We start from the raw sequence: 288,358 nt of genomic DNA, 5'->3' as shown, positions 1-288,358 counted from the left end.
AAAGGCAGAGCTAAGCACTATCTGTCGGCGAATTAAGGGAGCTATAAATTTTCATTTAGTTGTACATTTGTTCGCTTGAGGCGCTGTTGACTAGGCATCAGCGTCAGTTGAAGCTAAGATGGCGACCGCTCAACAGAAAGCTTTTTGTGTTATTGAGTAAGGCAGAAGTGAATCGACGACAGTTGTTCAGCGTGCATTTCGAACGAAGTATGGTGTTAAATCTCCTGATAGGTTGTGTATTAAACGTTGGTAGAAACAGTTTACAGAGAATGGGTGATTGTGCAAAGGAAAAAGTTCTGGATGGTCGAGAACGAGTGATGAAAATGTAGCACGCATCCAGCAAGCATTTGTTCGCAGCCCAGGAAAATCGACTCGCAGAGCTAGCAGAGAGCTGCAAATTCCACAATCAACTGTATGGAGAGTCCTACGAAAAAGGTTAGTTATGAAACCTTATCGTCTGAAATTGGTTCAAGCACTGTCTGCAGCTGATAAGATTAAAAGAATCGATTTCTGTGATTTTATCCTTGCTCAAATGGAAACAGATGAATCTTTCGTTTCAAAGATTGTGTTTAGTGATGAAGCAACTTTCCACACTAACGGGAAAGTCAACCGTCACAATGTCTGTATATGGGGCACTGAGAATCCGCGGGAAACAACTCAGTATGAACGTGACTCGCCTAAGGTGAACGTTTTCTGTGCCATTTCAGCCAATAAAGTTTTTGGTCCCTTTTTCTTCGAAGGTGCTACTGTAACTGGACTACAGTATCTGGAGATGTTAGAGAATTGGCTGTTCCCTCAGCTCGAACAAGAAGCACAACAATTCATATTTCAGCAGGATGGAGCGCCACCACATTGGCACTTATTTGTCCGTAGCTACCTGAACGTCAACTACCCGAGGCGATGGATCGGCCGCCAGGCAGCCCGTGACAGAGCACTTCATCACTGGCCTCCAAGAAGCCCTGATCTTACCCCCAGCGATTTTTCTTATGGGGGTATGTTAAGGATATGGTGTTTCGGCCACCTCTCCCAGCCACCATTGATGATTTGAAACGAGAAATAACAGCAGCTATCCAAACTGTTACGCCTGATATGCTACAGAGAGTGTGGAACGAGTTGGAGTATCGGGTTGATATTGCTCGAGTGTCTGGAGGGGGCCATATTGAACATCTCTGAACTTGTTTTTGAGTGAAAAAAAACCTTTTTTAAATACTCTTTGTGAAGATGTATAACAGAAGGTTATATTATGTTTCTTTCATTAAATACACATTTTTAAAGTTGTGGAATTCTTTTTGAATCACCCTGTATAAGAACCTAGAATATGTTCAAGAAATTTACAGCATACCACGTTAATCATATAGATCCACTCTTTTACCTTCCTTGTACACAGGAGTCACCTGCACTTTTTTCTATTCGCTTGAGACTTTTAGCTGGGCGAAATATTCGCGACAAATGCGAGCTTAGTAAGGGGCCATTGCTGTAGAGTATCCTCTGTAAAACTGAGTCTGGGATTCCGTCCATACCTGGTGACTTGCTTGTTTTCAACTGTTTCAGTTGCTTCTCAACGCCAGGGATCCTATTTCTATGTGATGGTCAAACGATCGTATCTGTGCTATTCTCCTGCGTGAATGATTTTTAAAAATTATTTCCTTTTGCTGTCTTTTACGTCCTAACCAGAACGGTCAATAACGGACTGGATAGAAGGTTTTGACACACTTAGTTAGTTTACGTAGGACGAGAATTTTCTTAGGTCTTCAACAAGATCGTTGGCTATGGTATGACGGTGGTAGGTGTGGTTCATTCAGCTATACTTTTACACACCCGCAAATTGCTACTAACTTTTGCCTCTCAACATTTCCAAGTCCTTTTTTCACCCAAGAGTGCAACGATTTCTGCTTCCTCCATATTTTCCGCATTTTGTTATAACTACGGTGTGTTTTTTCCATCTTCATTCCACTTACTCTGCACATACTTCTCCAGAGCGCGATTTACGGTCAGTTTAAACTGTGCCAATTTATCTACGTCCATCCCTCTGCAACTAAATTACCTTCTTTCACTGTCTAAGTAGGATGCTAACAAGTGCTTGTCAGCTACTTCTAGCATTATTACTCTCCTAGCCTTCTTGATGGATTAATTATCTTTAGTACCCATCGTAGCTGTGATGTCGTCATGGTGACTGATTTCTCTCTCTCTACTGACACTGTCGATGGCGTCAGGGCTCTTTGCAGATACAAAGTTTGAAACATTTCCACTGCTCAAGACAGCTTTCGTAAAACGTATTCATAACTACTTCACAAGACTGACTCTCCGTATAACCTGCAATGATCTATACCCGGTAGGGTGGCATGCATGAATTACATCACATGAATTCCATTTGGAGCTCTCTGACACCTATCTTCTCACAGGAGGTCACACATGAGTGTAAACTCCACCAACTCCCTTTCCTCGTCTGGTGTGATGTCACATATTTTATAATTTTAAATTTAGAAGTCAATAAATTTAAATAGCACTTCCAAAATTATTTACGTATTTCTATACATAAATTCAACAATAAATCAAACATGTCAGAAAATTTACAAAAAATAAAAAATACATCGAACGGTACAATATTTATTCATCTTGTCTGAATGGACTTTGAACCTTTTTCTTTAGATTATTTAATAGTGGCGTAGCAGTCCTTACGTTTTCGATTTGGATGTTAGAAACATTCGGTGTGTCCACGTCTTCTTCATGCAACGACGTTGCATCTTCATCGTTTATCAAACAAAGTATTTGGAATGTCTAGCTCCTATTCTTTGAGGACGTATCTTCGTGTTGAGCAAAACCTCTTCCTGGCTCTTATACGATTACATGTATCGGTTGGTGGCTTTGTATGATGAAAAATATAGACCACAGATGCCACACGGTCGTTTAAAGAAGTATGCTTCAACACTGCGACAATAGCCATCGAACTGAACTTGCCTCAAATGTGATGGCGGTCGGATGTCCACAGATAGTTGTAGTGAGAGCGGAGCAAGTTTACTTTCGGAGCCGCCATTTCCTACGGGTATATACCCGCCTGAAGTCTGTTTAATAAAAACAGCCCCACTCATATTAATCACGACAGACTAGATAGTCGCACACTGCAACGTACGACAACGTAGCATTTTAAAATTTGTAAAAATAATTGTGATTCATGTACGTGATATGTTTACCACGTAGCATCATTTTTTAGTATTCTAGCCTCTGCGAGTTCCCGTTTTTCAAGCTCTGAGTCAGCACTAGAGCACTAGAAACAAGGTATGAACCGAAATCGTCATGTTTTAACACCAGGAGTTCGCGACTAAGAGCCACCATTGGCCGCTCCATTTTTGTTAAATGCACTTTTTTTTGGAGCATTTGTGGCAATGTAGATACCATCCAAGACAAAATCTTTGAAATGTTGTACAGGTGAAACAATAACTCGCTCCTATCACGGATTTTCGTCCGGACCATCATCACAAGTAAAAATAAACACGGATTTTATGAAAGTGTCTTGGGTTCTCATTACGTTTTCTAAAGCAGGTAATTCAGAATGTCTATGTACGTCTGTGGTGTTAGTCTCCACGTAAGAGAAAGAATATTTTCAGCGACGAATCACTACGAATGTGCACCCAGTGTGTTTCACGGTTTCAGGTTTCCCTTCAACATCTTTCTTTATTACAATAGCTGCATAAACAGAGGGAAAATCTTATGTTTTTCAACGAGCACACAATCAAGATCCGGTAATTTTACGGTAGCGGAGGTGCGTTAATATTGGTGCTTGAGAATTTGCTAGTGTAGTATCTAATGGCACACGTGCTTTTTCAGTCACTGATAAAAAGAATTTGATATTACCGTAGCCATAATGAATTTGCCATCTCTATGCTTAACTTTTGGCGTAGAGTTTGGTTTGCACAACTTAACAGAAGCAGTTACCAAGCTTTTTTTCTGCTTCCTCTGTTGTGACTCGTCTGAGAAGGAGTCTTAAGCATAACCCTCATCCTGTTTTGAAGCAACTTATAATTTCAGCGCGACGTTGATCATCAGTCGTGCCACAAAAAACTGCAGCCTCCTTTATGATTTGAAATAAACCTCACTGATTTGCTTCTACTCCAACAGTATTTACAGTTTTAAGACCTGATGATAAGCCGCAATGAGCTAGAGAAATTTCTACAATTTTTGGTGTTTTGAAATCACGACTTTCTTTCGTTCCGCTGCTTTGATCTTTCTCGTCAATATGTTTTTTCATGTTTAATATTTTCCTTAACTTCTTTTTATCTGTTGCCACGCCAGCATCTCCTAGCAGAAGCAAGCTACTGAGCTCAGAGTCTAAACTGCAGTTTTATGCCTACAAGTTTTCTGACTAGGCGTTGATTTAAGACATTGTTTGGAGTAACTGACTTCCACTTGATTGCATACTAATATCTTTAGAGTCTTCTGGAACGTCTTGTTTGGTTTCTTCCTGCAATTAAAAGTAAACACATAAAATGCTGAATACCGTCATTTCACACAAAATGTGTACTGAATCGCCTTGGAGAAACTAGCTACAGGGTAGTTAAAACCGCACTGAAATCGACCCTGTACTGTTTGGGATTACAGTGGACAGACAGACAGAAAGATACGTTTGCCGACTTTGCTCTATGATAAGTAATGAATAACAACTGAATATAACTCACTGGTTGTTCCGGGTATCAGTTTGCCACGCAACATTAAAAATATTTTTAGTGGGGAGAATGAAATTTGAAAATAATGTAAAATTCGAATTAACTTTCACGCCCATTGGCTCTGGCTGTTTTGGTGATTTTGACGGAGAAGGAATGTTTGAAAAATGAAATCTACAAGTGGTGCTCTCTTTTCGTCAATTTAATTTGCGATTTTTTAAATTACCGAAAGATATAAGCAATTAAACATAGACGAACTTAAGCCAGCGGCGGTTTTTGTCAAATTCTCAAAGACGGTATTGGCCTTTCTGCGTATGACACCGTAGGTACAGCGAACCTGAACTTGCCCGCCCCCCCCCCCCCCCCGTGCCAAAAAGTGATACAAACAAATTTAAACCTTATTTAATAATATTGATAAAGTTGGTAACATTTTAAATTTTTTTTGTTAGGGTTGAAGTTTAGAGTTGTAATACTTTAGATTTATACGCGTTACGTCGTGAAACTTATGACTCGTCACCACGCCCTTCTCCCCCTTGTCACACGATGTCTCTCTTGTTGACCCTCTCTCAATCCCTTAATGTGTGATATAATTTGCGGATGACCCCTAGGTTAATGTCGCATCCACATAATATTGCATAATCGGCATATGTCCTTACTACTGAGAGTAGAGTTTCTTTGAATGAACTGTTACGCCAGAATCACATTTGAGTTTACTAAGGACGGTTGCTAGTGTCCAGATCATTTTGCAGTTAGGCTCGATTTCAACCCCAAGGGGGACGGTATTTTTATCGACTGCTATGAACTCATACTAGGCTGAAGCATAAATTCGTAGCGTTTTTGATTTGCTTGTTGGTATTCCGGAAGCTATGACTTTATTTGTTGATTGTTATTTTTTGTTTGTAGTTCACTGCTGCTATTTGAGTACAAATATTGTCATTTTGTCATTTAGAGATAGTGAATGGAGCTGTGGGCGCTAGATAATGGAGAGCGAAGTGGAGAAATCAGAACATTTCCGACATATTCTTCTGTTGTGGTTCAACACAGGGTTGACAGCAGCGGAGGCAGCCAGAAACGCTTGTACTATGTACGTGGATAATGCTACTGGACAGAGCACGGCAAGTTTTAAGAATGATCGTTTTGATATTAGTGACTTTCCACGTTCAGGAAGAACTTCGGAGTTTGGTGACAGTGTACTCGAGAACTGCAGGATATGATGAACTGTGATCATTCCATCATCGTGCGACATTTCTAGCAGTTGGGAAGGTATAAAAATCGGGTGTTTGGGTACCGCAAGCTGTAAGCCAAAATCACAGAAATCAGCGGCTGGATATATGTGTATCTCTGTTTGCTCGTCATTAAATGGCTGGATAAGAGCATCGACCGTTCCCATCTTACATCTTTACTGGTGAGAGAAATGGTGTCTTCATGATAAGTAGTGATTGAGCCCAAACAAAACAACAGCAAGTCCCCGTGCAAAGACCTGCGCGCATTCACAAAAGATAATGTTATTTATCTGGTGGAACAGCGACGGTGTGGTGCGCTGCGAACTGCTTCTTCGAGGTTTAAGCATCACTGCTGATATTTACTGTCAACAACTGAGACGTCTTACAGACGCAATCCAAGAACAACGAACGGGAAGACTGCATGAAATGATGCTACTCCTCGATAATCCCGCGCGGATTCTGCTAGACTGACAGAAAACACTGTACTGGAGATGGGTTGGGAAATCATTCCGTGCCCACCTTAGTCACCAGATCTTGTGTCCTCAGGTTTCATCTTTTTCGCTGTCTATCGAACTACCTTGAAGGAATTTACCTTCTGGGTAAAATGTGCTCCGACCTTGGTTCGATGAGTTCTTCACCTCAAAAACACGTAATGTCTACAGTTGCTGAGTCGAAATGTTACCCCAGCATTGCCAGGCTATGTAAACAGTCAAGGAGAATATATTAAGTTTCTGTTATATCTACACTACTGGCCATTAAAATTGCTACACCACAAAGATGACGTGCTACAGACGCGAAATTTAACCGACAGGGAGAAAATGCTGAGATATGCAAATGATAAGCTTTTCAGAGCATTCACACAAGGTTTGCGCCTGTGGCGGCATCTACAACGTGCTGATATGACAAAAGTTTCCAATCGATTTCTCATACACAGACAGCAGTTGACCGGCGTCGGCTGGTGAAACGTTGTTGTGATGCCTCGTGTAAGGAGGAGAAATGCGTACCATCACGTTACCGACTTTGATAAAGTTCGGATTGTAGCCTATCCCTATTACGGTTTATCGTATCGCGACATTGCTGCTCGCGTTGGTCGAGATCCAATGACTGTTAGCAGAATATGGAATCGGTGTGTTAAGGAGGGTAATACGGTACGCCGTGCTGGATCCCAACGGCCACGTATCGCTAGCAGTTGAGATGACAGGCATCTTATCCGCATGGCTGTAATGGATCGTGCAGCCACGTCCCGATCCCTGAGTCAGCAGATGGCGATGTTTGTAAGAATACAACCACCTGCGCGGCCAGTTCGACGTCGTTTGCAGCAGCATGGACTATCAGCCCGGAGACCATGGCTACGGTTACCCTTGACGCTGCATCACAGAGAGGAGCGCCTGCGATGTTGTACTCAACGACAAACCTGGGTGCACGAATGGCAAAACTTCAGTATTTTCGGATGAATCCAGGTCAATGGTGGCCGAGCAACTGGCTCGTCACAATAGGCCAGTCACTACTCTTGATGAACTGTGGTATCGTGTTGAAGCTGCATGGGCAGCTGTACCTGTACACGCTATCCAAGCTCAGTTTGACTCAATGCCTAGGCGTATCAAGGCCATTATTAAGGCCAGAGGTGGTTGTTCTGGATGCTGATTTCTCAGGATCTATGCACCCAAATTGCGTGAATATGTAATCACATGTCAGTTCTAGTATAATGTATTTGTCCAACGAATACCCGTTTATCATCTGCATTTCTTCTTGGTGTAGCAATTTTAATGGCCGGTAGTGTATCTGTTGTATTTATTAAAGATATCGAATAACACTTCGAACTCATGTATCAATCGAATACAAAGTCACAGCCACTTTTATACTTATTATTTGCATGCATACCAACAGAGGACGGATCAGAGCACACAGAATAAAAAAGAGTGTATAGGCTACTATTTAAACGGAATGTTTATGTTAAGTATTGAGCACATAAACTTAGAAAAAATGATCAGCTACACTGCAAAAAATTATACATCACGTCAGTAATGCTTTACTTTGTGACGTGAGAAGACAACTAAGAGCTAAACAAATGTGCAGAGGCAGTTGCATCTGCGTAGGTTTTCGCTTTATCAAAACCACAGTCACATGACTGCGTGCTCCATACAGCCATTGCTAACCAACTCGCAGCATCCCCGAAGCATCGTAGAGCATCACAAAACATCATGCTCTGTCATCACTCATCACGACGTTACGAGAGAGCTGTCAGCCTACGCAAGAACGGTCGCCCACAGTCTAAAGAACAACGATCACATACATGCTCTACAGATTAAACACTGCACTACTACACAAGCACAAGAGTAGGAAAACTACTGAGTGTTTGTGAAGAATAAAATCTTGCATCTCGAGCTGTTTTTGTACGGTACTTTAAAAGTCCACATTCATCTACTGAACCAGCAATGCAGTGCAGTTCAACGCATATGTGCGGGATATCATCACCTAAATCGGTTTTACTCTTAATAAATGTGGTATATTTGAGACGAGGCTATAATCATTGGATGGCTGGTCGAGAGCTGTTACGAAGCATCTAGAAAAACTCGGTGAAGCTGAATTCTGTTAGATCGGCAAAGAAGATTAAACAGTATGCTTAAATTTTGGTGGGGGCTTCGAAGTTAGCACAGGAATGTGTGATACATGGTTTGAAAATGCTCTGTGGTTTTCCAAAAATTTGATTGTGATTCTTGTGAAGATAAGGAATCTATATACACTGTATGTCAGAACATAGATGCATTAATTACAGCAATGGATGCAACTAATATAAAAAATACTCCAAATCTTAACCCATAGGCAGTGCCATCTGAACATCATCTGCCTGTCATAAATACTGGACAACACTTGTGTTTGTAAATTTTTTTTCCTTGAATAGATGGGACTGTTCCATGTAGACACATTGCTGTTTGCGTTAAATGTACATTGCAGCTACTCGTAGGAGCATTTTTGTCGTAATAAAAATAGTAAAATCGAATAGCTTTGACATAAAAAACGTTTAATTGATTTATTTTATTCGTAAAGAAGATTTTGCAGATCACATGTTATAGTTAAATAGATGTTAAAGTGAGACAGAGCTGCTCCAAATCCACGACAGCATTCACTTTTGAATTGTACGTCGTAACGTAGATAATCTATATAGATCAAATCTTAATATGACAGATATGTTTACATTGCAGTCTTAAACTTTCAAGCACTTCGTTCAAAAATACTGTTTACCAATGGAGAACCAATATACTGTTTGTCGACATTCAGTAACATAGACACCTTTCCACAGGATTACTACACCCAGCAGATGCCATGAAACGACAGCCAAAAGGCAACAGGTGAAAGTAAAAACAGCGTTACGAGTATTTACTAACCTTTAACAGCTAACGTGGCATCCATAGGTTGGAATCATTTACAATTCGTACGATACTATTACCGCAAAAGTCCTGGAAGTAAACAGAACTGCAGTATCTAGTGTTACAGCAGTATACGTGGCTCATTGGAAACTTTATCTGTTAAGTTTAATATCGGAAGAGCAACCTAATTTATTTACAGACATAGGACTGTATTAAAGAAGATTGTGACTGATCTATGGCATAAGATGTTAGCTGGATTTAATGTGAGTCTGCAGAAAGCCTTAGCACGCAATTGAATGTTACAGACAACTTGTATAGGAAATTTAATGCACTAACATATGGTGTCGGGTTTTTTGTTGATAACTCATATAATTTTCGAGTTGTAGGAGGTGAGCGTGGGCGTTTCTGACGTTTTCGTAGAAAGGCCAAAAATCACTGTTTATCAGCGCACTCTAGCGCCGATACCAATTTCAGAAAATCAGATCTGACTATTGCATTATGTAGACAATTTTATCTACTTTAATTTAGCACAGAATGCTCATATTCTGGAAATTCATGGTTACCCATATAAGTGAAAACATGAATGAAGTTCGAAAATTTGATGTTTTTCGTTATGAAGACGACTTCCTACAAAGCAACAAACACGGAATTCGGATTCAGCACCATAAAAAATTTACAGAACCGTTGAGAAAAAACTTCTGTAATTTTGTTATGATGACTGCTGTTTTAAACAAAATTGACTGGTTTATAATAGGTGACAATGGGTTTCCCATCGCAGATCCGTCTGACTGTTCAACTACTGGTCACTGAATAAAAAGTAAGTGGAAGTCAACACATGTCGAAATAGGTTCATTAATTTAATTAACTATAACGAAGCAGACAGAGGAACACGAATGAAGAGAGAGGTCACATCAAAAGTTAGTAGAATACCAGAGTCATTTAAAGTCATTGGCTCTAATCTAAGTAAAAATCCGTCGAGTTCTTAACGCGGTGTTGAGGTAGTGGTGTCAACAGAGTAGCAAGATACTTCACTGTATTAGCTATATGTCGGAGCATCAATGTTAGACACAATTGGAAGAAGATGAACCCCTTCTTTGTGGATCTGTGTATGTTTACTAATCCGATCAGCGTATCACAGGATTGGTGCAGATCCTACAAAAAGAGTCGAGAGAAAGACTAATAGCCTCCTGAAGGAAAGTTCATTGTTACAGGACACTATCATGAGTTTTAATATTTGCTGTACTCTTCTCCCTAGGTTATATGGCCTTCTAAATTTCCACAATGAAGGGGTTCCTCTTTGTGAGACTGTAATCAAAAGGATAAAAAGTAGCTCATTAGTTAAATAGACAACTTTTTCTCGAACTTTTCCAATGTTACAATACGTAAGCATAACAATTTTTCTATAACACAATGATTTATGGAGGAATTTGTGAAGTTTAGGCTCTCCAAAAAGTGACATCCTGATAAAACAGACATGTAAATACAACCTGATCAGAATGTGTAGATTGGTCCCAATGTGACAGCTTTATTATTATATGCTCTTGCTACAAATTTTGTATATCACAGAGCAATTTGTCTCAGTTTTGTTTTAACATGGGGCAATATGTTACAATTTCACTGTAATCTGGGGTAAATTGTTATAATTTTTGCTATAACATAGGACAATTTGTCTCAAATTTTACTGTAGCTTGGGGAAATTCGTTACAAGTTTTGCTGTTGTTAAAATTTTGCTGTAACCTTGGATATTTTTTTTACATTTTTTACTATAGGATATTGCAATTTGTTACAGGTTCACTGTAATGTGGGGTTATTTCTTACAATATCACTTTAACCTCAGGTAATCTGTTACCGTTTTTGCTTCAACATTGGACAAATTGTTTTATTTCACTGTAACCTGAGGCAACATGTTACAATTTTTGCTGTAAGATGGGGCAGTTTGTTACAATTTCATTTGACGGTGATCTGTAATCAGATAAGAATGAAGACGTATGGAGAAATTTTTACATTAAGTTACAAGTTGTTACGGCATAACAACTACTCAGTACCAAGTGAAGTTTCTTATTATGTATTTTCTGTTGTGAAGGCAGCATGAAAAATTACAAAGGAAGACAAAGAAAAGCATAATACCCTAAGAAACATACAGTGACGCATCAAAAACCGTAACAGCTTGTTCTTCGCTAAGTAAGGTCACTAACATAAATGGAATAGTTTTTATGATGCTGCAGGAGTTCTGTCGAAAAATGAAGACTGTTTTTTTCGGTGACCTTAGTCCAGCTGCGTCTAGTGTTGCATGCAAAACTTCTGGGCAGGTGTTGTTAGAAGACGCATTCAGAAAGAGGACAGACTGGGATGATGAAGTTAAAGTCAAAGAAAATTATGTATGTACGAAAGCAGCAGGTGCTGATATACTTAGACTCATATTAAATCTACCCATCACCTTCCTGACATAGATAAGTCAAATCTTCTTTAACAGTCTTAGGTCCAAAATTAAATTTAGTTAATGTTCCACTATTACATTTAATAGATAAAAGCCCCTCATGAGCCACATATGGTGCTGCAACTCTAAACACTGTATGTCTACGTGCATTGAGTAGATTTACGGTAATTGTCTCCTATTTAATGTCGATTTCCTCCAATTCAAAGTCCGTTAGGTCCTATTTAACGGTTTATTAACGTCATAAGAAAAGCATGATTAAGAGAAAGATAATGTCACTGATATACATGAGAGAGCCAATAGAGGAATAAAAAGTCCAAATGGTAATAAATACATTCAAACTCTGTTAGATCCTGTATTATGGCTTATTATCATCAGAATAAGAGGATGATTATGATGCTGATGGTGGCAGTGAAGTAAATAAAAGAGCCAAAAGAGAAATGAAAAGCCTGTCAACGACAACGTATGTAAGTCTGATGTGCGCCAGATGTGTGTCCTATTTTTGTTGTGTAGGAGTGATTCTTGTATAAGCCAACAGATTCGGCGTAACTCAAATTCCACTACAATGTGAGGAAAGAGTTAGTAGAAAACATAGACAGTCTTGTTGCTCAATGAATGTAAACTTTCTGTAGGTCCTGTCCTACTAATCTTAGTTGACAGCGATCTTTGGACACTATTAAAACTAACCGGCATCTTTCTGGCGCAGACCAGTCGTAATCTTCTTTAACACAGTCCTATGTCTATAAATAACACCAATTACCCTTCCGACAGCCCGCATCTCGTAGTCGTGCGGTAGCGTTCTCGCTTCCCACGCCCGGGTTCCCAGGTTCGATTCCCGGCGGGGTCAGAGATTTTCTCTGCCTCGTGATGGATGAGTGTTGTGTGATGATCTTAGGTTAGTTAGGTTTAAGTAGTTCTAAGTTCTAGGGGACTGATGACCATAGATATTAAGTACCAAAGTGCTCAGAGCCATTTGACAGAGCCATTTAACAGATAAAGTTTCCCATGAGCCATGTATGTTGCTGTAACACTAGATACTGCAGCTCTATATACGTCTAGTAGATCTGAGGTAGTAGTCTTGTATTTACTGTGAATTTGGCCTTCATTCAAAATCTGTTAGATACTATATTATAGCTTATTAACATCATCGTTGTGGTAGCAGACCCATTGACGGATATAGACTGTCACAGAAACAAGTCTGCGACTAACAGTAACTAGAAATTACGTTCGTGAGAAGAGGTATTGCTCATAGCGCTTATTATTCTACCGAATACACACCATTAACGTATTGAACGAGAAAAAATGACAATGCCATTAACATTCTGATCTTATGATTCCGCTGATCTAATAGTCTTGACATTTGTGCGGATGGTCATAGGTGGTTATGTCAGCTTATATTTAAATGCAGATTAGAGAAGAGTTGTTAGATGTTTTGCTGGCGTAAATAACATTGCTCATGTTTGTCTGATAGTTTACTCTCTATGATCCCGTTTGGAATTTGTAGCCATGTGTACTTTATGTTTTTGTGAACATGAGCTATTTTCGTTCGTTATTCATCTACCACAAGTGCATTTCTGGTCTGTATCAGTCAGCGCAGTTGTAACATTGAAATGTCTTGACAGCTATCATAGGTTAGCTAATATTCGTAAACACTGTTTTCACTTTGACCTGACACCTCATGAATGTCGCCTCACGACATCTGCCGGCCATATTAATACTATGCAAGAATGTATACGTGTGCTAAATGCTGACAAACATTGATACTATGTTGAAGCGTCACTGCTGAAAATCGCCATCACTTGTCTGACAGGGATATAAGTTTTCTACGCTTTGGCACTAAAATAATGACTCTTTAATGTTCATCAAGTGTTGGTCAGATTTTTTTTTAAAAGTGAGTGTCCGAAGCCTTAGAATTGCAAGGTAAACATATTTGTCATTTTAAGGACATATCTATATAGGTATTATCGCTGTTATCTATGTTTTGATATGCAAAACAAAACTGAATATTATGTGGTTGGGGCAGTTCTGTCTCTCTTTAAGATCTATTTAACTAAAACGTGTTAACTGCAAATTCCTCGCTACGAATAAAATAAAGCAGTTAAACGTTTTAATGCAAAAACTGTTCGCTTGTACTGAACTTACTATCACAGATGTGCTATTACTGTAGCTGGAACTGGTTTCTGATGCACAGCACATAAAGAATGGGAAGGTCTACATTTAAAGAAAAGAGCAATTTGTATACAAGAAAGTAACAACACCCAAGGTAATGCGGTTTCATATCTCAAAAAAATTCGCTGATCTGAATTTAATACTATATAATGCTCTTATTGTAGCTGAAACAGGTTTCAGACACACAGAGCATCTGAGGAACAGGAAGATGTGCATTTAACGCCAGGGATGCTGCCAGTGGGTTGGTAATGACTGAATGGAGGGCGCAGTCAAGCGACTGTGTTTTCAATAAAGTGAAATTCTAAGCAGATGCTGCTCCCTCTCCCCATTTGTTTCGATCCTAGTTGTTTCCTTGTGTCACAAAGTACAGCAATACTGGCATGACGGCTAATTTTGTTCGGAGCAGATGTTCATATTTTCTGTATTTAGTGCTTAAAAGAAACATTACATTTAAATCGCGTACACTCTTCTTTTGTTCTGTGCGTTTTGATCTGTCCTCTGTTGGTGTATGTGTTAATAGTACTTGAAGTACAGCTTTAAGGATCTATGTTAGGAAATCTCACATGGTTGTGAGTTTGTAGCATAACGGTCCATCTTTTCGTTGTGACAACGCTCGTCACAGACAGTTTGCTATTTAATGGGAGAGTACTGTCGCTTCGTGATAGGAAAGTACGTGTGACTTTTGTACTTTCTATGTGCGTCATCTGCTGCAGTCATTTAAAAAATTACTGCTCCACGATATATGTGTTTGAGAGATGTCTCCCTCCTAACACCCGCCCATGGGTGGGATTGAGGGTTAGCATGTGTCTCACACCCCTCTGTCGGGATCTACATCTCCACTCACTGCACACTGGACTGCACCCTGTGTCTTTCCTCCCATAACCCCCTCCCCCCCTTTCTCCTTCCATTGGATGGTGCCTAGACCACGGATTAGGACTGATCTATTCCAGGGTCCTAAGATCTCTGTCGCTCCTTTGGTTTCCTGGCGCCTTGTCTGTGCCATCCTTGCAAAGTTCCAAGGTGCCATCAACTTTTACACTGATGGTTCTAAGACTACTGATAAGGTGGGATACGCTTTCAAATCTCCTACTGGCTTCGAGCACCATTTATTGCTCGGATCATGTAGTGTGTTCACAGCGGAGCATCTAGCCATTCACAGGGCCCTCATTTTTGTTTCTGAGGCCTGCATCCACAGTGTTTTAATTTGTTCAGACTCCATGAGCAGCCCTTTGGTCTCTGCTATCCATGACCTTCTCTCTGCCCTTGCGCGTGCCGCCTGTTCAGTCGTCTTTCTCTGGGTTCCAAGTCATGTGGGCATCCCAGGCAATGAAGTGGCTGACCATTTGGCTAGTGAAGCAGATACTTACCCCCCCCCCCCCCCCCCACCATTTAGTTTCAAGATTACAGCTGTGAATAAGCAGATGTTCGTCAAATCTCTCTTTGCCCAACAGTGGAATGCCATCTGGACAGCTACTGTCCTACGTAACGACACCGCCCCCCCCCCCCCCCCTCGCAATGTCGTTGTGGAGCCAGGCTAACGATATCTCACATATCGGTTGAATGTCTCCTTCTTTCGGACCTTCGTGCTAAGTATTGTCTTCCCGATCTTTAAATGTAATATTAGTAGACGATCCACGGATCGTTGCACTGGTGCTCGGTTTCTTCCCTGGAAATGGCATTTATTTCCAGATATGAGGTTCTCCTTTAGTCTTGCAGCAGGGACAGGTTGGTTGTGGTTGGGACTTCTTTTACAATCCTCTCGGTCTGTGACCCTATAAACGCCCCCTTTTTTCCAGTTATTAGATTTGGTTTCACCTTTTTTGCCTTTACTGTGTGTGTTTAATGTTCATTTACAATTTGAATTTCCCGACTGGATCCGGCCAGTTTTAGCAGACTCTCTTTCTTCTGAAAATCACTTCGGAATCATCTTACTAATGACCGCGCCGTTTGGTCGCATAACCCCTCTCAATTAATCAATCATCAATCATTGCTTTTTTCTAGTTTCTCCTGCGTGCTTCATGACGAATTAGCTCACGGATGAACGGGTGTATATCAATCTCCAACAGGCACAATACTTCGGCAAACAACCGCGTTGTGATCATAAGGTGCTCTGATTAATGACTGCCAGTCCTTAAGCTATCAGTTCATCAGAGTATCTGATGATGACAATGTGGTCGCTTGCCGAAATATTGTACCCGTTGCACACTGACGTCCAGCGGTTCACCTGTGAACTATTTCCTTATATGTTGCACTTATTGTGTAGAATAACTGTTTATTGTTTGGATGCGTCTGCAAGGTAAATTGTCATCTTACAGATCGTGGGACTACTATTGTTTACGCCTATGTTTTGAAGGTTATGGTGATTATACAGAAAAACAGACGAGCGACGTCATCTCCTATTTACAGTATAACTTGTGTCTTTGTGCTAAATTGCTATTCATCATGTCACGAAGTATGTGAAACTGGTATTATTATTATTTTGGGTACTGGGACGAGTCATTGTAAACTAAATTGCCGACGTTTCGACCGACTTGCTGCGGTCCTCTTCAAGGCGGTTCACTTCCGTTTACACATGAATGTTTTCGTATAAATGTTATTGCTTTTGTTTACGAAACTATATTGTATCCTTGCGCAGTCAAACCTGCATATTTGCAATGAATTTGATTTGCTTTACGTCGTGAAATTGTCATGTGTCACCTCCAAATGTATCGAATACAGGTCAGGTGTGTGTATATTATACAGGATCAGTCATCTGCCACAAGAAGAGAACTCATTTTGTTGTACACAGGATGAGTCAGGAATCAAGGGACTTTCTTTTAGGCATGACAGTATTAGTGGTGGTGAACGAAAACTTCGTGTGAATATATTCCCCATTTCGAACCGTTTCCTATAGAGGACACATTTACCATCATTTTTGTACGTTTTTCTTGAATAAATTTTAAAACCACACCCTCCAGTGAAAATATGTCGTAGTTAAAAATGAAACTGCATGAAGTTTCCTACAAAAAGTTCCTGTCTCGTAGTTTGTGGGAAGAGAGCGCAAGAAAATTGAAAATCTAGCTTGACGCGGCAACGCTGTAGCTTAGATAGCTTTTGTAGGCAAGTTTGGGATAGTTTCCTGGCTTAATGAATCACAAGAGTCCTGTAGCAAATTTTACGTCTCAACTTCCTCTGCACTACTGTGGTACATTTCAAACAATGGCAATGTTTGAATAATACAGAAAATAAAGAACAGTGTACATTAAATATGGCTCATATGTGCATATGTAGTTTTCTGTTCAGAATCACCAATACTGTCACCCCTGAAAGTATACTACTGGCCATTAAAATTGTTACACATAGAAGAAATGCAGAAGATAAACGAGTATTCAGTGGACAAATATATTATACTAGAAAAAACATGTGGTTACATTTTCACGCAAATTTGGGAGCATAGATCCTGAGAAATCAGTACCCAGAACAACCACCTCTGGCCGTAACAACGGCCTTGACACGCTTCGGCATTGAATCAAACAGAGCTTGGATGGCGTGTACCGGTACAGCTGCCCATGCAGCTTCAACACGATACCACTATTCATCAAGAGTAGTGACTGGCGTATTGTGGCGAGCCAGTTGCTCGGCCACCATTGACCAGACGTTTTCAATTGGTGAGAGATCTGGAGAATGTGCCGGCCAGGGCAGCAGTCGAACATTTTCTGTATCCAGAAAGGCCCGCACAGGACCTACAACATGCGGTCATGCATTATCCTACTGAAATGTAGGGTTTCGTAGGGATCGAATGAATGGTAGAGCCACGGGTCGCAACACATCTGAAATGGAACGTCCACTGTTCAAAGTGCCGTCAATGCGAACAAGAGGTGACTGAGACGTGTAACCAAAGGCACCCCATGCCATTACGCCGTGTGATACGCCAGTATGGCGATGACGAATACACGCTTCCAGTGTGCATTCACCGCGATGTCGCCAAACACGGATGCGACCATCATGATGCTGTAAACAGAACCTAGATCATCCGAAAAAATGACGTTTTGCCATTCATGCACCCAGGTTCGTCGTTGAGTACACCATCGCAGACGTTTCTGTCTGTGATACAGCGTCAAGAGTAACCGTAGCCATGGCTTCCGAGCTGATAGCCCATGCTGCTGCAACCGTCGTCGATCTGTTCGCGCACATGGTCGTTGTCTTGCAAACGTCTCCATCTGTTGACTGAAGGATCGAGACGTGGCTGCACGATCCGTTACAGCCATGAGGATAAGTTGCCTGCCATCTCGACTGCTAGTGATACGAGGCCGTTGGGATCCAGCACGGCGTTCCATGTTACCTTCCTGAACCCACCGATTCCATGTTCTGCGAACAGTCATCGGATCTCGACCCACACTAGCAGCAATGTCGCGATGCGATAAACCGCAATCGCGATAGCCTACGATCCGACCTTTATCAAAGTCGGAAACGTGATGGTACACATTTGTCCTTCTGACACGAGGCATCACAACAACGTTTCACCAGGCAACGACGGTCAACTGCTGTTTCTGTATGAGAAATCGGTTGGAAACTTTCCTCATCTACATCTACGTCCATACTCCGCAAGCCACCTGACGGTGTGTGGCGGAGGGTACCCTGAGTACCTCTATCGGTTCTCCCTTCAATTCCAGTCTCGTACTGTACGTGGAAAGGAGGATTGTCCGTATGCTTCTGTGTGGGCTCTAATCTCTCTGATTTTATCCTCATGGTCTCTTCGCGAGATATACGTAGGAGGGAGCAATATACTGCTTGACTCTTCGGTGAAGGTATGTTCTCGAAACTTTAACAAAAGCCCGTACCGAGCTACTGAGCGTCTCTCCTGCAGAGTCTTCCACGGGAGTTTATCTATCATCTCCGTAACGCTTTCGCGATTACTAAATGATCCTGTAACGAAACGCGCTGCTCTCCGTTTGATTTTCTCTATCTCTTCTATGAACCCTATCTGGTGCGGATCCCACACTGCTGAGCAGTATTCAAGCAGTGGGCGAACAAACGTACTGTAAACTACTTCCTTTGTTGTCGGATTGCATTTCCTTAGGATTCTTCCAATGACTCTCGGTCTGGCATCTGCTTTACCGACGATCAATTTTATATGATCATTCCATTTTAAATCACTCCTAATGCGTACTCCCAGATAATTTATGGAATTAACTGCTTCCAGTTGCTGACCTGCTATTTTGTAGCTAAATGATAAGGGACCTATCTTTCTATGTATTCGCATCACATTACACTTGTCTACATTGAGATTCAATTGCCATTCCGTGCACCATGCGTCAATTCGCTGCAGATCCTCCTGCATTTCAGTACAATTTTCCATTGTTGCAACCTCTCGATACACCACACCATCATCTGCAAAAAGCCTCAGTGAACTTCCGATGTCATCCACAAGGTCATTTATGTATATTGTGAATAGCAACGGTCCTATGACACTCCCCTGCGGCACACCTGAAATCACTCTTACTTCGGAAGACTTCTCTCCATTGAGAATGACATGCTGCGTTCTGTTATCTAGGAACTCCTCAATCCAATCACACAATTGATCTGATAGTCCGTATGCTCTTACTTTGTTCATTAAACGACTGTGGGGAACTGTGTCAAACGCCTTGCTGAAGTCAAGAAACACGGCATCTACCTGTGAACCCATGCTGATTCCTACAGAGTAGATTTCTAGTCTCCAGAAAAGACATTATACTCGAACATAATACGTGTTCCAAAATTCTACAACTGATCGACGTGAGAGATATAGGCTTATAGTTCTGCACATCTGTTCGACGTCCCTTCTTGAAAACGGGGATGACCTGTGCCCTTTTCCAATCCTTTGGAACGCTTCGCTCTTCTAGAGACCTACGGTACACCGCTTCAAGAAGAGGGGCAAGTTCTTTCGCGTACTCTGTGTAAAATCGAACTGGTATCCCATCAGGACCAGCGGCCTTTCCACTTTTGAGCGATTTTCATTGTTTCTCTATCCCTCTGTCGTCTATTTCGATATCTACCATTTTGTCAACTGTGCGACAATCTAGAGAAGGAAGTACAGTGCAGTCTTCCTCTGTGAAACAGCTTTGGAAGAAGACATTTAGTATTTCGGCCTTTAGTCTGTCATCCTCTGTTTCAGTACCATTTTGGTCACAGAGTATCTGGACATTTTGTTTTGATCCACCTACCGCTTTGACATAGGGCCAAAATGTCAGCACGTTGTAGGTGTCTCCACCGGCGCCAACCTTGTGTGAATGCTCTGAAAAGGTAATCATTTGCATATCACAGCATCGTCTTCCTGTCGGTTAAATTTCGCGTCTGTAGCACATCTTCGTGATGTAGCAATTTTAATGACCAGTGGTGTATGTACCTTCCCTGCTGTCTCGCTCTGTATAAGAAGACTTACACTATGACTACTCATTTTCCTTCATGTAATAAGAACGTGCAATTCGCAGAAAGAAATATTTGACTCAGTTCACAAAACAGCGTGGGATTTTGCTTACTGTGCTGCACGCACTGCTCCATGCGAATAGCAGACGTCATATACGGACGAAATTTCGTGAAAGAAATAAGAGTTTGTAGAAACTTTTCGATTTCTCATGTGCTTGCATATTATACTGTGATGGGAAGTGATATAAATGAAACCTATAGTCCATAATGTCTGTGTTTAAATATAGTGAGGGGTAGAAACTCACTGCCCTGCGGCTGTGCGAGTAGGGCAACAAGGTCTTGAGGATTTGCAGGTGTATGTGGGTTGTGAGAAATTTCATTTAAATCGGTTGGAATTAAAGAAATTTGAACGTGATGCAGCCCCGTTACAAGTCGGGTCTGTTAGGGCAACTGGCTGGACACGAAACTATGTAGGTATTTGCATTCCGAAATTTAATTTAAATCGGATGAAATTTAAAAAATGTTTAACGTGATGGGACTCAAACCCAGAACCGCTCTTATATGTGTGAAGGTATATTCATTGTAAAATTTCACTTAAATCTGATGGAATTTAAGAAATTCAAACTTAGCGGTCTTCGAAACGAGCTTTTTCCGAGTAAAACGACGTTGGCGATTGGGTAATCTTGTGACTTGCGCTGTTTGTGAACTTGGACTTGATCGTAGGTGTTACTTTATGACCTAGAAGAATTCCCTAAAAGTAGGTTAGCGTAATTAAGGTACGGTCTTCAACTGTTCCAATACTTATAAATGAGCCTACTAAGATCCAGATCGAGGTTGCTGTAGTTGAGCCCAGTGACAACTTCTGAAACAGCGACCAACTCCTGAAACAGCAGATCGCTGTTCCTCAAGGATAAGGAAAAAATGGGCGCGCTGTGGTGTGTGCAGCGTGGTGTAGCGTTGTTAGACGGTATGCTGTACAGGAAGAGGTCGCACCTGTCGAGGAGCAAGTTTTTGTTAGTTACTAATTACAATTTCTTGAAAGTTCTTGAAATAGCTTGTGTTTGTAATTTTTAGTAAATTCTGGAATATTCGATGTTTGTATAAATAGCTGTACTGTCCGTCCAGGAGATCAGTTCTGTTCTGGGTGCACGTATGGTGTTAGTAATAAACGTTTCTTCGTTCCGAAACGTTGTACGAGAACTTCATTGAAGTCCCTGCGTTTGGATCTGGACGTGATTGTAGTTTCGTCGTGACAATTGTTTGAAGGTGAGAAGTCGACCTGTTACTTATTGATCATAAGCAATATAAAAACGTTGTACTCTTGACTACAGAATCCATTTCAGTATGAGAACATGCTGATTAGTATCCAGTTCGACAGAAAAAAGTGTATTCAGAGTGGAGTTATCTCTGTGGGAAATATAATTAACTGACCTAGGTCTCTTGTTTCTCACTTATCAGATATTGGGTAAGCTAATAACTTACACCTGTGCATTGCGGTGATAAAATAATTCCATGCTGATAATTTTCATGATCACTGGATTATAAGGTCAAAAATAAAAGAAAGACATCTATGTTTCTTTTTGTGGTATATCTTTCATATGTTAGACATCGGTGCGTAGTGTGAAACCAGGTTAAAGGACAAGTTACCTGTGTGGGTTCACAGAAGTTCCTTTTGAAACAGAACCCAAAATTTCCTAAAATACTGCAACGAAGTTTCATATTTTCGGCTGTACTTGTAACTGCGAGCTGTTTTGGTAGTGATGAAACATTGCAAGCTCTACATCAGATTATAGCGTGATACCACTAGGGCAAAAATTGTACTAGGGCAAAAATTGTACCGACGAAAGACGCTCCTAAGCCGAGTATTTTGAGTTTTGAAACGAAAGATCTTAGGTGAGTACTTCACCCGGTACAAGACCTTGAATGAACAATGTACTTGTAAACTGGTCTTCTTCCGGATCGCATTACACAATGATTTGTGGTGTACCTATGGTGGAATTTCTCCAGTGAGATCACGTGAAGTCGTTGGTCTACGACAGCCCCGTAGAAACTGAAAAGTAACTGATTGACAAGTTAAAGGCTGCGTGGCTTCCGGTATAACAGAAAATTTAGATTTTGGTGAGAGCTTCTCAAATGATTCAAATGTCTGTAAGCACTATGGGACTTAACATCTGAGGTCATCAGTCCCCCTAGAACTTAGAATTACTTAAACCTAACTAACCTAAGGACATCACACACATCCATGCCCGAGGCAGGATTCGAACCAGCGGCCATAGCGGTCGCGCGGTTCCAGACTGAAGCGCCTAGAACCGCTCGGTCACAACGGCCGGTAGAACTTCTCAGAATTTTAAGAATTGTGACGTAAGCGTTAAGGTTTGCATTGGTCACGTTGAACGGTTGATGTGAGCGTAATTTATTGCCATGAAGTGTAATTTGTTTACGACAAAAAACAGCAAAACTATTATTTCCGAACATTAGATCATTACCTCTCAGAACTTAGTACAGGATCCTCTGCCGTCAGTCTTGACTGAGTTGTTCAGTGTCTGGGTGGTGGACCGCAGAGAGAATGGTAGGAACGCAACAGTGGTATGGAGAACAGATTGCAGTCATGAAACAGTATGAGAATTTCCCGGGGATTGGGTAACTACAGCTCATGACAGTCAGTACTAATGCTGTGTATGGAGGTGGTCTTGTAGTGCAACAAACGTGGTGCTATCAAGGTGGATTGCAACTAAAATTGGGGTCGGGCTGCACGCTGATGCAACCATGGTGCTCATACTATGCAGACAATTACATGTCTTTTCCCTCGTTCTCTACCTTATTCACACTGTTTCATCGTCCAGAGATCGCAGTGCCACACAAAAGTAGCAACGCTTATTGATACCACAGGTGTAAGCGAGAGCTCGCTGCGATCCAGAACGACGTATGAAAGGTGCTACTGAAGAGTAACAAGGGGAATCGATTTTGAAGTTCATTTAGGGCTTTGTATATCTGTAACAATACATATATTTCGAGTAAGTCAGCGTAGAGCAGTGGTAAAGGTTCACAACTGCCTTGCTGGAGGTACCGTGTTCGAATCCTGGTCGTGAACTTTTTTTTCAAAATCGACCAAAATTTTCCATTTTATTTCAAAGAATATCAACAAACAATGTAAGATGTGCTAAATTATAAAGATATATTCAGTTGTTAATTTTTTTCTGTCATAAAATATTACAAAATCTTATTTTTCATCGTCCACATTGCTTGATGTACCATAACTATATAGTGGGTGATACTTATCATAGAAACAACCGAAACACAAATTTCCGCAGCATCACGCGTGTTTTATGAAAGCAACCGTCTTGCAGGCGCATGGTTTATTTCATGAGCGATACCGGGAAACAACTCTTTTGCAGTCAAAAAGATTTCTCTTTCATCCACTAATTTTGATGCGAACCATGCGTATCTAATCATGCTTTCAAAATTAAGTGCGCTGAATTGATGTAGAATTAGCGAATGTAATTTTATCAAATCTTCCGTAGAAACGGTCACTCTGTTGACTTTCCTCAAGTCGGGAGCAATTATAATTTCGCACACCTTACAGTGCTTGTTTATGTTCTTTGAAATAAAATTGAAAAATTCGATCGATTTTGAAAATAAAAGAACTCAAGCAGGATTGGAACACGGTGCCTCCAGCGCAGTAGCCGTGAACCTTTACCACTGCCCTACACTGACTTGCTGGAAATGTATATAATGTTACGGGTATACAAAGCGAGCAATACACTTCAAATTCGATTTCCTCAAAAATTAAAGCCCATCAGTAAGAAAACGGACAGCCAGGTACTAAGGACAAGTGTCTCTACGATATATTTGAAGCGCATCAAAATCCGTGATTTATAGTATGGAGGGTCCCCTTGTAAGTATATCCCCCAGCACTGAGTCACCTTCTCACTGAGGGCAATATACAGTCTGGCCGAAAGTCCTGCGCCCACCTCTTTTTTTGGTCATGATGTGTATTTATTTATTTATTTCGAAAGTGTCATAGCAGATGTGTCACAAACGTTGAAATCTTCGTTTAAGCTTTTTTAGTGATCCAGAATGTCAATATGGGCACTATCGTTGTCGTGGCACAAAATGGTGTGGTGCCAGATCCTGTGTGAAATTTTCCCAAGCGTAGGCACTCCGTAATAGCTTGTTTCAGTTCGTCAGTTGTTTGGCATCATTGTTTCGCAACATGCTGCTTAATCATTCCCCATAAGGAATTGTCGCATGACGTCAGATCTGGAATCCTCGGAGGTCAGTCGACCAGGGCTGGCAGATGCACTGATCCTCTCCCTATCCACCTCTGGTGTAACACTTCCTTCGAGAATTCTCAAACGCAGAGAACGTGTCGAAGCCAACTGTCACCAAGAATGTTCAGTCTTTGAAGTTCTGGAAGAAACCATTCACGCAACATTTGCAAGGAAGACCGTTGACTCACTGCACCATTAAAGAAATACGGACCTCTGAGGTGCCTACTGCACATCGCAACCTAGATCGTAACACGTGAGGGATTATTCTCTTACTCTTCATATTAATATGCGTTTTCCTTGGTCCAGAAAAAAATACCAGTATTCCGATAAGATCGATAAACTGAACATTCATTTGAGAAGAAAGCTTTGCCCAGATGTGGGAGCGTCACAAACACATCGAGTAATCTTGCGCAAGCTTCATGTCTGCCCTGCGTGCCCTCATCACTCGACTGATTTACGAATTTGACGTAAAAGATTGTAATTCCAGAGATTTTTTCATGTATGTCAACGTAGTCGTTTTCGGAATTCCAAGTTGAGCAGATTTTCTTCGCAATGATTTTATGGAAGATTTGGACGCAGAATCCGCCACTGCTGTACACGTTTGTTGTGCTGTTGATTGTCGACTTGTTCTCTTTCTATCCAAAATGGATCCGGTTTTGAAGACTTACTGTTGCCACGTCAGTGCCGTTCGCTTTGACGGAGCTTCTTTGTGGAATCGTGCCGCAAACCCCCTTTGCGCATCTCTTATGGTTTTCCTGGTGTATGCACGTTCAAGAGCCCATGCACTTGCCAGAACACGTCCTTCCACGCTGTAGGTATTTGTGCCCGATATCTGAAAATAAAGAAAAGACACATGGAGTATAAATATATTTCTTGACCAGAAAAGAGGAGGGAGACAGGGCTTTCGGACTTTAGTGTAGTGGCGAGCATGCAAGAGCTCAGCCCAATTTGTGACCTCGGTGTCAGCAGTCAACAAAATCATGAAGGAACAGTTTCAGATGTACATGTGCTATAGTTAAACTTGAACATTGTAGCTCAAGAGAACAGTTTCTTATTGTGTGAGTCAAGTGGTGCTTTCATAGTCAAAGACAGTTGTGCTTTTCTGTGGCAAAGAACTGTCTCAAGTAGAGTGAATCTTTTTATTCTTTCACGTAATGCAGTGAGCTAATATTTCGTGTGCTGTAGTTACAAATAAACCGTCTCCCAGAGCACTGAAAGAACCCACAGTAGTGGCCGGACGACAGTAGTTTCATCAGGTCACAACGCGCACAATCAAATCATTTGGCCAAAAAGTTAGACACACATGGTACTGAAGATAGTAGTAACATGAGCAGCCGTTGTAGGGTGGCCTATGCAGTAGGGTCAACGCTATGCAGGCGGGAGAGGATCTTTTGCTGTATCGAGATAGGAGCCAATGGCTGAAAATGAGTAGTTCAGGAATTATCAGATCTTAAAAGAGTAAGGTACGTGAGGCACATGTTTCTAAACCACTTATGTTTCATAATAAAGAACTGCTTGCTGCACTGACGTTGGTGGCGCTACCTTGAAAAACAATACACAGTAGACTGGGATGTGTTCACACTGTAGTTTGACACCGTTTGCAGGTAGTGACTGGCGGCCGAAAATGGAGCACTACTCATTGTATGAACTTAGCCATGTTTAATGCGTGGTGCAACAGGTAGTTGCCTCCAGAAACCGGGTGAATGTACAGAGGGTAATTTCGAAATAGACATCGTCCTAGCTAAGGAAATTCATCGACACGGATAGGAAAGTAGGAGAAACTGGGTAACTGAATCCACAGAGAGCTGAGCAAGATTCGCAAACCAGGATTTGAGGAGATGGTTTGTGTGCGGGAAGTCTCTTAGACAAGAGCTATCAACTTGTCCTTGTAATGCACACACCAAAGAACATCCACTGCCGGACAAGAAAACTGAGGCGTCCAGAAAACATGGGGATTGTCACACCATCGGCAGATATGTAAGTGGTTAGAGTTGCAGTTCTCTGTGACAGCTAGAACGGCCCCAGAGTGCGACAGTGTTGTTACCTGGGTAGCGTATATAAGGAATGAACAGGGTCAGATGTCGAGTTATCACATGGAGGTACCGCATACTCATATGAGATAGCTTTATCAGCACCCGACAGATTTTGGAAACGGCCTCATGTTGTGTCTCCATTTGGCCCGATGTTGGACTGGATGGGAATGTGCCTAGTGCTTCGTAAATCTGAAATGAATTTGTAATCATTGAAATAGTATGACGTACCATCGCAAGCGTTGAAGTTTCATTTCGTTTCCTCCTCTCCTTCTGGAAGCCTAGCCTTTTTAACCTTTTTCTTGTCAGGCAGTACATGTGACTTTTTGGAGTAGCAGAATCAAGTACGTTAATTAGACACGTCAAGAGTGTGCAAAGTGCGATAGGTCCACTTCTGCTCTGTATGTGCGTAGAAGATCTGTCGGACATAGTGGGCGGGAATCTGTTTCCTGATGGGCTGATGATTACGGAAAAGTGCGGTCAAAGAGTAAAGAGAATGGGATTCAAGTTGACTCGGACAGAATTTATATTTAGTACGATCAGTGGGGAAGGGCCTTAAATTTGGATGAATGTGAAGTACGCGGACAGGCATGAGAATATTTCCGTATTGTTCTATTACAGTGTTGATGGTACGCTGTTCGACTTTCTCAGATCTCTCCCAATAAACCGTAATCGGCAGGTTCGCCTTCACTACAACTGAGTTTATGTCTCCGTTACAGTTAATGTCGTATGTAAAAGAGGGTCTGATGACCACAATCAGATCAGTTTAAAAAAATAAATAAATGTTATTTTGCAATGTTACGCCCAGATGTTTAATCGATGTGACTGACAAGGGAACCACATGGCAGACTGATTTTTTTTTTTTTTTTGTATTTATAGTACGCAAAGATCAGAACTCGAATATCAATTAGTAAAAGCAGATCGATGCAATTTTAAAAAATGGTCGAGAAAAACTGAATGACTCTGCAGTTTCTTTAAAGTACTAAGGTAAGGTCGATGTTTCATGACATGGTATGTGGCTGTGTGGTAGAATGGAACATGTAATGCTTGCAAATGAATTACGTTTCTTTCATGTCTTAACACTTTCACCTTTGTTGAAAATGAAAAATTGTATTAGTTGCCAAGAACTTCTACTTCAAAATATTTTTAATTCGTAACTGGTATTTGATAATACTTCTCTTTAATTTGATTTTAGGTAGTGGTTATTGGTGTGTAGTGGAGTGATGCTGTAACACATAGACCATTAAATACATCACTGACAAGTTGTTACCGATTTTAAATCTCAACATAATTTTTTTCCTAGGTACATGGCCATGCTGCATATTGGAAGAGTTTTTCACATTTGGAAAAACCTTACTTTTTCGTAGTAATTTTTGTAATTCCGGGGAAAGAGACCGCCAGGACGACGTTATAAGTGGCGAGCAATTGGGCACCAGTCTTCTAGTCAAGAGTACTCCTAGTTGCTAGTTGGTGCCGAATGTGCCACCGTGTTGTTGATAGTTAGCTCCAGCGGCAAACATTCAGCGTACATAGACGCACGCCCGTATTGGGCCTGTGTTTATGACTAATTACGGCTGCCACAAGTTGTCAGTAGTGTAGCAGTTCTTTCATACATATCGAGTTAAATTATATTTATTTAAAGTGCAATAGTTTCAACTGATCTTTTACTTGACTGTCCAGATTCCTACTGCGACAGATCCCTTTGGCCACCTTCCACCCATTTATCACTGGCATCAAGGATGTAACATCTATCTCCTCTGAACGCAACGGTTACCAACTCGCGTTACCGAGCGAGGTGGCTCTGTGGTACCACACTGGACTCACATTCGGGAGGACGACGGTACAGATCAAAGGTTCGGCCTTTTTGGTCCCCTCTCTCGAATCAACCACCACCACCAAATCGCATCATAACAAATGTTGTCGTTTCAAAATGGAATAAAAAGTATACGGTGGTCTGAAACAGTATGGAAAGCTTGTAAGGTTGTTGCAGGGCAGGTTGTACTGAGAAGTAATTGTTAAGAAAAAATTCGATACTTGCACCTTTCCGAGTTAATTATCACCGAACTTAGCCAATCAGACCGTTGTAAGCGCAAACTGGAGCGGCCCGCTAGAGACGAGGACGCCAAACGTGTTCTTCGTTTGGTTTTCTAAAACCGAACAAGAGAGCGATACAAAATTTGGACATGGGACGGTAGTAAGGGTTGAACCCGAGGCAAAGGCTAAGCACTCTCTTGCGATGTCATCTACGCTATGAGAAAAACTGACAATAATTTTATCTGGCAGGCCGCTTTAATTCGGGCGAGCAACGGCCTGATTGGCTAGCTTCGATGCTAATTAACTCGGAGCCTCGCAAATATAGAATTTTTTTCTTAACAGTTATTTCTCAGCACAACCAAACCTGTAACATACTTATAAGCTTCGCAGACTGCTTCTGACCACCCCGTATATTAAACTTATAGTACAGGGACGGCTACAGTCGGAAGTGTGAGAAGTGTTCCAAAGTACAACACTGCTCAACCGTTTGGGATCGACCTGCTCAGTTTACAGGAAGACATCGAAGCAATTTGGAGGCAACCTGCTAGATTTTTTACCAGTCCGTTGGATTAGTACGAGATCATTGCGGAATGTTTCGTGACCTCAGAGGGAATCCTTGGCGGGAAGAAAAGAACCTTTTAGTGAGACGCTGTTACGGAATATCAAGCATTTGTGACATATTGTAGAACGATTATACCGCTTCTACAATTGAAGACCTGTGCTGTAAGCAGTGGTAACGCGCATTCGATTAGAAACAGAGCTATCAAAGGTAAAACGTGATGAATGGTGTGCTTTATTTTTTTTTATTTATTTGCTTAATCTGATCTGATCACGACCATTAGGTCCTCTCTTACATCGGACCAGGTTTTCACATACACAGCATCTATTACGTCAACAATTCTAGGGAGACAATTAGTATCAAAGCGATTTAAGTCTCTGAAGTGGAGGTTAGAGTAAATAATACTGATTATGACCTGAAAAAGTTAATACTGGTATTACTTACAATACTGCAGCCGTTGCCACTAATAGTGGTAGTGGTAATAATAATGACAATAATTGCCTTGTGACATTAATAACAATAATGCTAGTGGCAGATATAAGAAGAGTTTATTGGTGCACGAAATATATGTTTTCTGAAAGAGCGAATTTTTTATTTATTCACAACATGCTCCACTACAGTATTTGCAATACGGCATGTATGTATTATGTGTGTGAGTGGGGCAGGGGGATGGGGAGTGAATTGTAACATTTGTAATGTATGGGGATGACGAGAAAAGGGAGAGATTGAATCCCTGTGTTGCCACCTAGCCTGGAGCTTGTGAATAGGCCAAGAGAGCCGCACAGCATAACCTCCCCACTCGACAAACGGATCATCATCAGCAGCGTCACATGCCCTCACCTAAAGAGACTCTGCGGGGAGGTCTGATATTTGAACCAGGACTGGCTCAAAGTCTCATGATCAGAAATTTTACACCAATACCTCTCTTGCACTTGTCGGCCAAGTACTGGTAGCTTAATTTTTTTTCCACCGCCAGGATTCGAACCGACTTATCTCCAGATCGAGCGCCACCGCACAGGCGCCCGTTTGCCACATCGGCCACGGATGGGGGCTGATATGGCGAGTTCTGGGAACTGCATTGGCAAACAATACTGAGAAATGAAAAATATTAGATTGGTTGGTTGGTTTGGGGGAGAGGTCATCGGTCCCATTGGATTAAGGAAGGATGGGCCGCTACCTTTCGGTGGAACCATGGCGGTATTTGACTGGAATGATTTAGGGAAATGACGGAAAACCTAAATCAGGATGGCCGGACGCAGGTTTCAATGCGAATGCGACTGCAGTGCAGTGTGCCACTTCGATCGGTATTAGATTGGAAATAGGGCTGTACAAGCGTAACGAGTGCGTTCAGGGACAATGGTAATCTTTATTGTTGCTTTATTAGATACGTCATCACCTGTCTTTTGAAGTTGTAGATGTTATTTAGTTCTCCAATAAATGCGGAAGGTTGTAACATAGCTACTGAGAAGGAGTTCGAGAGGGTGGCTGAACGATACAGTGAAACCCAAAAATGCTTCTCTTATGCAAACGAGTGTTTCTGTCGTGTTATTCAGACAAGAGCGATAAGATCGAGAAGAGATATGAGACACAGTGTTCATTGATAAGACGGCAGGGAAGACATAGCGTGGAAATCTCTGCTCTTGTCAGCACGCAGCCAGAACACCTGTGCATATGATGGTGAAATGTGGTCAAGGACTCGAACTTCACAGATAAAATGAACACAGGCATTCATAACCACAGTTTCGAACATGACTGTCTTTCAGCAAGCGTTAGACGGTAAGTTTCAACGAAGAAATAACTCAGCCAACCAGTTGCAAATAACTGTTTAATACATTGTCCTAGGTTTCGACTCCTCTAAGGATTTCTGCACCAGAATGAAATTTTAAAGGCCTTAAAGCTATATTCCGAGACGGCCGTAGTCAAAGTTTAGAGCGGAGATATCAAATCAAAAATTAAAAATTAAAATCTTTCAGCCTTTGGTATGTGTACCTTGAAAGGAACAACATCATGATACTTCATTCTCATGAAGACATCCCTAGAGGTGTCCAAACCTAGGTCAATGTATTGAAAAATTATTTTCAGCCGGTTGGCTGTGTTATTTCTCTGTTCAAACATTCATAAGCAGTTTCAGGTATCGTGAGCTTTCGTGAGAAAGACCTTACAGGATCACAACGCAACAATCAATAAGTGGAAGTATAACTGTTTTGTGCAAGCTTCTTTCTCAGGTCGAGAGGGAAGAGCATTTTATACTTTTGTGGGGCATGGAAAGACGCTAATGCCTTCTTGGACAATGCTGCTTTCTCAATGCAATTTAGTTTTCATATTGAGTCTTTGCTGAAGGAGAGAAGCAGATAACTGATGCATATAGGTCTAAAGATACTAGGGGTTCCAGATAATTTGCGCAAATAAGCCTAGAATGACTAACGAATACCTCTTGGGTTTTAGATGGGTTAAACTTCAATCCTATATCCTGAGCCAATTTTGATGGTACACATAGCTCGATACTGAGATCCTCGGTATCTGTTACGACAGTTCCTTACCGTTACTGCTAGTATAGTTGCTCTTATAAACAGCATCCCTAACTAGCAAGCCATGTGTCCTTACCTGTGATTATTCGCACTTTAGGGTCGAGCCACGTATGTCTGCTTTCATGATCTGCAGCTGTCTACGCATTGACTAACATTGCAAGTTAATAAAAATACACAGAAATACTAATAAAAGTTAAGTGAATAGTTTATAGACAAGGGCTCTATTCTAACATCTGTAACTGATGTAGACGAGAGAGAATTATGTTGAATAATGCTTATTCAAGAAACGACATCTCAGATAAATGGGAAGCGGTTCTACAACATTCAGTTAAAATACAGAGAAATGCAGTAAAGTTACACTGAGAACGTTATGAGAATGGCAGCAAAATCTCCAAACTATGTAGTCATCAAAGATATGCGGAAACTAAGTCCTTTTCGCAATCACAATACATGAAATATTCGCCAGCTGAAAACAGATCATATTACAGCATGATGACTTACAAATTAACACACCCGATACAAAGAATGTAATTCGTACCCTACCTACCCTCAGTTCCGTAACACATGCAGAAAAAATTAGAGTCCTAATCTGAGGCACATTAAGATTTCTTTTGGGCTTGTGTTACGGAACTATAGATAAGTAGAGTACGAATTCTTTGTATCGCGTGTGTTAATTTGTATGTCATCATGTGAAACTCTGATCTGTTTTCAGCTGGTGAATATTTCGTGTATGGTGATAACGAAATGAGCTTAGTATTTGCATATCTTTGATGACTGTTTAGTCTGGGGATTCTTCTACTATTCTCGTGACGCACTCAACGTAACTTTATTGCTTTTGATAAGGGTATTTCTTGTCTGTTACTTGCGATGTGCCATCTTGAATAAACATTATTCATCATAATTCTCTGCCGTCTACTTCCGTTACAGCCGTTAGAATAGAACCATTTTTATTAAATTATTCATTTATCTTATGTTTCTGCGTGTCAATTAACTCGCAATTCTAATCAAAGTACAGACTACTTGAGAAGAGGATTACAACTAAAAGTTATTATTTGCAGCGAATTAGCTGCGGGGCATGAAAGCAGAGATGCACGGCTCGAGCATGTGGCTACATCGAGCTAATAAAAAAAATAGAGCCATTCATACCCCAAGTGCCTAAAGTACGACTAACCACAGGTATGGGACGCCGTTTGTAAGAGCAACTACTCAGCAATAAGTTTAAAGATAGTAGGGATTCTAGATTATTCGGGCTAATGAGCCTAGAATGACCAACCGGGATAGCTTACGTTTTGGATAGATTGAGCTTCACTTCTGTATCCTGCGCTCATTTTGATAGAGCACCCAGATTCTCGATGGCTGTTTTCGTTTATTGATTTTGCACTTATATACAACTGGAAGTCATAAGCGAACTTGTGATATTAAGCAGCAGGTCGAAACTGATGACACATCGTTTACGTACAATACAGGACGTAACACTAATCCCTGCGGGTCGCCTGATCCTACTTGCCTCCATTGTGACGCATTGCTGGCGAGGGCGAGATGTCTCACTTGGTGAGAAACTTAGGCTGCTAAGTTTTTCAAGTAAAACGTTATAATCGGCGGTCTTAAAGGCTGTGCTGAAGTCAGCAAGCGCGTGATAGTTGCACATTGTGCATCCATGGAAAGCTTCAGGTTTTAGCTTTATTCACATTAGTTGATAGTTTCACGATAAATCAATAAATTTAGGTTCTCACTAAATGCAAATTTGTCAGGCTATATGCACGTGAACAGTGGTAGGTGCCAAAAACATGACTACCAGTAATAATAACGAGTGTGGTGTTCGTGGCAGGAAAATGCTGTTCAGGGACGATTTGTACAGATCACAGTTTGATGTGGTTTGAGATAAAGATCCGGAAAATGTTTCTGAACGCAAACCCGCTATAAAGGTTGTTACTCATCAGGTAAAGATGAATAATTATTTAAGAAACTAAACAACGTTAAGTTCTGCCTTTCACTGCAGCGTACTACTTTGAAACGCCCCCTTAGAAAATTTTATGAATGACTGTGCTGATAAACCTCTTACATTATTTGCTTTTCAAACAGCTGAGCAAAACTGAACGTACTCAGACATTACTCTCTTTACTTATTCTGATCAACACAAAACTGACACACAATATTTTTAGCGCAACGCAATCTGACTTTCAATAATCACTACAAAAGAATGGCCCTGACTAACAATAACCTATACCTTTCATGAATCACTTACCTCACAAAAATCTTCGTTACTCGAACTACTGCTATAAAACGAGCGCCAATAGTGCCAGCTAAATAAATGATTCGAACTACTGAAGGCACTATTACTGATAGGCATAGTTAGCAAATTAAAGATTTTGATAGAGAACAAACAATGTATTTACCTTAATATTGTAATATATATACTAGTTCCTAACATCCAGTCTTACAAATTTACTATCTCTGATGAACACACGTCCAGATCATCCGCTCTCAAAACTGTGCCACCTCTCTTCCCACATCCACCACTGCTGGCGGCTCACCTCCAACTGCGCAACGCGACGCGCTGTTAACAGCCAACTGCCCAACGCCACAATAGCAAACGACAATGCAAACCAGCCACAGCACAGCCAGTGATTTTCATACAGAGCGCTACGTGGCGTTGCCAATATAAAAACGTAAACAGCCTACTTACAATGTGACAGTTTGACGATAGAAATGTCAAGGGCGCTACATAATATTGTTAACATGCTGTTATAAGGTAACAATAAAATTAATTTTATATTGTGTTGACTCATACACTACTGGCCATTAAAATTGCTACACCACGATGATGACGTGCTAAGGACGCAAAATTTAACTGACAGGAAGAAGATGCTGTGATATGGAAATGATTAGCTTTTCAGAGCATTCACACAAGGTTGGCGCCGGTGGCGATACCTGCAACGTGCCGACATGAGGGAAGTTACCAACTGTTTTTCCATACACAAACAGCAGTTGACCGGCGTTGCCTGGTGAAACGGTGTTGTGATCTACATCTACATCTACATCTACATGACTACTCTGCAATTCACATTTAAGTGCTTGGCAGAGGGTTCATCGAACCACAATCATACTATCTCTCTGCTATTCCACTCCCGAACAGCGAGCTGGAAAAACGAACACCTAAACCTTTCTGTTCGAGCTCTGATTTCTCTTATTTTATTTTGATGATCATTCCTACCTATGTAGTTTGGGCTCAACAAAATATTTTCGCAAGTTGGTGACTGAAATTTCGTAAAAAGGTCTCGCCGCGACGAAAAACGTCTATGCTCTAATGACTTCCATCCCAACTAGTGTATCATATCTGCCACACTCTATCCCCTATAACGTGATAATACAAAACGAGCTGCCCTTTTTTGCACCCTTTCGATGTCCTCCGTCAGGAGGGTAATACGGAACGCCGTGCTGGATCCCAACGGCCTCATATCACTAGCAGTCGAGATGACAGCCATCTTATCCGCGTGGCTGTAACGGATCGTTCAGCCACGTCTCGATCAATGAGTCAACAGATGGGGACGTTTGCAAGACAACAACGATCTTCACGAACAGTTCGACGACGTTTTCAGCAGCATGGACTATCAGCTCGGAGACCATGGCTGCGGTTACCCTTACGCTGCATCACAGACAGGAGCGCGTTCAACGGTGTACTCAACGACGAACCCTGGGGGCACGAATGGCAAAACGCCATTTTTTCGGATGAATCCAGGTTCTGTTTACAGCATCATGATGGTCGCATCCGTGTTTGGCGACATCGCGGTGAACGCACGTTGGAAGCGTGTATTCGTCATCGGCAAACTGGAGTATCACCCAGCGAAATGGTATGGGGTGCCATTGGTTACACGTGTCGGTCATCTCTTGTTGGCACTGACGGCACTTTGAACAGTGGACGTTACATTTCAAATGTGCTACGTCCAGTGGCTCCGTTCGATTCCTGCGAAACCCTACATTCACAGCGTTAGCCACCTGCTGTGATCTATTTCCTACTCACGGAAGGAACAACACTACTGAAATTTTTTCGTGAATCAAAACGGCTTATGGCGAAGGTGTTATGAACAGAGAGAGTGTGTAGGGAGCAGAAAATGGTACATCGGGAGTAGGATTTCTTATGAATAGGGACACTGAAGAGATAGTGAGTTACTATGAACAGTTCGGAGGTAGTGTTGTTGTCATCAGAATCGACAGCCGACGCCGACAACTATAGTTCATGCATGCATGTCGACGTCGCAAGCAGAAGATGAGGATACAGAGAAAGTACGTGAGGATATTAAAAGGGTAATTCAGTATGTAAATGGGGACTAGAATGCTGTTGTAGGGGAAGGAGTGGCAGAAAGAATGTTATAATATGTGCTTGGAAGCAGGGAAGAGAGAAGAGAAACGCTAATTGAGTTCTGCAATTAATTTCAGATAGTAACAGCGACTACTCTGTTCAACAATGATAAGAAGAGCAGATATACGTCGAAAAGGCCGGGAGATACAGGTAGATTTCAGTTCGATTACATCATGCTCAGGCAGAGATTCCGAAATCAGATATTCGATTGTAAGGCGTACCAAGGAGGAGATGTAGGCTCAGTTCACAATTTAGCAGTGATGAAGAACAGCTTGAAGTTTAAGAAACTACATATTCAGAAAGAATCAATGCGCAAAGAAGTGGGACGCAGAAGTAATAAGGAATGAAAAGACACGCTTGAAGTTCTCTGAGTCTATAGATACTGCGATAACGAATAGTTCGGTAGGCAGTTCAGTTGAAGAGGAATTGACATCTCTAAAAAGAAAGCAATCACAGAGCTGGAGAGAAAAACATAGGCACACCGAAGGCAACGATGAGGAGACAGCAAGTTACAGAAGGAATACGTCAGTTGATTGACGAAAGAAGAAAGAACAGAAGTGTTCAGGGAAATTCAGAAACAAAGAAATACAAGTCACTTAGGAATGAAATAAGTAGGAAGTGAAGCCGCGCTAAGGCGAAATGGCCGAATGAAAATATTAAGAAATCGAAAAGGAATTTATTGAAGGGATGGTCTGAAATTTCGGCATATAGAAAAGCCAAAACAACCTTCGCTGAAATTAAAAGCAAGAGAGGTAACATTAAGAGTGTAATGGGAATTCCACTATTAAACGCACATGAGAGGGCAGACTGTGTGAAACTGGTTAATAGGCCATCAGACTTTTGGAGAAACATCATTCAAACAATTCCCAAGATTTCAAGAGCTGACAAGTGCGAGAATTATTTGATATATTGTTACTGGTTAGTTTATTTAAAATATTTTTTCTTTATTTATTATTATATATAAATATTCTTTATGTGTGCTTTTATTTTAATTATTGGTTTAGTTATTAGTTTTGGTTAGTTTAGCTTAGTTCCTTATTTTCTTTTATTTTTACTCTCCTGAAAACCTGGAAAATGTACAAATTTCGTTTTAAATGCCACAAGAGAGCAAGAGATGTATTCTGCAATGGTGATCTCGCGGAAATTCCTCGTCGTTATCTGCTCCACTTGAAATATCTAAAACCTTTACTCGCTACGCAGATCGTTCGGCACAACTGTGTGCTATGTTGCTTGATGAGTCTGGATGATATATCCAACAATTTAGAAAGTTCAAGTTTATTAACTCGGGGATAATCTCTCGCCGAATTATGACCGTGGAAAATGCAGGTTTGCGCTATCGTTCCAAACTTCACCTCAGAGCGATTTACGTCTCGTAATATCTGTACCGTGATAATTAACTGATTTCGGAATGGAGATATACATACCTCGAATACTTGATGTTAGTAACTGGATTTTATTTTTGTGTAAAAAAACTATTTGAACATTTACTATATGCCGTAATGGCGACTCACAACAATACAATCTCTCTCCTTCTCTCACGTGTGCGATCTCTCCATCTCCTTTACAAAGAGTTCATAAAACAAACCTTTGGTTTGTTAAGACACAGAGATGCGTTCGTAGCACGGAACGTCCGAGTCTCACAATCGGTATATGCCGTTCACCACAATATCAATTCGTCGCACCCAAATTAGAGTTTTGCGTTCATTGGTACACCATAATTACCGAACAGCCAGCTTAACAACTCATGCATCCAAGTTTCTGAGGAATAATACACAGAAGACTGGAAAAGATAACAGAGGATCTGTTAGATGACGAGGAGTTTGACTTCAGGAAACGTAAAGGCACCAGAGAGGCAGTTCTGACATTACAGTTGATAGTGGAACCTAGACCAAAGAAAAATTTTGTCGACTTCGAGAAAGCGTTAGACAATGTAAAATGGTGCAAGATATTCGAAATCTTGAGAAAAATAGGGCTAAGTTCTAGGGAAAGACGAGTAGAATACAGTATGTCCAAAAACCAAAAGGGAACAAAAGTGGACCACCAAGAACGAAGTGCACGGATTAAAAAGGCTATAAGACAGTGAGGTACTCTCTCACCGCTAATGTTCAATCTAGAAAGCGAAGAAGCAATGAGGGAAATAAAAGTTTCAAGAGTGGGATTAAAATTCAAGGGGTAGCGTTTCAGTGTTAAGATTCTCTGATGACATTACTATCTTCATAACATTACTATCTTGAGTGAATGTAGGGAAGAATTACTGGATTTGTTGAATAGAATGAACAATTTAATGAGTATGGACTGAGAGTTAATCGAAGAAAGATTAATGAGAAGTAGCAGAAACGTGAACAGCAAGAAACTTTACATCATACTAGCTAGTCGCGAAGTACATGAAGTTAAGGTATTATACTGGCTGGGCAACAAAATAACACATGACGTAATAAGTGTACCCCAGCTGTCTGCGTCTAGTGTACGCCATGGAATAGTGCGAATGTTTTCAAATGTCTGCGAGTTGTGTAACCGAAGCGGAATGTGGGGACCAGTCTGCTATTCATCTAGTGGCATGTAGAAAACCGTCTAATAACCACATCGAGGCTGGCCGGCATACCGGCCCTCGTCGTGAATCCACTGGGCGGATTCGATGTGGGGCCGGCGCATCTACCCGGGTCCAGGAAGCAGCGCATTAAGGCTCTCAGCTACCCTGGCGGATAGTACGTTTGTTTTTATTAAACCTAAAATATTGTATGATCTGATTTGTTACTATGGTCACCTTTTAACCTACTGTTAATACACGAGCAAGGTGGAGCAATGGTTAGCACACTGGACTCGCATTCGGGAGGACGACGGTTCGAACCTGTGTCCAGCAATCCATATTTAGAGTTTCCATGGTTCCCCTAAATCGCTTCAGGCGAATGCCGGTTGTTCCTTCGAAAGGGTACGGCCGACCGACTTCCTTCCACATCCTTTCCTTATCGGTACACTGAATTCCTTTTATTTCCGTTTATCGGAATGTTTGAAAGTTAAAGTACACAAATACAGAAAAAATCGTAGCTGCAGGCAGTATTGAATCACTCTTTGTGACAGGATACTTTGTCACGCTGATGGGAACAATCATTGTCTCCGACCTGTTTCTCCATCGTACTTGTAAATGTTTTCACATACTTCGGCAATTAGCCGGCAGCGGTGGTCTAGCGGTTCTAGGCGCTCAGTCCGGAGCCGCGCGACCGCTACGGTCGCAGGTTCGAATCCTGCCTCGGGCATGGATGTGTGTGATGTGCTTAGGTTAGTTAGGTTTAAGTAGTTTTCTAGGGGACTGATGACCATAGATGTTAAGTCCCATAGTGCTCAGAGCCATTTGAACCATTTCTGAACTTCGGCAATTATCGCTTTGTTAAACCACATCCTAACCACGAAAAACAGCGCTGTACCGTAACACCACCTCCTCTGTGCTTCATGTTATTGCACATGATGGCGGATAAAGCTCTGTAGGAATTCGCAAACCCGAACTGTTCCATCGGATTGTCACAAGGTCCAGCAGCCTCATGACTCCAAATCACTCGTTTTATGTCATCTACTGTCCAGTGACATAGCTCATTACATCACCTTAAGCAGCGCTGAATATTGACTGCAGTAATGTGTGTCTTATGAAGAGTCGCTCGACCATTGTACCCCATTCATTCTAACTCATAGTGGCTGTACTAGCTGGCCTGCTGCAAGCAGTCTGGTACCGACGAGTGATTGATTCCATTGATTTAATGCGGTATTTTACAACCAGCAGCCGTAACGCTCGATGTCCGTGTCTTTCAGTACATGCATTTGCTAGGTTCAAAATGGTTCAAAGAGCCCTGAGCACTATGGGACTTAGCCGGCCGAAGTAGCCGTGCGGTTCTAGGCGCTGCAGTCTGGAACCGCGAGACCGCTACGGTCGCAGGTTCTAATCCTGCCTCGGGCATGGATGTGTGTGATATCCTTAGGTTAGTTAGGTTTGACTAGTTCTAAGTTCTATGGGACTAATGACCTCAGAAGTTGGGTCCCATAGTGCTCAGAGCCATTTGAACCAACTATGGGACTTAACATCTGAGGTCATCAGTCCCTTAGTACTTAGAATTGCTTAAACATAACTAACCTAGGGACAATACACACATCCATGCCCGTGGCAGGATTGGAAGCTGCGACTGCAGTGGTCGTGCAGTCCCAGACTGTAGGGCCTAGAACCGCTCGGCCACTCCGGCCGGCCTGCATTTGCTAGGTTTTGGTTCAGCAGTGGTCGTCTCTTCGCGTTTCCAGTGCATAAACACGTCACCGACGGTTGACTAGGGCAGACGTAGAAGGGCTGAATTGTCGCTGACGGTGTAAGTAGGCTGTTTAGGTTTTCTTATTGGTAACGCCGCTTAGCGCTCGGTATGAAAAATCACTGGCTGTGCTGTGCGCAGTGTGTGTTTAGTTTGCATTGTTGTCTGCCATTGTAGTGTTGAGCAGAGGCTGCTGGATGCTAACAGCTAGTAGCGTTGCGCAGTTGGAGGTGAGCCGCCAGCAGTGGTGGACGTGAGGAGAGAGATGGCGGAGTTTTGAAATTTGTAAGAATTGGTGTCATATACTACTATATATCTTATGACTAGTGAGGTAAATACATTGTTTGTTCTCTATTAAAATCTTTCATTTGCTAACTATGCCTATCAGTAGTTAGTGCCTTCAGTAGTTCGAATCTTTTATTTAGCTGGCAGTAGTGGAGCTGCGCTCGCTGTATTGCAGTAGCTTGAGTAACGAAGATATTTGTAAGGTAAGTGATTTGCGAAGCGCATAGGTTAATGTTAGTCAGGGCCATTCTTTCGTAGGAATTTTTGGAAGTCAGATTGCGTTGCGCCAAAAATATTGTGTTTCAGTTTAAGCACAGTCTTGTATAATTGTTTTAAGGGGACGTTTCATATGTCGACCCTTAGCCGAGTATACCTCACTGGAATCTTCTGATTTTTTTCTTGTAGTTTGTGTAGTTAGTGTAGCCTTTGTTTATTGGTAGCGCGTAATCATAGAGAGAATTTCCTTTGTAGTTGCAGTCTTTCATTGTTGTACAGTAAAACAGTTGTGGCATGCATGTAGATTTGCACCAAGTATTTCGCAGCTGCGCTTGCAATTAACTAGATATTATTTTCAGTGCTATGTTAATGTGATCTCTTATTTTTGCTCTTCAAATTGTGCTTTTATGTGTTATCGTGTGAAATATTGTGACAATAATGACGTGTGAAAAAAGTAACACTAGGCTCCAAAGTAAACTGAGAAATGACAGTGAAGACGAAAGCATTGTGTTAGCGTCACCATGTAATGAATTCACTAACGTTCAAAGTAGTAATTTGGTAATAGCGCATAGGGAAATGGAGCGGGCTGCAAATAATGGTGTAGGCAGTGAAACAATTAGTGAACAGGGAAGCATTATCGATCGATCGGTCGGCAACAGCTCGCCTCAGGGTTCCGAAATGACAGGACACAATCTTGCAAATACTGTAGATTCAGATTTTGCGTCCTCACCGTTTTCTCAAATAAATCAAGACACATTTTCTGCTTTTCAAAATGCGAATATTGCCGGTTCAAATGCACTGCCGAAAAGCACTGAGGAACATGTTTCAGACACCAGTGCACTGTTATTACAGTTAATGCAACAAATGGGACAAAGGCTACAAAAGTTAGACACAACGCTTGAATAAAATCAGAAACAAATGGGACAAAATCTTCAAAAGTTAGACACAATGGAACAAAATCAGAGACAAACACAGCAAAAGCTTCCAAAGTTAGACACAATGGAACAAAATCTTCAAAAGTTAGACACAATGGAACAAAATCAGAGACAAACAAAGCAAAAGCTTCAAAAGTTAGACACAATGGAACAAAATCTTCGGAAGTTAGACACCACACTTGAACAAACACGTGAAGATTTAACTACTGAGTTACATAACATTGAATCGAAATGTCAAAAAATCTGTAATGACGTAAAAACACAAATTTGTGACCATTTTCAACCTATTTTTTCGCGGCATGAAAACTCATTACAGAATCACGAAGCAGCCATGAAAGAATTGCAAACTGTTGTTCGTGAAAATCACGACACCTTGCAAGCTAAAATGGAGTCAGTTGCATCCACCGATTCGGTTACGCAACTTGCAAGAACTCAGGAAAACGTAAAGGACACAGTAGATTCGATTTCAACACAAATGGACACTCTGAAACTTGGTTCAGAAAAACACACTGAGGAAATGTGTTCACTATCGGAGAAAGTAGCCGAACTTTCGGATCAGTTCACTAATTTATCTACGAAGGTAGATGATAATCTGAATGACACAAAACCGGTAGTCTTTAATGACACAGAAGAGTTCGAACAAATTAGGAAATTCAAACAAAATCAGAATCAAATTAATACGCAACACCAAAGAGAAATCCGGGAAGTACAAGATCAGTTGACACAGGTAATACAAGAATTACGTATTTCAGAGGACAGTCGCTCTCCAACATGGGAAGAGGGACTTATAAATACGGAAAAGCCACAAAATAATAACACAGGGCATTTCGGAAATTGTGAAAGAAATTGGCAAGGTGCACCGAATTTTGAGATGGAACTGCCGACACGACGTAACAATGAACGATATGCTACCCGCCGACACGATGATTTTGACTATAAGCTGTTCATTACTGCAAGTAAATTCAAAACATTTAAGAATTCTGGCAACGACATTCATCCACAAGCGTGGCTTCATCAATTCTCTCATTGTTTTCCTCCCAACTGGTCATTAGAACACAGATTAGAATTTATGTGTGGCTACTTGGAGGATGAACCAGCTGTAAGAATGCGATCGATTGCCACAGTGAAGGAGAATTTTATAATGCCTTCCTCTCAGCATATTGGTCTCAAGCCACACAAGACCGAGTAAAACATGGCATCATAATGATGAAACATTTCGAACAATCTGAATTTTCCACTCTTGTTAAATATTTTGAAGACATGTTACATAAGAATCAGTATCTTTTAAACCCATACAGCCCCTCAGAACTCATTCGCATTTGCTTAATCAAATTACCTGAACATTTACGACAGATTATTTTGGCAGGCCGTTGCAAAGATGACATTGAAGCTTTTCAGGGGCTCTTACAAGAATTAGAAATTTACACTGACAATTGCGGAACGCGAAAACAGGAACGCAATAGTTACAGGTCACATCCGTCGCAATTCCGCGATGAAAGAAATAATAACTGGACACGACAAGGCTATTCTTATAACGAAAATCGTGAACAAAACAGACACCACCCATATGACAACCACTGGCAGAGTAATAGTTACAGAGAAAGATCGCATTTCCGTAGTAATGAATATTACACAGACAATCATAGAAACAGACAATATGGCAACCAGAACTATTATTATCACGGGAGACAGAATAATTTCAGACGCAAAGGTCCACCCCGCAGTGATAATTCAGGGCGAAATTGTCCACCACTCAACCGACAAGAAAGAAACTACAGGAACTACCGACATGACGACAGACGGTATAATCATAACGACAGACCGGAATTTCATCAGAACTGGCGGGATTCAAACAGGGCGGGGCCCTCTCGGCAAGGTGTATTTGGAGAAGTTAGATCTCCTAATCCCAATAACGACGCACGCCAACAAAGAGGTAGACAATGACTCGTACCGCAGGCAGCCACCTGCGCCGGCTGGCTCAGAGAAAAATAACATAGACGCTAACCTTGAGAAAAATTCCAGTATTCCTCACCGACGTATACCACATGATAATTGCGTTCAAGTTGATTTGCTGCATACTGAGGAAGAGTAAAGGTTTACACCACATTTCACATGTAAAACCGTTTATTGAATGATAATCTGCTTTTTAACTCAGTCTTTGCAATAAAAATTTTCACTTCATGCTACTAGTACAATTTGTCACACTGACAAACTGTTAACATGCAACAATGTTTTGAAGTTAACTATCCTGTCTAGAACTTAGAGAACTTATTTAGACAGTATTTACGAGTGCATTGTTATAGTGAACAGACGACACAGTGTCATTGTGTGTGTACATTCTTGCTTGTTAGTTGCACGACTACATAACGACTATAAGGCTTACATACTTAGAACATATACTGTTAATGAGATTTTAATGCAACATTTTGGTTTAGTTGAAAAGACATTCTTTATTTGAAGTACATTCGGTGAGATAAAGATGACTTAGCATTTGGTTTCTCTGATAGCTACACGATTATATCACGACGCTACTAATATGTGACACGATTTACATTGTTGCTTTTGCGGTGTATCTGTTTTATATCTGCACAGTTTTTCTGTATTATTCTGGGAAGTAAAACATGTTTTAGTAGTAACTTTTGTGGTATAGCTACAATGAGACAGCCTTTATCGTAGCACAACAATACGTTACATTATAGTACTTTCTTGATCACAGTAAGGTACGTAATAACTACGATATCTATACGGAAAGCATTTCACTTTCGTTTATGATGAGGTAAGTACATTGACTTCAGCAGAACTTTGCTGACAGTGGACGATAACTACGACAGTTCCACAGAATTATCTTATAGCAAAACGCACATTTAGCACTACAGGGCACGCATTTGAGTGATTAATTTGGTACTTAAACCATTTATTTATCAAGATTGTTGAATTACGAAGAAAGTTTTTCGTGATACATTTCATTCCATTGCTGTAATCTGTAACACCTGAGGGTATAATTACATTAATCCTCAGGGGGGTACACGCTTACTTTGTGTACCATGTGTATGGCAAGCACAAGGAGCCCTAGCTAATATGGTATTTGCTTATACAACTTCACATCGGTACCATATTTCCCTTACACATTAATTACACAGCTATCTGATCATTTAACTGGGAGAGACAAACATTTACTTTACTACATCAGTGACAGATGTTTACGTAATTACACAGTTGGATAATTTCACACTTACGAGCTTGTATTTTGTCTGTACTTTGTGAACTGTTCATATTTTTTCAGAAGCATTGTGATACTATGAGAGGTTTGAATTATGTATTTGGTATGGGATCATGATTTTTAAAGTACGTTTGAGGCAGATGACACTTTTGATATGAGCAGAGAATTTTTTTAGGTTTTGAAATTATTGGAGGAAGCTACGACGATTTTGAGAATTTGACTGAGGTGTTATGATGTTATTATTACGATGACTATGTGTATTAGGCTGTTGCGGTATGTTTATGATCAATAAGCTGATGCTATATGAGTTATTTGATTATGCTACTTATCTGTTATGATGGAATATTGAAGAAGTGTCGACGAATAAGGTAAGAAATAATGAGTAGAGGTTAGGGACTCTGGTTTGTGAAAAAGGTTGTTGGAAACCAAGAATCGTACTTTAAGAGCTATGAAATGTATGTAAATGCTTGAATGTATTACAATGCCGATGAAAATTTTTTGGACACTGTTATATTTATAGGATTTTATTTTCTACACATTTGTAACGCAAACTCTCCACCTGTGAAAATATTTTTATATGAGACTGCCACTGTAGCGGAAACTGATGTCGTAAATATTTCGGTAAGAAAGGTAAGTGACCACCTGCATGTAATGCGTCGTGGGCACCCAGCTGCGCGACAGGCGCCTGGAAAAAAAGCCATTAGTGTGTGCCTGTCAGAGGCACAGGTGAAAAAAAAGAGGCCATTATCCTCGTTATTGACATTCCTTTGTAGAAAGCATCGTAAATACGACACCCTCAAACTTGAAAACGTGATTACACTGTAGAGTTCTTAATTTATGATATTTACTGAAATGAAATGATGAGAAACGTTTCATGTCTATTGTCTTGCTAGCTGGAAGATTGTTTACTGCATTATGAAGTGCCTTATGGCTAGCGAATGACGTTTCACGCCTTGCTTTGCCTATTTTGTTTAATATCTAGTTTCTTGTTGCAGCGCAGCATTGTTTAAATTAAAATTTAATACATGTGCTAATATAACTACTTTCTGTCTACAGACCCAGTAAAGAATCATTTTATGATGTACTTCGTTAGAAAAGAGAGCACAAATAGTCATTTCCCTTCACAGGAATTACAAAAATATTTTTTTTACGATTTGGTAACTTATCTGCTAGCGTATGTTGTGATGCATCACTCTAGTGTTAAGATGTGACATAGGTATTAAACATTTGTTACTGTAATATTTTTTCTGCTTCAGCTTTGTTATGTTTAGGTATAAGTTATTACATTTATTGCTGCTTGCTATGCTTACTTGCATTTCTGAGTCATTGATGTTTGTGTTAATTGTTTTGTGCGGCTGCATTGCGTCATCCCTTAGTTTAGCATCTGAGCTCAGTAGATTTTAAGTTAGCTTAAGAGGGGGTAGACTATATAAGAAACTAACTATGAGGAATCGGAAGAAATGCATTGAGAAGCTATAAGAAAATGATTTGGCCAAAAAAGTAGTGTACAGTGGAGGAAAACTACTTTTGAAAGAGGATGTGAACAAAATACAGAAAGCATATTTTTGGTGGAAACAAATGTTGAGATAAGACGAAAGATCTACAGAATGACGTTTTGGGTTGGACTGCAGTACCAAATGTTACACTGAAAAACAAACCCTGTCCTTTCCTTGTGTTATCCCACTGTGTGTTTGTGTACCCTTGTGTATTTGTTTTCTTTCTGTCTCTGTGTACTGTTTCATTGAATTTTTTCTCTTCTAATACTAAGCTACATTCACTATGATGAGGAATACTGTTATCCTCAAATATAATTTGCATTAATAACATGTTATTTACTTCATAAAGATGTTTACACATTATTTATTCTGTTTTGTTCTAATACTTATGTGTGAAGTTGATGTTTCAAAAGTTATTCTGATCTTTTATGTATGTACTTATGTCGTAATTTTTGTAACACTGGTGTATTTGCTATTTCGATTCTTTTGTAAAGCCTGTACTACCGCAAATGTTATCTGTATTGTTATGTTCTTTAAAGATGTATTTTGTACCTTTGTTATTGCATTCTTATGTTATAAAATTGTAACTGACACCAGTTCATCAAATTAAGTAATTTGCAAATTACATTTCACTGCACACATTTCTGTTGGTCATAGTATATGGACAATATGTGAGAAGTAGGGACTGATAGTGTTTGCACGTGTGTTAATAATTCAGTAAGGGACTGGATAACAGCATTGCTGGTTCTAAGGACATTTCAAAAACAATTTTTGTGAGTGCACAAGTGGTGGGTTATGGACTTGCTATATTATCCGCAAGACTCTTCAATGGTGATTGTGCGCCTGCACAGTCAAACAGATGTCTGCCGGCCATCTCTACAAGGTCTACAGTGGGTCTGCATCTCTGGTGGCCCACCAATACCTTAATCTCTACCACGACTACAAGGGGTCTACTCTGTGATGACCTACCTACCAATATTCTTCAAAACTTCGACTGACTCTGCTGTGGGTTTGCTCTGTTGTGGCCCATTACCTGTCTGCATGTCAAGAGTCAGCACTGTCTTTCCGTTGGAAGGACAACACTACTTGTTCAAGACTGCATGGAAATCCACTACTTCCAAGTGAAATTTCTTTTATTGCTCAGACTTTGAGAAAAACACTGCAATTATACTGTGATAAACGATCAGGACTGTCTTTATGGACTGTGAGAAAATTTTAGCTTTTGACCAACATTGTATCAATAAGTGTGTGCATTTGATATCTTTGTTATAGTAATTATGAAAAATTTTATCAAATCATTATTGGCCACTGCCAAAAACAATTTGTAAAAATTTTTTGTGGGGAGCATGGGGCTATGTAAGTAGGCTGTTTAGGTTTTCTTATTGGTAACGCCGCTTAGCGCTCGGTATGAAAAATCACTGGCTGTGCTGTGCGCAGTGTGTGTTTAGTTTGCATTGTTGTGTGCCATTGTAGTGTTGAGCAGAGGCAGCTGGATGCTAACAGCGCGTAGCGTTGCTCAGTTGGAGGTGAGCCGCCAGCAGTGGTGGACGTGGGGAGAGAGATGGCGGAGTTTTGAAATTTGTAAGAATTGGTGTCATGAACTGCTATATATATTATGACTAGTGAGGTAAATACATTGTTTGTTCTCTATTAAAATCTTTCATTTGCTAACTATGCCTATCAGTAGTCAGTGCCTTCAGTAGTTCGAATCTTTTATTTAGCTGGCAGTAGTGGCGCTGCCCTCGCTGTATTGCAGTAGCTTGAGTAACGAAGATTTTTGTGAGGTAAGTGATTTGCGAAACGCATAGGTTAATGTTAGTCAGGGCCATTCTTTTGTAGGGATTTTTGGAAGTCAGATTGCGTTGCGCCAAAAATATTGTGTTTCAGTTTAAGCACAGTCTTGTATAATTGTTCTAAGGGGACGTTTCAACGGAACTGTTATTTGCCGCGCGGGTTAGCCGCGCGGTCTGTGGCGCCTTGCCACGCTTCACGCGGCTGCCCCCGTTGGAGTTGCGAGTCCTCCCTCGGGCATGGGTGTTTGTATTGTCCTTAGCGTAATTTAAAGTTAGATCAAGTAGCGTATAAGCCTAGGTACCTATGATCTTAGCAGTTTTGTCTCATATAAACCCACAAAAAAAGGAACTGTTACTCAGGTGACAGCCACTGACAAGTCAATCTCCGAAGTCAGTGAGCTCTCCTGACGGGCCAATTATGCTGTTACTGCTTATCCATTGACATCACACTACGCACCACCTTCTTAATTCGGGCGGGTCTGCCTTTCGTGACATCTAGTGGTCAAATCTGCATTAAGTAGGGTTATCCGGATACGTTTCATCATTAAGTGAATCAGCGGCGCGCCATTCCACAGAAGGGCCCAGAAAACCATAGACACTTTTTGATAGTTGATATCTTTGGAACAAAATGACATATCGTTGTAATTTTGTGCGTTAGCGCAGTACATTGTTTTCTCAACAGATCTTGGCACGCGTTCTCCAGCAGATGACGGGGCAGCTACGAATGAAATAATATTGTCGTTTATGCAACGGAAAGACGCATAAAGGTGGTACTGGAAGTACGAAAACGTGATGAGTACGGAACTCAGCTACCAAGACGTACAATGATTTATCATATTCGGGATAAATCTGAAGGCGACGGTACTGACCAGGACATGAATAAGGAATGGTCTGGCCGACCAAAATCATCATCAAGTTCAGCTTCCAGCGTTGCTGTGTTGCAACATCTTACTAGATCACCTCAAAAATCTGTGAAGCAGGATGCATGTGAAAGAGGGGTACGACGAATTCTGATGACTGTAAAGTGGAGAGTGTACATTCCAAGATCGCTGCACGCTATGAACGAGGAGGACGCGGATCGTAGGATGCGAGTGGTTTGAAGGCATGACTTGTGAGGATGAGCGGTTTGCTGGGATGATTATCTGGTCGACCTATTGAACTATTTTGTAAACCGCCAAGACTGCGTGTACTGGACTCCTGAAAATCCTCACGTTCACGGCGACAAAAATGTTAATATACTGGGTTTTAATGGGTGGTGAGGTTTGTCGTCGCGCGATTTGATTGGCCTGTTCTTCTTTGATAGTACCATTATTGGAGAGGTGTATATTTACGTGCTGCAAACGTCGATTTTTACCTGCCATCCGAGAGGTGTTTGGAAGTGAAAGATTTTACCTGCAACAAGATGGCGCTCCACCTCACTGCCATAGAGATGTCAGAGCCTACTTGGATGAAAATCTACCTAGACGACGGATATGTTGGAGAGGAGCTGCTGAGTATCCACCTCGGTCTCCAGACCTTACACTGCTTGACTTCTATGTTCGAAGGACCTCGAAAAATGAGGTTTATGGGCAGAAGCCAGCTACACTGAACGATCTACAAGAAACTATCAAGGTGTCCTGTGCGGCTATCACGCCGGCAGCACTGATAGCCGTTGTTCTTCAACGGTTCAGATGCTAACAGGGGTCAATTAGAGACACATAAAATAACCTTGCCTCCGTGCAATAATTGTAACGGAATGTCATTTTGTTCCGTCAGCATTGGCTATCAAAGGCTGTCTACATCTTTCTGGACCCTGTGTATATCCTACGCCTCATGCATTACCGTCCAACACAAACGTTTAATGAGCGATGGATTCTTTGAGAAGGTCAAATAGCAGGGGGCTGCAATGAGATGACATAACATTTGTAGCCATGAGAGCACTGGAAGGCAACGGCGTATTCCGTTGACAACGAGCACTCGCTACCAGATCTTGTGTCGCATGCGTGTGACCAGTTCCAGGGAGGCAGGCGTATTCGCATGAGTTCGTTATTATTTGAGGTGGAGGGCTGAAGATTCTGCAAGAATGAGTGTTAACCAAACCACGTTTAACACCTCCTGTAGTATCAACAGATGGCTATCACAGATCAGAATGGCTCATATCTCGGTTTACAAAATGAGGTATGTAGGACTATTCTTGTGGTTTTCATCAGTGTTATCTCCTGTAAGAGTATAGGCAATTTTTGAACAACCTGTCCTTTATAATTTGACACAGTATCAGTTATTATATACACCAATGGAAAGAAAAACCAACACCTAGAAATAATAAATGTTGAGTAATGAATGAATGAATGTCGTGTGGCTAGGGTACCCCGTAGGGTAGACCGTTCGCCGGGTACAAGTCTTTTGATTTGACGCCACTTCGGCGACTTGCGCGTCGATGGAGATGACATGATGATTAGGACAGCACAACACCCAGTCCTTGAGAGGAGAAAATCTCCGTCCCAGCCGGGAATCGACTCCGGGCCCTTAGGATTGACAGTCTGTCACGCTGACCACTTTTTTAAAATCTCATTTTGTTCTATATTGCCAGCCGGAGTGGCCGTGCGGTTCTAGGCGCTACAGTCTGGAACCGAGCGACCGCTCCGGTCGCAGGTTCGAATACTGCCTCGGGAATGGATGTGTGTGATGTCCTTAGGTTAGTTAGGTTTAAGTAGTTCTAAGTTCTAGGGGACTGATGACCTCAGAAGTTAAGTCACATAGTGCTCAGAGCCCCATGTTCTATATTGCTCGTTGTTCGTGGCGGACGTCCGATGACACTCGTTCTGGTTGTTCGTTAATCCACTTACTCAGGTTTCTTTTATTACAGAGGGTAGCTAAACCCTCTGACCGAACACGCTGAGCTACGGTGCCAGCTACCACTCAGCTACCGGGGCCGGAAATGTAGAGTAATGAAACCTTCGGAGTTCATTTATCTAAGACACATATGTACGAGATTAACGTTGCAATTTCACAGGTTAATGCAACAGCGAGAATAGCGAATGCAAATTTGAAATACTGGTAAAGTAATAACCAGGTAACCGCCAGAATGTTGAACGCAAGCTTGATAACGTGCATGCGTTGTGTTCTACAGGTGCTGCACGTCAGTTTGTGGGATGGAGGAGATCCATGCCTGTGGTACTCGGTCGGTCAGTACACAGAGGGGTAATACTGGTTGTGGATGACGCTGAAGTTTCTGGTGATTTCCCATACTGGTTCAACGGGAGACAGATCTGGTGATCGAGCAGGCCAAGGAAATATTATCAGCACTCTGTAAAGCATGTAAGGGAACGTTAGTGGTATGGGGGCGAGCGTCATTCTGTTGCAGAATGCCTCCTGGGATGCCGTTCATTACATAACAGCATAACACATCGAATCACCGGATTAACGTACGATTTTGCAGTCAGGTTAAGGGGGAAAAACGCGAATGTGCTCCTGCTGTCATGCGAGATCGCAGCCCAGACCATAACTCCACGTGTAGGTCCAATGTGTCTAGGTCGCAGACAGCTTGTAACGTTCTTTATAAAGATATGTGTTTTCTTGTTAACGAATAATCAATACGTAATGTTTGTCTTATGCAAATTTACTGTGTAACCCAAAACAATTAAACAGCTTAGTCTGGAAAACCAGTATGCAATGCCTATAATGAACTTCAAGAACAATGTAATAAATCCAATCCCAAAGAAAGTAGGTGTTGACAGATGTGAAAATTACCGAACTATCAGTTTAATAAGTCATTGCTGCAAAATACTAACAAGAATTCTTTAGAAACGAATGGAAAAACTGGTAGAAGCCAACCTCGGGGAAGATCATTTGGTTTCCGTAGGAATGTTGGAACACGCGAGGCTGTACTGACCCTACGACTTATTTCAGAAGATAATTTTAAAAAAGGTAAACCTACGTTTCTGGCATTTTTAAACTTAGAGAAAGCTATTGCCAATGTTGACTGGAATACTCTCTTTCACATTCTGTAGATGGCAGGGATAAAATATAGGGAGCGAAAGGCTATTTACTACTTGTTCAGAAACCAGATGGCAGTTATAAGAAACGAGGGGCATGAAAGGGAAACAGTGGTTGGGAAAGGAGTGAGACAGGGTTGTAGCCTATCCCTGGTGTTATTTAATCTGTATATTGAGCAAGCAGTAAAGGAAACAAAGGAAAAATTCAGAGTAGGAATTAAAATCCATGGAGAAGAAATAAAAACTCTGAGGTTCGCCGATGACATTGTAATTCCGACAGAGACAGCAAAGGACCTGGAAGAGCAGCTGAACGGAATGGACAGTGTCTTGAAAGGAGGATATAAAATGACTATCAATAAAAGCAAAATGAGGATAATGGAATGTTGTTTGTTGTTGTTGTTGTGGTCTTCAGTCCTGAGACTGGTTTGAAGCAGCTCTCCATGATAATCTATCCTGTGCAAGCTCCGTCATCTTCCAGTACCTGCTGCAACCTACATCCTTCTGAATCTGCTCAGTGTATTCATCTCTTGGTCTCCCTCTACGATTTTTACTCTCCACACTGCCCTCCAATGCTAAATTTGTGATCCCTTGATGCCTCAGGATATGCCCTACCAACCGATCCCTTCTTCTAGTCAAGTTGTGCCACAAACTTCTCCCCAGTCCTATTCAGTACCTCCTCATTAGTTACGTGATCTACCCCCCTAATCTTCAACATTCTTCTGTAGCACCACACTTCGAAAGATTCTATTCTCTTCTTGTCAAAACTATTTATTGTCCATGTTTCACTTCCATACATAGCTACACTCCATACACATACGTTCAGAAACGACTTCCTGACATGTAAGTCTATACTCGATGTTAACAAATTTCTCTTCTTCAGAAAAGCTTTCCTTGCCATTGCCAGTCTACATTTTATATCTTCTCTACTTCGACCATCATCAGGTATTTTGCTCCCCAAATAGCAAAACTCCTTCACTACTTTAAGTGTCTCATTTCCTAATCTAATTCCCTCAGCATCACCCGACTTAATTCGATTACATTCCATTATCCTCGTTTTGCTTTTGTTGATGTTCATCTTATATCCTCCTTTCAAGACACCATCCATTCCGTTCAACTGCTCTTCCAAGTCCTTTGCTGTTTCTGACAGAATTACAATGTCATCGGCGAACCTCAAAGTTTTTGTTTCTTCTCCATGGACTTTAATACCTACTCCAAATTTTTCTTTTGTTTCCTTTACTTCTTGCTCAATACACAAATTGAATAACATCGGGGAGAGGCTACAACCCTGTCTCACTCCCTTCCCAACCACTGCTTCCCTTTCATGCCCCTCGACTCTTATAACTGTCATCTGGTTTCTGTACAAACTGTAAATAGCCTTTCGCTCCCTGTATTTTACCCCTGCCACCTTTAGAATTTGAAAAAGAGTATTCCAGTCAATATTGTCAAAAGATTTCTCTAAGTCTACAAATGCTAGAAACGTAGGTTTGCCTTTCCTTAATCTTCCTTGTAAGATAAGTCGTAAGATCAGTATTGCCTCACGTGTTCCAACATTTCTACGGAATCCAAACTGATCTTCCCCGAGGTCGGCTTCTACCAGTTTTTCCATTCGTCTGTAAAAAATTCGTGTTAGTATTTTGCACCTGTGACTTATTAAACTGATAGTTCTGTAATTTTCACATCTGTCAACACCTGCTTTTTTGGGATTGGAATTATTATATTCTTCTTGAAGTCTGAGGATATTTCGCCTGTCTCATACCTCTTGCTCACCAGATGGTAGAGTTTTGTCAGGACTGGCTCTCCCAAGGCCGTCAGTAGTTCTAATGGAATGTTGTCTACTCCTAGAGCCTCGTTTCGACTCAGGTCTTTCAGTGCTCTGTCAAACTCTTCACACAGTATCGTATCTCCCATTTCATCTTCATCTACATCATCTTCCATTTCCATAATATTGTCCTCAAGTACATCGACCTTGTATAGACCCTCTATATACTGCTTCCACCTTTCTGCTTTCCCCTCTTTGCTTAGAACTGGGTTTCCATCAGAGCTCTTGATATTCATACAAGTGGCTCTCTTTTCTCCAAAGGTCTCTTTAGTTTTCCTGTAGGCTGTATCTATCTTACCCCTAGTGAGATAAGCCTCTACATCCTTACATGGCTAGACCACACAACGAATGAGAAGATATTGAATAGAACTGGGGAGAAGAGAAATTTGGGGCACAACTTGATTAGAAGAAGGGATCGGTTGGCAGGACATGTTATGAGGCATCAAGGGATCAGCAATTTAGTATTGGAGGGAAGCGTGGAGGGTAAAAATCGTAGGGGGAGACCAAGAGATTAATACACAAAGCAGATTAAGAAGGATGTCGGTTGCAGTAGGTACTGGGAGATGGAGAAGCTTACCCAGGATAGAGTGGCATGGAGAGCTGCATCAAACCAGTCGCTGTACTGAAGACCACAACAACAACAACAAGATAATGAAATCAATCCCTCTGAAATTTTATCCAGTCTCTTGAGCACAGAGTTCTATGGCCCTGTACAAAAACTGACAAAATACCCCATGCGAATAAACAATCAAATGAATTTTACTTACGTCTAGAGTTGCAATGGGTGTAATCTTAGTATTCTGATCTGTCCTCAGTGGGCATACAAAATATTCAATCTTAGCACAGCGATGTGCAATGGCGTTCGTAAAATAAATTCATACTAATAGTATCAGTAGATTTGCTAATAAATGAATGACCTTGAAAATGTTGAGTGAAAATACGGAATATTGGCTCAGCACTGTGCAATGCTGCCAACATTGAAGCTGTTACGAACATTAAAACTTTTTTGATTCTGGCACATTAATATTTTTCTGATTATGATTGAAATATTATTTGTTTTAGAAAAATATTCATTGGTTTTAAATAAACACGACATGGTAGAGGATGAGGTACTGATAAGGGGATATCCCAAGAGCAAAGGCTTCAGTTTAAAAATTGTATTCAGAATAAGTTTCTCCTTTACAAAATCTGATATGAAACATTTTACATTAACTTCAAAATCAGTGAACTTCTCAGCTGTTCTACTATTCTCACTTACTGTCGTAATTAAAAATACTTGGATTGTTACATGAGAAAAAGTCAGACATCGCTTGGCAAAATTATGCCCAAAATTTAACTTCTCTGTATCAGGATTTAAAAAAAAAAAAACACACAAAATATTACCAATCGGGTATATCTAACCAACTTTTACATGAAATCAGCCCGCCCGATTAGTCGTTCGGTCTAACGCACGGCTTTCCGGACTGGGAAGGTGCGCCTGGTCCCCGGCATCAATCCTCTCGGCCGACTTGTCTCGAGATCCGGTCAGCCGGGCAGTCTATGGATGGTTTTTAGGCGGTTTTCCGTCTGCCTCGGCGAATGCGGGCAGGTTCCCCTCATTCCGCCTCAGCTACACTACGATTACTGTGCAAACAAGGTCGCCATGCAAGCGTACACCACCATTAAGTTACCACGCGAACATAGGGGTTACACTCGTCTGGTGTGAGACGTTCCCTGGTGGGGGAGGGGAGGGGGTCCACAGGGGGCCGAGCCGCACAATAACCCTGGGTTCGGTGTGGGGCGGTGCAGGGGTAAAGAGGACTGCGGTAGTCGTCGTGGGGTTGTGGACTACTGCGGCTGCAATGGGGACGCAGCCTCTCCGTCGTTTCTAGGTCCCCAGTTAACATACGGTACAATAAAATACAATACATTAAATCTGATAGCAAATACCTGGTTCCCACATTCAGGTCTCAGTACTGTAAAAAGTAGCGAAATCCACTAATTGCGTTGCTGCATATTTAAAACTAAATATATAAAATTTCATTAACTTACAAATCTGTTCTAGTTGTTTTACCTTTGAGTTACAGTAACAATTCATTACTTCATTTTATAAAGACTGTATTATGCTGCGTCCATAGATCAACAACTAAATTCTCACAGCTAGCAAGTCTTACATCCTACCTATAACAGAGTGCAACAGCAACTGCTACTGCGCTCCATGCGCCCCTACTTACAATTGATTTTGCCACTCAGACAAAATCTTTGATTCAGTGGTGTCAAGAATACAATCTCTTCTATATATGACAATCGTAACAGGACATTTCCATGAATTATATTACAAAATCGGGCTCCACGTACAAGTGGACCCCTCACAAGCTTGGTTGTAGGCACTCATATAGCCTCCTAATCAATACACAGCCATCGCTGGCACCAAGGCAGGACTGGCAGATCTCCACTCCGCCCTCAATTACCTCTCGCTTGACGCCACTGAAGTCGCAAACCACTGTGGTTTGGGTTCAGTGGAATGCACGCAACAATGCGTCTTGCTCGGAGCTGCCCTCAAGGTAACCGATTAGTAACAGTTCGTTGTGTAACTGTGGTGCCAACTGCGCCGAAACTGACGGCTTTCCCTATCGCGCCTGGTCTTCTTGCGACCGTCCTTCCCATGGCCACTGCTGTCAACAGTCACGAATAGTGGCTTACATTCTTGCAAAGTCTTTCTGCAATACCGCGGAAGGGGCATCCAGCTCCTTGTTCAAACTCATGGAGCTGCTCATAACGGCGTCTTCGTCGTCTAAAAGGCACTCTTGAGTAACATAATCTACGTTGACTCTCAAAGGTAACTAACGCTAACGATTTTTTCTGTTCCTTTTTACCTTTACAGTTATTTCATTTTCCTCAACCCATACAGGCGGAGCTGCTCTTCAGCCATACCAGAGTAGAAAGTTTCAAATATATTACAAAATTGGACAGTGGTTGACAAAATAAATGTATTACATAATAAAAAGACATATATTCAGTAACATAATTCAGAATGTAAAAGGCAGATTTGGTACTAAGTGAAAGATTGACGCAGAAGACATGGCAAATAAATGTTTTACAAAAGATAAAAGACAGAGGGACACTTGCACAAATTAAAAAAGTAAGCAGCCGGTGTGTTTACTGAATGAGATAAACACTTACATGAGTGAAGTGACAAGTGGGGCTAGGCTGCCAAGAAGAGGGGTATCATGCGAGCATAGCAGTTGGAGTAGTGTGTAAAAGGGTGTTTGTGTGGGTGGATATTTGGAGGAATAATTAGGGAGAGTGAAGACGGATGCTTTTTCGGACCAGGCCTTAGGATGTGGCTGGAGAGGAGTGGAGTGCAAAAGGAAGGGAGCCCTGAAAGCGAGAGGTGTTGCGGGTTCTGCTTACATCCGGTAGGAACGCTCACAACCATTACAGCGCGTATTTAAAGAAAACCTAACTAGCATTCTCATGATGCAGCTACGAAAGCCGACCAACAGGCTGCAGCAGGAAAACCGACAGCCTCGCACTCTGACGCACAAACAAACAGCCAACATTACCCCACACTGTGAATCTGGTATATGGCCTATCGGACACAAAACTATGATGAAAGTAACTGTTACAGATATGATGACCCTGACCGAGAAATCAACACCGGCACCCAGCAGCAGCCACCGAGTAACACCAACGCACAACGTCAAAGGTATCGACATGCATGATACCCACTACTAGCAAAGCCTACTCTTGCTTGAGCTGTCGCAGGTAGCAAGAAAACCGCTACTGCTCTTACAACCTGAAAAGCATGCTCACAATAGCGCTACTATCACCACGCTTGTGAGAATGGCGTGAAATTGGAATAGGCGTCGTCTTTCAGATCTAGAAAGACGCCTTACGAACTTTGTTTATCTCGCACAGCTCCTCCTCCGTGTGGAAATTTTTTTTCCGTCACCGTATTAAATTACTAAAATGTCGTCAACAGGTTACAGCTTTGATTTATTTTGGTGCTTCAATGTGAATAATTCACGCTTCCTGTGACAGACCGCACGTATGAAATTCGCTTTTCCTGGCTAGAAGGAATAAGTGAAACGTAAGCTTCCTTCCATGCCCCGGAGCTTCCGCAGTGTTGCGCCACATCACACAAGCGGCCCTGTCCAGGACCCATGTACTCGCGGCGCTGCACGGCTCGCCAGATAAATTACGCGAGCAGCTCCGCTGATTTAATGGGAAAAGTTTATTGACCGACCCGGATTAATTCTCCGCTCTGCTACACACGTAAAAATTAGTGTGAATAAGGGGCGCCAGCCGCGCTTTGACCGGCGAGATAGGGTTAAACTTTTCGCTACTCCCGAGTCAATAATCAAGAGCCACTAGGTTGTGGAATATGTCCACCTTTAACAGTTCACACAGTGCCATCAGATGGATCCTATAAGCGATAAGCTCCACAACAACCAAGCGGGAATACATTCAAGTTCAGTAGGGGGAGAATCACGCAAAAATACCTCACTCAGACATTCACGAAGGGAATATAATTTATTGGTTTACCTGACGCTGTCGGCAGGAGGGGGATCTCTTATTATGAAAATTTAACCTTTGGGTTACAGCAATTTTATTTGCCCATATCGCATGAATTACGTATAGGGACGACCAGTTTCGACAAAGTGTAATATCCATCATCAGACCTGTAATAATTTTTTTATGTTTACAAAAGTATTTTCAACGTACATTTAGAAGAACATTTTTCAAAAAATGTGCGTTACATACCCTTAACACGCAACAGTTTAATACCACTGTATGTAGTGCGCTGGCTGCTAGTACTTTGGATTGTCTGCTTTTAAATGGTGAGCCTATTTACAACGATTTGAAAGATCATTTGTTGACTCTTAATAGAAAACCGTTTTCAAATTATTTTAAATATTTAAAAAAAGTTCTTTCAAGTGTAGAGTACTGTCGTTATTCTATATATTATAAGGGACTGATGACCTTAGCAGTTAAGTCCCATAAGATTTCACACACATTTGAACATATATTATACAAACATGGGGAACATGTACATATTAGGTTTACCTAGTTATTAAGTAGAAGCTTGCTGCAATCTGGAGGTACTTGGTAACACGATACATTCCTGTTGACTACTGCTGTGCAGTGTGCCGTCAGCTCTCAGCATGAACAGAGCAAGTAACATTTTGTTCACAAAATGTGTTTTAACTACAAGTTTTTCGAACGTGTACCGCATGTACGATTTTATCATATGATGTATATTGCGGCACTAATGCGTCTGCACCATCGAGGAATGTGCACCTTCGAAACGTTTTATTGTACTTTTGCCGCTGGATGCTTCATAATTATTTTTTTTTATTTCACTTAAGTTCCTATGCATTCAGGACTAGTTGACAGTGCACAATATACATTGACACTAAACTGATGTACATTAAGGGTATGTAACGCACACATACCGAGTTGACCAAAGTCATGGGACACCTCCTCACATCGTAACTGACCTCCTTTGCTCTGTGTCAACAACTTGGCGTGGCACGGACTCAAAAAATCACTGGAAGTCCTCTGCAGAAATATTGAGCCATGCTGCCTCAGTAGCCGTCCATAATCGGGAAAGTGTTGCTGGTGCAGCATTTTGTGCACCATTTGACCTCTCGAGTATGTCAAATAAATATTCGACAGGATTCATGATTGGGCGACCTGGCTGTCCAAATAATTCGCTCTAACTGTTCATAAAGAATGTTTCTGAAACCAATCGCGAACACTTGTGGCTCAGTGAAATGTATCATAGTCATCCACAGAAAATCCATCGTTGTTTGAAAACATGAAGTCCATGAATGACTGGAAAGGGTCGCAGTTGGTTCACCTGGACCGGACGACCCAGTTTATTCCATGTAAACAAGGCCCACACCATTATGGAGCCATTACCAACTTGCACAGAGTCTTGCTGACAACTTGGGTTTATGGTTTCGAGGGGTCTGCGCCACTCTGAAAAGCCTACAATCAATTCTTACCAACTGCAATCGGGACACATCTGACGAACCTACAGTTTTCCAGTCGTCTAGGGTCCAGCTGATATGGTCACAAGTCCGGGAGAGGCGATGTCGTTCTGTTAGTAAAGATTTTCACGTCGGTCGCCTGCTGCCATAGCCCATTAACGCCAAAATTCGGCGCACTGTCCTAGAGGGTACGTTCATAGTACGTCCCACATTAATTTATGCGGTTATTTCACTTGGTGGTGCTTGTCCATTAGCAATGACAACTCTACGTAAAAGTCGCTGCTCTCGGTCGTTAAGTGAAGGTTGTCGGCCACTACGCTGTCCGTGGGGAGAGGAAAGGCTTGAAATCTGGTATTCTCAGCACACTCTTGACACTTTGGATCTCGGAATCTCGAATTCCCTAATGATTTCAGAAACAGACTGTCCCATGCGTCTAACTCCAACTACCGTTCCGTGTTCAAAGTCTATTACATCCCGTCTTGCGGCCATAATCACATCGGAAGCCTTTTAAATGAACCACCTGAGTGTAAATGAGAGCTCCGCAAATGCACTGCTATTCTATACCTTGTGTACGCGGATCTGTATATGTGCATATTGCCTTGCCATGACTTTTGTCGAACTTTGAAAAATATTCTTCTAATTTTAGGTTGACCATCGGAGCGTAAAAAACCGTTGCAAATAATGTTGTAAATGGGAAAATATTCTTACAGACTTGAAGATGGTAATCACAGTTCGAAGAAACTAGTCGTCCATATATGAAATTCATGCTATCTGGGCAAATAATACTTCTCCAGTCAGAAGATTGTATTTGTCGTAATTTGTTTGCTTCAATGAAAACTGTCTCATTTGGACACCACTGTGCAGATAGTTACTTGACTTCAGAACCTAGTCTGACGTCGGTGCCTGCGTGTAGGGTAAGCAACAACACTCGACCATGAAACAGTACTGTCTCCACCCGAAATCCATGTCCGCATACGGGAAGACACTTCTGGAAGCTCTCAATTTTACGTAGTGCAAGAGACTACTCTGTTTATCACGAACGATGTTCTGTTCCCGACCTCTGAGATATGCAAAGAAAGCACAACCTTTGCCTCAGAACACACACAAGTTCTACACGTCACGACAGCCTCCCGATTTCACGAGGCCCAAAAATTCTACACGGAGCTATCTAACATTTAGAACTTCCAGTCACTCATAATTAGGAGCATAATGTAGGCATTTTCATTGGCCTTTTCCTGCTCGCGCCTATGGCGCAGATGTAAGATGCTGCTTCACTATCAGACTTTCAAAAGTTTTTTTTAAATGGAGATTGGAAAACATCTATGCAGAGCATGATGGCGCAGAAAAATGTTGACTCTGTTGGAATCTTAACCAGTCGAACACGATATTCTTGAGATATTCCCATGAGTTTGCCAGGACGTGGCGTTCCAACCTATGTACGTCTTGACAATGCCCGCGCCCATCACAACCACGGAGGCGCTGACGACAGTTATAGAGAAAAGAAAGGGGATTAGATAAATCACCTAACAACAACAACGAGCACCGCTTACCATCAACTACAACCAGAATTAAGCACAATCAAGACAGTTCGTATGGTACCAACATAATGAGCAGGAGATTGTGTAGGTGCGCTGTTGACCCCTCCGTTGTTTTAAAAGAGGAGGTGCCACATCACACACAGATTTAAAGACAAAACCCAGTACTAAACCATATATAGGTGGGCCAGCATTGTGTGCTGCTTTTTTCCACAAAAGACAAATGGATGGTTCAAAAGGCTCTGAGCACTATGGGACTTAACATCTGAGTTCATCAGTCCCCCAGAACTTAGAACTATTTAAACCTAACGAACCTAAGGACATCACACACATCCATGCCCGAGGCAGGATTCGAACCTGCGACCGTAGCGGTCTCACGGTTCCGGACTGCAGCGCCTAGAACCGCACGGCCACTTCGGCAAGCCTTCATGAGGAAATAAATATATTGTGAACCAGTAGTCAAAATACCTAACTCCTTAAACAGTGGTCATGATCGTGGCTGAGCATCACGTATTATTCTTACGGTCTGTTTTTAGCAATGAACATTTGCTTTCGTTGAGTTACCCCAGAACGTTATTTCATATGACATTGTGGAACGAAAATTCGCAAAATACGTTAACTTACTGATTGGTCTATTCCCAAGATTTGTGTGAAAAGGTGTGGGTCGAATTTATGAACTCACAACCAACCAACTCAAATGCAACATATATTTTACTTTCTGTGGACATGACGTGTTTCGAAAACCACTGATTTTACATCATGTCGTATGAGTATGGATATGGTTCAGCCATGAATAATGGATGATTTGCGTCCTATGCCTTGTATGGTGACTAACTGATGTCCTAAATAAGGTAATTCACAGTTCGTGGTGAAGAGTACTTCTGACACCGCTGTAATTTTCCGTCCTCCTTGTTTCACTCGCCAGTGGTTGGTGGAAAGGAGGCCGTCTGTAAGCCTTGGTATATGTTCTAATTTCTCTGATTATCTCGTCTTGGTCATTGATCGAGACGAGTGTGGGAGGATACACATACGTTCCTTGTAGCATCTGCAATTGGATGTTGTTAGGCATGTCCGTAACGCTTTCCCACATACTAAACGATTCCATGACGGAGAGCGCCACATGTCATTGGATCTTCTCCATCCCTTATGTTAATCCAAACTGATAACGGCCCCAAGATGATGAGGAGTACTCAGCAGTCACTCGAACGGGTATTTTGTAAATGCTCATATGTGGAGTCATCAACGCGCAGACTGTATGCAATGCAACAGGTATAAGTGCCACACAGAAAATGAGTAAATGTTCCAAAAACAACGATGAAAACTATTAGGTAGCACGCGCGTGTAGAATATTCACACTTATTCCAATTCTAATTCTAATTTACAAGGCAGTATTTAAGTCGTATTCACGTGGAAGATGAACCAAAATCTTGCTTCTTACCTGATGTCAGCACATAAGGAATATGGATACGAACAGATTGATATAGCTACTTAATGATAAAAAATTATAGGTTGAACCAGCCAGTCTGACACACATTAACGTCTCACCAAAAAAGTTTGGATGAGTCATGAGGCAACACGTAATTTTAGAATAAGATTTACGCTAATCTCAATATCGCCTGAAAGACAGAGACAGTCTTTTCCCCATATATGTGATAATGTTGTCACTGTGAGCGATGCATAACAGATTGTATTGAATGGAACTGGGGACCTAGAAACGACGGAGACGCTTCGTCGCCGCCGTAGCCCTCGGTGTACACAACCCCACAACAGGTTACACCAGTCCACCCACCCCGCCGACGCCCCAAACCGAACCCAGGATTGCTGTGCGGGGACTGGCACTCCTTCCCGCCAAGAAAGCAGTGCGTTAGACTGCACGGCTAACCGGGTTGGCCTGCATAACAGATTCTGTATTATGATCTTGTCACTGGACCTGCTGTTCGCCCTCGGTAGCTGAGTGGTACTCTCGCTTCGCGCGTCGGGCGACTAGGTTGTGCTCTTAGTTCCGCCTCTACCGTAGCGCAGCGTGTTTTCCTCCTGTCAGTTTAGTGCCGTGTTGGTCTCCGTGCGCGTCGCATCGCTGGTTGTCGGCTGGTGTTTGGTGTTCGTGCGGCCCTTCCTGTCGCGGCGTCGTCTCTCGCCGTGATGTCCACCATGGTTCCCACGAAAGTTCCGCGTACAGGTACAGTCAGTTTTACCTTTGACAAATCCACGCGTCACGTCCAGCCCGGTTCTTTGGAGATACATGACTGGTTAGTCGATACAGTTAAGGTCACTACTGATCAGGTGCATACCGCATATTTCGACAGCGAATTACATGTGTTTTTTTGTTAAGTTTCTTGACCCGCTCCAGGTTGATAGGCTACTTTCTCGTCATGGTTCTCAGGTACCCTTTACGCACCGTGATGGTTCCACTAGTATGGTTCTCTTGGCAAATGCAGAAGTGATATATACGAATGTTCGGGTATTTAACCTTCCGCCCGAGGTTGACGACTGTTTTCTGAAGTCCGTTTTGCTTCCTTATGGGGACGTACGCCATATTCGAAAGGAACGCTGGTCTGCTCAGCACCGCTTACAGGTATATAGTGGTATTCGGTCGGTGGAAATGGTGGCCAAAAAACCTATTCCTTCTCACCTACAGGTATGTGGTTATAGGGTCCATATCACGTACAGTGGCCAGGAAGGAACATGTTATTATTGTAATGAAACTGGTCATTTCCGTACTAATTGTCCGCGGCGTGTGGTGGTATTAAAACCTACATACGAACAGCGTAAAAAATGGACTTTAGCTGATCTTCTCCCGCAAGGATCTCGGACTGAATCGCTCACTGTTACTGAGGGACGCAGTGATCCGTTGCCCGACAACGGCCGTGATTTTCCCCCGTTGTCCTTGAGTAGGGATGTTGCTGCCCTTAATTCCGATGTGCCCGCGCTGATTTCTCACAACAAGCGTCGACGAACACAGGATGATGCGGCTGATGAATCTTCCTTATTGGCTCGCCCTTCCGATGGGCCTCCGGTAAAGGACTCTCTTTCTCAGTCGGAAATCGTGGATGAGGACGCCACAGGTGCTATCACGCCTTTGCACAAGCTCCCTGACACCTTATCTGACGTTGTTCCTGCTGCCGCGGCAGCCTCTTCGGAGACGCCCGTGACGGAACCTGCTTCTGGTTGCCACGTGTCTTCTCCGGTTCTCTCTGACACTTCTCCTATTGACTCTGTTTCGCATCCCCCTTCTGGAATTTCTGTCGCCCCCTCTGGGTCACAGCCTCCTCCCATCAAACAACTGATTGATTCTCCAGAGCCAGTGGATCCCGTTGTTATTCACCAACTGTCCCACCGTGAACCCATGTCTGCGGACGAGTGGGATGTAGAGGCCTCTCTCCCGCAATCTGACACGGAATGTCTACATGATGCTCCCACGCAGCCGAACGCTGCAGCGTCGGCACCGCGGAGCCGCAGTCGAATCCGTAAACAGCCACAGAGAGCCGCCTCACGGCCGAAGAAAAAGCAGTGGGAAGATGAGGGTTCTGTTTCGTAGTTTTTCTCTCTGTGGTTCAGCGCTTGTTTCTGGTATGATTACTTGTATGTTGCTCCGTCAGCTGACGGCTCTCTACCGATCTTTGTTCTTCTTTCTGGGTTGAAGTTCCATGCAAGCATATACATTTCTTACTCTGAATATTAACAGAATATGTTCTGAGCTTTGGCTCGCCGCTTTGCGACAGTTTATCTATCAGTCTGGGGCAGATGTTTTTTTTTTTTTTTTTTTTTTTTTACAGGAAGTCCTATTCGACCAGTTTTCCATTCCTGGGTTCTCGACGTTTTTTAATGTCGCTTCCGAACGTTCTACGGGCACTGCCTTGTTTTATAGAGAAGGCATTCCGTTGATGAATTTCGAAGTACTTGACAGTGCAAGGGGGATCGGGTGCACGTTTTATGATCTCAGTTTACTCCTTCTTTATGCACCTTCTGGTTCGGGTTGTACTACCGCACGTTCGAGTTTCTATAAAGAAGAAGTCATTTACCTGCTTCGTAAATCCCCGACAAAGATAATTTTAGGTGGGGACTTCAATTGTGTTCTACGGCCGGTAGATCAGTCTCCTAATTTTAATTTCAGTAAAGAACTCGACGACCTTGTGCGCTCCTTGCACCTGCGTGACGTGTGGGTTTCTCGCTATCCTACACTTGTGCGACATACCTACTTTACTCCCACGTCTAGCAGTCGCCTCGATCGCTTTTACCTTTCCGATTCCTTGTGTGGGCAACTTCTGGCTGTTGATGTGATACCAGCCTGTTTTACTGATCATTGCGCTGTAGCCGTTACGTTTAATTACGAGCGACAACCGGTAAAATTGTATCGTCCTCCTTGGATGCTCAATATCGCGTATTTGCAAGATACCTCCCTTGGTATCGTCCTGGAGGACATTTGGACTCGTTGTTCTCGTACTATGGACCGGTACCCGTCTATCGTGGCATGGTGGACACTGTATGCAAAACCACACATCCGTAGGGCTCTCATGCGTTTTGGGGCTGCGAAGGTGGCAGAAGATCGACGAACGCAAGAATTTTACTATTCTGTCTTACGTCAACTGTACGATAGTGCTACGCATGCTCCCCTACGGGTTACTGATATACAGCGCATCAAAGCCAAATTGCTGCAGCTCAAACGCATTCAAATGGAGGGCCTGCGGACGAGGTCTCAACTACGTTCCCTTCTACAAGAGGAACTGACGTCACTCTACCATCTAGTCCGTTTACGGTCGCGCCGGAGACGTGGGTGCCTTGCCTCCCTCACAACCGCTGACGGCCGCGTGTTCACCTCTCACCGTCACATTTCTGACTTCGTTTACACCTATTTTACTGATCTGTACGATACTCATGTCCCGGCGGAAACCTCTCTTGACGACTTTACCTCCTTGCTGCCTCGCGTCGTCACTCCTCAATTAAACGACGCCTTTCTGCGTCCCTTTCAGAAGGATGACATATATGATGTTGTTGCAGGATCGCAGTCCCGCAAGTCGCCTGGATTAGATGGTATTCCTAAGGAGGTCTATGTTCAATTTTGGCCGCTCATTGGTGACACCTTAACGTCAATGGTAAATGAAGTGATGCGGGGAGTCTCACTTCCTGCTCCTTTTCAGGAAGGCAGAATGGTCCTCCTCCCGAAATCCACAGGTCGACCTGCAATTGATTCCCTCCGTCCTATTACTCTCCTTAACTTTGATTATAAACTTGTCGCTCGAGCAATTAATATCCGTCTCTCTAAGCTGCTCGATACCATTATTGCCGCTCACCAAAGCTGTGTGCCTGGACGCACGATACTGACTTCCGTTCTCGAATGTCGCGATGTAATCTCGGTGGCGGCTGCCGCTAATATCCCAGGGGCTTTGCTTTTTCTTGATTTCCAAAAAGCGTTCGATCGCGTCAGCCATGATTTTTTATCGAGAGTGCTCACCGCTGTCGGCTTTAATAATGATGCTCGACAAGTCTTAACTAATCTTTTTACCGGTATCAGTGTCTCGGTGATTGTGAACGGTCACCCTACCCCCCGGATATCGATCAGACGGGGGTTACCCCAGGGAAGCCCCTTATGCATGTCACTTTTTGTTCTATCCTTAGAGACCGTACTTCGCCATCTCACCATGCAATTACGTGGCTGGAATATATTGGGGGAAATTTTTGCAGTCCGTGCATACGCCGATGACGTCATGGTTTTAGTACGACATGCCGAGGACATACCGCGGCTTAAGGATACCTTGGATTCATTTTGTGGTCTTGCTGGTGCTCGCATTAATGATCGCAAATGCACGTTCCTGCCGTTGAGAGGCTTTGATCATGTCGTCATTCCTTGGGCGACGGTTGTCGATCGCCATAAGACCTTGGGGATCATAGTGGATCGTAATCCGATCAAAATGGCGGCACTAAATTGGCGTGAGGTTACGAGTCGTGTTCACGTGGCGATCCTTGAACATGATCGCCGTTCCCTTAGCCTCCTTCACAAGGCACGGGTTTTAGAGACCTATGTCTTCAGTAAAATATACTACGTTGCGCAGGTCTTCCCGCTTCCCGCGATGATGGCCCGCAGGCTGAAACAGCTGTCTAGTCGATTTCTGTGGCGCCGCCATGTCTTCCGTGTCCGGTATGAAGTTGTGGCCAGGCCTCGGAAGCTTGGAGGATTGGGTCTTTCAGATATCAAAGTGAAGACTTCCATCTTATTTGCCCGCCGCATTCAGTCACCTCTCGTTTACTTTCCCGCCTCCGGCCGGCCAGTCTGACCCCTCCTGTTGATGTTGGACGGATTAATCCTAAATTGCGGCACATTCGTGGATACTTTGTACTTGTCGGTATTCTGGGTGCTGATATACTTTCTATGACGCATATTACTACCAACATGCTACAAATCCGTTGGGGTACAGCATGTTTCCCTTCTTCTGTTGAACTTGCTTCCCCGTCAACGTCATGGAAAATGGTCTGGTCTCATCTTAGTCTTCCCATTTTGCCGATGGAGATTGTTTCAACGTGGTACAAGGTCATTTACCATCTGATACCTACTGGTGATCGTCTTTTTCGTATTGGCCTTCGTCCGACTGATCAGTGTGAGGAATGTCATCAAACTGACACCTTACTTCACAGGCTAGTTGCTTGCGGACGGGATCATTGGCTCTGGGTCCGCCGTCAATTAGCTTTTCTTACTAGAGGGCCTGAAACCGCATTCCCAGACGACATCTTCTTACATCCGGACATCTCTTATTTTCCTCAGACGAAAACGAACACGATTGTCTGGCTCTTGGGTTACTATGTCCACTACGTCATTGAAGGCGGTAATGACCCAGATCCCCGCGTTTTTCACCATTATTTGTCAACTGCGCATTGGAAATGGCAGCGGTTACCACAATACCGAACGCTTTTTGCGAATATGCTTTTTCTTGTGTTTAACCGTCAAGGTGTTGGTTAAGTTCCCCTGTGATTCCTGTTTCTTCCCTGAGCTCGAGTCCCCTCCCTTGTTGTATTTTTTCGTAATTTTTTTTTCTCTCTTTTGCATGTATATATATACACCCAAAATTCATACGGGTGGGATAACGGGTTGGTCTTCCCCTTCAGAAGAAATGTTTTATTTGCAAAAAAAAAAAAAAAAAAAAAAAAAAAAAAAAAAAAAAAAAAAAAAAAGTTGTCAGCACGACAGAATGTCAATCCTGAGGGCCCGGGTTCGATTCCCGGATGGGTCGGAGTTTTTCTCCACTCAGGGACTGTGTGTTGTGTTGTGCTAATCATCATCACTTCATCCCCATCGACGCGCAAGTCGCCGAAGTGGCGTCAAATCGAAAGACTTGCACCAGGCGACCGGTCTGCCCGACGGGAGGCCCTAGCCACACTGGAGCTGCTGCTTCGTCATGGTGGCTATGGTGTTTACAAGACTTCAACTTGGAACTTACCACTGTAATTTACAGCACAGTTTCTTGTTAATACAGTACAGTTGCTGATATGACACACAATATGTAACGCTTCAGGTTTTATTTTGATCTGATGATGACTATGACCGAAATGGGTCATAAGGGAATACAAGCATTGCGACGTAGACAAATTCTGTCTGCAAGTGCTAAGAATGATTGGTTACCTCTGTAAGAATTTCCAGTTCTATATACTGGGATCTCCACTAGGTCATGAATATACAACAAGCATTGAACATCAAATATTTTAATTGCGGAAAACTAACTGCATTATCCATACTAACAAAGTATGAGTGCGATAATTATGAAATATATGCCATTTAAAACGTGAGGAAGAAAGCCAACTATCGGAGGTTTCAAATTATTTACAACTAAAAGAAAATTCAAATGAGAACGCAGAAAAACATTTTACGAATTATTTTTCTAATTACAGCAGGTACGTGCGTAACATACATAACAAACATTCTAAGATAAAGAAAGACGCACGCTAAGGAATTATCTGAGTGGGACGGAACACGACAGATGTGATTTATTTGTGCTGATTGTTGTGTACATAGTTCCACGTAATCAGTGCGTACACAACTTTCCCACTAGAGCGCGCCCCGCTAAGCACAACAGCGAAGGCGCAGCGCTCGTCCGTCTTCGCTCTACGAGATGGCGCTGCCATAAAGACGGACCAAATTCTGCTTCCGCCGATCCGCGTATTAATATGTAACGCAGCCAATGAGATTGCTGCTAACGTAGAACCTTTTCTCCTCGCGGATCAGACTCCCGCAGCGATACCTGAACGCGCGAGGTATTATAACGAGTGTATAGATCTCCGATTAGTCAGTCTGCATTTGTCTGCATTAGCCTGCATTTGTCTGTTCCAGTCTATAGTCAAGTTTCAGTCTGTGCCTAATAAGATTATCATATTACTGTACATAGCCATGAAGATAAATGAATAGACACTTTGTCAGGTATCAGAGATATGTGAGAATAAGATTAACGTACCAAGACCAATGGAATTTCAGATTTTCAATTGTAAACAGCATCCAGAATCAAGTCAAGTAATTTCTATGTTTTTTATTATTTTAATAAATGTGTGTGAAAATTAATCAAGTTATGTTTAAAGTTGGTCACCTTCAATCTGCTACTCTAAGCGTGCAAGTGGCATTTCTATCGTCTGACCTAACGGCAGAAGATAAACACGCACGATAAGACCACGAGACATATTGCTCATACTCGCGTACTTCGTTAGAGGGACAAGTGAAAATAATCTGATGGTGTGTGTACCGAAGGCCTTACAGTACACACACCACACAAATAAACAAATGATTACAATTTGAAAAAAAATTGTATGATTTATTCAAGAGAAAGTCCCACAAACTGACCACATAAATAACGCATTGTTCATCTTTGACTCTTACACAAGCAGTTAATCGACTCCTCATTGACTAATAGAGTTGTTGGATGTCCTCCTAAGGGATATCGTGCAACATTCTGTCCAATTGGCAGGTTAGATTGTCGAAATTCCCCGATGGTTGGAGGGCCGTGCCCGTAATGCTCCAAACGTTCTCAACACGAGACATGCAGCGATCTTACTGGTCAAGGTATAGCGTTCGGCAAGCAAGACGATAAGCAGTAGAAACTCTCGCCGCGTGCAGGCGGCCATTATCTTGCTGAAATGTAAGCCCAGGATGACTTGCCATGAAGAATAACATAATAGGGCTTAGGTTAACGTCATGTACCAGTATGGGTAAGGGTGCCATGGATAACATCCAAAGGAATCCTGCTACGAAAAGAAGTGGTACCGGGGACCACCATTCCTGGTTGTCTGGCCGCATGCTGCGTGACAATCAGGTTGGAATTTCCCCACTGCCTAGGGCATCTCTAGACATGGACTGACGTCTCACTGACTTGAGTAGAATTGTCTTCTGTGATGGGTCCCTCTCGGAACTGAGCTTTGATAACCAGCAAAGACATATCTGAAGACCACCCGGACAGTGGCGGCATACCAACCTGACTCTCGCCCTCCATACGGCTAGACATCCAAGAGTGATGACCTCGAGTGTCATTTGTTTTCTTAGCGTGACCCCTTTGGTTGTCATCCTCGGCACCCTGATAGCACAACGGATAGATGCCCCGGATAGCGGCGGGATACCAACCTGACTCTCGTCTCCATACGGCTGAACATCCAAGAGTGATGACCTCGGCTGCCATTTCTTTTCTTAGCATCACCCCTTTGGTTGTCATCCTCGGCACCCTGATAGCACAACGAATAGGTGACCCGGATAGCCGTGGGATACCAACCTGACTCTCGCCCTCCATACAGCTAGACATTTAAGAGTGATGGCCTCAGCTGCCATTTCTTTTCTTAGCATGACCCCTTTGGTTATCATTCTCGGCGCTCTGATAGCACAACGGATAGATGCTCCGGGTAGCGGCGGGATACCAACCTGACTCTCGTCTCCATACGGCTGAACATCCAAGAGTGATGACGTCGGATGACATTTCTTTTCTTAGCATGACCCCTTTGGTTGTCATCCTCGGCACCCTGCTAGCACAACGGATAGATGCCCCGGATAGCGGGGGGATACCAACCTGACTCTCGGCCTCCATACGGCTAGACATTTAAGAGTGATGGCCTCGGGTACCATTTCTTTTCATAGCAGGACCCCTTTGGTTGTGATCCTCGGCTCCTTGATAGCACAGCGGTACGTCGACGCTATTCTACTCCGCCCCCCCCCCCCCCCCCGTTTTGTTGCTCTTCATGCAAACATCCTAAGTTTATATTTCAGTAAGATAATGCCTGTCTGCACAACGATAGAGTTTCCACGGCCCTTCATTCATCTCTGGGTTTTGACGCTCTAACGCGACAACAGAAGTTGGGAAGGAAAACGTAGGTAAAACGAAGGTAATTGCGAAGAAACTATGGGTAAGAGAAAACATACTTCAGTTGATCGATGAAAGAAGAAAGTACAAAAACGTTCAGGGAAATTCAGGAATACAGAATCACTAGTCGGTGAGGAATGAAATAAAAAGGAAGTGCGGGGAAGTTAAGACGAAATGGCTGAGTGAGAAATGTGAAAAAATCGAAAAAGAAATTATGGTCGGAAGTACAAACTCAGAATATAGAAAAGTCAAAACAACCTTCGGTGAAATTAAAAGAAAGAATGATAACACTAAGAGTTTGGCTGGAATTCCATTGTTAAATGCGGAGGAGAGATCGAATAGGTGGAAAGAACGCTTTGAAGGCCTCTACGAGTTGGAAGATTTGTCTCCAGTGATAGAAGAAGAAACAGGAGTTGATTTAGAAGAGATAGGGGATCCAGTATTAGAATAAGAATTTAAGAGAGCTTTGGAGGAGTGATGCTCCAAAAAAAATCTTTGCGAAAGAAGTGGCGACACTTTCTGCGCAATCCACCCATCATTTTGCACGACAATGCGCGGACGCATACAGCGCAAACTGTGGCTGCTCTGTTCGGTTGATGGGACTGGGAAGTACTGTGCCATCCACCATACTCCCCGGACTTAAGTCCTTGTGACTTTGATTTGATTCCGAAGATGAAGGAACCACTTCGTGGCATTCGCTTTCAGAACTGTTCCAGAGATTCGACAGGAAGCAGACGGCCCCTTTCGCACCATCAACAGAACGGGTTATGCTAACGGTATACTACGCTTTCCACATCGCTGGCAAGAGGTTCTACACAACGCTGATGACTACTCTGAAGGAAAGAAACAGTATCGGTTGTGAATACATAGTTGCCACTGTTGAAGTTCCAACCCCCGTATTTTCTTTACTTGAGTTTACGAACATTTACTGTACGTAAGATTCAGAAGGTTTTGAATTCCATCGGTAATTCAGTGCTCTTGATAGTCAGCTTGGCCTAACTTGGTTGCAGACTTATTTTAACTCATCCGAAGATTACCATATTTAAGATTGTTAACTTGCTTTCTTTCTCGGAGGACTGGTTCTTATTCTTGATTGTTGTGTATTTTAATTTAGGAAGCTTTACTTAATTCCACTGTTACAATTGTGTGGGTTTAAAATTTTCGGTTACTTTAACTTATTGTCTACTGATTCTTAAGAGTGGCCCCTGTGGAAGTAACAGTGGCTTCGGTCTACTTATTGTGATAAACAGTAGTTATTTCAGTTATTGTTTCTCCTTTTTAAATTTGCTTGTGTAAATGAAGCTTGATCTTTAAATTGATTTTTGTCTTGTCTTAAATACTGCTCATGTAACGAAACTTGCTGTTCATTATTATACATCAGGTGGAAAAAAATATTATGGTCTTAATTATCATTCTGACTACTGGCATATTTTGAAATAAATTTGTAATTTCTTAAGGAAAAACGATGTGCTCAGATTGAGTTCGCCCTTCCACGTATCCTGTCCTTTTTCCATTCTAAGTTGGACATTTCAAGTGACATAGTTAACTGTCACCAGTCTGTTACTTCAAGGACAGCTCCGAGCCAGACGCGTGAGCACATTGAAGAGCAGGGTGGTGATCTGTGTTTTCTGATGCAAACCGGATCAGTGATTGCCCTGCTTTGGTTAGAAAGGCCATCTTAGCACGTACAGCCAAATTGTCTGCGGCCTAGACACACTACGCCTACACCTGGAGTTATGGTCTGGGATGTTATTTCCTACAGCAGCAGGAGCACTCTGGTTGTTATTGCACGCACCCCAACTGTAAATCTGTACGACAGTCAGGTCATTCGACGCATTGTGTTGCAATTGATAAACGGTATTCCAGGAGGTATTTTCCAACAGGATAACGTTCGCCCACATACTGCTGTTGTAACCCAACATGCTCCACATAGTGTCGACATGTTGCCTTGGCCTCCTGGATCAGCAGATTTGTCTCCATTCAAGCACGTATGGGACATCGTCGGATGATGACTCCGGCGTCACCCTGAACCAGCATTAGCCGTCCCTGTATTGACGAACCAAGTGCAACAGGCATTGAACTCCATCCCACAAACTTACATTCGACACCTGTACGACACGTTGCATATATGTTTTTGTGGCTACATTCGATGTTCTAGCGATTACACAGTTATTAATGGACCAGCATTTAAAATCTGCAATAGCTTTTCTCGCGCTTCTATTAAACCTGTGAACTTGCAACGTTGATCGCTTAAACACACTACTGGCCATTAAAATTGCTACACCAAGAAGAAATGTAGTTGATAAACGGGTATTCATTGGACAAATATATTATACTAGAACTGACATGTGATTACATTTTCACACAGTTTGAGAAATCAGTACCCAGAACAACCACCTCTGGCCGTAATAACGGCCTTGATACGCCTAGGCTCTGAGTCAAACAGAGCTTGGATGGCGTGTACAGGTACAGCTGCCCATGCAACTTCAATACGATACCACAGTTCATCAAGAGTAGTGACTGGCGTATTGCGACGAGCCAGTTGCTCGGCACCATTCATTAGACGTTTTGAGTTGGTGAGAGATCTGGAGAATGTGCTGGCCAGGGCAGCAGTCGAACATTTTCTGTATCCAGAAAGGCCCGTACAGGACCTGCAACATGCGGTCGTGCATTATCCTGTTGAAATCTAGAGATTCGCACGGATCGAATGAAGGGTACAGCCATGGGTCGTAACACATCTAAAATGTAACGTCCACTGTTCAAAGTGCCGTCAATGCGAACAAGAGGTTATGCCATCACGCCGGGTGATACGCCAGTATAGCGATGACGAATACACGCTTCCAGTGTGCGTTCACCGCGATGTCACCAAACACGGATGCGACCATCATGATTCTGTAAGGAGAACTTGGATTCATCCGAAAAAATGACGTTTTGCCATTCGTGCACCCAGGTTCGTCGTTGAGTACACCATCGCAGGCCCTTCTGTCTGTGATGCAGCGTCGAGGGTAACCGCAGCAATGGTCTCCGAGCTGATAGTCCATGCTGCTGCAAACATCGTCGAACTGTTCGTGCAGATGGTTGTTATCTTGCAAACGTCCCCATCTGTTGACTCAGGGATCGAGACGTGGCTGCACGATCCGCTACAGCCATGCGGATAAGATACCTGTCATCTCGACTGCTACTGATATGAGGCCGTTGGGATCCAGCACGGCGTTCCGAATTACCCTCCTGAATCCACCGATTCCATATTCCGCTAACAGTCATTGGATCTCGATCAACGCGAGCAGCAATGTCCTGATACGATAAACCGCAATCGCGATAGGCTACAATCCGACCTTTATGAAAGTCGGAAACGTGATGGTACGCATTTCTCCTCCTTACACGAAGCATCACAACAACGTTTCACCAGGTAACGCCGGTCATTTGCTTTTTGTGTATGAGAAATCGGTTGGAAACTTTCCTCATGTCATCACTTTGTAGGTGCGCCAGGAGTGCCAACCTTGTGTGAATGCTCTAAAAAGGTAATCATTGGCATATCACAGCATCTTCTTCCTGTCGGTTAAATTTCGCGTCTGAAGCGCGTCGTCTTCGTGTTAGTGGCCAGTAGTGTATGTTACCTAGACAAATGTGTTCTTGAAATTTCGATACTCTGATTATTTCTTGATGCTGGAATTATTTCCATCGGTGTAGTAGCGCAAGACTAAATGAAGCTGTTCTACTTTGCATTCGAGTTATCTTACCCACCACTTGCCAGTTCCATCGCCTCGACACCACCTCTACACTGTAGCAGACCCACTCACCCCAGATCACTGCAGTACTAAATATTGTCTTAGTTAGTGAATATGTGTTTGAAATGTAAACTTTTCGATTAAGACCCCATTTAATTATGCTCAAATTTATTACATGGCGGATGGTTGCGGAATGTGCTACGTGCATGATGGGAACCAGCACAATTTGCTGCTGATTTCAGACGACATATATCGTGCCAGTACGGTGAAAGACGGACAGATCCAGCAGCGCCTGTTCCGTGGACTGGGAGATGACCTACCCTCAGTCCTCTGGAATTCTATGTGTTGTAACATCTGAAAAGTGAAGTCTACAGCACGACAGTTGATACGATTCAAGAACTGGAACAGAAAACTGTGCAGCCTTGACAGGATTTGCAACGTGTAGCGGCAGTGTTTGATAGAATGAGTAAATAACTGCAGAGACAAGTGCAGTATTACACCTAAGTGTGTCACGTGGAAGAACTCATTAACAGGAGTGAGTTTACAATAAATTGTAACATGTCGAAGCAATATTGTATTTATTGTTCAAAAAGGTTCTAAAAACAGCTCTGAGAACTATGGGACTTAACATATGAGGTCATCAGTCCCCTATAACTTAGAACTACTTAAATCTAACTAACCTAAGGCTATCACACACACCCATGCCCGAGGCGGGATTCGAACCTGCGACCGTAGCGGTCGCGGGGTTCCAGACTGAAGTGCCTAGAACCTCTCGGCCACCCGGGCCGGCGTTCAAAAAGGCCATGTGTGCAGTCTGAGCCCAATTAGATTGACACAAGAAAGAATTCAAGTTTTTTTGTGGTGGGTTGAGTGCTCCAGGAGCAGATGACAGCAGCGAGAAAAAGAGTTCGCGAATGTTTTAGGTTTGTGGTTGGGTACTGCTGGAATAAACGAGACTACGTGTTGCCGTGATGATAGTTACTTAATCGCTGATTTGAGGTACTGCAATGAATGCATACCGAGGATCCGATGAAAGAGGTATAGTGTCCGGTAGCCACGTAACCATAATTGTGCTGGGAGTACGAAGCAATGACGTGGTAAAATAGAATGATGCTGCAGGTGTAAAACGCACAGGAATTCGTGGCTAGTTCTAACCGTCTTACACATGCCATGTTGGATTATATCGCAATCGTGGATGTTCACACCCTTGGAAATATGTTCCGAAACTTCTGTAGGTCATAGGGGTAAGGAGAAGACACTGTTATGTGTTCACGTGAGGTCCTTGTAAAAAAGAAAGGTGTAGGTGGATGTCACTGTGAGCTTAAATTCCAGTTACCAAGTATGCAGCAACCAGTTGCAAAATCATGTATTATTTATTCACTTTTGCAAATCGATTTCAACTGATTAACAGCCATAATCGGTGCTTTCAACCAATATGTGCCCTGAGTAGTAATACTGTCTAAGCAGAGGTCAAACAACTTTATGTTTGACCTCTGCTTGTACAGTATTACTACTCAGGGCACATATTGGTTGAACCTTGGTTTGACCTCTGCTTAGACAGTATTACTACTCAGGGCACATATTGGTTGAAAGCACCGATGATGGCTGTTAATCAGTTGAAATTGATTTGCAAAAGTGAATAAATAAAACATAATTTTGCGACTGGTTGCTGCATATTTGGTAATTTTTTGGTTTACGGTCGCTGCACGACTTGGGGACCACATGGAGCCCATTCATACATTCATGTTGTTGCAGTCCCACGGTACCAGCATTTGCATCAACTATCGAACGCTGGTGGACTGATGCAGAAAGCTGCAAGGGGCTTTGTTTTCTACAGGGGGTGTGGTAGGCAGGGTGAATGGACGCTGCTCGTTGTTTCCGACTCACGACCCTTGTGTGGCTGACAAGACTGCTTCTTGCTCCTGCTAGCTAGGCCTTAATTGCGGGGTAATTAGCGACAGGCAAAGCTGGTGAGTGTCAAAGGGTAATTAACGCTCTCCGGGTTCCATTATTTAAAGTATAGATCCGGCTCCGTTATTCGGAGCATGGATGATGGTTTGCGAGCTCACTTTGCCAGAATGAGTAATAAGGTTGCCACTAGTCATCAACTAATGACTTGTCAGCGAAGGCACCGCTCCTTCAGAGCAAAGTTAAACAACAAAGACAACCACGAAACACGGATATATGTTTGCAGCGTAAATAAAAACTTGGCCTTTGTCTATAACGGACGCTGCAGCGAGACTCTGCCAGATTCAAACATTGCGCCAGAGAAGGACTCGAACTTGAGTCGGCAGCTTCCACAAGTCTTGCTGACATTGCGATCCGATTCAAATATTATCAACTTGACTCTTACAAACTGCTCAGAATCATTCTCTTCAAAGTGTTGCTGGACGAACACTCCCAGAAGAAACGGTATAGCAGTTATATTGTATCGTACATTTTTCAACTGGACAGAGGGAATGGTGGTTTAGATCTCCGCCCAGTACTCCAGATTTAGGATTACCGTCCTTTCTCTTCATCGCGTCAGGTAAATGATGTTGTGTTTCCTCTGAAAATGACACGGCTAATTGCCTTCTCTATTTCCATCGCATCTAATGACCTCGACGTCGACTGTAGATGAACCCTAGTCTTCCGTCCTTTTTTCGCTACCTGGTGTAAATTTTATTCTAGTAACAGCGTATGTACTACAGACACCCTATTTAGCTTCTTACACACTGTGCAAAACAATTAAAGTGTCACTTTATTGTAACCCTGTAATTTTGCCCCAGTGCAGCGCTGAAGCTGGAAATTTGGTTCAAAGGTGCCAGGGAGCTTCCTCTGTAATAGTGCAAAAATGTGGCTCCCTGCAGAGTCATCTGAGGCTCGGCGACTCTCCAAACAACGAAGTGCCGACACAAGCGAAGAAAAGGCCAGAGGTCAGAAGTTGATGTGAGGTTTAAGGTGACATCAAATTTGACCACACTTTTGTAAAACACCACTGTGGACGTGTCACACGATAGATCGTCATTGCCCCCCCCCCCCCCTCCTTCCACACCGCTGTCAACCCTTTACCCCCATCTCACCGCTTCTCTAGACGCCTGTACTCTGCGATGAAATCATATCCGCGGTCTTCTTACGGGTGACTGAGGGAAAATATACCAGACAAACCATCGCTAAGAATAGACATGAAAAGCTCTCTAAGAGCTGGCGTTAAGGGAATTAATTAAACCGCTCCTTCCCTCTGGGCTTTTATTTATACACATTTTGCGAGCGAAAACGACAGTTGGAGTGCGATGTGCAACAGAACGATTTTCTTGACAACTTTCGACATTGCTGATCCCCCCCCCCCCCATCCATATCCACCAGATGATGCAACTCTTCTCTACGAGCAATGAAGAGTTGCAACCCCATCGAACGTGGTCTGACCCCTTTTGGAGTGTAGCGCCAGCACAAATTATACAATGGAAGCACTAGGGACTGTTCAAAATCATCGGACGAAATTAGAACGTGATCCAAAATAGCAAAGGTGTTTATGCTTTTTCAGTGCTCCTGTGGGGTTAGCACGAGGGAGCGCGGAACTGGCACGTGAGTGAATAAAACGGCAAAGAGTCCCTCTAGCAAGGCTGGGGCGGAGGACGGAGCTCAGCGATTTGGCTCAGATTGTGTGATTAATCAGAGGGAGAAGCTCCTTTCAAGTTCTAGAATATAATACACAAGTGGGCCATGAGGGAAAACACTCTGTAAAGATTTATTTTATTTTCTCACAGGCCCGCAGCGTTGTAGGTATCTATGACATTGCAATAATAGTGTTGAACCAAGATGCTGCTATAATTGATATTGTTTTAATGCCGTAGATTATACCGTAGCAATAGACCTATTCCAGCCCTGTGGCCATCTTTTCCATTGAAACATCCCCTTAGAAAAATTAATGAATTACTGTTCTGATAAACCTCTTACATTATTTGTTTTTCAAACAGCTGAGCAGAACTGAACGTACTCAGACATATCACTCTTTACTTATTCTGATCAACACTAAACTGACACACAATATTTTTAGCGCAACGCAATCTGACTTTCAAAAATCCCTACAAAAGAATGGCCCTGACTAACAATATCCTAAACCTTTCATGAATCACTTACCTCACAAAAATCTTCGTTACTCGAACTACTGCAATACAGCAAGCGCCACTACTGCCAGCTAAATAAAAGATTCTAACTACTGAAGGGACTAACTACTGATAAGCATAGTTAGCAAATGAAAGATTTTGATAAAGAACAAACAATATACTTACCTTAATAGTGCTCAAAAGTCATTATATATATATATATATATATATATATATATATATATATATATATATATATATATATGAGACATCCGGTCTTACAAATTTACGGTCTCTGATGGACACACGTCCAGATCATCCGCTCTCAAAACTCCGCCATCTCTCCCCGCGCATCCACCACTGCTGGCGGCTCACCTCCAACTGCGCAACGCTACGCGCTGTTAACAGCCAACTGCGCAACAGTACAATAGCAAATGCAAACAATGCCACCCAGCCACAGACTGCACACAGCACAGCCACTGATTTTCATACAGAACACTACGTGGCGGTGTTTTGTTTCGATGATTCGGAATCGATCTGTGTGATTTCAGTATTTATATAGATAATTTTTGTTTCAGGTCCATTAAACATTTTATCAATGTTTATCCGTGGCTATATAGATTTCGATTTTTTCAAAACGTCGCTTTAAATTTCTTTGGTGTCGTTGTTGTTGTGGTCTTCAGTCCTGAGACTGGTTTGATGCAGCTCTCCATGTTACTCTATCCTGTGCAAGCTTCTTCATCTCCCAGTACCTACTGCAACCTACATCCTTCTGAATCTGCTTAGTGTATTCATCTCTTGGTCTCCCTCTACGATTTTTACCCTCCACGCTGCCCTCCAATACTAAATTGGTGATCCCTTAATGCCTCAGAAAATGCCCCACCAACCGATCCCTTATTTTAGTCGAGTTGTGCCACAAATTTCTCTTCTCTCCAGTTCTATTCAGTACCTCCTCATTATTTATGTGACCTACCCATCTAACCTTCAGCATTCTTCTGTTGCACCACATTTCGAAAGCTTCTATTCTCTTCTTGTCCAAACTATTTATCGTCCATGTTTCACTTCCATACATGGCTACACTCCATACAAATACTTTCAGAAATGACTTCCTGACACTTAAATCTATACTCGATGTTAACAAATTTCTCTTCTTCACAAACGCTTTCGTGCCATTGCCAGTCTACATTTTATATCCTCTCTACTTCGACCATCATCAGTTATTTTGCTCCCCAAATAGCAAAACTCATTTACTACTTTAAGTGTCTCATTTCCTAATCTAATTCCCTCACCCTCACCCGACTTAATTCGACTACATTCCATTATCCTCGTTTTGCTTTTGTTGATGTTCATCTTATATCCTCCTTTCAAGACACTGTCCATTCCATTCACCTGCTCTTCCAAGTCCTTTGCTGTCTCTGACAATATTACAATGTCATTGGCGAACCTCAAAGTTTTTATTTCTTCTCCATCGATTTTAATACCTACTCCGAATTTTTCTTTTGCTTCCTTCACTGCTTGCTCAGTATACAGATTGAATAACATTGAGGAGAGGCTACAACCTTGTCTCACTCCCTTCCCAACCACTGCTTCCCTTTCATGTCCCTCGACTCTTATAACTACCATCTGGTTTCTGTACAAATTGTAAATAGCCTTTCGCTTCCTGTATTTTACCGCTGCCACCTTGGTGTTATACATTAGATATTCATTGTGTCTGTCATGTGACCAGCCTCGTGTCTTTCTGTTCTTAAGTGGTTGATGACCGTGGATTGGTTTGTCTTGCTATTTCTTGCTTGGTGTTCTCTGTGCCCAATCTGCGTGTTTGTCCTTTACAATCGATTTTACATACGCCTGGATGTGCGTATAGTGATGGTTTCGCTTTATCGGACTGTATCAGTGTCTTGGGCTTGTTTCCGCTTCTGTACGCGAATTTGACCATTGTCTTCTTTAGTAATGTGTTCAGTTCGTTGGATATATGTTCTTTGTAAGTTTTCGGTATGTACTTGTACTTTTATTTTGTAGGCATTTCATTTATTAATTTTATGTTGTTATGAATCTTAATGGGTTTAGGTTTATTGCGTTTTATTTACAGATTTTTCACTATGCTTGGATAAAAAAAAAGAAGATTCAAATTGGTCTGAGCACTATGAGACTTAACTTCTGAGGTCATCAGTCCCCTAGAACTTAGAACTACTTAAAGTTAACTAACCTAAGGACATCACACGCATCCATGTCCGAGGCAGGATTCGAAACTGCGACCGTAGCGGTCACGCGGTTCCTGACTGTAGTGCCTAGAACCGTTCGGCCACTCGGGCTGGCTATCAATCTTAGCCGATCGAAGTCATTTTGTTGAGCTGAGTAAGTAATAACTGCAAATTCTTTCTGTATGGTTTTATGTTCTGAAGATAAATTTCTTAGTGTGTTACTCATTGTGTTAAAACATTCGTATTTGTATGTTTTTCTGTGGCAAGAATTTACGTCTATAATGATGTCTGATTCTGTGTTTAGTGCATATTGCAAATGTTTGCTCACTATTACTATTTTTGATTGTCGGTGCCTTTGCGGGATTGCCTTGAGCACCAGCTGTAAATTCGCCGCCCGGTTTTCCATTGGTGCAGCTAGTGTAATTTTTTCATTTCCCATAGTTGTAATGTTCTCGTCGTCACTTTTTCGTAACAGGCTTTCAGCCTTTTTTTCATGTTTAGGAGTTGATTAATGCAGTGTTGCGATTTCTACCCCCACACTTGTATTTCTTTCCAGCAAATTTCAAGACGCTCTTGTTTTTATTTTATTTTTTATTTTTCGAGATTGGGAATTGTGGATTTAATGACGGGAACTTCCATTTTGGACGAGCATCAGTAACATCGATGACTTTCTTCTTATTAGCCAAGGATACCAAGGAACGAGAGGAATATTAGTTAGGATCGTAATCACTGTCCTTCACGTCTGTACTAGAAGAAAGAACTTGTTGGAAAAAATATAGGACTCCCCCTATTAAAAGTGTGAGTGAGCAAAGAGGCAGATAGATAGATAGACAGATAGAGAAAGAGAGAGAGAGAGAGAGTAACCTGCTGTGCAATTTCTTGGCCATTATCTGTTGCTATAGGACCTACAGAACCAGTAGGATTGTCGGTGATTATACATTTTTCTTCACAAACTGAAAAAGTGCAATGAAGAGCAACAGCGAAAATTTTATCAAAACTTCAACAAAAGTTATAGTTTCGATGTTTCCACCAATGACTTCTAAAAACCTAAGTAAACTCTGTATGAACAGGTCTCTGAATACCTAACAATTCCGACGGGCCGCCGTATCTGTCTCAGCAGACTGCTGTGGAGGGCGTGTGGTCAGCACACTGCTTGGCTTTCGTGACCATAGGCGCTACTTATCGCTCAAGTGGCTCCCTAACAGGCCTCGCAAGGGCTGAGTGCACCACGATTGCCAACAGCACTCGGTAGACCCGGATAGTCCCTCATTCAAGTGATGGCCAAACCAGTTAACGCTAAATTACGGTGATCTGATAGTTACTTAACTGGTAGGAAATCATCGTTGGGTTTCTATTTTCTTTTTTCTTGGAAAATCACTGCAGACACTTGGCGAGACCCTGATGACAACTGTAGAGACAATTACTACACTACTGGCCATTAAAATTGTCGCACCAAGAAGAAATGCAGATGATAAACGGATATTCACTCGACAAATATATTATACTAGAACTGACATGTGATTACATTTTCCCGCAGTTTGGGTGCATAGATCCTAAGAATTCAGTACCCAGAACAACCACCTCTGGCCGTAATTACGGCCTTGATACGCCTGGGCTTTGAGTCAAACAGAGCTTAGATAGCGTGTACAGGTACAAAACGATACCACAGTTCATCAAGAGTAGTGACTGGCGTATTGTGACGAGTCAGTTGCTCGGCCACTATTGACAGACTTTTCAATTGGAGAGAGATCTAGAGAATGTACTGGCCAGGGCAGCAGTCGAATATTTTCTGTATCCAGAAAGGCCCGTACAGGACCTGCAACATGCGGTCACGCACTATCCTGCTGAAACGTAGGGTTTCGCAGGGATCGAATGAAGGGTAGAGCCACGGGTCGTAACACATCTGAAATGTAACGTCCACTGTTCAAAGTGCCGTCAATGCGTACAAGAGGTAACCGAGACGTGTAACCAATGGCACCCATACCATCACGCCGGGTGTTACGACAGTATGGCGATGAAGAATACACGCTGCCAATGTGCGTTCACCGCGATGTCGCCAAACACGGATGCGACCATCATGATGCTGTAAACAGAACCTAGATTCATCCGAAAAAATGACGTTTTGCCATTCGTGCACCCAGGTTCGTCGTTGAGTACACCATCGCAGGCGCTCCTGTCTGTGACGCAGCGTCAAGGGTAACCGCCGCCATGATATCCGAGCTGGTAGTCCATGCTGCTGCAAATGTCGTCTAACTGTTGGTGCAGATGGTTGTTGTCTTGCAAACGTCCCCATCTGTTGACTCAGGAATCGAGACCTGGCTGCACGATCCGTTACAGCCATGCGGATAAGATGCCTGTCATCTCGACTGCTAGTGATACGAGGCCGTTGGGATCCAGCACGGCGTACCGTATTACCCTCCTGAACCCACCGCTTCCATATTCTGCTAACAGTAATTGGATCTCGACCAACGCGAGCAGCAATGTCGCGATACGATAAACCAAAATCGCGATAGGCTACAATCCGACCTTTATCAAAGTCGAAAACGTGATGGTACGCATTTCTCCTACTTACACGAGGCATCACAACAACGTTTCACCAGGCAACGCCGGTCAACTGCTGTTTGTGTACGAGAGATCGGTTGGAAACTTTTCTCATGTCAGCACGTTGTAGGTGCCACCGGCGTCAACCTTGTGTGAATGCTCTGAAAAGCTAATAATTTGCATATCACAGCATCTTCTTCCTGTTGGTTAAATTTCGCTTCTGTAGCAGGTCATCTTCGTGGTGTAGCAATTTTAATGGCCAATAGTATAGCTTCTGTTATTGAGGTGGCGTGTTTGCAAATCGAAGGTATACAATCTAGTCTTAGGACCATGTAAGATTAGACTGAATTTGACAACACCAATGGAAACACAAATCAACAGCATTTTGCTATAACTTATGAAAAGAAAACATACATTACGTATCTGGAATATGAAGGCGTTGAATGGCAATTTTGTTGAGTTGACTTGCTCTTTTCTAGCTTTAATCTCTCGTCTACTCCTGAATCCAGTGAACAATTAGTTACATAAGCTGTCCAGTTAGTTTCTGCTGGACGACGACCGTAGAGAAGTCCTGAGGCCGTCTTGAGGGACGGTGTTGATACTCTTGAACTAACTGCCGATACTCTTCATGCCTGAGTAGAGCCGTGGGTCGACCTATGTCTGCTTTTGGCGGATGAATGTCCACATGGAAACTACACTGCTCGACAAAATTATAAGATCAATTTTCCTATACCTCGTAAATGTCTACCATTGTGGCGCTTAAGTTTGAAATTTGGCTCTAACGTGCCTAAAATCTTTCCCCGGAACAGTGCAAAAGCACTGCACTCTGCAGAATCATCCTCGGACTCGGCTCAGCTTCAAACAGCAAGGTGTCGATACACTCTGAGCGGCGGTGTATCTGAAATGTTTTCCTCGCCCACCGATAACAAAACTGAGCGATTTCAACACCGACTGTCGCAGTTCTGACCTCTATCGCAGAAAAGTGAAAAGAAGTGGTAAAATGTGGGTGTCGGGGGCTGTGACGATCTTCTATCGTATGACACGTCCCCGCTTGCGTTGGGGAAGAACTGTGGTGAAATTTGATGCCAATGTGACATCATTAACTCACCTTGCACCGCACGTGAACTTCCGAACTGTGGCCTTATTCTCGCATGTTTCGGCACCTCGCTATTGGAAGCGTCGCCGTATCCAAGGGTGACGTCGCAGGGCGCCTCGCTTTTGCACCGTTACAGGGGAATGTAGTACGCGCATTTGATCCACATTTCAAACTTATGCGTCGGAATGGGAGGCAATTGTGGGTGTTCGAAAAGTGATCCTTTAATTCTGTTGCGTAATGTATTTGGGTGACGTAAGGCAGAAGCATAAAACAATCAGTGTTTCCTCTGTGTCATCTGACCATAACCATGTTGTGTTTTTCTGGAGGCTGGCCTTGTCATCTGGCGCCTTCTCTGTGTTTGTCTCTCGTATCTCCTGGAGGTCACAGCGTGACTAATGTTGTATAGACAAACGCAACAGACTGATAATGAATGTAAACCTATGTTGAATATATAAACGGAAAGGTTTTAATTTACTGTTGTTTACAACAAAAATGAGCACACTGATAACGTTTCTAACTGTATGAGATCACCATACTATCGCCTCTATCGTTGTGTATGTACCAACACTTTAAACAGTCGAGCAGCCCTTTGGAGTCAGCGGCAAACTTCCACGACCCGTGTTCCTTAACACGGCGAGCTTCGTGCCGAACCAAATGCCGCCATTTGCGGGAAGTTTTAATTTTCTGCTTTAACATGAAGAAATCTGCGGATGTGGCTCTTATAATGCTGGTTAAGACCAATGGTGAGGATAACTATTAGTGGAATAACGTGCAGAGAATGTTTTCAACGCCTAAAGAATGGTGATTTTGATATCGAAAACCGACATGGTTGGGTGAAGACAGAACGTTTTCGTAGCTACTGAAACAAACAAAGACAGTCACAGTACATCATTATCATTGATGCTTTCGAGCCCAGCACTGAAACACAAACGGCCACAATACAGCGATATACACGTAAAGGTAATTTTGCAGCAGGTCAGTGCTTGAACCCATGTCGCAAAACCCGTCAAAATATACATGGAAACGTTGAAATGAGAAGTCTTATCCTCCCGCCGTATTCTCCAGATGTTGCTCTCCCTGACTACCACCTTTTTCGATCAGTGGCGTACAGCCTGGCTGACCCGCACTTCCGATCATATGAACAAGTGCATAATTGAATCGATTCGTGGATCCCCACAAAAGACGCCCAGTTCTTCCACCACGGGATTCATATGCTATACGAAAGTTGGGAGAATGCAGTGGCCAGTGATGGGCAATTCTATAAATCATAATTTTTTTGTAAGTTTTTCACAATAAAGCCCCAACGTAGAGAAAAAACCGGAGGAAGCAAAGTTGTAGACCAAGTACAATGAACTATTTTGCTCATACCTCGTGTTCACTGAGATTTCGTGCCATTTGATCCAAGTATTTTATTTTTAATTCTCCGTCTGATATCATGGATTAATCTTTAGACAGAAGGTCCGTGTTAACGAGAAGGAGTCAAAGCTGCGTCAACAGGTGGCATGTGGTGAACAAGTGTGACATAAATCATCATTACAGGATCCTGAAACACAAGCGGATGAAATACGGGTGCATTATTCAAATCCAGAAAAATTTATATTCGGATTACTTTAAGCTAAAGGCACTTGTGTTCGCCATATCTTGCACGTAGTTCGTCCCATGACGAAGCACTCACAAACAAGAGAACCTCTAGCCAATACTCACAAAGTCTGTTTCTAACTTAGATTGTGTAATGCAAAAATTGAATTAGCAACAGAAATTACACGATACATAATGTAAAGTAAATGCTATAAGGTGACCTTTCCAACTCTATCGTATGCTGCAAACACTTGCCACAGTTCTTGCCCTCTCACAGTAAAAATACGAATACCTCAACGCTAACCCATGGATTCCGTAACTGCATGAGAGAGCATTTTTTACTTCGTAAAACCTGCACTGACTGTGCACTCATTGCTCAATATCTGATGAGACAAAGAACTTGTGGCTCACTATAACGTGTTACGCAAAATATCGACTTAACCAAGAATTTCCTCTCCGGGATATTATGAGCACGTCACACATTCCACTGTAACGAATTACTGAATAGTTACCAAATATGTGGCGAAGAAGCGACTACAATAGCAGCATGAGAACTCACACAAAGGAACGTGCCATACTCCAACCAACGTCTTGGCAAATTAATTTCCTGAACAATATATATACGGAAACATATCATAATAAAGCCAGAGCATGAGTAAGGTAATATTTACACTGACTACTTGGCTGAGGGCCACATGGGCTTTGAAGAAGCTTCTCTCAAAAGATTTTAGTTAAAATTACATGAATTTATTTACGGAACTCTTTCTAGTAATTAAGCTGAGGGGCAACATGTTAATTCTCACTCCCTCGCCCAAGAAACACATCAGACAGATTCTCCAGCATCAGTGGCGAGGTGCATGAGAGATAGTGTCTCCGACTCAGTCTCTCCACGAGAGTCTTCGTGGATCTGTGATAAAGACCTTTTGTTCTCAAAAAATGGTTCAAATGGCTCTGAGCACTATGGGACTTAACTTCTGAGGTCATCAGTCCCCTAGAACTTAGACCTACTTAAACTTAACCAACCTAAGGACATCACACACGTCCATACTCGAGGCAGGATTCGAACCTGCAACCGTAGCAGCAGAACGGTCCCGGACTGAAGGGCCTAGAACCGCTTGGCCAAAGCCACCGGCTTTTGTTTTCCGTCCCACCATAAGTCATTCAGATAAAAACCTAAGATAACCCACTTGACCAGTCATCACAGATTGTTCTCAGTTCCACAGTCATTTGGTATACTGAACCACAGCTGACGTGACATCTTCGACCATAACGAAAGCCAGAGTACAAGCGAGAAACTAATCATTGCTCATGATACATTGAAAGCTCTTTCTCTCTCTCTCTCTCTCTCTCTCTCTCTCTCTCTCTCTCTCTCTGCTCTGCACGCCAAATATACATGCGACTTGTATTAAAATAAATACAAATGCTTAAATATCACGTAAAAGTCAAATTATCTGCTGCTACTGAGTTATCTTCATATGACAGGCAACTTTCACAGTGACGCGATCTTCCAATATATGGTGCCTATGGATCACAGTGGGCCACATTTTAGTTGAGCGTATTTTATATGCAGACAATAGTGGGCAGCTAATTTTCCTGCAGATTGGTCGCTTTAAACTGTTAGGAAGAAGTGTTTGATAGTTTATCAAAGTGACTGCTGCATCCATATTTTTTTGTAAATAATGGTCCTACCACGCATCCCATGTCTTTAGATTTATTACATTATCTACATTATACTCAGGTTCTTCTAATTATTTTCGGATGGGCACTGATGATCCAGCAGCGGAGCGTATTTCTTGGAGTCACAAAACGAGGTACAGTCTAAAACAGCATAATCATATTTGGCTCACAACACTGACCAAAACACGTAATATCAATATTAACATTATATATAATCAGCAGTGGCCACTATTGTACGAAAAATGTAATTACACCGTAACAGACTGTACCTTGTTGTCCAATATATTCTTCATAAAAGACTCTCCCATCTCTTAATTATGTTCAAAATTTGGACGGTAAAGTAGTGCGTGGGATATTGGTATCACCTATTCACTGATCTCACCACGAGACAAACGCAAACTTTCAACCTGAGATCCACCACCTCCTCCTCAGTGCGTCATCGATACGGATGCTCAAGATCATGAGCTACGAGTCGCCATGCATTCCGCTTGTCACAGCGCTGAAGTGTATGCAGCAGCAGCTTCGACACTTGCTAACAGATCAAAATCCTGTGCCGTAACGGGACTTGAACCTCGCCGGCTATGCTGACAAACAGTAGGGCACCCGAGACAAGAGTCACAATCCACATTAAAAGCTTCAGTCTTGAAAGTATCTAAATTTTCTATCTTTTCTTAAGAAGAAAACATATATTTGTTTCATTCGGTTGTGCTTCTCCAAAACACTGAGAGAATGGAACCTCTACCCCCCCCCCCCCCCCCCCCAAGTCGGCTCCAAATTCAATGCCGACGCCATCAGCAGGATATACTCCCCGGTTATGACGCCACTCGAAACGCTGCGGTCTGCGTTGTGCCGTCTACAGCCGCTTAAACGTGGGACGGTAATTCCAAAGTTCGGCTGCTGTTAGTCTCCAACTAAGGATGCGATATGACACAGAATGTTGCAAGAACCCCATTATCTGTTATCAGTTGTCAGGCGCAAGTGCGGAGGAGTTACGATGTGCTTGCTGCACAGTATGAGATCTTCCCTAGCAGTGGTCCGTCGCGGCCAGCCGGAACATTGTCGACGAGTGTGCCCGTCCTGAGGTTTTCATGCAGTCCAACATGGAATCACTGTCGCACCCGAATACCCTACACATCTGGATATTGCACGATTTGACCAGCCTGCCTGCCATAGCCCAATGCTAAACTGATAAGTAAGTGATAAAAATTAATCAGTTTAGGACATCGTAAGTAAGGTTCCAGTGAGACAGGGTTGTAGCCTATCCCCGATGTTATTCAATCTGTGTATTGAGCAAGCAGTAAAGGAAATAAAAGAAAAATTCGGACTAGGAATTAAAATCCACGGAGAAGAAATAAAAACTTTGAGGTTCGCCAATAGCATTGTAATTCTGTCAGAAACAGTAAATGACCTGAAAGAGCAGCTCAACGGAATGGGCAGTGTCTTGAAAGGAGGATATAAGATGAACATCAACAATAGCAAAATGAGGATAATGGAATGTAGTCGAATTAAATAATGTGATGCTGAGGAAATTAGATTAGGAAATGACACACTTAAAGTAGTAAATGAATTTTGCTATTTGAGGAGCAAAATAACAGATGGCGGCTGAAGTAGAGAGGATATAAAATGTAGACTGGCAATGGCACGAAAGCGTTTGTGCAGAATTGAAATTTGTTAACGTCGAGTGTAGACGTAAGTGTCAGGAAGTCGTTTCTGGAAGTATTTGTATGGAGTGTAGCCTTGTATGGAAGTGAAACGTGGACGATACATAGTCTAGACAAGAAAAGAATAGAAGATTTCGAAATGTGGTGCTACAGAAGAAAGCTGAAGATTATATAGGTAAATCACATAACTAATGAGGAGGTACTGAATAGAATTGGAGAGAAGAGAAATTTGTGGCACAACTCGACTAAAATAAGGGATCGGTTGGTGGGGCATTTTCTGAGGCATTAAGGGATCACCAATTTAGTATTGGAGGGCAGCGTGGAGGGTAAAAATCGTAGAGGGAGACCAAGAGATGAATACACTAAGCAGATTCAGAAGGATATAGGCTGCAGTAGGTACTGGGAGATGAAAAAGCTTGCACAGGATAGAGTAGCATGGAGAGCTGCATCAAACCAGTCTCGGGACTAAGACCACAAAAACAACAGTTACAAATATTTTTGTTTTAACAATTAAATTTAATTAAAAATAGTAAGTAGTTAAATAACATGAAAGACAGTAATACTTCATGCAAATGCAAGTCGTGTTTTTAATGATATTACCACTCAAATGCCATATAAATTAGATAATATGACCAGGGATGAAAAAAAATATAGATTAATAGTTAAGTTTGTGTCGGAGTCGAACCGGCGCTTTACACAAGTTCGTCTATCGAGGCTCAAACGCTAAACACTTTTCTTTAATCAATTTTTTAAATCTTATTTCGTTCGGTATTTTTTGTTGCGTTTTGTTCGGGCGGATGTCCCATGACACCCGTTGAAGTTCGTCTTTTATCCTTTTATTCAGTTTTTTTATTGCATAGGGCATCTAACCCTCTGACCGAAAACCCTGAGCTACCTTGCTGGCAAATTTATCCCTTTGGAACTGCCACTTGACCATCACGAACTCTACCGCGCAGCGGCTACGCTCAGATACATTACTTACATAACAGATTCGTAAAACTTCTCTTTCGATTTTCTTGGAATGGTCAGATTAGTGGACCTTACTACTTGCACACTATGTTGTTTTAATGGCGTACTAAAGGCGTAAAAGTTTGATGTAAATCTGTGATTACAACGTCGTGGCCTCCTCCCTGTAAGCTCTTAGTATCAATACAATGAATTCTCTTTTCTCCACATGTCTCTTTAATTTTCCCCTACTTGACATCTGTCTCTCCCGTAGTCGTGTGTGCTCCTAGGCCTTTTGCATTTCTCTTCTAGACATTCTTGGTTTGTCGCTTTTACGCTTTCTGTCAATCTCACTATTTAGACGGGGATAATTCCTTTGTCTGCAATTTTTTTATTTTCACCATCCGTCGATTAAATGCACTATCTCGCCTGTTAACGAAAGACTTGTAAAGGGCCTAGATTTAATGAAACAGTCTCTTGTTGACTCTATTGTTATCGCATTAAATTTCAGTATCTAACTAGATTTTCTATTTGTTGAGATGATATAGGAAGAATATTAATGAAAACATGCAGTATCATTTTCATACCAACAATTTGAAGTGAAATGTTTGTGCTGATTCATTACGCGCCTCATCAAATGGAATTTCAGCGAGTGTGTCCCCCTGAAATGTTGTGGATGGAGCGCAAGCAGTGCTGACCTTACATCACGTTGACTGTTAGTGGAAAAGAACCTCCGGCTGTAAACACAGGAGACTTACTATCTCAACTGGTCCTCGGAATAGATAAGAAACGTTGCACTAGACCACGATGTTAAGAGTCTCGTGGTATGTGTTTGCTTCCAGTGTACAGACAAGTTTACTGAGCCTTAGATGCGTTCCAGTAAATATTTGTTCATACTTCTGGCTAAGCAGTCGAACACGAGAATAAATTTTTTGTTCACGTCTGGTGATTTAAAATATCATTTATGTGTCAGTGGCGGTTCAACATAATATTCCTTAACTCCCTCTGTTTCTCCTGGTCTCTCTAGTCTCTTAGAGGAGGGAGGCGGGGGGGGGGGGGGAGAGGGGTGTACTCCCAAGGAGATTAATTATTATTTTACTCATTTAACAGTTATTAGTGTGCTATCCTTAACAAGACTAATAGGCACGGGTTAGTGTCGCAGCTGGAAGACGAATGTATTGGCAGGACTTTGGTTGAAGGAAGCCCAGCAATTAAGCAAGAGCTTTTAAAATTCTAAATCGTGATGGTGGATATAGAAACTGGTTGAGCTTAGTCCAAAATACAATTTCGCCCTTTACTGTTCGCCTCATCTTCCCGTGTAATATTCACAAAGGGTGAAGTTTTGGACGATCGCTTCTCGAGCGCTTGATAAATATCAACAAGCCTCCTGCTTAGGTCCATTTCATACCGAGCAACTGTCATACAGGGCCGGCATGTTGTCTGTTTTATCTTACAGCCTTCTCCTAATAACGAGATAAAGAAAAATTTTGCAAGAAGCTTTCATAAACTTAAACAAATTTTAGAGACATTTGTGGAATGAAATGTTTGATCATGTTAATGAAACTCGGTGATAGTCTGACACTGTGTGTCCTTCAGTTCTCAGACCCAAAACGGTAACTTCCGCTACGAAGCTCTTACCTGTCAGTTTCCTTACTGCTTGCAGTCCACTACACAAACAAAAAATTCATAATAAGAAACAGGATTCTGGGTACTTACTGTGACGGCATTGGTTGTGTATTTCTTGTGATTGAGATGTAATGCAATCTTTGGTCTTTATTAGTAGCCATATTTGCTAAAACTCTGTAGACTGACTTGCAATTGTGTCCGATGTCATGTACATTACGTGATGCCACCAGTCGTTAGACATATAACTGTAATTGTGACTAAAAATTTTATATTTGGATCGTGTAATAACATATCTGTATGTAGACAATGAGAAGTACAACTGTCATGAAATATTATCTCAATTTTATTAAATATTTATTGTGAGAACTGTAGACAAACGAATAAAGTGCTGAATTCATGGATAAAGATAACAACATTAGCACAACAGTCAGAGAAACATCATTAACTGCGAGAAAGAAGTTCTTTGCAATGTGGAGTATTAAGAATAGGCGTGGAGGAGTATGCAGAGATTTTTCTATTATTGAAAAACCACCGCTGTGATATTTTTTAAAGACAGAACTTTATTTATGCGCTAAGGCGCATAAAAGTCAGCTTAAATGTAATTAAATTTTAGTAAAGGCAACAAGAAGATTAAATAAGTAAAAGTTTGTGAAAAAATGAGATTTTTCATCCGAAATGAACTTTACTGGAATGTATATGTGTTCACATGTACATACATAGACAGTCGCTTCCATTGATGAATGAGTCTATAACACTACCGTCTGCTACTGCTGTACCACAACCTTAAGGCTTGAAGCAGGTTGTGAAATAAAACTATTTTATTAAAGCGATTATGGTACAACGCAACAGAGCAGTGTTACCCTCTGAGAGGAATTTTGTTATGTTGACCGTGTTGTACCTAACGGATGTGGCTTATCAGAAATGAAAGTCAGAATTACGTAAATATTTGAACATTAACGAACAAAATTTTGCCTATCTGCACTGTTCAACGGATAAAGAAAACCGTCGCCAGTCTAACTAGGCAAGAGAATGATTAACATTATCGTTGAAGAAAATAATTATTAACAACTTTAATGGATAAACACAACCTATACTTTGTCATCTACGAGTGCAGTGAACTCTGACATACACATGTTTACGGTAAGATTGAAACTAACAGAGCAGCACAAACTATTTGCAAAATTATAACGGATACCGAAACACACTGTTACTTTCAGGGATTACACAAACTGAATGGTCTTTATAACGTTATTATTACTATTCCCTGCAGAATCATTAACTGAATATAGGTTAAGTCTCTCTCAGTTAAATACTTTACTATTTAAAATGAAAGTTAATTCCAATCCACTAACAGGTTGCTTCTCACTATCATTTGAATAAAGAAATAATGTTTTTCATAATTAGTGGTCTTCCCATTACTTGTTACCTAGCATTAACACTATAAGCAAACTGTGGATCCTCTTTTATTCTTAATATGCACTTCCAATACACAAGAGAGACAAACACTTAGCAAACATGAGTATATAACGTTACACACTGCAGTTTTCCTCTTTTACTACATTGAGAGACAAAATTAACATATATGTAAGATACTGACTCACCTTCTGCGATTTACAACAGGCAGTAATGTGATCATTTACTAAGCAAAACTTTATAAGCCTCAGTCTTAAGAACTCTTAATTTGAAGTTGTCAACAACACATTAATAAGCAGTTTTACTAGGAAAATTATTTTCAGCAAGCATCATTAACTTTAACTCACTTTTTTCTATGTTCAAGAGGCATTAATTAGCAAAACACTGGTCTTTATTGTTCTTTCAGTAGGGATACTCGGTAATCACATTAGTTCAAACGGAGAGGAACCTGAGAGGTGTTATGATAAGGAGAAAAATCAAGGTAAGTACATAAATTCAGTTATAAATTACCTTATATTTGAGCACACTAAAACATCCGATGAGCTGATCCTTCACTGTGTATTATTATAGCATTCCGATACAGTGATTGCGCAATGTGGTGGCAACTGCATGTTGGTAGATTGATTTGCAGGTAGAACTGCTGGACTCTGTCATTTCTTGGTGGCGATGATAGATACAAATTCCAGATTAGTTCCAGCTATTTATCCATCCATCCGAGGCATTGGAAAGTAGCACTAAAAGCCTCTCTCGGAACCAGCACAGTATGCAATATTTACATGGCAGTGCACAGTTTTGCAGCTCGTCCCCGACTCGTAGCTCGTCCCCGACTGACTCTTGTTCCACCTTTTCTACCTGGGCCAACCACAATTTGCGCGCGCTACACAGTTCCGTTCCCGAGGGGAATCACAACAACTTTTACATACAGAATATCTAAGAACCCTAAGTGTGGATCAGCAGTTTACATAACAGCAACCAAATGCATTGAATGAAACAGAACATTTGCACATATTGACATTTCTACACAAAATTATTCACACAGAAATTACAATTATATACAGTAAGTTTTGTTCCCTCCAAATGGGGAAAAGAATTTAAATGACAGATACATTACATTGCATAGAATCATATCACGACATCGAAGTTCTTACAAAGATAGGAGTATACAATTTTATGTTATCGATTCAAACAAACACATTTACAGAAGCTCAATGATGTAACATTAAATAAAACAAAAGCAAAATAAATCCGTACAGCATTAGAGCTATGGTGTTACAAGTCCAGTTCGAGCCTGCGCACGGGCCAATTCGATTGGAATAGGTCTCTTTTCATCGGAACTCTTTTAATGATGTCAGTAATTTCCCCCAGTCTGACACCAGCACTCAAGAATCGTAGGAATGTACTACTGCAGCTACCCCGTAGTCACAACTGTCTACTGCGAATCTGTATAAATATAGAACACTTACGAGAACTACGGAGTCTAATAGCATCAGAGGCGCGGGACAGCAGAGAGATGCACCGTTCCAGCACGACTCTTCCAGATTACGACAACTGTGGAAATTCAAGTAATGTAGAGATAGTTTCAAGACTTGCTAGGTAAACCCTGGCCCGACGAAAGGTGCTTAGGCATTCAACGCGCAACCCAGACTTTTTACTATTACACGTTCTATGTAGCACAAATATTTAAAACTTTACTAATTAGTGAATAATAAGTAATTATACAAACATTAAAAACGGATTTAATCTTTAAGTTTCTATCACGAAAGGAAATGAAGGGATTGATGTAAAAACGAGTGAAGTCCATAAATATACTTCATCAGAAAATGGAAAAATATAAGCAAGTTACTTAGTGCCGTGGTGGTCTAACCAGTAGAGCACTAGACTACGGCCGTGCAGCTTTCGGGTTCCAACCTACATAGGGATTTGAATTTTACATGGCTCCAGTCCCTCCAGGATGACAATCGGCCCACTCATCCTGCTGTCAAAACAAGTACTGGGATTCTTTTTTCTGGGGTTCAAGAGGAACTGGAGTCATGAACCCAACATTCCTCTCGCCTCTACTGCTGCGTTAGACAGATGGGCTGCCACAAACTATAGCGAACTGTTACCTACGACTAAGTCACAGTATTTGGTTCTAGCAATACAGACGTAAATTTCAGAACATTTCGCAGCCTAAAATACCCAGAATTGGTTGTATATGTACAGTCGTGCTCAAAAGTATCCGACCACCCTGAACTGCATTTCGCCTGATTCGCATACAACCCTCATAACGCAGCTGTCTAGCAGGTCCTCTAATCGTTCCTCGGTACAGTCGTTTGACTATTGAAAATGGTTCCAACAAATCACCACTAGAAAATACTGCTCTGTATCGCAATAACTCATCATGTAAAGGAATACTTCGATACTACAAATATCAGGGAACACCTTATCACAGACAAAACTGTTCTTAAGACTTGTAAGCTCACATTTATTAGCATAAATGACATATCTGAAATGTTACCACTCTCATTATTAAGTCAGATATGTAATGCCCGTGGTAGGTACGTCGTATTCATGCTTTCCTCTTCAAAGTAGCATACAGTACTTACTATTTAACACAAAATGACATTAAAAAGTTTTTCACGACCTGTTAGTTGAGAACATGTATGAACTTAAAATGACATGACGACCCGTCTCGTTCTGCATATGGATTCAAACCCAGCTCATCCAGACTAAGCAAAGATTTCGTGTCTGACGGAAACTAACAGTCATTCCTGGCTAGGCATACAGAGAGTGATATACCTCGATTTTAGACAGTATCAGTTAGGAAATATCAACTTTAAATTACGTAACGGTTACATTTTTAACGGACGCGAATTCCTACCCAGCATCTATTGTCCCTGTTAACGAACTACGAGAGATGTTAAATATTGCTTCTTCACAAGTAACTTACTTGAAATGCCCTAAGGTAAAGCTTTGTGTTAGACAGGGATTCGAACCCAGAACCTAATCTGATTGCTATCGAAGCACAATCAACTTTGACGTATCGGTTTTTTTTCGGCAGTAGCAAGATGTTTTATCTGAAATGACGAGATGAAACATTAATTTTTTCCTTCCCAGGATTCCAACCCTGCACCTATCGCTGTTATATTCTAGGTAAAACGAACGTTAAATATGGCTTTGTTACAACAGAAACGACATGTGAGCATGTTTGAACTAGAAATAATATGACGAAGAGTTCAGTGCTGAATGGTAATCGAACCCCACACGTACCGTTGTTGACTACACACAAAGAGACGTCAGCTACCGAATTTATCTCTACCAGCAGCTCGGAATAACATCCTTGAACTTACAGTGATCTCCAAATAGTTCTGTGTCTCACTGGGAGTAAAAAAGTCAGATATCGTTAGTGTTGACAATGAATAAAATACATTAAAAGCCAAAATTATTATCCACCAGCAGATAGGTGTTCTCATGCCAGAGCTTAATAATACATAATGAAAATTTTAGTGCCGGGCCAGGATTCGGACCCACTCACGCGTAATATGTGGAGATATTGAGGAAACTGCAGTTTTGAACAAACAACAAATTTTAGTCGAGTTGTATTGTCACGATGGGATCAAATTCCGCGTTAAGGGCTGTCTGAGTTGCATTCCCAGTTCAGAACCAATTTTATCGACATACGAAAGCTCAAATAAAAGATCTAATAAGTGTCCTGTGACCCTACATAGCGTTTGTTTCGCCACTAGACATAAATAACTAGTATCAGAAAGGTTACTGTTGTTAGAGTTTCTACATGTCGCCACTCCCGACTTTATTGTGGTTCATCCAAATGCATACTCGGTAGAGAAGGAATATCATGTTGAATGTGAATTTCATACCACACTGCCATTATACCTTCTTCACTTGGCGTTGCCAGAAGAGAATAACATCTGTCCCTCCCTATCAAAAACCATGAGTAGAAGCTGGAATCGAACCCAGACCATGAGTGTATGAATCCATGAGCAATCCAACAGACCACCAAATCCTTTTCTCGGTGCCTCATTTTTCTATTGTAACGCCGATGCGGCACTGTGGATGAGAATTCTGACACAGAGGATCCCGTAGTGGTTTGCAGCATGTTCAGTACATTCATTTACTTGGTTGACCGAATCGCCATGAATTATTGCCTTGGCAACCCAGTGCATACATTCGACTCTGTTTTGTAATCACTGAACTAAAATCACGTAACTACCACTTACACACAACTGCCAACAGGGTAGGATGCAGAAATTTAAATAGGAAGTGTTCATTTCCACTTGAGCTACTCTATCGCGCAATCTGTCTGTTAAAAACGTCGTGCAGTGCAAAAGAAAACCTGTAACTGTCTGTCTCTCAGATATCTATATCTGACCGTATGCATTATCTCACAACACTGTGGAATTGCGAAGATCTGGAGGAACTGTTATAGAATTTCGGAGGTTCACAGCTACATTAGTAGCGTAACGGTGAGCGTCGCGCACCGTAGTTAAGACGTCGTGAGTCCTATTATATTCTCTGCTAAATATTTTAAAACCTCAAATCTGCTGTCCTGAAGTTATCAATCTAATGGAACTTTGAACATAATTCCCTTCTCTTCTCAACCCAAAAAAGTCGCATGTGGAAAAAGGGCCAACTACTGTGACATTTTGTTCTTTTCATCTTTAATAGACGGCCAAGCAGCAGATGCATCTCGAAACTCTTGTATTATGTATGGGGAGAGCGCATTTTGCCAAAATACGTCAGAAAAATATTTTCTACATTAGCTGTCATAGGGTAGTGGCATTTTATTCTTGTTCAAACCTTGTTTGACAGTTATAACTCAGAACAAGTTTTCTACATGCATGGAATAAATAAACTGCATGTGCATTGTCAGACTGTTATAGATAACATCAAAGAATTCACATATATCGTTAATGATTAATTTCTCTCTCACATCTACTGTTGTTTGAACAACACTAAAAGAAACCCTACGAAAACTGTGCGCTGCATTATAAGAAATGAAATAAAACTACCCACGATAACCATACGACGAAAGTCTTTTTTTTAATAAAGCTAAGTATTTGTACACAAGCGAGTCTCTATCGAACCGAATTAGTAAAATACTACTCACTTTGATTTCGATAGGGTCTGTATTTAATTGATATGCTATGTCATCCTCCAAAGGTACGCAAATGTAGCATTTCATAAATAAAGTTACGTATTCCTAGAAACCCAAAATTTGCTTGTTAGCAACGGAAAGAGACATTACCTGTTGTCCAGCCTTGTTAGTTTTTCACCATTGCAAAGTATTTTCTTGCGTTTTCCCTATCGGTATTTGATCTGACTGCTTGTAGCTCTTTCACAGAAGGGATAAAAAAAAGCACAGACAGAGAGACTGGAGCCGCGAACAAGAACAGACGCTTTTTTACGGGTCAGCATGTTACCACAGAGCCAGTGAAGATGTTTGAGTCTCGGATTCCTATTACGAGGTCAACAGTCACTAGAACTCGTAAATAGCTATTTAAAGGACAAGATTAGTTGCGATTTCCACGTGCAACGACTTTCCTGGGCTGAAAACCATAAATTTACAATCTTTTGTTACACTTCGAGCGATAATAACTCAGATTATTCAATGGAAATGACAGGAAAAATCAAGTGAACTTTGAGACTTAATTGCGTGCACACCAGGAAGTAACTCGTCGTCACAGAGTGCCAAACATACCTTGCCTTGTTGCCAAATCTCAGTTACAGGACCGGCAGGAAGAAGACGAACCCATGTGATCCTACAGTGGGCTCCGAAGTGACGTCTCAAAGACGCAGCTGGCACGGCCTGGAATACGTAATGTGTCTGATTCGCATTTCTGTAACTGTGTTTAGGGACTGGAGTGTAGTTACTAATAATACTCAGAACTGACTGTAAACTAAGCAGCATAAATCAGTAACACTCATAAATGTTATTATATTTCTTTCGTAATTGTACCCAAAACTGAGAAATTCATTCACGGACGTTTTTGTGCCATGCCGATAGTCGAACACAACATACATATAAAAAAATCAATGTTTGTGTGTGTGTGTGTGTGTGTGTGTGTGTATGTGTGTGTGTGTGTGTGTGTGTGAGAGAGAGAGAGAGAGAGAGAGAGAGAGAGAGAGAGAGAGAGAGTGAGAGAGAGACATAAATATAAAAAATAATGGGAGAGAGAGTAAATAATTGTTGTAAAATAAATTGCACCGTAGTATGTAAAGAAATCTTTTATTAAAATGACACATTCCACATCATTATGAAATATCGTATTCATGATCTATGGAACAAATATTAATCTAATCTTATCTAATCATATTGTTGACTAGCCATGAAGAGTCATGAATTACCGAAGTTTTCGCTAATATAAGTAACAAAATCTAATCTTGAAAATAAAAGACCACAATTTTTGTAATAAACCGGGAATCCTATCAAGACCCTTTCGTCTCTGTTAACTAACCGCGTAAGATGTCTGATATACCTCCATTCAGAAGTAACAAAGTGTGCATGCATTTAACGATGAAGCGCATGAGACCGCATCTCGTGGTCGTGCGGTAGCGTTCTCGCTTCCCACGACCGGGTTCCCGGGTTCGATTCCCTGCGGCGTCAGGGATTTTCTCTGCCTCGTGATGGCTGGGTGTTGTGTGATGTCCTTAGGTTAGTTAGGTTTAACTAGTTCTTAGTTCTAGGGGACTGATGACCATAGATGTTAAGTCCCATAGTGCTCAGTACCATTTGAAGCGCATGATGTGAACTTCTGTGACGGAGGGATGAACCCAACACGTAATCGGATTGTTAACTAAGTAAAATCAAATGTTATGTATCGGTTTTCCTTACCAGCTGCTAGGTGTTTGAATCTAAAAAAAAGGATACAAATTTTTGTGCCTGAATAACAATCGCCTACCATCCTTCATTATCATCCACGAATATAGCTTAAGTATCAATTGGTTACTCATTAACAGTAAGATGTGTGCGTGTTGGACCAGAAATAACGACACCTATTGTGAGTGTTGGCAACACATGAACAGACATTAAAAATGCATCTTAATTTTCATCACAAGCCGGTGTGCACGTGATAGGGCTTGAAATGAAATTATGAATATTTTTGTACTGGATTAGTATTGGGACCCACATACTTACCTTTGGAGGAGACCTGGAAAAGATTGCAGTCTTGGGAAAAGGAACGAAATGACTGAACTATACTGTTACGAGAGATTCAGATTCTCAAGACAGGAGATACGAATTTCAAACCACGGTCCAGCACCAAAGTTTTCAACGTCTGTAGTTCAATCAAGTACAAGTAAAATAAGAGCCCTGTTCTTTTACATGGCTATCGCTTCATCAAATAAAATAAAATTTTCTAATATAAATAAGTTTACTGGCGACAGTATTTTTGTTTACCATGACTACCGCATATGTCATTTCCCAACGTAAACCGGCTCTGCCCAGTTGGTAATGAAGGAACGTAATGTTTATTGCGGATTCTGAATTATGTCTTTGTCTTGAGGTTACCAGGGGTAAAGTAAATCTGTTTGTGCCTCTTAAAAGTAAATGCCTGAACCCACGCATTGCACCTGTGATAGTTTGTTCCACCAGACCATTGTGGCCACATTTCCCAGCCCAGCAGTGTGCTGTAACAGATCATATGCTTAGCTTACAAAATTAGTCGTTTAAATAGTTAAGTAGAAGCAAGCTTCTGAAGTGGAGATTATGCTATTTGCGTGTCAGCAGGATGTAAGGATTCTTCTAGGCATCATAGCCTCGATGTGAAGCCATTCTGAAATTTTCACTAATTTGGAAAATTTCTTAGTTCGAGAAAATCCACTGTGAAGTGTGAAGTTACCGGATAATTCGATTATTACCGTCATTATTACTATCATTACCTTCATACCGCTGCTGGAACACATGTTGCTTGAACATCATTTAATGCCTTTTGGTCATTATAGAAAGAGTTGCCCAAGAACAGGTTCTTTCCCTGTCTACGGAATTCTTTTCATGTTAATATCAAACATCAGCAATTACTCGTAGATTACATAAAAACTGAAGTAATTGATGAAGGCGTCACTTGATAACAAAAACGCGCTGTGTTCTTTCATATACTTGCGCTTATAAATGGCTGTCTGATGCTGCCAAACTAAAAGCCAAGGGATCTTACTGCCTTCCGGTATACGTCGCTGTCAGTTCTTCCACATGATTTGGTCGACGTGACATGTTTCAAGTTGTGTATGACACAGAATGTTATAGAAAATCAAATGTTTTCCTTTGCAATAAACAGAAAGATTTCCATTCTGAGCTATCCAAGTTCAAAATTTTCGCAGTATTAGTTCAAATTTAATATTCGCTTCTGTAATGTGGGAAAGTATCTCACAGTTGCAAAACCCGCATCCGACCCGTTGACCTTACACTTAGTCGCTGACCATAACTTCTAGCTCAGAGTGGCACCAGTTTAAGTAACCTACTGTAGCGAAGACCGTTTGCTAGTGCTCTTTCTCATCGGAAAATACGCAAATAACCCATTGGGCTCCATAAGTGCACTGTAACAGTAATTTCTGTGTGTATGCAATGCATACGGATTGTAGAATTTAGTGGTGCTCTCTCTTCCTCTTCTGTATACAATATGCCTGATCTAAACGAGCCTTTTATCATTACACGCCCTGGGGCGTGCACCATCATACTGACAGCAGTAATGTGCTTTTACTGACAACCTCACTGTTCGTTTTACCTGATTTTGTAATCATTTAAATAAAACAACATGACCATCCAGTGTACTTTTTATCTCATAAGATGCATAATGGCAACGAAGATTTAGGCATCAAAGAGAGACCATTTATGTTGTTTAATTTTTCTACTTTTCTATTTATAGCAACTTGAAGGCCTTACATTCAATTCAGTTCTCTTTACTTTGGTGCAGGGACGCGCAACTGCCAACGTCGGCACAAACAGGAGATCCTTAATTTTAATGCCAAGGAAAAGCCACAGTGGTCGCTACATGGCTGCAAAGTGATAAATAGCAAGACTGCGAGTAGGAAGGTGTCGGCTTCGATCCGTGGTCAGTCCCACGAATTTTATCTCCCATTTTACACTTATTTCCCCTCGGGCAGTGTTTGTTGATGTGAAAAATGCCGAGTTGCACCGTGGTCCGAAAGCCTCGGTAAACTGTAGGTTCCCCTATTAACTTTCTAGGTAAGTCAACTCAAAGGTCGGAGGAAAGGAACGGCATACCACCTCCAACAGGACCGTGCCTATTGAAGCACTATGGTGTTCAAACCACTCTTCCGACTGATGACTGCTTTACATTCTATGGGTTCCAATTTTAATGATCTTCGGGTTATTAAAATTTTTGTGCTTTCATGCTGTAGCTTTAATACCAGTAAACGTAAGTAACCGGCCGAGCAGTGTCATCGTTCGAGTTGTCATGGTTGTAGATGACGATGCTGTCGACCCCAGTTACAATCTTGTTCATGGCTATGTTTTAGTCAAATACCCCTTTGTTCCTTTCTGTGTGTTTCAAGATATACTTTTATACACTTGGTGCGCACCCACACTGATATCTGATAGAGCTGTATTTACCAACATGAATCAGATATGTTTTCCGAACAATATATCGGACAATACGTCAGAGAAGCGAGATTTCGTTTGTGTGTTGGCATGTTGCAAGAAATATTTGTGTTTTGTTTGCTTCTGTGATAGGTTTCACTCCACTTAATGCGCGCAACCTCACGAATAGACTATCGGTAATTGGAATTAAGGAATAATACACTTAAAAGGTGTATTTTTGCATTATATAACACGATGAAAATAACTGTAAATATATTATATGCCTACTTGGTCATTACTCGCGCTTCTTGATGCTTTCCTCAAAAAATTAAAAGAAAAAGAAAAAGAGAAAGAGAAAAAGAGAGACAGAGAGGGAAAACAGAAGTGTATTTCAAATATCAGTTTGGTGACCCCATGTTCGTCTCGTGGTGTAAAGCAATGATAGTTGATAGGTAATATCTCGTTGTACTAGCGATATGTATGGCTACGGGGTTCTCTCTTTTCCCTCTCCAAACAACCAGAACAGAATTCAATAACAAAATGGTAAGAACACCTATGCAGTGCGCCAATTAAACACTCAGCCTGTCTTGGTTATTTTGTCAATCGTTAACAATTGTCTGTAATGTGGTAAACATCCTTGATTACTGATTTGTTATTACCACCTTTGTTATTGTTATTCGTCACCTCACAACCACTTTCCTATCACACATTGCTGCCGATGCACGCAACGAATGGATCAGGATGAATGGAATGTGGGATGTTTCGTCAAGGAGAATATACACCACATTTATCTCGGCGTCTTGTGTTCAGGGTAATATGAAAATCTCAGTAAGAGAAGACAATAATGTGATGCTGGTTACGCAGGCAATAATACCCAACTATTTCTGTCGACTTAACACAACGACGACAGACAAATTGGGGTCTCAATGTATTTTGATTATACTTCGTTAGCCTTCTTGCGACCTCGTTCTAATACCTCGTGGGAGCAGGTATAACAATTTGCTTTTTGAACACCGAGCAATAACACACAAAGATAGTAGACAGAAGAATACAAAGAAACAATCAGACTCATGTGTGCGGATCCAGTTCATCATTAGAAGACTAAACAAGAGGGAACCATTACGAAAGCAATGAATACGTTGGTTAGTATAAAATATTTATATAGATCTGAAGATGAAAAAGAACAGATCAGCACAGTGCCCGCATCTGCTCTTTAGTTTCTGTCTTAATGGGCATAATTTTTACTCTTCTCTTCTGAATTTTCAAATGTAGTGATTTTTATGTGGCACAGAATAATTAGTTAACTGTGTTTCTTACAGCTTCCATTCCCACCAACATTTTTCTACATTCTCGTGAAATTCATGAAATTCTACTTGTATGATCACAAGACTGCACACAGATGCGATCGATTTCGAGGTGCTAAGTGTTTGTTATCTTACTTTTCGTGAAAGGTGGGCAAAGTTGATTTCCAAAGACTTATTATTGTACTGAAATAATCTTTTGTCAGAAAGTAACAGGATAAGTGTTTTATTCGTATATATTTTGTGTGAAACTGTAATTGTGATGGAAGTTGATACACTTGAATGTTTCACACAAATGGTAGGAGAAAACGCTGCATATTAACGAAACCCTGTGCCTCCTCTTAGTATCCTCCTATGACACGAGCACGGGATTCTCCTTCCATACCGCTACAGAGCTGTTCCTAGCACAACTGAGAATTGGCTACATCGTCACAAAAATTTGGCAACACTGACAGTGCAATCACTTCCTCATACGGTACTGAACTGATTTGCTAAATTCACTTGAGATTCCCTTTCCATTTGAATGACTGGTGCTATATAATCCCTAGACACTGAGACAGAAAATTCAATTTTTTGACTAAAGAAATGCTATTCTTCATGTAAGTGACCACTTCCATTACCGTTCACGATGCGTTATGAGGCTGAGTGACCAATACCATGATGAGACTGGCGTTCTGGCAGCAGTGTGTCCGTAGCTTCATGCCCCCTCCCGTATCTCGTGTTGCAACAGAGTCGTCAGTTCTAACCGTGGCAGGGATCAGGGTGTGCGAGCTTTTTTTTCTCATTAATTTTATGCAGCTGCGAATTTCTGAAAAAAATTCTGTAACTAAATCGGAAGAAAACATTTACACATCAAGTCCTCTTGGTAGCTCGACACAGAAAAATTGTGTTAATGGTCACAGATCTCGGCTTTCTGACTGCCAAGCTGATTCACAATACAAACGTGTCTGAAGAATTCGAATCGGCCGTCAACGATACGAATTTCAATATTGTTCTTCACTTAAGACTCACATGCCAGGGTGATAAGTATGAGGGAAATGAACCTCTTGACTACTATATGGCCTCTATGCTTAACTTCAACAGTAGCAATTAGGAACTCATTTCAGACATTTGGTAACAGCGGCTCTAGCAACTTATTTTTTCTCTTGGTAGCTTCAAATATGGACAATTTTGTCCCCTTAAATCCAGTTGAATATTTTAAATATCACTTTTGAACAGCATTTCCACTAGTTAATGCATGGACCTGAAAACAAGCAATTTGCCTGAGTGGCTATAGAGCAGGTCCTGAAAGGTATTGACGCGATGTTTCGCATCCATTTACCATAGGGAATCAAAGAAAGAAACCAAACACATTACATTGCGATTACTCTCTGTGCCTTGACTAATACATATGAATCCATGACAAAAATATATTATTTGAAGAATCTCCTGTGAAAGGAAAAAGAACAGGATGTGACGCTTTAATTATAGCACACTGGATCAGGAACAATGAAATTAATTCTGAGCCACATTGATGTATTGCATTCTAGTGTAATAAAATATCCATAAAACAAATACGGTTAAGTGCCTCCGTTGCTGTCGAGTGTGAAACACAAATCGTAGACATATTTTATAGGTCACCACTGAACAACATAAAAGCATGTTACACCGTCGAGAGTGAGGAGTGGAGCAGACGTCGACAGAAGGCGAGGCAGCGCAGTGCCTCAGCCCCGCCAGTAGGCAGCAAACGGGTCCCAGAGAACTCAGACGCATGCGCTATTCAGAGGCAGATGGCCGGCCAAGAAATCTCTCGCTAAATTGGTGTTGAACGAAAGTGTTATTACAAATATGACAGAAAGCGAAATATATTGTAGATTCGCTTGAATTACACTCATAGCTTCAGCACAGAGAGGAAAAGGGCGATAAAAGTTTTATCGACGTGTGCTTTCTGTTGCCAGATGTCGTATTCGCTAGTCTCGTGTCTTACCTCAAGACTACAGTCGTACTAAAGACTGATGTACTCAGACTGCAGTCAAGACTTCCTCCTGGAAGTGCTGCAGTCTACAGTGTTGCCAGATCGAGAATATTGCCGGACATAGAATTCTGAGGGGAGCATGACTGTATTTCCTACCTTACGTGAACGACTTGGTGGTCAATTTTCTTGTCTAAGACTGTATCTACAACACATATTGCACCCTGAAGACCCAGAAGAATTAAAAAAACAAAATTAATTTATGAGAGCAACGTTAACTATAGCGTTCGAAGTATTCATAGTATTGTATACGTGTGTGTAAACGACTTCCAATGCCCACTCAAGGAAGACAAGGATACACAGTCCAGCTTCAATATTATAAATACGACTCAGTTTATGAATGAATTCAGTCTTAGATTGATAATCACTTTGAATATTCGGCAGTACTGTACCCATTGGTGTTAAACTCGTTTTCAACCAATGATACCTACAGCTACAGGAACACTACTTGTGATAGCTCTTAGACAAAATACTTACGCAGTGTTATCAGACAAAACGATCAACCTGACACAAACTGTTTGTTTTACAATCTTTGTACCTGAATAAAGAGCTTTTCCTATTTGATATACAAGGTGCATTCAGGTTCTAACGCCTCCGATTTTTTTCCCTAATTAACTACTCACCCGAAATCGATGAAACTGGCGTTACTTCTCGACGTAATCGCCCTGCAGACGTACACATTTTTCACAACGCTGACGCCATGATTCCATGGCAGCGGCGAAGGGTTCTTTAGGAGTCTGTTTTGACCACTGGAAAATCGCTGAGGCAATAGCAGTCACTAGGAGCCAGGTAGGGGGGTAGGGAGCATGAGGAATCACTTCAAAGTTATCACGAAGAAACTGTTGCGTAACGTTAGCTTGATGTGCAGGTGCGTTGTCATGGTGAAACAGCACACGCGCAGCCCTTCCCGGACGTTTTTGTTGCAGTGCAGGAAGGAATTTGTTCTTCAAAACATTTTCGTAGGATGCACCTGTTACCGTAGTGCCCTTTGGAACGCAATGGGTAAGGTTTACGCCCTTGCTGTACCAGAACATGGACACCATCATTTTTTGAGCACTGGCGGTTACCCGAAATTTTTTGGTGGTGGTGAATCTGTGTGCTTCCATTGATCTGACCGGCGCTTTGTTTATGGATTGAAAAATGGCATCCATGTCTCATCCATTGTCACAGCCGACTAAAAGAAAGTCCCATTCATGCTATCGTTGCGCGTCAACATTGCTTGGCAACATGCCACACGAGCAGCCATGTGGTCGTCAGTCAGCATTCGTGGCACCCACCTGGATGACACTTTTCGCATTTTCAGGTCGTCATGCAGGATTGTGTGCACAGAACCCACAGAAATGCCAACTCTGGAGGCGATCTGTTCAACAGTCATTCGGCGATCCCCCAAAACAATTCTCTCCACTTTCTCGATCATGTCGTCAGACCGGCTTGTGCGAGCCCAAGGTTGTTTCGGTTTGTTGTCACACGATGTTCTACCTTCAGTAAACTGTCGCACCCACGAACGCACTTTCGACACATCCATAACTCCACCACCACATGTCATCTTCAACTGTCGATGGACTTCAATTGGTTTCACACCACGCAAATTCAGAAAACGAATGATTGCACGCTGTTCAAGCAAGGAAAACATCGCCATTTTAAGTATTTAAAACAGTTCTCATTCTCGCTTCTGGCGGTAAAATTAGATCCGCCGTACGGTGCTGCCATCTCTGGGACGTATTGACAATGAACGCGGCCGCATTTTAAAACAATGCGTATGTTTCTATCCCTTTCCAGTCCGGAGAAAAAAATCGGAGGCCTTAGAACTTGAATGCACCTCATATCTGTGAACGTTGCTGCGTAAGACGATTTAAGTAGACAGTAAATTCATTCACTACGACAATGTTTAAAGAAATCGTCTTAACGGCACTAAATCATGATTAGTGAATCGTTTACCAGCTGCAGTCTGCCGAATTTCGCTGGTTGGAAGGCAAAAAGCTTAATGACAAATTTCACAGAAGGAAAAGGGGGACGTAATGTCTATCACTGGAAGGTCATGTTGTTTTATTTAAATGATTACAAAATGATGTAAATCGAACAGTGAGGTTGTCAGTAAAATCACATTACTGTTGTCAGAATGTTGCTGCACTGCCCAGGGCCTATAATGATAAAGAGCCCGTTCAAATCAGGCATATTTTATACAGAAGAGGAAGAGAGAGCACCACTAAATTCTACAATCCGTATGCATTGCATACACACAGAAATTACTGTTACAGTGCACTTATGGAGCCCAATGGGTTATTTGCGTATTTTCCGATGAGAAAGAGCACTAGCAAACAGTCTTCGCTACATTAGGTTACTTAAACTGGTGCCACTCTGAGCTAGAAGTTATGGTCAGCGACTAAGTGTAAGGTCAACGGGTCGGATGCGGGTTTTGCAACTGTGAGATACTTTCCCACATTACAGAAGCGAATATTAAATTTGAACTAATATTGCGAAAATTTTGGACTTGGATAGCTCAGAATGGAAATCTTTCTGTTTATTGCAAAGGAAAACAATTGATTTTCTATAACATTCTGTGTCATACACAACTTGAAACAGGTCACGTCGACCAAATCATGTGGAAGAACTGACAGCGACGTATACCGGAAGGCAGTAAGATCCCTTGGCTTTTAGTTTGGCAGCATCAGACAGCCATTTCTAGGTGCAAGTATATGAAGAAACACAGCGCGTTTTTGTTATCAAGTGACGCCTTCATCAATTACTTCAGTTTTAATGTAATCAAAGAGTAATTGCTGATGTTTGATATTAACATGAAAAGAATTCCGTAGACAGGGAAAGAACCTGTTCAAGGGCAAATACTTCTATAATGACCAAAAGGTATTAAATGATGTTCAAGCAACATGTGTTCCAGCAGCGGTATGAAGGTAATGATAGTAATAATGACAGTAATAATCGAATTATCCGGTAACTTCATACTTCACAGTGGATTTTCTCGAACTAAGAAATTTTCCAAATTAGTGAAAATTTCAGAATGGCTTCACATCGAGGCTATGATGCCTAGAAGAATCCTTACATCCTGCTGACACGCAAATAGCATAATCTCCACTTCAGAAGCTTGCTTCTACTTAACCATTTAAACGACTCGCATTTTTACCACCGTGACTAATTTTGTAAGCTAAACATATGATCTGTTACTGAACACCGCTGGGCTGGGAAACGTGGCCACAATGGTCTGGTGGAACGAACTATCACAGGTGCAATGCGTGGGTTCAAGCATTTACTTTTAAGAGGCACAAACAGATTTACTTTACCTCTGGTAACCTCATGACAAAGACGTTATAATTCAGAATCCACATTAAACATCACGTTCCTTCATTACCAACTGGGCAGAGCCGGTTTACGTTGGGAAATGACATATGCGGTAGTCAAGGTAAACAAAAATACTGTGGCCAGTAAACTTATTTACATTAGAAAATTTTATTTTATTTGATGAAGCGATAGCCATTTAAAGGAACAGGGCTTTAATTTTACTTGTACTTGATTGAACTACGGACGTTGAAAAATTTGGTGCTGGACTGTGATTTGAAATTCGTATTTCCTCTCTTGTGGATCTGAATCTCTCGGAACAGTATAGTTCAGTCATTTCGTTCCTTTTTCCAAGACTGCAATCTTCTCTAGGTCTCCTCTAAAGGTAAGTATGTGGGTCCGAATACTGATCCAGTACAAAAATATTCATAATTTCATTTCAAGCCCTATCACGTGCACACCAGCCTTTTAGTAAAAATTAATATGCATTTTTAATGTCTGTTCATATGTTGCCAACACTCGCAATAGGTGTCGTTACTTCTGGTCAAACACGCACACATCTTACTGTTAATGAGTAACCAATTGATACTTAAGCTATATTCGTGGATGAATGAAGGACGGTAGGCGTGCGGAACGATTGTCGTTCAGGCACAAAAATTTGTGTCCTTATTTTAGATTCAAACACCTAGCAGCCGGTAAGAAAAACCGATACATAACATTTGATTTTACTTAGTTAACAATCCGATTACGTGTTGGGTTCATATCTCCGTCACAGAACTTCACATCATGCGCTTCATCTCTAAATGCGTGGACACTTTGTTACTTCTGAATGGAGGTATATCAGACATCTTTCTCGGTTAATTAACAGAGACGAAAAGGTCTTGATAGGATTCCCGGTTTATTACAAAAATTGTGGTCTTTTATTTTCAATATTAGATTTTGTTACTGATATTAGCAAAAATTTCGGTCATTCGTGGCTCTTCATGGCTAGTCAACAATATGATTAGATAAGATTAGATTAATATTCGTTCCATAGATCATGAATACGATATTTTGTAATGATGTGGAATGTGTCATTTTAATAAAAGATTTCTTTACGTACCATGGTGCAATTTATTTTACAACAATTATTTACTCTCTCTCCCATTATTTTTTATATTTATGTCTCTCTCTCACTCTCTCTCTCACTCTATCTCTCTCTCTCTCTCTCTCTCTCTCTCTCTCTCTCTCTCTCTCACACACACACACACACACACAGACACACACAAACATTGATTTTTATTTTTATTTGTTTATTGTGTTCGACTATCGGCATGGCACAAAAACGTCCGTGAATGAATTTCTCAGTTTTGGGTACAATTACGAAAGAAATATAAAAACAACTATGAGTGTTACTGATTTATGCTGCTTAGTTTACAGTCAGTTCTGAGTTTTATTAGTAACTACACTGCAGTCCCTAAACATAGTTACAGAAATGCGAATCAGACACATTACGTATTCCAGGCCGTGCCAGACGCGTCTTTGAGATGTCACATCCGAGCCCACTGTAGGATCACATGGGTTCGTCTTCTTCCTGCTGGTACTGTAACTGAGATTTGGCAACAAGGCAAGGTATGTTTGACAACTCTGTGACGTCGAGTTACTTCCTGGTGTGCATGCAATTAAGCCTCAAAGTTCACTTGATTTTTCCTGTCATTTCGATTGAATAATCTGAGTTATTATCGCTCGAAGTCTAACAAAAGATTGTAAATTTACGGTTTTCAGCCCAGGAAAGTCGTTGCACGTGGAAATCGCAACTAATCTTGTCCTTTAAATAGCTACTTACGAGTTCTAGTCACTGTTGACCTCGTAATAGGAATCCCAGACACAAACATCTTCGCTAGCTCTGTGGTAACATGCTGACCTGTAGAAAAGCGTCTGTTCTTGTTCGCGGTTTCAGTCTCTCTGACTGTACCGTTTATTATCCCTTCTGTGAAAGAGCTACAAGCAGTCAGATCAAATAACGATAAGGAAAAAGCAAGAAAATACTTTGCAGTGGTGAAAAACTAACAAGGCTCTTTCCGTTGCTGACAAGCAAATTTTGGGTTTCTAGGAATACATAACTTTGTTTATCAAATGTTACATTTGCGTACCTCTTGATGATAACAGCATACCAATTAAACACAGACCCAATCGAAATCAAAGTGAGTAGTATTTTACTAATTAGGGTCGAAGGAGGATCGCTTGTGTATAAATACTCAGCTTTATTAAAACAGACTTTCGTCGTAAGGTTATCGTGGGTAGTTTTCATTCATTTCTTATAATACAGAGCACAGTTTTCGTAGGGTTTCTTTTAGTGTTGTTTAAACAATAGTAAACATGAGAGAGAAATTAATCATCAACAATATATGTGAATTCTCTGATTTTATCTATAACAGTCTGACAATGCATATATAGTTTATTGATTACATGCATTTAGAAAACTTGATCTGAGTTAAAGCTGTCAAAGAAGGTTTGAACAAGAATAAAATGCCACTACCCTACGACAGCTAATGTAGAAAATATTTTTCTGATGGCAAAATGCGCTCTCCCCATACATAATACAAGAGTTTCGAGATGCATCTGCTGCCTGGCCGTCTATTAAAGATGAAAAGAACAAAATGTCACAGTAGTTGGCCCTTTTTCCACATGCGACTATTTTGGGTTGAGAAGTGAAGGGAATTATGTTCAAAGTTCCATTAGATTGATAACTTAAGCAGACAACGGAATTGCGTTTTTAAAAAAAATTAGCAGCGAATATAATAGATCTCATGACGTCTTATCTACGGTGCGCGACGCTCACCGTTACGCTACTAATGTAGCTGTGAACCTCCGGAATTCTATAACAGTTCCTCCAGATCTTCGCAATTCCAGCGTGTTGTGAGACAATGCATACGGCCAGATATAGATTCTGAGAGACAGACAGTTACAGGCTTTCTTTTGCACTGCACGACGTTTTCAACAAACAGATTGCGCAATAGAGTAGCTCAAGAGGAAATGAACACTTCCTATTTACATTTCTGCATCCTACCCTATTGGCAGTTCTGTGTAGGTGGTAGTTACGTGATTTTATTTCAGTTATTACAAAATAGAGTCGAATGTATGCACAGGATAGCCTAGGCAGCTAGTTCATGGCGATTCAGTCAGCCAAGTAAATGAATGTACTGAATATGCTGCAAACCACTAAGGGAGCCTTTGTGTGAGAATTCTCATCGAGAGTGGCGCATCGGCGTTACAACAGAAAAATGAGGCACCGAGAAGATGGTCTGTTGGTTTGCTCATTGATTCATACACTCATGGTCTGGGTTCGATTCCAGCTTCTACCCATGGTCTTTGATAGGGAGAGACATATTCTATTCTCTTCTGGCTACGTCAAGTGAATCTTGTATTTGAGATTTTATATGTCGATAAAATTGGTTCTGAACTGGGAATGCAACTCAGACAGCCCTTAATGCAGAATTTGATCCCTTCGTGACATTACAGCTCGACTACAATTTGTTGTTTGTTCAAAACTGCAGTTTCCTCAACATCTCCACGTATTACGCGTGAATGGGTTCGAATCCTGGCCCGGCACTATAACTTTCATTACGTATTATCAAGCTCTAGCTTGAGAACACCTATCTGCTGGTGGATAATAATTTTGATTTTTAATGTATTTTAATTCGTTGTCAACACTAACGATATCTGATTGTTTTACTCCCAGTGAAACACAGAACTATTTGCGAGATCATTGTAAGTTCTAGGATGTTATTCCGAGCTGCTGGTGGAGATAAATTCGGTAGCTGATGTTTCTTTGTGTGGAGTCAGCAACGGTATGTGTGGGGTTCGATTACCATTCAGCACTGAACTCTTCGTCATATTATTTGTAGTTCAAACATGCTCACATGTCGCTTCTGGTGTAATAATCCCATATTTAAAGTTCGTTTCCTCTAGAATGTAACAGCAATAGGTGTAGTGTTGGAGTCCTGGGAAGGAAAAAATTAATGTTTCATCTCGTCATTTCAGTTAAAGCATCTTGCTACTGCCAAGGAAATCCGATATGTCAAAGTTGATTGTGCTTTGATAGCAATCAGATTATGTTCTGGGTTCGAATCCCTGTCTAACACAAAGCCTTACCTTAGGGCATTTCAAGTAAGTTACTTGTGAAGAAGCAATATTTAACATCTCTCGTAGTTCGTTAACAGAGACAATAGATGCTGGGTAGGAATTCGCGTCCGTTAAAAATGTAACCGTTACGTAAATTAAAGTTGATATTTCCTAACTGATACTGTCTAAAATCGAGGTATATCACTTTCTGTATGCCTAGCCAGGAATGACTGTTAGTTTCCGTCAGTCACGAAATCTTTGCTTAGTCTGGATGAGCTGGGTTTGAACTCATATGTAGAATGAGACGGGTCGTCATGTCATTTGAAGTTCATACATTTTGTCATTTTGTGTTAAATAATACTTACAGTATGTTACTTTGAAGAGGAAATCATGAATACGACAAACCTACTACGGGCATTACTTATCTGACGTAATAGTGAGAGTGGTAACATAGCAGGTATGTCATTTATTGTAATAAATGTGAGCTTACAAGTCTTGTAGTAACGTGGTATTACTTTACATCTTGAGTTATTGCGATACAGAGCAGTGTTTTCTAGTGGTGATTTGTTGGAACCATTTTCAATAGTCAAACGACTGTACCGAGGAGCGATTAGATGACCTGCTAGACAGCTGCGTTATGAGGATTGTAAGCGAATCAGGCGAAATGAAATTCAGGTCGTTCAGATATTTTTGAGCACGACTGTACATCACAATGTCTAGGAGTAGGTCCTCCTGACCAGGGACTGAGGAATAGAGCACAAGAGCAAGCTGTGGGAACCAAATGTTAGTAAAGAATATAGGTACTGCGTCAACACATACTCCGTGAGTCACCATATGGTGCATGGTGGAGGATGCCTTGTATGACTACTAGTAGTTTTCTTTCCTCTTCTACTCACGAACAGAGCAAGAAAGCCCTGACTTCTCTTATCCTCGTGGTCCTTATACGAAATGTACGTTGTCGTTAGTAGAATCGTTCTACCTTCAGCTTCAAATGCGAATTCTCGAAATTTCCTCAAAAGTGTTCCTGAAAAAGAACGTCACATTTTCCTCCAGGGGTCACCATTTGAGCTCACGAAGCATCTCCGTAACACTCGCATGTTGACTGAACCTTACGGTAACTAAACTAGCAGCCCACCTCTAAGCTGCTTCGATGTCTTCCATTAACCAGACCATGTGCGGATTTCAAAAACACTCGAGCAGTGTTCAAAAATGGGTCGCTCACTCCTAAAATTCTCCCAGTAAAACGAAGTCGACTATTCGCCTTTCTATTACAATTCCTGCATGCTCTTTAGATTTCATATCGCTTTCCAACGTTACGCCTAGATATTTAGTCGACTTATTGTGTTAAGCTGCACTCTTCCACTGCTTTATTCGAATATTACAAGTTTATTTCTTCCTACTCATCTGCATTAACTCACATTTTTTTCTGTTTTTAGACCTATCTGTCATTCATTCCACCAATTAGAGATTTTGTCTGACTTATTTTCTATTCTAGGCTGTCACTCAACAACACCTTCCCGTGCACTGCAGCATCAACAGCAAATAGCAGCAGACTGCTTTTCACCCTGTCCGCCATCTCATTTGTGTATGTAGTGAATAATAGCAGTTGTATCACACGTTTCTGGGGATTTGACGATGATGAAATAAGGCCATTGAGGAAAACGTCGTGGGTTCTATTCCTTAAGAACTCGTTGAGCCACTCACGTATCTCAGAAACGTTTCCATATACTCGTACCTTCTTTAACAGATAGCAGTGGGCCACCGTTTGATACACTTTATGCAAATTTAGGAACAAGGAATTTGCCTATTGTCCCTCATTCATGGTTCACAACATGTCAGAAAAAGGAAAAATGAGTTTCACACGAGCGTTGCTTTCTAAAACCATGGCGATCTGTGGACAGAAGCTTTTATGTCTCAAGTAAAATTATCATTTTTGAACTACAATATCTTCGAGAATTTTGGAGAAAACCGATGTTGGGGATATTGGTATGTAATATTTCGGGTCCGTTCTTTTACCCTTTTTATATCCAACAGTTGCATACGCTTTTTTTGAGTCGCTTGGGACTTTTCTCTGGGCGAAACTAGCTAAGCAAGGGGTTGGTGCTGTAGGTTACCCTCTGTAGAACTTAAATGGGAATCCGTCTGCACCTGGGAACTTATTTGTTTGGAACTCATTCAATTGCTTCTCCATGATGCCTATTACTATGTCTTTCATGTGGGAGACCGTGCAATGGCCTCCTGCGTGACCACTTTCTTAAACGCGAAATTTGAATCTTCAAATCTCCTTTTGCTGTCTTCTATTGTCACACCACACTGGTCAGTGAGTGACTGGACAGAAGCCTTCAACACATGAAGAGGCAGCGCATACAGGTCAAACCGATCGTTGATAGCATATCACTTTTCCTGGGTCTTCTAATGTTGTCCTGCTGAACCCAATGATCGTATGTAGTTGGTGGTACCCTTTGATTGTCACCTGTGCCGATATCCTTGATGAATTTGACAGTCCTGATGTTTTCCGCCACCACTGGACCCTGTATGACTAAATCTACAGGGGATAGGTAAAATAGACTCCTGGAAATGGAAAAAAGAACACATTGACACCGGTGTATCAGATCCACCATACTTGCTTCGGACACTGCGAGAGGGCTGTACAAGCAATGATCACACGCACGGCACAGCGGACACACCAGGAACCGCGGTGTTGGCCGTCGAATGGCTTTAGCTGCGCAGCATTTGTGCACCGCCGCCGTCAGTGTCAGCCAGTTTGCCGTGGCATACGGAGCGCCATCACAGTCTTTATCACTGGTAGCATGCCGCGACAGCGTGGACGTGAACCGTATGTACAGTTGACGGACTTTGAGCGAGGGCGTATAGTGGGCATGCGGGAGGCCGGGTGGACGTACCGCCGAATTGCTCAACATGTGGGGCGTGAGGTCTCCACAGTACATCGATGTTGTCGCCAGTGGTCGGCGGTAGGTGCACGTGCCCGTCGACCTGGGACCGGACCACAGCGACGCACGGATGCACGCCAAGACCGTAGGATCCTACGCAGTGCCGTAGGGGACCGCACCGCCACTTACCAGCAAATTAGGGACACTGTTGCTCCTGGGGTATCGGCGAAGACCATTCGCAACCGTCTCCATGAAGCTGGGCTACGGTCCCGCACACCGTTAGGCCGTCTTCCGCTCACGCCCCAACATCGTGCAGCCCGCCTCCAGTGGTGTCGCCACAGGCGTGAATGGAGGGACGAATGGAGACGTGTCATCTTCAGCGATGAGAGTCGCTTCTGCCTTGGTGCCAATGATGGTCGTATGCGTGTTTGGCGCCGTGCAGGTGAGCGCCACAATCAGGACTGCATCCGACCGAGGCACACAGGGCCAACACCCAGCATCATGGTGTGGGGAGCGATCTCCTACACTGGCCGTACACCTCTGGTGATCGTCGAGGGGACACTGAATAGTGCACGGTACATCCAAACCGTCATCGAACCCATCGTTCTACCATTCCTAGACCGGCAAGGGAACTTGCTGTTCCAACAGGACAATGCACGTCCGCATGTATCCCGTGCCACCCAACGTGCTCTAGAAGGTGTAAGTCAACTACCCTGGCCAGCAAGATCTCCGGATCTGTCCCCCATTGAGCATGTTTGGGGCTGGATGAAGCGTCGTCTCACGCGGTCTGCACGTCCAGCACGAACGCTGGTCCAACTGAGGCGCCAGGTGGAAATGGCATGGCAAGCCGTTCCACAGGACTACATCCAGCATCTCTACGATCGTCTCCATGGGAGAATAGCAGCCTGCATTGCTGTGAAAGGTGGATATACACTGTACTAGTGCCGACATTGTGCATTCTCTGTTGCCTGTGTCTATGTGCCTGTAGTTCTGTCAGTGTGATCATGTGATGTATCTGAACCCAGGAATGTGTCAATAAAGTTTCCCCTTCCTGGGACAATGAATTCACGGCGTTCTTATTTCAATTTCCAGGAGTGTAATATGAACAGTGGTAGCAATGCGATGGTTCTGTTTGACGGTCAACAACGCAGGTAACGCACATGTCGTGCTAGACTGCGAGTCTTCAGTAAGGACTAGGCATCAGTGCAGGTTGTTTACGAGCTGTGCGCACTTCATATTTGCATTGAGGGGCCGAGTTCGACGTGTAATGAAAGACTTAACAGAGTTCCAAAGAGGGTAGATTATGGGGCCCGATTATCTGGAGCCAACTTAATGAATGTTTCAAGATAAACTGTTTCAACAGTCATGACAGCATACACAAAACTCGGAAAGACATCATCGCGTAAACGTAATAGTGGGCGCAAATCAAAACTAAATGACAAACACTGTAGTACGTTAACACGAATTGTGCCAAAACAACACAAAACTGCGGTGGCTAAAGTGACTGCAGAGCTCAACAGCTATCTACGAGACCCCGTATCTATCGGCACTGTGCGCCGAGAACTCCATAAAGCGAATATTCAAGGACGAGCTGCGATACCGAAACCATTAGCGCCGACAACGAACGCAAAGAAGCGTAAAACATGGTGTCGGGAGCATAAATCCTGGACGCCTGATCCACTGAAACACATCATAGTTCCGACGAGCCAACGTTTTCGTTACTTCGAACATTCAACAATATATTATTTCTGTCGGTAGTTGTAATTTTTTACTCTTTTACTGTCGTCTAAAAGATTAAATTCTTCCTGCACGGTACTACACGGAAGAGCCAAAGGAACTGGTGCACCTGCCTAATATCGTGTAGGGCCCCCGCGAGCATGCAGAAGTGCCGCAACACGACGTGGCATGGACTCAACGAACGTCTGAAGTAGTTCTGGAGGGAAATGACTCCATGAATCCTGCAGGGCCGTCCATAAATCCGTAAGTGTACGACGGGGTGGAGATCTCTTCTAAACAGCACGTTGCAAGGCATCCCAGATATGCTCAATAATGTTCATGTCTGGTGAGTTTTTAGCCAGTGGAAGTGTCTAGCTCAGAAGAGTGTTCCTGGAGCCACTGTGTATCAATTCTGGCCGTGTGAGGTGTCTTATTGTCCTGACGGAATTGCCCAAGTCCGTCGGAATGCACTATGGACATGAATGGGTGCAGGTGATCAGACATAATGCTTATGTACGTGCAACGTTTCAGAGTCAGATCTGGCCATATCTGAGGTCCCATATCTCTTCCACTGCACACGCCGCACACCATTACACAACCTCCACCAGCTTGAACAGTCCCCTGCTGACAAGCAGGGTCCATGGCTTCATGAAGTTGTCTCAATAACAGTATGCGTCCATCCGCTCGACATAATTTGAAATGAGACTCATCCGAACACGCAACATGCTTTCAGCTGTCAACAGGCCAAAGTCGGTGTTGAGAGGCCCAGGCGAAGCGTAAAGCTTCGTGTCGTGCAGTCATCAAGGGTACACGAGTGGGCCTTCGGCTCTGAAATCCAATACCGATGAAGGATGAGTGGTTCGCACGCTGCCACTTGTTGACGGCCCAGTATGGAAATCTGCAGCAATTTTCGGAAGGGTAGCAATTCTGTAACGTTGAACGATTCTCTTCAGTCGCCATTGGTCCCGTTCTTGCAGGATCTTTTCCGGCCGTAGCGATGTCGGAGATTTGATGTTCTATCGGAGTCCTGATATTCACCGTACACTCATGAAATGGTTGTACGGGAAAATCCCCACTTCATCGCTACCTCGGAGATACTGAGTTCCATCGCTCGTGCGCCGACTGTAACACCACGTTCAAACTCACTTAAATCTTGATAACCTGCCATTGTAGCAGCTGTAACCGATATAACAACTGCGCCAGACACTTGTTGTCTTGCATAGGTGCTGCCGACGACAACGCCGTCTTCTGCCTGTTTACGTATCTCTGTATTTGAATACGCATGCCTATCCAAGTTTCTTTGGCGCTTCAGTGTATTTTTCAGCAATTTCTGAGACTGTTTGTCATTTAAGTTGAAAGAGCCCCTGCACATGTACCTGATTGACCTGCAAGGTAGTTTTAGTTTCAATTAGAAATATTTTTTCGTTAAAATTGTGCAGGATGTCTACATTGATTTTCTCAGGCAGAGCCGGCCGCTGTGGCCGAGTGGTTCTAGGTGCTTCTGTACAGAACCGCGCTGCTGCTACGTTCACAGGTTTGAATCCTGCCTCGGGCATGGATGTGTGTGATGTCCTTAGGTTAGTTAGGTTTAAGTAGTTCTAAGTTGTAGGGGAGTGATGACCTCAGATGTTAAGTACCATAGTGCTTTGAGTCATTTGCAACATCTCAGGCAGATTTCCCAAGTCTCCACTGCACCACCTATTAATGTTATTCCCATTCCTGTCGTGTGTGGAGAGCCAGAGGAATGATTATCTAGCACTTTGAGTACCAATTGGTATTTAAAAAATATTAATGTAGGGTTATTGTAATTAATGTTTTATTCAGAGGTAGCAGTGTGAAAAAATCGTTTCCTACTGTTTAGTTTCCGAAGGGGTTTGGTTGGTGGTGTGAGGTAGGGCATAAAATTAATCGCCAGGATTTCAGAAGTCGACTACGGAAAAACTAAGAAATATTGAAAACAGACACACAACACTGGACAGAGCATCTCGCCAAGTTTGTAACTAGCACTACAAGTGCTCAATATGGGCTTCGTTTGTGATGTGGCAAGCGGCAATTCGTCGGTGCAAGGCGTTGACATGATGTGTCAGGGACGGCGCGATGGCAGCCCGCTTTCTGCAGCTCTACATCTGCAGGTGCAAACTAATTCAGTGTGATAATACGGAGACGAGGGTTAACACATCAATGCCCTAGACAGGATTCGAACTCGCGACCGTAGCAGCAGCGCGGTTCCCGACTGAAGCGCCTAGAACCGCTCGGCCACAGCGGCCGGCTGAGAACAGCACAACCGACAGGGGCAGTCTGTAATTATAAGAATACTGTTAACCTTTAGTAGGCTTCCCTTTGCCAGTGTGGCACTGATACACAGCAGTAACACATCCATGCCCTAGACAGGATTCGAACTTGCGACCGTAGTAGCAGCGCGGTTCCCGACTGAAGCGCCTGGAACCGCTCGGCCACAGCGGCCAGCTGAGAACAGCACAACCGACAGGGGCAGTCTGTAATTATAAGAATAGTGTTAACCTTTAGTAGGCTTCCCTTTGCCAGTGTGGCACTGATACACAGCAGTAACATTGCAACAGTTCTCTGATAATTTGTCGAGGGACAGATGTGTCCCGATGCTAGTCAAAGAGTTAAACGCCGCTGTGGGCGCCGTAATCAAACTTACCTCGTCTTTTGAGGGAACGATACGTAGGAGGTGGAAGAATATGTTTGGACTCTTCAATTAATGCTGCTCTTTAAAACTTCAAAACTAGGCTTTTACCGAGCGAGGTGGCGCAGTGGTTAGCGCGCTGGACTCGCATTTGGGAGGACGACGGTTCAATCCCGTCCCCGGCCATCCTGATATAGGTTTTCCGTGATTTCCCTAAAACGTGTCAGGCAAATGCTGGAATGGTTCCTTTGAAAGGGCACGGCCGATTTCCTTTCCAGTCCTTCCCTAACCCGAGCTTGCGCTCCGTCTCTAATGACCTCGTTGTCGACGGGACGTTAAACACTAAACACCACCATCACCACCACCAAAACTAGGCTTTAGTGGAATAATTTGCACCTACCTGCAAGAGATTTCCAATTCTCGTTTTTGAACATTCCCGCGGCCGCTGGTGCGAGTCAAACAAACCTGTGACCATTCTTGACACCCTTTCTTGCACACATCCAATGTTGTTGTTGTTGTTGTTGTTGTCTTCAGTCCTGAGACTGGTTTGATGCAGCTCTCCATGCTACTCTATCCTGTGCAAGCTTCTTCATCTCCCAGTACCTGCTGCAACCTACATCCTTCTGAATCTGCTTAGTGTATTAATCTCTTGGTCTCCCTCTACGATTTTTACCCTCCACGCTGCCCTCCAATCCCAAATTTGTGATCCCTTGATGCCTCAGGAAATGTCCTACCAACCGATCCCTTCTTCCAGTCAAGTTGTGCCACAAACTTCTCTTCTCCCCAATCCTATTCAATACCTCCTCATTAGTTACGTGATCTATCCACCTTATCTTCAGCATTCTTCTGTAGCACCACATTTCGAAAGCTTTTATTCTCTTCTTGTCCAAACTAGTTATCGTCCATCTTTCACTTCCATACATGGCTACACTCCATACAAATACTTTCAGAAACGACTTCCTGATACATAAATCTATATTCGATGTTAACAAATTTCTCTTCTTCAGAAACGCTTTCCTTGCCATTGACAGTCTACGTTTTATATCCTCTCTACTTCGACCATCATCAGTTATTTTACTTCCTAAATAGCAAAACTCCTTTACTACTTTAAGTGACTCATTTCCTAATCTAATTCCCTCAGCATCACCCGATTCAATTTGGCTACATTCCATTATCCTCGTTTTGCTTTTGTCGATGTTCATCTTATATCCTCCTTTCAAGACACTGTCCATTCCTTTCAACTGCTCTTTCAAGTCCTTTGCCGTCTCTGACAGAATTACAATGTCATCGGCGAACCTCAAAGTTTTTACTTCTTCTCCATGAATTTTAATACCGACTAAGAATTTTTCTTTTGTTTCCTTTACTGCTTGCTCAATATACAGATTGAATAACATCGGGGACAGGTTACAACCCTGTCTCACTCCTTTCCCAACCACTGCTTCCCTTTCATGAACCTCGACTCTAATAACTGCCATCTGGTTTCTGTACAAATTGTAAATAGCCTTTCGCTCCCTGTATTTTACCCCTGCCACCTTCAGAATTTGAAAGAGAATATTCCAGTCAACATTGTCAAAAGCTTTCTCTAAGTCTACAAATGCTAGAAACGTAGGTTTGCCTTTTCTTAATCTTTCTTCTAAGACAAGTCGTAAGGTCAGTATTGCCTCACGTGTTCCAATATTTCTACGGAATACAAACTGATTGCCCCCGAGGTCCGCATCTACCAGTTTTTCCATTCGTCTGTAAAGAATTCCCGTTAGTATTTTGCAGCTGTGACTTATTAAAATCCCATGTTAAAGGGCCCTCATGCGCTCAACATTTATTTCGCAATAATTCTGACGATCGGAGAGTTACTGATGGTTTGCGCAATATATTGTAGCAATATATTTTAGGAGACAGGTGAGTTTCAAAGATATTTACGTCCGCTCAGTATACGCTGAAAATAGTCATAGGATAGCGATAAACACATATACAGATGTTGTTATAAAAGGGCATCGCATTGGCGGAGCTGTCATTTGTACTCAGGTGATTCACTTGAAAAGGTGTCGGACGTGATTACTGCCGCCGGTCGCTGTGACCAAGCGGTTCTAGGTGCTTCAGTCTGGAACCGCTGGACCGTTACGGTGGCAGATTCGAATCCTACCTCGGGCATGAATGTGTGTGATGTCCTTAGGTTACACTACTGGCCATTAAAATTGCTACACCACGAAGATGACGTGCTGCAGACGCGAAATTTAACCAATAGGAAGAAGATGGTGTGATATGCAAATGATTAGCTTTTCAGAGCATTCACACAAGGTGCTGAGATGAGGAAAGTTTCCAACTGATGTCTCATACACAACCAGCAGGTAACCGGCGTTGCCTGGTGAGACGTTCTTGTCATGCCTCGTGTAAGGGGGAGAAATGCGTACCATCAGGTTAACGGCTTTGATAAAGGTCATTTTGTAGCCTATCGCGATTGCGATTTATTATATTCACTGCTCGCGTTGGTCGAGATCCAATGAATGTTAGCAGAATATGGAATCGGTGGGTTCAGGAGGGTAATACGGAACGCCATGCTGGATCCCAGCGGCCTCGTATCACTAGCAGTCGAGATGATAGGCATCTTATACGCATGGCTGTAACGGATCGTGCAGCCACTTCTCGATCCCTGAGTCACAGATAAGGACGTTTCAAGACGACAACCATCTGCACGAACAGTTCGACGACGTTTGCAGCAGCATGGACTATCAGCTGGGACACCATGGCTGCGGTTACCCTCGACGCTGCATCACAGACAGAAGCGCCTGCGAAGGTGTACTCAACGACGAACCTGCGTGCACGAATGGCAAAACGTCATTTTTTTCGGATGAATCCAGGTTCTGTTTACAACATCATGATGGTCGCATCCGTGTTTGGCGACATCTCGGTGAACGCACTGTGGAAGCGTGTACTCGTCATCGCCATACTGGCGTATCACTCGGCGTGATGGTATGGGGTGCCAATGATTACACGTCTCGGTCACCTCTTGTTCGCATTTACGGCATTTTGAACAACGGACGTTACATTTCAGATGTGTTACGATCCGTGGCTCTACCATTCATTCGATCCCTGCGAAACCCTACATTTCAGTAGGATAATGCACGACTGCATGTTGCAGGTCCTGTACGGGCCTTTCTGGATACAGAAAAGGTTCTACTGCTGCCGTGTCCAGCACATTCTCCTTATCTCTCACCACCTGAAAACGTCTGGTCAATGGTGGCCGAGCAACTGGCTCGTCAGAATACACCATTCACTACTCTCGATGAACTGTGGTATCTTGTTGAAGCTGCATGGGCAGCTGTACCTGTACACGCCGTCCAAGCGCTGTTTGACTCAATTCCTAGGCGTATCAAGGCCGTTATTACGGCCAGAGGTGGTTGTTCTGGGTACTGATTTCTCAGCATCTATGCACCCAAATTGCGTGAAAATGTAATCAAATGTCAGTTCTAGTATGATATGTTTGTCCAATGAATACCCGTTAGTCATTTGCATTTCTTCTTGGTATAGCAATTTTAATGGCCAGTAGTGTAGTTAGATTTAACGAGTTCTACGTTCTAGGGGACAGACGATCTCAAATGTTAAGTGCCATAGTGCTCAGAGTCATTTGAACCATTTGATTATAGCCGTTTGAGGGGAACTGACAGACTTTGAACGTGGAGTGGGATTTGGAGCTAGACACATGGTTCATTCCATTTCGGAAATCGTTAGGAAGTCAATATTACGAGATCCACAGTCTCAAGAGTGTGCCGAGAATACTAAATTTTAGGCATTACCTCCCACCACGGACAAGGCAGCGGCCGACGGCCTTCACATAACGATGGAGAGTAGCAGCGTTTGCATAGAGATTTCAATAGTAACAGACAAGCAACACTGGGTGAAGTAACCGGAAAAATCTACATAGGGCACAGGTCAAATGTATCCGTTAGGACAGTGCAACGAAATTTGCCCGTTAAGGGACTATGCCAGCAGATGACCGATATTGAGTGCCCTTGTTGACAGCACCACCTCCTCCACAGCGCCTTTCCTAGGCCCATGACCATGTCGGCTGCACCCTTGCCGACAGTGAAACCGTGACCTTGTCAGATAAGTGCCAATTTCAGTTAATAAGAATTGATGGTACGGTTCGAATGTTGCGCATATCCCGCGAAGCTATAAACACAAGTTGTCAACAAGACACTGCAAGCTGATGGTAGCTCCATAATGGTGTGGGCTGTGTTTACACGGAATAGACTAGATCCTGTCGTCCAACTGAACCTATCACTGACTGGAAATAGCTATGTTCGCCTACTTGGACACCACTTGCATGGACCACACGATGAAAATTTTATGGAGGACAATGCGCAATGTCGCTGGGCCACAACTGTTGGCGACTGGTTTGAAGAACGTTCTGGACAATTCGAGCGAGTGATTTGGTCGCCTGACGTGAATCCATCGAACATTCATCGGACATAATCGAGAGGTCGGTTCGTGCACAACGTTCTGCAAAGGCAACAATTTCGCTGTTTCGGACAAATATACAGGTAGTACGGCTCACCTACGACTTGTTGAGTCTATACCAGTTGCTGCAGTACGCCTGGCTAAAGGAGATGCGAGACGATATTAGGAGAGGCTGAAAAAAATCAGCCATAAGCTGCAAAACAATTTGCCTTGTTACATCACATGGCTCACTCCTTCTGAAGAAGATATTATTAGAAATATCTGAACCTAGGTCAAGCGTCAATAAACCTTTGTTTTGCAACTGTTTGGCTCATTTTTATCAACCTCTTTAGATTTATACAGTTGCTGATTCACATCCATGTTTAAGATACCGACATGAGGAGGTATTTCCTTGACTTTCGTCACGTCAGGGAATTGCGAAAGGTATTGTGCCGTTTCGAGGTGGTATTGCGCAATACACTGTAGTTCCGGCTGAGACTTCATGATCTGTCAAGGTGTAAATAACTGACGAATATGGAAAAGTCAGGAAAAAAAGGTGGAAGGAATCATGTGTTAAAGAGTAATGTTCAAGTGCAGGGAAACAACACTGCAACTACTTATCTGTCCATTTTAGAAGCTTGAACTTTTTATTGCAGTAATACGTAACAGCACTACCTACCGACTGTGCAAAATAATGTGTTACTCTTTTCAGCTTTATAGGTAGCTTCCAGCATTATGAAAAGTGAAACACCTCGATTACCTTAACAGCATCTTTTCTCTGCACTTAAGGTGTAACGAAGTTGACCAATTCGTTGAAAGATTTCTCGTTCATCCTCAAAAAATCCCTATAGGCATCTGTCTCTGCCGCAAGTTCTCTTCGATGTTAGCATGGCCGTGTGTAGAGCACCTTCCCAGCCACTTTTCTTCTCCGTCGCTTCCTTTCTCTTTCCTTTTTGCAATACTTTTGACTGAGATCGCAATACATGCAAGTTCTACATCATGGGGTGTCGACACGTTCGCTACGAAGGCATAGTTCTAAGTGACGCGTTATGGGCATAAATATTGCCCCCTAATATTGTGCCGTTTCCCGAGCGTTATAGTGCCAAAATATTGTTGCTTGTAAGGACCCTTGTAGGCCTGCATCGTATGGGTTCTACACACTTCAGCAATATGTATGTGTTACCACGTACACTGACGGAAAAAACTGCATCATAAAATATTTAATGTAGAGTAATGAAATCTACATCTACATCAACATGGATACGCTGCAAATCACATTTTAGTGCCTGGCAGAGGGTTCATTGAACCACCTTCGTCGGCCGGGGTAGCCGAGTGGTTGTAGGCGCTACAGTCTGGAATCGCGCGACTGCTACGGTCGCAGGTTCGAATCCTGCCTAGGGGATGGCTGTATTTGATGTCCTTAGGTTAGTTAGGTTTAAGTAGTTCTAAGTTCTAGGGGACTGATGTCCTCAGCAGTTAAGTCCCATAGTGCTCAGAGCCATTTGAACCATCTGAACCACCTTCACAATTCCCTATTATTCCAATATCGTATAGCGCGCGGGAAGAATGAACACCTATATCGTTCCATACGAGCTCTCATTTTCCTTATTTTCTCGTGGTGATCGTTTCTCCCTATGTAGATCGGTGTCAACAAAATATTTTTGCATGCGTAGGAGAAAGGTGGTGATTGGAATTTCGTGAGAGGATTCCACCGCAACGAAAAACGCCCTTCTTTAAGATGTCCAGCCTAAATCCTGTATCATTTCTGTGACACTCTCTCCCATATTTCGCGATAATACAAAACGTGCTGCCCTTCTTTGAACTTTTTAGGTGTACTCCGTCAGTCCTATCTGGTAAGGATCCCACACCACGCAGCAGTATTCTAAGAGGTCGGACAAGTATAGTGTAGGCAGTCTCCTTAGTAGATCTGCCACATTTTCTAAGAGTCCTACCAATTTTCTATGTGTTCCTTCCAATTTACGTTGTTCATAATTGTAATACCTAGGTATTTAAGTAAATTTACGGCTTTTAGATTAGACTGATTTATCATGTAACCGAAATTTAACGAATGCGTTTTAGCACTCATGTGGATGACCTCACACTTTTGGTTATTTAGGGTCCACTGCCAATTGTCGCACCATTCAGATATCTTTTCTAAATCGTTTTGCAATTTGTTTTGATCTTCTGATGACTTTATTAGTCGATAAACGCCAATGTGATCTGCAGACAACCTAAGAAGGCTGCTTATGTTGCTCCCAAATCGTTTATATAGATAAGGAACAGCAAAGGGCCTATAACACTACTTTGGGGAACGTCAGAAATCAGTTCTGTTTTACAGACTTTCCGTCAGCTACTACGAACTGTGACCTCTCTGACAGGAAATCCAAAATCCAGTCACATAACTGAGACGATATTACATAAGCACGCAATTTCACTACAAGCCGCTTGTGTGGTACAGTGTCAAAGGCCTTCCGGATATCCAGAAATACGGAATCGGTCTGAAATCCCTTGTCAATAGCGTTCAACACTTCATGTGAATGAAGAGCTAGTTGTGTTTCACAGGGACAATGTTTTCTAAACCCATGTTGACTGTGTGTCAACAGACTGTTTTTTCGAAGTAATTCATAATGTTTGAACACAACATAGGTTCCAAAATCCAGCTGCACATCGACGTTAACGATATGGGCCTGGTTTAGTGGATTACTTTTACTAGCTTTTTTGAGTATTGGTGTGACCTGTGCAACTTTCCAGTCTTTGGGTACGGATCTATCGTTGAGAGAACGGTTGTTAAATATGGAGCTAATGCATCAGCGTACTCCGAAAGGAACCTAATTGGTGTACAGTCTCGACCAGAAGACTTGCTTTTATTAAGTGATTTAAGTTGCCTCAGTACTCCGAGGATAGTTGCTTTTATGTTACTCAAGTTGGCAGCTGTTCTCGATTCAGATTTCTTGAGTACAATTGTGTAGCTAACACATTTAAGTGATTAACTTTGCAGATGTGAAATTTTGGTACATTAATAACAGGTGTAACCACAGAATGTTGAATGCAAGCATTCAAACGTGTGCACAGGTGCAGGATGTTAATTTGTGGAATGGAGCTCCGTGCCTGTTTCACTTCGTCGGTCGCGGACGGTTAATGCTGTTTGAGGATGGCGCTGGTGGTGTCGTGCGATGATGTCCCATATGGTGCCGATTGGAGGTAGATCCGGTGATCAATCAGGCCAAGGCAAAATGTCGACACCCTGCAGGGGCTGCTGGGTTACAACAGTGGTATGTGGGTTATGTTGGAAAACACTCCCTGTGGGTTATGTTGGAAAACACTCCCTGGAATGCTGTCCTTGAATGGCTGCATAACAGGTATAATCAGGAGACTGGCGTACAATTTGCAGTCATGATGGGTGAAATAACTACAACGGTGCTCCTGCTGTCATCTGAAATTGCACATCAGACTCCAGAGGTACAGTCGTGGACAAAACGAGCGAGACTCCTCGCCTTTTCGTTATGCTGATCCGCACAGCTTTAAAGTCTGCTACACTGCATAACAGGCAAGGCGACGAGGTGCTACCAACATACTAAGCACAGGGATGAAATTGACAAACCATCCGAACCTTGTCAGACGGAAATTTCCGTTACAGATTTCTAGGACTTGGGAGTGAGCACATTTTGAATAGGAACCCATGTCCAAAAACGTCATCCAACGAGACTACAGAGTGTCAAAGTTATTGACGGGGGCATCTGTAAATGTACATACACATGGGGTGGTTCCGTGATGATGTTACAGACTTTCTAGGATGATGGAGAACGATAAATGTATTCATTTGAAGTAAAGATCCCCATACCGGAAACGAACGAGTCGAAAGTTATAAACGAAAACCGTTCTGATACCTCTGACAGTTGAATGCATGTACCGGTTCTTGTGTGGCGAATACTGTAGGGCTGGTAACTTTCAGTGGTGGTAGTGTGGGGAAAAACGAGAAAAAATGTCCATTAAATGTGGGCTCTAAATTGCTATGACCATTCGTTCATCTTCGCTAATGTGAAACTCATCTTCTCTACTGAGAAAGTGATCATAGCTGCACACTTTAGAGCCCACGTTTATTCGTCACTTTTTCTCGTTTTTGTCCACACTGCCATCACTGAAAGTTACGATCCCTACACTCTTTGCAACACAAGAACCGGTACATGTATTCAACAGTCAGAGGTATTAGAACAGTTTTTGTTTATAACATTCGACTCCTTAGTTTCCGGTACAGGGATCACTTCAAATTAATAAATTTATCGTTCTCTATCAGCCTAGAAAGCCTGTAACGTCACCACGGAATCACCCCGTGTATACGTACATTTACAGATGTCCACCCGTATAACTTCGACACTCTGTAGTCTCGTTGGATGACGTTTCCAGACATGGGTTCCCGTTCAAAATACGATGTACTCACTCCCCTCTACAAGTCCTAGACGTCTGTAATGAGGATTTCCGACCACCCTGTATATATAGTGTGTGTTTGCCATTAGTCATATCCTCTGTGAACAATTTCATATGTTTCGTTTTCATACCCAAAGATGAAGAATTGTTACTGTAGGTCGACACTATATATGGTATAACTCAGTTTAGACCAACATGGACATAACGAGTCATTACACCAACTCTCCCCATTAATTTTTTGGTGTAAACCGTTATTGAGAAAGCACTGTAAAATTGAAGCACGATGCAAAACTTTATACTTACGTTACAACATTATTAATCTACGCAATTCTTCCGAAGCACTGCGGATTGAAAACAGAGCGTGAAACTTGATATTTTCGTGAAGTTCCAGAACAAGCAACTGTCAGTCTGAAATGTGGCCATTGTTTGGAGAAAACACGCGTCAGTCTGCGCTGAGTTCTATAGCAGTCCTCTGAGAGCTTCAGGAGAGGGCGCCCCGGCACCGAAACTGGAGCTTAATTAAGACCCCGCGGCGTCCGTTCGTTGGTAGGATGGACAGCTTGCATTGTAATTGCTCATGAAGACTGCTTGGAAGTTCGTCAGTGCCGTTCTGGTATCACTAAGGTACTCGCTGCCCCGCTGGCTGTTCTCCCTATTCGAAGGGCCAGTTTGTATTGTATCTCTGACCAACTCAGAGTCACTTTCACTTTTGAGCTTCCGTTACGTTATTCCTGAGTTCACCGTTTCATGTTTTGTGGTGCTACAGTAGCTGGAGCAGTAAAGTCAATTCAAAATCTATAACAGTAATTGAAGCAATACATTCAACAACTGCTGCTTGTCCCTGATAAAGGAGCATCGTGTTTCAATTAAGAGCGTATGTTTTACTGACGAGATTCGTATTACGTATTAAATGAGAAGACTATGGGATTGGACTGTTCTGCTGGACTAGTTAACAGTACAGCAAGTTTCCTATTATCGGGGCACGGATTACCCTTGCATAACCTGGAGATTTTTGAAAAAATTAGAAACGAATCCAGAAGTTTTGTGTTACAATTAGACTGGGTATTTTCTTTAGAATATAAATTCCTTGTAGTTAAGACTCACAAATGTGTTAAAATAGTGACGCCTGTGAAGCATCGTTCTATGTAACTATGCAGGATAAAATCGTTTGACTGTACCGATGTTTCAACTCTCTGGAAATGAGAACCGTGTTCAGGCAAAAAGACTGAATGAAAAACAGAAACGAATAAAAATTACACAATTTCCCGAAATTGCAAGAAAGTGATACAAGTACAGTGTGTTTTAAGAGTTATTTTGTAGATAAGTTGTCAGTTTCCGGTGAGCACTACGTTCGTAATGTAATTGACTTTCAAAGTGACATGTGGTATTACATTGAAATGAACACCCTTAGCTGCTTAGCAGCTAAGAGTGTTCATTTCATTGCAATTTCATTCTGACGAGATGCTTGGTCACCAATGATATCTGTTCTTTCGGATATGTCCGAAAGAACAGATACCATCTTAGTAAATACATGTGGTACTTTTTTTTAAAATACAGCAAACGGCAGATTCCGGTGACAACATGCGTATTTTGGATTATTCGTGTTTTTTGTTAAGCATGAAGTTTGTAGACCGTTTGAGCCCTAATAATTGAGAGTTTCCTGTATTTACGAAATGATTTTGGTGATCAAACTCCGCTACTGAGAGATACTATGGAAATTCCAGTGGCAACGCCAAGCCTGGATAAAGAAGGAGGGTTGGACATAGGTCTAACAACCCTACCCCGGAAAGAAAGGGCTGGTTGCGGGACCAAAGGGCAAAGGAAGACGGGCGGATGTAACGGATAAACTGACTGGGCAACGGAAACGGCATATGAATTGGTATTTGGCGACATGGAATGTGCGTACACTGATCAAGACTGGAGGGCAACAGAATCTGAAAAAGCAAATAAAGAGGTGAAATGGAAAGGAAGTGGAATATGAGCTTCTGGGACACACACATCGTTCTACAGGCATGGAGACAGAGTATCTGGTTGATAATGTTCAAAGGCTGCCTTATTGAAATTTAAGCCTGTTGGTGAATGAATCTGCTTGTTAGGAATGAATATTCATATGTACGTATGCCGCAATAGAAGATGCAGAGCTGGGTGGAAAAAGATATATTCTGTGAGCAACTGGAACAGGAAATAGCAAGGTGTGAGAACATGATGTTAAGGTGGTCAGGGGGGGGGGGGGGGGGACTTCAATGCTCAAGTAGGAAGAAAAGTTGCATATAAGAAAGCAGCAGAGTCTGCATGAAGCTTCTAATGACAATGGTGCCAGACTAACTGATTTTGCAAAAGACAGCAAGATGATTATTAAAAGCACATGGATGCAAAGGAAGGATATAAGGAAAGTTACAAGGTGCTCCCTAGATGGTATCACAAAAAATCGAATTGGTCGCATACTCAGAAATAGATGATAAGCTTGATGATCTCAAGTTAATAAATGATGAATTTACAGTACAACAGTGTAGAACTATTATGACAAATAGACTTAATGAAGCCAACGGTCAAAGATATAATACAGGAGACAGCTGAAACTGTGCTGGGTAGAAAGAAGCAATTCAGAACTCAGGTCTGGTTTGATGAAGATTGTAGGAGGAAGATAGAATAAAGGAATGAGATAAGAAAAAGAATGCCGCAGAGGAGAACAAGAATTACTATAGAAGAATACCAGGAGAAGAGAAAGGAAACAGATAAGGTATGTAGGAGGAAAAAAAGATAAGTTTAAACTCGGTGGAGAGAGGAAGACTCCTCAGGAAACAAGGAAATTCTATATGAGGGTGAAAGATATAAAGTGTTCCAGCCCAAAACAGTCTTGTGTAAAGATAAGGAGGGAAATCTGATAGGAGGGAAAGATCAGATTTTAGACAGATGGGTGGAGAACTTTTGTGAACTATTGAATACAGAATCGAAAAACGAAGGTGAAGTAGATGCTGCTGTGGTAGAAGAGGTGCAACAGGAAGTAAACAGTGAATAAGAGTACCAGGACTCTGTCGAGGAACCTACACTGGAAGAAGTTAAATCTAGTATCAAGACTCTAAAAGCAATAAAGCTCCAGGAGAAGATAATATTACAGCAGAAACGATTAAAATGTGACGGAGAAGAAATAATAATGATTTTGCATTAGATTATAGTGGAAATATGGAGGAAAGAAAATAGGCCGGAACTTTGGAATACAGCAATACGTTGCCCTATACCTAAGAAAAATGACAAAGGCGACTGTGTGAATTATAGAGGAATTGCACTGCTCTGTATAGTATGTAAAGTATTTGGAAAATTCATGGCGGGGCGACTCATAAGATACGTAGAAGAGTATCTAGGAGACTACCAGTGTGGTTTCAGAAATAATAGATCGACTACAGATCAGATTTTTACTATCAGACAGATCTCTGAAAAAATGTTATGACATCGATATCCCCCAGCTGTTTCCTGATTTGAAATAAGCTAATGGTAATATCAAAAGGGAGCAACTCTGGTAGTAATGCAAGAGGCACGAATGAAAGTAAACGCTCCTTCTGAGCAAGTGTAGCAATCAGTACAATCATTTATTCTTATAAATTAGATGTACTGTCCGTTTGTATGGAGTAACTTCATGTGCAAATTTCTGAAGCCGGTTGTAATTAGTACTATTTCAAATGATGATCTTTTTATATAGTTAATTAAAATAATAATAGTCCATGATTTTGTTAGTAGGTTATTATATGTTATTCTGCATTTGTTCATTATACTGGGTAATATTCTTTGCCAATAGCAAGTGTTGTTGTGACACAGTGTGTACTGCTACATTTAGTGGCCATTCTATATTCTGCATAAGGGTAAGCTGTCGTGTGATTTGCTAGGGCAAGTTACTCAATAATATCGAGAGTAACTGTGTTACAAGAGATTAGTTGGGGTATCAAGTGAGGTTAGTTTCCTTAGGTGAAGTTTATTTCTGCTTTTCCATAAAACTTGATACCGTATTGCCTAACTAGTCTGGCGTCCGTATGTACACATAATTACAGTTAACTTTCGTATTAGTGGAACATCCGCTCAAAACCTGTTTTCTTTGCTGTTTTACCGATTTACGTATTTCTCGATTACAAAATTATAGTCCGATTGTTTGTCGTCAGGTACTGTCACGGTCAGGCTAAACCATTCACAGAAGGTTAACATTGTCGGCAATTGCCAATTTGCTGAAGGCCAGTAGAGTTACAATACCACTTCTCGTTAGTTTCTTCCCCTAGCGAAAGTGTGTTAATTTCTATGCTTACCTTTAAGTATTGTTTCATAATACCTCAATGGCCGCTATTACTGTAAGTTTTGTTGTTAAGTCATCGTGCGTGGTGGTCAGTCGTAGTTATTTCTTTCGATCACGTCACATTTCGTCACATTTCCGCGTCTGTCCTTTCCACGATCTTACTGTCTCCATTTTGTAGAAATCTGCACTCCTCGAACTTTGTACACAAAGCGTCCTGGTAGGAAAGCATATCTTCTGGACACTTCTGAGGCAACAACGGTTCCCTAGGATTCCTGTCTAGTGATTCGTTGCAGACGGATTTCACGGAACCAGCGCACTTAAGTGCGGCGACAGGCGGCTTGTTGTTGTGTCTTTCCGTGCGGCACGCGTCGGAATCCACTCTCCGCTATCTCGCGCGTCCGTCAGCGCGCCGTCAGGCTGCCGCCCAGGACCTGACAGCCCGCTGGGCAAACACGAGAGCTTCTGTAGCTGCCGGGCGCCGCACTGAGGATACAGCAGTATCTCTGACATAGTCGCCGACCATTGCAACAAGGATTGTGGTCTTCTCAGCAGGTTAGTCACCCAGAGATTAGCTCCTCAGTCCTTACAGTTTCATCCGCACATCATAATATAACTATTTTACTTCTGTACAAATGTACAAAAAATTCATATAGTATGAGATTTTCACTCTGCAGCGGAGTGTGCGCTGATATGAAACTTCCTGGCAGATCAATACTGTGTGCCGGATCGAGTTAGACTCTCGGTTCGGCACACAGTTTTGATTTGCCAGGAAGTTTCAGTTCATCTAGTAGTTTGGAAATCTTACAGTGGGATTTGCTATTATCAAAAACCCCACCGTTCTTATCGAATTTAGCGACTACGAAGTTGTTATTCAAGTGTGATATGACATAACATCCTGGTACTTCTGACGCTCGTGCTGAGAGGGGTATTTAAGGATGAATTCGTACGTAATGACTTGGTAATAATCGTGAACTTTACATATACTAGCACATGGAACCAAAATGAATATAGTGATTACGAACGGTTATAACACATAGCGCACATCGATACGAATTACAGAAAATATAAAAGAAAGTAGGAAACGTTGACTTTGTGCAAGTGCAGTGAATAGGAGTTTCATATTTTTAAGTCAACAACTTACAAACAATGATTTTATCTTGGATTGGCCGACCGGTCTGGCGCTGCAGTCATGGACTGTACGGCTGGTCCCGGCGGAGGTTCGAATCCTCCCCCGGCCATGGGTGTGTGTGTTTGTCCGTAGGATAATTTAGGTTACGTAGCGTGTAAGCTTAGGGACTGATGACATAAGCAATTAGGCCCCATAAGATTTCACACACATTTGAACATTCGAATGGTGCGTGCGAAAAAGGAACACCTAAATCTTTCCGTTAGAGTTCTGACTTCTCTTATTTTATTATCATGATCATTTCTCCCTACGTAGGTGGGTGTCAACAAAATATTTTCGCATTCGGAAGAGAAAGCTGGTGATCGAAATTTCGTAAATAGATGCAGAAGAGAAAGTTGGTGATTGAAATTTCGTAAATAGACGTCGCCGCAAAGAAAACCGCCTTGTTTCAGTGACTGTCACCCCATCTTGCGTATAATATCAGTGACATTCTCACCCCTATTGCGCGATAAGACGAAACGAGATGCCCTTCTTTGCACTTTTTCGGTGTCCTCCGTCAATCCTGGTAAGGATCCCACACCGCGCAGGAATATTCCAGCAGACGACGGACAAGTGTAATGAGGCTGCCTCTTTAGTGGGTTTGTCGCATCTTCTAAGTGTTCTGCCAACAAAGCGCAGTCTTTGTTTCGCCTTCCCCACAATATTATCTACGTGGTCTTTCCAATTTAAGTTGTTTGTAATCGTAATTCCTAGTTATTTAGTCGAATCGAATTGACAGCCCGTAGATTTGTGCAATTTATCGTATACCCAAAATTTATCGGATTTCTTTTAGTACCCATGTGGGAGTTGCCCTCTTTTCGTACCAAACAGAAATTCTCTTTAGGTCATTTTGTAATTGGAATTGATCGCTGATGATTTTAGTAGATGGTAAATTAAAGCGTCATCTGCAAACAGTCTAAGGGGACTGCTCATATTATCACCTAGATCATTTATGTAAATCAGGAACAGCAGAGGGCCAATAATACTACCTTGCAGAATGCCAGATATCACTTCTGTTCTACTCGATGATTTACCGTCTATCACTACGAACTGTGACCTCTATGAGAGGAAATCACGAATCCAGTCACAAGACTGAGACGATACTCCATATGCACGCAATTTGATTAATAGTCACTTGTGAGGATCGATCTGAGATCCCTTGTCGACAGCACTCATTACTTCATTGGAATAAAGAGCTGGCTGCCTTGCAGAAGAACGATATTTTCAGAATCCGTGTTGACTATGTATCAATAAGTCATTTTCTTCATGGTGATTCATAATGCTCGAGTACAGTTTATGCTCCAAAATCCTACTACAAATTGATGTCAGTGATATGGGTCTGTAATTCAATGGGTTACTCTTATTTCCTTTCTTGAATATTGGTGTGACCTGTGCTGCTTTCCAGTCCTTATGAACAGACCTTTCGTCAAATGAGCGGTTGTATATGATCGCTAAGAAAGGTGCCAGTGTGTCTGCATACTCTGAAAGGAATATGATTGGTATACCATCTGGACCGGAAGACGCCTTTCTTAAGTGATTTGAGTTGCTTCGCAACACCTAAGATATCTACTTTTATGTCACTCATGCTAACAGCTGTTCTGGTTTCTAATTCTGGAATATTTACTTCTTCTTTTTTCGTGAAGGAATTACGGAAAACTGTATTTAGTAGCTCCGCTTCAGTGGTACCATCATCGGTAACATTTCCATAGCTATCGCGCAGCGACGATGTTGACTGTTTTTTGCAACATACGACCAGAACATCTTTGGGTTTTGTACCACAGTTTGAGATAATGTTTCATTGTGGAAACTATTAAAACCATGTCGCATTGACGTCCGCACTGAATTTCGAGCTTCCGTGAAACTTAGCGAGTATTGGGGATTTTGCGTTCTTCTGAACTTGGCATGCTTTTTTCGTTGCTTCTGCAACAGTGTTCTGACGTGTTTAGTGTACCATAGTGGATGAGTCCCGTCTCTTATTAACTTATGCGGTATCAATACATAGCAACATTTGTGTTTTCAGTTTTCTTTTAGCAACAAGTATAAATTTAACTTCAATGGTAAATTAAATACGTAGGTTATGAGCCCAGTCTCAGCTCATTTTAATGAAAACAAAAATAATGCGCATTATAGGGGTAGTGGACATATTATCGGAACATGTGCTGACCAGGAAATTCTCCAATTTCTTTCCTACACGATTCTCTGCGTTAACAGTTATTAGATTGTTGATATAATAATTTTGCGAAAACCAGTTTTATTGAAGCTGGTATAGTGAAGTCTCAAAATAAAGAGCTAAGACAACGCATCCCAAAACAAATACTGGAAACATCGTGAAGTACTTCTCCAAAACCCCACGTCTAGAACAAACTCTGTCCTCTAAGACCGGAAAAATGGATGATCCTCCACAGTTGACACCGCAGATGTTTTCAAACAATGGAAGCATTACTGCAAATTCAAAATCACTTTTGACTGCACCTGAAGCGAAACCGACACCTTTCATTGACACATCAAGCTCTGACAATCCACCACCAGGCTGTAAGTTGGACATAAGTGATTGTTTGCTATCAAATAACGAAAAAGTAGATGACCACGTGAAGCTACACTATTTCCAAAACCTTTTGTGCCCGACACAACTTACAAATTTCGCCTAACCTTGCAAAGTGGCCAGTATCGTAAGTTCAAACAAAGTTGGAAAGAGAAATATTTTTGGTAAATATACTCTTCCAAAGTGCCTTCTGGAAGTAGTGTGCGTTTTTTGCTAACAGTACAAGATCGGGTCAAGATGGTCATAAAAATGTTGGAGGTATGCTAAGCACCAAGTTTCCGAAGTAGAAGCATGCCCTTGAATATTTCTGCATCCATTCGATCAACGTTCACCACAAGGCTGCTGTAATCGATGGTGACAATTTTCTTCACATGCAGATGAACAAGACAAAAGATACCTGGACCAAGGTTAGGAGGATCAGGTGAAAAAAAAGCAAAATCCCCATCAACGAGGTGGTGGTTCTCTGTGGAGGTTTAGAGACTGCATTAAGAGGACACAGGAGGTTCGGGTCTATTAAAAAAAAAAGCACTCCGTCTTCAGGCCACAAGTGGCCCATCGGGACTATCCGACCGCCGCGTCATCCTCAGATGAGGATGCGGATAGGAGGGGCGTGTGGTCAGCACACCGCTCTCACGGTCGTTACGACGGTTTTCTGTGACTGGAGCCGCTACTGTTCGGTCGAGTAGCTCCTCAATTGGCATCACGAGGCTGAGGGCATCCAGATAAATGGCAACAGCGCATGGCGGCCCGGATGATCGCCCATCCAAGTGCCGGCCACGCTCGATAGCGCTTAACTTCGGTGGTCTGATGGGAACCGGTGTATTTACTGAGGCAAGGCCGTTTCCCCAGGTCTCTTAAAGCTGGCAAACAATATGACAAGAACATGGCTAACTTTCGATCCATTCTAAAATGTTTTACGAAAGATGACGAAAACGAGTAAATCTGGAAGGAACTGGTAACCGCGACAAGTATATTGGTGCCACAATCCAAAATCGGATCATTATTTGCCTCATTACCCAACTCCTGGGAAGATTTGTGCAGCGTGTTAATGATGCCAAAGGTTTCAGAATCTTGCAGATAACACTTTTTACGTTGCTGAAATAGAGAAACTCTCTTTTTGTGTCCGTTATATTTCCCCATATCTCAATATTCGTGAAGATTTCCTCCAATTTGTTTCAATGTTTGATGTGAAGGGCAAAGGATTAGCTGGCTCCATAACAGGAAAATTGTAATATTTGGTCTTTTATGGCATTTTGACGAGGACAGAGCTAGGATGGTACTGCATGCGTGTCGGGAAAAGCTCGTGGGGCCGATGCATTCATACAACAGTAGTATCGTTTAGCTCTATACTCTCATCGTGTGGTTCATAGTTTCAGTTTGGTAGTCACCTACACATGCAACATTCCACATATCAGGGATTCATTAGGAATACTGAAAATACAGGTAGTACATAATTTCTTTGGGCCACTAAAGAAGTGTAGGCAAATACTAAATGTCGCCCTTCAATCATTATCCGATGTTCGAGACGTGAGTATGAAATGTATGGCACTCGCTAGGTGAGCTGAGCGTCTTCGTAGTTGTAACATTACAGGACATATTGGGACATATTGAAGTATTCGATACTGTAGACTTTTAGGGGATGTCGATACAGATATGCAAAATGTAAAGGGAAACTTTGGTGATGTTTAAATATTGTACTGTGTCAATATTAGGACATTTTGCACAGAAAGAACAAAAACAGAATTAATGTAAATATATATTAGTGTTAGTAACCTATTTTCATTCAATTTTGTAATTATATTTCATTTTGTAAAGGAAAGACTCACTGTTTGCTGTAGCTCTGATTAATTGTATAAATTATCAGTTTTGAGCTAAATTATTTCGTATAATATGGACAAGATACTTTTAAAAACTCACCAGCTAAAGAGAAAGTCTGTAAATGAACGTTTAATGAACACTTCTGGAACTTTCTATAGAGCAATTCTATATTATGATCGCAAAAATACGAAAACTTGTGAAAACTGTTTCATAACCTAATTTTGAAAGACGATTTGTATAAAGAAATATTGCTAAAAAGATTTATTTACGTTTTGAAACACGATTTAAATCATTTTACATATAAATAGTTGTTCTAAATCACTCAAGAAATATCCAGAATCAAATGTCAAGATATTTCTGGAAACATCGGTACAAATCTGGTGAAGGTTATCCAGAAGCTGGTAGAAAAATGTTATAAAATCTATTTGGAAATTATGCTTGTAAGAATTTATATGTACTGATCCTTTTACTTACTTTAATCTGTACTAAAATTCTGTAATGTCTAATTTAGTTTTAAGTCGTGAATTGCTATCGTATTGTAAACAAAACATTGTCAAAGACTCTCATTGTTTGGAAAGATATTAATACACCTAGGAGTTGTCAGTTACCAGTTCGGATATGCAGGGCGGTTAGCTCTGAGAGTCAGTTGTTGAGTCTGTGAAGTCTGTAAGTTCTGTTTGTAAATAAACGTCTGTAATGAAGAATTACTTGTTGTCGTCAATATGAACTCAAGACCTTTTTGCACGAAGCAGACACCTCCTAATGCAACGTTTTAATTTGGTTGAGGAAGCTGGGATCGCTATAAGTGCAAACAAATTGAAGTGGAACGTTTTAATTTGGTGTTGAGGAGCTGAAATGTTATAATTTGGTGGAGGAGCTGGGATGTTATACAGTGCAAATGAATTCAAGGTAATACATGGTTGTTTTGTTTCAGCTCTGGGAAAGATACAAGAATTTAGCAACAAGATCACGTTACACTGTGCCCTGATTCTGTTAGCAGGCATCACTAGCAGATGTTGTCGTCTGCTCGGTTATACTTTCTGAACTATTTGCGCTGGCTGATTCCACCCCCAGCTTTAGCGCCAATATATAGATTTTGCTGAGTGAATCAGCGTTGCCAAGGATCTCAAAAGTGATCTGCCAGCAATGAGAGAAAATGTTGATGATACTTTCAGCCGGGTAGTCTTAGAAGTCAAGGAATTAGCTTCAGTCAATGGAGCCGAAATCAAGCAATCACACATTTCAACCAAGTCAGCATGTTTTGCAAACCGGGATACCAGTGTTAATGTTGAGGGTAATATAAAAGTGTCCATGTTCATGCCCTTTCTGGATGTCTTCATTAGTTTACTGCAGGATCGGTTCTTGACGCACTGTGAACTTGCTAATAACTTTAACAGTCCTCTAGCACGAAAAACTGAAGACATACGTATCATTGACTGAGTTACGAAACTCCATTCATTTTATGCTTCACGTCCATTAGTTGCCTATTTAACAACAACAACGGCTGAGCTGAGACTCTTTCATCAACGTCTGAGTTGGCTGGAGCAGTTGCCTCAAAACGCAATGGAAGCTTTGTCTGCCTGTGACAGTCAAGTCTATCCTGATGTGTTTTGGTTTGTACACCTCTTGCCAACTCTATCAGTGACAACTGGCACGAATGAACGTAGTTTCTCCACCCTTAAGAGAATCAAAAGCATGAATACCTAAGGAATACAACTAGGGAGTGACGTCTGAAATAACTGATCGACAAGAAAAGATTTATGCCCAAGCTGTAATCAGAGATACGGCAAAACAAAGATACCGACATCTTCCTTTAGTACTTTAAATTTTTGGTAAATGATTTAAACATTTGTTCTCTTTCTGCGCATAAACGTATCAGACACAAACATTTTCTACACTTCACAGTAAATTGACACGGGCCTAGACTATAAAAATATGCAATTCATAGAATCAGTACAGAAAATTCTTTTAGCGACTGGATTATGTTTTATTAAAATTATTTAAGCTTCATCGCCTGATTTCGTGATGTAATTTGTAACCTCAATAAATTGTTTTCGTGATGTTTTACGTGTTCCTATTAAACAAAGAGATTCTCGGTAAGTATGAAACTGGACAGGACTTATTTCTGCTCTGTATTCAATCTAAAATATAATAGGAATTCCGTCGCGGTCTGTTTCCCTTCCGATTCGGCTAATGGCAGACGATTTCGAGCACTGGCATTGCTTATTTTCGTTATTCTATTTGTGAGTATTTGTGAACTAACTCACAGAATAATAACTGACGTATTATATTGCCCGAAAATTTTTATATCTTGACACGTTATTTCTTTGCATACTCATCGTACACATCTCTGTCCAAGTGATATACGTGTCTGTTAAGTGTTATACCCAGTCAAACAAAGGCATATTTCACACAGAATGTGCACAGTAACAGATGTTTTCACGTCGTACTTGATCATAATACAAGCAACACCAGGATTATCAATAATGGACACCAACAAGCTCAGTCTTGGTACCCTTCCTGTTCAATCTGTAATGGGTACAGGTGCAGCTACTTTTATTGGTGACTGAGAACAGAGTATCGAACAACATTACGTCAGTATTTACCTTATTTGAGGACTAATAATTATAGCTATTAGGAGTAGTATGTTTCCAGGCTGGTTAGTACCCAAGTACATGTAGCAAGAGCAAACCATTAACGCTTATTTTCCCCTGAACAGCGAATCAAGTGTTTTGAAGTGTAAACATGTGGACGCAAAACAGGTGTAGTCCACTTAGCGGTGCAGTTACGACCGTGCAGAAAACATCAGGTAGTAAATTATGTGACGTGTTTGTGGGCAGAAAAAAACCACCAGCATATTGATGTATGTATGTATTAACTGGTATCACATGCAAAAATATTTGGACTTAACACCAGTTAGTCCTATATAGCACATCTCCCAGCCATAGAGGCAAATGCAGTACTGTACAAATCTCTTGTTGCAACAGTACTAGTTCTCAGTCGACATTCTTACTGTACTACATACACAATTCAAGAGGTGGAGATTTAAACGTAATCTATCTAAAACTGACGTCTGGACTTTCATCTTAATAATCAGGTGGCAAATATATAAATGAGTGTGCAGCTTGGTGGGAATAAACTGAATCATAAAAAGCATGCCAAGTGTTTAGAGACGACATTTGACCGCACTTTTATGTATGGAAAACACCATGCGAATATCGCAGCAAAAATGTTAGCTTGAAATAAAACATCAGTTCATAGTAACATAATTCATAAAATCTGTGGAATCACTTGCAGAGCAACTGCTGAAATTCTTCGCACCTCATCACTTGTTCTAGTATTCTTTGTGTGCCCCGGTATGAATGAAGAGCTGTCATTCCCAGTTTGTTGACAGACGATTGAACAACACCACGAGACTGATCTCTGGGATAATACGCACCTACATTCTGGCTTTCCGGTGTTGTATAGCGTGTTACCTCCGGAGATGCGTAGAAAAGAATCTCTCCTACGCGAATTACGAAACATTGTTAAAAAGCGAGGCCTGAAAGTCCACGAAAATCTTCCACAACTAAACCGTAGACGTCAAAAGTCCCGACAAGCCTGCCTGAAAAACTTCTAAATGACGGTTATGAGTTAAGTGATCAATGGACGCGTGACTGGAATCAAACAACAAACGAACAGCTACAAGAACTGTTCCACATCTGCAACCATAACATCTAATGCGGATAAAATGATATTCAGGCATTCGGCATAATGAAGTAATAGTGGTCTTGTTAAACAAAGTACCAAAGAAGGGAACCCGCTATTTACGCAGCTCCCATATTCGGACATTATACACGTATATAAAAAAAAAAGAGGCTTGAGTTAAAGGGAAACGCAATCTCAAATATCGCAGCGGAAAAAGGCTTCTCGTTCGTTTCAGTTCAGTGTACTTTACAAACCGTGCTACAGCCAGAAAAGTTTACTCATGCTTGTTACAACGCTAATCTAGTAACTGATGTCACTAGAATAGGGTTGGGACAAGCATTTGTTCCGCACACACTACAGAATACGAGTCGACTCTCCCACATCCAGAAGACGAAGGAGGCTTGATCATATCGCAGAGGTATTTTCCAAATATGTTTAGCATCAAAATAACTTGTAGGAAAACCTCGCAAGAATGAAGATTCCCATGTGAATGAATATTAAAATAATAATGAGAGCAGTCTCACAAATTAACGGTTTAACAGTACGTTAGCCACAAAGAGCAGATATGATGCTCTTACATATTTAATGCTGAATTTGTATTTTTATGTGTGTACAAAATAACTGGTAACTTTATGCATGTACAAAATAGGTGTGTCTTTAAAATTTGACTGGAATTGCTAACCTAAGTAATTGTAATGGCTGTATTGTTTGCTACAAAAAGCCATTAAAATTAATTAAAGAAAACATCAACATTCTGGAAACTGAATTAAACCAAAGACAATAGACGGAGCTTAACTGGGTGCGCACTGAACGTGGCAAGTGAGTGGCCGAAACGTTCGTTTTCTCCAGCAGTAGTTTTATACGATATGACGCGGTACCATATCCAGAAAACTTTTATGTCGCCTGACTCTGGCCGCGGAAGCCTACGCAAAAATACATTATTTATAATAAATGACTTTTACTGTTGCAAATAATAATCCTACTAAATTAATAAGAAATGCCTAGAATATTTTTGAAATCAGGGAATGAATAAAAGTTTTAGAAGTCTACAGACCCCAACATGCGATTTTATCTTTACAGTTTGTGACACTAACAACTAAACTATAGTTCTGTGTTACAATATGTAAAGACCGTAACTAATGATGTCATTATCTGTTATTTAGCTATGAAAAATTGTACCAAAAAAGGCGCGCTTTCGATAACTCATAATTCTGCCGAAGCGTTAAAACGGTATACTTCCAGAGCACACAAGTTTACTGTAACAAATCATATCTAAAACGACGCATTTTCGAAAAATCCTCATTGTGCTGATACTTTGAAATAGCTTATATTCATAACAAATACACTACAATATAAAAATCGCAAAATATAGAGCTCAACTCTGTATAAATTAATTCAAAATAGCTTCTCCTGAGTTCTGCTTGTGACGCCAAATCGATGCTTCATCTCACAGGCGACATTCCTCTCCACGAGGCAAAAATCTGCCCTGGCGGATTCTTCCCTTCACGCTTCGCAGTGCAGTGTAAAGGGGAATTTCATGCTGTGAAGTCACCAGCTCCTCGTCCATGAAGGTTTTCACGTCCTGGGAGAGGACGCCTCATGGCACATCTCCTGGAAAATAAAGCAGCGTTCACCAATGCATCAAAGTGACGCCTCTGTTCGTGGCGTATTGCAGATACCGCAGTTGCATGTGTAAACTCTCAATTTTAGGCGGCGTCCCTGCAGTGGTACCAGTTTCCGCCGTACCACTAAAATATCGAAATCAGCTGTAATTACTGAGGCTACTAGCCTTTCTCCACTACGGACAACCGCAATTAGACTGGTAGTTATATGTGGTTGCGTATTGAAAAATCAGCAATCTGTCCCAGTTTTCGTGCAATGATAGTTGTTGAGGCTCTTTGTATTTCAGTGTGTTTAGTTGTCTTATAAAAAAAGAGCAATAAAACTCCCTGGAAGGTGCAGTTTAGCTGTTTATGGAAGGTCTACAAATTTATTCTTCGCAACTTTTTCGTAATCATTTTAGGTGACTCTAATGTCGTTCGATAGGCCCTATGTTCAGTTCAAAAAATTCTAAGGGTTTTCCTCTATCACATAATATTTTATCAGAAAGTAAAGGCGAAGCTCCAGAAAATTCATACGAAACTCATATATTTAAAAAATCTTTATTGAAATGATAAAATAAGGTATTTTAAAGATTATAATGAAGTATTAAGTTCTTCAGGTCTAATACAAAAGGTTAAATCTTAATGTCTCTCTTCCTTTTACTCTCAGATCTCCGTAGTGCCTTGTGATGTGCACTGACGTAGCTGACATTCCATACGTCCTGGTACTGACGTTCCATTTCTTTAGTCTTTTGATGGAACCTTACTCCCCTTTGCTCTCTCAGAGCCTCTAGATATTCTAGGAAATAACTACGTGGGTGTCTAGAAAGTGAAGTTTCAAGCTGAGTGAGGCATCTAATACTCAGGAGATATTCGCGACATTTCTTACTAATTCTCGTAGTGAGGGTATTTGCAGTTGCCAATAAGCTTGTAGGCAATTTATTTAAAGGATATACACGACGAAAATTTCATTCATTTTGTTTTCAGCTGTTTCGTCTCTCGTTCGTTGTCGAACTTCAGAGCTGACGGGGAGGAGGAGATTAGTATATAACGCCCCGTCGACAAGGAGGCCATTAGACGGAGCCAAGCTCGGATTTGGGAAGGATGGGGAAGAAAGTGAGCCGTGCTCTTTAAAGTAACCATCCGTGCATTGCCTCGTGCGATTTAGGGAAGTTACGGAAAACCTAAATCAGGATGGCTGGACACGGGTTTGAACCGTCATCCTCCCGAGTACGAGCCCATTGTGCTAGCCGTGGTGCCACCTTACACGGTCAGGGCTGATGGAAACTCCCTTCTTTCACCTTAGCCTTCCGATGGCCACTGTAACTTACTTGCCACATACATGAACTGGAGCTCATCTTTTGGTAGGGCTTTAAATAATTTTTTTCATAATGTCAAGTGTTCTGTGAAGTAGAAACACGAGATTTTTGGGTCCATCTTTGAATAGAATACTACGTTTTCGCCTCCAACATTTGGTGGCTAACTGGCCAGAGTTTGAGAGACTCCAGTTTGTCTTTTGCACAACTGTTCCGTTTGCGTAGGGTGGTGGTTACTTCCTCACAGCTTGAACATACGTCATGTGGGGCCCATGGCTTGCCCTGGTCCCCAAACTTTACGCCAACGTACGCAAAATAAACTTCTTGGACAAAGTCTCAGATCGTTCGCTGGTGCTTCATTACAAATTTTACACAGATGCATCAGAAGTGATCAGGAGAATTAAAATAAGGTCTTGAACATATTAAATTCTGAGAAGCATGCAACAATCGATTTATCACTCGTTGATGAAGTTTGCGTAAGGAACGATATGTGAAACAAACGTATGGACTTCAACATTACAATATCATCGAAATGAATAGGTAGCTGTATTAGAGACTATAAAATGAAACACCTTTTTCAAACAGGTTACATTGCAAACCATCAAAAAACAGTACTGGCGTTATTACAACGATTAAATAATTACATTTTGCATACTTCAAGGAAATTTTTAATTTCTGTCAAAACTGAAATGAAATGTCGTGTGACGAGGGCCTCCCGTCGGGTCGACCGTTCGCCTGGTGCAAGTCTTTCGATTTGACGCCACTTCGGCGACTTGCGCGTCGATGGAGATGAAATGATGACAACACAACACCCAGTCCCTGAGCGGAGAAAATCTCCGACCCAGCCGGGAATCGAACCCGGGCCCTTTGGACTGACAGTCTGTCGCGCTGACCACTTTTTTTTTTCTTTTTTTTTTTTTTTACAACACAACACCCAATCCCTGAGCGAAGAAAATCTCCAACCCAGCCGGGAATCGAACCCGTGCCCTTCGGATTGACATTCCGCCGCGCTGCCCACTTTTTTTTTTTTTTTTAAGGTATGACATACCGTCACGCTGACCACTTTTTTTTTTTTTTTGGGGTCAAGTGCTCTACCCTCTTTTTTTTTGCCATAACAAACATAAACTGCTTCTAGCATTTTTTTTTTAATATAGAAGACGATGACTTCATAACATAAATTTTTTCTGGGAAACGTAAATAAGTGGACTGTCCACCTCTTTTTTTTACATAAGTGTGAAAAAAAAAAATATAAAAAATAAAAAAAAATCCTGCTTCCGTCAGGACAAAACAACAACGGTCTACGTTCCTCTTTCAGGCGCGTACCTCGCTAATCCCGTCATACCTCGCGTTGGTGTCGGGTACGTCTTCACGTGTGTTTGTGGATCCTCTCCACTGTCCTGGTCCTTTCTTGTTCTAATACTTATAGGTAATAATTACATTCTCCTACCCGGGACACCCCAACTGGGTGGGGGATCAAGCAAGGCACTCCCTAAAAAATTTGCGTAATATGTTCTATATCTCGGATGTCTCATAAGCTGTGAGTGATGTTCCTGTAATAAGGCCCAGAAGTCAAGCACATTCTTACTGCCGTCTCGGAAAATATAACGTACAGTCAAACCTCGAATCCAAGTCACGGCGTTTGTCTTTGTTCGGGGATAATATGTCCTATCTGGGAGAAGTAATGTGCGTGGTTCTACTGTTTGCGGCCCCACCCGAAGGAGGAAGGCGATCATTTTTTTGACCAAACACCATACGTCCGCCGAAGGACCGCATATCAGGCGATGCTCCTCTGTGTCTATAACATTGCACTGCGGACACAGTGGCTCGTCCGCCATATGAATTGTATGCAACCTGGAACGAGTCACGTATTTCCCATTTACCACCTGATACCACAGTGCGCGCGTTCCTGTATCAAGGTGTGGATGGTGCACTGTACGCCATACCACTGACCACGTAACTGTTGGTTGGCGGCGCTCTACGGCATTGTTCGGCCGTCGTCGAGTTAAGATGTGATATATATCACGTGCCGTTGCCGTCCTGGTAGTCGGTAGTTCCATATGTACATAACTGTGTTCCACAAAAAAGGTTCGCATATGGGTAAGCGATGGTGAGATGTGAGCCACCGCTACCGGAGCCGAACGAGAAGGTGGAGCGAGTACGTCTATCAAGGTGCCCGTCAGACTTGTCTGGTGTCGTGTCCACATCTTTATCATTGTGGTTACATAAATAGCCACTGCTCGGTCGCGTACGTGGACTAGTCCAAGACCTCCACGACTACGAGGAAGGGTGAGGGTTTCGTATCCTACCTTAAAAAGCAGACCCGTGCTCACAAAATATCCTAGTGCCGCCAGGATTCGGCGGGCCAGCACCACCGGCATAGGAAGAACTTGTGCCAGGTGGGGGATGCGAGAGGCTAGATAAGTGTTGGCAAAGGTGACCCGTTGTATCATATCCAGTGCCCTTAACCTGTGACTTCGGACACTCGCACGAATTGTTTGCAGAAGATGTCTGTAACTTAGTGCCGCCGTGCGTCGAACGTCTGTAGTGAAGATAATTCCTAGGCATTTTATCTTGTTGATCGGCTGTAATGGTGCTACACTTCCTGTCGGGAGTCCTCTCCCGATGTTCATCGCTCCCGACTTTGCCATGTTCAGGCGACTTCCCGTAGCCATACAATACAAATTAATCCAATGCAAGGAGGCTCTTGCCTCGTCTCCTTACCGTGCTAAAAACACTAGATCATCTGCGTATGTTCGGCATATAAACTTGTTGTGCCTTATCGTCATTCCTTGGAGTCGATTCCGGAGCCCGCAGAGCAGGGGCTCGACAGCGATGGCATACAATATCGTTGACAGCGGGCACCCTTGTCTGACCGATCGTGAGATGGTGATGGGCCCCACCAAGCGTCCGTTGATGAGCACTTTGGATGCGGCTCCGTGGAGTAGTCTCATAACGACGGTGACAAAACTTTCCGGAAACTTCATTTTTGTCATAACGTCCGTGAGATAAGCATGACTCAGCCTGTCAAATGCGCGATCGAAGTCTATCGATACCAATACACCCCGGAGACGACATGTTGAGGCCAGTGCGATAACATCGCGGTAGTCACTGAGTGCCGTTTGTATATTACTGTCTCCTCCTAGCTGGGTTTGGTCGAGTGAAATCACTTGACGTATTACGCGTTTAAAACGTGCTGCCAGTATCCTGGCGTAGATCTTGTAGTCGCAATTAAGAAGGGTCAGTGGCCGGTAGGCCTGTATCCCTGTGCCCCCTGATGGTTTGTGGATGGGGATGATCATTCCTTCCACGAAGGCGGGTGGAAGAGGCACGTTGGGAGACATCAATTCGCAGTACATGGCAGTCCATCGTGGAATCATGAGATCTTTAAATGTACGATAGAACTCTAACGGAAACCCGTCGGGCCCCGGCGACTTGTGCGACGCTCCCTTATCAATCGCTCCCATTACGTCGTCAACTGTGATTTCACCTGTTAACTCCAGGTTGGCCGGCTCGTCGAGACACGCGGAGAGCGTTCGACGGACCTCCTGAAAGGCTGGCTGATCGTGTTCCGCTTCTTCATAGAGATGACCGTAGTGTTCCACGAAAGCGTTGGCAATGTCTTTTTGCGTTGTCATGCGGCGACCATCTGGCAGTACGACCGTCTGTATTAAGGTTCTGCGGCTACGTTGTTTTTCTCTGATAACGTGATACATCGACGGTGATTCTCCATGGACTCGTTCAAAGGCCCTTGCACGGATTGCGACTCCCTCCAGACGGCGGCGCGTTATGGAAATTATTTGGGCCTGTGCTCGTTTTATACCGGCTCGACGCTCTTGTGAAGGTGCTTGTACAGAAAGTTCGCGGAGCATCGTGAAATAAAATTCCGTCGTGTGTCGCCTCCACATCATCTGCTCTCTTCCGTATGCAATTAACGCTCGGCGCAATGCAGGCTTAACGCATTCCAGCCACCACTGCAACGTCGTCGGATATGTCGGGAGGCGTCGTTCACACACGTGCCAAGCATCTTCGACTATGCGTCTGCACTCAGGTTCCCTGAGGTGTGCTGTATTCAGTTTCCAAACACTGCGACTCCTCCAAACTTGTTGGCGACTCAGGGAGACCGTGCAAATATATGCTATGTGATCTGAAAAGGCGACAGGCCACAATTCCGCATCGAGGATCGCAGGTTCGAGACGACGTGTTACGTAAATGCGATCGAGCCGACTTGCAGAGTGACTCGTGACGTAGGTGTATCCACGTCTGTCGCCATGTATCTTCTCCCATGTATCAATGAGATTCATGTCCTGTATGAGTTGTCGCAGCTCCGGGCATGAAGTATAACGTGGGTGTTGATCCTTTGGTGCGAGCACGCAGTTGAAGTCGCCTCCAAATAAGACATTTTCATACCGACCTAAGAATAGTGTTGCAATCTCCTCTGCGTAAAATCGGGATCGGTCGCGCCGTCTGTCGGACCCCGACGGTGCGTAAATGTTAACGACCCGTACTCCCAGCACTGTGAGAGCCAGTCCCCGCGCTGACGGCAGGTACACCACGTCCTCGGCTACTATGCCACTACGTAGAAGTATCGCTGTTCCGCTGCCGCCGTCGGTAGTAGGTGTAATGTACGTATCGTACTCATAGAGGTCGGGGAAGCTCTCAACACATACTTCCTGCAGCAGAACGATGTCGACGTCTGACGCACGCAACATGTCTCGTAATAACTGCAATTTTACAGGCGTTCTGATTGTATTAATATTAATAGAGGCTGTTCGATATGCCTGCCGCTGTTCCTCAGTGCGCACATGAACGCTTATGTTAATTTGTGTGCTGCTGCCCGGTGACCTGCTGTCTGTGCGTCAATCTGCATCTTCTGCGCGGTTAACATCCGGTGGACGCAGCACCCGCCATTGCGGGTGCGTCGTCAGTGTGTGGGTCAGCATCGGATTCGTCGGCCCAGTTACTGTGCTGGAGGTCCAGCTCCCGTCGCGTCTCTCCGGTCGGGTTGACCGAAGGCGGTGGCGTTGCTGCGGTGGGTGGAGGGTCTCCTTCCGTCGGCTTTCCGTCCGGTGTGTCTGTATTCAACTCCTGTCTAGCGTGATTGGCGTCGTACTGCTGTGTGGGGGGTAGAACCTCCCGTTGCGCCTCCGGATGCACTGTATCGACGTTACACCCAAGATCGTCTGACATGGACTGCAGTAAGCAGGTATCCGACGGCGCTAGCCGTCGTTTCTTGTGGCGCTTCGGCGACCGTTGTTTGCGCGTGTGCGCCTCCGTATCCGAGTGCGGAAGTGCCTCCCGGTGCTCAGGGACGAAAGCAGCTGTCGGCACAACCGCAGGATCAATTTCCATATCTCCTACCGATCCTTTCCGCTCGGTTAAGGGCGTCGTCGGCGGCGGAGCGGCAGAAGTGTGCGTCGTTTCGTCACTGGAGGCGGTCTCTGCTGCAGTCGGTTGCCGTAAACTGTCAGGATTCTGTACCTGGTCATTCTTCGGGATGGGATCTGTTCGGAATGCGTCCGCATACGTTAGTGGCCGCGGCGTCAACGTGGACGTAGGTACAGGTTCGCCATTTGGAACTTGTACTATCCTCCGCTGCATACATTCGGAACGCACGTGGCCCTCTTTCCCGCATCCTGAGCATGTTTTGGGTTGTCCATCGTAGATGACTATAGCTCTGCATCCGCCGATGAACAAGTACGAGGGTACATGTTGTGTCAGTTCTATTCTGATTTGACGCACCCCATTGAGAACGGGGTAAGTCGTGAAGTTGGACCATTTTTCCTGAACGTGGCTGAGCACTCTTCCATACGGGCGTAAGGCGTCAATGACCAAGTCAGACGGAACCTCGAAGGGAAGTTCGAAAATGCGTATGTTTCGTAAGCCCAGTCCTGCATGATCAATAGTTACTTCTCTAACATGTCCATCAGAGTGACGAAATTTGAGACCATGTTTAGTATCTCGGATGATTCTGTCACATACTGCATCGTTAATCAGCTTGATGTAAACGACACTGCTCACTATGGAGAGGTGGATTCCGATAAGTTCGTTGTAGTCAAGTTTAACTTCGTCTCGTAGGAACCTTTCTATTTCGTAGGCTTTCGGTCTCGCATATACGTTCGAAAAACTAATCTTGAGAGTCGACTTTCGGTATGCATGTGCCATTCTGTATCGAGTCGTCTAACGCGCGAGTACTCCGAAGAGGTAAACAACTGCGCGAGCGCGAACTACTCCGGCAGGGACGTAAACAGACGTCCGTGCCGTAGCACTGCCGAAGGCAGACTGGCCACTCAGCTACCGGGAGCGGACTCTGTCAAAACTGCATGTGATTGAATATTCGGAATACATGACCTGAAATCAGCATCCAAAAAATGCATAAGAAAAACTCTTTGACTTTAAGAAAAAATTTCGTGTTCAATCAACTCCAATCGTCCTTTATCTGTTAGGCGACAAACACTCGAAGAATTCAAGGAGTAAGAAGCATCAGCAACGAACTGCAGAATTTCACACTACTGACGTCTCGGAATTTACCTTTAGCTTCGTGTATTAACTAATGTGTACTTCGAATGGTCCTCTAACGATTAGTATTAAATTGAAAAGGGAATTGAAATGTTTTGTACAATAATAAAAACACATAACATGAAGTAAACCTTGTTTTGTGAACGGTGTCGACACTTTAAAATTTTTTTGGAATAATTTTGTATTGCGAAGAAACTATTTTGTTTTTGCGTAAATCAACATTTATTGCAGTATTCAAATTAAATCTACACCTACATCATTCTCCGCAAGGCAGCTAATGATGTGTGGTGGAGGGCACTTCTGCTACCGCTAAGTGAATCCCCCTTCCCTGCTTCACTCGGGAATGGCGTGTGGGAAGAATGCTTGTCGGTAAACCTCTGTATTAGCTCTGATTTCTAGAATTTTCTTGCCGTGGTTATTTCACTAGATGTATCTGGAGGGGGGGAATTAGTATGTTGCCTGACTCTTGCCGGAAAGTGCTCTCCCGAAATTTCAAAAGTAAACTTCACAGTGATGCACAACGCCTGCCTCTCTTGTAACGTCTGCCATTGAAGTTTCAGCGTCTTCGCATTTGTTCTCGCGCCGACTAAACTATCCGTGACGAAACGCTGCACTCTTCGTTGGATCTTTTCTGTCTCTTCTATCAGTACTACCTCGCTACGATTCCAGATAGATGAACAGAATTCAAGAATCGGTCGAACAAGCGCCTTGTAAGTCAGATCGTTCGTGAATGAGTAACACTTCTTTAAGATTCTTCCTGTGACTCCCACGCTGGCATCTGCTTTTCGTGCTCCTTGTTTTACGTGCTCAATCCAATTAAAGTCGCGAAAAATATTACGTACATGTTTCTTAATTTACAAATGTGCCTCCATACGTCACTTTTGTTACGTTACATAGCGCCGTATGTCTGATTCTGCTACGAACTTTTCCACACGTCCCATGCGCAGTAACTGTTTGTACGCGTATGTCTCAAAAGTAAATATGCGAGACAGTATACCCCTGTTCCATTACAACTCTCAAACCACTTTTCGCTACTGTCCATGCAAAACGTTCCGAGAGTAATGTTTCAGTTTAAACTGTTATCTATAAATAACAGATGTTCATTAGACCAGTCAGGTTTGTGCAGGTAGTGCTAAACACTTGACGTGGGACCATAGCGTGTCAGCTTCGTTGTGTGTGAGTCTGCAATAGAGCAACATCCGTAAGGGGAGGTTTACTATCTTTTGGTTCAAAAAATCGATTTTTTTAAAACTGCATTTTTGGATCCGTGTTTCGAATTCACCCCTGAAACCGTTTTCCCGAATACGGTACGGAAATGTTTGTTATTCGGGGTTGAACAAAAAACTGCACCTGCCTGAACTCGACGTTTTTCACGTATCAGTTTTTATCTTTCGGAGGACGAGTTATTGCACCGGTGCTTGGGAGGAAACACACAAAATTCAAATGAAAGTTTGAACGCGTGTGTTTGGAAGTTAGTCCACATCATTTGCATTCTGGTGTGAAGAATGTAGAGACCGCGACTTTCCTGGCAGTGAGCAGTTTCAACGAAGGGTATTGAGCAATGACAACGATGGACGTCACCCTGGGACTCTATTCGAAGCGGTTCGCCAAGCATTCGGCGACCACCGGATTCAAGCGGCCGAAAACCGCTTGTCACCGGCCGTTCGAGCGACTCTGGAGCAGCGCATGATGGCCCAGATCGAGCAGAACGCCCTCTAAGAGTAAGATGAAGGACTAGTTTATGGACCCGGATTAGAAGTTTGAACGTACATTGCATAATATTGCATTTACACGTAGTCAAAACTTCGAACGCGTTTTTCTCGAAGTGACGTTTTTTTATCGCGCGGTTTGGTAACTTCAAATCTACTGAACCGATTGGCATGATTCTTTGTTTCCAACGAAGCTAACTAAATTGTCTAGGAGTTGTACCACTTTTATTCCGACCCATCAACTATAAATATTTTTACTTGGCCGACGAAGTCGAAAAATCGATGAAAAAACCCTATTTTTTTCAAATGGCCACCATTTTGTTTCCTATGGTCCAAACAACTTAAGCGAGGTATAACTCCTAAAGAATATTACGTACTTCGCTAACGTCAATGAAATTTTGATTTCAGACGAGCCGGCTGGCCTGTGACATACCGAGCGTGGGTGTCTACATCGAAATTTTGTTTCGTTCCGACGGCTCTTCCGCCTTTGCTCTTAGTCATTTCCGGTCGAAAAAATCCAGTTTGTAGAGGAAATATCGATAAGCATTTTGACCAAAATTGACATTGATATCTATCACACATCCCGAGAAAGAAATTCTCAAAGAACATGCTTTTTTCGGGCCAAAGATAGTAAACCTTCCCTTAAATCAAACATTCAAGACATTCTCCGGAATGTTTTGAAGAAATAAAAGGTATGTGCAACATTTGTTCCCACACATCTTGACTCCCGGATTAAAAATACGAGGCGTGGACGCCTGCCGCGACTTCATTGAAAAGGAAAACGCAGACAATTCTTTTCTGAGAAGCCGGCCGGAGTGGCCGTGCGGTTCTAGGAGCTACAGTCTGGAACCGGGCGACCGCTACGGTCACAGGTTCGAATCCTGCCTCGGGCATGGATGTGTGTGATGTCCTTATGTTAGTTAGGTTTAGTTAGTTCTAAGTTCTAGGCGACTGATGACCTCAGAAGTTAAGTTCCATAGTGCTCAGAACCACTTGAACCATTTTTTTGAAAAAAATAATGGCAAGTGACGAGACTTGATGTTATCAATACGAAATTAGCACAAACCGACGAAATGCATAAACTCACATGAAGATTCAACGCTTTTACAACATAACAACATTCAGACCAAAGTGACGCGTGATTTGAACAACATCCCAATGAAAGAGTTTTCTGGCAGTTTCACGTGGTCACATGAACGTTTTGTGCGTTTGTAATCAATTTTCAGGTGGGGAAGGGGAGGGGAGAGAGTATGTACAACAACTGAAGCATTAAAACCATCATATCTACGGTTATTTTTATTTAACCGGTCTCGAAACGTTTCGAACTGAGTGGATAGACGCAAAGCTTTAAGCTGCATTTGTTGTGTGGGATAGCACAATTATTTCTCTGATCTGTAAGCCGAAGGAAGTCATTAAGTTTTGCCTTTCCTGTGTAGTGTTGCTTGTGTACCCGTACCTCCTCACTACTCGCATAAGTGTTGAGTAACAGGAAGTTCTGTTTCGGGTGACAGCTCTTTCATAATTACCAGCAAAGAACCCTGTTGTCAGCGACTTTCGTCACGTCCTGCTCAGAAGATAGGAACTTTATCTTAAAAGTTTGATAGCAATAAGAATGCAAACATGCACATCTGGCTGCGATCCCCAGTGTGCGATATGATTTGGTTGAAGAATTATGTCAAATTATCAATTTGATTGCGCAAGATAGAGCGTTCAGAATTCAAATATGCACAAATGTACTTAAATGCATTGAATGCAGTACATTCGCAGCTAGTTTCTCATATGATTACAGCCTGCATGGAGGTACTGGCAGCTATTAAAAGCTAAATGAATTGACAAACCAGCCGTGTAATTTGTATAATGCTCAGCTTTAAGGAGCAGTTGTAGTCCTCCATTAGTGTATCGTTTAGCTGCATTTGGGAGTACTTCCATTTAAAATACTTGCAAACTTAATTGCCAGTTCCAGAGATTTACAGTGGGACATAACGTGAAGTAAAAAATGCCTTCGTTCACTGCAGTGCTTCTCAGTGCCATTAATGGCATGAATCTAATGCCACTCACTTAACAAAAAATCTCGTTACCAAGGCCGTAATGTCTTCATTGCGGGTATCTTTCTTAATGAAAAGCATTCTAGACGTGACATATTTCTATGAGGACTACTTCAGTTTCGTACGTTTGGGAGTGTTAGCGTAAAAACGTGATATACAGGGTGACCAAAAAGTCCATTAACATTTGAAAACTGTTTACGTCACGGAATAATGTAGGAAGTGCGCTGTAAATTGACACTCTTACTTGAAATGACACGGGGATTTAATGAAACTGAAAAAATGTACAAAATGACCAACAGATTGCGGTCGAATTGATCACTACACCATCCGTACTGTTCAGAGTGACGACTGCACAAGTTCGGCAGTCGACAGTTGCGGCTCTGTTGGTTAGGTAATCCCATCCACCAGAGCAAGGTCTTATCAAATCGACTATAAAAATAGATTTTTAGTTGTCCTGATGCCAAAAAAAGCAAAATGACATCGATTTTTCGTTGTCCTGGTTCCAAAAACCACACAAAAAGGAAAAATGACATCAGTTATTAATTGTATGTTCCGTATGGTGCCCACTGCTTTGTACCTCAAGTTTAAATCGAGGAACAGCATGTTCCTAACAGACCGGAGTGTCTCGGGGGTCACACTGAGAAGGTGTTGTGCAATTCGTGTCTCTGGTACATCTGCGGTCGTGACTGGAACACATAATACATTTTTCAGATAACCCCTAGCCAGAAGTCACACGGAGTAATATCAGATGATCTGGACTGGCAGGCTGTAGGGAAGTGACGTGTGATAATTCTATCGTTTCCGAATTGCATCAGCAGCAAACCGCTTCACTGGCTCAGCAATCTGCGGAGGAGCGCTGTCTCGCATAAAACTGATCCTACCCACACGTCCACGCTGTTGAAGGGGTGGAATGACGTTGGAGCGCAGAAAACTCACATCGCGTTTAGCAGTGACGGCACAGCTCACAAGAGCTCCAGGACACATGTCCTGGAAAAAATGCGGTCCTACGATAACCGATGCCGTCAGATTGCACGACTCAGTCAGCCTTGCAGAATGAAGTGGTACGAGTTGATGTGCGTGCGTCCACAGAACGTTCCATGGCCGTTTACCGTCCACTTCCATGTGAACAAGTTACTCAAGAGCGAAGGATTGTCTTGTTGGCAGGTCAGTGTTGAGCAACTCTTGAACATGGCTGTTTTTGTACGGATAGCAATGCAGCATGTTTCTTAGGACTTTTTGTACCGTGTTCGCAGGTTTGTTCGACGTTCGGGCAATTCCCCGTGCCCTGCGTGTTTGCACAACTCCGCTCGACCCCTCCTGCAGTGCTGTGGTCACAACTTCGACAGACGTCGTATCAACTGTTTTCTCTTCACTGCCACATAGCACAGACGCCTTTTCGAATTCTGTAATCATTTTCTCCAGACCCTTAGCCGAGATCGTGACACTGTCTTTCTTCATACCCTCGAGTGTCCGGAATTCCTGCAGGGCTATTGGCGCACAGTCAGCGTTCTGATAAAAGAGCTTTACCATCAGCGCACGATCCTCCTTGGAGACTGTCGCTGTGGGCGTCTCGGACGCAAACTGAGGAACACCTGTTGAAGGGTTGGATTAACGTAGGAGTGCAACTGATATGCAACATCAATTTATTTGTTAGTTTAAATTAGATACGATTGCCACTCCATACGCCCATAGTGATGTGATCCTCGACCGAACGACATCGGTAATATCAACTGCTGTCACCAAGGGATAGTTGAGTTTGGACTATGGATCAGTGGAAACGTTTCGGCTGGTTGGATAAATAACGTTCCTGGCTACAGCTCGATAGTCGTGTCTGGATACGTCATCGTCCAAACGAACTATTGCTCGAAACATGCTCTGCGTCACTGATTCAAGCTGTTATGCTTTGCGAATCATTCGCTTGGGCTTTAATATGGATTGTGGTAGGCACCATGATAGCTGTAGACCATTTTAACATTACTGTGAACCACTTGTAGTCCTTTGTGCTTAATGTTCGGATGGCCTTGATATCTTGTAGCACTATAACTGTCTGTATCACGAGGCCAGAAATGTGTTACAGTGGTTTGAAGAGCATGATAGTGAACTAACGTTGATGTCTCGGTCACCAAATGCGTCAGCACTATGTCTGGCGACCCTCATCCAGGACGCTATCAGGCACCAGCTCTGCATCAACTAACTGCCACGGGAGCTGAGTGACCTGTGGGTAAACATTTGATGCAACACACCACTGGAAACCTACACTACTGGCCATTAAAATTGCTACACCAAAAAGAAATGCAGTTGACAAATGGGTATTCATTGGATAAATATATTATACTAGAACTGACATGTGATTACATTTTCACGCAATTTGGGTGCATAGATCCTGAGAAATCAGTACCCAGAACAACCCCCTCTCAGATAATGTTTCCTTTTTGTCCTACGAGATGGGATAATTTTATTTCCTGAATGCTTTCAGTTTCAGTTATTTGAGGAATGCAGATTTAAAATAATAGGAGAAGATTAATAATAACTATGTAATATATTAAATACACTGAAGCGACAAAGAAACTGGTAGAGCCATGTATATTCAAATACAAAGTTATATAAACGGACAGAATTCCGCACTGTGATCGGCAACGCCTATATACGAGGTGTGATTGGAAAGTTTTAAGACTGGATACGCTACTGCTTACTGGTTTGGCGGGCAGGAACACGGAAGGTGGGAAGTGAGTCCTTGCCTTATCCTTGAACGCCCTCTGACAGGGAACTGCGTTTCCATTATTCAGTTCGTTGTGGTAGCTGGTTGAGTGCGGGTATTTTAGGGCTTGTTGCTGGATTCTCCCTGGGGGAAAATGGACATAAAAACTGAGCAGCGAGTTGGTGTGAAATTTTGTTTTAAAACCGGGAAATCATCTTCTGAGACTTAAGAACAATTAAAAACAGCTTTTGGAGATAACTGTATGAGTCAGTCAAATGTTTTTGTCTGTTTCAACAGATTTAAAATTGGGCGCGAATCGTTTGCAGATGAACCAGCGTGCAGCCGTCCTTCCACCGCAAAAACAAATGAAAATGTTGTGAAAGTTCGCGACTTAGTGCGCTCTGATCGAAGACTTACAATTAGGGAAATGGCTGATAAATTAAGTTTCTATGCAGTTCAGTCAATTTTAACACAAGATCTGAACTTCCGTCGAGTGTTCGCAAAATTTATTCCAAAAGTGTTGTCAAGTGACCAGAGACAATGCAGACTTGAAGTGTGCCAAGAACTGATTAATCGTACTAAAAATGACCCAGATTTGTTAAATAGGATAATTACAGGTGACGAATCGTGGATATATGGATATGATCCTTAAACCACAGTGCAGTATTCGCAGTGGAAGACTCGAGGTTCACTAAGACCAAAAAAAGCACGACAAAGTTGGTCGAATGTGAAGACAATGTTGGTGATTTTTTTCGATTCTACCGGTATTGCACATCATGAATTTACCCCTAGAGGACGGACAATTAACCAGAAACACTGAAAATGTGTCCATGGGCGCTTGCGCGTAAAGGTGCGGAAGAAAAGGCCTGTATTGTGGAAAGACAGGAGTTGGGTGCTACACCATAACAATGCTCCGGCTCATCGTGTCGTCTTCCTTTTTAAATTTTTGACCAAATTCAAAACTCACGTGCTTCAACACACTTGAGGGAAAAAATTTCCAGGAAAGTTTCCGATAGTGGAAACACCGTTGGAGTCGGCGTGTTCATTCAGAAGGGGACTATTTTGAAGTAGATGCATCACAGTGGCGTGTAGGTACCACCATTTTACCATTACAAGCACATTCTTAAAATTTTCCAATCACACCTCTTCAGATAACAAGTGTCTGGCGCGGTTGTTAGATCGGTTACTGCTACTCCAGTGGCAGGTTGTCAAGATTTAAGTAAATTTGAACGTGGTGTTATAGTGGCGCAAGAGCGATTGGACACAGCATCTCCGAGATAGTGATGAAGTGGGATTTTCCCATAGCATGATTTCATGAGTGTGCTGTGAATATCAGGAATCCTGTAAAACATCAAATCTCCGACATCGCTGCGGCGGGAAAAAGACCCTGCAAGAACGGCACCAACAACGACTGAAGAGAACCGTTCAAAGTGACAGAAGTGCAACTCTGCTGCAAACTGCTGCAGATTTCAATGCTAGGCCATCAACAAGTGTCAGCGTGCGAACAGTTTAACGAAACATAATCGATACGGGCTTTCGGAGACAAAAGCCCACTCGTGTACCCTTGATGACTGCACAATACAGAGATATATGCCTCACCTGGGCCCGTAAACTCCGACATTGGGCTGTTGATGACTGGAAAAATCTTGTCTGGTCGGATGAGTCTGGTTTCAAATTGTATCGAGTCGATGGGCGTGTACCGGTATGGAGACAACGTCAAAAATCCATGGACCCTGCATGTCAGCGAAGGACTGTTCAAGCTGGTGGAAACTCTGTAACGGTGTGGGTCGTGTGCAGCTGAAGTGATATGGGATCCCTGATACGTCTAGATACGACTCTGACAGATAAGACGTGCATAAGTATCCTTTCTCATCACCTGCATCCATTTGTGTCCATTGTGCATTCCGACGGACTTGGGCAATCCACGAAGGACAAAGCGACACCCCACACGTTCATAATTGCTTCAGAGTGGCTCCAGGAACACTCTTCTGAGTTTAAACACTTTCTCTGACCACCAAATTCCCCAGACATGAACATTATTAAGCATATCTGGGATGCCGTGTAACGTGCTGTTCAGAAGTGATCTCCATCCTCTCATACTCTTACCGATTTATGGACAATCCTGCAGGACGTACGGTGTCAGTTGCCTCCAGCACTACTTAAGACATTACCAGAGTCCATGCCATGTCATGTTGCGGCACTTCTGCGTTCTCGCGGGGGCTCCAGTCGATATTAGGCATGTGTACCAGTTTCTTTGGCTCTTTAGTGTAGTGTATTAAATTCATGTCGTGTAACAGAAAATGCCGCTGATTGTTTCAGATGTCATCTCTCTGGCTTACGCTTTTCGACTACCTTCTCTTTTCTCACTGTAATTTGATCAGTTGACGCTACTCTTGTCAATGCAGTGAACTGTTCGACACTGTGATCTTACACCTGTTTTAAATGTTGATCTTACCATTCAGAGTTTCTAACAGTGACGTACAGTAACACATTTGTTTTGAAATGAAGAAATATTACGTAATGAGCTGTAATGAAACAGTTTGATAAGTGGCATCTAGTTGTTGAATACTGTTTGGATCCCTTTCTGCATTCCGATACAACGCAAGACGTTGTGATTAGTCGTAATTACATTTTCCGCTCCAATTATTTTCTTTTTGGTGCTGCTTCCATCTATAAAATTCACTCGCGTATGAATCTGCGTCACGTCTGTGTTAAAAATCGTGTTTCCGAAGTTATTCACCATCTTCATTGTCGGGAACTGACTGTTTGCAGAGGACGGCGTTGTTGTGGTGTTCTGTGTGAAGACAGGTTTGTCGCAGCTCTCCACGCCAGTCAATACTGTGCAAGCCTCTTCATCTCAGTATGACTACTGCAACCTAACTCCAGTTGTACCTCTTTACTGTAATGAAGTCTTTGCCTCTATAATTTTTACTTTCCTCGCATCAAATGATGATACTTTGACTCCTCAGGGTGTGTTCTTTCAACTGATCCTTTGCTTTAGTCAATGTGAACCATAAACTTCTCCTCTCCTGACTGGACTAATTACCTTCTTATTCAATATTTCATTTCCCCATTTAATCTTCAGCATTTTTATAAATCTCCACGTTTCAAAACTTTTAGTATTTTTTTCTCTGAAATGTTTATTGTCAACGTTTCACTTCCGTACAATGCTACGCTCCAGATATGTACCATCAGAAAAGACTTCCTAATGCTCAAATTTGGAATCAACGTTAAAAATTTCTCTTTTTCAAAAATCCTTTCCTTGCTACTGGCAGTGCGTATCTTCGCTATATCGGCCATAGTCAATTATTTTTCTAACCGAGTAGCAAAACCTGTGTACTACTTTTACTCTCATATTTCCTATTTCAGTTTCCTCAGTATCACCTGATTTGCATAGAAAAATGATAAAATGAGTGAAGAGAGTACAGCTCGATTTGTCCTTGAGGACCACAGTTACGAGGCTGAAGGAGAATGTAAACCGCCTCCAGTACCTCTACTTTCCTTTCAAATCTACTTTTAATTTAATTGTGTTAAGTATATGCTCATCAGAAAAACGGAAATAAACAGGGCCAAATTATGTCTACATTCATTGCGTTCTGAAAACGAAAGACAGAACCGTTTTGCCAATGGAAAACTGATAGTTCAGTGACTTTCAGTAGATCTACACAGCAATGTTTAGGAAAAGGAGATCCTTTCTGAGTTGTCTTTTAGCAACGCAAGGGAATGTTAGCTGTAAAATATACACATCAGCCGTCAAACGAATGATGCAACGACTCAAATACAAATAGGGTAATGTTTCATGGACTATAGACCCACCTACATGACGATGTTTCTGTGTCAATCTTTGCGTCGTTTGACAGCTGTGGTATATACAGGCTCTTTAGAAACAGCATGAAAAGCTTGTGTGAGTGTTGCAGGGCAGGTTGCGCAGAGAAATAACTATTAAGAAAAAACTTTGATACTTTGCTCCGTTTTCGAGTTAATTAGCATTGAAGTTGGCTAACCAGGCCGTTACACGCGGCGTGCCACATGCAATTAGTGTCAGTTGTTCGCATAGCGTAGATGACAAGAGCACGAAACTGTTCAGCCTTTGGCTGGAGTTCCGTCCTCACTTCCGCCCGGTGTCCAATTTTTGTTTAGCTGTCTTGATCGGTCTTACGGAAGCAAACTAAGAACACCTTTGGCTGTACCATCTCTGGCAGGCCTATTGAATTTGCGCTCGCAGAGGCTTGATTGGCTAAATTCAGTCATGGTGTAGCAACATGCACAAATACATGTTCCAGCAGTATCGCGTGCACAGGATGCAAAAGGGCAGTGCATTGGCGGAGCTGTCATTTGTACTCAGGTGGTTCATGTGAAAATGATTCCGAAATGTTTACGGCGACACGACATAAATTAACAGGCTTTCAACACAGAGTGGTAGTAGGAGCTAGACGCATGGGACATTCCATTTCGGAAATCGTCAGGGAATTCATTATTCCGATATCCACAGTGTCAAGAGTGTGCCGAGATACCAAAATATCGGGCATTACCTCTCACGATGGACCACACAGTAGTCGATGACTTTCACTTAACGACTGAGGGCAGCAACTTTTTCGTAGGGATGTCAGTACTAACAGACAAACAACGTTCCGTGAAACAACCGCAGAATCGATGTGGGACGTACGAAGAACGTATCCATTAGGACAGTGTGGCGTAATTTAGCGTTAATGACCTATGGTAGCAGATGACCTACGCGTTTGCCTACAGCATGATATCACCTACAGTGGCTCCCCTTGACTCGTGGTCATACCGGTTAGACCTTACACGATGGAAAATCAAGGCCTGCTCTGATGAGTCCAGGTAAGAGCGGATGATACGGTTCGAGTGTGGCGCAGATCCCATGAAGCCATGGGCCCAAGTTGCGAACAAAGCACTGTGCCGGTTGGTGGTGTCTCCACAAAGGTGTTGGCTATGTTTATATGGAATGAGTTGAGTCCTCTGGCCCAACTGAACATATTATTGACTGGAAATTGTAATGCTCGGCTACCTGGAAACTATTTTCAGCTATTCACGGACTTCCTGTTCCCAAACAACTATGGAAGAGCACAATGGTTGGCGACTGGTTTGAAGAACATCCTGGAATTATCTGGGCCCCAGACCACCCGACATGAATCCCATCTAACATTTATGGGAGATAACGAGAGGACGGTTCGTGCGCCGACAACACTTTTGCAGTTATGGGCGGCTATGGAGGCAGCATCGCTCGATATTTCTGCAGGGGACTTCCAACGATTTGCTGAGTCCTTGCCACGTCGAGCTGCTGTACTATGCCGAGAAAAAGGATATCCGACGCGATATTAAAAGGCATCCAATAACTTTTTTCACCTCAGTGTAAACACAGCGGTTAGAAACAGATGTAAATATTTAGCTCGTGCGTGTGTTAGCTGTTGGCGCCACAGTTAAATTCCCAACCTACCGAGGTGTTGGGCCAGCTCTGTAGACGCGTCTCAGTCGCAGCAGAGGGTGTGCTTGTATGTGAGCTTTGCGAGCGCAGCGTCACGGCGAAGCGAGACGCGGCATGGAGTCAGCGCGGTTGGGAGTCTGACGGCTTGACGATTGGAATGGAGTTGCCGCCCCTACCGGAGCAGCCGTGGGCAGCGGTAGGCAGGACTTCTAGTTCGGTGACGGGTCTGGCAGGGCACGCCTGTAAAATTTTACAGAAACATGACGTCAGTCCGGTGTTTAGTCCTACAACGAAAGTATGTACTCCGATCTGTGAAGGATAAACGCCCTCCTCTGTCGATTTGTGGTATATACAAAATTCCGTGTACGTGTGGTAAATTTTGTATTGGTACTACCAAGAGGAGCGTAAATACAGGCTAAAAGAGCACAAAAATTTTTCATGACTAGGAAAAATAGAGAAATCAGCTGTAGCGGAACATGCTCTTCAGTCAGGAAACAACTAAGTGAGGTTTTCTGAAGCAGAAATTTTATCTACAACGTCAAATTACTATCCCCGACTATGTAGAGAACCAATTGAAATTTATACGCATCAGGACGATTTTAATAGGAAAGAGGAGGCAATGAAACTTAGCGACATATAGACAATAGCTCTGCAGAACCGCTAGACAATTTTATCTTTGACAAGACGACAACCGATAGTTAAGTTTTATCTCTGACAAGAATTATCTCTGCTCATCACGTGTTTCTTTGACCACGCCCCCTTTCCTACACTTTTTATGTGGCTCTCGGACGTCCGACCGGTCAGTCGGCAAGACTCAGCGCAGGAACGCCTCTGAGGATGTCCAGCGCAGTCCTGGACGAAACGTTAGGAAGAGAAGAGTTTCTTGGACCACGACCTCACATCCCGAACGGTTTACCAGCAGCTATGTCATCCGGTCATGAAATCCTTCATTCTACAGTTTGCCGTCTACACTGGCTCAAGTTGCGAAAGTTTAATTATAGCCACCTTGCATTGGTCTTACTGTTGATTCTGTCTGTCTAGCTAGGTGCCAGTCTAGTGTTAGCTTGCAATGTCGTACTTCGTTGGATGTATTTTACGACTAGGTACCGGATTAAGATCTTTTATTGGGTATCATGCGCTCTCCTGCTGATGAGTGTGTAGTTAGGAGGGGCGTCCGATAAGTGAAGCAACATTTTTTTTTCTCATCCAGCTTCAGTTGCAGTAAATGTGGAAGTTGTTCCGGGGCATAGTGGAATATTTCCACTTGAGCCTCTGTAGTTTTATGAAGCTCCGAGAAGTGGCGGTTTTATACATATTCTTCAAAATGGCGTCTGTAACGGAGGTATGTTTCAAGCAGACAGCTGTGAGTTTCTGTAGGCAGAAAACCAGAGCATCGCAGATATTCACAGGTGCTTGCAGAATGTCTACAGAGAGCTGGCTGTGAACAAAGCGTAGTGAGTCCTTGTCCGACGCGTCTATCATCGAGGCAAGGTCGAGCAAACACATCCGATCTCCCGCGTGCCTGCAGGCCGCACACAGCTCTGACTCCTGCAGTGTCGTCGCCATAAAATCGCACTTCTCCATGACAACGCAAGGCATCACTCAGGTCTGTGGACCCGAGTGGAGCTAACAATATTTCATTGCACCGTTCTTCTTCATTCATTCTACAGATGGTAATTTCCACGAATGATTGCCTATGGAAGTCGCGGGCTCCAAACGATGTATTCGAACGTGCGATTGTAAATCGATCATGCGACTGGTGGCGGGCGTTATGATCAATTATTTGTGATCGTCATTTTTATCTGTTTTCCGTCGTTCCCTTAGTTGCTCTAAATTACATACATTTGTGATTACCTAGGGAAACCCAGACGATTTATGTTGGTAGTGAGTGGGATGTATGGAGTTCTTGACGTTTCTTCGGCAGATTCTCTCACATGGAAAAATCTAATCCGATGCTTATCCAGCGTAGAAAATTGTTTCACTTTTGTCTCAAATATGGAGTACTACCAGACGAGGAAAGGAGAGACCGTGTAGACTGTGGTGGTGCGAAGTGTGCAAAACTTCGTAAGAACAGTTTCGATGCTGAAATACCGTAACAATTTCATTGCGGAAAACGAACGAGTATCAGGAAGAATACATGGTTCGACTCTTCCAAATTATCCATCAAAACCAGCGTCTTTCTTCTGTCTTGCTGGATTCGAGACTGCACCTTGCAAGTAACAGCACCGGGGACTGACTTATCTGCTACTACCATGTGCTAATATTTCGGGTTTTGCAGAGAAGTGTGTTGTGTGATAGTGACGAACGACAGTGTACCTATTGGTGGACCGAGTAAACTTGTTGAAGTGGACGAATCTCACATAGCAAGAAGGAAGAAACAGAGAGGATGACTTTCAAAGGATGAAATCGATCATATTTGGGAATTCGGTGGAATAGAACGAGAGTCCCGGAAGTGTTTCGTTGTCAGAGTATTGTCCAGAGACAAGGTCACTTTAGTGTGTCTGATAAGGCACTTCATACTGCCTGGTATTAAAGTCATACAGAGGGTTTCAGTCCTGCAAGACACTCAAAGCAGAAGGATTCGACCACAAGTTCATCAACTACTCTGTAGGGTTCGTGTCTTCGGACAACCCCAGAGTACACACGCTTCGAGCGGCTATGGAAATCTGTGAAGTCTTCCATTAAAAGAGAAGAGCGTCGAAGACAAAGAGACTAACTATACTTGATTCAGTACCTCTATTTCCACAAGTTGTGTTTGCAGGCAAAAGTTAATGCAACCTACACTCTACCCATATTTTTGCATGATATTGGCAAAAAGGGAATTGTTCCCGTAACGTACAAATCGCATGGACTTTCACATGACGACAACACCAACGACGAGTCAGGTAAGTCGTCTCCTTTCAAATTATAAGTATTTTTGTAACGTTCTTCTTTTGTCGTTGCTGTAGTGACTACCGTAAACATACTCATAACGCCCGCCACCAGTGTCGCATGATCGATTTACAATCGCACGTTCAATATGCATCGTTTGGACCCCACGATTCGATAGGCAATCTTTCTTGGAAATTACCCTACCGTTCGGATCTCGTACGTTCGGCTTTCCGTCTGTTTGGCCCGATGAAGGATGTACTCCGCGGGAAGCAGCACGTAGATAATGGGGAGGTTACTGATGAAGCTAGATGTTCGATCCGACGTCGATCAGTAAAGTGGAACCATGCGGTCAAACAGGCCCTCCCGGTAAAGTGGCGTAAGGCTGTCGCATTGCACACGAGTGGGAAATAATATAGTGTATTGGAATCATGAATAAAACTAACCCTCTTTCAGAACAAAGTTGTTGCATTACTTATCGAACGCTCCTTGTATTCGGTGTATCAATTCGCGTCCCTTCTGTTGTAAGGTTTTTGTTCTCAGATGGGTTGATACTTTGTGATATTGTCTTAGGTTAGTGTTTTGTTATTTTGTTTTATTTATTCGTGTCCGTTTATGGAAAACTTGATTAATTATAGTCTAGCAAATACACTCCTGGAAATTGAAATAAGAACACCGTGAATTCATTGTCTCAGGAAGGGGAAACTTTATTGACACATTCCTGGGGTCAGATACATCACATGATCACACTGACAGAACCACAGGCACATAGACACAGGCAACAGAGCATGCACAATGTCGGCAATAGTACAGTGTATATCCACCTTTCGCAGTGAAGGCTGCTGTTCTCCCATGGAGACGATCGTAGAGATGCTGGATGTAGTCCTGTGGAACGGCTTGCCATGCCATTTCCACCTGGCGCCTCAGTTGGACCAGCGTTCGTGCTGCACGTGTAGACCGCGTGAGACGACGCTTCATCCAGTCCCAAACATGCTCAATGGGGGACAGATCCGGAGATCTTGATGGCCAGGGTAGTTGACTTACAGCTTGTAGAGCACGTTGGGTGGCACGGGATACATGCGGACGTGCATTGTCCTGTTGGAATAGCAAGTTCCCTTGCCGGTCTAGGAATGGTAGAACGATGGGTTCGATGACGGTTTGGATGTACCGTGCACTATTCAGTGTCCCCTCGACGATCACCAGAGGTGTACGGCCAGTGTAGGACATCGCTCCCCACACCATGATGCCGGGTGGTGGCCCCGTGTGCCTCGGTCGTATGCAGTCCTGGTTGTGGCGCTCACCTGCACGGCGCCAAACACGCATACGACCATCATTGGCACCAAGGCAGAAGCGACTCTCATCGCTGAAGACGACACGTCTCCATTCGTCCCTCCATTCACGCCTGTCGCGACACCACTGGAGGCGGGCTGCACGATGTTGGGGCGTGAGCGGAAGACGGCCTAATGGTGTGCGGGACCGTAGCCCAGCTTCATGGAGACGGTTGCGAATGGTCCTCGCCGATACCCCAGGAGCAACAGTGTCCCTAATTTTCTGGGAAGTGGCGGTGCGGTCCCCTGCGGCACTGTTTAGGATCCTACGGTCTTGGCGTGCATCCGTGCGTCGCTGCGGTCCGGTCCCAGGTCGACGGGCACGTGCACCTTCCGCCGACCACTGGCGACAACATCGATGTACTGTGGAGACCTCACGCCCCACGTGTTGAGCAATTCGGCGGTAAGTCCACCCGGCCTCCCGCATTCCCACTATACGCCCTCGCTCAAAGTCCGTCAACTGCACATACAGTTCACGTCCACGCTGTCGCGGCATGCTACCAGTGTTAAAGACTGCGATGGACCTCCGTATGCCACGGCAAACTGGCTGACACTGACGGCGGCGGTGCACAAGTGCTGCGCAGCTAGCGCCATTCGACGGCCAACACCGCGGTTCCTGGTGTGTCCGCTGTGCCGTGCGTGTGATCATTGCTTGTACAGCCCTCTCGCAGTGTCCGGAGCAAGTATGATGAGTCTGACACACCGGTGTCAATGTGTTCTTTTTTCCATTTCCAGAAGTGTATATAGTGGAATACTATATTGTTGCATTAGAGCTCTAACGTCATATGATAAACTGAGCGCTGTTCCTTGTATGTTTATTTTCGTGTATCCGCTCTCAGTTATTATACAATTTAACAAATTTTATTTACACAGTTCAGAATGTTTATGCCCTCAATATCACCAGCCACCTTCCACTCTCTCGTTTGCTGCCACATAATGCATAGCGATATATAGCAAACATTACAGAGAATGTACAAAAAAGTTCAAAATTTCGATCGTTCCACAAGCACAGTAGATCACATAGCCGCTGCATGCATGGTGATGCATAAGTGAAAAGTCTCGCGTCATATCTGAATATGGTGGATCCGGACAGAAGGCGTTCTGCCTATTAGAATTTAACAACCGTCGTCTGTCATCACACTGCAGTGAAGATGCGATTCACAGAAATGCTGAAATAAAGTTCTTCTTCTTTGTACCCACACGATGAAGCATCTCCAACTGCCAACAACATTCGCAGATATCATCGGCAGTTTGAAGAAACAGAATTTTTTTGCCATGGACAAAGTACTGGCTGGCCACGTGTTTTAACAAAGATTTGCATCGACTTGATTGAGAAATGGTGATCCACGGCTTGACAGAGATTCCATGCAGAAAATGTTTCAGCAAGATTGAGTTCCACCACTCTGGGGTTTAGAGGACTACACATTTGTAAATTGCTTCCAGATTGTTGATCGGTTGAACTAGACATGACAACAATGTGTTCTGTTCTCGCACACTAAGATATCTGGATCTGACATCCATGGATTTCTTTTTACTGGGTTATGTAAAAGATTTTGCGAATATGACTTATTAGCCGAAAAAAATTCCATAAGACAAGAAACTCTTTTCTATTACGCTTGTGTTGGTAACTCCACATAGGCTTCACAGTATATAGCGAGAAATGGATTATCGATAAGATGCTATCCTTGTTACGAAGATGATATTTTGAACTTTTGATTTTAAACTGAAAATCGATTGGCTTACCATAGTACAACAGTACAATACATTGACATGAGGAGTCAACCTGTCTGATATGCTGGTAAAGCTCCATTAAACCAACAACAATGGTCATCGCTTCGCTATCAGAATAATCCTTCATTTGATCAATATGCCATGAGCAATGTACAGCTCTTGGGTAAACGGCACTGCTTAATTTTGAATGCTAAGTTGCTGCATATCTTTTAGAAAGATTAAATAACGATATAGTAAACAGAGGTCAACCATCGCACTTTCCAGTACAACTGAAGAAGAAGGCGAAGAAAAAGAAGAAGACAGGGAAGAAGAAAAGGGAGCAGCAAAATCACCTCAACTTGTAACTGGCGCGTGCTTCGATGGTTTGGGTCACTGCCTAGAGCAGTTATCAGACAAATGGAGATGCAGATTAGCTAAAATTGTAGTAGAATAATATGTGGAAAATTGTCTGGAGCTATAAATCTCAGAAATTGAAGATGATTACACGCAACAAAAATCTACAGTGATATTATTACCTTGGAATCGACAATTGGTTACTAAAATTTTTATCTATTAAGGAAACATGTTTATTTATTATCCCGAACACATACCAGTATAATTATCCGTCTTGATCACCATTTATACACTATCGCTGTTTTTTATTACGTAATTATTACGGATTAATACGTCACATATAGACCAAACACATGTACCTGACTCTGTGCTCCCTGCCGCCGTTGGATAAGCAGCTGCAGCAGCAAGTCGTATACTCCTAGCTCACACATTTGTTACATAGTGTAATTCTTAATTTCTTTGCGTGTTTTTGGTACTTGCATTGTTTAATTCATAAATTTCGGGCGTATTATAGTACTTGAGAGTTGTAGCATAGCGTTTTAGTACCTGAATAGTGTAAATTCGCGTAGTCGTCTGTCTTCTGTTTTGTTTTGAACGGCCAGTGTCGGTTGGTCAGTCAGTGTCCTCCCTGCCGCCGTTGGATAAGCAGCTGCAGCAGCAAGTCGTATACTCCTAGCTCACTCATTTGTTATATAGTTTAATTCTTAATTTCTTTGCGCGTTTTTGGTACTTGCATTGTTTAATTCATAAATTTCGGGCGTATTATAGTACTTGAGAGTTGTAGCATCGTGTTTTAGTACCTGAATAGTGTAAAATCGCGTAGTCTCCTTCCGCCGTCAAGCAGTGTGTCAGCAGTGCGCAAGTAGCAGCATTACTGCATTTAATAGCCACTCTTGTATTTTAATAACCGTTTAAATTTTGTGGCGAATTGTTTGCGCTCTCTGTAGATTAATTCAGACGTTCTTTGCACAACAGTTTTTAGCATGGATAGGGACTGCAACTGCTGTGTTCGGATGCAGGCTGAGTTGGCATCCCTTCGCTCCCAGCTTCAGGCAGTGTTGGCTTCGGTCACACAGCTTGAGGCTGTTGCCAATGGGAATCACTGTGGGGGTCCGGATGGGGGTTTGTCGGGGACGGCCAGCTCGTCCCACGCATCCCACGATCGGACTACGACTGTGGCTGCCCGGGATACGGCACACATTGAGGCTGGTCCCTCACCTGTGGTAGAGTGGGAGGTCGTCTCGAGGTGTGGCAGGGGGCGAAAGACATTCCGTTGGGCTGAACAGAAGGCCTCTCCAGTTTGTCTGACGAACCGGTTTCAGGCTCTGTCTCAGACTGATACTGATGTTCGGCCGGAGATGTCTGCTTGTCCTGTTCCAGAGGTTGCCCCTCAGTCTGCAAGATCCCGGCGGTCGCAGAGTGTGGGCTTACTGGCAGTTGGGAGCTCCAATGTCAGGCGCGTTTGGGGCCCCTTAGGGATATGGCAGCAAGAGAGGGGAAAAAACCAATGTGCACTCCGTGTGCATACTGGGGGCAGTCATTACAGATGTGGAAAGGGTCCTTCCGGTTGCCATGAAGGGTACAGGGTGCACCCATCTGCAGGTGGTCGCTCATGTCGGCACCAATGATGTGTGTCGCTATGGATCGGAGGAAATCCTCTCTAGCTTCTGGCGGCTATCTGATTTGGTGAAGACTACCAGTCTCGCTAGCGGGATGAAAGCAGAGCTCACCAACTGCAGCATCGTCGACAGGACTGACTGCGGACCTTTGGTACAGAGCCGAGTGGAGGGTCTGAATCATAGGCTGAGACGGTTCTGCGACCGTGTGGGCTGCTGATTCCACGACTTGCGCCATAGGGTGGTGGGGTTTCGGGTTCCACTGGATAAGTCAGGAGTCCACTACACGCAGCAAACGGCTACACGGGTAGCAGGGGCTGTGTGGCGTGGACTGGGCGGTTTTTTAGGTTAGATGGACTCGGGCAAGTACAGAAAGGGCAACAGCTTCAAAGGGTGCGGGGCAAAGTCAGGACATGCGGGGACCAAGCAGCAATCGGTATTGTAATTGTAAACTGTCGAAGCTGCATTGGTAAAGTACCGGAACTTCAAGCGCTGATGGAAAGCACCGAAGCTGAAAGCTGGCTGAAGACAGAGATACATTCAGCCGCAATTTTTACAAAGGCACAGACGGTGTTTAGAAATGATAGATTGCATGCAACCGCTGGTGGCGTGTTTGTCGCTGTTAGTAGTAGATTATCCTGTAGTGAAGTAGAAGTGGATAGTTCCTGCGAAATATTATGGGTGGAGGTTACACTCAACAACCGAGCTAGGTTAATAATTGGCTCCTTTTACCGACGTCCCGACTCAGCAGCATTAGTGGCAGAACAGCTGCGAGAAAATTTGGAAAACATTTGACATAAATTTTCTCAGCATATTATAGTCTTAGGTGGAGATTTCAATTTACCAGATATAGACTGGGATACTCAGATGTTTAGGACGGGTGCTAGGGACAGTGTATCGAGTGACGTTATACTGAGTGTACTATCCGAAAATTACCTCGAGCAATTAAACAGAGAACCGACTCGTGGAGATAACATCTTGGACCTACTCATAACAAACAGACCCGAACTTCTCGACTCTGTAAGTGCAGAACAGGGGATGAGTGATCATAAGGCCGTTGCAGCATCCCTGAATATGGAAGTTAATAGGAATATAAGAAAAGGGAGGAAGGTTTATCTGTTTAGCAAGAGTAATAGAAGTCAGATTTCAGACTACCTAACAGACCAAAACGAAAATTTCTGTTCCGACACTGACAATGTTGAGTGTTTATCGTGAAAGTTTAAGGTAATTGTAAAATGCGTTTTAGACAGGTACGTGCCGAGTAAAAATGTGAGGGACGGGAAAAACCCACAGTGGTTCAACAACAAAGTTAGGAAACTACTGCGGAAGCAAAGAGAGCTTCACTCCAAGTTTAAACGCAGCCAAAACCTCCCAGACAAACAGAACCTAAACGATGTCAAAGTTAGCGTAAGGAGAGCTATGCGTGAAGCGTTCAGTGAATTCGAAAGTAAAATTTTATGTACCGACTTGACAGAAAATCCTAGGAAGTTCTGTTCTTACGTTAAATCAGTAAGTGGCTCGAAACAGCATATCCAGACACTCCGGGATGATGATGGCTTTGAAAGAGAGGATGACACGCGTAAAGCTGAAATACTAAACACCTTTTTCCAAAGTTGTTTCGCAGAGGAAGACCGCACTGCAGTTCCTTCTCTAAATCTTCGCACAAACGAAAAAATGGCTGACATCGAAATAAGTGTCCAAGGAATAGAAAAGCAACTGGAATCACTCAACAGAGGAAAGTCCACCGGACCTGACGGGACACCAATGCGATTCTACACAGAGTACGCAAAAGAACTTGCCCCTCTTCTAACAGCCATGTACCGCAAGTCTCTAGAGGAACGGAAGGTTCCAAATGATTGGAAAAGAGCACAGGTAGTCCCAGACTTCAAAAAGCGTCGTCGAGCAGATGCGCAAAACTATAGACCTATATTTCTGACGTCGATCTGTTGTAGAATTTTAGAAAATGTTTTTTGCTCGAGTATCATGTCGTTTTTGGAAACCCAGAATCTACTCAGTAGGAACCAATATGGATTCCGGAAAAGAGCGATCGTGTGAGACACAACTCGCTTTATTTGTTCATGAGACCCAGAAATTATTAGATACAGGCTCCCAGGTAGATGCTATTTTCCTAGACTTCCGGAAGGCGTTCGATACAGTTCCGCACTGTCGCCTGATAAACAAAGTAAGAGCCTACGGAATATCAGACCAGCTGTGTGGCTGTATTGAAGAGTTTTTAGCAAACAGAACACAGCATGTTGTTATCAATGGAGAGACGTCTAGAGACGTTAAAGTAACCTCTGGCGTGCCACATCGGAGTGTTATGGGACCATTGCTTTTCACAATATATATAAATGACCTAGTAGATAGTGTCGGAAGTTCCATGCGGCTTTTCGCGGATGATGCTGTAGTATACAGAGAAGTTGCAGCATTAGAAAATAGGGAGAGGCAAATGACCCTTAACACAGACAAATGTAATGTATTGCGAATACATAGAAAGAAGGATCCTTTATGGTATGATTATATGATAGCGGAACAAACACTGGTAGCAGTTACTTCTCTTAAATATCTGGGAGTATGCGTGCGGAACGATTTGAAATGGAATGATCATATAAAATTAATTGTTGGTAAGGCGGGTACCAGGTTGAGATTCATTGGGAGAGTGCTTAGAAAATGTAGTCCATCAACAAAGGAGGTGGCTTACAAAACACTCGTTCGACCTATACTTGAGTATTGCTCATCAGTGTGGGATCCGTACCAGATCGGGTTGAGAGAGGAGATAGAGAAGATCCAAAGAAGAGCGGCGCGTTTCGTCACAGGGTTATTTGGTAACCGTGATAGCGTTACGGAGATGTTTAGCCTACTTAAGTGGCAGACTCTGCAAGAGCGGCGCTCTGCATCGCGGTGTAACTTGCTCGCCAGGTTTCGAGAGGTTGCGTTTCTGGATGAGGTATCGAATATACTGCTTCCCCCTACTTATACCTCCCGTGGAGATCACGAATGTAAAATTAGAGAGATTCGAGCGCGCACGAAGGCTTTCAGACAGTCGTTCTTCCCGCGAACCATATGCGACTGGAACAGAAAAGGGAGATAATGATAGTGGCACGTAAAGTGCCCTCCGCCACAGACCGTTGGGTGGCTTGCGGAGTATGAATGTAGATGTAGATGTAGAATAATACCATGTGTTATCACATATAAATCTATAAACTGAAAACTATTTTATAAAGAAATACCATATTCTTCCTTTCAGAACAATTTGCAAAATTTTTTTTTGGACAAGTGGACCATGCAACATGTAACTAATGTCACAATATGGTTCGAAAGTGTTTGAAATATCCTCCTGATGAGATTCTTCTACTTTAGTACAATGTTTACGTAGCTGTGAGAATGTTATGAAGAGTAAAAACAGATATCAATACTTCTTACGTGTGTTTTAGTTCGCCGCAGCAGTCAGTTTCAAACTATCTGGTGCAACAAGCAGCTAAGGAGGAAAAACATAAGGTTGTATTATGTTATTACATCACCTAGATGTTGGTCTGTCCATCGGGCAGAGACGCTGAACCATTGGTGTCATCAGAGATTACGGTGCACGCTCCTACCGAGTTCCAGCCTCCTTCCCTTCCAATTTCTATAAAAATTCATGAAAACAGACACACACAAGCGAGGGCGCCCATACGATAGATTCATTGTAGGGGCGGAGGCAGGGGCGGGAGCGGGGCTGGGAGTCGGGGGAGCTGAACCCGTGTTGTTGTTGTTGTGGTCTTCAGTCTTGAGATTGGTTTGATGCAGCTCTCCGTGCTAATCTATCCTGTGCAAGGTCCTTCATCTCCCAGTACCTACTGCAGCCTACATCCTTCTGAATCTGCTTAGTGTATTCATCTCTTGGTCTCCCTCTACGATTTTTACCCTCCACGCTGCCCTCCAATGCTAAATTGGTGATCCCTTGATGCCTCAGGACATATCCTACCAACCGATCCCTCCTTCTAGTCAAGTTGTGCCACAAACTTCTCTTCTCCCCAATCCTATTCAATACCTCCTCATTAGTTACGTGATCTACCCACCTAATCTTCAACATTCTTCTGTAGCACCACGTTTCGAAAGCTTCTATTCTCTTCTTGTCAAAACTATTTATCGTCTATGTTTCACTTCCATACATGGCTACACTCCATACAAATACTTTCAGAAACGACTTCCTGACCCTTAAATCTGTGGGTACAGGGTATTTTAATATTTTGGAAAACGAATGGCGACTTGTGAGTACCCATAAAAGAAAGTTCCGCTTCCGACCCTGTTAAAAACCTCTGAAATACTAACATTTAAATAATTTTCTCGAAATAAAAACACATGACAACACTATTTTTTTTCTTTCCTTGTGAGATAAGTTGCGGCGCCCCTTTGCCCCTGAGTATGGGCGTCTTTGCACCCAAGACTATACGCAATAAACACTTGACATGCTGCGCATAGGGAACGCGAAGGACTTATTTCAAAATTTCGGCGTACTGCATCGTTATCGATGTAAACAGGTCACAATGTCTGCTCTGAAGCAGCGACTGTGGACGCGCTCAGTGAATCCTGTGTTGTTGCCACCGAGGGCGGTAGCGCAGTATAGGACAATGGACTCACGTTGTGGAAAACGGCAGTTCAATTGCAGTTAATTAGAACTAGCTCCCTGTGACCTAAACCTGTTTTTCGAACCTTTCAGGATCGGCAGTACGCCACAGGAAGACCATCCGACAGATTGTGGCATGAGGTGGCAATTGTTCGAGGCGGTCTCATTGATGGGACTGTTGTCACTGACATCGATTGTGAACACAGTGGGGAAGAAGCACCCGCAGACAGCGGAGAAGAAACATCCGCAGGCGGTGGAGAAGAACCACCAGCCGGCCAAGGAACCAGAGCGCCTGGACACTGTGAGTTCCGGCGCCAGGCCAAATGGCGCCGTTGGAACATTCTCTTCTTTACAACAGATGATCTTCATAGAAGTCCCATATAGTAATAGTAATTAAGCTCAACCACTGTATGGTCTACAAATAGCTAATATTCATACCATTTATTTCTTAGTCTCCTTTTCTAGGTGAGAAATTAATATTAGTAAAGGGGATATTGTCTGTGGTGCAACTGACCACTTCTTAACCACCCGTCCTGAGCCGTTGGGATCAACTTTGTATTTTCAAATGGGAAACCCCCCTCCTATTTTTTTTAGATATTCGGATCCTATGTCAAAAGACCCGCATTACTTACCAAACTATTGTTTATCATTCCTAGTAGATAGCGCTGTAATCAACAGATGTCAAGTGTGCCTGTTTTTGCAATTAAGAATCGACGCATTTGGTTCTACATTTCATTTACGATGTAAATGTAAAACTCTGTGTTCTAACGATTTATATTGATGTTCAGACGTTATTTGAGTGTTGCAGTTGTGATTGTACAAGACAAGACAATGTGACTAGACATTGACATTTCTGGTAAATAAGCTACGTATATGGCGACATAGTTTTCTGTTCTCTACAGGGTTGATTCTGGTGAGCCCTCAAACCATTGGAATGCTTGATTTCGGTGGCGGCTCTCGAACCCCGTAATCAGGGTAACTGATTTCCATGCAATGCAATGAACCGGAAAATACAGGTCACGCTGGAGGGGTTGTTAGGAGGTGGCCCATTGTGGCACAGTCATATGTCGCCTTTACTAATATTATCTTTTCACGTACAATTATTTTTTGGTACGATACGTCGTTTTTGAGATATTTAGTTACCTCAATTTAAAACAAGCGCCCTATACACATAATAAGAAGACTTTCTGCACGCCATGAAAACTGCGTGAGGAAAGTTTCTCAACACAATGTTTTGTGTAATTCTGATGAATGTTCTAGATGCAGTTGTGGTACATTTCTTGCAGAGTACACACTATGATGGTATCTGTGATAACAGAAAAAAATCTGGCAAATTTAATTCCTCAGTAGGCAATATCAGACATACTATTTTTGAAGCACTTTATATTTCCATGAAGTGCTGTTTACAGTCCATTTGAGTTATTTTAAAATTTGTGACAAAATTAACGATTTCTCCAAGTGTGAGGCTTATAGTGTAATACGGTTCCTGAAAGGAAAAAAGTCCTCCCTATCGCTGTTTACGAATATTTAACTGACATATATGGAAATGTGAGGAATGGAGATAGTAGTAAGGCTCTGCCGACTCTGATCCCTTTGTTTACATTTTCGACATCATGTAAGTAGGTCAGTGCCCTACCTACAGGCGACACCTCCCTTATGTATGACGTTATTCACAATCCAAGAAGCTACACCACATTGCTTGAAATGGTAGCGACCATTAAAACGAATCACCCAATCACACCACTTAATATTTTCACATACAAATTTTTCCACGAAACAAACGTGCTTGTCAAGTGTCACAGTGTTAATTCAACATCTCATATTTCTGCATAAATATGCAAACTTCATTTTTATTTCAGTGCAGTGTTTGTCAGTAGTATTCCCACGTCCAACGATGCGTCAAAATTCATGCCTAAGACGAGACTTTAGACGCTCAAATTAAGTGTAACATTTCAATGTCTATGTATTAATTGTTACAACCAGTTGAAGTTTAATTTGTAACTTTGTGCAAAAGGAGAGTGGACCTTCAAATTAAATACATAATAATGCATGGAATATGAATGTAAATACGGCCATAAGCTAAAGAGGGACAAGGTTCTACACAGAGAGATGAAAGTTCGATATCTTGAAAATACAACGTTGCCACCAGAATAAAATTAGTTATCAAACAATTAAAGATTATCAGAACGCATGCAGGTTGTGTATTATAATACGCAATCGTGAACGACACTCAGAACTTCGCACCAAAATAAAATTATATTATTCCTCAAAAAATGTAAGATTTCAAGGACAAAATGCATGTGGCACTACTGTCGTAGTTTCATTGGTCAGGAGCATTAAAGAAAAATAGAAATCATTTCCATATTGACATTACTGATAAAACTTACAGGGTAGGCTGCTCTTGTTGATGACTTTTCGATAACCGTACCACACTTTCCATTGCACAATGAACCATCATATTAAATATTTCCACACCTAATTTATCTGTAATTCTTATAAATATATTTAAGACTCACGTAGTGGCACTACAAATACAACTTATAGGTTAGTCAATGAGTTGACTTTAATTTATGTACCATTCATTAAATTTAGCAAAACACATAAAATTCGTTGTATAACATTGTGCAAAGTTCACTCGTCGATGAGATCAGTTCTATATTTGTGTCAAACTAAACAATGTTATGGTCTCATCTAAATTTATCACAAACTCTCTTTAGTTCAGCTAAAGCCGATGTCAAAGTCAGCCAAACATTATGCTGACCCCATAGCGGGGTATTAATTTTGTCTTGAGGTAAAAAATGTTGTCACCTTCTATTGATAACGGTAAATCATAATGTCGCACTCCAAGGATCAGAAGTTGGACACTTTTGTGTAGGAAAAAGGGAGTTTCCTATGCTTTCCAACAACTTTCCAAAAGCACCCAAACATAATAGGGACTCCCACGATAGGCTATTAAAAATTTACGTTGCCATACAAAACCTTTATCACCTTCTGCTATAGCACAGTGAAGACTACGTAATACTTCACTCCATATATCGTCATTTTACAGCAAAATTATAGCACATTGCTCCGTGCATCACCATGCTTCAACAAACACTATGCCAACAGTGGTCAGATAATTTGTCAAAATCCGGCTAAAATCTGTAGATACCTGATAAACCTGATCACAGAATAATTGTAACAAAATAGCCCTTCTTACATCAACATTATTATACGAAATTGTAACCAACTGAGGCTATGATGGTCAGTTGACAGGATGATTACCATTACTCTGATGATGGTGATTGTTGGAACAAGTAAGAATTAATTAGAATTAATTATAACTAATCAGAACTACTGAGAACTAGTCAGAATGTTAGATTTTTGTTTTTCTTTTTTGAGTCATCAGTCTACTGAGTAACTCAGAACAGCAGTTGCAACCTACGTCCTCAATTATTTGCTGGGTGTATCTCAATCTCTGTCTTCCATTACAGTTTTTGCCCTCTACAGCTCCCTCTAATACCATGGAAGTAATTCCCTGATGTCTTATCTGACATTCTATCACACTCATCCTTCTTCCAGTCAATGTTTTCCATTCATCCCTTTTCTCGCCGACACTGCAGAGAACCTACTGATTCCAACCTTACCAGTCCACCTACTTCTCAACATCATTCTGTTGCACAACATCTCATATGCCTCTGTTCTCTTTTGTTCAAGGTTTTCCAAAGTCCATGTCTCATTTCCATACAATGTTGTGCTCCACGAATACATTCTCAGCTTTTTCAGTCTGTTACTCATTGTCACATCCTCCTTGGATGCCTGCCCCAGGAGATTCGAATGTGGGGACTAGTCCATTTGCCATTGGTGAGATCATCATGACGCCTGATAAATTACAAGCCACAGGTTCTGTGTATACACATTATGTGTCTTTAACACAGTGGCTTCCATTGCCTCCTACACCTTTTTGCTGTTGATCACTGCTGATTCTTTCGCCTTGTAGGATCAATTTTCCAGCCCCCCTCTCCCACGGAAGGCAAGAGAGTGCCCTGAACCTCTGCTTGATTCTCCACCCTCTTTGACAAGGCCATCGGCAGAATGAGGGTATCATCTTATGTCAGAAATCTTCAGCCGCCATTGCTGAAGATTTTTATTCAGAATTTAAGCAATGGCAGGGTTCGAACCTGGGACCAAAAATGCTTTGATTTCTAATCAAAGATGCGAAACCTAGACCAGATTGGTGGACATGCATTGCGTACCATTACAAATGAAGCATTTGAGACAATGATAGGTGATGATGATGTGACTACTATTACCCCAAATGACACTGGGTAGGGGGAGCGATTGTGGTTAGTTACCAAGGTGGTGACTGATATTTCCCTGAATGCAATTGGGTAATTATGGTCAGGTGGCAGGTCCCCCCTCCCCCTTCCCCATTTGTATTATGTGATGGCCAATTTAAAGGATGACTGTCAAACACTTGGAGATAGTATATGTACCATAATCTCTCAATGGATGTCATATAATGTATCTGAGGTAGCAAGACAGTATTTATTTACAGTGGGTGTATGCTGTTGGGGTGTCAGCTGTGAAGATGTCAGCTGTTGGCTGTTTCAGCTCGTGTGGAGGTGTCAGCTTTGTGGGGGTGTCAACTTTTGGTTTTTAAAACAGTATAAAAATACAAGATGCTTACAATGTGTGTGTGTGTGTGTGTGTGTGTGTGTGTGTGTGTGTGTGTGTGTGTGTGTGTGTGTGCAATGGGTGACTTTAATTTATCTTGAACATATGGCTGATAGTATTCAGGAGCAATAACGGTCAGTTTGTAGGTGACGATTGTTTCTCAATTGACGTAGTGATTGTCCACCTCATCAAACTCAGTGAAATATGATGTGCTCGGATTTGTGTCAATGCACATGGCCAGATGTCAGAAGGTCTACTTATGATCTCACATCTTTCGCCATACCTCAAACGAAATTTTAACAAAATGCCCCATACATCATAATGTTATAGCAATATTGGAACAAATTGCCCCATGCATCTCTACATTACAACAAAAGTTGTAACGAAGTACCCTATACGTCGATATATACAAAAAAAGTTGTAAAAAATGGCTCCCATACATGTTACAGCAAAATGTAGCAAATTACTCTATACATCGCCATTATCAGATGAAATTGTAAAAGATTGCATAGATGTGTTACAGCAAAATTGCCTCATATATCACCATTTTATACAAAATTGTAGTACACTGACTCACATATAACTGACTAAGCAATTTGACACTTGTTCTGGCAAGCAAAATCAATTGGTCAGCAAACTGCGACATATCAAAGCCTGCAAGTCAAGACTTGTTCCAACAAGCGAAACGCTTTGTCAGATTTGTGATATCATGTGCGCAAGTCAGAACTTTTTCCATAACATCACAACCACAACCCCTTTATACCATCATGACATCACAACCCAAATTGGTGAAATCCATATCACAGAGTGAAATGAAACAGCAAACCAGAATACAATATTTTACTGGCCATTGAAACGCATGAGCCCATGTCAAACACACACTTCGAGATTGTCACACATGATGATTCTTTCCTTACTAGATTCTGTCAGCAGCTGTTCCCATTGTGTACTCGTTTTTTCCTTTGCTGTCGTATTTATGGGTCTCCTCCTTTTGATGAAAGCAGTCACTGCTGATTTATACATGGGAGATTATATACTTAAAAACTAGACTGGATATTTCAGTCTTCTACTAAACCGCCATCAAGTGCACTGATTCAATCAATTTTCTTATCCTACTTCTACTATGGCCACCACAAGGGACTACCATCACTGCGATTTGCAGTTCTCTACTCTGTCTACCTGATGCTAAAAATTTATAGAGTTGTAGTAGACGTCCAGAGGACTACATGGTGAGTACTGGCTGCTGTATCGTCCCCTGTCACATGAAGTCATTTGGATATGGACCTTCTTTTTAGTAATAGCAACTATTCCACAACTTTTCATTTTATAAATCAATGGGAGGGGGCGTCAAGTCTAGCATTTGCTTCATAACCAAAGAAAACTCGCAAAAACCTTGGTTAGAACTGTAGGATCCAGTCAGTGACTAGTTTGCTCGAGGAGAAGTGAAATGAGGCAAATGTGTGTAGAAACAAAAGCATGTCGAGGCAAGCTGGGACATATCTTTTCTGAATAGTAACATCATATCATTTTATAAAAACTTCTCCTTTTCTCTATTTAATTAGAATTATGAAGAGAGATATGTTACAATATAAGTCAAACCTCGTATCAAATGTGTGTACCTAATAACAGGTTGACATGCTGCTTCCGGCCTTAAGATATAATTTAACGGTTATGGACTACTCATTCTACTCGAAACTGCCAGTGCTATCCTACATATTCTCACCATTTGTGGTAACCTAATGCATTTTCACTCGTGAATTATACTCTGCAAACGTGCGGAATGAATATACTGCTCTTAATAAACCACTTGATACAAAATTTACAAAACTCAGTCGCCATCAGTTAATTACAACATGATTGAAACATGTATTAGTAATGGGTGAATGTAATTCTTTCGTGCGGCTCCATTTTTCCGTTTAATTCTCTTCATTACACAAGAACACAAACTTTTAATTTTTCATGACATATTATAGGTTATACGCGCGTGTTTTTGTACTATAGTTCGAGGTATTGATTCATTACTTTTCGGGTACTATGAATGTTTCATAGATACACTGATGGCATTAAAAATTGTAACACGAGCGAGACATGTAACAGATGTCAAATAGGCATGTAGAGTACTAGGTACCCGATATGTGTATGATTAGCACTTCAGCACTACTGCACATTGTAGCTCTGTGCCACGCCATCCATTTTCGGTATATTAGGAAAGATTAGACAATGTCTTTCTCTTTCACAACTAGAGTATGAATATTGTTTGTTTAGGAGACGTCCGTGCTAGGTTTTGTGTTAGAAGGTATTACGTGTGCTTGTAAAATGAAAACTTTTACGGCCGGAAATGGCTCGCTAGTCAATGTGTGAGTCGAACATTAAAAAAAAAGCTACCATCTCTCTTGAAAATGTCCTCCACAAATGGAGGCGAAAAGTCGGGTTTCAAGGTGAAATCCATTCGACCACGGCATAATAGCCCGGAACATTTAATTAATTGTAATAACGTCTATTGGCGCGTTTTGGAATTCGACAGCCTATCGAAACATGCTGGTTGGTCGGTATTTAATGACTGTCATGCGAGTATGGGTTGGTTCAGGAAAGCCACAATCAACGCCATGCAGGTTCTTAGCAGCAGCCGCGCGGGGTAGCCGAACGGTCTTGGGCGTCCTGTCACTATTCGCGCGGCTCCTTCTGTCTGAGGTTCGAGTCCTCCCTCAGGCATGGGTGTGTATGTAGTCCTTAGATTACGTTAGTTTAAGTAGTGCGTAAGCCTAGGCACCGATGACCTTAGCAGTTTGGTCCCATAGTCCTTACCACAAATTTCCAATTTTTCTTAGCAGCACAGCATGACTAGCGCCCCAAAGGACAGACACATTGTTCGCTTGGCTGTGCAGAATCTGCCACGTAACGAACCTTACTTGAGCCAGGAAATGGGCTTGTTTCCAAGAAGAGAGATATCCGTACGTACAGTGCAACAGAAATTGTTGATCCAGATGTTGGGAACTCCATGGATTACCAACCCGACGAACACTTTTTCGATTACCCTTGACGTGACAGTAGAGAGCGGCACATGTACAGTGGTCAGCAGTTCGTGGTCTAGTGGCTAGCGTTGCTGCCTCTGGATATCGGAGTTCCGGGTTCGATTCCAGCCGGGTTGGGGATTTTGTCTGCTCGGGGACTAGGTGTTTGTGTTATTCTCATCATCTCGTCATCATCATTCTTGACAATGACTAGACTGGACTACGTAAAAAATTGGACTGTGTAAAAATTGGGAATTTATACGGGCGCTGATGACTGCGCAATTGAACGCCCCACAAACCAAACATCACCATCACATATACAGTGAGGCCCAGTAACAACAGTGAGCTTTCGAATGGAACTACTTAACTTATTTAGACGAGGCTATGTTCTTCGCAAAGCACCACGATGGATGTATCCAAGTGTGGAAGCTCTAGGGAAGAAAAAAATTTCTAGGATTTTATTCGCCACCGTCATAAGAGCCTTTCACCTGTCGTTAATGTATGGTGTGCCACGCAGCATGATCAGCTACACTAACGGGTCAAAACTCTACAACCGTTACTCAACGCGAAATGGAACGCCTCCTTCTGGCGAAGCAGGTACCTGACTTGGTAAACAAAGTATATAAGAAAACCAGAGACGAACGGGGAATCATTCTAGATACGATACGAGCAGCGAATAGGGAAACCCGCCAGCATGAACTTTCAAGAAATGAATTCGCAACTGCTAATACAGATACCATAAACTGCGTAATGGAATGACGACAATGAAAATTTGTGCCATACCAGGAGTCGAAACCGGATTTCCCACTTTACGCCAGCAAGCGCCTTAATCGCTTTCTTGCTATCCGTGCAGGACTCACGGCCAGACCAAAACTTCCACATGTCGTCGTTTATGCGCCACAACCTGCACTCGTGTACATCATGTAATTCCTCTAGGGGAAGGAACAGGCAGCCACTCTTGTAAAAGAGGGAGATCTGGGTTCGAGTTCCGGTCAGGAACAAATTTTCCATGTCGTCGTTTCATTATACAGCTGATGGTTGTTCTTATTCGCAACTGCGAATACATTTCATGTATTTCATTACAGATGTAGTTGCTGCAGCATTTGTACCTTCGACATGCATGGATGTGCGAATGAACATTGTGTAGTATTTCTTAACATCACAGGCACACATTGCTGTCCACATCTATCACGGATCATGGAGATAGCCTGCCCTGTAAAGCAGGACAGGCTGCAAGGTGTGGCAGATATGACGACAGAGGACAAGTAATCAGCACCACACAATTCAGCGCTTCAGGTTGAAATCAGTCTCCACAGCAGATGTCCCCTACTCCCATACTGACTGAATGATGGCTGATCACTTCTGTAGCATTGTACTGTATCATCACTCCGCCACATCTTGCCGCCTATCCTGCTTTACAAGGCAGGATGTCTCCAAGTTCCTTGATGATATGTGGGACGCACACACGTGCCTTAAGAACAGGTAGCCAAAAAGAAAGTTGTTTTTAAGTGTAGTTGCATGAGCAGGAATAAAATGATCGTGTTCATTAATGTTAGCACTAATCATGTTCACATATCTTGTAAACTGACTCGTTCCACATCATATTGATAAAACAATCGTTCAGATGATCTATGGAATATGTAACTAATTTAAGGAAGCGATTATACTGTTTTGGCTCAGTTGATTACGTGCACTTTGCCAGTAATTTGGGCAGTAGCCATTACATTTCTAATGTATTTAGGCTGGTGGATGTGCCCTGTCTTCGAGGTCTCTGTGATGGTATCTTTCAACAAGATAGCATAAGCCTTTTGGCGTGATGATGCAACACATGCGAAACTATCGTACTGTTTGGCGTGTGTCACGCGACTCCCATGCACATAGATCTGCACTCTGAGTTCTGGTCGACACTGAGTCGACGGCGCACTACAAGAAAAAAGAAAAGAGGTCGAAGTTAAGCAGCGAAGTGCAAGAACGCGCTTGAACAAAGAACACCGCCGGGTGGGTACAGTCCTTTTGCTTGCCCACTGACATAAGTTCCGAAGCATGTTACCACATACAAAAAGCTTTTTTCTGAACAGCTGTTACTACATTTCATTGTCTGTCCCTAGGGTAGAGATACGGGAAAAACAAACAAGATTAAAATGAAATACGAGAATCAGTACAATTTCTTGGACTTGGTGGAGACATCTTGCATAAAATAAATATTCATAGAAAGAAAACTTTGTCGAAATGCTCGTAATTAGCAGCCATTATTACCGGAAAACGGCCTTGAGAATACTGGTTCCATTCGCCGTACGGAAGCAATGAAAATTAAAAAAATACGAAGTCTGTGGCTTAGAGCAAGACGAATATAAAAAGAAAACATTGTAAGAAGTGAGGAGCACCAATCGTCCGTTGACTCTTTATTGGTTATAAGGTAAGTGAATATTTCTTAACTTTATCCACTGCTGTCAGTGGTGCTCCAATGAATGTATTTCTTCCGTAAAATAACAAACCACCTTCAGTAACAAATCGTAATTTTTTATTTCAATTCATGGTACATTTAGAGCCCTGACTACCCACTTTCGAGTGCTTCATAGCTCTACACCATTTTTCGAATTTAGATTACTGCTGATACGTAGGTATATTACAAAGTGGCGCATTGTGACTGCAAATTTTATAAAAATAAGACAACAACAAAAAAATAGTTGCCGTTTTCGATAGTAGTTATATGGTATTTTATTCACAGTATTAATAGACGTAAATGTACATACACAAAGTTATCGTCCTACAGCATATTTCTAAACAAAGTCCAAATGTAAAAATGTTACAATACTACAGGGCGAAATATCTCACGAAATAAGTATCAAACAAAAAAACTACAAAGAACTAAACTCGTCTAGCTTGATGAGGGAAACCAGATGGCGCAATGGTTGACCCGCTAGATGGCGCTGCCATAAGTGAAACGGATATCAACTGCGTTTTTTTTTAAAATAGGAGCCCCCATTTTTAATTACATATTCGTGTATTACGTAAAGAAATGTGAATTTTTTAGTTCGACCACTTTTTTCGCTTTGTGATAGATGGCGCTGTAATAGTCACAAACGTGTAAGTACGTGGAATCACGTAACATTCCGCCAGTGATACATCCATCAATTTATTGAAAAACTCGAAGAATACAATAACATGACACATATTGCCATTATTGACCACACGATGATGTTTGGTAAGGTTAACGTAGTTAAATTATGGGAAGTTTTAGGAAAGAATGCTATGCCCCAGCCTCTAATAAGTGTAGTTCAAAGTAAGTGCGTACACAAGAAAATCAAAGTACGAAAAGAAAGTCTGCTTTCGAGAAACACCTGTCAAGGAATGAGACGATGGTGTCCTTTACCACCCATATTATTTAGTATATGCATAGACGACCTTATAAAGACATGTCAGAACAAAGTAGTATACCATTATAGGCTTAATAAGAAAGTTACGAATACACTCCTGTATGCAGATGTTTAAATAATTTTGGTGGACTCAAGATAAATTGCAGAGAGCAATTTGATCCTTACACAAGGTAGCAAATGATTGTAATGTGACAATATCTAAAGATAAAACTAAAATAATTGCATTCCATTGTAAGGAGCACTCAGGGGCAAAAATAATAATTGATGATAAACAACTGAAACAAGTAAATGATTTTAAATATCATGTTCAGTGACGTTTAATATATTACACACAATGATCAAGAACACAAACTGCAAAAATTCCAGTTGCTGGTAGGTACTATAAATCGCTATCTCCCCGACAAAGTTAGAAAACAGACAGTACTAAAATTTTATGATGTGAATACAGTGCCTGTTCTAATGTATGGATCAGAGACTTGGCCTCTAACCTCCAGTCAAAGTAGGAGGACTGAGGCACAGAGATGAGATTCTTAAGACTTCTAGCTGGTTACAGACTCATAGAGCGAATAAAAAAAGGCGAAATAAGGAATGAACTGGATGTGAAAAGCATACCACAGAAAACACAGAAGTACAGAAAGAAGTGGCATGAACACATTGAAAGAGATGTCAGAAGAACGAATATCTAATTAATACACAAATATACACCACAAGGGAAAAGGCATTTTTGGCGTCCTAAGAAGAGGTGGAAACATCAGCTGCATTCTGCTTGAAACTGCAACAGGCAAGGATGTCTAAACTAAAACTGGATATGATGATACGAACAAACAGATGTGTGTATCCTCACATTCATTACTGAATGAACAAACGCAGTTCAATTATTCGCCCGTTTAGACAATTTTTCAACCCATACATGCAAGAATAAGCTTGATGCCTTCATCCACATAACATAAAATTCCATTCCTGTGCGTAGAGCTACACCATTGTGTATTTAGTCGTAGTTATTGTAAATACCGTTCTAATGAAATCTGTATATCCTAAAGCAATTTTCTCAAAATTATCAACATAGATAATTTTACAGTTTAATTTAAGAATCGACAGATTTAAAAGCTGACATGTTTACCTTTGCTTGGCTCTCATCTTAGAGATCAATTATGTGTTGGAAAATAAGCTTATAAAAAGAAGCAAGCTTGTGAAACAAGGCTAAAGAAGTGTTTGCTGAGGTAAGAGAATTAGAAATAACATTACACTAAGAAAATTCTCTGTAAACTTGTTAAATGGAAATACACAGTTTAACTTTTACAAATGACTTCTTTGTATAGCTAATAATATAACAACATTATATCATCTTGGAAAAAAACACCTGTGTGCATATACAGGGTGGTCCATCGATCGTGATCGGTCCAAATATCTCACAAAATAAGCATCAAACGAAATAACTACAACGAACGAAACTCGTCTAGCTTGAAGTGGGAAACTAGATGGCGCTATGGTTGGCCCGCTAGACGGCGATGCCATAGGTCAAACGGATAACAAGGGCTTTTTTTTAAATAGGAGCCCCCATTTTTTTACAAATTCGTGTAGCACGTAAAGAAATATGTATGTTTTAGTTGGACCACTTTTTTCGCTTTGTGATAGATGGCGCTGTAACAGTCACAAACATATGACTCACCATTTTAGATGAATAGTTGGTAACAGGTAGGTTTTTTAAATTAAAATACAGAACGTAGGTACGTTTGACATCTTATTTCGATTGTTCCAATGTGATACATGTATCTTTGTGAACTTGTCACTACTGGGAACGCATGCTCTTAACAGCGTGATTACCTGTAAATGCCACATTAATACAATAAATGCTCAAAATGATGCCCGTCAACATCAATGCATCTGGCAATACGTGTAACGCCATTCCTCTCAGTAGTTCGCCTTCCGTAATGTTCGTACTTGCATTGACAATGCGCTGACGCATGTTGTCAGGCGTTATCGGTGGATCACGATAGCAAATATCCTTCAACTTTCCCGACAGAAATAAATCCGGGGACGTCAGATCCGGTGAACGTGCCTCCCATGGTGTCGTGCTTCGATGATCAATCCACCTGTCATGAAATATGCTATTCAATACCGTTTCAACCGCACGCGAGCTATGTGCCGGACATCCATCATGTTGGAAGTACATCGCCATTCTGTCATGCAGTGAAACATCTTGTAGTAACATCGGTAGAACATTACGTAGGAAATCAGCATACATTGCAGCATTTAGATTGCCATCAATAAAATGGGGGCCAAATATCCTTCCTCCCATAATGCCGCACCATACATTAACCCGCAAGGTTCCACTTGTCGCAGCCATCGTGGACTTTGCGTTTCCCAATAGTGCATATTATGCCGGTTTACGTTACCGCTGTTGGTAGATGACGCTTCGTCGCTAAATAGAACGCGTCCATTAAATCTGTGATCGTCCCGTAATTTCTCTTGTGCCCAGTGGCAGAACTGTACACGACGTTCAAAGTCGTCGCCATCCAATTCCTGGTGCATAGAAATATGGTACTGGTGCAATCAATGTTGATGTAGCATTCTCAACACCGACGTTTTTGAGATTCCCGATTCTCGCGCAATTTGTCTGCTACTGACGTGCGGATTTGCCGCGACAGCAGCTAAAACACCCACTTGAGCATCATCATTTGTTGCAGGTCGTGGTTGACGTTTCACATGTGGCTGAAGACTTCCTGCTTCCTTAAATAACGTAACTATCCGGCGAACGGTTCGGACACTTGCATGATGTCGTCCAGGATTTCGCGCAGCATACATAGCACAAGCCCGTTGGGCACTTTGATCACCTAAGCCATACACCAACACAATGTCATACTTTTCCGCAATTGGTAAACGGTCCATTTTAACACTGGTAATGTAACACGAAGCAGTAGGCGGACGACCTCAGAAGATGTCTCCCGCAGATGGAGACGAAACGTCAGGTGGAAATTTTATACATCGGCCACGGCCTCTCAGCACGGAAGTTTCAACTGAATACTGGAACGTTTATTATAAACAATTAGTGAAACCTGACATTGTCCAAGAGGAGACGGCGGTCCAAACGTAGTATATTCGATGTTACCGTTTGACTCCCACGTAGGATCCGTCTTTTACGTACAGCATATCGCCAGTTATCTATAGAAGGCAGCTTCAGGTTTCTTGTCTATAATTCTTTCGGGAGGCCTACAACCTGGCTTCCTCACAGTCATGTTTTTAAACTACGTATTATCATTGTCTTGGTACTACGAATGCATGTCATTCCATGACTACAGCTAATGACGCCATACAATGCATATTCAACGCTTTTTTACATTTTGAATAATATGATATCTTATTATTGGTAACATATTTTGTATTACACTGTTAAATGGAGTTGTTAAACAATTACTTTTACTATTGAAATTGGCTCCCATGATATGGTTTGGTCAGCTGCTATACACTGTTTTTATACGCTATTTGGTTTCACATAATTTTCTTCGGCTACTCGTTATCTGTTTGTTTACAGATCTAAGGACAGTTGTAGATAGCAATCGAGACTACTTATCAAACTGTAATTGTGATAGGAAAATTGGGGTCGAGGAATTAAAAGTTTTTTATTCTAAATTTATTTTATTTAATAAGTTACAAATGAGAGAAGCTGAAGAAATGAATTGAAATCTGTGTGACAGCCAGGACTTGAACCAGAATATCCTGCTTACTGGGCTTCTATACTAGCCATTATACCACCGTAGCAGTAAAGCTAACACAGCCCCCTCCCTCCCCCCCCCTCCCCCCACGCCCCTCACCCAACACTAACTTCAGTTCTCGCCTTCAGCCCATTTTCTCCTCCTTAAAGTCACCATTCCCGAGGCTCTCCGGTATTGGAAACTGGGCTGAAGGCGTGAACTGAAGTTTCTGATGGGGACAGCGATGGACTAGTGAAGTCCATTAAGACGCGCTAGCTATTCTGCTACTGTGCTGTAATGGATAGTACGTCTGCCTTGTAAGCAGTAGACCTGGGTAAATTTCAATTCATTTCTTCACATTCTATCATTACCGAAGATAAGGTTGAGCCCCACATTTCTCAAGAAAATTGTAGTTCAGTCAGATCAATGGTCACAAGGCCATTTTGTTGTAAGGTGGAAAAGTGTGTTTGTGGATTTCTTAGAAACATTTTACTGCTGACTACCCTGCGAAGAGCTGACTAATGGAAGGTAAGTTACCATCGATTGCAGCCATTGGAAAACAAAAATAGTTATTTCCATACATTATGAGGGTAACTTTCTGACAGCACAAGTACCTGCATAAACATATATGGCAGCTGAAATGGTAGAAAACAATTCTCGCTAACGAAATTATGAATGTTTGTGAACGGTTTAATACAAAAAGACAAAGTTATTTCGCATAATATCTCTTTAAATATAACATGCACTTGCTCAGAATATTGCATTGAATATATCACAACTTTCTTTCTTATGATACCACTGAACTTACAAGAAAATGCCTTACAGTTTGAACTAAATACCTCGCTTAAAGTATTTTGTTTTAAATCTGTTGTGAGCTGACTTTTTTTTTATATGGTTCCAATTAGCAGATGTCTATATAAGTGTATAACTTTGCATATGGCAGTTTACTTTTTGCACTCTTGTTTTAGTCCATTGAGGATAGGTCTGTAATATTTAAGATTTTAAGGTATCTAGTAAAATTATGGCTAACTTTGCGACAAATGTTATTTTGTGTAAAGATAAAACTCATAAAACATCGCAAATTTCTAATAAAGTTAAACTGTTCGTTATAAAGTAACACAAGGTCAGCCCATCGTTGTAATAGCTGAATTTAACGCTACCTTCCCTGTCTTAGACTTCATGTCACAATTCTGTCCTGAGCACGGAATAACAATGTGACAATTAATATTCCATATTCTGAAAATCTCATTGCACAGAAAAACATTATTTGAGTCAATATTAAAGGATAATGCTTATACACTTCTATATACTGTAAATTACGGGTCTATATTTATGTGAGTTATGTTACAAAAAGTGCTGACAGCGTCTCAAAGTTGCCGACTTTTACGGTACTACGATATCATAAGATATGTCCCAGCAACCTGTCTCTTCTTCATGTGTTTTCCACATATTATATTGTATATTCTGTGGAGAACCTTACCAATCTACCTAATTTTCAGAGTTCTTCCATAGCACCATTTCTCAAATGCTTCGATTCTCTTCGTTCCCTGTTACCCCGCAGTCCATGAGTGACGTCTGTACAATGCTGTGCTCCAAACGTACATTCTCGGAAGTTTCTTCTTCCATTTATGGTCTGTGTTTGACATTAGCACACTTGTTTAGACCATGAATGCCTTTTTTACCTGAGCTTTCTGTGACCTTTCTTTGTTCCTCTTATGTTATTTTACTTTCAGGATAGTAGAACTTCACTTCGTGGTCCGCAATTTTGACGTCAACTTATCACCAATCCCAATTCTACTATTTCCTTTTACTATCATCTTCCTTCTGTTCACTCAGAATTCATAATCTGAACTCCATTCAACACATCCTGCATCTCTTCTCCACTCAGGATAACAATGTCATCAGCGAGTCTTATCTTTGATATTCTTTAAGCATGAATTTCCATTCCAGTTCTGAACATTTCCATTACTAACGTAATTGCGTCCTCAATGTATATGTTGAACGGTAGAGGAGAAATACTTCATTCTTGTCTTATACCCTTCTTAATCCGAGTACTTCGTTCTTGGGTCTTCCATTTTTATTGTTCCATCTTTGTTCCTACTCGTACTGTTTTTTATATTACCAGTCTTACCCCTTAGATTATACTTACTTTTCTGAGAGTTTCGAACAACCGTAAGCAATGTAGATTGCCCAACGTGTTTTCTAGGTCGACAAAATTGATGGTGGTTTACCAAACGCAACGTCAGAACTGCCTCTCTGGTGCCATTACGTTTCCTGTATCCAAACAGACCCTTGCCTAAGAGAGCCTTGTTTTGTATGTTTTTCTTGTTAGAAACGTAGATCCATGAGCTGTTAAGATGATTTTACGAAGGATTTCGTACTTATATGCGCTTTATATTTTTGGAATTGGATGGACAATATTTATGCCAAAGTTTTATGGTATGTTGCCAGTATTAAGGATTGTACGCACAATAGTACTAGAATGCCATTTCCCCCATTGATTGTAGGAATTCCGAAGAAAAGTTACTTAGGCTTTCTGCCTTATTTTATTCCTTCTCAAACTCCGTCAAACTATGACTGTAATTCTGGGTCACCCATGTCTTCCAAATAGACTTTTCCCTCTCCTCCTATAATGTTACTAGAGAGTCCTCTGTTTTAGGTGTTTAATCTCAAATTTTTCAGGCTAATGAAAAAGACAATGTCTCTTTTTTCTGCATTACTTATTTGTATCCAAAACATTGAGAAATATTGTGATACTGCAGACTTATGTTACTCACCTCGTCACTGGAAAAAAATAGACAAATTAGAAAATAAATAATTTATTAAGCACTTTCTAAGCGGCATAAACTAACTTGTTACAAGCGCCAATAAAAAAATTGTTGCAGATGTGATTAACACAGACACTCCACTTTTTGGTTATAACGATACAATTACATTAATACAGCAGTACTGTTCTAAATAGCAGATGTATAACAAAAAATCATTACCAGAATTAACTAATTTTTTACAAGAATTGACAAAACTGAATAAAAAGGTCTTTTAGTACTGATTTATGTTTGTTGCACAGCTCCAGTCTTAGAATCAGATGCTGTAAAGTTTACTGTAGAGCTCCTGTGCTGTTGAGCAGGAAATGGCTTTTCCTAACATTTTACAGACATAAGACATACATTGTTTTGTCTGTTTACTTCTCCAAATGCTTTTACTAGTTTTGCAAGCCAAATTTTATCCTTACATTGCGGATATTTTTATTGAATACAAACTAAAGCTGGAATGAACTCTGCTTACCATAAAAACTGCAGCAACTAAATGGAGAAAAAGACCTTGGCACAAGGCATTTGGTAATCTAGAGGGAAACACTGCTTGGCATAAAAACCATGAATCATCTAGCAATGAGTGTTTTAAAAATTTTTCCAACATTCAGCAATCGGAGGAAGTGAAGGGCATTCAGTAGAGTACCGAGAATACTATAGCATTGAAAATGCATTTTGTGAAGAAGTGGCACTTAGAATGTTCGAGATTTCCACTCTTCATATGTATTCCTTCCACATATCCACTCTCTCCCAAACGTTAAACAAGGAAATCCCTCTCTGCTCCGTATGTAAATACTAACGTCCATTTAATACATACTTTCTCTGCTACATCTAAAACAAACTTTGTATCTCCTTCTTCTTTTTATTATTTTCGTTATCCACTGATAGGACTGGAGTGAGCTGTTCGAAATCCGGCTCATTGAAGAATCGTGCTTCTATTCAGCCAATTATGAGACAAGTTGGTAGGCAGGGGAAAAAGGGGGATCCCATTTGGAAACAGATGGGAGGGGCTTACCAGTTACAGCACACACTTTACAAACAAGGCAAAACTTCGGAAAATCGTAGTCGGAACTGGGGTATTGGAATTATATTCATTTATTTCTGAGACAACATTCTTCGATGACAACGTTGTTCCAGCCAAAAATTAAAATTATGTGTATGTGTAAAATGTGTATTTGATTTGTATGAGGGTGTGTGTGTTACTGGACGGAGCGGAGTGTTGGGTGCTGTCGTCACCGTTACAATTTATTTTTTTAAGTAGTCTTTACGCTCTCCATTCGAAGGATTGGAGCACACTGTTGTAGATCCAGCCCATTAAAGGGTCGGGTTTCTATTCATCCAGTTATCAGACGAACTGGTGGGCAAATGGATGACACTCAATTGAGAATAAATGGGAGGAACTCACTAGTTCTGGCAATCGCCTTACATCCAGGGGAAACCTTTGTGAGTAGGATGTTTAGGTTTTTATGTTGGTAACTCCACCTCGCGCTCTATATGAAAATCACAGACTGCACTACTGTGCTGGTAAACTGCTACATTATTGATACAGAGAAAGCTGAGTAAAACTGAACGTACACAGACAGTTTTCTCTTTACTTATTCTGATCATCACTAAACTGACACAATATTTTTAGCGCAACGCAATCTGACTTTCAATAATCCCTACAAAAGAATGGCCCTGACTAACAATAACCTATACCTTTCATGAATCACTTACCTCACAAAACTCTTTGTTACTCGAATTACTGCAATACAGAGCGCTCCAATACTGCCAGCTAAATAAAAGATTCTAACTACTGAAGGCACTAACTACTGATAGGCATAGTTAGCAAATGAAAGATTTTGTTTTAGAACAAACAATGTATTTACCTTCATAGTGTTCAAAAGTCATCATATATATATATATATATATATATATATATATATATGACCATCATATTTACAAATTTACTTTTTCTTGTGGCCACACGGCCAAATCGTCTGCTTAGAGTAACCCCTCAAAACTCTGGCATCTCTCTCTCCACATCCACCACTGCCGGCTCACCTCCAACTGCCCAACGCTACGCGCTGTTCACATCCAACTGCCCAACACTACAAGCGAATGTTAGAATATGCCAACAATGAGTCCAACCAGCCACAGACTGCACGCAGTACAGTGTGTAAACTTTTAGATGGCAGACCTCTCCGTAGTCCTGCATCGGTAGAAGTCGGTAAACGTCGGGATGCTTCGGTAGGCACGCGGTTTCGACTGCTGCCAACTGTGTTGTACAAGGTAGCCATTGTCGTCTGCTTCGTTATTGTTTTGCGCTGTACTGTTCTGCGTGTTTTTATTGTGCAGTTGTGCCAAACATTATCAAAATGAGTGAAGAGGCAGTTGCTGGCCCATCTCGGGAGTCGCCAACAACCCCCTTGGTTTTATATACTTTTTTTGACACGTTTGCGAAACATGTTGCGAATAGTGTTAGTAGTGAAGAAATAATAGAACAAAACGTCATGCCTGAAGTGGCACTTTTTCACGCATCTCAATGTTTACTACGTCATATCTCCTGAATTATATGTCGTAAAGAGACATAAATTTGCCGGCGCATTTACTGATATATGTGAATACTGCATGCGAAATATGTTGCGATTAGAGTTAATAGTAACGAAATAATACATTAAAACGTCATGCCTACTGCGGTAGATTTACGGTATGTACTGAGAAAATATAGTAAGCGACAACCATTTTTTCTTTCATTATTTTGTGGAGGGTGCCAGCGAGAAACATTTTCGTAAAGGTTTGAAATTGTGTGTAACGTTTGTTGCTCTTTTTTCGGCTAGGAACTTTCGTGGGCGTACGGGGAACAAATCACCAAAATTTCATCGCAATCGGATGAATGGTTTGGGAACGCACGGAGGGCAGACATATACACATGCTTTTTTATATATAGAGATTGACAGTTACGTTATACTATACGACCTGTTTAAGTATATTTAAATTTTATAGTTAATAGTTTAACATTGCGGGGAATGAAATAAAATGAAAAAGAAACATCACGAGTAGTTTTTTTTGTAAGCATGTATATTTATTTAAATATATTAACAACGATAGATTTAAAAAAAACATTTTGTTGTATTAACGTATTATATTCCTAGTGTTGGTTAATATTACTGTCATTTTATAGGTCTTCGTTTTGATATTTTTTCTTTTTGGTTTTTTGCTCATTGTTGTTCCTCAAACCCTTTTACATGGCCATTTGTCATCTTTTTTTTGGGGGGGGGGGGAGGGGGAGGGGTAGACATTGCAGGACAGGCACAACAGTTTATATTTAGCTTCGATGCATTGATTTTGAGTTCATATTTCTGTATGTGATGCACTTGTGATGCCACAGGCACATTGTGTATTCTGGTTTGATCTCTTCCTCTAGTTTACAATGTTAGGTGGGACAGTATGAGGGAAACATCACCATGACAGATGGAGCAGAAGTGGAAGAAACTTTTTTACATATGCTACACGTTATACCTAAATTGAAGAAGAGAGAAAATTCTGTCATATTATATAAGAGAAGCAGAAATGAGAGTGTGAGTAAACAATAGAATTTGATGGGAATCGAACCCGGGTAAGCTGCATGATAAGCCTTTACCTAGTCAATTGCGCTACGCATGATACAGTAACCTAACTGTTGAAACATTGTCCACTACTCTTTTCGGGCGTTTGGAGAACAACTCACCAAAGTTTTATTTGCAATCGGATGAATGGTTTGTGAGCGCATAGTATATATAATATGACGATTTCAGTTTCGTTTACGAACAACATTTAAAGCGAATTTTACTTCCAAGCCTTTCGCCTGCTTTCGTGTAAGCATGACGCGCAATTTGTAGTGCCAGCACTGCAACTGGTAGGGGTGCCTTGTCCCCCCCCCCCCCCCCCCCCAAAGGCTCCTCTCCCTTCACCAGCCAATGCTTGCTTCCTCCTCTCCCTGACTCCCCTCACAACTCTGCCGCCTTACAGTTAACACACTGTACAGTCAGTGATTTTCATACAGAGCGCTACGTGGCGTTACAAACATAAAAACCCAAATATCCTACTTACACCTTCGGAAAATTTATGACGGAACCGAGGGATCTGAACTATCGTAATTTATTCCTAGGATTGTCATTTCGTCCATTAAAGAACCATTTGAGTTTTACCTGCGAGAAAGTCCTGGGACGACACTGGGTAAGCTTATTCTTTGTTCACTAACGGACAGGGGGAACTGCTGGATCCAGTTATGAGCGTCCAAAATCACTAGCCTGCTGTCGGTTGTAACCTGCTGCCTCGCTGTCTGGTGTGGCAGGCGCAGATGCTGCAGCAGCACGGCTACCGGGTGGAGGAGCACTACGCCGTCACGGAGGACGGCTACGTGCTGCGCCTCTTCCGGATCCCGCCGCTCCAGCGACCAGTCGACATGCCGCCGGTGCTGGTGCAGCACGGGCTGCTCTCCAGCTCTGACGACTGGGTCGTCAACGGGCCCGCCAAGGCGCTCGGTGAGCAGGTGACGCGCCGCTTCTCTCAGCACTGCGCTTCCGTAACAGGGCAGGTAGGACCGGGTCTGGAGTAGAGGCGAACAAACACTCCTTCCTGCCGGTCTTCCCCTACCTGCGCCGCTACCGTTAACGGAAACACAAGAGTACATCTGTACTGGAGCACAGTGGTCAAAGCACATCAGCTTGGTTTTCCGCAAGTCCATTACGCATGCTGCATCCGACAACAGATTGATCTGTCAGTCCAACTCGACTAGCCTGGCATACAGGGTTAGTCACCTAACATTACCGCTGGGTATATTTCGTAAACCACACCAAATACTGACGAATCGTTTCCATAGACCGAACGTGAGGAGAGGGGGTAGTGTAATTGGTTAATAAAAACCATAAAAAATGCACGCAAGTATGTTTTTTAACACAAACCTACGTTATTTTAAATGGAACCCCGTTAGTTTTGTTATCACATCTGTACATATAAACAAATACGTAATAAGTGCCGTTTGTTGCATTATAAAATGTTAATTACATCCGTAGATGTTGTAACCTACAGTTGACGCTTGAGTACCACTCCTCCGCTGTTCGATCGTGTGTATCGGAGAGCACCGAATTACGTAGGGATCCAAAGGGAACGGTGATGGACCTTAGGTACAGAAGAGATTGGAACAGAACATTACGTCCACATGCTAATACCTTTTTATTGGTCTTTTTCACTGACTTTGGAGCCCTACGTAATTCGGTGCTCTCCGATACACACGATCGAACAGCGGAGGAGTGGTAGTCAAGCGTCAACTTTAGGTTACAATATCTCCGGATGTAATTAACATTTTACAATGCAACAAACGGCACTGATTACGTATTTGTTTATATGTTCAGATGTGCTAACAAAACTAACGGGGTTCCATTTAAAAAACGTAGGTTTGTGTTAAAAAACGTACTTCATTGCATTTTTGTATGGTTTGTATTCCCCCTCTCCTCACGTTCGGTCTGTGGAAACGATTCGTCAGTATTTGATGTGGTTTACGAAATATATCCAGCGGTAACGTTAGGTGACTCACCATGTATACACATATCAAAAAATGTTTTGCATCGCCTCGGTTCCGAGAGTTCCGGAACCTGTAGAGAAAATTGGAATAGAGATCAACATAAACATCACTTCCGCCCTCTCTATTGCTCATAAAAACCACACATTGCATGGTATACTACCACACAGCGAGACCTTCAGAGGTGCTGGTCCAGCCTGCTGTACACACCGGTGCCTCTAATACCCAGTAGCACGTCCTCTTCCATTAATGAATGCCTGTTTTCGTCGTGGCATACTATCCACGAGTTCATCAAGGCATTGTTGGTTGAGATTGCTCCACTCCTCAAAGGCGATTCGTTGTAGAACCCTCAGAGTGGTTGGTGAGTCACGTCGTCCATAAACAGCCCTTTTCAATCCCAGGCATGTTTAAAAATGGTTCAAATGGCTCTGAGCACTATGGGACTTAACATCTGAGGTCATCAGTTCCCTAGAACTCAGAACTACTTAAACTTAACTAACCTAAGGACATCTCACACATCTATGCCCGACGCAGGATTCGAACCTGCGACCGTAGCAGTCGCGCGGTTCCGGACTGCAGCGCCTAGAACCGCGTGGCCACCACGGCCTTCCCAGGCATGTTCGATTGGGTTCATGTCTACAGAGCATGCTGGCAACTCTAATCGAGCGATGTTGTTGTCCTGAAGAAGTCATTCACAAGATGTGCACGATGAGGGTGTCGTCCATGAAGACGAGTGCCTCGCCAATATGCTGGCGATATGGTTGCACTAGCGGTCGGAGGATGGCATTCACATATCATATACCTGTTACGGCGCCTTCCATGAGCACAGCGACGTATGTCGGCCCCTCAAAATGAGACTCCAAAACAGCAGGGAACATACACGTTGCTGTACTCGCTGAACAGTGTGTCCAAGGCGTTCAGCACGACCGCGTTGTCTCCAGACACGTCTCCGACGGTTGTCTGGTTGAAGGCATATGCGACATTCATCGGTGAAGAGAATGTGATGCCAACCCTGAGCGGTCCATATGGCATGTTGTTGGGCCCATCTGTACCGCACAGCATGGTGTCGTGGTTGCAAAGATGGACCTCGCCACGGAAGTCGGGAATGACGTTGCGCATCATGGAACCTATTGCGCACAATTTGAGTTGTAACATGACGTCCTGTGGCTGCACGAAAAGCATTGTAAAACATGGTGGCGTTGCTGTCACGGTTCCTTCGAGCCACAATCCGTTGGCAGCAGTCATCCACTTCAGTAGTAGCCCTTGGGCGGCCTGAGCAATGCATGTCATCGACAGTTCCTGTCTCTCTATATCTCGTCCATGACCGAACAACATCGCTTTGGTTCAGTCTGAGACGCCAGAACACTTCCCTTGTCGAGAGCCCTTCCTGGCACAAAGTAACAATGCGGATGCTATGCAACCGCGGTACTGACCGTCTAGGACTTCCCTTGTCGAGAGCCCTTCCTGGCACAAAGTAACAATGCGGATGCTATGCAACCGCGGTACTGACCGTCTAGGCATGGTTGAACTACAGACAAAAGAGCTGTGTATCTCCTTCCTGGTAGAATGACTGGAATTGATCGGCTCTCGGACCCCCTCCGTCTAATAGGCGCTGCTCATGTATGGTTGTTTACATCTTTGGACTGGTTTAGTGACATCTCTGAACAGTCAAAGCGAATGTGTCGGTGATACAATATCCACAGTCAACGTCTATCTTCAGGAGTTCTTGGAACTGGGGTGATGCAAAACTTTTTTTGATGTGTCTATTTTGAAATTTCGCATAAAATCATCAACTCTGTGATTCTGCCCAGGGGGTTCCTGGACGTAAAATATCCTACAGCGAACTGTTTACTTACTTTTGTGTCACTGCTCTGAACTATGTAGCAGGCTGAAATCAAGATCGTTTCTATGTCGATGGCCGAAAACGCCATAGAGAAAGAATGTTACGATTGCAAGTGAAGTGAACCGAGAGCAGTATCTAAGGGCAAAACCAGAATCTGGAACTTCTTGCCATATTAAATCTGGCCGACTGGGACGCGAACATGGGAACTTCACTATTCGCTGCGAAGTACTCTACTGATTTGGCTAGCGAAACACGACTCACCGTCACAGCTTTATTTCCGCCAGTACCTCTTCTTCTACCTTCCAAACTTCACTCAGAATTTGTCTTAGGTATCTTCGCGTGGAGAGTAGAAAGAATACTGGAGATAAATGCCTTATCTGCGTCCTAGGGAACTGTCACCAGAATGAAATTTCACTCTGCAGTGAAGCATGCTCTGATTAAAACCTTCCTCGCTGATTAAAACTGTCTGTCTGCCCAGGAATCGAACCTTCTGTGAAGTTAGGAGGATACGGAGAAAAATGCTGACGGAATGAAAGCTGTTAGTGTGGTGTCACCGCCAGACACCACACTTGCTAGGTGGTAGCCTTTAAATCGGCCGCGGTCCGGTAGTATACGTTGGACCCGCGTGTCGCCACTATCAGTGATTGCAGACCGAGCGCCGCCACACGGCAGGTCTAGAGAGACTTCCTAGCACTCGCCCCAGTTGTACAGCCGACTTTGCCATTGATGGTTCACTGACTTCTACGCTCTCATTTGCCGAGACGATAGTTAGCATAGCCTTCAGCTACGTTATTTGCTACGACCTAGGAAGGCGCCAGTATCCGTACTATTGATATTGTGAATCATGTACCATAAAGAGCGACGTTCTCCATTAATGGATTAAAGTTAAGTATTCCACCAGCTACGTCCGTTTTTCTCAACTCTAATTCCCTTGTCATGTTGCAGACCTCACGCCCGCCTGCGTGAGCTAAAACGCGTGTTTTTCGGCCTTTTTTAGCAATACAGTGTTGGCTGTCCTGCCGACCACAACAGTTAGTGCTTGGATAATTCAGTCAATGGAAAACTTCCCTGCGAATGGCGAAGGTCCCAGGTTCTTTTCCTGGTCCTGCACATAGATTTAATCTCATAGAAAATTTCAAATCAGCGTGAACTCCAGAGTGAAATGTCAGTCTGATTAACCAGAATCGTCCACACAAATATTGAATAAAAACCACAGTTAACAGTCATATCACAAGAAGCACAAAGAACTACAATTTTCAGTTGCTTTGCCTCTACGAGCAGTGTAGGTACGAAATAAAATAGTGACAAGTAAGCATCGTAACTTGTTCTTATCAAAACAAAGAAATGCTAGCTGAAACAAGGTCTGTAGAATATATTTAATTTAGCCACACGCAGTTACACAAATTTTTAGTTGTTATGGAGCCTATACAATCGTGTGCAAACGTTAAGGGCTAAAGTAACTTCCGCATGACGTGTCACTGACAAAGAAACAAAGCTCGGTGAAACTTGGACCGGACATAGAAATAACTTGAACAGTACAGTACAGGAGATAACTAAAAGAAATGACACTTTTCATTCAAAGAAAAGAATTACACAGAAATCATCGCATATTGTGATGGTCCACTGGATATTACAAAAGACGGGACATGGTTCTTAACAGGGTGTGTGATCGTTACGGACGGCACGTATGCTCTGCACCATACTTACATGTTGGTAATAAGGTCGATAAGAAGTTGTTGGGCGTTCTTTTGCACCACCAGCGGCGTTGAGAACTGCTGGACAGTCACTGGTACATGTGGACTGCTATAACACGTCTGCCCAAAGCACCTAACTCGTGCTCAATGGAATTTGGGTAGGGGAAAGGAAAAGGCCAGTCCCGTTGTCGAAATGCTGTAGTTCCAAGAACTTATCTACCTGTGCTGTTCGAAGCGGTCGAGGATTGTCACCCACAAAAATAAAGTCATCTACATCTACATCTACATCTACATCTACATCTACATCTACATCTACATCCATACTCCGCAAGCCACCTGACGGTGTGTGGCGGAGGGTACCCTGAGTACCTCTATCGGTTCTCCCTTCTATTCCAGTCTCGTATTGTACGTGGAAAGAATGAATCTCAAAGAATGCACCTCTGAAAAGAGGCACGTGGGGAAGGAGCGTCACAATAACGTTGACCGGAGATGGTACCGTGTTTAAAGGTTTGGAGGCCAGCACGGCCATGCAGCATTATGCATCCCTGCAGCATAACACCTGGACCATCAAAATGCTTATGTTCGACAGTGTTTCTGTGTGCATTATGTGTTGCCAACTCTTCCCATATGAGGGTACGTCCAGCAGTTATCAAACTCGTTTGTGGAGGAATGCAGTCCCGTACCACAAGACCTCCTTACCAACTTGTTACGTTACAGGACATGCATTACCATCCACGGTGGTCACTCAACGCTATTAAGCACTATGTCCCACCACTTTTAATGTCCACAGTACCATCATAAATAGCGAAAACGTTGGTCTAATTATTGTCTTCGAATAAAAGCATCGTTTCTGTTCGTCTCGTTACATATTTCTGTCCATTACATTCTGTACTACATTCTGTAGTACTTCTATGTACTGTCCAAGCTGCACTGAGCTATATTACTTGGCAGTGACGCATTATGAGAAAGTCATTTTCATCCTTAAGTTTTGCACACCAATGTATTATTGACTACTTAGTTTTCCTTCCTCCGTTTATGCTGCAACACTAGTGCCGTTTGTACATTTTTTTTTTTTTGGGGGGGGGGGGGGGGTGTAGTTTGCTTTCGTAAAACATCGGGTACGCCATCCTCTCCATTTCCGTGTAGTTTGTAGCCGACACTTCAGCCCTCCGGCACGCTGCTAGCCGCCAGTGTCCACTGGACACGCGTATACGCGTCGCCAGTCAGGAATTCTTCGTGTAGAGATGATGGCACGATTGTCCAGCAATCACTGGAAACAGTTACTCCCACAGAAGATCTGAGAGACCGTGAATTAAAGTGGAACAACCATGTAACAACAATCAGGAAAGGCAGATACCAGACAGAGTCATTGGAAAACTCTTCAGGAAGTACAGTCCACTCTCGAACGAGGTACCTTGCACAGCCGTCGTTCGACCAATAATTTAATATCGCTCGTCACTCTTAGACAGTGATGTTACAGGGACTGGAAAAGAGCCATAGAACAGCACCACATTTTGCCAAGAGTCCGTTTAGCGAGCGTCATAATGACAGTAAGATGTTTATCCAGCTCCAGAGACGGCGCTGCATGTGAAGTGTCAAGGAGCATGGTGCAGTCTGCTATTAAAATTCCGATAAGGTACGTCCGTTCTCTATCGAGAAGCCATAACTATGGCAAACGGTATATGCTGACGAATCAGCGCAGCATTTGACGTTATATCATTCACTGCAGTTATACAGGCCATTCATTTAGCTTTGAATCTCAAAGTTACAAGACGGACAAGCAACTATTGAAGTAGTTTTAAAATGCACATGGCTGGAACAGCAACCGTAGGATGAAATTTCCACGAAGATATCTGTTAAAACAACACAGAAATCGCTATGAAGACGGTCTTTAGAAAATAAGTAATGCGAAAGACCCAACATCAAGAGCTTGACGCGCTTGCAGTAGACGTGGAGAGGAAGCAATGCTTAGTTTAGTTCCGTAGAAATGACGTTTAGATTGGAAGCGTGGCTCTGTAAGAATAGCGTAGTAATCCGTGTGATTATCGCTAGTGAGAAAAGTTTGTAGTATTTATACCACTTGACTAGGCTGGAGCGTGAGAAGATTTTATTAAAAGTTAATTGCTTGCATGATGGCCTCGAAAGTATTAACCTCTCTTCCTTTTTCTCATTAGCGTACCTCTTGGCTGACACCGGTTTCGATGTCTGGCTGGGGAACGGCCGCGGTAACGTCTACTCTAGGCATCACGTCCGTCTGAACACGAAACATTCAAAATTCTGGAAATTCAGGTAAGTGGTGCATAGCCCGTTCCGCCATCGGGAAAAGCTAATCTTAACTGATTGACTTACAGACTACTGTCTAACAAAACGAAGACGCCCCCGCCCCCCTCTTTTTCCTTATGGCATTATAGCATGTCGTGAAACACCTAACGCTTTAGGGAACTGTCCTCATTAATGACCCCTCAAACACCACCCGCAACTCCTTTTTGCTGGAAATGCACATCTCTCTCGATGATGAACCACATGTGTTCAATAAGACTGAGATCAGTTGACCTGAGATTCCATATAAGTCATGAGGTAATCCTCTCAAACGGTTTGAAACAATTCAGAAGCGGTGTGGTGATGTAGTATCTCGAAATAATATTTCTCTCTGAAGCGGAGTGTGCTCTTTTTTGAAACAACGTGCTGGTTCAAAAGCGTGTGTCAGACTAGGACCAGAATCCAGAACCTCGCTCTTTGTGGTCAGTTTTTTTACCGTCTGAGCTATCCAGGTAGGACACATGAACCTCCCTCGTAGTTTTGCTTCTACCACTACCTCTCCTATATCTTTCAAATTTCACAAAAATTCTCCTGTTGGCCTTGCTGGAATAGGATTTCTGGAACAAATTATGGTTTGGCTGCAGCCTAGATGAAGGAATATTTCAATAACATTATGATCTGTTCAAATGTCCTATCAGATATAAAGCACGTGTCGGTCAGAGACACGAACGCGGAACTTTACTTTTCTCTGGCAACGCTGTTTCACACTGAACTGTCCAGGAATGAATCAGGACCTCCCCTCTCTTTCTATCTTCCAGGAATTCTAGTCCCACTGGATATTCAGGAGAACATGTGTGCAGTTTCTAAGGTAGGAAAAAGGTACTCACGGAACTGAAGCTTTGAAGTGGTGGAGTCGTGGGTGGTGTCTGTCTGTAAGAGGAAACCCTTCGAAAGGTAAGGTTTCTTGGCCCGAGTTTCTGTCCGGGGCATAGTTCTGAAGGTGTAGTGTCTTGATGATAGCACAGATCACCCTAGGGTGCTGAAGGCAAACAAATGGGGAAGCACACAATTGTGCAGTGTGTTTCTGTCTTGTTCATCGATCAGGAATAATAACAAATTTTTGAGGACCCTATTTCTTCTCGTTAAAACTTCCTCAGACTGAGGATACCTCCGTCCCATGCCTCCTCTGTCCTGTCACCACGAGCGCTCCATCAACTCGTTCTTCCTCTCTCCTGTTAGCAAGAGCGTTTCATCAACTCACAGGATTTTCGTTGTACTTGTACCGTCTACATCTGCATTACAAACTGCACTCTTAAGTGCTTGGCAAAGAATTTACAGAATAACTTTCAGACAATAAGTTGAGCGTTCCAGTCTCGTACAGCACGTGGGAATGAACACCTAAATCTTTAAATGTGAACTTTGATTCTCTTATTTTTATTATGCTGGCCATTTCTCCCTACTGAGGTGGAAATCAACAAAATACACACATCAAAAAAAGTTTTGCATCACCCCAGTTCCCAGAAACCCTGAAGACAGACGTTGACTATGGATATTGTATCACATTCACAGTCCCTTTGACTGTTCAGAAATGTCACTAAGCCGGCCGCGGTGGCCGTGCGGTTCTAGGCACTTCAGTCCAGAATCGCGTGACTGCTACGGTCGCAGGTTCGAATCCAGCCTCGGGCATGCATGTGTGTGATGTCCTTAGGTTAGTTAGGTTTAAGTAGTTCTAATTCTAGGGGACTGATGACCTCAGATGTTGAGTCCCATAGAGCTCAGAGTCATTTGAACCATTTTGATGTCACTAAACCCACCAATCACATGGAGGGGCTCCGACAGCTGATCACTTCCAGTCAATCCACCAGGAAGGAGGTAAACGGCTCTTGTTGTCTGTAGTTCAACCATGCGTAGACGGTCAGTATTGTGGTTCAATCGCGTCCGCATTGTTACTTTGTGCCAGGGAGGGCTCTCAACAAGGGAAGTGTCCATCGTCTCGGAGTGGACCAAAGCTATGCCATTAGAACGTGGAGAAGATAGAGAGAGACAGGAATTGTCGATGACCTGCCTCGCTCAGGTCAGCCACGGGCTACTACAGCAATTAATGACCGCTACCTACGGATCATGGCTCGGAGGAAACCTGACAACAACAACACCATGTTCAATAATAATTTTCGTGCAGCCGCAGAACGTCGTGTTACGGCTCAAACTGTGCGCAATAGGTTGCATTTTGTATTTCTTCTCTCCCGGCGTCCATGGCGAGGTCCATATCTGCTACCACGACACCATGCAGTGCGGTGCAGATGGGCCCAACAACATACCGAATGGACCGCTCGGGATTGGCATGACGTTCTCTTCACCGATGAGTGTCGCATATGCGTTCAACCAGACAATCGCCGGAGACGTCTTTGGGGGCAACCCGGTCAGACTGAACACCTTAGACACACTGTTCAGCGAGTACAGCAAGGTGGAGGTTCCCTGCTGTTTTGGGATGGCGTTGTGTGGGGCCGACGTACGCCGTTGTGGTCGTGGAAGGTGTTGTAACGGCTGTACGATACGTGAATGCGATCCTCCGACCTTTAGTGCAACCGTATTGGCAGCATATTGACGAGGCATTGGTCTTCATGGACCACAATTTGCATCCCCATCGTGCACATCTTGTGGATGACTTCCTTCAGGATAACGACGTCGCTCGACTAGAGTGGCCAACATGTTCTCCAGACATGAACCCTATCGAGCATGCCTGACATAGATTGAAAAGGGCTGTTTATGGACGTCGTGATCCACCAACCATTCTGTGGGATCTGCGCGTAATCTCCGTTGAGGAGTGGGAGAATCTGGACCAACAGTGCCTTGATGACCTTGTGGATAGTATGCCAAGGCGAATACAGGCATGCATCAATGCAAGATGAGATTGTACCAGAATGGGAATCTGCAGTGTAATAAACTCAGAAGGAAAACTTTAAAACGCCAAGTCGCTAGTAAAGCATTTAAATTGATAACTGGTTTCTGTAAGTATACGTTGAGTCTGTAATTGCATAAGCACTTGCATTCGGAGCAATATCCTATATTTTGTACATATTGTTTATTTTAAGTCTGAGATGCGGGTATCCAGGGATTTTCATGATCTTCACTTCCGTATTCATGATGTAAGACTAAATATAGCACAAATGGAGGAGGTTATGTGGATTCGTAGAGCATAAGACTCGAAATTGGCAGCATAGTCTTACCAAAACCGGTCATAGAAATAAACGCTTCACTAGTGATCTTGGGTTTTTGAAGTTCTGAATTTAGTCTTATTCTAACCTCTGTCTTTTGTGAGACGCGGCTATTAGAGACGAATCTGTGGAGTGGCGGCTTTTTTTCTCCGTAAGTAGGGGGCGATTCTGAGTGATACGGTAGCTCACTGGCTGCAGATGCCCAACACTCATTTAACGATGCGCTGTGGCCTGTCTACGTGCTTTTGCAGTTCGCAGCAGTCGACGGCGAACCCTGTCATCAACAGGTTGTGTCCATAGTAGTTGACTCTGGTGATAGTAGTTTTCGCCCAGCACAAATAGACTACTCTGGTATCCCGTTGACAGGGCGTTACATGAAAAACTCAATGCCTTTGCGGCTTCAAAAACGGTGCGCCTGCCTTATTCTTCCACTTTCCATGTATTTCGACTGGTTTGGTTCGTTCTGCCACTAGTTCCTCTCCGTGACAACGTCTTCGTCTGCTACACCATTCATTTCCTTTATGTATTCCAATCACTGTCTTCACCTACAGGTTTTACCCTCTAGAGCTCCCTCTATTACTATGGAAATTATTCCCTCATGTCTTAACATGCGTCCTATCATCCGGACCCTTTGTTTTGTCTGTGTTTTCCATACGTCCTACGTGTCCCTTACCGTGAGTGAATAATACAGGGTCATCTAATTATGCTGTTCAATGTGAAGTCTATTCATAGCTGCGTTAATTAAGATACATCGGAATCACCCTCCCTTTTTCAAATAGCAGGATAGCACTTTCTGCTGCTAACGTCTTAGCTGTAAGGGATGTGAATTCAACGACGTTCGTTCTTTAAAATCCTGTTAGTAGTTCTGGAATATACACAATATCTAAAACTTAAAATTTATCTGTTTCTACATGAGACCAATTTCTGTCCTATGCGAGAGTTCGTGATTTCAAAGTCCAAGAAGGAAAACATTGACGTCAGGTAACGAGGAAACTGAATTATACACAGCCACAATACCTTTTTAGGGACACAGAGGAACTGCAGCTCTCATTCTGTTGTGCGTCGAGTGCTATTCAGTGTGAAAAAATGAATGTATTTCACTAACAAGAGAAATTAGATATGCTATGGAGGGACGCTTTTCTCTCAGCTCCCGATATGAGTGCCAACAAAGCCAAGTTCGTAGAAAGCCGAACACTGAATCAACGGCTATAACAATGAAACGTCCCCTTTGAAAAATTATACGTGACTGTGCTTAAACTGACTCACAATATTTTTAGCCCAACGCAATCTGACTTCCAAAAATCCCTACGAAAGAATCGCCCTGACTAACATTAACCTATACTTTTCAAAAATCACTTACCTCACAAAAATCTTCGTTACTCAAGCTACTGCAATACAGCGAGCGCCACTACTGCCAGCTAAATAAAAGATTCAAACTAAGAAAGGAACTAACTACTGATAGGTATAGTTAGAAAATGAAAGATTTTAATAGAGAACAAACAATGTATTTACCTTAGTAGTCATAATATATATATATCACTTCATGACACCAAATCTTACAAATTTCAAAACTCCGCATCTCTCTACCCACGTCCACCACTGCTGGCAGCTCACCTCCAACTGCGCAACGCTACGCGCTGTTAGCATCCAGCTGCCGCTGCCCAACACTACAATGGCAGACAACAATGCAAACCAGCCACAGACTGCACACGGCACAGCCAGTGATTTTTCATACAGAGCGCTACGTGACGGCGGCGTTACCAATAAAAAAACCTAAACAGCCTACTTATATAGCCCTCATGCTCCCCACAAAAAAATTTACAAATTGTTTTGGGCAGTGGCCAACACAGATTAGAAATTTTTTTCATAATTACAATAACAAAGAAATGAAATGCACAAAAACCTAAACAGCCTACTTATATAGCCCTCATGCTCCCCACAAAAAAATTTACAAATTGTTTTGGGCAGTGGCCAACACAGATTAGAAATTTTTTTCATAATTACAATAACAAAGAAATGAAATGCACAATGTTGGTCAAAAGCTAAAATTTTCTCACAGTCCATACAGACAGTCCTGATCATTGATCAAAGTAAAATTGCAGTGACAGCCTACTGACAACAAGAACGACAAAGTCCATCTACAATGCGACTGATAGCAGTTCACACAATAAAATATATAAGGCGAAGACGGCCAGAGATCTCTTCAGTGCAGATACACACCAGACTGTAACTCTTACGGGAATCGGCGAAATGCCGCGAGTAATAAGGATAATGGGCAAGGGACAATACATCAGTAGTATGGGGATAAGTTGAGAAATTGCGTCTGACGGGAGGCGTGCTACCATAGTCAGTGCAGTTGCCATGGCCACTGTGTCTGGATGGCATAGTGGTCAAAACATCAGCCCGGTGAGCAGGAAATCCGGGTTCGAATCTCGGTCAGGCAACTTTTCCCATTGATATAAATCAGTGCCCACTCGCAGCCAAAGTCTGTAACTCCTTTATGTCTTGAATCATAATTGCTTGCCTTCTACATCTACATCCATACTCCGCAAGCTACCTGACGGTGTGTGGCGGAGGGTACCTTGACTACCTCTATCGGTTCTCCCATTCCAGTCTCGTATTGTACGTGGAAAGAAGGATTGTCGGTATGCCTCTGTGTGGGCTCTCTCTGATTTTATCCTCATGCTCTCTTCGCGAGATATACGTAGGAGGAACCAATATACTGCTTCACTCCTCGGTGAAGGTATGTTCTCGAAACTTTAACAAAATCCCGTACCGAGCTACTGAGCGTCTCACCTGCAGAGTCTTCCACTGGAGTTTATCTATCATCTCCGTAACGCTTTCGCGATTACTAAATGATCCTGTAACGAAGTGCGCTGCTCTCCATTGGATCTTCGCTATCTCTTCTATAAACCCTACCTGGTACGGATCCCACACTGCTGAGCAGTATTCAAGCAGTGGGCGAACAAGCGTACTGTAACCTACTTCCATTGTTTTCGGATTGCATTTCCTTAGGATTCTTTCAATGAATCTCAGTCTGGCATCTGCTTTACCGACGATCAACTTTATATGATCATTCCATTTTAAATCACTCCGAATGCGTACTCCCAGATAATTTATGGAATTAACTGCTTCCAGTTGCTGACCTGCTATTTTGTAGCTAAATGATAAGGTATCTATATTTCTGTGTATTCGCAGCACATTACACTTGTCTACATTGAGATTCAATTGCCATTCCCTGCACCATGCGTCAATTCGCTGCAGATCCTCCAGCATTTAAGTTCAATTTTCCATTGTTACAACCTCTCGGTATACCACAGCAACATCCGCAAAAAGCCTCAGTGACTTCCGATGTAATCCACAAGGTCATTTATGTATACTGTGAATAGCAACGGTCCTACGACACTCCCCTGTGGCACACCTGAAGTCACTCTTACTTCGGAAGACTTCTCTCCATTGAGAATGATATGCTGTGTTCTGTTATCTAGGAACTCTTCAATCCAATCAAACAATTGGCCTGACGGTCCATATGCTCTTACTTTGTTCATTAAACGACTGTGGGGAACTGTATCGAACGCCTTGCGGAAGTCAAGAAACACGGCATCTACCTGTGAACCCGTGTCTATGGCCCTCTGAGTCTCGTGGACGAATAGCGCGAGCTGGGTTTCACACGATCGTCTTTTTCGAAACCCATGCTGATTCCTACAGAGAAGATTTCTAGTCTCCAGAAAAATCATTATACTCGAAAATAATACGTGTTCCAAAATTCTACAACTGATAGACGTAAGAGATATAGGTGTATAGTTCTGCACATCTGTTCGACGTCCCTTCTTGAAAACGGGGATGACATGTGCCCTTTTCCAATCCTTTGGAACGCTACGCTCTTCTAGAGATCTACGGTACACCACTGCATAGAAGGGGGGCACGTTCCTTCGCGTAATCTGTGTAAAATCGATCTGGTATCCCATAAGGTCCAGCGGCTTTTCCTCTTTTGAGCGACTTTAATTGTTCTCTATCCCTCTGTGGTCTATTTCGATATCTACCATTTTGTCATCTGTGCGACAATCTAGAGAAGGAACTACAGTGCAGGCTGCTGCAAGTGGCTCAGGCGATACGATGGGCCGCGCACAACAGCTATTAAAAATAAGTTCTTTCTTCAGAGAATTCTCTTTATCGAGGATACTGCCTTTACAGATCATGGAAATATAAATGTAAGAAACATGTATTTTTAAACCACTGGGAGTCCGTACTGGCTAATGTAAGTTGAGTATCAGAGGCCGTGAGTGTAACCGTTTGGTGCGGGATTATTAGAATTTATGTGAGTTCTCTTCATTTCACTGAAGAAACCTCAACGGCTAAATGATACGCACAATTTCTTACCGATGTGCTACCGGCTGTTCTCGGAGAAGTACCACTTCAAATACGTAGATGAATGACTGGACTGCTCGCTGTTCGAGTGTAGCTATGAAAACGCTCATCCAGTTCGTCGCTGCACAGGACATGAAGGGGTTATCAGTTAGCCAGCACGTTAGCTTGATTTGACTTACTGTACTTTTATACCTGGGGTAAAATCACAGATGAAATCTATGCACAAGTTCCAACGACCCAGAAGCATTCAAAACCTCTCATTTTTGCTGCATATTCAGTAATATCTCTTCAGTCTGTCCAAAGTCCCTACACCAGCGACTGCAAATGTGCGCTGCAGTGCGAATTTAGAAAATTTCATGACACAAATTGAATTTTAAGGAAATATTTATAAACCATATCCTTTTATGATTTCATTGGTTTCGCTGTTGCTGAAGTAATTTTGCAATGTAAGTGTGTATCAGGACATTAAAATAATGACACTGTGTTATACAAATGTTTTTTTATTCCAGTCTATGATCACAATATCAATTCTTTTGACGATGACTGGTTTCAGTCCATAATGACCATCCTCAGATCTTTTCTATACCATGTCCTAAAGTGATATTGTGATCATAGACTGGAATAAAAAACATTTGACAGTATTGGATCACTGTTCATATAAGCGAGTATGTCGCAGCTGGTGAGACTGTGTTATACCTCAATTTTCTGTTTTACGAAGGTTACTCAAACGTATGATGTGCACCGTTTTTTGAAGGCTCTGGCAGAAACAATAGTAGAACTGTCACTGCAGTTAACTGGTGAATAATCCCAAGATGCCATGTCCTTTGCCTTCCAGTTGGTGTGTCAGTCCAACCACAAGTAGCCAAGAGTGATTAATAACACTTTTAAATTAGACGTTCGTCCACTATTCCGCTTTTGTAAGCAGGCTCTGTTAGTAGCCTTAAGCTGGAGTGACCCATCACCAGAACAGCACCCACTCCTGCATAAGACAGCAATAGGTTTCATGTTCAAAACAGATAATTTCAAAGTTATAATTATTTTAATTGTTACAAAACTAGTAATCAGGATTTGAAGAGTGTAATAATATTGAATTAATCTGCTTAAGAAATACGATATTAGTAGCAGAAATAACTATAATTCTGTTTGATAAAGCGAAATTCATATTGATAAGTCTGTAATTAATATCGCTATGATAAAAGTATAAATTTTTATTCAGGACATTTCCACAACTAATTTGGGTGTAAGCAGAATCACGATACCTTAAACGATTTAGGAATTACCTGAGATGAACAACAAAGCTGCATCTCCTGTATATTCCCATATCAAATGTATCATACTAACATTAAGCTCAGTAGCACGTCACTGTCACATCGATAGCCTTCGCTAGAAGTCTCGACATCCCTACCTACTGAGCCGATAAACTGTTCAATTTTATGGTGACAGGAGCTTCTATCTCCAACAATGAAGTTGTCTTTAATTCAACAAATGCTGATATAAACATAACAACTAACGTGTGCTGATTTCTCACTGACACTGATGAAGCTGGTCTCGACGTAGATGTCATTGTTATTATTTTAAAGGTTATAGCACACTAGATACCTGACCATAGTAGGCTTATAGCTGACGAGATCAATGTATTCATCAGTGCAGACTCTCTTAACTGTTCTGAATACTGGTTGCCAACATAAGGCACTTAAAACTTTCTAGATAGGCCCAGTAACGAGTATCTGAAATACATTCCATGCAAGGATGTAGACATATTTGCCAGATGTAGTGTACAATTCTTATTTTTCTAACATGCTAAATTTTTGGACAATGAGATATATTTCTTCCTAACTTTGTAGATATTTTTTCTTTCTATCTCATGAGTTCATGATCACATTCTACTCACAAGTGGTTTAGGACTGACACATGTTGTATTATGTCGTAACTGTTTGATAAATAAGTCAGTTTCACTTTCAGTCACTTTGGTATTCACGAAGTTCATTTTCTATTTGCATTCTTCTGGAACATTACTTTAAGGACAAACATATTAGCTGTGTCACTTCTGCCATCGTACACCTTGATTTTCGCAGCAGAGTCGTAATTTAGTTTGTATTTTAATTCTTCCTTACACCTTCGACTTCCATCTCACTGCCGTTCATTAGTTACTGCAACTCTTTATAGAGTTCATGTTACCTTTTCATCAGAAAGCGAGCATTTTGGTGCAACAACATAAATTTCAGTGAAACGTTTAATTTTTAATTTTTAAGGCAAACTCTTCTGTTCAATCGGTGATTTCTGCAATATCTACTACGACCATGTTTTAATTTTATTATTTCCATTACAGCCTACGATTTATCTATTTGCTGTGTTATCTGTAGTTAAATATTCATCCAATCGGGACAGAATACCGACGTTCCAACATCTTGCACATGGCCGTCGTCATCAAAAATAGTTGTGCTTACTGCTGAGCGCCGTGACGCCCTGAAATAAGCGCCTCCATCCTGAACGCTTACCAACGTCTGTTAGAGCCTGCTGAAGAGGTAATCCAGAGATCTTCTTGATTTGGTCAGTCCATCTGTCCCCTCCTATTTCCGTTGGTCTGCTGCCCTCTATCCTCCCTTCCATGAGTATTTTATCTAGGTTTTTTTCCATCTGTTTTACGACCAAAGAAGGGAAGAATATGTTGTTTGACACGAGTAGAGAGGCGCTTGAAGATACTGAGTTGTTCCATAATGGACATGTTTGTTCTGTTTTTCCGTCCGTCTTATGAGCAGCATCCTACGCCAGCACCAAAGCTCAAACGCATTGACATCTCTGGCCTTAAGCGCCATTGTCCTATGACCATAAAAGAAGGCGCAAAACACGTTTCAACAAGCTGGAACTTTGTGGCGTTCGTTATTTCTCTGTTCTGCGGAGATCTTTGTGAGCTTCTTCATAGCCACCAGCCCTATCATGATCCGTCTTATCTCTACAGCTTCCCGTGCTACAAATGACTCAAGATAGAAGAAAGAATGCACTCCTTCCACATCCTTTTATCGACCTGTGAATTGAACCTGTACTTCTCGATCAGTTACCATGAGTATGGACTTACTGAGATTGAGGTCCAGTCCATAAGATAGGCTAAGGTCTTTTTGTTAATAGCTCAGCAAGTTCTTCTTCTCTGCTAGCTAAAATCACGGTGTCATGAGCAAATCGAAGGTTTTTAGTAGTTTTTAGTAGTTTTATCACCAATTGAGACGCCTTTAGTCCAACCGTCAAAAGCGTTGCTAATGACATGTTCTGCATGGATGTTGACAGTTTGGGGTGTAGAACACAACCCTATCTAACACCTTTTGATATAGTGGAGAAATTAGACGTATCAGCACTTGTCTTCGCAGCTGCGAAAGTGGTTATGGAATAGACGTCTGATAAATGCTGTCAAGTGTGGTAGAACACCGAAGTCTGCAAGCGCCACAACTTCTCCCAGACAACAGTCAAAACCTTTTCTATAGTCAAGAAAGTACATAAATACAAATTTATTTATCGAGAACCAGTTGTTGTGTTTATTTTCCTTCGGAAAAACCTGCTTGTTTTATGGATATGTGAGGCTGAATGTCTGGGTTCAAACGCTGGTTCAAGATGTAGAGCAAATTTTACTTGCGTTGGGTATGAGAGCAATGGTTAGGCAGTTGGAGAAGTTTCTGATTGACGCTTTCTTGTGCAGGGGGATGAAGAGAGACTTCGACCAGTCTTTCGGCCACTCCCCAGTTTGCAATAGTCTAGTACACATTGAATACAGCACATCGACACCATCCTGACCTAACTGCTTGATCATCTCACCAGATATACCGTCTAGAGCAGGGGCTTAATAGTTGCATTGCGTTCTCTATTTCTCTGCGTAAGATTACATGCTCCAGTGTAAGCTTCTCAACTGCTTGATGTCTAGTACTCTTGTTAACCCGAGAATGCAACTTTCCACAGTACTGTTTCCACCTCGCAACAGCTTGTTCCTTGTCTCCGATAGGGTTGCACGTGGCGGAGGGGATTTCAAAAACCCTGCCTAAGTTGCATTACAGTCCGCTCGAACGTGAAGGTTGTGGTGTGATACCTAAAGAGTGTTAAATCTCAACAGAGTTGTGTTCATAGCAGTCTCATCCCAGGCCCGAGCGATTCTCAGTCTTAAGAGCTTGAGATCGAATGGCAGCAGAGACATGTCAGTGATGTCATTTAGCGGTTAGTCAGCCTTCGTTTAGTCCAGAGGGTAACAGACATCGCAGCAGCGCGCTTCTAGGCCACATTTTTTGTTCTGCATAAAATTGACCATAAATATTTTTACCATATGGGATGTAATACCATTAGTTGCTTGGTGCGAACTTTCTGTTTGGATTTTGAGGTCTGTCCTACTTTATTCGCTTAATATTTATTATGATGTAACTGTTACTACCCACATCTTAGTAGATTATCTCTTGCGGAAAATGAACATTATACAGACACCAAATTGCTAGCACTTTATTACATACAAATGTAGCACATTTTATGGCACTTTGGTTTGCCAGATATTCTGAAAGTTGTTAATTGCTTGTTGTTTAGAGATATTAAACTGTAGATCATAACTGTAATGCGCCCATAGAAGTGATCTCTGCTCTGATCGGTTACAGCTGGCACGAGCAGGGGGTGTACGACATCCCAGCTGTGATCGATCACATCTTATACACAACGGGACATCGAGACCTCTTCTACATGGGCCATTCCATGGGCACCACCATGTTCTTCGTCATGACGTCCGAGAAGCCTGAGTACAACAAAAAGATCAGGGCTGCATTCCTCATGGCACCGGTGGCCTACATGCGCCACATCACCAGTCCATTACTGAAGCTGTTTTCAGAATTTGAAGGACCGTTGACGGTGAGCACTCAGACGTATTTCTATGGATAAGGTTCAATTCAGAATTCGTCATAGAATTCTGCACTATTGTGCATGTACTGTACTTTGAAAATAAGCTGTAACGGCACTGCTTTCATGAGGATAACTCTTTGTTTCACACTGATGATGTATAAGGCTACAGTTGGCTGCATTATTCGAAAAAGAAGAAGAAAAGTGCGCTCTCAGAGGAGAAAAATATGCCATGTGAGCGTGACGTCATTAAACTAACACTGCTGTTTAAAGAACACGCAGTAACAGAATGTGCACAGATATGGCTGCATTTGGTCGCTTTCACCGCCACATAAATCATGCTAGCATTAACCTGTAGTTGGGTTAACATGTCAAGCATCCACTGCCGCTCAAGCACTGCTTTCCAGCAACTGGTAAACCGCCTGCACTCTTCCATCAATCACGATCACATCACTGAATAGCCAGTCATCTACATTACGGCACTGTGCCCCACAGTCTCCAGCCAGGTCCCTGCAGAAGGCTGAAATATGTGATAGAAATATAGTGCACGAAAGACGCAGTATAAGTACGCAACTTTTAACCTCATTGACAACGGTAGCGAAAGCATATGTTTCTATACATACTTTATAATCTGTGTACTGTGCTTAACCTTTAAATTCTGGAAACGCTGTTACCATTTTACATTGTCAGTTGCGTCATCTTGTATTGTATTGTATGGAGCTTGAGACCTAGAAAAGACGGAGAGGCTTCGTCCCCGCTGTAGCCTCAGTGGTACACAACCGCACAACAGGCTACAGCAGTCCACTCACCCCACCGCCGCCCCACACCGAACCCAGGGTTATGGTGCGGTTCGGCCCGCAGTGCTCCCCCCCCCCCCCCCCCCCTCCCGGGAACGTCTCACATCAGACGAGTGTAACCCCAATGTTCACGTGCTAGAGTAATTATGGTGTACGCGTATGTGGAGAAAGTGTTTGCGCAGCAATCGCCGACATAGTGATACTGAAGCGGCATAAGGGGACCAAGCTTGCATTCACCGAGGAAGATGGAAAACCGCCTTGAAAACTACCCATAGACTGGCGGGTACACCAGACCTCGACACTAATCCGTCGGGCGGACACGTGCCGGAGACCGGTACGCCTTCCCGCCCGGAAAGCAGTGCGTTAGACCGTACGGCTATCCGGGCGGGCTGCTTCATCTTATTCACGAAGAGTATGATAAATAAGTAAGTGGCCAAATTAAACAATCCAGTAGCTTTATTTACTCTGTCCAGTCGCACTAAGTAGTCACCTGTCAAAACCTTGAATATAGTTCATAAGGATAGATACATACTTGTATTGATCCAGGGATCTCACAGGGAATGCCATAACGCTCCGTGCTCTGGCCTGGTCCCTTCCGATGATTGTTGCAGTGTGTTTGCTTACAGACGTTATACCCCTTAAACGCCAATGCCCACCTGTCCAAAGGAGCATAAAAGGTGACTCATCTGAAAATGCCACCTGTCGCCGCTCACTGCAGTACTGGCGTGAAAATTCCATCCTTCTTCGCCGATGAACAGCAGTCAGCATGGGTGCATGAATCAGGCGCCTGCCGCAGAGGTCTATACCCAGCAACGATCGCTGAAAGGTCGCTGAGAAGACGTTGGCGGTATCCCCCGGTTCATCGGGGCGGTCAGTTGCTCAGCAGTTGGACTTCTGTACGACCGTACACGTCTCCACAGCTTTCGTCCACCTCTGTCATCTGGGCCCCATGGTGTACCACAGTTGTCTCGGGCACCGGTTGTGAATAGAGCCATTTTGCTATGCACGGCGTACTTTAACCACGGTTGCACGCGAACAGTTCACAAACTTTGTGACCTCACATCTGAAATGTAACGTCCACTGTTCAAAGTGCCGTCCATGCGAACAAGAGGTGACCGAGACGTGTAACCGATGGCACCCCATACCATCACGCCGGGTGATACGCCAGTATGGCGATGACTAATACACTCTTCCAAAGTGCGTTCACCGCGATGTCACCAAACAAGGATGCGACCATCATGATGCTTAAACAGAACCTGGATTCATCCGAAAAAATAACGTTTTGCCATTCGTGCATCCAGGTTCGTCGTCGAGTACACCATCGCAGGCGCTCCTATCTGTGATGCAGCGTCAAGGGTAATCGCAGACATGGTCTCCGAGCTGATAGTCCATGCTGCTACAAACGTCGTCGAACTGTTCGTGCAGATGGTTATTGTCTTGCAAACGACCCCATCTGTTGACTCGGGGATCGAGATGTGGCTGCTCGATCCGTTACAGCCATGCGGATAAAATGCCTGTCGTCTCGACTGCTAGTGATACGGGGCCGTTGGGATCCAGCACGGCGTTCCGTATTACCCTCCTGAACCCACCGATTCCATATTCTGCTAACAGTTATTGGATCTCGACCAATGCGAGCAGCAATGTCGCGATATGATTAACCGCAATCGCGATAGGCTACAATACGACCTTTATCAAAGTCGGAAACGTGACGGTACGCATTTCTCCTCCATCACAACGCCGGTCAACTGCTGTTTGTGTATGAGAAATCGGTTGGAAACTTTTCTCATAGCAGCACGTTGTAGGTGTCGCCACCGGCGCCAACCTTGTGTGAATGCTCTGAAAAACTGATCATTTGCATATCACAGCATCTTCTTCCTGTCGGTTAAATTTCTCTTCTGTAGCACGTCATCTTCGTGGTATAGCAATTTTAATGGCCAGTAGTGTATTTATTGTTGCTTGGTTCATAGGCCAAAGCCCTTATGTTTTTGCGATATATAAGTAAATGACTCAACAGTTATTACCTTTATCTTTTCCCAGCCGGAATTCTTGCTTCTAGTTATCCTGTTAGTACATCACCTGTAGAAACCGCAAGCTGCAGTGCTGTTTATAGCGTTCATTCCCACACTGTGTGTTCTTTTTTGTATGATCATTATCGCTTCATTTCATATCACCCAGCTACTTAAAATTCGTATTCAATTATCTTCAGGTCTTGTTGGAGATGGTAGGAGTAGACGAATTCGAGCCCACCAATGAGATCACGAAGAGGGCAACCGACATTTTCTGTAGCGACCGCTCGGTGGCGCAAAATGTGTGCAACAACGCTATTATCCTCGTCGCTGGTTATAACGGAAAGGAAATCAACGAGGTGAGTTGCTTGATTTAGCGCTGCGCCTTTCTTTGATACATTCCCATTTGAATTCGCTGGGCAGGTATGTTACCCTTGGGTAATGTGTGGTATAGCATATTGTAATAACAACAGCCCGTTTTTGAATTTGTCCGATATCCGTCATGCCAACTTGATAAGAACTCCAAACGCTGGAGTAATAATTTAGATTTGGTCTCACTGTTTGGTGGTTCTAGGTAACTGTCAGCTCAGCCAGAAACTCATTTCAGCATTGCTATAGTGATCCCCAGTACATTGCAGTTTCTGTCTCAGATCGCACGGTATTGTTATATTCCTTTCCAGAAGTCGATGTGACGTATTTCTCCACAGAATGATTTCTGGGAAACGACTGAGAATGGTCTAGTTTTGACGCCTTGCTGCAGACCATGTGTCACAGGCCAGGCTTATGGCCTTCTACAGTCGTCTGCTACCCGCATTTCTGGTGTTACTTCGTTACAGACAAATTCGACCCCCCATGGCAGCATGTGTGTACTGCTACGAGACTGTGGTGAGGGTACGGTAAGAGGGAAGTGCCCTGTGCGCATGCATAAGATAACGTAACTTCTGAAGTAAAGAAAGGTGAATGGAAAGGAATATTGAAAAAAGCTGCTACAGGTAACCTATGTCAGTTCTTAAGTGTTCCATATTTATTTGTACATTAAATACAAAAATATACAGATTTATAATTACAAAGCAGTTATTAAAGCCCTTATACCTGAATTTAAATATGACAACTTACAATGTTCTGCAACGGTCGCCACTTACAACATAACCATTTTTATGACACATGGCTGACTGAGAGGTTAAAATACTCGCAAGAGAAACTAGATCAATAAGAAATTGAGAAAATAATCTCTGACAAATGTCACATGTAAATGAAGGTTAATAAGCAGAATTAAAGAATAAAATAGTTGTGAGTCAGTCAATTTCGAATACGGCAATATACCGCAAAAATCTATGAATATTGTAAATTCAAGCCTCCACCACGTTTTTCTTTCTGTATGTTATGAATAATGTCAGGAACTACTGTAAGAATTTTGATTCAGTTTTCAGTAATAGGTATAAAGATACACGAGGAATGTTTGTGTATACGGTTTATGATTATAGTAATGATCATTTAGTTGGTGTTTGGAATGATATCTTGTGGCATTGGTGTGATCCACGTGCTGCTCAGCTATAGGAAGTCGGTTGTCTGGCGGGAAGGGCAGTAAGCAGACAACGCAACTTCAAGTCAGCAGCGAAGTTGACTACAATCTAAACATATTATAAATTTCAGGCCTCTGATGCGTTTTTGTATCTGTATTTGATGACTAATTTCAGGAACGATTTTCACTTATAGATAGACTGATTCATGAGGAAGGTTCATAAGTATCACTATATGTAATAAACAAGTTTTCTGGCCACAGATACTTACAAGGAAACACTACCTGGAGTAAATAAACGATCTTGATAATATTAGGCGAGTATGAGGAGGAGCAAAAATAATGCAATATGTATTTTTCGTTTTTGTCAACTTTCACTTTTAAGGGGTAGAACACACCGCAAAAGATAATTTGGTACATTAGGTTTAGACGGAATGCCTTCTAAGCCATGAAATATAAAAAATGGGTTGCATATAAAAGTTGAAATGTAATTAGTGTTCTTGACAACTATAAAATCAACTTCACGCCTCATCCAATCCTGTGTAATGAAGCTGGTTTCTGAAATAAAATTATTAGAAAATAAGCTGAACACAGCGTGCTGTTGGAGTATTTTCAACACATGTAATTAAAATATCTAAACTTACATTATTATTCTAATTATTTGTTTTATTTATTTTTGTTTTATGTTTTAAATTGTTATTTTGCTTTTAACATTCATGTTTTTCTGTTTTTTAGTTTACCGTTTCACTTATGTGTATTTTGTTTACGAAAAGTAATAAATAACTTCTTACGATAGCGATAATCTGTAAAGAAATCCTTAAAAGATAACGTTTTATTGCACTTTAAATATAGAATGAATGAAATTTCTTCACATGATCGGTATGACGGACAATGCTATATAAAACATAATTCAGCAGGATTTCAAACTGTTGCGGGCGATCAGCTAAACATCCTGATTTGTACGAGACATATTTCAGTACATCTGAAAATCTTGGCGAAGAGAATGGATTACGTTCTAGTGACCGCAGCTTGATTATATTGTGGTTCTAGTGACTGACGTCAATCTTTGAGCGGAACTGGATATGAAAAGCTTCTGACAGAGTTCTTCCAACATCAATAGTCGTATAGGTCTAATGGCTGTACCTATTCCATCGAATCTTCCGATATCATCAGATGAATGAATTCGTTGTCCTCAGGTACTACGCTGAAAACGGTTCTTTCACACTGACCACCCCGAGAATCTAACAATAATAGAGATTTTTCTCCCATAGTGTGAAATATCTTTTAGCGTGGTCAGACGTTAGTTGGAAATTGGAAATGTGTGGCAAGTTCTATGGGACTAAACTGCTGAGGTCGTCCGTCCTTAGGCTTACACACTACTTAATCTAAGTTAAACTAACTTGCGGTAAGGATTACACAAACACCCATACCCAAGGGAGGACTCGAAACTCCGACGTGGGGAGCCGCGAGAACCGTGCCAAGGCGCCACAGGCCGCACAGCTACCCCGCGCGGCTCAGACGTTACTTCACCAAATTTCGCACAAGAACATATGGGGCTTCGGAAAGAGATTCTCGAATTCTTGATACAGACTCTACATTAGTTTCCCTTGAAACTATCAAAATACGGGTTATTCAAATTGTACTTTCTCAGCATTCTACCACGGATCAAACCTATCTTAATGGAATGAGTCGTAGCTGTTAACCATTTTCTAGGCGCTATACTCTGGAACCGCGCGACCGCTACGGTCGCAGGTTCGAATCCTGCCTCGGGCATGGATGTGTGTGATGTCCTTAGGTAAGTTAGGCTTAAGTAGTTCTAAGTGCTAGGGAACTGATGTCCTCAGAGGTTAGGTCACATAATGCTCAGAGCCATTCTTTACATCCGTGAACATTTACATTTCGTGTTTACAGCAAAATTTCTTATCTCTCTTCTAGTTTATCGTTACAAAATTACCGAAGTTTTCGTGGAACCCAAGGCTTTCCTCGCCTGAGTCACTGAGTCTGCACTGGCTGGCGTAGCGCCCTTTTTTGTGGCAAACCAAACGAACTACGAGATGTGATTCAGAGCATATAGCAGAGTGCCCTGTTAAACTGTACCGACTGCATATTACAAACGCTAACGATTCGGCCCTCGGTCTCTTACACAACAGTGCAAACCCAACATTATGAGGAAAGTAAGGGAATATCAATCCAAAGGATGCAGGGAAGCTCACGAGTGGATTCTAAAAATCAGGTGCAACTCACATATCGTGCTACCCCAGTTAAATCGCTGCTTGCAGTCTTCTGCCAGTATGTGTACTCTCCTGATCGTCATTGATTCATCAGTCTCCAAACCAATACCATTTCTGACACAAAATGTAACGGTGCAGAAGTGGAACACGAGTAGTTCTTGCTTGCGAGTTTGTGCTCGAATCTTCTGCGCGTGTTCTAAGGTTCATAGGTGGTTTAGCAGACAGATGTGACGTGTAAGGAAGCTGTAGACAAACTCACGGTGATCGTACAGCACTTCTTCTTTAACTTATTCAGTTTTGACAATCTTCTGAGTGTGCCCTATTCTCTGGCGCGGGCCCAGATGTGCTCGGCGGTGGGAGATGCGTCCACGCCATCAGCGCGACGCTGAGTAGCGCAGACACGACATCACAGAACTGCCGGGCTGTTCGAACATGACGAGCTGGTTGATTCACGTTTAAATGCTGCTGCTCCCCTCTGATTTCACGTGAAGGAGACGTTAGTGGGTCGCGTCGAATGTTCTGTGCTGGGGAGCGACCCAATTGTCGTATTTGGATCGTAATACCTCCCTGAAGGCTGGCCTGGCATCAGCACTTGTGATCTGTCGACACGGAGGCAGCTGAAAAGCAGCTGACTGGACACTCCTCTGGCGAGCACCGACCGCATTTGCCTGTGGCCTGATTAGTTCTGACGTTCTATCACTACCTCTGAGTCACGTTGTAACTATACCGTTACCATTTACAATTTCCTCGTTTCTACGGATAAATTCGTCGTCGAATTTTGCTCAAACACAATTACTAGTTTATTTAGAATCATCTACACTTCACATTTCTACTCCCACTAACTGTGTCACTTTGTTCCTTGCAACATTTGCGTTTTCTGTCCGACTTCACTAGCATTTGGTTCTACGCAGAGGTCTTTGTTAGTGGCTCATTTTATCCTTCAACAGATTAGTTATTTTTGGTAGCAGCTTTTGGTTCCATTACTTGGAAGGGAACTGATATCAGCAAGGCATTCTACGACTACGGTCTGGTCTCCTCTTACCTAATCCTCTCCACATCAACTTCTAACAGTTTATACCAGTAACTCGCTATTTTTCGCCAAAAACTTACAAGAAAAATACATGTTCTGTGGATCAAGCTTTGTCTTCATCTATATGGAACAAAACTGACCTATGATCACAATGGGTCGTGCACTGCCATATTCCGTGTCGATACTGGACTGTGTGAACTCCGCAGTATGCGTACTGACCTTCTGCTTCATCTCCATACATATCAACAATTCGGAAAAGTTTATTTACAACAGTAGGAAACCTATGGTAGCTTGGCTTTGGTCACGTCTAAAGACATCATGACAGGGAAATGTAGCCGAATTTCAGTTACCTGTTATTCTTTTCACTCGTTATTAGTTCTTTAATACTTCCTCTCGCTCTGAGAGATCTGTCCAGTGGTCCTGCTTCAAAAACTCTTCGACATCAGTGACACACCTACAGGCGCTATACCAGTCCGGTCTGTACCGTTGGGCCTTCATGGCCTGTTCGTGAGGGGTATATACATATACAGGGTGAGTCACCTAACATTGCCGCTGGATATATTTCGTAAACAACATCAAATACTGACGAATCGATTCCACAGACCGATCGTGAGGAGAGGGGCTAGTGTAATTGGTTAATACAAACCTTAAGAAAAATGCACGGAAGTATGTTTTTTAACACAAACCTACGTTTTTTTAAAAAATGGAACCCCGTTACGTTTGTTAGCACATCTGAACATATAAACAAATACGTAATCAGTGCCGTTTGTTGGATTGTAAAATGTTAATTACATCCGGAGATATTGTAACCTAAAGTTGACGCTTGAGTATCACTCCTCCGCTGTTCGATCGTGTGTATCGGAGAGCACCGAATTACGTAGGGATCCAAAGGGAACGGTGATGGACCTTAGGTACAGAAGAGACTGGAACAGCACATTACGTCCACATGCTAACACCTTTTTATTGGTTTTTTTCACTGACGCCCATGTACATTAGCATGAGGGGTGTGGTACACGTACACACGTGTTTTCCGTTTTCAATCACGGAGTGGGATAGAGTGTGTCCCGACATGTCAGGCCAATAGATATTCAATATGGTGGCCATCATTTGCTGCCACAATTGCAATCTCTGGCGTAATGAATGTCGTACACGCCGCAGTACATCTGGTGTAATGTCGCCGCAGGCTGCCACAATACGTTGTTTCACATCCTCTGGGGTTGTAGGCACATCACGGTACACATTCCCCTATAATGTACCCCACAGAAAGAAGTCCAGAGGTGTAAGATCAGGAGAACGAGCTGGCCATTTATGCGTCCTCCACGTCCTATGAAACGCCCGTCGAACATCCTGTCAAGGGTCAGCCTAGTGTTGATTGCGGAATGTGCAAGTGCACCATCATGCTGATACCACATACGTCGACGCGTTTCCAGTGGAACATTTTCGAGCAACGTTGGCAGGTCATTCTGTAGAAACGCGATGTATGTTGCAGCTGTTTGGGCCCCTGCAATGAAGTGTGGACCGATGAGGTGGTCGCCAATGATTCCGCACCATATATTTACAGTCCACAGTCGCTGTCGCTCTATCTGTCTGAGCCAGCGAGGATTTTCCATGGATCAGTAATGCATGTTCCGTAGATTCACTGCCCCGTGGTATGTGAAACCCGCTTCATCGGTAAACAGGTAGAACTGCAACGCATTCTCTGTTAATGCTCATTGACAGAATTGCACTCGATGATTAAAGTCATCACCATGTAATTGCTGATGTAGCGACACACGGAACGGGTGAAAGCGGCGACGATTCAGTATGCGCATGACACTACTTTGACTCAGTCCACCGGCTCTCGCAATGTCCCGTGTACTCATGTGTGGGTTCATGGCAACAGCAGGTAACACACCAACTGCACCCGCTTCCGCTTGTGATGGGCCTGTTACGGATCCGTTTGCGTGCTACGACCATACCTGTTGCATACAGTTGCCGGTAGATGTTTTGCAATGTGCGGCACGTTGGATGCTCTCTGTCCGGGTACCGTTCTGCATACACCCTGCAGGCTTCAGCTGCATTTCGTCGACACTCGCCATAGTTGAGTATCATTTCCGCCTTTTCAGAGTTCGAATACACCATGGTCACAGTTCCTACAACACTACACTATCACAGACATCTGGTAACACGGTGTACTATAGTTGGCCTGCGTGCGGAGACGAATGCAGAATAACAATAGTAGCAAGCGCTACATGCGGACACTGCGACAGCTAGACCAAACCACTACAGCCACACTCATAAACACGGTAGTAATCGTAAACATGTCCCTGCAGATGCTGCTCGCCGACCGTGGCCCGTGTTTGTTCCAACACGCAACTGAACGTCGGAGGTTTCAAGCGTCAACTTTAGGTTACAATATCTCCGGTTGTAATTAACATTTTACAATGAAACAAACGGCATTGATTACGTATTTGTTTATATGTTCACATGTGCAAACAAAACTAACGTGTTTCCATTTTTAAAAAAAAACGTAGGTTTGTGTTAAAAAGCATACTTCATTGCATTTTTGTATGGTTTGTATTAACCAATTACACTAGCCCCTCTCCTCACGTTCGGTCTGTGGAATCGATTCGTCAGTATTTGATGTGGTTTACGAAATATATCTAGCGGTAACGTTAGGTGACTCACCATATATATATATATATATATATATATATATATATATATATATATATATATATATATATATATATATATATATATATATGAAATACCTCATGAGAGAGGAGAATGAGTGACCGATAACGAGCTACTGGTACAGTATTAAACTATGACGAGAACAGTGCATATTTGAAGTAAGGAAATATTTTTTGTTGCCACTTTGCAGACACTGCTGCCCGTCTACCTGGCGCACTCACCTGCAGGAGCGTCTGTCAGGCAGCTCGACCACTACGCCCAGGAGATCCGAAGTGGAGGTGAGAGTCAGTGCTAGACTTCTCCACGGACGCTGATGCATGTGCTGTCCGCAACTGAATGCTTCGCTATTAGAAGTTACCCATATGTTGTCAGATAGACTCATGGAGCAAAATATTACTCACCCACATCAAAGAGCACACTGGTTCCTTCGAGGGCTGCACGGCTGATGCAGGTCGTAGTAAAAAAAAGTGATGTATCCTGGGTGTTACAAAAAGGTACGGCCAAACTTTCAGGAAACACTCCTCACACACAAATAAAGAAAAGATGTTATGTGGACATGTGTCCGGAAACGCTTAATTTCCATGTTAGAGCTGATTTTAGTTTCGTCAGTATGTACTGTTCTTCCTCGATTCACCGCCAGTTGGCTCAATTGAAGGAAGGTATTGTTTAGTTCGGTGCGTGTGTTGACATGCAACTCATTGTTTGGGCAGGCATTGTTGGTGATGTCTTGATTGGGCCCCATGTTCTTCCACCTACGCTCAATGGAGCACGTTATCATGATTTCATACGGGATACTCTACCTGTGCTGCTAGAACATGTGCCTTTACAAGTACGACACAACATGTGGTTCATGCACGATGGAGCTCCTGCACATTTCAGTCGAAGTGTTCGTACGCTTCTCAACAACGGTGACCGATGGATTGGTAGAGGCGGACCAATTCCATGGCCTCCACGCTCTCCTGACCTCAACCCTTTTGACTTTCATTTATGGGGGCATTTGAAAGCTCTTGTCTTCGCCGACCCCGGTACCAAATGTAGAGACTCTTTGTGCTCGTATTGCGGACGGCTGTGATACATTACGCCATTCTCCAGGGCTGCATCAGCGCATCAGAGATTCCATGCGAGGAAGGGTGGATGCATCTATCCTCGCTAACGGAGGTAATTTTGAACATTTCTTGTAACAAAGTGTTTGAAGTCACGCTGATACGTTCTATTGCTGTGTGTTTACATTCCATGATTAATGTGATTTGAAGAGAAGTAATAAAATGAGCTGTAACATGGGAAGTAAGCGTTTCCGGACACATGTCCACATAACATATTTTCTTTCTTTGTGTGTGAGGAATGTTTCCTGAAAGTTTGGTCGTACCTTTTTGTAATACCCTGTATATGCAAGTCGGTTGAATGGACTCTGAGGTGTTTGTGTTAGTCGACTGTATGGACTCAATGCAGTAACGGCAATCGACGTGGGGACGTGACAGAATGTCAGAGTAAAGGTATCGTGTTTGGATGTCACCAAGACCACACCGTGAATGAAGATACCTAACTAGTTAGTTAGTTGGTGTTTGTGTGTGTGTGTGTATGTGTGTGTGTGTGTGTGTGTGTGTTGATAATTTTACAATGGTTTGGGGCTACAATAACGTAATACTTTTTAAATGGAAGTTCCACCATTTGACTGTATACATGGTTTACTGTGCTGTACAATCATGACTTTGGACTATGGCCACTTTAAGTATCACAATGTTGGGCATGATCAGAACTTCCAGAAACGAAATCATCGTCGAAATATATGGCCAAGTCTATGAACAGTATGAGACAAGAAAAGCAAAGGACTACGAATTATCCGAACGGAACGGCAATCGGTAGATGTGATGTACATGTACAGACAAACAGATGATTGCGATGTGGGTGTGATGTGGGTGGAACGCAACAGTCACCATCCTCACAGCACGATAGCTCTAAGGGATCAGATCATGAATGAACTGCGTCAGTTGGACAAAGTATACCTGAAGAAACTTCCTCACTGAACTGAAGGCATGATTGAGACTGGGGCGGTGTGACATTATATCCATACTTCGATAAGTTATCATCCTCTTCACGATGTTCCCTTTTCATTTTATTAACTACTTAGTTTCCCTAACAGGTGTTTAGACACTTTGCCAATGATCTTTGACAGAAATGTCACACTCAAATTAATGTCTGGTTACGAAACATATCTTTCTTAATCCTATATACGGGGCGTGTATAATTAAATCTAATCTTTCAAACCGCTGGCTAGAATGACGCCAAACTGCAACGAAATATTATCGTAGAAGGGGTAAAACGTGTGGCAGAAGGAAAATAAACATTTACAAAAAATAGCATTACCTGGCGCTAAGCACCATGATTTAATACCGGTCGACTACAAATGACAAATGGAACATACAACAATGCCTAAGGTTTACGTTTGACGTTAAACAAACTATACTACTGAGTGTGCAAGGGTATACAGGTGTGATGCTGTTAGTTACGTAATCTCATCCACCACGGCAAGGTCACATCACATCGGATGGAAAAATTCGGTTTTTAATTATCCTGAGGCCAAAAACCGCACAAAAACCATCAATCAAAATCAAATCGGATTATGAATTTTCGTGTGACTGGCACAAAACATGTTCAATATCCTGTCCACTGTTTTCTGCAAGAAGTCGAAATCGGGAAACACAATGGTCCACAACTGATCGAAGTGTTTCCAGGGACACGTTTAGAATGTGTTGCGCAATGCGTGCCTTTAATGCAGCTAGGTTTGCAGTCGGAACACTGAACACAACATCTTTGAGATAGCCCCATAGTCAGATTATTCAAGCATTTCCGAAATGGCGCTTCAGTAGCTGCTTAACTGGATTTGCAATGTGTGGAGATAAGCCATGTTGCATAAAAATGATCCCATCCACACATCCACGCTGTTGGAGAGCTGGAATGGCGTAGTTGCGCAAAAGACACTCATAACGCTTACCAGTGACAGTACAGGTAACAGGACGGGAGCACCAGTCTCTGCGAAAAAATATGGCCCTATGATAAATGATGCCGTGAACCCGCACCACACAGTGACTTTTTCAGGATGAAGTGGTACTATTTGATGCGTGTGTGGGTTTTCCGTTGCCCATATTCGACAATTCTGTGTATCGACATATGCTTAAGATGGTAGTGGGCTTCGTCTGTCCACAAAATCTTCCACGGCTAATCGTTGCCTTCTTCCATGCGAGAAAGAAATTCTAAAGCAAAGGTGAAGCTGGCCGGTCAACAGGAAGCAACTCGCGCACATGAGTAATTTTGAATGGATAGCGAAGAAGGATGTTTCTTAGGATTTTACGCACTGACTGACGTCAGATCAGTTCGTTTCCTGCTTCTAACATGTTGCACATCAAAACGTCAAAGAACCCGTCTTTTCTAATTTACGAAACATTTTCTACAGATCCACGGCAGTCATCGGGCTAACGCATTTTTTCAAACCCTTCAGTGTTTGGAACTTCTGCAGAGAGACGTGTGGACAGTCATCATTCTTGTAAAACAGCATTACAAGCAGAGCGCGATCCCGCTTTGAGGCCGTCGTGGCGAACGTCGCAGACGCGAAAGTAGGAAAAGCCGTGTACCCGGTGTGTTTATACCAACTTCAGTGGGTCGCCCACATGACAGGTGTTTTCATTTACGTATTCTGATACATACAGCGCCATGTATTGATCAATTTCCAAACTATTTTTTTCTTCTGCCATACTTTTTCCCCCTTCTCCGGTAATATTCCGGTGCAATTTGACATCATTCTGATAAGTGGTGTTATTTCTACAGCGTTTTGAAAGTTTAACTTTAATTGTAATCACCCTGTATATTAGTTTAGACGGGTGTCTTGGTCTTTTTGTAGTACGACACTGTTCAGCTTTTCTGTCCTTAGTATTATTTTTCTGATACTGATTGTTTGAGCTCATTGACATCTCTTGTGACGAAGGGCGACGCAACAGATCTCATCGTTTCTACGAGCATTGATTTGTAGCCACAGAAATTCGTATGATGGTATCATTGCTATACTTTATTCACTCATTTCTGAAGGAGAGTTGTTTCTTTGTGAGCGTGCTGATAGCAGAAAGCGTGATTCGAGAACGCCGGTGGTTTGAGAATAGTATGGTTCAATAATTATCAGTGCTGTAACATTTGTGGCAGGCACACTGTAAACTCCCGTCTAGTTTTGGATTAAATGCAAGAGTAAGTCAGAAGAATACCTTTTCATATACAGATCAGTGATAAAACATGTAGTTTTCTTTTCATCAGTATGTTGTAGTCTCTGCACAGCGCTAATGAGAATTTTTTAGAATACGTACATATCAAAGTACAGACAAGGTGGAGAGATTTTAAAACTGGGCAGTGGTCTTGTATGCACATTTCATTGAATAAAGTAACCCACCCAAACTAATGAATTTGCCAACTAAAAAATGCATCAGCTCATCCTAAAACATGTAGGTACTCAAATAATTCTTGGTTCTACATTGTAATGCCCAACAATTTTTCTCACTGAACTGTGACTGCAGTTCTGTCACTGAAGCTAACATGTCGCACCGAACATAATAGCTTTCAGCTATCACAGAATTTTATACACAAGTTGAACAGCATGCGTAAGCCGATGCACTAGTCATGGAAGGTTTTTAAAATCTTGTTAAGTGTACGATCCCTTAACCCAACCAGACTCTGGATATACCAAAGACAATGTCCAGGATTATCTGGGATGAGATCATACGAGTACGTTGTCTCCAAACTGATATCAGTAAGTCAGTCTTTGCTTACTGTAACAATATTGTTTATATTGTATTGGTATATCAGTAAGTGTAACAACAGCTAGCCTCATTTCTTCCACCCATACTGATTCATCATACAGACGCTTTGAAATGGGTGAGCACAATTTATTATATTCAGGCTAGTCTAGCATAAGTTCCCTAGGAGTTTAGTCTGAGGAGCAAATAATCCATTCATTCCTCTAATGTTCCGAAATACTGGTAAAATGTATTGTGCTTGTGATTGCAATAACGTCTCATATACTTATTTAGGTCCCTAAAAACCCTCCCTGCAGAAGTAGCTTCAGGATGGTAGTTAGATATTAATGTATGCTTAACGTAAGTTTTTTGCAGGAAATATCTTTCCACTTATCACCCGTGAAAGTAACACCATTATCTGAAAGAATTCCTTCTGATGATAGGCTTACTTACAGAAGTATGTGTTGCATACAGTGTAATATACATAGAAAAATGTCATAACAGTAACAATACCTCTGTCCTGTTTTGCGTCTTGATAGGGGTCCACAGATGTCAGAAGTCACTATTTGTAACGCTTTTGTAGATAGTATATGTTCCAGTTCAGATTTCCTACATGTATATGGAGGTCTTGTCTTCTGGCAAAGCAGATGAATTGTAAATAATGTTGCACCTTCTTCTATCTTTAGTCATTAATTCTAATCTTTTTTGCACACATGATCTCTCCAAAATGACACCAGGAACAATGAGCACGCCATATGAATTTATTTTCTACCTCAGCAGGTATACAAACACACCAGGCCTTAAACTCACGATGTGTCTTGTAGACTAAAACGTCAGTGCTTAACTTCTCAAATAGATCATTTAGTAATTTCACTTTCAGTCAACAGAGATCAGTATCTTGCATCTGTTCCATAGTTTTGTGTAGATCCAATAAGCAATTCCTATTTGACTCATCATTCATTAAATATAGCTGAATATCACATTCAAGATCATATCCCCTAGTTCTTCAGGCACCCTAGGTGGGGCATCTGCCACTACATTATCTTGGCCCCTGGCATGTATAGTGTTAAAACCGTACTCTTGTGCATCTAGTGACAACCTTGATAGTCTTGCATGTAGTAATATGCAATCTAAGAAAAAATTGAGGGCTTGGTGGTCACATACACATTTGTATCATGGCTGTGTATGTTAAAGTGAAATCTTTCGAAGGTCATCATTACAGCTAAAGTTTCTAACTCATTGGTGCTGTACGATCTGCCACAACTAGTTAGAATTTTCCTTGTGAAACCGATTTTACGAACGGTTGACTTACCGTTGATTGGACGTATGTGAAGCAGATACCCTGTTGGAAAAATATTTTAATGCAGCTGTTGAGAGGGAAAATCCTAACTCATGTCTGGGTGGTATAATAACTTTGCATTGCAAAGAGCTTGCTTGATCTGCTCAAAAGCTTGCTCGCATTCCCTGGACCAGTACCAATGCTCATGCTTTTTGAGCAGTCGTGTGAAAGCTTCACTATTCAGTAAATGATTCAGAATAAATCAACGATAAAAAGATACTAACCCATGACATAAATTTATGTTCTGGGGCATACATATTCTTCAGCACGCTAACCTAGGTTGATTTAGTTCTCCCATGTTTTGAATGGCCATCTGAACAGCTCAGAAAGGCACCAGCCTCCGTCACGGAGACACCAGAAGAGACTCAAGTTAAATGTTTGGCTTTGTCTGCGTGCATTTATAGTTAATTTTATGTTGGTAGTTCTAACATAGCATGTATGCCTGGTGGATGCGGATGCAGGAGGAGCTGGCTGCAGTTCATGAACACATGAAGACGCTTTTGGCTGTAGTCAGCCATCTCCAGGCCTCTGCCTCAGGGTGTAGTGGTGGTGGAGAGTCTGGTGCACTGCACGGGACACCTCAGGTCTTGTTTCGCTCATTGGCTTTGCTGCAGGGGCACCTTGCAGTGTGCCAAACGTGGGGGATCTGCTGTTACTGCGTGGTGGGTGGCACGTTGTAACGTATTTGCGTGCCAATCGGCGAAACACTTCCCGTGGGCCGCACGTAAGGCCTCCCACGTTAGTCTGACAAACAGCTTCCAGGTGCTGTCTGTGGCTAACATTGTCCCTCAGGTAGATGCAGTCGGTTGTCCTGTTTCAGAGAAAACCTCTCAGCCTGCAGCAGAGTCGGGGCAATCACAGAGGGCGGGCTTAGTGGTAGATGGGAGCTCCAACGTTAGGCGCGTAATGATACCCTAAGGACATTGATGCTAGGAAGGGGAGACAACCAGGTGGAGTCATTCCAGACGTGGAAAGGGTGCTCCCGAATGTCATGAAGAGCACAAGGTGCAAAAAACTGGAGGTGGGTGCTTACGTCGGTACCAATGATGTTTGTCGCTTTTTATCGGAAGATATTCTCTCTGGTTTTGAGCGTCTAACAGAATTGGTAAAGGCTGCCAATCATGCTTGTGAAATGAAAGCAGAGATCACCAATTCCAGCATAGTCGACAGGACCGATTGCGGACCTCTGGTACAGAGCCGAGTGAAGGGTGTGAATCAGAGGCTCAGACGGTCCTGCAACCTTGTAGGCTGCAGACTCCTCAGCTTGCGCCATAGGTGGTTGGGTTTCCACGTCACGCAGGAGGCAGCTACACAGGTGGGAAGGGCGTGGACTGGGCGGTTGTTTAGGTTAGAGGGTCTCGGGGAAACAGAAGAAGTGCTTCAGTCTCAAAGGATGCCGGTCGAACACAGGAAGAATGTAGATACAGGAACCATCGATGTTGTTGTTGTGGTCTTCAGTCCTGAGACTGGTTTGATGCAGCTGTCCATGCTACTCTATCCTGTGCAAGCTTCTTCATCTCCCAGAACCCACTGCAACCCACATCCTTCTGAATCCGCTTAGTGTAGTCATCTCTTGGTCTCCCTCTACGATTTTTACCCTCTACGCTGCCCTCCAATACTAAATGGGTGATCCCTTGATGCCTCAGAACATGTCCTACCAACCGATCCCTTCTTCTTGTCAAGTTGTGCCACAAACTTCTCTTCTCCCCAATCCTATTCAATACTTCCTCATTAGTTATGTGATCTACCCATCTAATCTTCAGCATTCTTCTGTAGCACCACATTTCGAAAGCTTCTATTTCTTCTTGTCCAAACTATCGATATAACAATTGTAAACTGTCGTAGCTCTGTTCTGTAAGCGCCAGAGCTCCAGGCGCTAATAGAAAGCACTGACGCTCAAATCGTTACATGCACAGACAGCTGACTAAAGCCGGAGATAAGTTCAGCGGAAATTTTGCAAAGAACGTAATGTTGTTCAGAAAGGATAAGCTAAACATAGTTGGCTCTGGCGTGGTTGCTACTGTTAGAAGTAGTTTATCTCGGTGCAAAACTGAAGCAAGACGTTCATGCGAGCTATTAGGGCAAAGGCTATTCTTGGCAATTGGAATATAATAATAATAATCGGATCCTTTTAACGACCTCCCAACTCAGATGATACAGTTGCTGAGAGGTTCAAAGAAAATGAGATTAATTTCAAAAACATAGCCGACTCATACAATTCTAGTTGGTGGTGACTTCAGTTTACCCTACATATGTTGGCAAAAATACGCATATAAACCCAGAAGTAAGCATAAAACATCACTTGAAATTGTGCTAAACGCATTTTGTGAACATTACTTCGAGCAGTTACTTCATAAGCCCTCACGAATAGTAAACAGGTGTGAAAACACACTTGATCTGTTAGCAACAAATAATCCTGAGCTAGTAACGAGTATGAAAACGGATACAGGGATTAGTTAACACAGGGTTGTCCTAGCGAGATTGAATATTATAACCCTTAAATCCTCCGAAAGTAAATGAAAAATATACCTATTCAAAAAGCAGATAAAAATTCGCTTGACGCCATCCTGGGAGAACTAAAATTCACTTGACGCCTTCCTGAGAGACAGTCGTCACTCCTACCAACTTAATAACGTAAGTGTAGACCAGATGTGGCTTTAATTCGAAGAAATTGTATCGAACAGCAATTGAGAGATTTATACAAGATAAATTAACAAACGACGGAGCTGATCCCCTCTGGTACACAAAATGAGTCAGAATACTGTGCAGAGACAACGAAAGTAGCACGCCAAATTTAAAAGAAATCGAAATCTCTAAGATTGGAGATCTTTTGGAGAAGCTTGAAATTTAGCGCGGACATCAATACGACATGCTTATAATAGTTTCGACAGTGAAACTTTATCTCGAAACCTGGCAGAAAATACAAAAATTCTGGTCGTTTGTAAAGTATGCTAGCGGAAAGACATCGTCAAAGTCTTCTCTGCGCGATAGCGATGAAAATAGTATCGACGACAGTGTTGAGAAAGCAGAGTCACTAAACGCAGCAGTTCGAAATTCGTTCACCAAAGAAGACGAAGTAAATATTCGAGAGTTCGAATCAAGATCAGCTGCCAAAATCAGTAACTTAAAAGTAGTGCAGCAACTTAAATCACTCAACAAAAGCAAGTCTTCAGGTCCACACTGTGTACCAATGAGATTCCTTTCAGAGTATGTTGATGCAATAAGTCCATACTAAAGAGTCACTTACAGCCGGTCGCTCGACGGAAGATACGTATCCAAAGACTGGAAAGTTGCACAGGCCAAACCAATATCCAAAAAGGGTAGTAGGAATAATCCACTAAATAATAGGCCGATATCATTAACGTCGATTTGCAGCAGAATTTTAGAACGTATACTCTATTCGAACATTGTGAGTTCCCTCGAAGAGAACTGTCTATTGACACACAGTCAATACGGATTTAGAAAACATCGTTCTTGTGAAACATAACTATCTCTCAACACACACGAAGTGTTTAGTGCTATTGACAAGCGACTTCAAATTGATTCCGTATTTATAGGTTTCCAAAAGGCTTTTGACACTGTACCACACAAGCGGCTTGTAGATAAATGGCGTGCTTATGGAATATCGTCTCAGGTATGTGACTGGATACGTAATTTCCTGTCAGAGGTCAGACTTGGTAGTAACTGACGGAAAGTCATAGAATAAAACAGAAGCTATTTCTGGCGTTCCCCCAGGTACTGTTATAGGCCCTCTGCTGTTCCTTATCTATGTTAACCATTTAGGAGACAATCTAAGCAGCCGTCTTAGATTGTCTGCAGATGATCCTGTCTTTTATAGTGTAGTAAACTCATTAAAAAAAAAAGATCAAAACAAATTGCAAAACGATTTAGGAAAGATATCTGAATGGTGAGAAAATTGCAATTGACCCTAAATAATGAAAAGTGTGAGGACATCCACATGAGTGCCAAAAGGAATCTGTTAAACTTCGATTACACGACAAATCAGTCTAATATCAAGCGCGTAAATTCAACTGTATACCTAGGAATTACAATTACGAACTATTTAAGTTGGAAAGAACATATAGAAAATGCTGTGGGGATGGAAAACCAAAGACTGAGTTTTATTGGCAAAACACTTAGAAAATGCGAAAAATCTACTAAAGAGATTGCCTGCACTACGCTTGCCCGTCCTCTTTGGGAGTAATGCTGCGCAGTCTGAGACCCTTACTAGATAGGATTGACGGCGTACATCGAGAAAGTTCAGCGAAGAGCGCCACGTTTTGCATTATCGTTACAAAGGGGATAGAGTCAAGGAAATGATACAGAATTTGGGATGGACACCACTAAAACAAAGGCGTTTTTGGTTACGGCGCAACCTTATCACGAAATTTCTATCACCAACTTTGTCGTTCCAATGCGAAAATATTTTTTTGACGCCGACGTACATACAGAGAAATGATCATCATAATAAAATAAGGGAAATCAAAGCTCACACAGAAAAAACATAGGTGGTCTTTTTTTCCGCGCACTTTTCTAGAGAGGAATAATCAAGAATTATTGTGAAGGTGGTTCGATGAACCCTCTGCCAGGCACTTAAGTGTGATTTTCAGAGTATCCATGTAGATGTAGATGCGTAGCTTGAGGGGAGAGTCACCGTGGAATCGGGCCATCTGGTCATCGCCCATTCACCCTGTGAGTGGACAGGTAGTCATTCCTTTAGCAGGGTCTCAGCTGGAACATGGATACAGGAGTTCCCTAGTTATCGGTAACTCCAATGTTAGGCGTATTATGGAGCGCCGAACAGGGCTGAAAAGAGCCCAATATGCGCTCAGTGTCTGCTGGGGGCTAGCAAAATTCTTATGGATTTCACATGGGAATTTTTTTATGTTAGGTGGTGATATGAGGTCCTCTGATGAACGCTCGGAATCTGATGCACAGAGGCTGAATCCAGACAGTGTACAAAGAAAAGACTCTTTGAACGTTAAAATATTAATAGGAAAGTGTCGAGGTATTTATAATAAAGTGCCGACTGAATTGACTGCCAACCAGGGAAGCTGTAAAGCTCAAATTAAAATGGTTCAAATGCCTCTGAGCACTATGGGACTCAAGTGTTGTGGTCATCAGTCCCCTAGAACTTAGAACTACTTAAACCTAACTAACCTAAGGACATCACACACATCCATGCCCGAGGCAGGATTCGAACCTGCGACCGTAGCAGTCGCACGGTTCCAGACTGCGCGAAGCTCAAATTACACTCGGATCCGAGAGATGGCTAAAACTCAAAAGAAAGTGGTGAAATATTAAGCGAGGTATCGATCGCATATCGAAAATACAGATTATATGCCAGAGGGGGGCAGAATATTTATCGCTATCGACAAAAATATTGTATATGTTGAGGTTAAAATTGAGTCGGACTAAGGACGCATGTAATAAATCTTTATGAACTCAAATTAATTATGGGATTTTTACTGGCTCTCCTATTCCATGGTGACAGTTTTAAAATCATTTATGTAATGTCTACGCTCAAATGCACGGAAATTCCCAGTTCATACAGTATTAGTTGGAGGCGCCATTACATACCAAGTATAGACTGGGAGTCTATGGTTTCATTGTAGGTAATGAACTGTCATTTGTAGTAGTTCTGAAGACGTTTTTCGAAGACTATCTTGAACAGCTAGTTCGACAGCTTAGACACAAATGAAATATTTTGGACTTAGCAGATACAAACAGGCCTGATCTTATCGACAGTGTCAGACAGGGATTAGTAATCATAATGTCATCAAAGTGACGATGGTTAATAAAGTTTATAAATCCACCTAGAAAGTTAGGTAAGCATTTTTGCTAGAAAGAGCTGATAGGCAGTTGTTGGTATCCCACTTAGACAGTGACTGTACATCATTTAGTTCCAATATGACGAACGCAGGCGAATTACCGGTCTAGTTTAAACGGGTTGTAAATCGCACTAAGTTCGAACGGACTGTAAATCACACTCTGGAGAAGTATATGCCGAATAAGTAGATGAAGAATGGAAAAGACTCACTCTGGTTTAGTGACAGAATGCTGAAAATGCTGAGGAAGCAGGGACGGTTGCACTTTCGGTTAAAGAAAGAACTCCCCCACCCCACGCCCCTCTTTCCCCGTGATCACGACTGCACACGTTGCTGGAAGGCTTGGTAAGTACTTTGCTGATTTTGGTCGCAACTTGGCATCAGCCGCGAGTACAAATACGACGGAATACGACGCGTGGCGTTGGTGTTGCAGGCCACTTCCGGCAGTTCGACTTCGGGCCGGCGGCGAACCGCGAGCGCTACGGCAGCCGCACCCCCCCGGACTACCGGCTGTCCGCCGCCACTGCGCCTGTCGCCTTGTACTACGGGAACAACGACTGTCTGGCCCGCGAGCAGGTCAGTTCCATCTGTTAGCAGATACGCTTTGTCATTTCAAGGCGAATCCTACACTTATATCCACAACTGAAGGGACGCTCGAAATCCACATAACGAGCGCTCATTGTACTCTTTATATCTGCCTCCACACGATACACTTATGTTCAACTTTGCTCAAGTGCAATCCATCCACTCCTCCGACCAGATTTAATCGTCCCCTTCCTCCTCCTGTGTTTTTCCTCCAGGGCACCCTCCTTCCCTTCTCTACCTCCTCACTTCCCCCATCCTCTCTCCCTCTCCTCCCCCTCCCAGGTCCCCCCCCCATTCCCTCTCCCCTTTCCCTCCCATCTTCTGTCCACTTGGCATCCTCGCCCCTATCCCCCCCTACTCACCTGTATTTCCCTGTGGCGCCCCCCCCCCCCCACCTTGCTCCTGTTTTTCGTGCGAAAGTGTGTTTATAGTGTGCCGAAGAAACCCCCTCATTGTGTTAGTCTTTATCGTCGTCTTAGTGCAAAGGTGTTTCTTCGTCAGTGCTCTTACGTTCACGTGTCCAACTGTCTGTCTACATTTGTGTACTGAGCTGAACTTCCCTGTGCGACCAGTGCCTTCCGTGAACGACTTCATTTCTTTTTCATTTGTCTGTGGCCTGTTTTTATCCTACATGTACATCTGTTTTTATGTCTTAATGCTTCTTGTATGTTTTTTCTGTGGGCGAAGAGCGGCATGGATAGGCCGCTGCCGGCCCATCTTATGTGAAGGTTTAAAAAAGTAATAAAGAAAAAAAAAACAAGCGCAAAACATTTGCAACTGCGTAAGCGCGCATCTGCATCTGCGAGCGTCCTAGCTCACTCCGTCCTGTGTTTCGTGAGAATCTCTTACACAGATCGGCCAAAACATGACCACTGCCCACCGTGAAGACGGATGCCGCCTAGTGGCGTTGCGGGCATGTGACACGGTAACAAAAGTATGTAAGCGGAGCTGACACGGACGGGGGATCATCCTAGCGAAGATATCGGCTGCAAATGGGGAAACCCATGGGGATAAGCGAATTTGACAAAGGGCAGATTATTATTACGCAGAGCCTGTGAACGAGTATCTCGAAAATGGCGAAGCCGGTCGAATGTTCACGTGTTACTGTTGTGAGCGTCTAGGAAAGTGGTAGAAGGATGGTGAAAGTACCACTAGCCGCTAAATGGCTGGACGTCCACGACTCTTCACAGAACGTGCGGTTCGAGGGCTTGTCTGCTCTATAAAGTAAGAAAGACGTGATCCATGGCATCTCTGCCGAAAGAACACAATAACCTTTGCACGAACAAAGTACGATAGAGGTGCTCTATGGCATCTCTGCCGAAAAAACGCAATACTGGTGCACGAACAAGTGTTCCGAAAAAATGGTTCAAATGGCTCTGAGCACTGTGGGACTTAACTTCTGAGTTCATCAGTCCCCAAGAACTTAGAACTACTTAAACCTAACTAACCTAAGGACATCACACACATCCATGCCGAGGCAGGATTCGAATCGGTGACCGTAGCGGTCACGCGGTTCCAGACTGAAGCGCCTAGAACCGCACGGCCACACCGGCCAGCGCTACGAAATTTCCTCGCCAATAAAACCTGTATGCTGGTCCTCTACCAGACACATAGTTTTAATCTGACAGGAACATTCATATGCTGAGCTTCACTGGATTGCCACCCAGACATTGTATACAGTAAAAACAGAGTGTTTCAGGAAGGGTATTTCCTTCATAACTTACAAAATAATGATTAAGAAAGGTATATTTGTATAGGTAAATATATATAAAAAACATTAGTCTCTCCATGGAGTTATGAACAACACAAAAAATATGGAAACAATCATATGGCGTCAGTTGCCGGGCGTTCCCAGGCGGGAAGTTCGGCCGCCAAGTGCAAGTCTTTTAAGTGCGACGCCACATTGGGCCACTTGCGCCTCGACAATAGGGATTAAATGATGATGAGGACAGCACAACACCCAGTCCCCGAGGGGAAAAAATCTCCCATCCCAGGCCAGACTGTAAGGCCTAGAACCGCTCGGCCACACCGACCGGCAAGTGTTTCGGAGCACACCGATCATCGAACATACAGGTAGTTGAAAATGGACCTCCGCAGCAGACTAACATTACGTGTTCAGATGTTGTCCCAACGACATCGTCAGTTACGACTGCATTAGGTTCAGGACTTTGGGAATTCGACCGTCGATCAATGGAAACGTGTTGACCCAGAGGGCAATTGCAAGTTTGCTACTCTAGGCCAATGGTCGTCTCCATAAACGCCATCGAGGTGAACGGCGGCTCGAAACGTGCAGCGCGCCACGGACATGCGCTGGTTGGAGCAGTAGCATGCTATGGAGACATTTTACTGCGCTTCCATGGGACTCATCATGGTAACTGAAGACATGCTGACAGCTGCGAACCACCTGCATCCCTTCATACTTAATGTCTTTCCTGATGGAGATGTGTTTCACGAGTATAATTGTTCACCCTTCGGAGGCATAACTGTATACAGTGGTTTGAGCAGCATTATAGTGAACTCAAACTTAAGTCTCGGCCACAAAATCCGCCTGATGTAATTTGTATGGAACGCATCTGGGTCGCTAACGGGCGTTATCATCGCGCACGCAAATCATAGTAATTTACGCGAATTACATCACCTGTGCAGAGATATCTAACGCTATGTACCTCCACAAACCTAGCAACAACCTGTCGGATCCCATATACGTAGAATCAGTAATGTACGTCATTCCAAAGACCCACCACGAACAACCTATTAAGCAGCTGGTCCATATGTTTCGGCTCATCAGTCTATGGTGTTTAGCAGACGGTAGACAGCTGGTGTCTATGTATGTCTCGATGTGTACTACTGTAATACTGTTATGCTTTAAGGCGATTTATACGCAGTGAAGTCTGTTGACTCCAAAGAAAGATACTGAATTTATGCACGATTTTTCAGAAAGAGGACTCGTATGGTACTCCACTACTGGAGATCACTCGAGCGAAAATTTGCGATGCGACGTCACGAGTGCTAATTACGGATTTCACTCAGTTGTAACTACAAATACGATACAACGTCTCCATTTTTAACACAGTAAAGAATAAAATAAATGTCGAAGGAGAAAAACAAGGAAGGAACAGCTTGTAAATTTATTAAATGTGCATGTCAAAGCTATAGACAAATATCTTCGCTTAAACTACTTAGTAGCACAGCAATACAGAAGCCTGTCGTATGGACAACTGAAAAAGTTGGTGCAGGTGAACCTCCTCAACAAACTGCTAGAAACTGAAAGGACAATAACGATGCAAAGAATACAAATTTGGAAACATGACCTCCGATGTAGTGGATTCTGGTGTCTATGACATATCTGAAACTGCCAAGTAAGAAAATATTAGTACCTAATCTGTTTTGAGCAACGTTACGTGTACAATCATATTTAAAAGAAAATGTAAATGACATAATGAATGCCAACTAACCACCACATAATCCTCATTACGATATGGAGGCGCAGGCGCGCAAACAAATATCTCGGAGACATCACAAGGACGCCTGTCACCGTCGGACACGTGCCTGATGCGCTCAACGCGAGACAGCGATGTGCACAGCAAGGACAATGGCCACATTCACGCTCAAGAGCAGGCTCTTTCCACATAACAATTCAAAAAATTTTGATCTTTCAGTTTCAAGATTCCACAAAGAAGAAAAATATTGCCGGGCCGAGTGGCCGAGCGGTTCTAGGCGCTATATCTGGAACCGCGCGACCGCTACGGTCGCAGGTTCCAATCCTGCCTCGGGAGTAGATGTGTGTGATGTCCTTAGGTTAGTTAGGTTTAAGTAGTTCTAAGTTCTTGGGGACTGAAGAACTCAGAAGTTAAGTCCCATAGTGCTCAGAGCCATTTGAACCATTTGCAGAAAAATATTAAGTTAAATAGGCTAATAAAAGAACAGTTAATCCGCTCAGAGCTATTCTCTAAAAGTGATAACTGGTTGAATTCTACAGAAAATTACCAGTATTCTCCTAAAAATTCTAAATTTTTGAATCTATGCTCAAAAATCGGGCATCATACCACTATTTGAGCATTACGATTAATGAGAACTGACGTTGGAAAACTCAGTTTTTCGTGTTAATTTATCCGATTTCAAGCGCTACAAGCAGATAAAGGTATATTATATAGACATAGACAGTGGATCAGCTACATTCTATTTTTACTGTATACGAAGACTGAATTGTTAAGTTTTTAATTTATTACTCTCACCATAATTTCCTTCCTCTTTTATTGATTTACCAGAGGACATGTGAGAAACTGTAGGACTTTTTATGTTTAAATAATCGCACTATTTGGAATAAGTGTAGCCGTTGCTATAAGAGTAGTCGTGGTACTGAATACAAAACATCTTTAAAAAACTAACCGAATTACGTGAAATAATAATCATGAATTTATGAAACCGCCTTGTATACACATATTAGTGAATTCTAGCCTGTAATTTCTAACTTTCGACAGTCATATTTACACTTACCTATTCTTAAAGAGAAGTTTAATGAGAAATAAGAATATAAAATACAAGGATATAAATATAAGTTAGAAAATAATGTTTGCTTGTTACCTGGGACATCACTAAGGCCACAATAATCTCTAACTGAATTTTCAGATCTTAATTGCACTTCGTACTTTGTATAAGTACGTTATGTCTAGAACCAGTAGGTAACCTGTAATTCAAGGCGACAGTGATAAATATGTTTGTCGTTTCTAAAAGTAGATTCATTTAGAAAAGTCAGCTTGTACGACGGGCAGAGGTAACAGACTATGGCAGTGGTAACGGTTATTACCATCGCAATGCTGTATACAAATTATCTATTTAATAAATTCTTTAAAACAAATAAAACGGTATTTGTAATGACCTGATATGAAAATGGAGCCTTTAAAAATTCGTGTTTAATAATCCATCTTCGTAAAATACTGTTAAGAACCTCGACATCCGTGATGCCCTTTTTCGCGATGTAGTTAAAAGTCTCTTTTACGTTAAAACTTTCCAGAAACAGTAAGTTTTAGCGGAAAATCGAAACGGAATGTCAGAAAACGGATAAGAAACCTTTCCAGCTATATTTCATTCATCCCTGCAAGATTAATATGTGTCGAGAAAAACAGAGGTTGACACGAGAAATAATACTTACGATAGAAATCAGACAAATCTTTAAACTCTTAAAGCAAATGAAGCATTGTAATTGATTGCAGCATCCCTCCGTGAAAATGTTTCCAGACTAGAGCTGGTGCCACGCTGCAATACAACGTATGACAGTAGCGACAGAGAAAAACTACCATATACACCCGATGCATATTGTACGAAGACGCGTACCTTAAGCCACAACGCGTGGGAAAAGGGACATCATTGTTTCAGCAGTTCTGTACTGATTCCTATGTCACGTGTTTATTGCCCACTCTGACTCTACGTACATCAACATATATAGACCGCTAACCACCATGCGGTGTGTGGCGGAGGGTACTCGCGCCAAAATTCACATTTGCCCCCGCCCCCGTTCCACTCGCGGACCGCACGAGGGAAAAAAGACTGTCTGAACTCCTCAGTATGAGTTCTAATTTCCCTTATCTTTCAATGGTGATCATTGCGCGATTTGAAAGTTGGTGGTAATAATATTTGCTCTACATCCTCGGGGAAGATCGGATTTCAGAATTTAGTTAGCAGCCCCTTTCGTTTACCGTGTCGTCTATCTGCAAGTGTGTCCCACTTTAAAATTGTTATTAAATAGTGCTGATCGCTTTTCCAGTTTTCTATGTTAACGCAATATTTGAAACCAATGAAAATTACGAATAAAAGTCATTCATTTTTAAAAAAAAAGGTTTATACAAAAACAAAAATTTTAACACTGTTACTATGGTTAATCGTTATTTCGTTTTCTTAGTTATTTATTAGAAATAACTGAAGACGACCTGTTATAAACGAGATCAAACCGAAAAACGCCAGTTATTCAGAACCAAAATACAGGTGTCGATTTTAACCGGTCGGTTATCCCCATCCCTAATAGGAGGATGAGAATGTGGTGTATCTGCCATCAGCAAGATGACTCGCGTTAACAGTGGTTGTACTTCGGAATTATCAATATATAAGGTCTGTCTGGTACAGACAGGCGGCGGGACCGTTCCAGGCTTCATGCGGAGCAGATTTCCCCGTCTCGGGTAGAGATGACCATTTTCTATTTGTAGGCGATTTCAGCTGCGTGCTCGCCCCGAAGGTCGGCAGCCAAGCAATATCTCATGCCAGGAGATCCTGCTGCTGGTGCGGGGTATGAATTTCATTGATCTTGGGAATGTATGCATGGCGACCGTCGCGGATATACATATGTTACAAGTCGTATCGATCGACTTTGTGTCACACGCAGTCTTACAAATGCTATCCTTGACGCAGAATTGTGGTCTGTGGTATGCTCGGATCATACAGCGCATATATGTACGGCCCCGCTCCGATGACAACGGGTGTAGGAGAGTCGAGGCACGTGGAAGAGGAATACAGCACACCTCCGTGACCCGGAGTGCAGAAGTTTTAATAGAAAACACCTGGAATACGTGCGAACAACGTCGCCTGCATTGTGTCAAGCCTGCTTTGAGACGGTCATTGTTCGCAAATGAATGGGAACAGTCGGTGTGGAGACGTAATACGGTGGTCTCTTATTTTATGATGCTACGGGAGCTCTCTGTCCAAGTTCCTTCACAAGATTGGCAAGCTTCAGCTAATCGGAGGGGGGGGGGCTAGATAATTTTCCTAGTGCGACGCAACATACACGGGGCAGTAACTCAAAAGCACGTAAAATGCTACTAATGAAAAAGACATATGCAAACTATGAAATTGTATGTTACAGTATTGGAAAAGATGCGGCTACGCATTTGAAGCAATTGAAGTGTTACTGTCTCCATTACGAGTCGTCGTCTCTGATGCTGTTTCCAGCATTATCAGTAACGTTACGGATGAATTATTGGTAAAAGTGAACCTCAGATAAGGAAACGATGTAATTCGCTCTACAAACTTGTTTCGTATTAAATAGCTAAGGACAATTTTCTTGTAGATCTAAACGCCAATAAAATTATTATTCCACAATACACTATCCATTAAGATCGACAAACAGAGGCTTATGCAGAACTGCTACATTTGCCCTTTTGTTTTATACTTAGAATTTATCATTTTCATTCCGCACTTTATCATTGCCTTACAAAGCAACACTAAAACTGTTTTTTTTTTATTTTGCAGGATGTGAAGAAAGCATATAAGGAGCTGAAGAACCCCATCGGACTATTCCGCGTAGATATGGACGAGTGGTCGCATCTGGATTTCATTTGGGGAATCCATGCAAGGGAGCTCGTCTACGAGAAGATATTCGAACAAATGACGCGTTTCTTGCACCACCCTTTTAACAAAACCAGGGGATCGTAACGATGTCTTCTTGTTGAGGGAGGAGTAAAAACAAAGATGACAAAAATATATTTATATTATTTAAATAGAACATCCTTTATTGTACGCTGTGGCTGTATTGCTAACTTTCCATTGTTGTCCTTTTACAGACGTTGATTAAAAATAATTCCGCTCATGCGATTTATGGTATGAGAAAAAGCAAATGCAAAAGAAAACTACATGAATTTGTGGTTAAATTTACGTGAGTACTTGATGGCAATAAGTATTAAGCAATTCTCGTCTTGAGGGTGGCTTGTGCTGCACAGTGTTTTATTAGGTATCGTCCCTTCGGACGTAAAATGCTCCAGCCTTCCTCCTGAATTGGCTTAGCTTGCCATATATCAGGGGACCAGCCGGCCGTTGTGGCCGAGCGATTCTAGGCGCTTCAATCCGGAACCGCCGCTACGATCGTAGGTTCGAATGTTGACTCGGGCATGGATTTGTGTGATGTCCTTAGGTTAGTTAGGTTTAAGTAGTTCTAAGTCTAGGGGACTGGTGACCTCAGATGTTAAGTCTCATAGTGTTCAGAGCCATTTGAACCAGTTTTATCAGGGGACCCACGTTTAACGTGGGCCCTGAACAACAGTACATAATTTCTCAAATTAAAAACTAATTGCAAATTGTGATGAAGTGATAAATGACAGATTACGTCCTAAAGGTACTAGGGCTTGAGCCCTGAACTTTTGGATTTGCAGTTTGGCACTGAGTGGAAGAAATAACAAAAAAAAAGGTTTTAGACTAGTTAACATCTACAGCAGATGAGCTATGCAGAAACACACGGTTGCTCTCAGCGATGGGCGAGTCCACCGCTCTGTTCTGAAGGGGCGGCCGGCTTAGTCTGCATTCACCTACTGAGCTATGCTGTTTGTCTGTTGTGAATGGCTTCAATGCGGGAACAGACCTTTCCCAAAACTTTAAAGAAAGTGTTCATGATGTATATTCAGTGCGCTGTGTATGATATTGTATGTAACAGTTGTTTTGGCTTTGACATGCTGGTATGCACTGGTCAACCAGGACATTATGGCCGCCTACCTAATAGCCGGAATGCCCTCCTTTAGCACTGGTAACAGCAGCGACACGTCGGGGCATGGAAGCAGTGCGGCCTCGGTAAGTAAGTGGAGGGAGTTGGCACCAAATCTACACATACAAGTCACCTAATATTCGTAAATTCCGGGAAATATGGATTTGAGCTCTGACGCCAACTACAATCACATCCCAGACGTGTTGGATAGGGTTCAGATTTGGCGAGTTGTGGAGCCAGAACATCAATTGGAATTCGCCACCATGTTCCTCGAACCACTCCATCACACTCCCCACCTTGTGATATGGCACATTATCTTGTTGACAAATGACACCGCCGTCGGAAAACATGATCAACACGAAGTGGGTGTACGTGGTCTGCAGCCAGTGAACGATACACCTTGAACGTCATCGTACCTTGCACGAGCTCCACTGCACATATGGATGCCCACATCATAATGAACCCGCCGACACCTTGTCTCCGTCCTGCAGTACAGGTGTCAACGAGTTGTTCCCCTGGTAGACGACGGGTTCTCGTCCTCCCATCGGCATGAAGAAGAAGGTATCAGGGTTTATCAGATCATGCAATACTCTGCCACTGCGCCAACATCCTGTGCCGATCGTCACGTGCTGCCGATGTCGTGTTAACAGTCGCAAAAGCATGGGTCGTCTTCTGATGAAGTACATCGTTAGGAGTGTTCGGTGCACTCTGTGTTCGGACACACTTGTACTCTGCCCAGCATTAAAGTCTGGGCCGGCCGGTGTGGCAGAGCGGTTCTAGGCGCTTCAGTCTGGAACCGCGCGACCGCTACGGTCGTAGGTTCGACTCCTGCCTCGGGAATGAATGTGTGTAATGTCATTAGGTTAGTTAGGTTTAAGTAACTCTAAGTTCTAGGGGAGTGATGACCACCACAGATGTTAAGTCCCATAGTACTCAGAGCCATTTGAGCCCTAGAACTTAAAACTACTTAAACCTAACTAACCTAAGGACATCATACACATCCATGCTCGAGGCAGGAGTCGAACCTGCGACCGTAGCGGTCGTACGGTTCCAGACTGAAGCGCCTAGAACCTAAGAACATCATACACATCCATGCTCGAGGCAGGAGTCGAACCTGCGACCGTAGCGGTCGTACGGTTCCAGACTGAAGCGCCTAGAACCGCTCGGCTACTCCAGCCGGCCAAAATATTATCATATTGCTTCGTTCCCTGATAGTAAATATCGTTGTTACGTGTTATTATTTATTTTGAAATTGGGCTTAATACTTGTGCAGCTTTGCGTTTCTATTTGGTTGCGCCGCGTGTTAGCCTGTTGCGCTTGGGCAAGGTCAATGTCTCTTTCCTTGTACTGACGTAAACATGCATAGTTGAGCACGCACAGTTGAGTCTTACGCTGCTCCAGTTTGCATTTCTCTTCGTGTGAAGCTGTGTTTTTTCGAATTCCTCCCAAACAAATGTTTGTCTTTGCTTACAAAACAAGAAAATTACTTGAGTTTATACACATTGCATTTAAAAATACACATAATAAAATTTCTTACTTATAAAACTATGACGCTACTTATAAATATATTTTACGACAAGAAAACTGCTGTGACATTATGTCACTACTCGTGAAAAGCTTTTAAGTCTTTGTGAGGGTGGAGACCTTTGTCTCTCCTTGTTCTTTCATATACCAACCTATAAGTTCCAGGATAAGGTATTTTTGCAATAATATAGGGCCCTGAGTATATTAATTTCTATTTTCTCTTCAACTTACCGATATTTGTCGATTTGGGATGTGTTCTCAAGAGGACCCGTTCCCTTCGAAAAAATGTGTAACTCGTTTTAGCTTTTTTTTGTATATTCTGTTTCCGTCTTCTGCTCTATTCTCCAGCGTAATTACTGCTTGTTTGATTTCATCCTGTAAAATTAACCCTTTAGCAGGTTATTTTACTATGGGTGACTACTATTCATCAGTTTGCTTTGTGTTAAACATAAGTTCATTAGAAGTGAAACCTGTGGAAGAGTGGGGGAGATTGTTTACTATTTGCATAAATGGAGTCACGTATTCAGTCCATTGCGAATGTTTATTATGAGCAAAGTCCTTATAAATCTACTAAATTCTTTAAACACCCCCTCCACGGGACTTGCTTCTGGGTGGAAAAAACTTACCAAGATGTGTTTAATACCAATAGTGCTCATGAACTGTTTCCATTTTCTTCCTACGAAATAGGCTACATTGTCTGTAAATATGACTTTGGGTTTCCCTACTCTTCTTAAATAATCCTCTTCAATTCTCCTTATGATGCTACTGCCTGTAGTGATTTTGATACCATAAAGTTTGATGCATTTTGTGAAAATATCATAAAGGGCTATTATGCATTTGACATCACCTTTTGCTCTAGGATATGGCACTACGATATCAAGAGAAACCATTTCCAATGGAGCTTTGGTTAGTATGGGGTGTAGTTCTGTAAAGTTTGACACATTGGATGGTTTTGTTCTTTGGCAAATAGCACAATTTTTCAATATTTGTGGAACACATCGTCGTAAATTAGGAAAGAAACGAAGTTTGGAAATCTTGTCTCTACATTTTGTTACTCCGGTGTGTCCCCACAGTTCGTGTGTGTGTGTTTGCTAAATTCATCGATATATTCCTCTGCAAGGCATACATACCAATGGTTAGAACTTTCGTGCTTCCGGTGGAACAAAACGCCTTTGTATAACTGATACCATTTACTTACCTTGTGGTTTGCATTCCGGTTAAGATTTTGTATTACCTTTTCCACCTGTTGTCTTGCTGTTGTATTATTCCCATTTGTTTACCAAATTTTTGTAGTCTAGTTTTTGTGTACTACTTTGCATCAATAATGTATGGATTTCTGAATCGTGTTCAGACAGTTCACTGAACTCGTCTAGTCCCTGCGGTAATCTGGATAATGCATCTGCAATAACATTCTGACTGCCGTTTATGTATATTATTTCAAAATTGAATTCCTGCAGGTACAAACTCCACCTCACAAGTCTTCGGTGTAACATTTTACATGTTAACATAAAAGATAATGATTGGTGATCACAATTGACTTTAGTGTTTTTACCTCAAAGAAAATACTCAAATTTCTTAAACGCCCAAATTACTGCTAAACTTTCCAGTTCTGATACGGAGTATGATCTTTCCGCCTCTAATAAAGTTCTGATGGGAAAGCTGATGACTTTGGGTACGGTTTTCCCTTTTTCTTCTTGTATCTGGAACAAACATGCCCCTAGCCCTTGAGATGAGGCGTCCGTGCTTAAACAAAAGTCTTTGGACATGTCAGGATGACTCAAAATGTTTGCTAATAATAATGCATTTTTAATTTTGGTAAAGTCTTCCTGGCATCTCTCATCCCATAACCAAGGCTTATTCTTTCTCATCAGGTTAAGTAGGGCATCGCTATTCATAAGCTGCTGTTGTATAAATTTTCGGAAAAAGGAAGTTAGTCCTCGATATGCTTTCAATTGTTTTCCGTTCCTCGGGGGTGGGCCATTACGTACGGCATCATGTTTCTTTGGGTCTGGCAATATACCCTGTTCTGATACGATATGTCCTAAAAATTTCACTTGTTCCTTGCCAAAGTTAGATTTCTTTAGATTTACTGCTGCTCCGTAGTTTATACAAATCTGAAATACCTTTTCTATTATACTGATATGTTCTGCCCAAGTTGACGTGACTATTAACATATCGACAACATAAATGGTAACTTTACTGAGCAAGTCAGGTCCTAAGACCCTGTCCAAGGCTGATATAAATACGCCTGCGCTAATGTTTCAACCAAAGGGTAGAACTTGAAATTCATAACTCCTACCATTGCAGACAAATGCTGTGTATTTTCTACTCTCCTCTTGTAACTTTATTTGCCAGTAAGATTTTTTAAGGTCAAGGGGCGGAAATATTTGGTGTTATGAAATTTTAGCAATTCTCAATCTGGAATTTTTCATCTAAATTATCTGGTTTTGTTCTTATTGGTACTAGGATTTTGTTTATGCCTTTGGTGTCTAAAGCTTTTCGAACTGATCCATCAGGTTTGCTAACTGGTAGTATTGGTCTGCAATATGGAGAAAATGATGGCTGTATGATTCCCCATTCGCACAGTCTATTGATTTCCTGCTTAACTGCTTCACGTTTTGCCCACGATACAGGGTAAAACATAACACAAAATGTTTCGTGAGGATAGACATTAAGTTTATCTTCATAATCTTTGATTACTCCTGGATTCTTATTAAAAAGACTTGCATATTTAAAAAGTAAGTCAGAAAGCTCTTGTCGTTGTGTAGCATCTAGAATATTTGATTCGCTCAGTTTTTGTTCTACTAATTCCTGGTTAACTTCGTTGTCGTTCTCGTGTTCGTTATAACATTTGTTCACAAAATCCACGGTGGGTTATGAATACTGTACAGTGACATGGTGTTCTGGGTTTACTTTGTCATACCTCTTCGGTGTGGTAATCACGCTGATAGAAAATATTTCCTCCATCACAAAGACATGGCACTTACCATTATCTATGTCTGTTTGTGTCTTGTAGGTTCTAAATGTGCACATACTGCTTGAGCAGTTGATTATAAGTTTATCTACTATTAAAAAATTACACTGCACAGAGAACTGTTCAATGCTAACGGTGATAAGAGCTTGGTTTTGCCGCCAGTAGCGGTTTGTACTTTGCAGTTTTGCACTGGCAGAGCAGGAAATTTATTCCGTCTTTTTAATTCAGTGAAAAATGCTTCAGACATTAAATTAGTCATGGACCCTGTATCAAGTATTAACTGTGTGTTTATACCAAAAATTTTCACTCAGGTTACTGCTTGCTCTTGTTATTCCAGTGTATTTTTCGCCGATTTTAGTTCATGTTGGTATAGATCGTCCTTTACGTCTCCTTGTTCATTGAATCGTACGAAACATTTTTGCAAATCTGGTTTGCCTCCATCGCTTATAAGGTCTATAGTATGGGGCTGAACTAAGACCGATGCGGGTTTTCCTGCGGTGCTGTCTGATCTACTTCGGTGCACGGGACAGTTGTACTGTGTGATTGTTTCTCCAGTGTGTGTCATTCCCAGTTCGAAACATGCTTTCTCGTGTGTTCATATGGCTGTTATGAAATGTTGCCGTATTCTGATTTTGCTGCGCTAAGTTTGGCAGCGGTACGGCTTGTTGTATGTTGTTGTTGTTGCCGCGCGCCGGCCACCGATGCGGCTGCCTGTTTTCATTTACAAATGGTTCAAATGGCCCTGACAAGTAAGCAATATGAGACTTACCTTCTAAGGTCATCAGTCACCTAGTACTTAGAACTAATTAAACCTAACTAACCTAAGGACATCACACACATCCATGCCCGGGCAGGATTCGAACCTGCGACCGTAGCGGTCGCGCGGTTCCAGACTGTAGCGCCTACATCTGCTCGGTCACCATGGTCGGCTTTCATTTTCACGTGGTGCATAATTTTGAGAGGAGGGATTGAAATTAGCTTGTGGATGGTAATAGTTCCTGTTATAGGGAAAGTTTTGTTTAAATCTCTTGTTCCTTCCATTTCCATTCTCGTATCCATTACCACGGTTTGTGTATCTTTGCGTTGCGCGTACTAGCTTTGCTGTGTGTTCGTGTCTGGCTTTTTGTATTGACCATTCAAGTCATGTTGTTGTTGTGTTTGGCTGTCTGACGTCCTATTTGATACTACTTTCTCTTCATATATTAGGTCGATTGAATCTAAAAGCCGGCCGCGGTGGTCTCGCGGTTCTAGGCGCGCAGTGCGGAACCGTGAGACTGCTACGGTTGCAGGTTCGAATCCTGCCTCGGGCATGGATGTGTGTGATGTCCTTAGGTTAGTTAGGTTTAATTAGTTCTAAGTTCTAGGCGACTGATGTCCACAGATGTTAAGTCGCATAGTGCTCAGAGCCATTTGAACCATTTTGAATCTAATAAGCTTTGCGACAAACTGTCATATTTTGTATTTATGTCTTCACGCAAATTGGTGTTATTGGTGTTGGTATTTTTTTTCTGTGCTCAAGCTATCGAGTTTTTGAAGTATAGCGGCAAGTTTGCTGTTTTGGTTGCTATCTAATGTACTTTGTTTGTTGACAACTGAAATCTGCAAATCATCTTTTGAATTTCGTGTTATGGGTGTCGGTGAAGTGTCGTCTAAAATCATTTTATCTGCGCTTTCTATGTTTTCCTGTGCGAACAGAAAGTTGCTCGCGGAGATACGCGATGTAGTCTCATCTATTGTAATCAACGTGTCGTCAAAGTTAGAACTCTGTGAAAGTTCACTACCACTTGTTACTTCGGTTATGTTCATCTCTTAACTACTTAATACTTCTGAGTGTGGAAGACATGGCGCTGGTACTTCAGATGTTCTATCCTGCAATTGCATGCCATCTTCGCTCGTTGCGTTTTCGCCATTGTCAGCAATAATGAAATCTGATTTTTGTGCCATTTTGCTTGAATATTAAAATCAAAATTTTGAAAAATAAAATATGGAAATATATTATTTTGTGAATTTAAACATACGATTTATATGTCGTCAAGCGTTAAATGGTTACTTTTATGACGCACGAAATGTTATGACACAAAAACTTCAAACATTTCTCTCGCCACTCATTACGTAAAATTTCTGAAAAATTCACTACAATTCATTCAGGAAAGAAAATTAAGGAAAGGTATTTCTAATTATTATGCAAGAGACGCTCCAAGCATAGCTAAGCAAGCGGTTGCGTAGCGGCCCTACCTTCGCTGCGATAAAACAAACAACATATTTCCAAAATTTTCCGCAAATTTTGGTTTCTTTTTGCTTCATTTTTAAATTGGTTTTTTCCACAAGAATTTTTGGTTCTGGTTGTTTTGCTCCCAGTCGTGATGTTTCACATGAAAATTTGAAAATAATTAGTACATACAAAAAATCTTATACAATGTGATAAATAATTTTGAATAATTTACACAACTTGTTTCACGGCTTTCTCAATGTCATGTCACCAGGTCGCCAGTTGTGCTAATTTATGTATATATAAAATATATATGTATAATTAAACAAGTTTCTTGTATACTCTTGGCATACTTGATTTTTTTTTTTTAGTTTTTGCTGTGAATAAATTGTCTTTTCTTTTACTTCTGGTGTCCTTAGTTATATTCGTATTCTTTCACCATTAGTATTCTCTTGACCGCGTGTTTAACATCAGTTCTTGATCGGGCTTCTTCTACCGATACAGGCCGCTGACATTGAGATGATGCGCGGAAGAAAGGAAAAACTTTTGTGGTTTTCCACAAATAATAATTACTATTCAGACAACACAAATGGCTACCACACACTTCTTACAAAAATAAGCCTTCTCCACTCGAGAACTAAAGACAGAGTCTCCATATTAAAAAAAAAAAAATAATCATTTGTTATCCGCCCTCCGGCGTAGCAAAATATATCTTTATCGGCGCTTACAGCGGCCGCGCTAATAATTATTATCATTGGTTTTAAATTTTGGTCATAGCTTGTTGGGGCTTTTCCTTATGTACCTGTACAGGACGTAGGCTTTCGCTCCTAGCGTTGAGTGTGTGAATCAATGACGGAAATATAAGAAAGGTTCAAGCCGAAAGGATATCAATGAAACGATCACTGCTGACATTAATCGTCAGTGAAAGTGAAGAAGAATTACAGGATCTAATAGGTTTGTTTATAAATAACCCATCTGCTACCAGTCACGATTTTATTTATTTTATTTTTCGCACGACGCGTTTCGGGAAATGATTCCCATGTGCAAGTGCGTTTTTAGAGTTCCTTATGCCATTTCTATGTGATGTCGATGTGCGAGAGTCTGCTTCATTACGTTGACTTTACTGCTATATATAAGAAAACACGAGGTTTTAGTTGGTTGTCGATCTTTCTGTGAAATTAGTGGCGAGATTTAGAAGAATTTGTACTTACAGTTTCCTTATGGTCCATTTGCGCGGAGTCTCACACACACTAAACATCACATACTACTTGTTGTACACTTCTAAACATCGGAAACATTTTACTTAAACAAAACAGTGTTTGGCTCCCTTCGGTTGCGGAAGCATCAACCGTACGAGCACCAACTTTTTGCTCATGTTCGAATTCAATTAGTTCCGAAATAATGCACTCACAGCTACACAGAAGACTTCTGGCCACGTCTAACACCTGCGACCTATTAAGGACATTGCGTAGATGCTGTTTGAGGTCAAATACAACAACGCAGCGTACTTCGCTATCACCTTCATTTGTGTTCAAGCATCGATCGTATTTCCATATTTTTATCCAACCTCCGTAGGCGTTGAGTTTAGTTCAATACAAAAAGGAGGAGGCTGTCAGGGTTTGTACTATTGTTTGCAAACGACTCCGAAACGCCAAATTAATTATGTCGGGATCGTTGTGTACAGTGTGGGTCTGCACAGCCTTCCCAAAAAAAAAGCAGCGCCCAGCTCTGTTGCCTTTTCCTCTTCATTCCTACAAGCCACAATTTGCAGGTAGCAACCTTCAGCTGGTGTTGTTCATTCAGAAGACCACTACGAGGCAGATCTCCGACACTGTGTGTCTTCCGACAGCAGTAGAATGTTCTTGTGATGTCGCTGTGGTGTATGTAAATTCGGCAGCAACTCCACGTGCTCCTCCCAGTATAAATGTGGACTTAGTATAAGCTTTAAATGACCCTTCGAGGCAGATTTTCCATTGGCGGCTGTACGTATTAGGTACTGTGACGTGCTGGACAGTAAATGATAGCTTACGTGAGAGGTGGCAACTCCTTCCGGTAAGCCACTTCTCACCCACAAGTCGAGATGTAACGGAATAGTATGCTAATGGCGTGTAGAATGGGACAACTGAGTTTAGATTAGTAAGGACAGGTATGGCGGTGATTGTAGGGGACAACTGCACTTACAATCGTAAAAACAGATATGGCATTGATTGCAGAGGCAGTACTGTGCTTTTTCTGTCCCTGTAGACTTTCATGTTGTGATGTATACAAGAGGACGCTAAGCCGCCCAGAGCAGGTGAGCATGAGGGAGCAAGGAACCAAGACAGAGGTAAAAAATGGTTCAAATGACTCTGAGCACTATGGGACTTAACATCTGAGGTCATCAGTCCCCTAGGCTTAGAACTACGTAAATCTAACTAACCTAAGGACATAACACACATCCATCTCCGAGGCACGATTCGAACCTGCGACCGTAGCGGTCACGCGGTTCCAGACTGAAACGCCTAGAACCGCACGGCCACACCGGCCGGCGACAGAGGTCAAATCGGAAATTTGTGGTAAGGTCTTATGGGACCAAACTGCTGAAGTCATAGGTCCCTAAGCCTACACACTACTTAATCTGACTTACTTTATGGACAACACACACACAGCCATGCACGAGGGAGGACTCGAACCTCCGATGGGGGAAGCCGCACGGATCGTGACAAGGCACCTTAGACCATGCGGCTACTCCGCGCGGCCCACAGAGGTCATGGGACGTAGGTGGCGGTGTTCTTTCATAAGCTTCGCAGTCAACTCGTGGATGTGAGCAAGCAGGAGAAACGGGCGTTGTGTGAGAGGACGGACAGGCTCCGGGCCACAGAACACATCGGCCTAGAACAATACGGCGGAGTGCAGTTGTGGTGCTAAAAAAGGAGTCCCTCGCTTTTTCCCCACTTATAGTCTGCGGGCGGTATAGCACGTCCACAAGGTGACAACAAAATATCGTTGATGTTGTGAAGGAATTCAGAGAATTGCTATTCTGGATGTGCAGAAGCATAGGTTCCGGCTAAAGCGTTCCAGAAAAACAGTAGCGACTGTGACTTCATCGCGTTGCCCTCCACGTCGATGCTGGGAGCATTTAATATATTTTTTCTCTTTGTTTTCACACGGTGGGGAAATCACGCTGGAGGGAAAAGCATGCCCTGTCGTTGGTACACGGTTTGTGACGTGAGTCTTGGATTACATTTCCGGGGCAAAGACGGGCTGGCAGAACTTAAAAAATCAATAAAAACAGTCTCGATCGCATTTTCAGATTTTTAATTTGTTGGCTTACACCGCCATTGTGGTTGCTCGTGGCGGCAGACGGAGCGAGATCCGTAGATGGTTCGACGTGAATCCCATCGAAATTTATGGGACATAATCTAGATGTCAGTTCGCGCACAAAATCCTGCGCCAGCAACACTTTCAAATTTATAGATGGATGGATGGCTCAATATTTCCACAGGAGACTTCCAACGATTTGTTGAGTACACGCCACGAGGAGCTGCTGAGGTACCTCATGACTTTCACCTCAGTACATATACATAAATACAAATTTAGTAATGTTGTCCGTTCAAACCATTAACATTTTTCATTCCTTAAAACAATGTCATAACAGAAATTATTTTCACACTATTAATGTAATATAACACAAGTTTCAAACAACAAGGTAACTCGCTGGGTCTCTATTTGTAGCACACAGAGACTGAATGTTGGAGGACTTTATTGTTCCCTCAGACACACACGGAGTTAACAAAAATCGTTACACAGCGATACGAACTTATGCAGATGTCCGTAGTATAGCGTACACAAGGTATAAAAGGACAGTGCATTGGCGGAGCTGTCATTTGTAGACAGATGATTCATGTGAAAAGGTTTTCGACGCGATTATGGCCGCACGACAGGAATTAACAGACTTCGAACGAGGAATGGTAGTTCGAACTAAACACATGGCACATTTCATTGTGTAAGTCGCTAGAGAATTCAATATTCCGAGATCCAACGTGTCAAGAGAGCATCGAGAATATCACATTTCAGGAATTACCTCTCATCACAGGTAATGCATGGCCGATGACCTTCACTGAACGACTGAGAGCAGCATGGTTTGCATAGAATTGTCCTAAGAGACAAGCAACACTGCATAAAATAACCACAGAAATCAATGTGGGACGTACAACGAACTTATCTGTTAGGACAGTACGATAAAATTTGTCGTTAATGGGCTATAGCAGCAGTTGCCCTATGCCGCGGCCTTTGCAGACAGCATGGCATCGCTTGCATCGCCTGTCCTGGGCTCGTCAGCATATAAGTTGGAATGTAGACGATTGGAAAACCGTGGTATGGTCAGATGAGTACCGATTTCAGTTGGTTAGAGCTGATGGCAGGGTTAGAGTGTGGCGCAGATCCGACGAAGACATGGACCCAAGTTGTCAGCAAGGCGCTATGCAAGCTGGTTGTGGCTCCATTACGGCGTGGGCTGTTTTATATGGAACGGAATGGACTCGAGTCCAATTGAACCGATCATTGACTGTAAATAGTTATGTTCTGCTACTTGGAGAGCATTTGCAGCCATTTATGGTGTTCATGTTCCCATACAACGATGGAAATTTCATGGCTACCAGAATTGTCCACCATTGGTTCGAAGTATTTCTGGAAAATTTGAGCGAATGATATGGCCACCCACTGAATACTTATGGGACATAACCGAGAAGTCAGTTTGTGCACATAAACCTGAACTGGCAACACATTCGCAAATATTGACAGTTATATAGTGAGCCTGTCTCAGTATTTCTGTAGGGATCTTCCCACGACTTTTTGAGTCCAAGGCACGTCGAGCTGCTGCACTATGCCGGCCAAAATGAGGTCCGAAATAATATTAGCTTTTGACAGTGTTGACTGAAATACTCTCTCTCAAATTTTGAAGGTGGCAGGGGTAAGTACGGGGAGCGAAAGGCCATTTACAATTTGTACAGAAACCAGATGGCAGTTATAAGAGTCGAGGGACATGAAAGGAAAGCAGTGATTGGGAAGGGAGTGAGACAGGGTTGTAGCCTGTCCCCGATGTTATTCAATCTGTATATTGAGCAAGCAGTAAAGGAAACAAAAGAAAAATTCGGAATAGGTATTAAAATCCATGGAGAAGAAATAAAAACTTTGAGGTTCGCCGATGACATTGTAATTCTGTCAGAGACACCAAAGGAGTTGGAAGAGCAGTTGAACGGAATGGATAGTGTCTTGAAGGGAGGATATAAGATGAACATCAACAAAAGCAAAACGAGGATAATGGAATGTAGTCGAATTAAGTCAGGTGATGCTGAGGGAATTAGATTAGGAAATGCGACACTTAAAGTAGTAAATGTGTTTTGCTATTTGGGGAGCAAACTAAATGATGACGGTCGAAGTAGAGAGGGTATAAAATGTAGACTGGCAATGGCAAGGAAAACGTTTCTGAAGAAGATAAATTTGTTAACATCGAGTATTGATTTAAGTGTCAGGAAGTCGTTTCTGAAAGTATTTGTATGGAGTGTAGCCATGTATGGATGTGAAACATGGACCATAAATGGTTTGGACAAAAAGAGAATAGAAGCTTTCGAAATGTGGTGCTACAGATGAATGCTGAAGGTTAGATGGCTAGGTCACGTAACTAATGAGGAGGTACTGGATACGATTGGGGAGAAGAGAAATTTGTGGCACAACTTGACTAGAAGAAGGGATCGGTTGGTAGGACATGTGCTGAGGCATCAAGGGCTCACCCATTTAGTATTTGAGGGCAGCGTAGAGGGTAAAAATCGTAGAGGGAGACCAAGAGACGAATACACTAAGCAGATTCAGAAGGATGTAGGTTGCAGTAGGTACTGGGAGATGAAGAAGCTTGCACAGGATAGAGTAGCATGGAGAGCTGCATCAAACCAGTCTCAGGACTGAAGACCACAACAACAAGAACACGATATTAGGAGGTGTCCCAAGACTTTTGTCACATTACTATAGTTGTATTGTATTGTACTGTATGCTGTATGTTAACCGGGTGCCTAGAAACGACGGAGAGGCTCCGTCCCTGCCGCAGCCGCAGTGGTCCACAACCCGACGACTACTACCGCAGTCCTCTTCACCCCTCCGCCGCCCCATACCGAACTACTCTTTCAGGCTTATTGTGCGGTTTGGCCGCCGGTGGACACCCCCCCCCCCCACCGCCCCGCTCCCCTACCAAACCCCCCCCCCACTCGCAGGGAATGTCTCACACCAGACGAGTGTAACCTCTATGTTTGCATGGTAGAATAATGGTGGTGTAGGCATGCGGGGAGAACTTGTTTGGGCAATCGCTGACATAGTGCAGGGAACCAGCCCACATTCCCCAAGGCCTAAAAACCATCCACCGGCTGGCTGGCTCACCGTACCGCGACACAAGTCCGCCAGGCGGATTCGTGCCGGGGACCAGGCGCTCGTTCCCAATCCAGAAAGCCATGCGTTAGGTTGGACGACTAACCGGCCGGGATTACTATAGTTACTGATGGAACTGTCGCTACGGAGATGTGGAATAATTTCGACGACAGGTTTCACGAGGGCTACATACACTCCTGGAAATGGAGAAAGAACACATTGACACCGGTGTGTCAGACCCACCATACTTGCTCCTGACACTGCGAGAGGGCTGTACAAGCAATGATCACACGCACGGCACAGCGGACCACACCAGGAACCGAGGTGTTGGCCGTCGAATGGCGCTAGCTGCGCAGCATTTGTGCACCGCCCCCGTCAGTGTCAGCCAGTTTGCCGTGCCATACGGAGCTCCATCGCAGTCTTTAACACTCTTAGCATGCCGCGACAGCGTGGACGTGAACCGTATGTGCAGTTGACGGACTTTGAGCGAGGGCGTATAGTGGGCATGCGGGAGGCCGGGTGGACGTACCGCCGAATTGCTCAACACGTGGGGCGTGAGGTCTCCACAGTACATCGATGTTGTCGCCAGTGGTAGGCGGAAGGTGCACTTGCCCGTCGACCTGGGACCGGACCGCAGCGACGCACGGATGCACGCCAAGACCGTAGGATCCTACGCAGTGCCGTAGGGGACCGCACCGCCACTTCCCAGCAAATTAGGGACACTGTTGCTCCTGGGGTATCGGCGAGGACCATTCGCAACCGTCTCCATGAAGCTGGGCTACGGTCACGCACACCGTTAGGCCGTCTTCCGCTCACGCCCCAACATCGTGCAGCCCGCCTCCAGTGGTGTCGCGACAGGTGTGAATGGAGGGACGAATGGAGACGTGTCGTCTTCAGCGATGAGAGTCGCTTCTGCCTTGGTGCCAATGATGGTCGTATGCGTGTTTGGCGCCGTGCACGTGAGCGCCACAATCAGGACTGCATACGACCGAGGCACACAGGGCCAACACCCGGCATCATGGTGTGGGGAGCGATCTCCTACACTGGCCGTACACCTCTGGTGATCGTCGAGGGGACACTGAATAGTGCACGGTATATCCAAACCGTCATCGAACCCATCGTTCTACCATTCCTAGACCGGCAAGGGAACTTGCTGTTCCAACAGGACAATGCACGTCCGCATGTATCCCGTGCCACCCAACGTGCTCTAGATGGTGTAAGTCAACTACCCTGGCCATCAAGATCTCCGGATCTGTCCCCCATTGAGCATGTTTGGGACTGGATGAAGTGTCGTCTCACGCGGTCTGCACGTCCAGCACGAACGCTGGTCCAACTGAGGCGCCAGGGTGAAATGGCATGGCAAGCCGTTCCACAGGACTACATCCAGCATCTCTACGATCGTCTCCATGGGAGAATAGCAGCCTGCAGTGCTGCGAAAGGTGGATATACACTGTACTAGTGCCGACGTTGTGCATGCCTGTGTCTATGTGCCTGTGGTTCTGTCAGTGTGATCATGTGATGTATCTGACCCCAGGAATGTGTCAATAAATTTTCCCCTTCCTGGGACAATGAATTCACGGTGTTCATATTTCAATTTCCAGGAGTGTACATTATGACACTGCTTCAAATACGTCCAGCTACTTCACAACGAGGTTCTAGCGTGAATAGCGCATCATATTTAAATGTAGTGACTACTTAATAGTGATTATTTCATGTACTTTTACGCAAAAGGACTACCAAGAACTGATTTTGAAATAGATGAGAATAAACCAAATGAATCTTGTAATATGTTCCGCTCAAACGGCAGAAGTATTGCGCTGTGTAGGTGCAGGTGAATGAGGCGTTTAAGAAGCACGGCAATATCAGATTTCTAATTAAAGCTCCTGGTCGATGTATTGATCGAACGAATTCCACGAAGAACGCTCTTAACACGTAATTATTTCAGACCTTGGCGCATTCCTTATTCGAGGCGCCCATAGTAATGTAGCCGACGTATCTGGCGTTGATCCAGCAACAATGCAGAACTTAAAGTTCTCAGCATGCGCACATGTCTCCTCGTCCGACTCCAAGAAGGTATTTTTTATTAATAGTGAAGAACCCGAACATGCATTCCTTGTCAGTCGCATATACCATACTGAGGAGAAATACATTTGCTGTGAGGAAACTTGAGAGATGAGGATTGTAATCTCAAAGATTTTGCCTGAAACATCAAAATGTTTGATTATCAAAATAACAGAACCTGGCTTGTTGCCGAGAGCTACGTATTTCTTCATTCTTCGTGTCCAGTAGATCTCACCATGAAAGAAAGGTGGCCTTCAGGTACAGATTGACTCAGAGAAGATCTGGACAGAAACTAATTCTGCGCAGTGTAACAATGATTGTCACTAAACGGATGTATGTCATGCTCACGTAGCCTAAGCTAAAATGTACAAAAAGTCAGCGCAAAAGACAACACGTAAAAAATCCGTCGTTTTCTTACACTATCGGATCAACGGTATCTGAACTCTGTTAGGGGACATTTCTGAAGATGTGTATGAATCCATAATGAGATTTTCACTCTGCAGCGGAGTGTGCGCTGATACGAAACTTCTAGGCAGATTAAAACTGTGTGCCGAGCCCCGAACCGAGACTCGAACTCGGGAACTTTGCGTTTCGCAGTCAAGTGATCTATCAACTTATTTTTTAATCTCATTTTGATCGTTATTGTTCGTTGTAATTGCTCGGGGTGGACGTCCCAGGACACCGGTTATAGTGCTACAACGTTGAAAAATAATATTACGACGATGTCAAACCTTATTTTCATGATATAACGAAGAATTGACGATATTAAAAATATAATTATAATTTTATCATTTTAATTTTTGTGCTCAGTGAATCAAAGACTTTCTAGTCCACGGAATAAGCTAGCATTGTTTGTACTACGAAACTATAAATGATTTTAAGTGAGAACTGATTCTATGTAAGACATTTTGTCTGGGAGGATTTTGTTATCGTACTGGTCTGTAGAGAAAGAAAAGTTTCTTAATCAATGTATGAAATGTGATGTATAAAGGCTACAAAAATGAGAGAGAGAGAGATAATCCTTGCAGACAATCACCATATTGTATAAGAAAAGGTAAATATAAGTTATTCAAAATAAATATCTCCAAAATGTGTCGTCTTATGACTTCTAAAGGCTGAAAATTGCGGTGTTTAATGTAAACTTGTCCTGAATAGCAGCGAAGAACATTTATGTCAGCATATATTTTCTTCGTTTGACCACGGTTGTGATTCGCATGTTACGTTTTGTTACGCCACGTGTTATGAATATTTTCATTATACCCGCAAAAGTGCACACAGCTTTAATCGAACCTGCATCTTTCGGAAACGATAACTCTTAATCAGTACAATTACACGAATACCGTCTAAATCGCAACCGTGATCACAAAAGAGTTTCCTGGACCTGATTTTTATAAATGTGTAGGGTTGAAAGCGAACAGAATTGCACCATCGCTGGCTCGCAACAGTTGAAAGGAAACAATACAGGGACTGAACAACTTTAAATTTTAATGCCGTCAGCGTTACGAAATCTGAACGACGTAAGTTAATTAAATATTAACAGGAAGAGAGTTATTAAATTTTAAAGATTGAATCATAGCAAGAATTTAAAGCGTTTTAGCATCATTACGTTTCTTTGCATTAGTACTTGAGTATCAGATACCCTCATATCTATTTAAAAGACAGTGCGTAAATAAAATTGCCACCTTTTATAATTATTATTATAGCAATTCACGGTTGAAGTTCATTGTTGACCCATTCACTCAGATATCTTTTTGTTACAGAGAGCAGCTAACCGTCTGACCGAACACGCTGAGCTACCGTGCCGGCAAGCAAGTGAGCTACCCAAGCACGACTCACGACGCGTCCTCACAGCTTCAGTTCTGCCAGTACCTCGTCTCCTACCATCCAAACTTCACAGAAGCTCTTCCGCGAGCCTTGCAGAACTAGCACAATCGATTGTGTAGTCATGAAACGTAACGGAACGACTAATTATGATCATACAAGATGATCATGACTACAGAATAAAAGCAGTTACAACAAACAACGTGTTTTCATTGAGCAGATAAAGGAATTAAAAGACTAAACTGGGTACTCTTCGTGTGTTGCCAACAAATTAAAAGCGAGATGTGTTAAATTTCCAATAGGTGTGTTGAATTTCCGATGCAATAAAAGAAGAGATGCACAGATGTTAGACAGACGAAAAAGTGAGTGCCTGGTTACAGAATGATTATAAAGTATCTACGTACAACATAGAAAAAATAAATGTCTTCACACAGTGATCGCGGCCAATGAATAAAAGTGATTACTAAAAATCGTGTTGACACTGAACGTGTGGAGGACTAAAATAACTAAAATAGGTTATTTCAATCGTGTATTGACCATTGAAACCAGGCTGTGTTAAATGTGCTGCTATTATGTGCAAGTGCAAGTACAGAAGTGATGGTAAAGAATAAAAAATCGCCACATAATTAATGAAAGCAACTGAAAAATAGATGTGAATAAATGTTAACAACACTTATGCACAATAACGAGGGAAGAGGTGACAATGCTTTCACCAAACTGTAGGGACGTTTGATAAATCTGACAGTAAACGAATAATTATAAAATGTAGTTACAAATTTAACTATGTGAAGTACATCAGAAACGTTAAATAAGATCTTATAAAACGATCATAAAGTAGTTGAAATGCCACTTAAAATTTAAACGAGCTCAAGCGACAAGACTGGTGTTTCTCGTCGTATGTTGCTAATAAAATTGCAAGTGATCTTTCTTAAACCCGCTAAATTATTTACAGTGGAAGAGAACAAATGCCATTGGGTACACAAAGCGGCATCATCATTAGGTGGATAAATACATACCATGCACTGACCAGACAGAACATTATTGCCATCTGCCTTTGGCACGGATAACAGCTGCACGTGTCGTGGCATGGAAGCAATCATGCCTTGGTAGGTCGCTGGGGGGAGTTGTAAACTGTGGAGGAAGGCGATGAGCTCTGACACCACGTTCAACCACCATGTTCCATAAGATGTGTTAGATTGGGTTCAGATCTGGCGACTTGAGGGGCCAGCACATCAATTGGAACTCGCAGCTATGTTCTTAGAACCACTTCATCACACCACTGGCCTTGCGACACGGTGCGTTATATTGTTGAAAATAGGGATGGGCTATGATCGCGCTCGAGAAACGCGCGACGCGAAGGCAATTTCTCGAGAATTTCTCGCGTACGCTCGAGAAATTGACAGTGCTGCGCTCTCTGAGAAATTGCGCAAACCTTCAGTACACGAAGCACTGAGCCGCAGCGGTCGTACTCGTCGTACGTACGTGCTCGGAAAACTTTGAAATTCTATGATTGATGTCAACTGCACTACCGTTATTAATGTTTACTGAAGTATTAGTATATGTCTCATAAGACAAAAATCATAGAATTGTTGTTTAAAACAAAGCACAGAATTCGCATAAAACAGAAGCTTTATTCTTACAAATAAATTACCTTGTACACTCTGCATGTATGCATGTAAAAGAGAGGTACTATAGCCTTTTATATACAGAAACTGCGTACATGAGTTTACTTACAGAACAAACAAAAGTTGTTCAACAGAAGGCATTTTTACATCGCATTGCTACACTGCCGTCGATTTTTGTTTAGAAATATGATTTTGTTAACCAATTGGCCTTTTAGTCTGCTTCTTTGTTTGTTTATAAATAGTCCTGTTTTCGAAAATATTCTTTCACTGAGTACAGAAGTTGTAGGTATTGCAAGATATTTTTTTGCCACGACAGATAGACCTGGGTAACTGTTTTCATTTTCTTTCCAGTAGTGTAAAGGATTATCTGTGCGTTGTAGGTACGGTTCTTCCAAATATCGTTGTACCTCCAGGTCTATGCTGTCACAACCTCTTTTCATTAGATTTTTATTGGAAACCTCTTCATCGAAAGAAGCCCATAAGGAGCTACTGGCGTTTTGTACGACATGGTACTCGTGGCTAGTGTCGTTAGCAGTCGAATGAGTAGATCTTACGGTCTCTACCACGTTTGTGCACTCTGTAAGTAGGCTTGCAACGGCATGTTTTGAATGAATGGGATTCGTAAATGGTAACTTTTGAATCTTGGGTCTAGAACTGTGGCAATGGCACGTACTTTTTTTGTTTCAATTAACCCTAGCCGGGCTATTAGTGAGTTGTGCAGACACTGCTGTAGCTCTTGCGCTGTCGTGGTAACCCACTTCCCACTGCACACGGTTAGGATTAGCTGTCTGATTACTGGAATAGCTTTCGAAAGAGAGGTGTAGTTTTCAGTTGAGATTTCACTTTGTTACCACTTTAAATGGCTCTAGTACACATAAACATTCGCTCAAAATTCGCCACTAGTCAGCTGTGAGGTTCTCTACACCTGAATACAAAGTTGATAAACAGGCTGCAATGCATTCCTTCTGCTCCACTAGACGTTGTAGCATATAAAACGTACTGTTCCATCGGGTTTCGGTTTCCTGAATCAATTTATGAACAGGTTTTTTCATTAGATCCTGGATCTCATGGAGTTTTTCATTAGCATTGCAACTTGTTTTAAAATAGCTAACAATTTTTCTGGCCTTTTCCCGCATTATGCAGAGCTCACTGTTGCTGTTCAAAGAACTTTTCAAAACTAAATTGATAGTGTGTGCTAAACAAGGCACATGTTGCATATCTATGTTGCCACTGTGAATAAGTTGTACGGCCGCCGTCATGTTACTGGCGTTGTCAGTTGTGATGCTTACAACTTTGTTTTCAATGTTCCATTTTGAAATCACATTATCTAACGCCTCACTAATATTTAGCGCTGTATGTTTTTCCGGGAAAAGGAATGTCTCGAGAGCTAAAGCTTTCAGACTCCAATTAGTGTTAATGAAATGACAAGTTACAGTAATACATGCCACACTATTGAGTGAGGTCCAAATATCGGTCGTTAAAGAAACACAAGTAGAGTCTTCCACGGCCAAGTTTATAGCCTCTTTCTGTTTATGGTAATCGTCCTCAATCATGAGGCGCAACTTTTTTCGATTTGGTATCGAGTATTGTGGGTCCAACAGTGAAACAAAACGTCGAAAACTAGTGTCCTCGACGACTGAAAGCGGTTGAAAATCGTCTGTTATCATAGCCACTAGTGCTTCATTTAGCTGTTCAAAAAATGGTTCAAATGGCTCTGAGCACTATGGGACTTAACATCTGTGGTCATGAGTCCCCTAGAACTTAGAACTACTTAAACCTAACTAACCTAAGGACATCACACACATCCATGCCCGAGGCATCTAGCTGTTGTTGCCGTTTACTTCCCTCTATGAAGAGAAACGTAAGATTTAGATCAGTGCTCCTGCGAGAGGATACGTTATGCTCGGCAACTAGTCAAATAAAATTACATATCGTATCGTGCAAGCTAGGATAGTATAGGTTTGATTTTGGGGTAAGTTGTTGATTATTATTATTATTATTATTATTATTATTATTATTATTATTATTTTAAGCGTGGCGGACCGCTTCGGACACTATCCGAACTTTTGCACGGAATTCACGTTTTGTACCATACGTACCTGCATATTTTGTCTGTCTCACACTCTTAGAAGAATGAGCATCTGTATCCAAGGACGTCGCTGTTTTATTGCTCGATAAATTGTGCAGGTTAAGATGTCTAATCAAGCCCGTTGTATTTTTTGATACATTACGGAGATTTTTACGACAAATGTTGCAAGTAACGTTATCTCCATACTCCGTAAGGTATTGCCAGCACCATGACGTTCGCTTTCGAGTGTCCATATTGATTTGAATAACAACTTTACTCGAGTGAAACCTGAGACATACTAGTAACGAGCAGAGCGAGCAGCGAGCGTGTTTGTCTAGCGGCGGCATTCAATTCATAAAACAACAGCGGCGCGGCGTATGTTGTCGCAGCCAACTGGCCCGCAGCGACACACGCCGCCGAGCCATTTCTCGTGAGCTTCTCACGAATTGCTTGAGCACTAGAGGCTCGAGAAATTCTCAGTGCGCTCGAGTCGCAGCGCCTCGCCATCCCATCACTGGTTGAAAAATGCCACTGCTGTCGGGTTACACGATGTACGTGGTGTACAAGCAGTGTATGACACTCCTTCGTAGTCAAGGTGTCTTGTACGAGCTCCACTGGACCCGTGGATGCCTATGTGAAGCCTCCCCAGAGCGTAATGGAGCCGCCGCCAGCTTGTCTCCATCCCGCAGTACAGGTGTCAAGGAGCTGCTCCCTAGAAGACGACGGGTTCGTGCCATCCCATCAGCATGATGAAGAAGATGGGATTCGTCAGACCATGCAACGCTCTGCTACTGTGCCAAGGTCCAGTACCTATGGTCAAGTGCCCATTTAAGTCGTAGTTGCATATGTCGGTGGTAACATTGGCACATGGGTGCGGAGGCCACCGTTAAGGGTGTTCAGTGCACTCTGTGATATAGACACACTTGTACTTTGCTCAACATTAAAGTCTCATGTTAGTTCCGCCACATTTCGCCCCCTTGCTGTTTTGTCAGCCTACCCAGCCTACGACGTCCGATATCTGTAATGAGGGGTGGCCGCCCACGACGTCTGGAAATGGTTTCACCTTGGTTCACCACGTGTTGAAATACTCACCACAGCACTCCTTGAACACCCGACAAGCCGTCCAGTTTCCGAAACGCTCGTGCTGAACCTTCGGGCGATCACGATCCGTCCTCGGTCGAACTCAGACAGATCGCGCGTCTTCCCCATTCTGCATATACACAGCACGCTCACTGATGCCACAGGCACTGTCCGTGTGTCTGATTACCAATCCTTGCTGGGTGACGCTGCTATCGCTTGGACGGGTTTAAATCGATAGTAGGTCGGTGATCATAAAGCTCTGGCTGATCAGTGTACAGCAGAAACAGTACTAGTGATCATACGAAATGATCACGACTTCAGAATAAAAGTAATTACAATGGACAACGTTTTGCAACTGAACATACAAAAGAAGAAGTAAAAAAAAAAAAAAAACTGAACTTGGTAAATGTTTTCGTGTGTTGCTAAGAAACTAAATGCGAGCGATGTTGAATTTCCTACTCTAAGTAGGCTGTTTAGGTTTTTTATGTTGGTAACGCCATGTAGCGCTTTGTATGAAACTCACTGACCTGTGCTATGTGCAGTATGTGGCTGGTTGGCATTGTTGGAATATTCGCCATTGTAGTGTCGGGCTGTTGCATGTGAACAGCGCGTAGCGTTGCGAAGTTGGAGGTGAGCCGCCAGCAGTGGTGGATGTGGGGAGGCAGTTGGAGGTGACCTGCCAGTAGTGGTGGATGTGGAGAGAGAAATGCCAGTGTTCTGAGAAGTTACTATAAGACAACGATCTGCGATCTGGACGTGTGTCCGCCAAAAAAAAAAGGAAATTTGGATATATATATATATATATATATATATATATATATATATACCATGGAGCAGCACGTCGAAATGTATAAGCGGCCCCCGCTTATAATTGAAGCAATGGTGTTCGAAGGATGTCTGTCTTCTTTACTGCCACACACAGCGACTGCACCACTCGGTACCGCAACAATTCCCTTTATCTGAAACAATAAATCAAATATACTTCGCGTTCGCGACGGGCTTATACGATTACGCGAAACTGATCACAGTAGTTCTTTATGCCCGGTTTTCAAATGAATGTTCAATCGTAGATAATATGATGTCTCTAACTGTAGGTTCCATCGTTCAAGCCGATGCAACATTGTAGTCTTGCGAGGATGTTGACTCGTGAAGTATTATAGCGTCGTTAAGGCGTCGCTACGGCGCTAATTCAACAGCTCTTACGTCGTAAATCCAGAGATAAGCTATTCTCTAAACAACGTACAGAAGGCGTCGCATTTCGATGTAAACTTACTGTTCCCTGTTACTAATGTCACTAAATCACCTCTAACTTCGGCGTTCTCTCAAGAAATAATTATTTCACAGCTATACAGTAAGTTCCATTAAATGATGTAACCGACACGAAGCACTAAAGTTATATCTGAGTTTACTGAACTTCTGAATTGTTTAACCACTGCACTGGAAAGCACACCGATCTGTCATTCAGGGAATTGAAGCTATTTGCATCAGCCATTCTGACATTGAATTCAGCTTCCGACAACACGGCGTACCTGTGAATTCATCATGATGGCGTGTAGATGTTTTCTACTCAAGGCTATTTGTAGAGTATATGGCGGCGGTTGGTATGTTGCTGTATACTTCAGTTTTCGTGACTATCACAGATCACGACGATTAAGTCCCAGAATTGAATAAGTATCACACGACTTATTTTTCCTTCACGTATAATAACGGTTCCGTTGTTTGGCTAAACGGTAACTTTATCTTACACCTGTTCAGAATTCTGACTAGGACGTCAAGACGATACTGGAAAAGCTTTAAAACTCCAGATCGGTCTGAAACAATCTAGTAGCGGTCAATAGGTGTCCTGATATCGCAACGTCTACAAGAGAGCGAATTAACATCTCCACTGAAGTTTTACAATGTAGACGAAGCGAACTTAGCTCGATCCGGCTACAACTCTCTTCTTGGATAAATGTTACCTCTGAGCACTTTATATTGTTTGGGTGTTAATCTTCATAAGGCATATATTTTCAATTCTTTATTTAGAGTTTCATTCTTCGTTCAAATGGCTCTGAGCACTATGGGACTTAACGTCTGAGATCATCAGTCCCCTAGAACTTAGAACTACTTAAACATAACGAACCTAAGGACACACAACATCCATGGCCGAGGTAGGATTCGAATCTGCGACAGTAGCGGTCGCGCGGTTCCAGATTGAAGCGCCTAGAACGGCTCGGCCACTCCGGCCGGCTTTCATGCTTCGTATCATATGATAGTCTTTCATTTAGTTCTTTCCTTGTAATAAACGTTGTTAGTTACATAGTATTTCTGTTAGTAAAACTTTAAATAGTGTTAATATTTTGTAGCTAGAAGCTCCCGTTAAATAATTTTTTTATATCTTTTGCTACCAAAGGGATGTCATTAGGTGATCTAGATATTTGGAGTGCTATACGGTGACTGGCATTATTCGCGAATGTTCGTATTTTGTATCCGCACTTGGAACCAGCACAAGCCAGACATCAGTCTTCCTTCGGAGAACAGGCCAGATGAAGACACCATTCTTCCGTCGCAGCGCATCTCTTCGGGCTATGCAGCGAGACGAGACACAGTGCTGAAGGTAGGACTGCAGCAGATACATTTTGTATGTCCATCCTTTTGACTGGAGGTCTTGGGGACCGCGGACGTTCACTACTGTAAAAAAGTGAAACCCCTGCAGCTGTCCATATGATATTATTTATCGTGTAGCTACCGCTTTCGGCTCTTCAGTGTGACATCTTCAGGTCTTGCTTGATGCTGAAGGGGTTATCATGATTCATATATACGCTGCATCAGTGGCCAGCCTAGCTGATTTACCCAGACTATCCGTAACTGTGATGTCAGCTTTCCAATCACCAATGGCGCTGACATTACAGATAGTCTGCGTAAAACACTTATGTTGGCCACTGATGCAGTGAATATATGGATCGTGATGACTCCTTCAGCATCAACTAAGACCTGAAGATGGCGCACTGAAGCACCGAAATCCTTAGCTACACAATAAATAAGATCATAAGGAGATCATAAACAAGTTGATAAGCAACTGTAGGTGTTTCATTTTCTTAGAGCAGCAGATACTGCCTTTGCTTGGAGTGCATACGCAAAGCAATGCTGGCTATTTTTAATATATTATTTAATACATAATTATATATTTTATATTTTTATATAAATAGCGCCATCAGGTTAATCAGTTATGGCGGATGTGCAGCAAGTTACGGATTTGCAGACTGTTATAGCACAATTACTCTCAGAAATTCATAAGTTAAAAACATATGCAGAAGGTGTGTAAAAAACAGTATTCCATTTGAGTCCACAGACGTATCACCTCACTGCGCTGAACAGATATCTGAACGTTATGCACAGGCAGTTTAATTTAGTGAAACTCAACTTCTAATTGTTGTTGTTTATAGGTGCCCTAACTCTGACATCAGAGCATGTCTGCTAGTGACAGTTCTCGGTTCACTTTGTAGGAAGTACCAAAAATCAGTTGTATGTGGTGACTTCAATATAATTTTGTATATGATTGTGAAAGAAAAAGGATGTTGGTAGATCTCCTAAACTCGTATGATGTGATGCAGACTGTGTTTTTTCGATCTAGGGTGCAGGGGAATGGTAGCATAGCCATAGACAATATTTTTATATTCATTCTTCATTAGTAGATGGGCATTCTGTTAGTAAAAGGATGAATGGCCTTTCAGACCATGATGCACCTTGCCACTTGTATGAATGATGAAAAAATGATGAGGACAACACAAACACCCAGGCATCTCTAGACAGATGATGTGAAGTAAGTGTCTGGTCAGCAACACAAGATCGACAGTAAAAAGTCAGTTTGCAGTAAAAATATTTCTGTTACTGATAAGTCAGTATTTAACAACGATTTTCTGAGCGTTGCTGGTGAATTAAATAAAAACTTAGTTTCTTCAGGAAATTATATAACTCTCTTGGAAAATGGCTTTTCGAGATTGAAGTCTGAAATACTCCTCTGGGATACTGACAAGGGGGAGATTGTCAATAATTAAATCACTGAAGAGTAAAGACTCTCATGGACATGGAGTACCTAGCGGAGTATTTAGTACTGGGTTGTACATGTTAGCTCTGTAGCCGTATTTGTAATTTTTGCCTTTAAGTTGGCCAGTTTCCTGAACGATAAGGTACTCAGTAGAACAGTCGCTTTATAAGAAGGGATAATGTAGACAATTTTAGACCTATTTTTATGCCATCAATATTTTCTAAAGTTATTAAAAAGGCTGTGCGTAAGGATAACTGATCATTTTATATCACATAATTTGCTATCAAATGTACAGTTCGGCTTTAGAAGTGGTTTAACAACTGAAAATGCTCTATTCTCTTTTATCTGTAAGGTACTGGATGGATTAGACAAAAGATTTCGAACGCTAGGCATATTTGTTGATTTAAGTAAGGCGTTTGATCGTGTTGATCACAAAATATTGTTCCAGAAGTTGGACCATTACGGAATATGGGGAGTAGCTCACAGTTGGTTCTCTTTTTACTTTAAGAACAGATAGCAAAAGGTCATTACTCAGGGCGTTGAGAATGGCTGCTATGTGAGGTCTGAGTGGGGTACAGTCTAATTAGGTGTGCCCCAAGGTTCAGTATTGGTTCCACTCCTGTTCCTTATTTATATAAATGATATGGCATCTAGTATTAAGGGTAATTCTAAAATAGTTCTGTTTGGTCATGACACTACTAGCTTGGTAGTCAAGGATGTTGTGTGCAACATTGGATCTATTTCAAATAGTGCAGTTCATACGTTCATAGCTTGTAGAAAATAAACTAACGCTAAATCACAGCAACACTCAGTTTTTATAGTTTCTAACACACAATTCAACAAATCCCGACTTTATAATTTCACAGAATGGGAATCTGATTAGTGAAACTAGACAGTTCAAATTTCTAGGTCTTCAGATAGACATTAAACTGTCCTGGAAAGCCCGCGTTCAGGATTTTGTTGAAAAACTTAATGCTGTCATTTTCTCTATTGAAACGTTGTCTGAAATAAATGATTGTTCGACACGATAAATAGTCTACTTCGCTTATTTTCATTCGCTTATGTCGTATGGTGTTATATTTTAGGGTACCTCTACCCGTTCTAAAAGGATATTTTTGGCTCAGAAACGGGCAGTTCGGGCAGTAAGTGATGTAAGCTCACAAGCCTCTTGTTGACTTCTGTTCACTGGTCTGGATATTTTGTCATTGGCCTCTCAATATATATATTCTTTACTGTAGTTTCTTGTTAACAATATCAGCTTATTCCGAAGAATTAGTAGCTTTTACTCAGTTAATACTCGGCAGCCGGCCGCGGTGGTCTCGCGGTTCTAGGCGCGCAGTCCGGAACCGTGCGACTGCTACGGTCGCAGGTTCGAATCCTGCCTCGGGCATGGATGTGTGTGATGTCCTTAGGTTAGTTAGGTTTAAGTAGTTCTAAGTTCTAGGGTACTAATGACCGCAGCAGTTGAGTCCCATAGTGCTCAGAGCCATTTGAACCAATACTCGGCAGAAATTCAATCTGCATTTGGATCACACTACCTTAACTCTTGTGCAGAAAGTTGTGCAGTGTGCTGCTGCATCCTTTTCCCATTAAGCTATCACAAGAATTCCCAAATCCTAGCAGTAATCCACTCGTTTTCAAATGGAAACTGAAGAGTTTGCTCGTCGGTTACTCCTTCTATTCTGTCGAGGAGTTCCTTGAAAAATTAAGTTGATTCTTATGCTGTATTTTTGATTGCTTTTACTTAATCTTATGGCTTCATGGCTTTGGGTTCATAAACATTTTATTTTATCTGTTATTACTTTTATGTTGTAATTTCATGTACTACTGACGCGTTCCATGACCTTGGAGACTTGTTACTCAATTTGGTCGCACGGAACTAGACTTGTAAATAAATAAATAAATAAATAGGTAGCAAAAACGTGTAGCAAATAAATAGCCGCCCTCGGAATAGAGCCAGTGAAATCACAACGGATTCAGCGGTAGTTAAGAATTTTTCTTTGATCCCTACAGTTGCAGTCTTTCGTGGGAAATCTGTTGAGAATGTTCATTTGCTTATTAGTAAACTCGAAAATGCAGCAACTTTAGGATCCTGAAGTGATTCGGATATAGTAACCGTGGGAAAATTGCGAAATCAAGATACGTACTCGATTTTGTTATTTTTTTGCTCAACAGTTATCTGAGATGTATAAAACAGTAAAATCCGAAGTTGCTGAGGTTTGTTACATTAGGTATTTTCTTCACTAATCGATGGATAGAATGGTTACAAACTGATGGCTTGATAGCCATACCGGAAGATATTAGCATCTGAGAGTAAGAGCTGAAATTTTCGTGGATAGGAAAGAAGAAGAATGAGTGAGATCTGAAAGGGAAAGATGATCTCACACAGCTGGGACTGCACAGCTGCCACACTGTGTAGAGTTTACAGAACAATCTCCTCCCTACAAAATTCATTAGTTTATTATTGGCTTCATAACCATAATGGAAAATTTAATATTTTGGAAAGAAGAAGTCGAAATTTTAGCTGGATAGAAAAGATGAAGAATGAGTGAGATCTGAAAAGGAAAGAAGATCCCACACAGCTGGGACTGCACAGCTGTCACACTGTGTAGAGGTTACAGAACAACCTCCTCCCTACAGAATTCATTAGCTGGCAGCCTAGTCCGCTGTAACTAGCTCTGACGTCATAAATGTTGCGGAATACTTTAAAATGAAGTAAATAACCTGAAACGTTGCTAACATGTCAGGAGTACTACTATATCATTATGTGTTGAATATCAGTTCAATAACTTTAACCATTTTCGAAATTTAGACGTTTTTCTGTAAAAATCATTGGCGCAACAGAAAAGAGCTAGAAACTTAAAAATTCATATTTAGATTCCGTTTGCATAATAATTTTGTAGAAACAGTATTCTGGATCTCATAAATTAAAAATTTAGTTGAAATTCATGATTTTCTGGGTTTTGTCTTAAAAATTAAGGAAGCAAGATAGATTAAGTAGGTGAATAAATAAAGCTAGTATGTTTAAATTTAAGTAGAAGGGAGCCATTTGTTTACCGACTTTATGACAGTTAAGTAACCAAGAGAGTAAAACTGAAAAAGTTCTGTTAACTTTGTTCCAGTAACATATTGAAAGATAAAATGTATATGACCCTATTTCATTGTGACCCGCCCTTAGATATTAAGTGAACAGAGTCTGAGGCACTCTTTTTGTTTGTTCTACAGGACAAACCAGATAATGGCAGCCTGGTAGCTGCGTGAAAGCGTGGAGTTACTTGGACACAACTCAAGTGACCCCTCTCCTTTCCTCATGTAATTTAGAGTGAACGAGAAGGACGCACACCATAGCAACTTCCCCTCCTCTACCCTCGTGAATGGAAGTGTAGAACGCCAGCCAAAGCGGCTACAACCACGTGTGTGAAAATGAAATTGTCATTATTTGTGAAATTCTCTTTCAGGTTTAGAAAAGACTGCTAAGATATAATTATCTGTTCATGTATCATGAATAAATGTGTTATTTTCTTTAAATTTGTGTATGTAAAAAAGTATTTAACATTTTCATAATTTTACATATTTTTATGTGTTTGTTTGTCTAAGGCATTATGTATGCCAAAGTGTTTCATTGATTTTGCTTAAATTTTGAGTGATAATGTTGCTTAAGAGGCAGTGAATATACCAGCAATTTAAATAATTGAAATTGGTAATAAGTTTTCTTTTAATATTTCTATATGTTTACATTCCATTTTTAATTATCATAGGGAGTTAAGCTGTACTCTTGCTTCCCATATGTAATTTTTTTTTCATTTAAATTTAAAAAAAAATAAGTAGAGGGTGAGGTAGGGAAGCAGCCTACTCACGCCGTATAAAATTCACAGCAGTTTTTCCATTGTGTGCCAGCCAGTCCGCTGTAACTAGCTCTGACGTCATAAATGTTGCGCAATACTTTAAGAATCAAGTAAATAACCTGAAACGTTTCTAGCATGTCAGGAGTAATACTAAATCAATATGTGTTGAATATCAGTTTAATAACTTTAACCATTTTCGAAATTTGGCTCTCTATCTACAATATTTGCAACCAGAAAGTGGTTAGCAAAACGTGAAGCCTGTAATTAGAATTCCTAGTGCCCACTTCAACTGAGAAATACACTTATAGCTACAGCTTACAGCTCTCAGGAATAAGGAGATTGTCTGGGATTCACAATCAAAAACGATTCTTTCAAAAATGTTCACTAGATTCTGAAAGTCACAGACCAAAAAGAATCCACGCAATCCAACTACCAGAGCAGTTCAGAGTCTAATGCGCTGATGCAACTATAACTGTACAAATTAAATGTTTATGTGAATGCTCGCCATAATTTGATGATAATGTTCATCAAACGCCACGCTAAATAATGGTAGAATGTCTGTCCCGCGGCGGCACGTGAAAATACGACATACGCGAACCGAAGATAGATCATTAAAGTCATCCCAGAATTAACACTTCACTCGAAAATGATTTCATGGTTACGCGTATCCCGAGTAACTTATTACGGCATCCGGGGCTGTTTATAGCAATGATACCGACGCGACGCGAATCCCGACACAGATGATGCGCTGATCAGCGTCTGGAGAGAACTGGGGCCTTCAACCCTCGCGCAGCGTTCTTATATATAAAGCCGCGGTGCGGACGGCTAAGGGAACATGTGATTAAATCTGCTCTCCCAACTAGCCGCTGTGTTAGTAATGCACCACTTCACGTTATTGAATAAATCATTGCTTCCTTTGCTGATGGCCAATGAAGCTCTCAATTTAAATGTGCAATCAGCACACAGGTAAGTAATCATAATAAAAGTCTGACGTGCCTAAGTCCAATATTTTGGGCGAGAGAATTAATTGAATTACACTACACGCAGTAGACGAGCTCTGAACTTGCCCTTTGGAGATACACTATCGCTATAGTTTTATAGTTATTCAGTTGAAACTTCTTACATCTTTATGATTGTAGCGTATCTCCCTTCTACTTAAATTTAAACATCCTAGCTTTATTCATTCACCTACTTAATCCATCTTGCTTCCTTAATTTTTAAGACAAAAACCAGAAAATTATGAATTTCAACTAAAATTTTAATTTGTGGGATCCAGAACACTGTTTCTACTAAATTATTATGCAAACGGAATCTAAATATGAATTTCTAGCTCTTTTCTGTTGCGCCAATGATTTTTACAGAAAAACGTCTAAATTTCGAAAATGGTTAAAGCTATTGAACTGATATTCAACACATACTGATTTAGTAACACTCCTGACATGCTAGTAACGTTTCAGGTTATTTAGTTGATTTTTAAAGTACTGCGCAACATTTATGACGTCAGAACTAGTTACAGCGGAATGGCTGGCACACAATGGAAAGACTGATGTGAATTTTATACGGCGTGAGTAGGCTGCTTCCCTACATCACCCTCTACTTAATTTTTTTGAATGTAAATGAAAAAAATTAATTACAAAAAGGAAAGCAAGAGTACAGCTTAACTCTCTATGAAAAATTAAAATTTAAATGTGAGAATATAGAAAAATTAAAAGAAAACTTTTTACCTACTGCAATTATTTACATTGCTGGCATGTTCACTGCCTCTTAAGCAACATTATCACTCAAAATTTAAACAAAATCAATGAAACACTTTGGCATACATATTGCCTTAGACAAACAAAACATAAAATATGTAAAATTATGAAAATCAGAAATCCATTAAATACATTTTTACATACACATAGCCGGCCGCGGTGGTCTCGCGGTTCTAGGCGCGCAGTCTGGAACCGTGCGACTGCTACGGTCGCAGGTTCGAATCCTGCCTCGGGCATGGATGTGTGTGATGTCCTTAGGTTAGTTAGGTTTAAGTAGTTCTAAGTTCTAGGGGACTGATGACCACAGCAGTTGAGTCCCATAGTGCTCAGAGCCATTTGAACCATTACATACACATATTCAAAGAGAATAACACATTTATTCATGATACATAAACAAATGATTATATCTTAGCAGTCTCTTCTAAACCTGAAAGAGAATTTCACAAATAATGACACTTTCATTTTTACAGACGTGGTTGTAGCCACTTTGCCTGGCGTTCTACACTTCCATTCACAAGGGTAGAAGAGGGGAAGTTGCTATGGTGTGCGTCCTTCTCGTTCACTCTAAATTACATGGGGAAAGGGGAGGGGTCACTTGAGTTGTGTCCAAGTAACTCCACGCTTTCACGCAGCTACCAGGCTGCCATTATCTGGTTTGTCCTGTAGAACAAACAAAAAGAGTGCCTCAAACTCTGTTCACTTAATATCTAAGGGTGGGTCACAATGAAATGGGAATATGTACATTTTATCTTTCAATATGTCACTGGAACAAAGTTAACAGAACTTTTTCAATTTTACTCTCGCGGTTACTTAATTGTCATAAAATCGATAAACAAATGGCTCAAAACGCCGTTAGTCACGTACTAGAGAAAATTTATGCTCAAGGCATACAATCATAAATCCTATTTAATTTCAATTTATTATTTCTGGGCCGAAACACTGAACCAATGCTCGGTACATTCCTGACAAATCTGTATTCTATCTACTTGACTGACTCACCTTCGATTACTTTATTCTTAGAGATAGAATGAGTATATTTGATTAGTAGTTGTCTTTTCAGCTTCTTTGTACATGTATGTGAGTAACTTGTGGTAATAGTACTGTTCTGAGTATTCAAAACACACTACTTTTAGTTGACTACTAAATCCACTTATTGGTCCTCTGCTGCTGTGTCAGTTCCACATCTGCAATTATGTACCAAGTGTAGGCAAGCAGCTACCTGCGACGTTTTTAAGCAGACACTGGTGCAACGGTACTAGAGGAATAACACGCAAGTATATACACTCCTGGAAATTGAAATAAGAACACCGTGAATTCATTGTCCCAGGAAGGGGAAACTTTATTGAGACATTCCTGGGGTCAGATACATCACATGATCACACTGACAGTACCACAGGCACATAGACACAGGCAACAGAACATGCACAATGTCGGCACTAGTACAGTGTACATCCACCTTTCGCAGCAATGCAGGCTGCTATTCTCCCATGGAGACGATCGTAGAGATGCTGGATGTAGTCCTGTGGAACGGCTTGCCATGCCATTTCCACCTGGCGCCTCAGTTGGACCAGCGTTCGTGCTGGACGTGCAGACCGCGTGAGACGACGCTTCACCCAGTCCCAAACATGCTCAATGGGGGACAGATCCGGACATCTTGCTGGCCAGGGTAGTTGACTTACACCTTCTAGAGCACATTGGGTGGCACGGGATACATGCGGATGTGCATTGTCCTGTTGGAACAGCAAGTTCCCTTGCCGGTCTAAGAATGGTAGAACGATGGGTTCGATGACGGTTTGGATGTACCGTGCACTATTCAGTGTCCCCTCGACGATCACCAGAGGTGTACGGCCAGTGTAGGAGATCGCTCCCCACACCATGATGCTGGGTGTTGGCCCTGTGTGCCTCGGTCGTATGCAGTCCTGATTGTGGCGCTCACGTGCACGGCGCCAAACACGTATACGACCATCATTGGCACCAAGGCAGAAGCGACTCTCATCGCTGAAGACGACACGTCTCCATTCGTCCCTCCATTCACGCCTGTCGCGACACCACTGGAGGTGGGCTGCACGATGTTGGGGCGTGAGCGGAAGACGGCCTAACGGTGTGCGGGACCGTAGCCCAGCTTCATGGAGACGGTTGCGAATGGTCCTCGCCGATACCCCAGGAGCAACAGTGTCCCTAATTTCCTGGGAAGTGGCGGTGCGGTCCCCCACGGCACTGCGTAGGATCCTACGGTCTTGGCGTGCATCCGAGCGTCGCTGCGATCCCGTCCCAGGTCGACGGGCAAGTGCACCTTCAGCCGACCACTGGCGACAACATCGATGTACTGTGGAGACTTCACGCCCCACGTGTTGAGCAATTCGGCGGTACGTCCACCCGGCCTCCCGCATGCCCACTATACGCCCTCGCTCAAAGTCCGTCAACTGCACATACGGTTCACGTCCACGCTGTCGCGGCATGCTACCAGTGTTAAAGACTGCGATGGAGCTCCGTATGCCACGGCAAACTGGCTGACACTGACGGCGGCGGTGCACAAATGCTGCGCAGCTAGCGCCATTCGACGGCCAACACCGCGGTTCCTGGTGTGTCCGCTGTGCCGTGCGTGTGATCATTGCTTGTACAGCCCTCTCGCAGTGTCCGGAGCAAGTATGGTGGGTCTGACACACCGGTGTCAATTTGTTCTTTTTTCCATTTCCAGGAGTGTATTAGGCGGAGAACGTACTGAGCACTTGCTGATAGTATTATGTAAGTTAATGCTAACACGTACGAGCTCTGTGAAAACGATTCGCAGAATGAAGTAAAATTATTTGAACCAGGAAAGAGGACATTAAACACATTTTTGAACGGGCTACTGGGTGAAGTCAGCAGTGTAATCAGATTATCACGTTGTGAGACATTGGAAGAAGTCATGCAAACTACAGTTCGATTTTTGGAAGTGTTACAGAGACCTCAAATGGACCGCTAACCTGATCGTCGTGTTATCGAAGCTTGCACAGGAATCAGTTATTATCGAAACGTGCAACAGGCTACAAACAATCGCAGGAAGGAAATTCGATTTCTGTTTGTGGAAGGAAAGCCCATGTAGAGCGAAACTGTAGAGAATTATGTCAAGCGACAGAGGATACGCAAGAGCCACCACCACTTCCGCCTATAAGAATCAGTATTACTGCGAGCTCCACGAATGTCTGCTTGTTAACGCAGTTTAACGTGATCAAAATGTCCGTTTTCTAGTTGTACAGGGGCTCAAATTTCTCTGATGTGGTGTCATGTAGTTAAGGAAATAAACTGGAACCGAGCGAGCTGGCGCAGTGGTTAGCACACAGGACGCGTATTCGAGAGGACGATGATTCAATCCCGCGTCCGGCCATCCTGATTTAGGTTTTCCGTGATTTCGCTAAATCGCTTCAGGCAAATGCCGGGATGGTTTCTTTGAAAGGGTACGGTCGACTTCCTTCCCCGTCCTTCCCTAATGCGATGAGACCGATGATCTCCCTGTTGGTCTCTCCTCCCAAACAACCCAACCCAATAAACTGGAAGCATCCGAGCTGTACCATTCAAGGGTTAAACGAAATCCGGGTGCACAATTACGGAGAAGTTTTGGTTAACTTCTTGATACGCCAAGATGAATATGAGGCCGAAATGCAACTGATAAGGAGCAAAAAGGAACGCTACCAAAGTATACTAGGACTGCATTTATTGTCAGCTAAGAACGCTCAGACCGATGTAACAAAAAGAGAAATCCGATTCCGTCAGAATGATTATGACTGTAGTGGGAAATCTAAGAGTAAGACTCGAAGGAATGTCAGCGCCGCTGTGGTAATGCAAATATACTATTCCAAGTTGACATACATTGACTGAAAGAGAGCGCATAACCCGGGGACAGTAAAAAGCTTGTATATCGACGTGAAGGTACGGTGCCGCCAGGGAAGTTATCTGTTGTTAACAGAAGCATCAGTAAACGACGACTTGCTAGACCTGAGGCATTGGTATGTAGTAAGAACTGTCAGAGTCGTTAAGGACAAACCAAGTAGAAAATTATGTATTCCAGGAAACATTACTAACATGTGTAACACGGATGCAGAATTACCATGCGGAACTATTGTGGTAACAGTATCGAACACAGATCTACAAGATGTGATGGAAGTCTCCACCAAGGAGAAAGATGTACAGATTTTTAAGTTATTGTCCCCCGAATGTCAGAATGAAAGAGGCAACTGACGAAGTATGCTGATCAATCAAGAGAGCTGGTTAGCAAATTGAAACACTAATGGCCGAAGGACCCGGAAATAATTTCACCAGTGCTGTTTAGCTACTCTGACCTTTTCGGTGAGCTGCATAATCTTCCAGAACTTCTTTAGCTCAACACAGGATATATGAAGGAGGAGCAGTACCCATCGCTCTATGACCACACAGAATTCCGTATAGACAGCAAGCCTTTTTCGTTGAGATGATAAAGAACAACTGGGTTGAACTTTGAGAGCCGTCAGATCCACCCTAGACGTCGCCCATCGTGCAGAGAAATCGCCTGCAGGAGAACAGAAGTATAGATTTTGTGTTGGTTACCGGAAACCGAATGCTGCAACCTTATCGGATATTCAGCCATTACCGGACCTTGTAAACTGACTAGATTATCTTGGTTCGTGCAGAATCTTCTCTTTTTGTGACCTAACCAGGAGGCACGGATCCATACGATCTGGCTAAAACATCACATATTATGCCTACATGTGTGTACAAATATAGCCGTTTTCCTTTCGGTCTTCGGAATGCACCAGCAGCGTTCCAGTGTCTTGATGGATACCATCTTCAGAAGACTGAACTTCACTCAATATCTAAGTTACCTCGATGATGTTATCATTTTCAGCCGAGACATGGAGAAACGTGACAAAAGATTACAAGCTCTATTTGAGAGACTGTGGAGAGTAAATCTTTCCTAGTCCACGTCAAAATGTTATTTCACTGTACGAGAAGTAGAGTACTTGGGACGCAGTACAACCGCAGAATGAGTTAGACCTAGCTCAAAACTGTTGGAAGACGTGAAGAACTATGCGGAACCGACAAATGTGAAAGAACTGGCACTGCGAATTTCTACCGACGATACATTCAGGGGTATGCCCACATATCATCGCCGATGACTCAATAACTGAGAAAAGAAGCAGTTTTTTTTATTGGAGTTCCGATTGTTCACAAGCAATGGAAGCCTTGAGTTTTGGCATTAGCTCCCGTATTTTACCCAGATTTCTCAAGACGCTTAATCTTAGTAACTAACGTTAGGAATTTCGTAGTTGGGGCGGTTCTTTCACAGAAAATTTACGGAGAAAAGCATCCAATTTCATTCAGTTTTCGTCTGATGAATAGGGCCGGTTGCAACTATTCGACAACAGAAAAGAATTTATGTGCACTTATCTCTGACATAACCTACAACTGCAGTGAAAGATCATACCGCACTGATGTGGCTGCTCAAGCCAAAAGACGCCGGTACTAGATTAACTAGATGGGTTGGACGGGGAGGAATGTATTGCTCGGGAGATCAACAATGTTCCTACCCTCAAACCACACAGAAGCATCCCCCTTGTCACCCAATATTATCCTGGCCTCGAATACATCAATAAATTACTCCGCCAGGGATATGACTTTCTCAAGTCAACCCCTGAAATGAGATCATCCCTTGACAAAATTCTCCCCACACCACCCAGAGTTGCCTTTCGTCTGACCTCCGTCTGACAAAGTCTGATAAACAGGTGGCGTGCCATCCTACTTATTTGCGTGACTCATCAGATGAATAAACCATTACCAAGTTAAAATCTAAACGTTTGGAGCAGCTTACCATCATTTATCCGAAAGGATACAACCTTTCATCATACTTACTTAATTAATTGATTATCCAGGTTTTAATTGATTATCCAGGTTTGCTGAACTTAATTTAGACTGGAGGAACATATAGGCAACAAATAGTCTGCAATACGTTAATATGTGGGCGTGAAGCAGGCGATGTGCGATTCGAGAATACGCCAACAACGAGCAACAATTTAAGAAAATAAACAATATATGAAGGTAGGAACTGTTTTCGAAAGAACAAATACCACTGATAACCGTGCAGCTTCTCTAGAATAAATGCTACACAGCCAGCATAGGTTGCCCGAACTCGTACTGAAATCGTCATCTCAGTGTACGCGAGTAATGAGTGGATGGGCAAATATCAATTAGAAACATTACGTATGTAGATTGTGGACAGTTGGGAATGTGGATCTCACGGGAAGCGTGCAATCACGCTGTTTATCTGTGTAATCGGTGGCTCAGATGGATAGAGCGTCTGCCATGT

The 288,358-nt window shown here is 42.3% G+C and overlaps 1 protein-coding gene and 1 non-coding gene across 3 annotated transcripts; both read left to right on the top strand.

Moving 5' to 3' along the window:
• Positions 1-122,034: 122,034 nt before the first annotated feature.
• On the top strand, positions 122,035-122,107 carry Trnaa-cgc (transfer RNA alanine (anticodon CGC)). The gene has a single exon. It is a non-coding gene; the product is annotated as a tRNA-Ala (tRNA).
• A 13,300-nt stretch (positions 122,108-135,407) lies between these two features.
• LOC126281691 (lipase 3-like) lies at positions 135,408-249,664 on the top strand. 2 transcript variants are annotated; one of them, XM_049980858.1, is made up of 9 exons: positions 135,408-135,611; positions 178,178-178,385; positions 199,946-200,135; positions 206,884-206,998; positions 219,174-219,420; positions 222,412-222,570; positions 229,858-229,945; positions 242,043-242,185; positions 249,434-249,664. In XM_049980858.1, the coding sequence occupies exons 2-9, from the start codon at positions 178,221-178,223 to the stop codon at positions 249,614-249,616; spliced, it is 1,290 nt and encodes a 429-aa protein (XP_049836815.1). In that variant the 5' UTR covers positions 135,408-135,611; positions 178,178-178,220; the 3' UTR covers positions 249,617-249,664. The 2 variants fall into 2 exon arrangements, with proteins under 2 accessions (XP_049836815.1, XP_049836816.1); XM_049980859.1 differs by lacking the exon at positions 242,043-242,185 and having other exon boundaries at positions 135,530-135,611; positions 249,434-249,542.
• Positions 249,665-288,358: the final 38,694 nt, after the last annotated feature.

The sequence above is a fragment of the Schistocerca gregaria genome, chromosome 7, assembly GCF_023897955.1.
Source record: "Schistocerca gregaria isolate iqSchGreg1 chromosome 7, iqSchGreg1.2, whole genome shotgun sequence".
NCBI lineage: Eukaryota > Metazoa > Arthropoda > Insecta > Orthoptera > Acrididae > Schistocerca > Schistocerca gregaria.
The sequence above is the reverse complement of the archived record's forward strand: the minus strand, read 5'-3'. Positions and strand labels throughout refer to the sequence as shown.

Coding starts and splice junctions, on each gene's coding strand:
- LOC126281691 (XM_049980858.1), top strand. CDS start 178,221: ATGAGGTGGCAATTGTTCGAGGCGGTCTCATTGATGGGACTGTTGTCA. Junction 200,136..206,883: donor CGGGCCCGCCAAGGCGCTCG/GTGAGCAGGTGA, acceptor TTTTCTCATTAG/CGTACCTCTTGGCTGACACC. Junction 242,186..249,433: donor ACTGTCTGGCCCGCGAGCAG/GTCAGTTCCATC, acceptor TTTATTTTGCAG/GATGTGAAGAAAGCATATAA.